Source organism: Eptesicus fuscus, chromosome 12 (assembly GCF_027574615.1).
Source record: "Eptesicus fuscus isolate TK198812 chromosome 12, DD_ASM_mEF_20220401, whole genome shotgun sequence".
Classification (NCBI taxonomy): domain Eukaryota; kingdom Metazoa; phylum Chordata; class Mammalia; order Chiroptera; family Vespertilionidae; genus Eptesicus; species Eptesicus fuscus.
This window is the reverse complement of record NC_072484.1, coordinates 2,850,368-3,138,725: the sequence shown is the minus strand read 5'-3', so window position 1 is coordinate 3,138,725 and position 288,358 is coordinate 2,850,368. Positions and strand designations below refer to the sequence as shown.

Genomic DNA, 288,358 nt, shown 5'->3' with positions numbered 1-288,358 from the left:
GCCCTGGGTCTGGGAGAGGCCAAGCGTCCCTGGGTCCGGGTGAGACCATGCGTCCCTGGATCTGGGTGAGGCCTCGTGCACCTAGGCCCGGGTGAGCCCAAGTGGCCCTGGGTCTGGGAGTGGCCAAACGTTCCTGGGTCTGGGTGAGACCATGTGTCCCTGGATCCGGGTGAGGCCTCGTGCACCTAGGCCCGGGTGAGCCCAAGTGGCCCTGGGTCTGGGAGAGGCCAAGCATCCCTGGGTCCGGGTGAGACCATGTGTCCCTGGATCCGGGTGAGGCCTCGTGCAACTAAGCCCGGGTGAGACCAAGTGGCCCTGGGTCTGGGAGAGGCCAAGCGTCCCTGGGTCCGGGTGAGACCATGTGTCCCTGGATCCGGGTAAGGCCTTGTGCACCTAGGCCCGGGTGAGCCCAAGTGGCCCTGGGTCTGGGAGAGGCCAAGCATCCCTGGGTCCGGGTGAGACCATGTGTCCCAGGATCCGGGTGAGGCCTCGTGCACCTAGGCCCGGGTGAGCCCAAGTGGCCCTGGGTCTGGGAGAGGCCAAGCGTCCCTGGGTCCGGGTGAGACCATGCGTCCCTGGATCTGGGTGAGGCCTCGTGCACCTAGGCCCGGGTGAGCCCAAGTGGCCCTGGGTCTGGGAGTGGCCAAACGTTCCTGGGTCTGGGTGAGACCATGTGTCCCTGGATCCGGGTGAGGCCTCGTGCACCTAGGCCCGGGTGAGCCCAAGTGGCCCTGGGTCTGGGAGAGGCCAAGCATCCCTGGGTCCGGGTGAGACCATGTGTCCCTGGATCCGGGTGAGGCATCGTGCACCTAAGCCCGGGTGAGCCCAAGTGGCCCTGGGTCGGGGAGAGGCCAAGCGTCCCTGGGTCCTGGTGAGACCATGTGTCCCTGGATCCGGGTGAGGCCTCGTGCACCTAGGCACGGGTGAGCCCAAGTGGCCCTGGGTCTGGGAGAGGCCAAGCATCCCTGGGTCCGGGTGAGACCATGTGTCCCAGGATCCGGGTGAGGCCTCGTGCACCTAGGCCCGGGTGAGCCCAAGTGGCCCTGGGTCTGGGAGAGGCCAAGCGTCCCTGGGTCCGGGTGAGACCATGCGTCCCTGGATCTGGGTGAGGCCTCGTGCACCTAGGCCCGGGTGAGCCCAAGTGGCCCTGGGTCTGGGAGTGGCCAAACGTTCCTGGGTCTGGGTGAGACCATGTGTCCCTGGATCCGGGTGAGGCCTCGTGCACCTAGGCCCGGGTGAGCCCAAGTGACCCTGGGTCTGGGAGAGGCCAAGCATCTCTGGGTCCGGGTGAGACCATGTGTCCCAGGATTCGGGTGAGGCCTTGTGCACCTAGGCCCGGGTGAGCCCAAGTGGCCCTGGGTCTGGGAGAGGCCAAGCGTCCCTGGGTCCGGGTGAGACCATGCGTCCCTGGATCCGGGTGAGGCCTCGTGCACCTAGGCCCGGGTGAGCCCAAGTGGCCCTGGGTCTGGGAGAGGCCAAGCGTCCCTGGGTCCGGGTGAGACCATGTGTCCCTGGATCCGGATGAGGCCTCGTGCACCTAGGCCCGGGTGAGCCCAAGTGGCCCTGGGTCTGGGAGTGGCCAAACGTTCCTGGGTCTGGGTGAGACCATGTGTCCCTGGATCCGGGTGAGGCCTCGTGAACCTAGGCCCGGGTGAGGCCACGTGCCCCTGGGTCTGGGAGAGGCCAAGCGTCCCTGGGTCCGGGTGAGACCATGTGTCCCTGGATCCGGATGAGGCCTTGTGCACCTAGGCCCGGGTGAGCCCAAGTGGCCCTGGGTCTGGGAGAGGCCAAGCATCCCTGGGTCCGGGAGAGACCATGTGTCCCTGGATCCAGGTGAGGCCTTGTGCAACTAAGCCCGGGTGAGGCCACGTGCCCCTGGGTCTGGGAGAGGCCAAGCGTCCCTGGGTACGGGTGAAGCCAGATCCTGGGTCCGGGTGAGGCCGTGCGCCCCTGGATCCATCCGGGTGAGGCTGGGTCCCAGGCCCGGGTGAGACCACGCGCCCCTTGGGTATGGGTGAGGCCATGTGCCCCTTAGTCCAGGTGACGCCGTGCCCCTGGGTTCGGCCGAGACCAAACCAGAGGGAGTCGGACCTCCATTACCACCATTTGTCCACCATCCAGAGCTGAGGGGTCAGTGCTGACATGTACACATAAGGAACTACTGGACATCGAAATTGGGTCTCAAAAGAACTGTTGGTCCAGGGGGAAGCTCGCTACAGATTGATTCATTTGCCTTTCAGCATAAATATTATTGCTCGTCTCACATTCAGTTCTTATTAGTATATATCTAGTGACATTTGATCTCGTTCATCTAGAGGAAATGATGAACAACATAGACTGAGGAACAAGAACAGAACCAGAAGCAAGGAGGCATCGATCGGACTATCGGGCCTCAGAGGGAGGATAGGGGAGGGTAGGGGGAGGGTGGGGGGGAGGGGGAGAGTTCAACCAAAGGACCTGTATGCATGCATATAAGCCTATCCAACGGTTAAGTTCAACAGGGGATTGGGGCATGCGTGGGGAGAGGGGTGGGATGGGAATGGGGGGATGAGGACAAATATGTGACACCTTAATCAATAAAGAAATTTAAAAAAAAAAAAAAAAAAAGAGGCAGACTCAGTGAGCACCAAAGCCCTACTGTACCTCCAGCACAGCAATTCTTCCGTTATAGACACAGCAGGTCCTCACAGCCAATTGTCCTGGAGGTCAATTCCTCCCAGTGTACCAACAGCAATCAAGGCTTTTAACTACACCAAGACTTTCCACTCAGCCCACAAAGGGGTGTATCAAGAGCGACCACCTAGGGTGATTGGGGAAGCTGAGCTACCGGCCCCTATAGGTCACTGACCACACAAAGCCACTCCATCAACACAGGGAGGCAACCAAAATGCAGAGACACCGAAGTATGTCACGAGTAGGAGAGATGGAGGAAAGCAAACTAATGGACGACACAGTGTTCAGAACCACATTTATAAGGTTACTCAAGAATCTTCTAAAAACCGCTGAGAAACTTGAAGAGACCTTCAAGGACCTTAATGAGAATACCAAAAAAATGGAAAAGGACCAGTCAGAAATTATGCATACACTGTCTGAAATAAAGAATATACAGACACTCAACTGTAGACCACCGTACCTGAAGAGTCAAACAAAAGATCTGGAATATGAGGAAGAAAAAAGCACCCAACCAGAGAGGCGGAAAGAAAGAAGAATCCAAAAGTGTGAGGATAGTGTAAGGGGCCTCTGGGATGGCTTTAAGCGTACCAATATCCGAATTTTTGGGGTGCCAGAAGAAGAGAGAGAGCAAGATACTGAAAACCTATTTGAAGAAATAATGACAGAAAACTTTCCCTACCTGATGAAAGAAATAGACTTACAAGTTCAGGAAGCACACAGAACCCAAAACAAGAGGAATCCAAAGAGGACCACACCAAGACACATCATAATTAAAATGCCAAGGGCAAAAGACAAAGAGAGAATCTTAAAATCAGCAAGAGAAAAACAGTTAGTTACCTACAAGGGAGTACCCATATGACTGTCAGCTGATTTCTCAACAGAAACTATGCAGGCCAGACGGGAATGGCAAGAAATATTCAAAGTGATGAATAGCAAGAACCTACAACCAAGACTACTCTACCCAGCAAAGCTATCATTCAGAATTGAAGGTCAGATAAAGAGCTTCACAGATAAGAAAAAGCTAAAGGAGTTCATCGCCACCAAACCAGTATTATATGAAATGCTGAAAGGTATTCTTAAAAAGAGGAAAAAGAAGAAAAAAGTAAAGATAAAAATTATGAACAACAAATACATATCTATCAACAAGTGATCCTAAAAATCAAGTGAGTTAAAAATCTGAGGAACAGAATAAACTGGTGAACATAATAGAATCAGAGGCATAGAATGGGAGTGGATTGATAATTCTCAGGGGGAAAGGGGTGTCTGTGTGGGGGGTACGGGAAGAGACTGGACAAAAATCATACACTTATGGATAAGGACAACGGGGAGGAGGTAAGGGCAGAAGGGGGGTGGGAACCGGGTGGTGGGGAGATATGGGGGAAAAAGGAGAAACAATTGTAATCATCTGAACAATAAAGATTTATTTAAAAAAAAAAGAAGAACAGAGAACCTGGAAATCGACCCAAGCCATTCTGCTCAATTAATATTTAACAAAGGAGGCAAGGCATACACAATGGAATCAAGACAGTCTCTTCAATAAATGGTGTTGGGAAAATTGGAAAGATACATACACAAAAAAATGAAACTAGACCACCAAATTACACCATACACAAAAATAAACTCAAAATGGATAAAGGAGTTAAACATAAGATGAGAAACCATAAAAATCTTAGAAGAATTCATAGGCAGAAAAATATCAGCCATATGTTATAGCAATATCTTTATTAATACAGCTTGTAGGACAATGAAAACTAAGGAGCAAATAAACAAATGGGACTATATCAAAATAAAAAGCTTCTGCATAGCAAAAGAAACCATTAACAAAACATCAAGAAAGCCCACTGCTTGGGAGAACACATTTGCCAATGTTATATCTGATAAGAGTTTCATCTCCAAAATTTACAAGGAACTCATTCAATCAAAAAATGCTCAAAGGACCTAAATAGACTCTTTTTGAAAGAAAATATACAGAAGGCCAAGAGACATATGAAAACATGCTCCAAGTCACTAATCATCTGCGAGATGCAAATCAAAACAACAATGTGGTACCATCTCACACCTGTCAGAATGGCTATCATCAACAAATCAAGAAAGGACAAGTGCTGGAGAGGGTGTGGAGAAAGAGGAACCCTCCTGCACTGCTGGTGGGAATGCAGACTAGTGCAGCCACTGTGTAAAACAGTACGGAGTTTCCTCAAAAAGTTAAAAATGGAACTCTCATTTGACCCAGTGATCCCACTTCTAGGACTATATCCCAAGAAATCAGAAACACCAATCAAAAAGGATATATGCACCCCTATGTTCATAGCAGCATAATTTACAATAGCTAAGATTTAGAAACAGCCTAAGTGCCCATCAGCAGATGAGTGGATTAAAAACCAGTGGTACATCTGCACAATGGAATACTATGCTGCTGTAAAAAAGAAGGAACTTTTACCATTTACAACAGCATGGATGGACCTGGAGATCATTATGCTAAGTGAAATAAGCCAGTCAGAGAAGGAAGTAAATGGAGAATGTGGCCTTCTTAGATCAATGTGTCTTTTCCTTACACACAAGCCCTTATTAGTCAGAAATGGCACTCAGCTATATGCTACCTTTAAACTAGATCTCTCTGTAATTGCTACAGAGCCTCAGAGAAAATATACTCAAATACAAAGAAACATTTCAAAATGGGTGAATTTGTTAGTCCTTTGCTAATATCTGCCAATCCTCGAGGAATTAAAAAGTACTGTCCTTGTTTTACAATGCAGTCTTTACAGGTTTAGAAGCTGTGTGTCCAGAATAACAAAGCCCACTAAATCCTTCTACATTCCCCCAAACCTCCCTGTTCCGCTGAAATGCTCATAGATAATTGGCTTTCCAAAACCAAAGTCCCAAGACTTCTGAAATGCAAATACCAGGGACTCTGGTCTGGGCCTTTTTTAAAATACAGTCTCTGGAAGATAGCCACCTAAACAAATCACTTAACTTATTTCAACCATTTCTTTCTAAATTAGTAAATTTCAATTAAGGTTATTGAATTTCTAGATATTTTGAAATAACATGAAATATTGACACATCGTTGCTAAATAAGTCTTTAAATTCACCTGCTTTTGTCTTTATTGCCGAAAGTCTGTAAAATGATTTGAGCTGTTGATAGAATGTCTTGTGCTTGAAGGTGTGTTTCTTGAAAGTGAGCGTGTGTTTAAAATGTGTTCATAAACGTCAATCTAAGGAATGCTGGTCACTTATTTTATTTTATTTTGGTTAATATTGGAAATTGAGGCTCCTAAGAGTTGAAAGTTCAAATTAAGTTGGGAGAAATTATACGGTTGTGATAATAGAAGGCATGAGGTATGGAGATTCACTTTTGAGGGAAAAAACTTCTTGTGTTTTCTCTGTAAAAATTAGTAATTTGAATTATGTGATGTTTGTAAGAATTAGGCAGTCTTTTCTATCAAAGTTATAGTTTAGATATTAACTCCATTTACCTTTTATAACCCTTCATTTTGTACTCAAATCCACCCAGGCCTCCCTTCCTGTAGGACAAGCATGTCAAACTCAAAGGCTAACATGGACCAAATAAACAAGGTTTACTAGTAAGTTTATGCAGGCTACAAAAAAATGAAAGTTTCGATTTTCATAGAAACGTAGGTTTATTTCGATAGAGACATGCTGAAAATAAAGGGCTGAAATAAATGAGTAATCAATAACATAAAATAATAGAACATTTTAATAAAATTGAATATTTTTCTTGAACATTAACTAACCAGACACTGAATAAGTTAATAAGTGTAATGCAAATAAACCTATAAGTGTAACGCAAATAAACCTATTTTTCTTGTTCTCCGAAAGCAAAATATTTCCTGTTACGCACACCCAAAAAGTCAGTACAAGACTAATGATGTGGCAATTGGCTGCTAAAATATTCGCTGCTAATATTAGTGGAGAGAAATGGTATGCCTGCACATAAGGGAAGTGAATGCAACATGATTATAATCATCAGTCATTAGTGAACGTTGTAGTCCATATTAATAATTATGTATAACAGGATATTGTAAAAATTAAGTTACAAAATTTTTACTAAAACATTTCTTACGTACTGTTATATTGGTTCGGCCGCAAAAATAGTTGTCGTGGGCAGCATGTGGCCCGTGAGCCATGAGTTTAACATGCTTGCTGTAGGAGACAAAGACACAGTTTTGCACCACTGTTTAGCAGGCATTTGACTCAGCCCCAACCCCTGTTGGGCCACCCTCCTCAGGTTAGACAGGTGAAACCATGCCCTGAAGCCAATCAGGGTTCAGTGCAGTAACACGTCAGGGATAAAAAGGAGAACGGACTGCCACATTGTTGCTGGTGCATTGCACCCTTCTGCGGAAGTAAAGTGCCTTGTGGTTCCATTTTCGAGCGTTGATTTTATTCCTGTAACATTGGTTAATAGCATTTCTAACAATTTGGGGGCTCGTGTCTGGGATTCCATCACCTGATGGAGCTTTTGGAACCCCCCAACCCCCAGAGGAGGTGCGCCCCACCATCTCCTTATGGAGGCCCCTGGGAGAAGGAGATTTGTGTTGCCCCAGGCCAGCAGCAGACACCGGATCGAAAGTTGATCAGCAACACAGGGGAAGGGCCCAGGAAAGAGAACCTCTGCAACCAGGGAACTCTATGCATAGATCAAGTAGGAAAATCTTTGGAGAGAAGTAAGTAGTGCCCTGGTGGTTGGGACATTCTGGAGGTTGTGTGTTTGCATGAATGAGACCTGTCTCAGATTCTCAGCGAGTGTGGAGTCCTGATCCATGGTTCCGTGCATATCCTGTGGTGATCTCATACAGCATAAGGCAGCCGAGGAGTCTCTCCAGTTCAGTGGGAGGTTTATGCCATCCTGCCAGTAGCTAAGAGGCACCCACAATAGGATATATTCCCGAGAGGGACATGTCTGACAGGGAGGAAGCAACTCGGGAGAGGAGTGCAAGAAACATCTAAATTGGGGGGTTGAGCCTCTAGTAGACCTACAGCAAAGTGCGAGAAATCCCCAACTTAATAGGGGGTTTGAGCCTCTGGTATACACATAATTAAACCATAGGGATGGGCAACAAAAATTCCTCCAGAAGTAAGAGCAGAAGATGGGGAAGGAAGATCAGATTCCCCCCGATAGTCTGTTGGGACATATGCTCTGACACTGGGGAGATAATCCTAGAACTAAAGGGAAAAGAAAGCAACAAATCATAAAATATTGCTGTTTTATATGGACACAGGAACCCTTTCTAAAATCATCTGAATTTAGGCCCAAGTTCGGGTCTCATGAGGATTGGTTTGTCAAGTTCTCATAGAATATATTAATGACAAAAGTCCATTTTCATAAGAAGAAATAGATTATGCTCTCTGTTGGCGAAAGGGACCACTTGTCCTTCTCCCTCGAAAGGCAGAGAAGCCTAAGAGAAAACAAGGACCAACAGACAAATGGGATCCCTTGTCTTGCCTTCATCCTCCCTATGCGTCAGGGGAAAAGCGGGGGACAATCTGAGGAAACACCCAAGATGGCCTATTTACAATCCCAACCTCCCCCTCAGGTGGAGGGCTGTCCTGATAAGGTTCAACCGGCCCTGAGGCCTCCTTTTCTAGATTACAAAAATAATTGGAGCAATGCAAAAAGGATATTCACAGCTACCCTTCCCATCATCTCAACCTCCTCCCAATGGACTATACCCCTTGAGAGAGTTACCCTTGAGAGGAGGGGGAATAGGCTTTGTAAATGTCACACTCACCAGTTCAGAGGTGAGGGAGCTTAAGAAAGAGTTAAAGCCTCTGCTGGAAGACCCACATGGCATAGCCAACCAGCTAGACCAATTTCTAGGCCCACAAGTGTACACATGGACTGAATTAATGTCTATCTTGGGAATACTATTCTCAGGAGAAGACAGAGGAATGATTGGAAGGTCGGCTATGACATTCTGGGAAAGAGAATACCCGGCTGGCCCTGGAATACTTCCAGCAGATATAAAATTTCCAAACCAGGAACCCCAGTTAGATCAAAATAATGTGGCCCATAGGGGACACATGAGAGATCTTAGGGAACTGATAATCAAAGGAATAAGGGAAGCTGTCCCCAGATCTCATAACCTAAATAAAGCCTTACCATTCAGCAAGGCGAAGAAGAAGGGCCTTTTGAGTTTTTATCAAAACTAAAGGACCAGATGAGAAAGTACTCTGAGTTAGACCCCAAGGATCCATTAGGTCAAGGAATATTAAAACCACATTTTGTCACCAATAGTTGGCTTGATATCTCAAGGAAGCTACAGAAACTGGAAAACTGGAAGGAAAGAAGTGTAGAAGAATGTTAAGAGAGGCTCAGAAAGTTTATGTATGTAGAGATGAGGAGAATCAGAAACAGAAGCTAAAATAATGCTCACAACTGTAGAACAAGTGACCCAGGGAAGGACTGGCCCTAAGGATCAGAAACAGAAACCACCACAGCGAGGACACCCTAAAAGAGAGGAAGCATATGGGTCACAGAGGGAAAGGGGAGAAACAAATGCTATAGGTGTGGAAGAAAGGACATTTTATGAGGAAATGTCCAGAGTTAAAAAGGGAAGAGAGGATAGTGCCTCTCATGACTTCAGGAGTCAAGGGTGAAGGCTTTTTTAATGTGCCCATCTTCAAGGAAACACAAGTCATGTACAAAACTGGGCAAGCCTAGACAGAATTGCTCTTAGTACCTGAAGCTGGAGCCAATCTTTTAGGTCAAGACATGATGACAAAATTGGGAATTGGACTAACTATCGGTCATAAGAAAATTCAAGTCTCCCTTAACCTCTTGTCCACTAAAGGGGAAGAGAAGATCCTCCCTGAAGGATCTTTTATTTCTATTTCCACAATTGTAACCCAGGGAGGGTTATATATTCCCCCAATTCAGGTTGAGTTAAAGAACAAAGGGGAGCCTGTCAGGAGGAGACGATACCCAATCCTATTAGAAAGGAGAATGGGGTTGCAACCAATTATAGAAGGCTTGTTACAGGATGGCCTCCTTAAATATGGCCTCCTATATGTCCCCTTTCAATACCCCTATTCTGCCAGTAAAGAAACCAGATGGATCTTACAGATTAGTCCAAGATTTAAGAGCAATCAATCAGATTGTTCACAGTAGACACCCTATAGTTCCAAACCCATATACTCTTCTCAGCAAAATACCTCATGATCATGCTTTGTTCAGTGTAATTGATTTTAAAGACGCCTTCTGGGCTTGTCCTCTGGCAAAGGAGAGTAGAGATATTTTTGCTTTTGAATTGGAAAATCCTATTAATGGGAGAAAACAACAGTATTGCTGGACGGTTTTGCCTCAGGGGTTTACAGACTCATCCAATCTGGGCAGATTCTTTTTTTTTTTTTTTTAATATATATATTTTATTGATTTTTTTTACAGAGAGGAAGGGAGAGGGACAGAGAGTTAGAAACATTGATGAGAGAGAAACATCCATCAGCTGCCTCTTGCACACCCCACATTGGGGATGTGCCCGCAACCAAGGTACATGCCCTTGACCGGAATCGAACCTGGGACCTTTCAGTCTGCAGGCCGACGCTCTATCCACTGAGCCAAACCGGTTAGGGCTGGGCAGATTCTTGAGCAAGTCCTGGAGAAATTTGAGACTACCCTCTCAGTTAGACTAATCCAATATGTAGATGACCTATTGCTCTCTGGAATTAACAAAGGAGAAGTTACTGATACTACTATAGGTTTACTTAACTTCCTAGGTCAACATGGTTTAAGGGTCTCAAAAACAAAGCTACAATTTGTGTGGAAAAAGTAAAATATTTGGGACATTTAATAAGTGAAGAGACTATTAAGTTCAGAAAGGATCTCGGGGATTACTATCATGCCACTCCCAAATACTAAAAAGGAACTTAGAAAATTCTTAGAACTAGAGGGATACTGTAGGTTATGGATTGATTCTTATGCATCTAAAACTAAGGGACTGTATCTCAAACTTTTGGATTAGGAACTGGATCCCCTTCCTTTGAAACCTGAGGAGATGCAGTTAATAGAAGCTCTCAAAAAGGCCTTAATCACTGCCCTAGTGCTGGTGTTACCCTCATTGGAGAATCCATTCTTTTTACATGTTAATGTAGATGAGGGAACTGCCTAACTCAAGAGCATGGGGGCGGGGGGGGGGGGGGGGGGGAGGGGAGAGGGAAGAAAGCAACCAGTTGAATACTTGTCTAAACTACTGGGTCCAGTTACTAGAGGATGGCCTGAGTGCATTCAGTCAGTAGCAGCAACCACCCCATTAACTGAAGAAAGCTGAAGAAAGCAGAAAGCTGACTTTTTGGAGTGCATTTAAAGGGGAATATAAGACATTGTAGGGGGGGGGGGGCGGCAGCTATCTGAATCTGTGCTGATGCTTGCTGATAAATTCCATTCTTATCAAACTCCATTCTTATCTGTGATGCCTATCCTGCCTTGCAGAACCTGTTTCCCGAAATACTCCCATTTTACAGAGACCATAAACCATGAACCATATACAATCCCCAGAGGGGCTGGTGCCAGTGCTGGCAAGCCTCTGGGTGTGGTCTCACTTCCCCCATCCCAACTCATGGGGGGCTGCAAAGCCTGCAAAGGGTCCAGAAGTCTGATCCATATTTGGGGGACAAAGGAACTAAAGGGTATAAAGGGAAAGCTTCATCCATATTCATCACTCAGGATTTGGAGACTGACTTCCCTGAGTCATGGCACTAGTGCAATCTGCAATAAAGGCTGCTTTTCTGAAAATATCCTCTTGAGTGCCCAGCTGATTAATTCTCCCGCACTGCCTGGCATCTTATCTGCAACACATTAATCATTGCACTCCATATCAAATAGAACAATCCTCAATTAACAGGTGGCAAACTGACTCCCAGATATTAAAATATGAGGCCATTTTATTAGAAAAAACTGATCTAGTATTGATAACCAGAATGGTGAGCCAAGGATTTTTCCTGGGGTCTTGTCTCCCGACGCTGAAGAATGAGCTCCGTGGACCAGAAGATTTAAGCAAGAGTGTGGAAAAATTATTACAAGCAGATTCAGACTCTCCGCATTGGGAGAGGGGGGCAATATTGGGCTACCCGCTAAAGCCTTGAAGTCCAGGGGTATATGTTTGCTACAAGCCTGCTTCTATATCTATTCATGTCATCACCTGATGGATTCCCTCAATTGTTCTTGCCCAGCAACAAACGTGAACTTTCCCTGCTTCTATGTATTCTTCCTCTGTTCCTATCTGAACTTTCTCTGTTTCTATGTGTTCATACACTTGTTGCTACAGGCCCTCCCTTGTTTTCCCATGCCTCCCGCTTTGAGTCCAGAAACATTCTATTATTTCTGCTTGGTTGGTTTCTGTGATTAGGCTTGCTCAAACTGCCATGTCTGCCCCTGCCTGTAGAGAGTGCCTGGGAAAGCACATGGGCATTTCTTTCATTATTGTCAACTGAATCCAGTGGCATTGGCAAAGCCACATCCTGGAAACATACTTTGCCAGAGACAGGAGTGTTGTCAGCTTGACCTTCAGCCAAGGTGCCAGAGTGTGGGTTTTGTTATTTAAATCCAGCCAAGCACCAGGAATGAATATGACTTGGGTCCACCCAAGAATGCACATAATCTCCTTTGTCTTGACTTTTAGAAAAACTTCCTGTTTTTTGCTGTATAAAATGAACACACTGCATTGGCTCTGGGTCACTGTCTCTCCATCAGAGGACAGCTGTCCCACCTGGCCCCAGCTTTTTCCTTCCATCTCTGTGTCTGTCTCTTTCTTTCATTTTCTCAATCCCCAGTAGCCCCCTACTCAGGAACTGGATCGCTCTCTAGCCAAGCTGGACACAAAGAAGAGAGAAATATTTACATTTGGCACCCGAACAGGGACTTGAGTACAGGGGAACTCTCAAAAGTCAGGCGAGGGGATCACTCCAAGAAGTGTGCTGTGCAAAAAATTAAAGAAGTAAGGTAAGGAGCAGATTGTTGTAAGTTGTATTAGCTCGATGTAAAACATGGGTAATTCAGGGTCTCAGGAAAGAGATTTCTACTCTCAAATGCTTAAAATTATGCTCAAAGCTTGAGGATGCTCTGTTAAGCGTAGTCAGATTCTTGATTTCTTAAGTTTTGTTAATGAAACTTGCCCTTGGTTTCCTGAAGAGGGAACCGTCAACTTTCAAATGTGGGAAAAGGTCAGAAAGCAGTTTTGTGACCGATACACAGCAGAAGGTCCAGGGAAGATTTCCATTTCTATATTCACATTATGGTCTTTAATTCATAATTGCCTTGATCCAGAACAGGAGAGTTCAAGAATGTCTAAGCAGGGTGTAACAATGGCTTTACAGCCTACAGTGGAGGGGTGTGAATCTCTAAAAATACACTTCCCCCTCTGTGCCTCCTCCACCTCCACCTGTCACTCCTGGGACTGCAGTCAAGAGCCCACCTGATAAAGATTTACCTGGTAATTGTCATCAGAAGCTAGAGTTTGAGGCAGAGCAGGACAAGTGTCACTGTGAGCAGGATGCCTCAGATGATAAGAAAGGTTTTGCTCACAGCTGCTCAGCCTTTACGGCTGGATGCAGGCGCATGGCCAAAAGTGGAAGTGACTTCATATTTCATTTTGCTGGAGGCTCTAACTACTTGTACTGGGCTGAACCAAGTAGAAAGAATTAAAGGAATTTCTCAGCAACTGCCAATAATTCATTATCTTAAAAAATCTTTTTATTTCCCTAAAATAAATAAATAAATAAAAATAATAAAAGAAAATAAAAAATAAAACAGTAGATGCCAGACCATTACTGAATTTTCCCCCAAAGCAAGAAGGAGGTAGGGGAAGGGAAACACGTGGCAATCCTGTGTGGACACCCACTCCCTGAGAAAGCTATTTTAAAGGTCTCATCTTCGCCATGCTTTTTTCCCCGGCTAGTGACTTAAAAGTTTTACAAAATTTAGAAATGTGTCTGGGATTTCTGTGCATGTGTAAAGAGAGAAGTTAGCATAAAAAATGTATGCACACCATCCAATTTTGGATATTAGATAGTTTGAGCTAAACTTAATCTCTTTTTTTTTAAATTTCTTTATTGATTAAGGTGTCACATATTTGTCCTCACCCCCCCATTCCCATCCCACACCCCTCCCCACGGATGCCCCAACCCCCTGTTGAACTTAACCATTGGATAGGCTCATATGCATGCACACAAGTCCTTTGGTTGATCTCTCCCCCCTCCCCACAACCTCCCCTATCCTCCCTCTGAGGCCTGATAGTCCGATCGATGCCTCCTTGTTTCTGGTTCTGTTCTTGTTCATCAGTCTATGTTGTTCATCATTTCCCCTAGATGAGCGAGATCATGTGTCACTAGAGATATACTTATAAGAACTGAATGTGAGACGAGCAATAATAGTTATGCTGACAGGCAAATGAATCAGTCTGTAGTGAGTTTCTTTTTGGACCAACAGTTCTTTAGAGACCCAATTTCAATGTCCACCAGTTCCTTATGTGTACATGTCAGCACTGACCCCTCAGCTCTGGATGGTGGACAAACCGTGGTAACGGAGGTCCGACTCCATCTGGTTTGGTCTCGGCCGGACCCAGGGGCACGGCTTCACCCAGACTCAGGGGCACATGGCCTCACCCAGACCCAGGGGCGCGTGGCCTCTCCCAGACCCAGGGGCGCGTGGCCTCACCCGGACCTAGGTGTGCAAGACCTCACCTGGATCCAGGGACACATGGCCTCACCCGGACCCGGGGGCGCGTGGCCTCTCCCAGACCCAGGGGTGCTTGGCCTCACCCAGAGCTAGGTGCGCTCGGCCTCACCCGGACCCGGGACCCAGCCTCACCCGGATCCAGGGGCACACAGCCTCACCTGGACCCGGGGGCGCGTGGCCTCTCCCAGACCCAGGGGCGCGTGGCCTCACCTGTCCCTGGATCTAGGTGCGCGAGGCCTCACCCAGATCCAGGGACACATGGCCTCACCCGGACCCAGGGGCGCGTGGCTTCTCCCAGACCCAGGGGCGCGTGGCCTCACCCAGACCCGGGCTCTAGCCTCACCCAGACCCAGGGGCGTGAGGCCTTACCTAGACCCAAGGGCGTATGACCACACCTGAGCCCAGAGGCTCACAGCCTCACCTGGACCCAGGTCTCAGTGGTGTTTCGTCTTCTTGATCCCAATTCCTGTTGGTCAATTCCCTCTCAGCAATTCCTTTGGTTATTTTCTCAGAGCTCCAGGGTGGCTGCCGCAGAACTCGTTGGGCGGTGGGCTCGGCGAAGCTCCAGTGTGCCTGGTGCGCGGCGGGCTGGCCCGGTGTCGCTGCGTCGGCCCTTGGGTCTGCAGCGGTGGCCGGTCGCCGAGCGTGTGCACCTGGCCGCTTCGGGGCGTTGAGATTCTTGAAGGACTTGGAGGTCAGCAAGCGCGGAGTCTCCCACCCCATGTCTCCCAGGGGCTCGTCTGTCCGTGCTCAGCAGCGAGTGGAGCCATCCCCTCAGCCGGAGACTGCCGGGGGAACTGCGCCGAGCACGTTCCAGGCCGCCATTGTGTCTCCTGAGCCGTAGTTCTTAAAGTGTGGTCTTTGGGTCACCGGCATCAGCATCATCCCACGTACCCCTCTCTTTTATTCTAGTTGTAGAGCATCTGCTCAGCCAGCCCTCCGGTGGTTCTGGATGGTGTCTGCTCTGCTCTCCCGTCGTAGTCTCAAAATTGTTGTGGTAGGCAACGATCAGGCTTCCGCCCTATGCCTCCATCTTGGTCTCCTTTGTATAGTTAAGTCTTGATTGTTGTTGGTGTCACTGGGAGGAATTGTCCTCCAGGCCAATTGGCCGTGAGGACCCTCTTTGTCTATATAGGAAGAGTTGCTGTGCAGGAGACATGTTTATGGGCCAGGTCTTGATGCAGCAATGCTTTGGCGCTCACTGAGTCTGCCTCCTGAATGTGTCCCTTGTGTGCGTGGTTGAAATCTGGTGTCATTTCACACCGACCACTAGATGCCCTCGTTTCTGGGTCTCCAATGTAGTGTAGGTCAGCTACTGCCTGAGGCACTCAGCAGGGAAAAGCCTCTGCTCGGCTTGGATGGGGCGGAGCTACAGGGTGGAGCCTACAACCTTGGCTTCCTGTCAGCCCCGCCCTATGAGGTTCCTGTGTCTGTGTCCCTCTGTACTCCTTGCAAACACCTCTGAGAGAAACGCGCCCTGGAGTTTCGCCCGCTGCCAAACAGTCTAGTCTCTCCCCTAATGAATCTGGATTCCTAGATTCTCGCCTGGAACTGGGTTTCAGTGTAGTTGGAACTGGGTCTCAGCGCAATCTGGCGCTTCAGCGGCACAGGCAACCTTCCCTCTTCTGCGCACCTTCCCATGCGCGCCTCTGGAGCTCTGCCTTCCGCCGCTCCTCTGTGCCTGCGCCCCACAGCCCAGATTCATTCCCCCAGCGTGCGCCTGGCTTCCCAGGGTTTCGCCCGGAACTGGGGTTCAGTGCAGTCGGAGCTGGTGTTCAGCGCAATCTGGAGCTTTTATCTCCTTCCTGCTAGTGAACGCCGGCCAGGCCGTCAGCCGCCCCTTCCTCTCCGGCTCCGTCCTCCCCGCACGCGCGCTTGCTCGTGTCTCCGCCCGTGTCTCCATACCTCAGGCTTTTACGGCTCCTCTGATTATCTTTGTGGTTTTCTCTTTCCTTCTAGTTGTGGGCATTTCAGTCCGCCAGCTTTCCTGTGGTTCTGGATGATGTCCGTTTTGACTTTTAGTTGTATTTTTGAAATTGTTGTGCCCGGCTGTAGGTTAGGTGTTTAACCTATGCCGCCATCTTGGTTTCTCCTAAACTTAATCTCTTTACGAATGCTACAGAAAACCCAAGACTGGTTTTTTCCTCAGAAAGATGGCGGATTTGACCCAAGGAAAAATATAGGCTAGGTTCTAGCAACAAGATTGGTATTTCCATAATAAAGAGTAGTTTTTAAAATAATAAAGGACCGAGTTCAAAGGTTAACATTAAAGCTGCCAAGAAAATAAGTAAATTGTCTCTGTTACAAAAATTTGTCAAAGAAAATGCCTTAAGATAATTATAATTGGATTTAAATCTCAAAATATATATAAATAATATATTAATTACAAAGGTCCAATAGCCCGGGGGGAAGGTTAGCTGCACCTCTGTAATGGAGGAAGGGGCTAGTCACCCTTCCCCAGCAGAAAAAATATGGTTGTTTTAAAACCAAGCGGCTAGGCCCTTGTCAGCCAAAAACATAAGTTTCCTGCTGCACCAACTTCTAAAGACAAGCTTGCTTCCCAGCTTCCCCTCCTTAGGGCTGGTCACATTTCCAGCAAAAAGAATGTAACTAATTTGCATTTGTATGGCTACCGAACTCTAGCAGCTTAATCTAAGAAATGCTAAATATTTGACTTGCCAGCTCTAAAAGTTTAAGGTTCAAATTAAATTGGGAGAAATTATGTAATTGTGGTAACTAAATGCCTAAAGTATAGAAATTTGTTTTATATATATTTGATGGTCTTTCCAAGTTAAATTTCAAAGCTATAATCAAGGGATCATTTTGGAGCATTTCACAGGCCCTGAAATGTTTTCAAAGGTTTGTTCTCTCTTCTTAAAGGAAATATTTTTATTTAGCTGATCTAATGTACATAAGATCACATGGAAAGCTTTATCAAATAAAAATTAATAACTATATTTTACTTATATACATATACTTTAAATGTTATGAAGGTTTTGGCCTCTAAGGAGGGCAAAATAAAGTAACAATATATTTCTTAAATACAGCCAAATTTTTCAGCAACAGAAATTTAAAAGACAGAAAGCCCCTAGCCACTTGCATTATAATTAGACTGGAGGTGGGGCAGCGTTTGTGCCTTGTGAATCAGACGTATAAGTTTACTAAATTTACTTGCTTTGCCTTTTTAATAAAGATAATTTAATTAAATTAAAGATACTTTAATTACTTTATAAATTAGCTTTTTAAATTATAATCAAGGTTTCATATAATTTCAGCTAAATGAAAAGCCAATATTTTTATAAACAATTAAATTTTAATAAAGCCCTCTGAAAGTTACTGGGACTACCCATGACCCCTCTATATATGCAAATAAGCCTAAGGGGATACTCTTTAAAAATATAATTCTAAGCTTAATAAAAAGGAGAAATTTTAAAATTTTTAAATCTCTTCTGCTAATATTTACAGGGTAAACTAAAGATTGTTGTTAAAATACTAAATCTGACAATAATTACAGTCATCATAAATGAAAAATCACTTGAAATATATGGCTATATCTATTATAAAGGATCCATCTTGTACAAACCCCTCCCAGAACACCTCCCTAGTAATTCCCCCTGGTAGAATTGTATATGGATCTTGTGGGGACCCTGTTTAGAGTGCACCAGCTGGTCAAGGCTTCCCTATTCCTGGGAACCCTTATCAGCCTCTGAGTCTGGGAATCCTAATCAGGCCAAGATACTGTGAGAGTGTGCAAGGACACACTGTACACTGTGTCCTTCAGTAGCCAATATGATTGATGTAACTATTGGCAAGAAGCCTTCTTTGTCTAAATAGTATAAAAATAGGTTACTGACCAGCTAGTTGGCTGGAGTTGGCTGAGGCCAATCCCAGAGGTCCCCCTCTCCCTTTGCTTACATTAACACACTCATGTGAGAAGAAGTCTGAGGGAGAGAGCAGCTGGGTAGGAGAGACAGGAGAAGCTGCTGAGCGGGAGAGCTCAGATACCACTACGATGTGAGGCCGCGAGTCTAGGACAGTGGTCGGCAAATTGTGGCTCGCGAGCCACATGCGGCTCTTTGGCCCCTTGAGTGTGGCTCTTCCACAAAATACTAAGTGCAGGCGCACACATACAGTGCGATTGAAACTTCATGGCCCATGCACAGAAGTCGGTTTTCGGCTCTCAAAAGAAATTTCAATCGTTGTACTGTTGATATTTGGCTCTGTTGACTAATGAGTTTGCCGACCACTGGTCTAGGAGGCAGCATGTGGCTGCTCAGATTATAGCTGTGGGAACAGAGACTGATGCTGCTTTATGGGAAAGATATATGCATTTACCAGCTGGTGTCTGGATGCCTGCCTGTATGGACTTTGCTGTGAGGACTACTGTCTGATATCTGTATGGCCACTGGCTTCAGTAACAAAGATTCATCCTTATCACCCCCAACTTCTCATGGCTTCTCCATCTAAGACCTGGCATCCTAGGAGGTCCAGCCCCAGGCAGAGGGGCTCGGACCCAACACCTGTTACTAGTGAGCAGAGGATATAGGAAAAACTTGGACTAAGTTTCCAACAGTTAATACAGTGGGCAGGGTTCAAGCAGGAACCAGCCCTGGCATAGTTGCATAGGAGAATTTAGAAGACTACATAGACTCACAGCCACTCAGAGCTGTGAGGTGCTCTTGCTGTGTGCTCCCACAGATCTACACTGAGTGGCCAGATTATTATGATCTCTGAATGCATAATAATCTGGCCACTCAGTGTATCTACACTAATAAAACAGTAAGATGCAAATTGACCGTACCTTCGTGATGCCCACCAACCAATCAGGAGTGAGTATGCAAATTAACCCAACAAAGATGGGAATTTGGAATGCCTGCCCCATCCGCTCCGGGCCTCTGGGCAGTGTGGGAAGGTGGAAAGGCGAATCTGGGCCAGAGTGAAAAGGCAACTCTGGCCGGAGCGAAGGCGGTGCCGGCAGCCAGGGGAAGGAAGGCCCATTCTTGCACGAATCTTCGTGCATTGGGCCTCTAGTATATATAGATATTAGAGGCCCGGTGCATGAATTCGTGCATGGGTGGATTCCAGCCAGCCTAACCAGGGGGAGGGGACATGGGCGGTTGGCTGGCCTGCCTACTGGTTGAACTCCTGGTAGAGGAAATAATTTGCATATTAGCCTTTTATTATACAGGGGTCCTCAAACTTTTTAAACAGGGGGCCAGTTCACTGTCCCTCAGACCATTGGAGGGCCAGACTATAGTTTAAAAAAAACTATGAACAAATTCCTATGCACACTGCACATATCTTATTTTGAAGTAAAAAAACAAAACGGCAAAAACACCCGCATGTGGCCCACGGGCCGTAGTTTGAGGACACCTGATATAGGATATACACTGAGTGGCCAGATTATTATGCGTTCAGAGATCATAATAATCTGGCCACTCAGTGTAATATAGATGAGTGTTTTAGATGAGTATTATCTAAATATAGGAAGGGATGAAATTAACTGCCCAGAAGAAAAATTAGAATTTCTGAATAATATTAGATACTTGTTCCCCTCAGATCCTTTGTTGTCTGATATTAGACATTTTCTGTTCCTAATCAATGTTAGTGGATTAATATTATTGCTTTTGCTTCTGGTATTGAACAATAGGCCGTAACAGGATATGGTGTTTACAGGATATTCATCTTGTTCCCTTATCCTCCATTTTGTGTTACCTCTGAGAACCGCTGTTTAAAACCTTTCCACTGAATGCAGGTGTCATTGTGCCTTTAAGCTCCAGGAAATACCAACCCCTTGATGTGCTTGCTGAATCCCACTGAATCCTTAATGTTGCTTAATTTAGCTTCTGTAATATGCTTAGCTAAGCATAGCTTCCCCCCTTTGTTCTAACCAGGATGTAGTTTTTCCTTTTTTTTAAAAAAAAATATATTTTATTGATCTTTTTTACAGAGAGGAAAAGAGAGGGATAGAGAGTTACATGAGAGAGAAACATCGATCAGCTGCCTCCTGCACACCTCCTACCGGGGATGTGCCCACAATCAAGGTACATGCCCTTGACTGGAACCGAACCTGGGACCCTTCAGTCCACAGGCCGACGCTCTACCCACTGAGCCAAACCGGTTAGGGCTAGTTTTTGCTTTTATAAGCTAACCCCTGAGCTCATTCAGGGCCACGAGGTTTTGGAGAGACATTAGTTCTCTTGCGGTCACCGGCTCTTGAAATAAAGGCTCCTAATTTGGCTCTTTGATTTTGGCATCTTCTGTGTAGCTCGCTGAATTCCAATATAAGAGTATGTAAATGTTAAATGTTATACTAGATGCAGAAAAACAAAACTTAAGACAAGCAGCAAAAAGACTTGGATCATGGTGGCTCAAAAATTAGAAATGATCCAAATACTTTTAAACAAGAACATATAGGATCTGACTGCCTCCCATTTACCTGCCTTTTATTTTGAATAATAATAATTTGACCCTAAGTGCCATCTAAGGTAAGGTGACCAGATTTAAACATTGGTAAAGCGGGACACCATTGAGCGGGGCGGGGGTGGGGGCGGTGGAGGAGGTTCTTTTTTTTTTTTTTTTAATATATTTTATTGATTTTTTACAGAGAGGAAGAGAGAGGGATAGAGAGTTAGAAACTGAAGAGTTGTAAAATCATAAAAGCCAGCATTTCAGTAAGGGCCTGAGGTCAGTTGAAGACAAGGTCAGTTGAAGACAATTAGGACAAGTTAGCCAAGAATGTTGAGATAGAAACCAGATAGCCATCTATGGCTGAGGGGAACCGATACCAAGAGCTTGTGTATACCTAAAGAAAAATGTTTGTATGTCAACAGACTTAATTGTCTTAATTGTTCCAGGAAGCAGAAAACCACAGTGGAAAGTTACCGGGTTGTAAAATGGAAAGACCCTGCCCCCTAAAGTGTATTTAACCTGTGCTCAAACCCTGCTTCGGGGCCCACAACCTCTGCTCTGTGTTCAGAGTATGTTGTGGGACCGGGCATGCCTGTACCAATAAACCCTTTGCTTTTTGCATGAGAACGTCTCTTGGTGCTTTGTGAGTGCGGCCAGCGTTCCGGGCGTTACAAAACATCAATGAGAGAGAAACATTGATCAGCTGCCTGCTGCACACCTCCTACTGGGGATGTGCCCGAAACCAAGGTACATGCCCTTGACCGGAATCGAACCTGGGACCCTTGAGTCCGAAGGCCGATGCTCTATCTACTGAGCCAAACCGGTTTCGGCCGGGGGGAGGGAGGGGGGGGGGGTTCTTGATTAAAAATTTGGTCTATATTGTAATCGCTTTTGGTTTTTTTAATAAAAGGAAATTCACTTCTTAGATCATCGGTGAATTTGCATCCTCTTTTCTTACTCATTATGTTAAAAATCTAAAAAAATAATATTATAAATTATTATATACATATTGCTTAAAAACACAGTAAGTAGGTACATAATTACATGAACATATTTTATTGTTAGTTTATAAATTAAATTAATTTGATTGTTATAAAGTAACTATATTTTAAAAATTATTTTAATCCTATATTTCTTTCTAAATAATAACAATACTAACTTGTATTATTTTTCCTCTGAATTTGCTGTAACGTAAGTCGTGTCACTTTCAAGGTCGGCGCTAGACTTTTTGCCGCCACTATAAAATATAAATAATACGGGTACTGTCTGCTAAATTCAAAAAAATTTATGTATTTATGAAATAAATAAATAAATTACTTATCTAAATTATCTGAATAGCTGATTTGTAATGACATCACTTGTTTAACTAGCTTACTAGCACGCAGTACGATGTGTATCGTCTGAGAGACAGTTACAAAATGTTTTCGTCGTTGCCAATCCCAAAAAATGCCATTGTTCATTAGGTCCAAACAATGGTGGTCGAATTCTAACAACTGATCAACAATGCAAACTTTGATAAGCAGTTCTTGATAATTAGTTCTCAACAATTATTTGTTATTATTAAAGTTTAACATTATAAAATTAACAAAAATAATATAAAACTCATATCCTGGCTAAATAGCCACATGGCCGCCGAAAACCGTATATTCCTTTCCCGTTCTCCCGCCGTTCCCTAGCTTGTCGTGCATTCTTTCCAAAAATCAGGACTTTTTTAAAACACTGCGGGACGCGGGACAAATTGTTAAAAATTGGGACTGTCCCACCAAAAGCGGGATGTCTGGTCACCTTAATCTAAGGTTATGGTCTTGCCCCATCCCCAGTGGTCCACCCTGTTAGCAAAACATGCTGACACTGAGACATCCTGGCAATGAGCCTTCCTAGCACCATGGGACTCCATTATCCAACCAACAGGTTGCTCATCAGTGCATCCTTTGGATTGATTTATGATCAAAGGGAGGATGAAAAAGGAGCCACATGCTAACCCGACAAGCTCAGGGGAGGCCTGAGTGACAGTCTTGCAAACTCAAACACCGAAAGTAACCACAAAGGATGGTCTGAAATTAAAACTTTAACTAAAAGCAGTCATGGTGGGTAGTCATGTCCTAGGCCAGTATCTTCCCTGACAAAGGTCAATCTTTACCTTAACTGAGCCTATTGTCTTTTTGCATCTAAGATAACATGCCTGTGAAATGTCAGGGTAACTTGTAACTTCCCTTTTTCTGGACCCCTCGGGGCACAACCAAATGCCCTGGGTGCCAGGACTGAGACCATAAATTCCTTCATTGTCATTGTTATTGAGTTAATTGTTGACTGTTAACTACCTTTCACCCACTTAAGTAAAAGATGTGTCTATCATTTTACTTTTTATCCAATCCCAGAGGTCCCCCCTCCCTAATCTATCACCAACGGAATTCATGTAACCCACTTACGTCTCCTCCTTTGATTGTAATGTATACAACAAGGTGAAAAACTGCTGTTCTCTGGAGCATTATCCCAATACATTGAGATTCTGCTTCCTGGCAATTGTCGACAGTTTGGCTCAAATAAACTTACAAAAATTCTTTACAAGTTTGAATGTTTTTTATGTTAACACCCTCAAGTGAGGATTAACAAAAACCAACAAACAAAAAGCAGAATTGCTCTCCTCCAGCTCTGGGGGCCAGCGGTCCTCAGGTCAGGGTGTCAGGGCGGCCTCCTAGAAGCTGGGAGAATCCCCGCTCTCCTTGTCCAGTGTCCAGAAGCCGCCTTCCTCCCGCAGCTGCTGCCCTTCCTCCGTCTTCGAAGCCAGCGGGCAGGTAGGCCTTCAGTCTCTCTCTGGTTCAGACGCTCCCACGGCCTCTCACAGGAGCTTTGGAGGTTCCACTGGGCCCACCTGGATGGGCAGGAGGGCTCTCCATCTCCAGGCCGGTCACCTCATCACACTTGCAAAGCCCCTTTTGCCACAAGGTGACCGATTCACAGGTTCCAGGGATTAGGGTGTGAACATCTTGGGGGGCCCTTATGCAGCCAACCACACCCAGGAACTGCCCATTCTTGGACACACACCAATATGGTTGGTCATCTATTAGGGACCCACCTCCTCTCCTTTGCTCTGACCAGCATCATGATTCCACTTTCCATTATTCCACTGTGGCCACCTGTTTCCCCCCCTACTCCCCTTCCCCCACCCTGGTCTGTCCCCGTAAGTCTGTCCCTCCGGGTCTGGATGCAGGACACAGCCCTCCTCCTTGCACAAAGGTAGTCAGGACCTTCGGCCCCAGTTGACGAGTGATGCCTGGGTGACACCAGTGTCTTTCACCCAGATGTGGCCAGAATGATTCATCTCAACCCGGCCGTGTGACCTTGTGAAAATTAATTAACCTTTTTGGGGCCAAAATGGCCTTTATGGAATGAGAGGCATAACCTTCACCTTGGGCGTTGTGGAATGCAGTGACAGGGACTGTGCAGTCCCTCCCAGGGGGCATGAAGCTGCCTACAGGGGCTGGGCTTCCATCACATCCCACTGTCACGGGAGGATTCACGCACCCCATTCATTTCAAAGACAGCTTCCTGGGCTCACAGTGGGACTGGGACCTGGAGCAGGAGGGGAAGGAGCTGGCTGCCCAGGAGATGAGCATGTGGCCGCAGGAAGTGGGCCGAAGTGGGGCTGTGCCCTGGGGGAGTCCACGGGATGGGACTGGCACCGTGTCCTCTGTGGAATGATTGGAAGTGCTGACTTCGCGGGATGGTGGGAGAGAGCGACAAGTCCCCAGCACACAAGAGCCACCTGATACATGGGAGCCCATGTGGCATCAAGTCCCCATAACCTGTTGACTCAGATGCCCTGTGTCTGGAGGGTTTCATATGGTCCGGGTGTAGGACAGGAAGGTGGGGTGAGCCTGCAGCATACCCCGGGGCTCCCCGGCCTGGCAAAGGGCTTTGGCAGGAGGGCTGCAGGCCAGCTCAGATTCCAGGTCTCTCAGGCTGTGGCCACACCCCCTCAGGGGTCCTGGTCCATGTGCTATAATGGTATGAGGTCAAAGGACACACCTGGGCTCCTATATCTTATAATAAGAAAATTAAAAATACGATCACTTAAGTCATCACAAATACGTCTAGATTGTGGAAGCTGAAACATGAAGTTTCACTAATTTTGAAAGATGAAGCAAAACAATTTAAAGACATTAGGCAGTGCACCAAAACCCTTCATCACAGAGGCCCAACCTCCATGGGCACCTGGAGCCTCGGGTGACAGACCAGGAAGCTGGAAAATGATACTGCAATCTCTGTAGCAGCCACCAGAGGGCAGTGCAATCGCTTTCTAGGACTGACAATTGTGAGTCAGAGCAAAACTCCTGCCTAGGAGCAAAATCATTGCTGTTTATATTTTAATTGTTGACATTATCACCTTTATTTCCCTCTTCTGTTCTGCTATTTGGGTATTTGCCTGCCTTGGATGCTATTTCCAGTGATCCAGGCAGCCTTTAAGGACACCCAAGTGCCAAGGAGATCCATTTCAGCTGAGTCTACAGGAACCACATGGGATTGTCATTTTCTTTCTTTTTTAAGTATATTTTTATTGTTGATAGTATTACAGATATCTCCAACTTCCCCTCCCTTCCCCCCCCCTCCTCCCAACCCCTATGCCTCCCCTCAGGTCTTCACCACCCTATTGCCCATGTCCATGGGCTATGCATATGCTATATAATAAAAGAGCAATATGCAAATTAACCATCACTCCACGACAAAATGGCAGTGCCCATAGCCACAAGATGGTGGCACCCAGTCCTCTCAGGCCTGCCAGAGTACCCCAGTCCCAGGGAGGGCTGCTGCTGAGAGCGGCAGCATAAGCGGCCTGGCGGAATGCTGCCCAGAGGCCCTTCTGACCCTTTATAAAAAACAAAAACAAATTCACTCCCCATGGAGTGATCCCCCACAAACACACCTGCAGCCTTGGGTCTTAGCCTTGGAAGCGCCTGCACCCCCACAGAGCAATCCCCTCCCAGCTGTTAGCCTGGGAGGCAGCCGTGCCCCCCCCACTCCACCCCGTGCGATCTGCTCCCAGCCGCAGCCCATGCTGTTGGCCTGGGAGGTGGCCACGCCCCCTCCCCCAACATCCTACCCCCCGCAGCTATCCGCTCCCAGCCGCAGCCTAGGGGTGTCCACCTTGGAACTTCCCTTGCCCCAAGCCGAGTGATTGGAGATGGCGGGGGGAGGGAGGGTATTTGGGCGATGCTGCCCAGCAAACCTCTCCCATTGGGTAGAATCTTCTGACCAGATTTGGGAGGTAAATGGGTTTTGTTTAAAATCTTTAGAAACCGCAAAGGAAATGTCTGAGGTAGGGTTTCACATCGGAAGTAACTTACAACTAATTTCTGAAGGCAAATGGGGACATTGCAGTTACATTACTGGAGAGTACCCCGTGGTCCAGAGGTTGGCTCTGCAAGGGTGGTGGCGGGTGCTCCCCACCCTGGTTCCTCAGCACCTTGGGCAGGGCTTGATCCCACCCAGGAAGGCCTTTTCCTCTACAGTTTTCACCAAGGCAGGGAGGTTTTATAGACATGAATAAGAAGTGCCCATGCACAAGTCCTGAAGATGACAGGGCTGGCAGAAATGACAAAAAAAAAAAAAATGGGAAAAGAGCAAAACCAGAAACACCACCGATCCCAACATAGATCATCTTTTTCTTCAGATGACGGTGTGTTTCCCTCTTCTTTGTCTTCTGGAAGCAAGACAGATTCAAGTATTGACGATTCTACCAATGGAAAAGTTAAGAGAAAGAGAGGACAGAAAAGGAATAAAAGGAGAAAAGAAAGAAAGGACAAAAGATGAAACATCAAGAAAAAGAAAGAGAAGGAAAAAAGGAAGAAACAACCACATGATATCACCTTTCCAAGGTCTCATGAAATTCCTGTTTAAGTTTATTTTATGACACTTTTAGTTTGGGTTTACATTTTTACTGGTTTGTCAAGACTACGGCAGGTACACTGTCCAATATGTTTTTTTAAAAATATATTTTATTGATTTTTTTACAGAGAAAAAGGGAAAAGGATACAGAGCTAGAAACATCTATGAGAGAGAAACATCGATCAGCTGCCTCCTGCACACTCCCCACTGGGTATGTGCCCCCAACCAAGGTATATGCCCTTGACCAGAATTGAACCTGGGACCTTTGAGTCTGTAGGCCGACGTCCCATCCACTGAGCCAAACCAGTTAGGGCTGTCCAATATGTTAAAGAAAAAACTCTATCTAATAAAGAGGGAATATGCAGAGGAGGGCATTTGGGGGTGACAGGGCTGTGAGGGTAGGGCAGTTGGAGATGATCGGGCTGGCAGGGGAGCAGTTAGGCATCGATCAGGCTGGCAGGGGAGTGGTTAGGGGGTGATCAGGCTGGCAGGCAGAAGCGGTTAGGGGCAATCAGGCAGGCAGGTGAGCAGTTGGGAGCCAGCAGTCCTGGATTGTGAAAGGGATGTCCGACTGCCTGCCTGATTGCCCCTACAGATCGGGCCTAAACAGGCAGTCAGACATCCCCTGAGGGGTCCCAGATTGGAGAGGGTGCAGGTTGGGCTGAGGGACACCACCACCCCAGTGCACAAATTTCGTGCACCGGGCTTCTAGTCTATATATAAAAGAGCCTAAGTGTCCATCCTACCATCTGACTTGGACCTATGATGGGTACTGACCACCAGGGGGCACACGCTCAATGCAGGAGCTGCCATGATGCACACTGGACAGCACTGCAGACCTGGCCCCGACAAACCAATGCTTTGCTTCCCCCAAGTGTGACACAGGCCCCGCCACCACCCCAGAGCGACACCCACCAAATTGCAGCCAACACTGCCAAGACCCCATGGCACAAAATGCAGCCCACAGCCCAGCCCAGCCCAGCCCAGCCTGGAAATGGTTGCTGTGGGCGCCGGGTAATGATGTCACATAGCAATGCCCTCTCCCTAGCAACTAGCCTCCTTGCAGTTTCTTCAGCCCAGGAACACAACTTGCTTTATAGCCAGGTGCAAACATTTCACACTTTAACCAAATGTTTGTGAAGCATTTTCAGTTGCCTCATCTCATTTGATCCTCACAGAAGTCCTGGAGTAGGTAGATAGGAGACTCGATGGAATCCTATTTTCTTTACATTAGCCAGAAAACGGAGATTTAGAAAGCTTAGAAACTTGACCCAACTGAAAAGAAGTAAGAAATGATGGACCTTGAAAATGACTTCAGGTTTTCTCACTGTGCAGAATATAGTCAAACACTGCTGCAGTTAAATATTTTACTCTGCCTGATCTACAATAATAATCTGCTTCATGTTGATATTTATTGCTGTGTTGCTGACAAATACCTGAAAGAGAAGTTGGGGTGCTTCACTGGGCTGGAAAAAGTTTAGCTAAATCAGAAAGCAGGTCTAATTAAGCAAGTTTATTCTATCCTATATAATAATAGACAAATATGCAAATTGACCATACCTCCGACACACCCACAAGCCACGCCCACAAGCCACGACCATCATCCAATCAGAGTGAGTATGCAAATTAACCCAAGCCAAGATGGCTACAGCCACAGAGAGCAAGGTTCCCTAGGTAACAGAGGAAGCCAAGCTTTCTGCCAGCCATTGCAGGCCTAAGCCTCCATTCAAGCTACAAAGTTTCAATTATAGAAGGTAAACAAATTCAAACAAATGGCAGCAGAATGGAGCTTGAGAGAGCAGGCCAGGGTTGCCGCTAGCAACAGGGGAAGCAAAGCTTTCTGCACACCCTGGCCCGGCCCACCTGCTTAAGGCAACAAAGTTTCAATTATAACCCCAACACAAATGGATTCGGGCCTCGGAGGGAGCCCCAGGCTTGGCTCTGCTCCAGGCTACAAAGTTTCAGTTGTAGAAGGAAAATAAATTCCAGATACCAGGGTCTCCGCTTGCGTCCCAGGGGGCGTGGCCCACCTGCAAACCACCACAGGCCCCTCGCTCAGGCTGCCCCATGCCCCAAGGGAACCCCACCTTGATCAGGGACACCCTTCAGGGCAAACCAGCTGGCCCCCACCCCTGTACCAGGCCTCTATCCTATCTAATAAAAGAGAACTATGCAGATTGATCATCACTGCAACACACAATATAGCTGCCCCCATGTGGTCAAAGATCCTGCCCCCATGTGGACACAAGATGGCTACCACAAGATGGCCAGCAGGAGAGGGCAGTTGGGAGACACCTGGCCTGCAAGGGAGGGCAGTTGAGAGGCACCCAGCCTGCAAGGGAGGGCAGTTGAGAGGGACCAGGCTTGCAAGGGAGGGCAGTTGAGAGGGATCAGGCCTGCAAGGAAGGGCAGTTGGAGGTGATCAACCCTGCAGGAGAGGGCAGTTAGGGGTGACCAGGCCAGCAGAGGAGGGAAGTTGGGGGCAAACAGGCTGGCATGGGAGTGATTAGGGGGTGATCAGGCTGGCAGGCAGAAGCAGTTAGGGGCAATCAGGAAGGCAGGCAGGCAAGCAGTTGGGAGCCAGCAGTCCTGGATTATGAGAGGGATGTCCAACTGCCCGTTTAGGCCCGATCCCAGGGATCGGGCCTAAACGGGCAGTCGGACATCCTTTGAGGGGTCTGAGATTGGAGAGGGTACAGGCTGGGCTGAGGGACAACCCCCCTCCGTGCACGAATTTCGTGCACCGGGCCTCTAGTATATATATAAAAAGCTAAGTTGACTCGCGTATGCGTGATACATATAAAGCTCTCACAGGTGCCAATCACATGTGTGTGTTTCAATCTGTTGTTTATTGTGAGTTTGGTTGACTCTATTATATAGAAAGGGCGAATAGCGATATTAAAATATTTCTTCTAATTAATTTCCTTTCAGTGTGCACGAATCCATGCATGGGGCCTCTGGTAAGTATATAACTTCTTGTTCCCCCAAACACACATCAAGGTATGTCAGTCTGTTCCATGCCTCCCTGCTTCAGGTCTTATTTTGTTGGTCAATTCATTTTGTTCATTAGATTCCACAAATAAGTGAGTCCATGTAATATTTGTGGTTTTAATTCTCATTTCTCTGATGATTAATGACTTTGAGCATTTTTTCATGTGTCTCTTGGCCATTTTTATGTCCTCTTTGGAGAAGTGTCTATTCAGGTCTTCCACCCATTTTTAAAAATAATTCTTTACTGTTGGAAGTATTTTTCCTCCCCATTATACTCCACCAGCCTGCCCCCGCTCCCTGCCCAGACCTTCACCACCCTATTGTCTGTGCCCATGGGTTATGCATATATGCATTCAAGATCTTTGGTTGATTACCTCCCACTCACCCACCATCCCCCGCCTCCCCTCTAAGAGTCCTCACTCTGTTCCATGTTTCCATGTCTCTGGACACACTCCATTCTTCAGTTTCTTTTGTTACTTAGACTCCACGTATGAGTGAGATCATGTGATACTTGTCTTTCTCTGACTGACTTATTTCACTCAGCATGATACTCTCCATATCCCTCCATGCTGTCTCAAAGGGTAAGAGATCCTTCTTTTTTACTGCTGTATAGTATTCCATGGTATAAATGTACCACAGCTTTTTTATCCACTCATCTACTGATGGGCACTTGGGCTGTTTCCAGGTCTTAGCTATTGTATATTGTGCTGCTATGAACTAGGGGTGCATATATTCTTTCTGATTGGTGTTTTGGGTTTCTTAGGGTATATTCCTAGAAGTGGAGTCACTGGGTCAAATGGAAGTCCTATATTTAATTTTTTGAGGCAACTCCATACTGTTTTCCATAATGGCTTCACCAGTCTACATTCCCACCCCTGTTGTGCCACCCTCCTCAGGTTAGACATTCCAGCCAGATTGCTAAACCAGGCCCTTAAGCCAATCAAGGTACAGTGCAGTAACACGTCAGGGACAAACAGGAGTCTAACACTGTGCTACACATTTCACAGCTCTTTAAACATGAATTCTCAGTGTTTCAACACGCCCCTACCAATTTCCCAGCTCTATAAATGTGAATTCTAAGTGTTTCATCCACTTTCCTACATATATCCCAGCTCTTTCAGTGAGAATTATAAATGTTTTCAGACACGTTCCTACATATTTTGCAGCACTTTCAATGTGAATTCCTAGTATTTTAAACACAATCCTACACATTTCCCTATCCCTAACACTGAGAACTAACCCTATAAGTAATCCTTATCTCTAGCCTAACCCCTAAACCCTAACTCTACCTCCTATCCTTAACCCTAACCCTACCCCTAACTCCTAACCCTAACCTTATCCCTAACCCTAACCCAAACCCTAACCCTAACTCCTAACGCTAATTCTAATGCTAACACTATCTTACACATTTCAGAGCTCTTTAAACATGAATTCTCAGTGTTTCAACACTTCCCAACAGATTTCCCATCTCTATCAATGTGAATTCTAAGTGTTTCAAACACTGTCCTAAACATTTCCCAGCTCTATCAATGTGAATTCTAAGTGTTTTAAACACTTTCATACGCCTTTCAAAGCTCTTTAAACATGAATTATAAGTGTTTCAACCACTTTCCTACATATATGCCAGTGCTTTCAACATGAGTTCTAAGTGTTTTAAACACTTTCCTACACATTTCCTAGCTCTTTATTTTTTTAGAAGGGAAAATTTATTTATTTTTTTCCAATAAAAAATGATTTTAAATATAAAAATGTTACATGCAATAAACGTTAACATTTCAAGAAAAATAATCTTAAATATAATAATGTTACAAGCAATAAACACCAATTATTCAAGAAAAACTATCTTAAATATAGTAAAATTATATGAGTTAACATTAATATTTAAAGAAAAAAGGGATTTTAGGTATAATAATACTATCAAAACTGTACTAACATAGTATGATATCACAAAAGTTGCAGGAAATAGAAAGGTGTCAGCATCACTGCTCTGCTCAGCTCTAAGAGGCAGATTTCCTGGTTGAGGCAGAATCCTGAATTCTTCAGTGATTGCAGGAAGAATTTCAACTTCACTTCACTGCCAGTTGGTGCCTGTGTAATTGCATAAAGTTGTGCTGTCTGCCTCACACCAGAACTCTCTAATGTGAGGAAGGAGACAGAGAAGCGGGATCACCGGTCCACTGACCATTCCCCCCTTACGGCTTCTAGACTTCCTGACTATCTGGCCTGACTGCAGCCACTTGTTCATTCTTAACAAAGAAGAAATAAATTGTGGGACAAAAAAATAATGGCAGCAGAATAAATAGACGTGTCCCTAGCCTTGTCCCGGAGCAGATAGAAAGAACAGCTGAGGGTTGCACTGGGAGTGTTTGTTGGTGAGTTGAGGGACAGCTATACTCCAGGAGACGATGGGGGACTGCTGGATGGAGCTCCCCTGACTGGGAAGCCCCCACTGCTGCTGGATTCCTTTCCGGAGCGACCGGCTCGGATGCGAGACCACGCCATCTTGAAGGGGAAAGTGGATGTTATCAGGAGCCTGAAAATCTAAATCTGCAGCACCCACTGAACAGCTACGAACCCCAGAGCACTGGTCCCCAATTGGCGCAAAAACACGGATTCAGAGGAGCTCTACACTCCACCACGGAAAGGTCAGATTTCTTCTGGGATAAGGTGAGGTCTCTGGTCCCGGCAGGAGAGAGAAACACGCGCACTGTGGGAGCTGGAGGACCGGGGGAAGTCTGCGCCTAGAAAAATCCGTGGCTGTTGGGGCTGGCGTGATCTGTGAATGTGGAAGGGGGTCCTCAGAGCTGCTAACAGAAGGGAACTCTAAAAAGCAACCCATTTTGATCTGACGCAAAAAGGACAGCCTAAAAATTTTAAGTGTGCCGGCTGCTTAGACCCAAGAGGGGAAAAACCACTGCATAGACTAGCATGCAGCCCCGGAGTTCGCACACTTACGCTGGCTCTTTTTTTCCCCTCCTCTTTAAATCCTTGCTTCTGATTACTAAGCCCAATACATAGGATCACCCAATTGGGGACACCCTAAGAGACTGCAGGGGAAAGTTGTTTTTCTGGAACCTGGGGATTAGAGTGGGGAAAAACCATCAGAGAACCAGCTCTGGGGCAAACTACTCCCACAAACCAGTATTGAGTGCCACAGGGAAAGCAGGATCTAAGCACTGGCTAGAGAGGGCTTATAGACCCAGAGGTCAATCCAGAAACACTGCCACCCAGGAGTTGAATCACAAATTGACTCTTGTGTAATCACAAATAAAGGAATACAAGAAATTAAGACACACTGCCTGCTTAAAAATCAGGACTGGCTTACAACACTGAGGTGCAGTGGAACACAGGGAACTACAATACTGTCCTGAGTAGGAAATAGGCGTCCCAACCAGAACAGTAGAGGAAGTGAACAACCTTCACTACTGCACATTTTTATTTTTCATTTATTTTTTTTTCATCTTTTACTTAAGAAACTAATTTTTTTCTTTTTCCTCACTTGATTTTACCTTTTTAATTATTACATTTTTATTTTCAATCAGTATTATTACTACTACTATTTTACCTTTTTTTTAAAAAAAGTGTCATTTTATTTTCTCTTTATTTTACTTTGGGATTAGAGTTCTACATCCTATTTTCATCTTTCTTTTAGCATCATTTTACTCTATCTCTACTTTACCTTTATGCCATCACTCTCTTCCTAACTTTTCCCCTTTTGTTGTCCTGTTTCTCTTACCCTTTTCCTGCTTTAGATTTTCCCTATTCTTTCTTTTTACCCCCTGTTAAAATTTCACCCTACCTATATATCTAATTTCCAATCCCCTGCTCCAAGTCCATATACACCTCTCTCTTCTCTGTCTTCACTATCCAAAAATTGTTTTTCTCTCTGTCCTTTTGTTGTTGTTTGCTTGAATGTTGATTATATCGATTTTTTATGCTTGTTTGTGAGATTGTTTTGCTTATTCTTTGTTTTGTTTTGTTTTGTTTTGTTTGTTTTTTGCTTCTGTTTTCCCTCACCTCACTTGATATTAGTTGTTGTTTATAGTTGGTATTCATAACCAGGTACTTGTTGCTGGCATTTGTTGGGATTTGTGGCTGTTCTATTGGAGTTTTCTCCCCATATATATAGTTTGTTGCCCTCTTCTTTCTTATTCTCTTTCTTTTCTCTCTTACTTTTTTTTTCCTTTTCCCAATTTCATTTTTGCACTCCTTTCTTTTTTTTCTTCTCTTCTTCTTTCTCTCTTATCCTCTAATTTGCCTTTCTCTAGTGGTCACCTTTATTTGGGGTTATTAATATTGTGAATACATTTCTGTTCAGTGTCTTGTGCATTGTACCTGGTTGTGTTGTATTTTGTGCCTTTAAATCAATGCAGGAGAGAGAGAACTACATAACCAGACATCCAGAGAAGAGAGACCATGGGGAGACAAAGAAACAGCCCACATATGAAAGAAAAGCAGGCATCACCAGAAAAGGAAGTAAACGAAATGGAGGCAAGCAACCTGTCAGAGAAAGAATTAAGAGAAATGGTCATAAGGTGGATGAAAAGAAAGGAAGACAAATTCGACAATATGTGTAAGAACCAAGAGGAAATTAAGAAGAACCAAGAAGAAATGGAAAATGACATTGCTGCTGTAAAGAACTCAATAGAAAGCATCAAGAGTAGACTAGAAGAAGCAGAGGACCACATCAGTGAACTAGAAGACAAGGTAGGAAAAAATACCCAAGTAGAGCAGCTTCTAGAAAAAAAAATTAAAAAGCATGAGGAGAGCCTAAGGGAACTTTGGGACAACACAAAACAAAACAACATCCGCATAAAAGGGGTGACAGAAGGAGAGGAAACTGAGCAATGAATAGAAAACCTGTTTGAAGAAATAATGACAGAAAACTTCCCTGATATAGGGAAGAAAAACCCCACACAAATCCAAGAAGCTCACAGAGTCCCAAGCAAAATGAACCCCAAAAGACTGAGGCCAAGACAGTCTTAATAATTAAATTGGCAAACATCAATGATAAAGTAAGAATCTTAAAAGCGGCCAGAGAGAGAGACAGAGTTACCTACCAAGGATCCCCCATCAGACTAGGGACTGATTTCTCAACAGAAACTCATCAGGTCAGAAGGGAATGGAATGAAATATACAAAGTCATGCAAAGGAAGGGTCTCAATCCAAGAATACTGTACCCAGCAAGGCTATCAATCAAAATTGAAGGTGAAATCTGGAGTTTCACAGACAAAAAAGGACTAAGGGGGTTATTACCACCAAACCAGGAAGGCAAGAAATGCTAAAGTGTCTGTTATAAAACAAAAACAAAAACAAAAAACAAAAACTAAAACAAAACAGAAATAGGAAGCAAAGAAGAAACACAGGGGTAAAGAATAAAAATGGTGACAAATAAGTACCTATCAATAATAACTTTAAATGTAAATGGATTAAATGCCCCAATCAAAAGATATAGACTAACAGATTGGATAAGAAAACATGACCCATATATCTGCTGTCTTCAAGAAACCCACCTCAGAAAAAAAGATGCACACAGACTGAGGGTGAAGGGATGGAAAAAGATTTTTCAGGCGAATGGAAATGAAAAAAAAATAAAAAAGCTGGGTAGCAATACTTATTTCTGACAAATTAGATCTAAAAGTGAAGGACATAACAAGAGATAGGGAAGGCCACTTCATAATACCAAGGGGAGCAATCCAACAAGAAGAAATAAGTCTGGTAAACATATACGCACCCAATACAGGAGCACCCAAATACATAAAAAAAAAAAAACTAGTGGAGGATATCAAGGGATAGATTGACAGCAATACAATCATAGTAGGAGACTTTAATACTCCACTATCACCATTGGACAAATCCTCTAAACAAAAAATCAGCAAAGAAACATCAATCCTAAATGACTCACTAGACCAGATGGAATTAATTGACATCTTCAGAACATTTCACCCCAAAGCCACAGAATATACATTCTTCTCAAGTGCACATGGGTCATTTTCAAAGATAGACCATATGTTGGGTAATAGGCAAAGTTTCTTCAAATTCAAGAAGATAGAAATCATATCAAGCATCTTCTCAGATCACAGTGGCATAAAACTGGAAATCAGCTACAATAAAAACAATTAAAAAAATCAAACACATGGAGACTAATCAGCATGCTATTAAATAATGACTGGGTTACCAGAGATATCAAGGAAGAAATAAAAACCATCATGGCAACAAATGACAATGAAAACACAACAATCCAAAATCTATGGGACACAGGAAAAGCAGTCTTGAGAGGGAAGTTCATAGCTCTACAAGCCTACTGCAAAAAATAAGAAACAATGGTAATAAATTACCTAACCCTAAAACTCAAAGAGTTAGAAAGAGAGCAACAAGAAAAGCCCAGTGAAAGCAGAAGGAAGGAAATAATAAAGATCATAGCAGAGATAAACAACATTGAGACCAAAAAAAAAATACAAAAGATCAACAAAACCAAGAGCTGGTTCTTTGAAAGGATAAACAAAATTGATGAACCTCTAGCCAGGCTCACCAAGAAGCAAAGAGAGAGGACCCAAATAAACAAAATCAGAAATGAAAGAGGTGAAATAACAACAGACCCCACAGAAATACAAAGAATTGTTAAAAAATACTATGAACAACTCTATTCCAACAAACTGGACAACCTTGAGGAATGGACATATTCCTAGAAAAATATAACCTTCTAAAACTCAATCAGGAAGAATCTAACCATCTCAATAGGCCAATAACTATGGAAGAAATTGAAGCAGTAATCAAAAAGCTTCCGGCAAACAAAAGCCCAGGGCCAGACACCTTCACAGGGGAGTTTTACCAAACATTCAAGGAAGACCTAAAAACTATCCTCTTCAGACTATCCCAAACAATTCAAGAAGAAGGAACACTTCCAAGCTCCTTTTATAGAGCCAGCATCACCCTAATACCAAAACCAGATAAAGACAACACAATGAAAGAGAATTACAGGCCAATATCTCTCATGAACATAGATGCCAAAATCCTCAACAAAATTATAGCAAATCAGATCCAGCAGTAAATCAGAAAGATCATAAACCATGACCAAGTAGGGTTTATCCCAGGAATGCAAGGATGGTACAATATCTGCAAATCAATAAATGTGGTACATCACATAAAATAATTAAGAGATAAAAATCACATAGTCATATCAATTGATGCAGAAAAAGCATTTGCCAAAATCCAACACCCTTTCTTGATAAAAACTCTCAACAAGGTGGGAATAGAAGGATCATACCTCAATATAATAAAAGCTATATATGATAAACCCACAGCAAACATCATACTCAATGGGCAAAAACTGAAACCATTTCCCCTAGGAACAGGAACAACACAGGGATGCCCACTCTCACCACTCCTGTTCGACATAGTACTGGAAGTATTAGCCATAGCAATTAGACAAGAAGAAGAAATAAAAGGCATCCAAATTGGAAAAGAAGAAGTAAAGCTGTCCTTATTTGCAGATGACATGATATTGTACATAAAAAACCCTAAAGACTCCATCAAAAAACTATTAGACTTAATAAATGAATTCGGCAATGTAGCAGGATACAAAATTAATGCCAAGAAGTCTATGGCATTTCTATACATCAATAGTGAACTTACAGAAAGAGAGACTAAAAAAGCAATCCCATTTACCATCGCACCAAAAAATTTAAGATACCTAGGAATAAACTTAACTAAGGAAGTAAAAGACCTATACACAGAATACTACAGGACACTGAAGAAAGAGATAGAGGAAGACGTAAATAGATGGAAGAACATACCATGTTCATGGATTGGTAGAATCAACATCATTAAAATGTCCATACCACCCAAAGCAATCTATAGATTCAATGCACTCCCCATTAAAATACCAATGGCATATTTTACAGACCTATAAAGAACTCTCCAAAAATTCATCTGGAATAAAAAAGACCCCAAATAGCCTCAGCAATTCTGAGAAAGAAGAACAAAGTAGGTGAGATCTCAATACCAGATTTCAAGCTGTATTACAAAGCCACTGTTCTCAAAACAGCCTGTTACTGGCACAAGAACAGACATATAGACCAATGGAATAGAATAGACAATCCAGATATCAACCCAAACCACTATGTTCAATTAATATTTGAAAAAGGAGGCATGAACATACAATGGAGTCAAGACAATCTCTTCAATAAATGGTGTTGGGAAAATTGGACGGATACATGCAAAAAAATGAAACTAGACCACCAATTTTCACCATACACAAAAATAAACTCAAAATGGATACAGGACTTAAACATAAGACGGGAAACCATAAAAATACTAGAGGAATCCACAGGCAGAGAAATCTCAGACATATGCCGAAGCAGTTTCTTCACCAATACTGCTCATAGGGCAATGGAAGCTAAAGAGAAAATAAGCAAATGGGACTACATCAAAATAAGAAGCCTTTGCACAGCAAAAAAAAAGCATAATGAAACAACAAGAAAGCCCACTGTATGGGAGAACATATTTGCAAATGTTATCACTAATAATGATTTAATCTCCAACATCTACAGGAAACTTATACAACTTAATAAAGGTAAGATAAATAATCCAATAAAAAAATGGGCAACAGACCTAAATAGAATCTTTTCAAAGAAGACAGAAGGAAGGCCAAGAGACATGAAAACATGCTAATTATCCGAGAGATGCAAATCAAAACGACAATGCGGTACCATCTCACACCTGTCAGAATGGCAATCATCAACAAATCAACAAACGACAAGTGCTGACGAGGATGCAGAGTAAAAGGAACCCTTGTGCACTGCTGGTGGGAATGCAGAATGGTACAGCCACTGTGGAGAACAGTATGGAGTTTCCTCAAAAAACTAAAAATGGAGCTCCCATTTGACCCAGTAATCCCACTTCTAGGACTATATCCCAAGAAACTAGAAACACCAATCAGAAAGGATATATGCACCCCTATTTTCATAGCAGCACAATTTACCATAGCTAAGATTTGGAAACAGCCTAAATGCCCATCAGCAGATGAATGGATTAGAAAACTATGGTACATCTACACAATGGAATACTATGCTGCTATAAAAAAGAAGGAATTCTTACCATTTGCAGCAGCATGGATGACCTGGAGAGCATTATGTTAAGTGAAATAAGCCAGGCAATGAAAAAAAAATATCACATGATCTCACTCATTTATGGAAAACAAAGAACATTATAACCTGATAAATAAAAAGATAGATACAGAGGCAGTAAAGCACCCAACAGACTGTCAAATTACAGTGGGAAGGCTGGGGAGTGTTGGGGAGGGAGGGAAATAGATCAACCAAAGGACTTGTATGCATGTATATAAGCACACCAATGGACACAAGACACTGGGGGGGCGGGGTGGGATGAGGGCATGTGACAGGGAGTAGGGGAAGCTGGGGGAAGGTCAATGGGGGAAAAAAGGAGATATATGTACTAATATATGTAATACTTTAAACAATAAAAAATATTTTTTAAAAAGAAATAAATTGTGGAAGCTAAATTAAAAAAAAAGTTGTAGGTAATATTTAAAATCTGCAAATAACAGGATTACTTCTATTAGATTTTAAAATATTTTCCCTTCACTGGCTCTATTTTTGTTCATCAGTTTATGTTGCTCATCATATTCCTCAAATGGGTGAGATCATGTGATATTTATCTTTCTCTGACTGCCTTATTTCTCTTCATTTTCTAGCTCTTGAAATGTAAATTCTAAGTGTTCCAACAACTTTCTTACATATACCCCAGCAGTTTCAGCGTGAATTATAAGTGTTTTCAAACACTTTCTTACATATATCCCTGTGCTTCCAACCTGATTTCTAAGTGTTTTAAACAATATCCTACACATTTCACAGCTCTTTAAATGTGGTCTCAGTGTTTCAAGACTTCCCTACACATTTCCAGCTCTATAAATGTTAATTCTTTTTCAAACACTTCCCTAAACATTTCCCAGCTCTATCAATGTGAATTCTACATCTTTCAAACACTATTCTACACATTTTCCTAATCCTAACACGAAATGCTAACTCTAACAATAAACCCTATCTCTAACCTAACCCCTAACCTTAACCCTAACCCTAATACTAACTCCTAACCCTATTCTTAACCCCTATCCTGACTCCTAACCCTGACACTGACACTAACACTAACACTAACACTAACACTAACACTAACCCTAAACCTAACTCCTAACCATAACCCTAACAATATCCTACACATTTCATAGCTCTTTTAACATGAATTCTCTGTGTTTCAACACTTCCCTGCATATTTCCCAGGTCTATAAACATGAATTCTAAGAGTTTTAAACACTTTTGTACACTTTTCCAAGCTCATTAAACATGAATTCTAAGTGTTTCAACAACTTTCTTACATATATCACAGCTCTTTCAGTGTGAATTCTAAGTGTTTTAAACATTTTCCTAAACATTTCTCAGTTCTTTCAGCACAAATTCTACATCTTTCTAACACTATCCTAACACATTTCCTAATCCTAACACTACTAGTAAATGCTAACACAAACAGTAAGCCCTATCTCTAGCCTAAACCCTAACCCCTAACCCTAACTCATAACCCTAACCCTAACTTCTAACTTAACACTAATCCTAACACTATCCTACACATTTCACAGCCCTTTAAACGTGAATTCTCAGTGTTTCTAATACTTTCCTAAACATTTTTGAGCTCTATCAATGTGAGTTCTCAGTGTTTTAAACACTTTCCTATACATTACACAGCTCCTTAAATGTGAAATCTCAGTATTTCAGCAGTTCCCTACAGATTTCCCAGCTCTATACACGTGAATAATAAGTGTTTCAACCACTTTCCTACATATTTCCCAGCGCTTTCAACGTGAATTCTGTTTTTTTAAACACTATCCTACACATTTCCCCAACCCTAAAACCAATAGCTAACCCTAACAGTAAGTTCTAACTCTAGCCTAAATCCTATCCCCTAACCCTAACCCTAACCCTTACTCCTAATGCTAATTCTAACCCTAAACCTAACACCATCCTACACATTTCACAGCCCTTTAAATGTGGCCTTGTGTTTCAACATTTCCCTACCAATTTCCCAGCTCTATAAATGGGAATTCCTAGTATTTCAATCACTTTCCTATATATTTCCCAGTGCTTTCAATGTGAATTCTGTTTTTAAAACACTAGCCTACACAGCTCTTTAAACGTTTATTGCTAGTGTTTCAATACTTCCCTACAGATTACATAGCTCTATAAGTGTGAATTCTAAGTGCTTTGAACAATTTACTACATATATCCCAACTCTTTCAGCATGAATTATAAGGGTCTTCCAAAACTTTCCTACATATTTCCAAGCACTTTCAAGGAGAATTCTAAGTATTTTAAAGGTGATCCTATACATTCTACAGCTCTTTAAACATGAATTCTCTGTGTTTCAACATTTCCCTACATATTTCCCTAAAGTATGCCCTAACCATAACTGTAATCCTACCACCTAAACCTAACCTTAACGCTAACCCTAACCCTAAACTTAATCTAACTCTAACCCTGACCAAAACCCTAATCCTAGCCCTAACCCTAACACTACCTCTAGCCCTAAAACTACCCCTACCAATAATACTAGCCCTAGCCCTAAATCTAATCATAACAATAACCTTGCCCTACCCCAAAACTTAGTCCTAAAACTAACCATCACCCTGGCTTTAAACCTAACCCTAAACCAAACCCTAACCCTTGCCATAGCCATAGCCCTAACCCTAACCCTACACTAGTCCTAACCTTAACCCTAAACCTAAGTATAACACTAATCTTAAACCTAAATATAATCTTATGCCCTAACCATAATATTAACACTAACACTGACTCCAGCTCTAACCCTAAATCTAACCCAACCTTAAAACCTAACCTTAACACAAACCCTAGCCCTAACCCTAACCCTAACCCTAATACTAGACCTAGACCTAACCCTAACTCTCCAGGTGATTCCAGGGTGCATCCAAGGTCCCAGAAGCTCAACCTAAACCTAACCCTAGCCCTAACCCTAACACTAACCCTAATTCTAATACTAACCCTAGCCCTAGTCCTAACCCTAACAATAACCCTTGTCTTAACCATAAACCTAACCCTAGCCCTAACCATAACACTAACCTTAATCCTAGCCCTAACACTAACCTTAACCCTAACCTTAACCCTCACCTTAAATCTAACCCTGGACCTAACCATAACCATAACACTAACACTAACACTAACACTAACACTAACACTAATCCCAGTTTGAACCTTAAACTCAATCCAACCCAAAAATTCAACGCTAACCCTAGACCTAGACCTCACAGTAACATTAAATGAACACTAAACCTACCCTAAATCTAGCCCTAACCTTACCCCTTACACTAAGTCTCCAGGTAATTCCAATATATATCCAAGGACCCAGACACAAACCCTAACCCTAAACCCATCATTGGCCCTAATCTTAACACTAATCCTAGCCCTAACCATAACCCTAGCCCTAGCCCTAAGCATAACACTAAACCTAACCCTAACTGTAGCCTTAGCCCTAATCTTAACCCTAACCCTAGCCATAAGCATAACACTAAACATAACCCTAAACTCAGCTGTAACCCTAAGACTAACCCTACACAAAAATGTAACCCTAACCTTAGCCCTACCCTGAGACCTAACTATAACACTAACCTAACCCTAAACCTAAAACTAGTAATAGCTCCAACACTAACTATAAACATAACCCTAAACCTAAATCTCCCGGTGATAACAATGTGCAGCCAAGGACCCAGAAGCTAAACCTAACCCTATCCATAACCCTAGCCCTAAATGTAACCCTACCCTTAGCCCTAGCCCTAGCCCTAACCATAATCCTAACCCTAATCATAACTCTAAACGTAAACATAACCCTAGCCCTAGCTGTAACCCTAACACTAACCTTAACCCTAACACTAGCACTTGCCCTAAACCTAACCAAAACACTAACCCTAGCCCTAGCATTAATTCTAAGCCTAACCCTAATTCTAGCCTTAGCTCTAATCTTAACCCTAACCTTAACCCTGATCCTAATCCTAAACCTAGCCCTAAACCCAACACTAAACCTAGCCCTAGCCCTAACTATAACAGTAACACTAAATTTAACCCTAGCCCTTGCACTTGCCCTAAAACTAACCCTAACCTAACCCTAACCCTAATACTAGCTCTAGCACTAAACCTAACTCTAACTCTCCAGGTGATTCTAATGTGCATCCAAGGACCCCTAAACCTTACCCTACCTCTAGCCCTAACCCTAACACTAACCATAACATTAAAACTAACCCTAACCTAACCCTAACACTAACTCTAACCCAAGGCCTAACCATAACCCGACCCCTAACGCTAACCCTAGCCCTAACACTAACCCTAACCCAGGCCCTAAACATAATCCTAACCCCAGTCCTAGCCCTAATATTAACCTTAACCCTAACCCTAGCTTAACCATATCACTAACCCTACCCTAACCTGAGCTCTATTACTAAAACTAACACAACCCTAAAACCTAATCCTAACCTGAGCCCTAGACCTAATCCTAATTCTTTTCCTAACTCGCCACGTGATTCCAATGTGCATCCAAGGACCCATTCCTTAATCCTAACATTAAACCTAGCCTTAGCCCTAACCCTAACGCTAATCTTAATCCTAACCCTAATCCTGACCCTAGCCCTAGTCCTAACCTGACCCCAAGCCCTAACTATAACACCAAACCTAACCCTTGCCCTAGCCCAAATCTTAACCTTAACCCTAACAATAACCCTATCCCTAACCCTAACACAGCAGTAAACCTAACACTAACCCTAGCCATAACCCTAATCTTAACCATAATCCTAACCCTAAACCTAGCCCTAACCCTAATTCTAGTCCTCATTCTAACCCTAACACTAGCACTAGCCCTAACTGTAACACTAAACTGAATTCTAGCTCTAAACCTAAACCTAACTCTAGCCTTAACTATAACCCTAACCCAAGCCCTACCCCTAACAATGGCACTAAACTTAACCCTAACCCTAGCCCTCACCACAACCTTAGCCATAACCCTAAATATAATCCTAACCCAACTATAAAACCTAACCATAAACCTGGCCATAGCCACAGCCCTAACTCTAACACTAACCCTAAACCTAGCCCTAGCCCAAATCCTAAACCTAACACTAGCTCTAGCCCTAAATCTAACCCTAAACTAAATCCCAGCCCTAACCCCAAATCTAAACCTAACCCTAACCCCAGCCCTAGCCCTAATCTTAACACAAAACGTAAACCTAACCATAGCCCTACCCCTAAACCTAACCCTAACCCTAGCCCTAACCTTAACCCTAAACCCAGTCCTAGCCCTAACCATAACACAAACCCTAACCCTAAACCTAACTCTAACACTAACCCAATCCTGAGCTCTCGCCCTAATCATAGCACTAAACCTAACCCTGCCCTAGCTGGTTTTGCTCAGTGGATAGTGTTGGCCTGTGGACTGAAGGATGCCAGGTTTGATTCCAGTCAAGAGCACATGCCTGGGTTGCAGGCTCAATCCCCAGTAGGGGATATGCAGGAGGCATCCAATCAATGATTCTCTCTCATCATTGATGTTTCTATATCTCTCTGCCTCCCCCTTCTTCTCTAAAATCAATAGAAATATATATGAAAAATAAAAAATAAACATAATCCTAAACCTAACCCTGACCCTAATCCTAACCTAACCCTAAGGCTAATCCTAGCCCCAACCTAACCTTAATACTAACCCTAGCTATAATCCTTAACATAGCCCTAGCCCAAGCCCTAGACCTAACTATAACAGTAACCCTAACCTTATCCCTAGCCCTAGTCCTAAACTTAACACTAACTCTAACCCTAACCCTAGCCCTAAACCCAACCCTAACTCTACCCCAAGCCATAACTATAACACCAATTCTAACATTAACCCTAGCCCTAACCCAAACCCTAACACTAACACAGCTATAGCCTTAACCCTACCCCTGATCATAACCATACCCCTTGCCCTAAACCTAAACCCTAGCCCTAATCTTAACCCTAACCCTAAACATAGCCCTAACCCTAACTGTAACTCTAGCCCTAATATTAATACGAACCCTATCCCTAGCTCTATACCTAGCCCTAAACCTAACTCTAACCCTACCCCTAACACTAACCCTAACACTAACACTAGCCCTAACCCTACCTTTACACTAAATATCAAGGTAATTCCACTGTGCATCCAAAGACGCAATAGCTAATCCTAACCATGGCCAAAGCCCTAGCCCTAAACATAACACTAACCCTAATCTGAAACAAAACCTAACCCTAACCCTTGCCATTACCATAGCCCTAGACCTTACCATAGCACTACCATTCACCCTAATCCTAACTGTAAACTTAGCCCTAACCCTAACCCTGACTCTAACCCTAACTTTACACTCTAACCCTAGTCCTAAACCTAACCCTAATACTAGCCCTAGCCCTAACAATAACCCTAACCCTAGACTACTCCTCACCCTAACTCTAAACCTAGCCCTAACCATTACCCTACCCTACCCCTAATTCTAACCTTAACCCTAGCTCTAATGTTAACCCTGACACTAACTCTAACCCTACTTCTATACCTAAACGTAACCCTTTCCCTAATCTTAACCCTGGCCTTGTCCTAGCCCTAACCCATATCCTAATTCTCCAGATGATTACAATGTACATCCAAGGACCCAGATAATAAACCAAACCCTAACCCTACCCTTAGCCCTAACCCTACACCTAATTCTAATCAGTAGGGCTAGGGCCATACCCCTAACCTTTTTTTTTTATTTAATCAATCTTTATTGTTCAGATTATTACAATTGTTCCTCTTTTTCCCCCCATAGCTCCCCTCCACCCAGTTCCCACCCCACCGTCTGACCTTACCCCCCACCCCACTGTCCTCATCCATAGGTGTATGATTTTTGTCCAGTCTCTTCCTGCACCCCCATACCCTTTTCCCTCTGAGAATTGTCAGTCCACTCCCTTTCTATGCCCCTGATTCTATTATATTCACCAGTTTATTCTGTTCATCAGATTTTTTATTCACTTGATTTTTAGATTCACTTGTTGATAGATATGTATTTGTTGTTCATAATTTTTATCTTTATCTTTTCTTCTTCTTCCTCTTCTTAACCTTTTGCACTCAGATGTCGAGTGTGACTCGACACGGTTAGCATCGGTAGCAGCTCGTATGTCGAATTGTATTGAATGTATCAATAATTTGAAATATAAAAAAATCCAAATAAATAAGTTTGTATGAAAAGAAACTCCAGTTTTTTATTCTACTGCCACGCTTTGTAAAATCTGGGGTATTTAAAAAATTAAATCCCGAGTAGAATAAAGGAATTGAGAAAAAAGCAAGCAAGTGCAAAGGGTTAAAGAATACCGTTCAGCATTTCATATAATACTGGTTCGGTGGTGATGAACTCCTTTAGCTTTTTCTTATCTGTGAAGCTCTTTATATGACCTTCATTTCTGAATGATAGGTTTTCTGGGTAGAGTACTCTTGGTTGTAGGTTCTTGCTATTAATCACTTTGAATATTTCTTGCCACTCCCATCTGGCCTGCATAGTTTCTGTTGAGAAATCAGCTGACAATCGTATGGGTACGCCCTTGTAGATAACTAACTGTTTTTCTCTTGCTGCTTTTTTTTTTCTTTTTTAGAGAGGAAGGGAGAGGGAGAGAGAGAGAGAGAGAGAGAGAGAGAGAGAGAGAGAGAGAGAGAGAAACATCAATGATGAGAGAGAATCATTGATCGGCTGTCTTCTGCAGGCCCCACACTGGGGATGGAGCCTGCAACCCAGGCATGTGCCCTTGACTGGAATCGAACCCAGGACCCTTTAGTCCACAGGCCAACGCTCTACCCACTGAGCCAAACCAGCCAGGGCATGCTGCTTTTAATATTCTCTCTTTGTCTTTTGCTCTTGGCATTTTAATTATGATGTGTCTTGGTGTGGTCCTCTTTGGATTCTTTTTGTTTGGGGTTCTCTGGGCTTCCTGGGGTTGTAAGTCTATTTCTTTCACCAGGTGGGGGAAGTTATCTGTCATTATGTCTTCAAATAGGTTTTCAGTATCTTGCTCTCTCTCTTCTTCTGGCACCCCCATAATTTGGATGTTGGTACGTTTGAAGTTGTCTCAGAGGCTCCTTACACTATCTTCAACTTTTTGGATTCTTTTTTCTTTTTGCTTTTCTGGTTGAGTGTTTTTTGCTTCTTTGTATTTCAAATCTTTGACTTGATTCTTGCGATCCTCTAGTCTGCTGTTGGATCTCTGTATATTGTTTTTTATTTCATTCAGTGTATGTTTAATTTCTAGTTGGTACTTTTTCATTTCCTTGAGGGTCTCACTAAATTTATCGGCCTTTTCTAGAAAATTCTTGAAAACCCTTATAACCGTGGTTTTGAACTCTATATCCAGTCATTTGCTTTCCTCTATTTCTTTCATTTGTGACCTGTTTCTTTGTCTCCACATTTTGGCTGCTTCCCTGAGTTGATAGAGTGGCTTTGTGTGCTAGGTGTCCTATAGGGCCCAGTGGCTCAGCCTCCCCAGTTACCTGATGTGGATACGCTTGGTGCACCCCTTTGTGGGATGTGTGCACAGTCTTGTTGTAGTTAAGCCTTGATTGTTGTTGGTATCACTGGGAAGAATTGACCTCCAGGCCAATTGGCTGTGAGGATCAGCTGTGTCTGCGATGGGAGAACTTCTGTGCTGGAGACAACCTTATGAGACAAGACTTGCAAAAGCCTCTGTGCTCAGCTTGGATGGGGTGGAGTTTCAGGGCGGAGCAGACAGCATTGGCTTCCCATCAGCCCTATCCTAAGAGGCCGCTGGGTCTCAGTGTCCCATGGTAATCACTGCAAGCACCTCTGAGAGGAAGCCTCCCTCGAGTTTCACCTGCTGCCAGAAAGTCCAGTTTCTTCCCGAATGAGTCTGGGTCCCCAGAGTCTTGCCCGGAACTGGAGTTCAGCGCAGTCAGGAGCTTTTGTCTCCCTCCCGCTTGAGAAAGCCAGCTGCGTACTCAGTTGCCAGTCCTCTCCGCGTGTGCATCTCTGTACCTCTGCCTTCTGCAGCTCCTCTGAGTCTCAGTGTGCTTTTCTCTTTCCTTCTAGTTGTAGAATTTCCAATCAGCCAGCCTTCCTGTGGTTCTGGATGATGTCCGTTTGTCTTTTAGTTGTAGTTTTGAAATTGTTGTGAGAGGCAGCAGTTTAGGTGTTTACCTATGCCGCCATCTTGGTTTCTCCATAGCCCTAATCTTAACCCTAAACCTATCCCTAGGCATAGGCCTAACTTAACACTAACCCTAATCCTATCCTAACCATAAGGCCAACCTAATCCTAATGAAAGATCTAACCCTAACACTAAAACAACCCTAAAACCTAACCCTAATACTAGCCCTAATACTAAGCTTGAACTAATTCTAACCCTAAACCTAGCCCAAACCCTAACTCTTACCCTAACTCTCCAGGTGATTCCACTGTGCAAACAAGGACCCACATGGTAACTCTAAGACTAACCCTAGACTTGCTCTGGCCCTAATCTTAAACCTAACCCTAAACATAACACTAGCCCTAACCCTAACCCTAACCCTAACCCTAACCCTAACCCTAGACCTAATCTGAACTATAACCCTAACCCTAATCCTAGCCCTAGTACTAGCACTAGCACTAACCAATGCACAAACTATTCAGGTGATTCCACTGTGCACCCAAGGAACCCTAACCCTAACCCTACCACTAATAGATACACTAACACTAGCCTATCCAAACCTTGCACAAGCTCTAACCCTAAACTGAAACCTAACCCTAACCCTAGCCCTACTCCTAAACTTATCCCTAACCCTAACCCTAGCCCTGGCCCTAATCTTAAACCTAACCCTACCCTAGGCATAGACCTAATCTTAACCCTAACCCTAATCCTAGTCCTAACCCTAACCCTAGCCCTACCCCTAAACCTTATCATAACACTCCAGGTGATTCCAATGTGCATCCCAGTACCCAGACAATAAACTTAACCCTAACACTAGCATTAGCCCCAACCCTACCCCTAAACGTAAACCCAACCTGAACCCTAGCCCTAATCTTAATCTAACTCTAACACTAACCCCAACCCTAACCATAACCCTACCCCTAACCATAACACTAAGTATCCCTGTCCCTAGCTATAACTCTAACCTGAAACCTAACACTAACCATCCAGTGGTCGGCAAACTCATTAGTCAACAGCCAAATATCAACAGTACAACGATTGAAATTTCTTTTGAGAGCCAAATTTTTAAAATTTAAACTTCTTCTAATGCCACTTCTTCAAAATAGACTCGCCCAAGTCGTGGTATTTTGTGATAGAGCCACACTCAAGGGGCCAAAGAGCTGTATGTGGCTCACGAGCCGCAGTTTGCCGACCACGGCCCTAGCCTATCTATAACAGTAACCTTAAACCTAACCCTAGCCCTAGCCCTACTCATTACACTAAAGTTAACCCTAACTCTAACCCTAATCTTATCCCTTGGCCTACCCCTAAACCTAACCCTAACTCTCCAGGTGATTCCAATCCAAGGACCCAAACGCTAACCCTAACCCTAATGCTAGCCCTAATTCTACCCCCTACCCTAAATCTCCAGGTGTTTACACTGTACACCCAAAGAACCAGTCACTAACCATAACCCTAATCCAGTGGTCGGCAAACTGCGGCTCGCAAGCCACATGCGGCTCGCAAGCCGTGGTTTGCCACTCTGTTGACTAATGAGTTTGCCAACCACTGGATAGGGGCTTAATCACAAGGAACAACAACAGCCTGTAATTATTGGAAGCAAGAGTCTAGGTCAGTGGTCAGCAAACTCATTAGTCAACAGAGCGGTAAATTGCGGCTCGCGAGCCGCATGTGGCTGGTGAGCTGCAGTTTGCTGTCCACTGCCCTAACCAAAGCCCTAGCCCTAACCATAACACTAACCCTAAACCTAAACATAACCTTAACCCTAACCTTTACTGTAATCCTACTCCTGGACCTAACCATACCAATAACACTCACTCTAAACCTAACCATAACCTTAGCCCTAACCCTAACCATAACACAAACTATACCTGACCTTGACCCTAACATAACCCAAACCCTAACACAAGTGTTAGCCCTAAAACTAACGCTAAACCCCCCAAAATAAGGCTAGCCCTAATTTTAACCCTACCCTTACAAACTAACCCTAGCCCTAAACTAATCCCTAATGCTAGAACAATCCCTAGACCAAACTATAACACTAACCCTAAATCTAATCCTAGCCTCGGCCCTAATTTTAACCCTAAACCTAATTCTAACCTGAGCCCTAACCCTAACCCCAAACTTAGCCTTAATCCTTAGCCTTAATCCTAACCCTAACCATAGCCGTAGCACTAAACTTAACCCTCAAACTAACTCTAACCCTAGCTCTATACCTAACACTAACCCTAGCCATGAACATAATCCTAACCCTAACTCTAGCCCTAACCATGACCCTAACAAAAACCTCCAGGTGATTTCAATGTGCAACCAAGGACCCAGACTATAACTCTAACCTAAACCTAAAGCTAATACTAGCCCTATCCCTAAACCTAGCCCTAGCCCTAACCCTTACCCTAACTCTCCAGGTGATTCCAAGGTGCATCCAAGGACCCAGACACTAAAACTAACCCTGACCTAGCCTTAGCTTTAACCCTATCCCTAACCCTAATCATAACCCCAGTCCTAGCCCTAATTTTAACCCTAACCCAGGCACTAATCTTAGCCTTAACCCTAACCCTAACCCTACCCTTAGCCCTAATTATAACCCAAACCATAACCCTAACCCTAACACAATCCTAATCCTAACCCTAACTCTCCAGGTGATTACAATGTGCAGCCAAGGACCCACATGCTATCTCTAGCCCTAACTCTAACCTATACCTAAACCTAAGGCTATACCTAGCCCTAACCCTAATCCTAACACTAATCCTAACCCTAACTCTCCAGATGATTCCATGTGCAGCCAAGGACCCAGATGCTAACCCTAACCCAAACCCTAACCCTAACCTAACACTAACACTAACCCTAGCCCTAGCCCTAACCCTAACCCTAAGCCCATCCCTAACACTATTACTATCCATATCCCTAAAATTAACCCTAGCCCCAGCGTTAATCCTAACTCTAGCCCTAGCCCCAGCCCTAACCCTTATCCTAACTCTCTAGGTGATTCCAAAGTGCATTCAAGGACCCAGATGCTAACCCCAACCCTATCCTTAACCCAAAACCGACCACTAACTGTAATACTTCCCCCAGCCCAGTGGTCGGCAAACTGTGGCTCGCGAGCCACACACTGCTCGCGCGCCGCGGTTTGCCACTCTGTTGACTAATGAGTTTGCCGACCATTGCTGTAAGGCATTACCCTTACCCAGAAGTTTTGACTTCAGGTTAAAGACATTAGTACATTATTAAAATGTTTTTCCCTAAAGCAGTGGTCGGCAAACTCATTAGTCAACAGAGCAGCAAACCGCAGCTCGCGAGCCGCAGTTTGCCGACCACTACCCTAGCCCTAGCCATAATTTAAAAAAAAAAAAAATCTAACCAAAGCCGTAGACCTAACAATAACACTAACACTAACCTTAATGCTAACCCTAGCCCCAGACCTCACCACAAATTTAACCTCAACCCAAACCCTAACCCTAACCAAACCCTAAAACCTCACCTTAAACCTAGCAATAGTCATAGCCCTAACTCTAACACTAAACTAACCCTAAATATAAACCTAGCCTTGGCCCTAATCCCAAACCAAATCCTAACTCTAACCCTAACACTAGCTCTAACCCTAAGCATAACATTAACCCTAACCCTATCACTAGCCCTAAATTTACCCCTCACCTTAATCCTAGCACTAAACTTAACCCTAACCTTAACCCTAACCCCAATCCTAACCCTAACCCTAACCCCAGGTCTATATCTAAACATAACACAATCCTAAAACCCAACCCTAACCCTAGCCCAACTATAGCCCTAACAGTAACCCTAACTCTTACCCTAACTCTTAAGGTGATTCCAATGTGCATCCAAGGACCCATACACTAACCCCAAACCTAACACTAACCCTACCGTAACCCTAACTCTAATCCTAACCCCAACCCTAATCCTAATTCAAGCCTAATCCCTAATCATAACACTTACCCTAACCTTAAACGTAGCCCTAACTCTAACCTTAACTGTAACCCTAACCCTAGCACTAGACCTAACCATAATTCTAACATTTATCCTAAAACTAACCCTGGCCTTAGCCCTTTATATAGCAATAAACCTAATCCTAATTCTAACCCTAAAAGTAAGCCTAGCTCTAAACTTAACTATAACCCTAACCCTAGCTCTAGCACTAACCTTAACCCTATCCCTAACACTATCCCTAACCATACCCTTATACTTAACCCTAGCCCCAGACCTAGCCCTAGCCCTAAACCTTACCCTAAACATCCAGGTGATTCCAATGTGCATCCAAGGACCCAGATGATAAACCTAACCCTAACCATAGCCTTATCCCGAAACCTACCTCAAACGCTAACCCTAAACCTAGCCCTAGCCCTAACCTTAACCCAAAACCTAACACTAACCCTAGCCCTACTCCTAAACCTATCCCTAACCCTTACTCTAGTCATAGCCTAATCTTAACCCTAACCATACCACTAATCCTAACCCTAAGCCAGCTCTATCCCTAAACCTTAGACAACCCTAATACCTAACCCTAACCCTAGCCCAAATCTTAATCCTAACCCTAGTCCTAAACCTAAACCCAACCATAGCTCTAGCCCTAACTATAACAGTAACCCTAAAGGTAACCCTAGTCCTAACCCTAACCCTAACCAAAACCTAATCCTAACCCGAACTCTCCAGGTGATACCAATGTGCAGCCAAGGATCCAGATGCTAACCCTAACCTAAACCTACTCATAACCCTAATTCTAACCCTAACTCTCCAGGTGGCTGCATGTGCAGCCAAGGACCCAGAAGTTAATACTACCTCTAACCGTAGCGCTAGCCCTAACCATAACACTAAACCTATCCCTAACACTTTTCCTAACCCCAGCCCTAAAAAATACCCTTATCCCCAGTTCTAACACTAACCCTAGCCCTAGCCTTTGCCATAGCCTAACCTTACCCTAACTGTCCAGATTATTGCAATGTACCTCTGAGGACCCCGAACCTAAACCTAAACCTAACCCTAGCTTTAGCCCTAACTGTGCCCTTAACTCTAATGCCAACCCTAGAGCTAGCCCTAACTGTAAAAATAACCCTACCCATAACCCTAGAACTAACCCTAACATTAAACCTAGCCCTAACTGTAACCCTACCCCTAACCATAAACCAAACCCTAGTCCTAGGTATAATTTTAAAACTAATTCTAACCCTAACCATAGCTCTAACACTAACCCTAACCTTAAACCTAGCCCTAACCTCAACCCTAACCCAAGCCCTAACCCAAACCTATACCATCACTAGCCCTAATCTTAGCACTAACCTTAACCCTAACTCTAGACCTAATCTTAGCCCTTGTCCTACCCCTATCCCAAATGGTAAATCTTCAGGTGATTCAAATGTGCATCCAAAAACCCAAACACTAACCCTAACCCTAACCATAGCCATAACTCTAACCCTAACTCTCCAGGTGATTCCACTGTGCATACAATGACCCAGTAGCTGATCCTAACCCCAACCAAAGCCCTAGCCCTAACCATAACACTAATTCTAATGCGAAACACAACCTTAACCCTAACCCATACTGTAACCCTAGCACTAGACCTTACCATAGCATTAACATTCACCCTAACTCTAACTGTAACCTTAGCCCAAACCCTAACCATAACCCTAAAACATGCTATAGCCCTAAACCTAACCATGACTCTAACCATAGCATTTGCCCTAAATGTAACCCTAACCCTAAACCTAACTCTGGCCCTTCAGAGCCTTTGTTTCCTTTGTGTAGCTCAAAATGCAGGCAGGGTGTGGCAGGCTGTATCCCCTGCCTTGAGACTGCTGGGAGGGACTGGCTCTTCAGGAGAGAAATGACTGCTTAGGTTTGGAAGGTTATGAATGTCCCAATGCAGGATCCTGGCCACATCTCCCTGCCCTGCTTCCCTCCACAGCCTCTTCTCAGTCTCCAAAAAATCTGGGCCTCTACCTGCACTGCAGCCTTGGGTGAGCATTTGGAATTGAAAGGTCCAATGAACTGGATTTAGTGAATAAAGGCAAAGACAAAACAAAGACAAAACAACCACAAAACTGCGGGTTTCTCGCCCCCGGCACCACGCTGCTTGGGCTGCTTTTCAGGCCACCTTTCTGGATGCCTCTTTTCAAGGCTGTGGTCTTAGACCTAGATTCCCTGGCTGCCAGCAGCTTGTGGCTTTTCCTTTCCACAGTCAGATGTTACGCTTGTCCGACAAAGGGACACGACTTTGGTGCAATGCAGCTTTCTCCTCACCCTCTCAGCCCAGTGGTCCTTTGTCCATCTCCAGCCCAGATCCCCATTCCTACAGTTCTCCAGGTGTCCTCTGCCTTCCTTGTCGTGAATTGTCTCCTCAGCTGTGTCTAATTGGTTAATTCTGGGTGTATGTTCTTCAATTTAGTTGCTGGCCTTGGAACGAGGTGCACGGCATGCCTGCCTATTCGGCCACCATTTTCCTGCTTCTGAGAGATTTTTTTCAACCCCATCTTCTAATTCACTGATTTGATCCTCAGCTTTCACTAATCTGCTGTGTGTTCCTTCCAATGTGTTCTTTATTTGTGCTGTCATTCTTTATTTCTGTTTTCATAGTTACTGTATCTTTTCTTATGCTGTTGAACACCTTTACTATCATTATTCTGAACTCCATATCAGATAAATTTCTTATCTCCATTTCATTTATCTCTTCTTCTGAAGAATTCTCTTTTTATTTATTTGTGGGTTGTTTCTTTGTCTCCTCATTTTGGCTGCCTCTTTCAGCTTGTGCTCTGTATTAGGTAGATCTGCTACAACTCTCTCTCTCTCTCTCTCTCTCTCTCTCTCTCTCTCTCTCTCTCTCTCTCTCTTATGCAAAGTAAAACTTTATTTCCAAACATTGTAAACAATACACATACAGGCATACAAACAGAAGTATGTTCTAAAAGGTTGACAATTTCACATAATGTCAAAAATGAGTATGTGATGTTTGAAAGTCATACAGGGATTGTCAAAGGTAGGTTTAAAGCCCTGGTTGGTGACTCAGTTTTGGGAAATGTGGTCTTATACACCACAAAGGTTGCAGATTGGATTACCATTCAGGGCACATAGGTTTCAGGTTCAATCCCCAGTCAGGGCGAGTACAGGAAGCAACTGATTGATGTTTCTCTTTTGCATCTCTCTCTCTCTCTCTCTCTCTCTCTCTCTCTCTCTCTCTCTCTCTCTTCTCTCTATATCAATAAACATATCATCTGGTGAGGATTTAAAACAAAAGTATTTCACAGTGGTTAGTACATAAAAGTTTATTCTTGTGTTATTTGTTATTAATTATTGTACATATTTGTATCACTACTGTCAGCCTGCTTTTCCTCAGCCCTGTACATGAAAATTTTATAAAACCTGAGACAAAAGCAAGACAACTAGAATTCCCAAAATATATATGAAAAATAATAAAAAGCAAATAAAACATGTTTCTTTAAATAGATATATCTTCTATATAAATAAAAATGTATGTTTGTTCAAAATCTTAAATCTCCGAAAGTTCTTCACTGATTGCTTTGAAATTTTGACACAATGTTGCATTCGAATACGTGCGTGTTTTTATATACCTTATACCTACTATTATATAGATGTCACACCTGTGACAGGTAAAAACATGCTTTTTTGAAAAACAGCGCCATCTGTTGGACGTAAAAGCAACATACGTTATACTAAATATTTTACGATTCCATTTTCAAAGTTTCCAATTTACGATCCATTTACGATTTCCAAATTTCCAATTTTACGATTCCATTTCAATGTTGATAATGATTGAAGATTTGTGCTTAGAAATCGCGAACTAAGTTCTCAATCAGTTGGGAATGCCATCACCGAATCGATCTGCTGCTGCTTCATTCGATGTAAAATTGCGTCTTGAACAAAATTACAACACGGGTGATCTTTTGTCTTATGTGCAATCAAATATTCCTAAGCTAACGCTTGAGCAAAAAGACATTTACGATCAAATAATGCAAACTGTCAATAGCGGGGTTGGAGAAATCTTCTTAGATGCGCCAGGAGGAACTGGTAAAACGTTCCTAATTAGATTGATTCTGGCAGCAATTCGATCCCAAAATGACATAGCCTTAGCTCTTGCATCGTCCGGAATAGCTGCGACATTGCTACCAGGTGGAAGAACTGCTCATTCCGCTTTGAAATTGCCATTGAACATGCAATTCATTGAAACTCCCACATGCAACATTTCCAAAGCATCCAGCATGGCACAAGTATTGCAGAAATGCAAACTTATTGTTTGGGATGAATGCACAATGGTGCACAAAATAATCGCTTGAGGCTCTTGATCGATCATTGCAAAATTTGCGTGGAAACATCAGACCATTTGGGAATGCATTAATATTGCTTGCAGGAGATTTCAGGCAAACATTACCTGTAATTCCTCGATCGACACCAGCGGATGAAATAAATGCTTGCCTGAAATACTCTACTTTGTGGTGACACGTAAAGACGTTAAAATTAACTACAAATGTGCATGTCCAGCTGCAAAACGATCGATCAGCTGAGATATTCTCACATCAATTGCTGGAAATTGGAAACGGAAAGGTGCCGGTTGATCTGACCTCAGGATGAATTTCATTGCCTCATAACTTTTGCAATTTAAGAATTGGTTGAAAAAGTATTTCCCAATATTCAAACTAATTATAAGAATCACGATTGTCTAAGTGAACGAGCTATTCTTGTGGCCAAGAACAAAGACGTCTATGAACTTAACAATATTCTTCAGTCTAACATTCAAAGTGAGGCAGTCACATACAAGTCCGTCGACACTGTTGTGGAAGCAGATGAAGTGGTTAATTATCCAACAGAATTTTTGAGTTCACTCGATCTGCCAGGGATGCCACTGCACGTACTGCAATTGAAAATCGGCGTGCCAATTATCATGTTGCGAAATATCAACCAGCCAAAGCTTTGCAATGGCACGCGGCTTGCAGTAAAAAAATTAATGAGCAACATCATAGAAGCAACAATCTTGACAGGACCTTTCAAAGGTAAAGATGTCCTCATTCCTTGCATTCCTATGATCCAACGGATATGCCATTTCAATTTAAGAGATTGCAATTCCCAATTTGATTGGCGTTTGTAATCACCATCAACAAAGCTCAGGGCCAATCTTTAGAATTGTGCGGTTTAGATCTAGACACGGATTGCTTCTCACATGAACAATTATATGTTGTGTGTTCTAGAGTCAGCAAACCAGACAATCTCTCTATCTGCACAGACAATGGAGCAACAAAAAATATTGTATACCCTCAAGCATTGTGAAATTAAACGTATTAGAAATGTGCGCTTTCTCTTCTCTTTCTTTTCCATTTAACCAGACTAAGCCACAGCAACGCGTGGCCAGGTACAGCTAATATATATATATAGTTGATTTCAGAAAGGAAGGAAGAGGGAAAGAGATAGGAACATCAATGCTGAGAGAGAATCATCCATTGGCTGCCTCCTGCACACCCCCTACTGGGAATCGAGCCAGCAACCAGGGCATATGCTCTGACTAGGAATCGAACCATAACTCCTGGCTCATAGGTCGATAATCAACCACTGAGCACACTGGCTGGATTATAATGTGTTTCTTACCCAAACTTCTGACTTAGGTCAGTTAAATCTTCACAGCCTCCATAGAACTCAGCAAATGCAGCACAAAGATTCAAGGACACCCTTGCCTAGGGAACCAGAGTGTGTTACAACACAAAGTCAGAAGAGAAACTCCTGGTGGGGGTGTTTCACATCTGGGAAATCCTGCTCACAATGCCAATGGTGGTGACCAGATTGCATAGTCATGGTGGAAGCCATCCAAAATTGGTTTCAAATGTTCACAGTGATGTTGACTCACCATATACCAAAAGAGTCTGAAAAAGTTTATTACTCATAAGATGAGGTTTTTGTAGGAGAGTAGAGTGGATATTAGAGTAGTTCCCAAAATGACTGAGAGCACAGGTAAAATGGACTAGCTTCTGGTGTTCATGGTGGCTACTGGGTGCTGCTGGTTGGAGCCTGCTGACACGAATGGAAACTTGCTTGATTGGAGCATCCCCCTGCACCCAAGGATGGAGCACCTGGACTTTCTCATCATCTTTCCCATCAGGTGTAATGTCAGAGAGGAGAGAAGGGTGCATCCTAAAAGCTTTCAATATTCAAGCATCAAAATTGGGATCAGGATCTTTATTATAAGAATCCCTTTCAATAACAAGGGAAGAAACTAAGCACATACCAAATTTCTTCCAAATTGTTCATCTTTAGACTCTGATTATACTGATTGGAAGAGATTCTGAAGAAGATGCATTGGAGAAATAAGTCATACATTTTTCTGTATAGGTATCAGTGATTCCATACATGTATGACCAGTTATTCAAATTATAAAATGAAACCTCTCCCAACTCAAGGTCCAGGAAAATGCCAATCTTCTGCTGTCCTGTAGGGCCAGGGCCACATCTACGATTCCAGAGCTGATATTGCCAGCATCCATTGCTTGTGGATGGTGATATGAGAGTATTTCTGGTGAAAGATTATTTACACACACCTAAGAAATATTCACCTCTGCCGTCTATTTTTACCACCCAAAAATGCCTGCCAGCATTAAATCCCTCAGAACTCAGGACAACTGGGTAAGTAAGTACCTGGGGATCAGGCAGACCATCTGAGATGGTGAAACTTGGATGAGCAATTTCAAGATTCAGTGTCAAATCTACCTGAAACATGCTGATCATTTTGTGCAGGCCCAATTAATGTGGGTCGAGAGTGAAAATCTCCTTTAATTCACATGAAAAGACTTTTGGGGTCTCCAGGTTTTCATACCTGTTGTGGATACTTTTAATACCTGTGAGTAAATCCATGTCTGTCTGCAAATACTTCTATTGTACATATTTGTATGTACAATACATATGTTTAGTATGAACATATGGTATGAAATTTGCCTTCCACTTTTAATTAGTTTTTCTTCAACATCATTATCTTCTATAAGTACATTGTTATCAATTTCATTTTGCTCTATTTCTAAGAAACCCTTAAGTTCTTTACATTCATAGTCCAATTCCTCCCTCCACTTTTCCATCTTTCTCTTTACTTGCCAAGTATTTGCAACTTGGTTTTCATATACTGTTTCAGCATTTTTAAGGTGATTAGTGAGGGCCTCAATGTACATTTTGAGCATCCTCCTCTGTGACTACCTGCAGCTTCCTCAATGGGTATCAGGGGCTGATCCTGGTGGTCGGATGAGACCCTGCACTGGTGACACAACAGCTCCAGGTCCTTCTCACAGAACAGGGTCAGAACCTCATGGTGCTTCTTACACAGAGATATTTATTCCTATAATTTCCTCTCGCTCCCTGAAGTGGGAATCTGCTTAACAATATCAGTCATGTGACATAATTGGGTGTTCCTCCTCAAGTTCTTGTCAGGGCAATGGTGGAGGCAGACAGGACAGGGAAAGATGCCCTGTAGATGGATGCAAGAGTGACAGAAGTTGTGCCCACAGTCAATATTCATTGGGTCTCTCCGGTAATCCAGGAAGATAGGACCGTTGGCCTCTGCTTGGAGCTTGGCCAGAGAAGCTGCAAAGGCCATTGTGCAGTGAAGGTATCTATCAGAAGAGACTCTCTTCAGTCAGTGTGATCCTCCAGGAGGCCCTCTAGCACATGCCTCCACCACCTTATCAGTAGTAGCTTCCAAGAAGAGTTCCAGTGGCCAGCTGATGTCCAGTCTTCCTGTCACCTTCTCCTTCTGTATTTAATGCCAGGTTGCCCCTAGTGAAAATCATCTGTGGACTCTGGTAAAAAACCAAGCACCATCCAAGTCATATGTGGTTTCTGGAACCTGCTCCTTTGAGTGAGTCCGTGAAGTGGGTCTCCAAGAAGAGTCTCTGAATCGTCTCCTACCAGTTAAAAAAGCTGCTACACCTCTCAATCTCTGGTGCAGGACAGTGTCAAACACTGTTTCTGACTAACTAGATTAGGCAGAGACTCAAATCCTCCAGAGACCGCCTCTGGCTGCAGACTGATAGGATTCCATCTTGAATTGCCCTGAGGCAATCGTCCACAGGTGTGCCAAGAGCTTTTATCAGCAGGGTGGGGCAATTGCTTCTGCCTGGAGGCTAATTGTTATTCTCAGTCTCTTAATGGGTCTCAGAAACTACACAGCTGGAGCAAGGTGTTTTTCAATAGGGTGGGTCAGCTGTCTTCTTCCCAGGCAAAGCCACCTGTATAGCAATTGCATGAGAAAGATGACCTCCACAGGGTGAGGGAATGACTCAGCACTGGAAACCAGGGTGTCTGCCTTCTGAGCTCTAACCCCAAAGCCCCCATTCCTGGCTTTTGCTCACACAGCTCCAGTCCACTCTACCCTCCCTCTGCCAGAGCACAAGATGAAAGCTCCACCAGGGATTTTGTTCACTGGCCCTTTAAAAGGGTGCCTGCATTTTCAGCAGTCACTCCCTTGCCAACAGCAACCCTGCTGCTTTTCACAGTGAGATGTTATGTGGGTACCATTCTCAGTTCTGGTGCTCTCTGCTGGGGGGCCCAGCTTAGGGGTTAGACCCCAGAGTTCTCAGTGGCAACCCCCCACAGCTGAGATATCTCTCCGGAACTTTAGCTGCTGTCTGTGGGCACACGGCCAGCCCTTTCGCACCTCTGCCCCTCCTACCAGTCTCTATGTGTCTCCACTTTTTGTCCTCAGTTATCAAGGTTCTCTCCAGCAAGTCTTTCATTGATTATTCAGGAAGTTTTCCTGTATTTTACTTGCAATTCCAGTTTGGTCCTGGGAGCATGTCCATGCAGCATCTACTTACTCCGCTGCCATTTTTAATCCTCCTCTTCTTCCCATTTTTTAATTGGATTGTATGTCTTCTTTTTGTTGAGTTGTATGAGTACTTTATATATTTTGGATATTAACTCCTTATCAGATGTATCATTTGCAAATATGTTCTCCCATTCAGTGGGTTCCCTTTTCAATTTTATGGTGGTTTCTTTTGCTGTGCACAAGCTTTTTATTTTGATGTAGTCCCATTTGTTTATTTTCTCCTTAGTTTCCTTTGCCCTAGGAGATGTATATGTAAGCATATTGCTATGCGAGATATCTGAGATTATGCTGCCTATGGTTTCTTCTAAGATTTTTATGGTTCTGGGCCTTACATTTAAGTCTTTTATCCACCTTGAGTTTATTCTTGTGTATGGTTTAAGTTGGTTGTCTAGTTTCATCTTTTTGGATGTGTCTGTCAAGTTTTCCAGCACCATTTGTTGAAGAGATTGTCTTTACTCCAATGCATGCTCTTGCCTCCTTTGTCAAATATTAATTGACTGTAATGGTGTGGGTCAATTTATGGGGTCTCTGTTCTGATCCATTGGTCTACTGGTCCATTGTTCTGATCCATTCTTGTGCCAGTACCAGGCTGTTTTGGTTATAATGGCTTTGTAGTATAGTTTGATATCTTGTATTGTGATCCTTCCTACTTCATTCCTCTTTCTCAAGATTGCTGCAGCTATTTGGGGTCTCTTATGGTTCCATATAAATTTTTGGAGTATTTGTTCTTGCTCTGTGAAGTATAGCCACATGCTAACCTGCCAAGCACAGAGAAGGCCTGCATGGAGGTCTTGCAAACTCAGAGACCTAAAGTAACCACAAAAGATGGTCCGAAATTCAACTTTAACTAAAGCAGTTATCCTAGGCCAGTATCTTCACTGACAAGGTCAGCCTTTACCTTAACTGAGCCTATGTGTCTTTTTGCATCTATAATAACATACCCTTAGAAATGTCTGGGTAACTTGTAACTTCCCTTTTTCTGGACCCCTAGGGACACAACCTAATGTGCAGGGTGCCAGGACAGATACCACAAATTCCTTCATTATCATGTTAATTGTTCCTGCACCCACCTAAGTATGTGTCCATCATTTTACTTTTTATCCAATCCTAGGAGTTTCTCCGCTTTGCTTTCTCCTGCTTCTCTATCACCAATGGATTTCATGTAACCCACCTATGTCCCTTTCCTTTGATTGCAATATATAAATACAGATGTGACCCGCCATTTTCTGGAGCATTATCTCAATTCATTGAAGTTCTGCTTCCCAGCATATGTCGACAGTTTGGCTCAAATAAACTCACAAAAATTCTTTACAGGTTTCAAAGTTTTTTTTGTTTTATTTTTCCGTTAACACATAGGTTTCCTTTCCCCTTAATTAACTTCCCCCCACCCTCTCTCGCCCTCTAGCACATGCCTCCACCCCCCTATTGCTGTGTCCATTGGTCATGCTCATATGCATGGATATAAGTCCTTTGGTTGATCTCTTACCCCCTCCCACCAAACCCTCCCCAACCTTCCCTCTGAGGTTTGACAGTCTGTTTGATGCTTCTATGTCTCTGGATCTATTTTTGTTCATCAGTTTATGTTGTTAATTATATTACACAAATGAGTGAGAGCATGTGGTATTTATCTTTCTCTGACTGGCTTATTTCACTTAGCATAATGCTCTCCAGGTTCATCCATGCTGTTGCAAATGGTAAGGGTTCTTTCTTTTTTACCGAAGTGTAGTATTCCATTGTGTAGATGTACCACTGTCTTTTAATCCACTCATCTGATGATGGGCACTTAGGCTGTTTCCAAATCTCTGCTATGAACATAGGGGTGCATATATTTTTTCTGATTGGTGTTTCTGACTTCTTAGGATATCTTCCTAGAAGTGGGATTACTGGGTCAAATGGGAGTTCCATTTTTAATTTTTTGAGGAAACTCCATACTGTTTTCCGCAGTGGCTGCACCAGTCTGCATTTCCACCAGCAGTGCATGAGGGTTCCTTTTTCTCCACATCCTCACCAGCACTTGTAGTTGGTTGATTTGTTGATGATAGCCATTCTGACAGGTGTGAGATGGTACCTCATTGTACCATTGGTATTTTAATAGGGATTGTGTTGAATCTGTAGCTTGTTTTGTGTAGTATGGACATTTTTATGATTTAAATTCTTCCAATCCATGAACATGGTATATGTTTCCATTTTTTTGTATATTCTTCTATTCTTTTTTAATGTCCTATAGTTTTCCAAGTACAGATCTTTTACCTCCTTGGTTAAGTTTATTTCTATGTGTTTTTTTTGTTGTTGTTGTTTTGTTTTTTTTTGCAATGGTAAACGGGATTGCTTTTTAAGGTTCTCTTTTGAGAGCTCATTATTGGTGTATAAAAATGCTACTGAATTGTGATTGTTGATTTGGTATCCTGCTACCTTGCCAAATTCATTTATTAAGTCTAGTAGTTTCCTGGTGGAATCTTTTCAGTTTTCTATGTACAATATCATGTCATCTGAAAATAATGACAGTTTTACTTCCTCCTTTGCAATTTGAATGCCTTTTATCTCTTTTTCTTGTCTGATTGCTGTATCTAGGACTTCCAGTACTATCCTATATAATAAAAGGCTAATATGCAAATAGACCAAACAGTGGAACAACTGGAACAACTGAACAACCGAATAAGTGGTCGCTACGATGAGCGCTGACCACTAGGGGGCATGTGTGGAACATGGTGGGCATTGGCTATGGTGGGATGGTGGAGCAGGTGAGCAGGGGTGCCAGACCAAGGTGGGGTGCCAGTCGCTGTCTTTGGGGTGAGCCTCTGGTGGTTACTGAAAATTATTTGCTCCCATGCTCTGCGGTCCCGCCAGGTGCTTGCACCTGGCTGCCAATGCTGGAACTGCTGCTTGCATCTGCTACCAGTGTCCAGCACTGGCCCCAATCGCTTGGCACTGTCAGCGGGTATGAGTGGCGGCTGCTGGCCCCAATCGCCCCTCAGGGCTTCTCCACCTCCCCCTGCTCCTGAGGGGAAATTGGGGCAGCAGCCGTCACCCGCACCCACTGAGGATGCTAGCCCCGCTTGCACCCACAGCCAGTGCCTGAGCCACTGCTCACACCTGCTGCCAGTGCCTGGTACTAGTCCCAATGGCTCTGCACCGTCAGCGGGTGCGAGCTGTGGCTGCCGGCCCCAATTACCCCTGAGGGCTTCTCCACTTCCCTCTGCTCCTGAGGGGCAATCAGTACAGCAGCTGCCGCTTGCACCACTGACAGTGCTGGCCCTGCTTGCACCTGCTGCTGGCACGGGCCCCAATTGCTCCACGCCATCAACAGGTGTCAGTGGGGCCAGTGCCGTCAGTGCGTGGGAGCGGTGGCGGTGGGAGCAGGGCTGCCAGGAGACAAGGAACCTAGGGCCATGGTGGGAGGGGCCAGGCAGGGGTGCAGAGGATGGGCCGAGACCTGCCCCTGTGTCTACCACAGTCTCATGGCCCACAGTTACTTTCAAGGTGCACAAATTTGTGCACTGGGCCTCTAGTGTTGAATAAGAATGGTGAAAGCAGGCATCCTTGTCTTGTTCCTGTTTTTAAGGGAAACACTTTTAGTTTTTGCCCATTGAGTATTACGTTGGTTGTAGGTTTGTAATATATGGCCATTATTATGTTGAGGTATGATCCCTCTATTCCCACTTTACTGACTTTTTATCAAAAAAAGATGCTGGATTTTGTTGAATGCTTTTTCTGCATCTATTGATATAATCATATGTTTTTACCTTTCAATTTGTTTATGAGATGTATCACATTCATTGATTTGTGTATAATGTACCAGCCTTGCATCCCTGGTATAAATTCCACCTGATCATGGTGTGATCTTTTTAATATATTGCTGGATGCGACTTGCTAATATTTTGTTGAGGATTTTAGGATGTGTGTTCATCAGGGATTTTGGCCTATGATTTTCTTTTTTTGTAGTGTCTTTATCTGATTTTGGAATTAGGAAAATGCTGGCTTCGTAAAAAGAGCTTGGAAGTGTTCTTTCCTCTTGAATTTTTTGGACTAGTCTGAGGAGGATAGGTGTTAGTTCTTCTTTGAATGTTTGGTAAAATTAACCTGTAAATCCATCCAAGTCCAGGACGTTGTTTTTTTTTTTTTGTTTGTGTTTTTTTTTGCTGGACGTTTTTAAATTACTTCTTCTATTTCATCAGTTGTTATTGGCCTACTCAGGTTTTCTGATTTTTCCTGATTGAGTTTTGGAAGATTGTAAGTTTCTAGGAATTTTTCCATTTCACCCAGTTTGTCCAGCTCGTTGGCATATAGTTGTTCATAGTGTTTGCTTACAACCCTTTGTATTTCTGTGGTGTCTGTTATATCGCCTCTTTCATTTCTGATTTTATTTAGTTGGGTCCTCTCTCTTTGTTTCTTGATGAGTCTGGCTAGGGGTTCATCAATCTTGTTTATCTTTTCAAAGAACAAGCTCTTGGATTTATTGATCTCTTGTACTGTTTTTTTTTTTCTTTAAATCCCTATGTCACTTATTTTTGTTCTAATTTTTATATTTCATTCCTGCTACTTTCTCTGAGCTTTTCTTGCTGTTCTCTTTCTAGTTCATTTAGTTTTAGGATTAGATAGTTTATTAGTCCTTTTTCTTGTTTCTTGAGGTAGGCCTGCAGTACTATGAACTTCCCTCTTAGGACTGCTTTTGCCATGTCCCATAGTCTTTGGATGGTTGTGTGTTCATTTTCATTTGTTTCCAGGAAATTTTTAATTTTTTGTTTGATCTCATTGGTAACCCATTCATTGTTTAATTACCTAGTGTTTTTTATTTTTTTTATTATAGTTGATTTCTAACTTCATGCCATTGAGATCTGAGAAGATGCTTGGTAATATATTAATCTTCTTGAACCTGTAGAGATTTGTTTTGTGCCCTAACATGTGGTCTACCTTTGAGAATGTTCCATGTGCATTTGAGAAGAATGCATATTCTGTTGCTTTAGGGTGAAATGTTCTATATATATCCATCTGGTCTAGTGTATCATTTAAGGTGCTGTTCCTTCTTCTTCTTATTATTATTTTTTTGTCTGGAAGATCTATCCAGTGAAGTCAGTGGGGTGTTAAAGTCCCCCACTATGATTGTATTGCTGTCAATCTCTCCCTTCAAGTCCATCAAGAGTTTTTAAATGTACTTAGGTGCTCCTATTTTGGGTGCATATATGTTTACAAGGGTTATATTTTCTTACTGAATTATTCTCTTTAGTATTATAAAGTGGCCTTCTTTGTCTCTTGTTATAGCCTTTGTTTTGAAGTCTTATTTTGTCTGATATGAGTATTGTTACTCCAGCTTTTTTTCCTCTTTCCATTTGCATGGAATATATTTTTTCCATCCCTTCACTCTCAGTCTGTGTATATCTTTTGTTCTGAGGTGGGTCTCTTGTAGACAGCATATATATGGGTAATGTTTTCTTATCTATTCAGTCACCCTATGTCTTTTGACTGGAGCATTTAATCCATTTACATTTGAGGTTATTTTTTATAGGTACTCATTTATTTTAAATTTATTTTTGTTGCTTTCAGAGAGGAAAGGAGAGGGAGGGAGAGATAGAAACATCAGTGATGAGAGAGAATCATGGATCAGCTGCCTCCTGCACGCCCCCTACTGGTAACTGAGCCCACAACCTGGGCATGTACCCTTGACCAGGAATCGAACCAGGACCCTTCAGTCCACAGGTCGGTGCTCTATCCACTGAGCCAAACTGCCTAGGGCACTATTTATTCATTGCCATTTTAATTTTCTTTATGCCTATGATCCTCTCTCTCTCCTTAGCTTTTTTTTTAGAGCAGTCCCTTTAACATTTCTTGCATTGCTGGTTTAGTGGTAATGTACTCCTTTAATCTTTTTTTTTTGTCTGGAAAGCTTTTTATTTCACCTTAAATTTTTAATTATAGCCTCACTGGATACAGTAGTTTTGGATTTAGGCCATTAATTTTTATTACTTCGAGTACTTCATGCCACTCCAAGAGTGCTGGGTAGATTATATGATTTTCTGAGCCTCAGTAATCAGCTTTTTGAATGGGGACAATTATTGCCAGTTCCCCTCTGCACTGGGAGGAGAGAGGCAGAGGCTGAGACACTTTTTTTTTTTACATATGTGTCCTTATTCCCACATTACCCCCCACCTCCACTCATGCCCCAGCCCCCTGTTGTCGGTGTCCATTGATTAGGCTCATATGCATGCACACAAGTCCCTTGGTTGATCTCTCCCCCTTACTCCCACCGACCCCCATCTTCCCTGAGATTTGAGGTTCTGATTGACGTTTCTCAGTCTCTGGATCTGTTCTTGTTCATCAGTCTATGCCGTTCATTATATTCCACAAATGAGTGAGATCATGTGATATTTATCTTTATCTGCCTGGCTTATTTCACTTAGCATAATGCTCTCCATCTCCATCTCCATCTATGTTCTTGCAAATGGTAGGAACTCCTTCTTTTTTACCACAGCGTAGTATTCCATTGTGTAGATGTACCACAGTTTTTTAATCCACATATCTGCTGATGGGCACTTAGGCTGTTTCCAAATCTTAGCTATGGTGAATTGTGCTGCTATGAACATAGGGGTGCATATATCCTTTCTGATTCATGTTTCTAGTTTCTTGGGATATATTCCTAGAAGTGGGGTCACTGGGTCAAATGGGAGTTCCATTTTTAGTTTTTTGAGGAAACTCCATACTGTTCTCCACAGTGGCTGCACCAGTCTGCAATCCCACAGCAGTGCAAAAGAGTTCCTTTTTCTCCGCATCCTCGCCAACACTTGTCGTTTGTTGATTTGTTGACGATAGCCATTCTGACAAGTGTGAGATAGTACCGCATTGTTGTTTTGATTTGCATCTCTCTGATGATTAGTGACTTTGAGCAGGTTTTCATATGTCTCTTGGCCTTCTTTCTGACTTCTTTCGAAAAGTGTCTATTTAGATCAGTTGCCCATTTTTTGATTGGGTTGTTTATCTTCTTTTTGTTAAGTTGCATGAGTTCTCTGTAAATGTTGGAGATTAAACACTTATCGTTGATATCATTGGCAAATATGTTCTCCCATGCAGTGGGCTTTCTTGTTGTTTTATTGATGGTTTCCTTTGCTGTGCAAAAGCTTTTTATTTTGATGTAGTCCCATTTGTTTATTTTCTCTTTAGTTTCCATTGCCCTAGGAGCAGTATCAGTGAAAGAGTTCCTTCAGTATATGTCTGAGATTTTGCTATCTGTGGATTCCTCTAGTATTTTTATGGTTTCCCATCTTATGTTTAAGTCCTTTATTCATTTTGAGTTTATTTTTGTGTGTGGTGTAAGTTGGTGATCTAGTTTCATTTTTTTGCATGTATCTGTCCAATTTTCACAACACCATTTGTTGAAGAGACTGTCTTGACTCCCTTGTATGTTCATGCCTCCTTTGTCAAATATTAATTGGGCATAGTGTTTTGGGTCGATTTCTGGGTTCTCTATTCTATTCTATTGATCTATATGTCTGTTCTTGTGCCAGTACCAGGCTGTTTTAAGAACAGTGTCTTTGTAACACAGCTTGAAATCTGGTATTGAGATCCCACCTACTTTGTTCTTCTTTCTCAGGATTGCTGCAGCTATTCGAGGTCTTTTTTTATTCCAGATGAATTTTTGGAAAGATCGTTCTAGGTCTGTGAAATATGCCATTGGTATTTTAATGGGAAGTGCATTGAATTTATAGATTGCTTTGGGTAGTATGGATATTTTGATGATGTTGATTCTACCAATCCATGAAAATGGTATGTTCTTCCATCTGTTTATGTCCTCCTCTATCTCTTTTTTCAGTGTCCTGTAGTTTTTTGCGTAGAGGTCTTTTACCTCTTTAGTTAAGTTTATTCCTAGGTATCTTAATTTTTTTGGTGCGATGGTAAATGGGATTGCTTTTTTAGTTTCTCTTTCTGTAAGTTCACTATTGGTGTATAGAAATGCCATAGATTTCTTGGTGTTAATTTTGTATCCTGCTACATTGCCAACTTCATTTATTAAGTCTAATAATTTTTTGATGGAGTCTTTAGGGTTTTCTATGTACAGTATCATGTCATCTGCGAATAAGGATAGTTTTACTTCTTCTTTTCCAATTTGCATGCCTTTTATTTCTTCTTCTTGTCTGATCACAATGGCTAGTACTTCCAGCACTATGTTGAACAGGAGTGGTGAGAGCGGGCATCCCTGTCTTGTTCCTGTTCATAGGGGAAATGGTTTTAGTTTTTGCCCATTGAGTATGATGTTGGCTGTGGGCTTGTCATATATGCCTTTTATTATGTTGAGGTATGATCCTTCTATTCCCACCTTGCTGAGAGTTTTTATCAAGAAAGGGTGTTGGATTTTGGCAAATGCTTTCTCTGCATCAATTGATATGACTATGTGATTTTTATCTCTCAATTTGTTTGTGTGATGTATCACGTTTATTGATTTGTGAATATTGTACCATCCTTGCATCCCCGGGATAAATCCTACTTGGTCATGGTAAATGATCTTTCTGATGTACTGCTGGATTCGATTTGCTAGAATTTTGTTGAGGATTTTGGCATCTATGTTAATGAGAGATATTGGCCTGTAATTCTCTTTCATTGTGTTGTCTTTATCTGGTTTTGGTATTAGGGTGATGCAGGCTTCATAGAAGGAGCTTGGAAGTGTTCCTTCCTCTTGAATTTTCTGGAATAGTCTGAGGAGGATAGGTTTTAGTTCTTCCTTGAATGTTTGGTAAAACTCCTCTGTGAAGCCGTCTGGCCCCGGGCTTTTGTTTTCCGGAAGCTTTTTGATTACTGCTTCAATTTCTTCCATAGTTATCAGCCTATTGAGATTTTTAGAATCCTCCTGAGTGAGTTTTGGAAGGTTGTATTTTTCTAGGAATGTGTCCATTTCCTCCAGGTAGTCTAGTTTGTTAGAATAGAGTTGTTAATAGTATTTTTTAACAATCTTTTGTATTTCTGTGGGGTCTGTTGTTATTTCACATCTTTCATTTCTTATTTTGTTTATTTGGGTCCTCTCTCTTTGCTTCTTGGTGAGCCTGGCTAGAGGTTCATCAATCTTGTTTATCCTTTCAAAGAAACAGCTCTTGGTTTTGTTGATCTTTTGTATTGTTAATTTTTTTGTCTCTATGTCATTCATTTCTGCTCTGATCTTTATTATTTCCTTCCTTCTGCTCACTGTGGGCTTTTCTTGTTGCTCTCTTTATAATTCTTTGAGTTGTTGAGTTAGATGATTTATTACCATTTTTTCTTGTTTTTTGAAGTAGGCTTGTAGAGCTATAAACTTCCCTCTCAGGACTGCTTTCATTGTGTCCCATAGTTGTGTTTTTATTGTCATTAGTCTCCAGGATGTTTTTAATTTTTTCCTTGATCTCATTGATAACCCAATCATTGTTTAATAGCATGCTATTCAGCTTCCAAGTGTTTGAATTTTTTGGAATGTTTTTATTGTAGTTTATTTCTAATATTATGCCATTGTGGTCTGAGAAAATGTTTGATATGATTTCAATCTTTTTTAATTTGGGGAGACTTTGCTTGTGACCCAATATGTGGTCTATTTTTGAAAATGTCCCATGTGCACTTGAGAAGAATATATATTCTGTGGGTTTGGGGTGAAATGCTTTGAAGATGTCAATTAGGTCCATCTGAACTATTGAGTCATTTAGAATTGCTGTTTCTTTGCTGATTTTTTGTCTAGAGGATTTATTCAGTGATGTCAGTGGTGTATTAAAGTCACCTACTATGATTGTATTGTTGTCGATCTCTCCCTTGATATCTTCCAGGATTTTTTTTTAATGTATTTGGGTGTTCCTGCATTGGGTGCATATATGTTTACCAGAGTTATATCTTCTGGTTGAATTGCTCCCTTTAGTATTATGTAGTGGCATTCCTTATCTCTTGTTATGGCCTTTACTTTGAGGTCTATTTTGTCAGATATAAGTATCGCAACCCCAGCTTTTTTCTCATTTCCATTTGCCTGAAAAATGTTTTTCCATCCCTTCACTCTCAGTCTGTGTGAATCCTTTGCTCTGAGGTGGGTCTCTTGTAGACAGAAAATATATGGGTCATGTTTTCTTATCCATTCAGCTACCCTATGTCTTTTGTTTGGTGCATTTAATCCATTTACGTTTAATGTTATTATTGACAAGTACATGTTTGTTGTCATATTTTTCCTTAATGTTTGTGTTTCTTCTTGCCTTTCTCTTTCTTCTTTTTACAGCAGTCCCTTTAGCATTTCTTGAATTGCTTGCTTGGTGGTAATAAACTCCCTTAGCCCTTTTTTTGTCTGTGAAGCTCCTGGTTCCACCTTCAATTTTGAATGATAGCCTTGCTGGGTATAGTATTCTTGGATTCAGTCCCTTGCTTTGCATCACTTTGTATATTTCATTCCATTCCCTTCTGGCCTGGTGTGTTTCTGTTGAAAAATCAGTTGATATTCTAATAGGATATCCCTTATAGGTAACTTTCTGTCTCTCTCTGGCAGCCTTTAAGATTCTTACTTTGTCGTTAGTGTTCGCCAATTTAATTATGATGTGTCTTGGTGTCGGTCTTTTGGGATTCAACTTGTTTGGGACTCTATGTACTTCTTGGACTTGCATAGTTTTTTTCTTGCCTATATCAGGGAAGTTTTCTGTCATTATTTCTTCAAACAGGTTTTCTATTCTTTGCTTCTCTTCCTCTCCTTCTGGTATCTCTATTATGCAAATGTTGTTTTGTTTTGTGTTGTCCCAAAGCTCCCTTCAGCTCTCCTCTTGCTTTTTAAGACTTCTTTCCAGTTGCTGCTGTGTTTGTGTGTTTTTTGCTACCTTGTCTTTTAATTCGCTGATGTGGTCTTCAGCCTCTTCTAGTATACTATTTAAGCCTTCCATTGTGTTCTTTATTGCAGTGATGTTGTTCTTCATCTCCTCTTGGTTCATTTTCATGTTGGTGACATTCTCATTCAGCTCCTTAAAGTTCTCATTGAGTTGTGTCTATTTGTCATCCAGCCATTTAAACATCCTTATAAACATTTCTCTGAATTCTTTTTCTGATAAGCTGCTAGCCTCAATTTCATTTAACTCCCTTTCCGGGGATTCCTCTTTTTCCTTCCTTTGAGGATTGCTTTTTTGTCTTCCCATGTTTTCCTGTAATGTTTTATTTGTAGATCCAATTGCTTTGCTACCCAGGTTCTTTGGGGGATGGTGCTACTGGTGTAATCTCTCAGTTATCCTGGGTTTGTTAATCTAGTGTAGCTCCCTACTTGAGCTATTTGGGTTCTCTTGATGTAGGCCTGTGAGCTTGAGAGGCACAACTGCGGTGTCTAGAAGTCAGCAGCCATGGAGGGGAGTGTTCCAATTTTTGCTGTCTTGCACCCTTAATTGAAATCACACATGTCCAGCGGGGACTCACAGTGGCACCCAGGAACTGTCTGTCTGGGTGATGGGGCTCAGGGGGCCTGCACTCTGGAAAGGCGTGACTGTGGTGCCCAGAGTTCTGTAGTTATAGACTCAGCTTTTGCTGCTGCACCTGTAGTGGATAGGCGCTTACTCCCAGTGGCGGCTCACAGGAGCACCCGCGGTAAGTTTGCCAGCAAGGCACATTGAAGCACTCTGAAGGGCCCTGGCAGTGTAGCCACGTAATTGAGGTGCCTGTGGGCAGGTATCCAGGATGAGTGAATTCAAAATTGCTACTGCTCGGGGGGAGTGCGCCCATGTTTGTTCAAGATTGCACCCAGTGAGAGCTCACAGTGGCTCCCACAAGCACCCTGTGAGTAGATAGGCTCAGGGTGCCTGCCTGTTGGAACTTCACATCTGTGGAGGTGTGTTTGTGGGGCGCAGAGCTCTGACGCACTCTGAGGGGTCCTGGCACCGAGGTTGAGCTGCTAGGGTGAATGTGGGCAGTTATTCAGGAAAAGGGAGTTCAGAATTTCTACTGCGGGGCAGCACGCCCTTGTCTGTACAAAATCACACCCGCAGGGGCTCCCAGGGGCTCCTAGGAACTGCCCATGGAGTGGAGTGCCCTGGCTGCCTGTGCACGCTGGAAACGCAAGAATGTTTTGTCCAAAGTTCTGCCGCTGGGAAGGGGGAAGTTGCACTTACTGCTGCCGAGCGGTTCACCTTTGGAGGTGGAGGTCCCAGGGTCTGCAGGTCTGCAGCTGGGGCAGCGGGATTTTGGCTGGAGTGGGTGCTGGGTCGCGGGGCAGTTCCAAGGCCTGCCTGGTTGGTGGTGTTGATGAGCACCTCGAGGCCGAGACACTTGACAATGAGCTTGGTACACAGGTAGCAGGCCCTCCACACAGGGAGTTCATTGTTTTTCTCAATTTCATTGTAATTCTAATTTCTTTTTAATCAGTGACTTCTTCTAACCATGTGTTATGAGGGCCTATGTAGGTACAAACAATAAAGCAACAGCTCAGGAATTAGTGGTGAGAAGGTGAGTGAAATGTCACATTTATTTGTGTGGTACAGAGGCGACTGCAGCGCTGTGGCTCAGGTGTGCTCTGTCCGCCCAGCATTTATCTCTCAACTCTCATTCCTCAACCTAGAGTCTGCCCCCAGCCCAGGTCCCCACCACGTCCAGGGAGTATTCCATGTCAGGGTTTGAAGTATTGCTACCTCCTGGAGGGTAATAGTAACAGCAAGTGCAGGTGTCCTCACCCTGTGCCAGCTCTCCATGTCCTTTGCTGGCAGAGTGTTGGGTCCAGTTTACACACAAGTGCAGGTGAAGAGACTGCATTAGCAGGAGGTCATGGGACGAGGCCCAAACCCAAGTGCAAAGTGATTCCGCCTCGCCAGTGCATGCTGGCCGCTCTCACTGAAACACAAACCTCATACTTACAATGTCAAAACAAATGCAGTGGTGTTGTGTGGTGGATCACAAATATCAAGGCACCTTAAAGAAAAATTGTGACTGCCCTTTTTAAAGAAAAACCATGAATGCCCTTCTAAGACAAAGCAAGGAGTCTGGAAAGGTTGGGCCCCGAGCCCCCAGGCTCCCTCAGAAGACCCTGTAGTCTCCTGGGCCTTTAGGAAAATATCAGGAAAATGTGTTAGAGACTCAAAGTGATTCTAACTTTAAATACTAAATGTTGGACTATAAAGTGGTCTTTAAATTGTGATTTCTCACTGCAGTGAAAGACTGGTATTTTTCTTGTAAAAAATAAGGTTTTTAAATTGCTCATGGAGGAATCGGAAGATGGCTGATGATGGGAAAGCAGGCTGCAAGATAGTGTGTGAGTGAGAGAATGAAAGGAGAGTGTGTGGACGTACGGGGAATGTCTATTTGTGAGTGAGGGACAGCTATACTCCAAGGGACTGTTGGGGACTGCCGGACTGGGCTCCCCTGACCAGGCAGCCTCCACTGCTGATGAAATCTCTCTCAGAGCAACCGGCTCTGCCGCAGAGACCACGCCATCTTGAAGGGGAGAGTGGCTGTGATTGTAAGCCTAGCCTTACCTTCAATCGGGAAGAATCGGATACCTCCCAGGACCCTACAACCACAACACCCAAGGACCAGCAGCGAACCCACAAACACCGGGTCTCAAGCAGCGCGAATATGTGAACTTGGACAAGCTCTGCACCTTCTCATGGAAATGTCAGATTTTGCCCAGAGAAATGTGAGGTCTGCAATCCAGGCTGAAGGGAGAAACGCGTGCAGCAGGATCTAGAAGTTCAGAGGAAGTGTGCTCCTCACCAAATCCATGGACATTGGGGTCAGCGTAGTCCGCAAATGTGGAAGGGGGTCCACAGGGCTGCTGACAGAAGGGAACTCTACAAATCAACCCATAGCTGGGCTGGGAACAAAAAGGCAGCCTGAAGCTTTACCAGTAAACCAGCTGTGCTGTGCCAGGGGAAAAAGACGTGCATAGAGACATGAGCAGAGTCGTGTGCAGTGCCGGGCGAAAAAGTCACAAGTTCGTGCACTTACTCTGGCTCTTTTTTCTCTTTAAATCCTTGCTTTTGATTACTAAGCCCAGCATATAGGATTACCCCATTAAAAACACTCTCAGAGACTGCAGGGGAAAGTTATTTTTGTGGAACCTGGGGATCAGAGGAGAGAAAAACAATCAGAAAACCAGCTCTGGGGCAGTCCATACCCGCAAACCAGTATTAAGTGCAGCAGGAAAAACAAATTCTAAATACTGGGTATTGAGGACTTATAGCCCCAGATGTCAATACAGAAACACTGCCACCCAGGGGTTGAATCACAAACTGATTCGTGTGTAAATACAAGCACAGGCAGGTTGAGAAACAAAGAAATACTGCCTGCTTGAAACAGGATTGTGGCTTATGACATAGAGGAGCTGTGGAAAGCAGGAAACTTCAATACTGTCCTGACTACCTGACAGGAAACAGGCATGCCAAACAGAACAGTAGAAGTGAATGACCTTCACTACTACACATTTTTATTTTTTATCTTTTACTTAAGAAACTAATTTTTTTCTCACTTGATTTTACCTTTTAAATTATATTTTTATTTTTAATAAGTATTATTACTACTATTATTTTACCTTTTTTAAAGTTTCATTTTATTTTCTCTTTATTTTATTTTATTTTGGGATTAGTGTTCTACATTCTATTTTCATTTTAACTTTAGCATCATTTTACTCTATCTCAACTTTACCTTTATGCCAACACTCTCTTTCTCACTTTTCCCCTTTTGTTTTCCTGTTTCTCATACCCTATTCCTGCTTTAGATTTTCCCTATTCCTTCTTTTTACCCCCTGTTAAAAATTCATCCTACTTATATATCTAATTTCTGATCCCCTGCTCCAAGTTAATATACACTTCTCTTTCTTCACTATCCAAATTTTTTCTCTCTTCCTTTTTTTTGTTTTCTTTTGTTTGTTTTTGCTGTTTTTCTTTATTATTATTTATGTTTTTTGTTTTATTTTGTTTTGTTTTACCTTTCTTTCTCTCTGTCCTAATGTTGTTGTTAGTTTGATTATTGATTAGATTGGTTTTTTTGTTTGTGTGATTGTTTCTCTTTTCTCTTTTTGCTTCTGTTTTTCCTTTCCTTGCTTGTTATTAGTTCTTGTTTGTAGTTTGCATTCACATCTGGGTGTTAGTTGTTTGCACTTATTTTTTGTATTAGTTGTTCTTCTATTGGAGTTTTCTCCCCATATAAATATTTTCCCCTTCTTTTTTATTCTCTTTCTTTTCTCTCTTACGTTTTCTACTTTTCTCAATATCACTTATGCACTTTTTTTATCCCCTAATTCTCTTTTCTCTGGTGGTCACCTTTATTTGGGGTTATTAGTATCGTGAATACATTTGTGTTCAGTGCCTTGTGTGTTGTGCCTTGTTGTGTTGTATTTTGTGCCTTTAAGTCAATGAAGGAGAGAGAGAGCTACATAACCAGACACCTGGAGAGGAGAGATCATGGGGAGACAAAGCAACAGCCTGCATACGAAAGAAAAGGAGGCATCACCAGAAAAGGAAGTAAATGAAATGGAGGCAAGCAATATGTCAGAGAAAGAATTCAGAGAAGTGGTCATAAGGTCGCTGAAAAGGTTGGAAGACAAATTCAATAGTATGTGTAAGAACCAAGAGGAAATGAAGAAGAACCAAGAAGAAATGAAAAATGGCATCTCTGCAATAAAGAAATCAATAGAAAGCATAAACAGTAGACTAGAAGAAGCAGAGGACCGCATCAGTGAGCTAGAAGACAAGGTAGAAAAAAATACGCAAGCAGAGCAGCATCTAGAAAAAAAAACATAAAAAACAAGAGGAGAGCCTAAGGGAACTTTGGGACAACATGAAACAAAGCAACATCTGCATAATAGGGGTGTCAGAAGGAGAGGAAACTGAGCAAGAAATAGAAAACCTGTTTGAAGAAATAATGGCAGAAAACTTCCCTGATATAGGGAAGAAAAAACTCACACAAGTCCAAGAAGCTCACAAAGTCCCAAACAAAATGAACCCCAAAAGACTGATGCCAAGGCACATTATAATTAAATTGGCAAACACCAACAACAAAGTAAGAATCTTAAAAGCGGCCAGAGAGACAGAAAGTTACCTACAAAGGATCCCCCATCAGACTAGCAACTGATTTCTCAACAGAAACACATCAGGCCAGAAGGAAATGGAATGAAATATACAAAGTCATGCAAAGGAAGGGTCTGAATCCAAGAATACTGTACTCAGCAAGGCTATCAATCAAAATTGAGGGTGAAATCAGGAGCTTCACAGACAAAAAAAAAAAAGACTAAGGGAGTTTATCACCACCAAACCAGCAATGCAAGAAATGCTAAAGGATCTGCTGTAAAAAGAAGAAACAGAAAGCGAAGAAGGAACACAGGCATAAAAAATAAAAATGGCAACAAACAAGACATTTACATTTGTAACAACAAACATTTACATTTAAAGTTATCAATAATAACTTTAAATGTAAATGGATTAAATGCCCAATCAAAAGACATATGGTAGCTGAGTGGATAAGAAAACATGACCCATATATCTTCTGTCTACAGGAAACCCACTTCAGAAAAAATGACTCACACAGACTGATGGTGAAGGGATGGAAAAAGGTATTTCAGGCGAATGGAAATGAAAAAAAAAAGCTGGGGTAACAATATTTATATCTGACAAATTAGATCTCAAAGCGAAGGGAATAACAAGAGATAAGGAAGGCCACTTCATAATACTAAAGGGTGCAATCCAACAAGAAGATATAACTCTGGTAAACATATACGCACCCAATATAGGAGCACCAAAATACATTAAAAAAAACACAAAAACTTCTGGAGGATATCAAAGGAGAGATTGACAGTAATACAGTCATAGTAGGAGTACCCCACTACACCACTGGACAAATCCTCTAAACAAAAAATCAGCAAATAAACAGGAATCCTAAATGACACACTAGATCAGATGGAATTAATTGACATCTTCAGAACATTTCACCCCAAAGCCACAGAATATACATTCTTCTCAAGTGCACATGGGTCATTTTCAAAGATAGACCATATATTGGGACATAGGCAAAGTCTCTTCAAATTCAAGAAGATAGAAATCATATCAAGCATCTTCTCAGATCACAATGGCATAAAACTACAATAAAAACAATCAAAAAAATCAAACACCTGGAGGCTAAATAGCATGCTATTAAACAATGACTGGGTTACCAGAGAGATCAAAGAAGAAATAAAAAGCATCATGGCAACAAATGACAATGAAAACACAGCAATCCAAAATCTATGGGACACAGTGAAAGCAGTCTTGAGAGGGAAGTTCATAGCTCTACAGGCTTACCTCAAAAAACAAGAAACAATGATAATAAATTATCTAACCCTACAACTCAAAGAGTTAGACAGAGAGCAACAAGAAAAGCCCAGCGTAAGCAGAAGGAAGGAAATAATAAAGATCAGAGTGGAGATAAACGACACAGAGACCAAAAAAAAAAAAACACACACACAAACAATACAATAGATCAACAAAACCAAGAGCTGGTTCTTTGAAAGAATAAACAAGATTGATGAACCTCCAGCCAGGCTCACCAAGAAGCAAAGAGAGAGGACCCAAATAAACAAAATCAGAAATGAAAGAGGTGAAGTAACAACCGATCCCACAGAAATACAAATGATTATGAAAAAATACTATGGACAACTTTATTCCAACAAAACGAAAAACCTAGATGAAATGGACATATTCTTAGAAAAATACAAGCTCCCAAAACTCAACCAAGAAGAATAAAAAAACCTGAATAGGCTGATAACTACCGAAGAAATTGAAACAGCGATCAAAAATCTTCCAGCAAACGAAAGCCCTGGTCTGGACGGCTTTACAGGGGAGTTCTACCAAGCATTCAAAAAAGAACTAAAACCTATCCTCCTCAGACTATTTCAAAAAGTTCAAGAGGAAGGCATACTTCCAAGCTCTTTCTATGAAGCCAGCATTATCCTAATCCCAAAACCAGATAAAGACACCACAAAAAAAAGAGAACTACAGGCCAATATCCTTGATGAACATAGATGCTAAAATCCTCAACAAAATTCTAGCAAATTGGATTCAGTCATACGTTAGAAAGATCATACACCATGACCAAGTGGGATTTATTCTGGGGATTCAAGGATGGTACAATATCCACAAATCAATAAATGTGATACATCACATAAACAAACTGAGAGACAAAAATCACATAATCATATCAATTGATGCAGAAAAAGCATTTGACAAAATCCAACACCCTTTCTTGATAAAAACTCTCAGCAAGGTGGGAATAGAGTGATCATACCTCAACATAATAAAAACCCTATATGACAAACCTACAGCCAACATCATACTCAATGTGCAAAAACTAAACCCATTTCCCCTAAGAACAGGAACAAGACAGGGATGCCCACTTTCACCACTCCTGTTTGACATAGTACTAGAAGTACTAGCCATAGCGATCAGACAAGAAGAAATAAAAGGCATCCAAATTGGAAAAGAAGAAGTAAAACTGTCCTTATTCGCAGATGACATGATACTATACATAGAAACCCCCAAAGACTCCATCAGAAAACTACTAGACCTAATAAATGAATTTGGCAATGCAGCAGGATACAAAATTAACACCCAGACATCTGTGGCCTTTTTATACACCAATAATGAACTCATGGAGAAATGAAAAAAAAAAAAACACACACACACACACAAAACAATCCTATTCACCATTGTAACAAAAAAAATAAGATACCTAGGAATAAACTTAACTAACGACGTAAGAGACTTATACTCAGAAAACTACAGGACATTGAAAAAAAGAGATAAAGACATAAACAAATGCAAGAACATACTATGTTCATGGATTGGTAGAATCAACATCATTAAAATGTCCATACTACCTAGAACAATCCATAGATTCAATGCAATACCTATTAAAATACCAATGGCATATTTCAAAGATCTAGAACAAGCTCTCCAAAAATGCATCTGAAATAAAGAAAGACCCCAAATAGCCACAGCTATCCTGAAAAAGAAGAACGAAGTTGGAGGGATCACAATACCAGATATCAAGCTATATTACCAAGCCACGGTTCTCAAAACTGCCTGGTACTGGCACAAGAACAGACATATAGACCAAGGGAACAGAATAGAGAACTCAGAAATTGACCCAAGCCATTATACTCAATATTTGACAAAGGAGGCAAGAGCATACAATGGAGTCAAGACAGTCTCTTTAATAAATGGTGTTGGGAAAATTGGACAGATACATGCAAAAAAATGAAACTAGGCAACCAACTTACATCATACACAAAAACAAACTCAAAATGGCTAAAGGACTTGAATGTAAGATAGGAAACCATAAAAATCCTACAAGACTCCATAGGCAGCAAAATTGCAGACATATGTTGTAGCAATATATTTACAGACACAGATCCTAGGGCAAGAGAGACTAAGGAGAAAATAAACAAATGGGACTACATCAAAATAAAAAGCTTCTGCACAGCAAAAGAAACCATCAACAAAACAACAAGAAAGCCCACTGCATGGGAGAAAATATTTGCCAATGTTATTTCCAATAAGGATTTAATCTCCAACATTTACAGGGAACTCATAAAACTTAACAAAAGGAAGATAAACAATCTAATCAAAAAATGGGCAAAGGATCTAAATAGACACTTTTTGAAAGAGGACATTCAGAAAGCCAAGAGACATATGAAAACATACTCAGTCACTAATCATCCGAGAGATGCAAATCAAAACAACAATGAGGTATCACCTCACACCTTTCAGAAAGACTATCATTAACAAATCAACAAATGACAAATGCTGGAGAGGATGCAGAGAAAAGGGAACCCTCTTTCACTGCTGGTGGGAATGCAGACTGGTACAGCCATTGGGGAAAACAGTATGGAGTTTCCTCAAAAAATTAAAAATGGAAATGCCATTTGACCCAGTGATCCCACTTCTAGGAATATATCCTAAGAAAACAGAAACACCAATCAGAAAGAATATATGCACCCCTATGTTCATAGCAGCACAATTTACAATAGTTAAGATTTGGAAACAACCTAAATGCCCTTCAGCAGATGAGTGGATTAGAAAACTATGGTACATCCACACAACGGAATACTACGCTGCTATAAAAAAGAAGGAATTATTACCATTTGCAGCAGCATGGATGGAACTGGAGAGCATTATGCTAAGTGAAATAAGCCAGTCAGTGAAAGAAAAATAACACATGATCTCACTCATTTATGGATAATAAAGAACATTATAACCTGATGAACAAAAAGATACAGAGGCAGAGAAGCATCGAACAGACTGTCAAATTATAGCGGGAAGGCTGTGGTGGGGGCGAGATAAGGGATCAACCGAAGGACTTGTATGCATGCATATAAGCATAACCAATGGACGCAAGACACTGGCGGTGGGGGCGGGGGTGAGGGCATGTGCCGGGGGGTAGGGGAGGCCGGGGGAAAGGAGACATATGTACTACTATTTGTAATACATTAAAAATAAAATAAAAACAAAAAATAATAAAATTGCTCATGGAATCGCTGTGCTGCATCTGCAGACACCTGCAGACAGACACCTGTAGACAGACACCTGCAGACAGACAACTGCAGACAGACACGTGCAGACACCTGCAGACAGATACCTGCAGACACCTGCATACAGACACCAGCAGACAGACACCTGCAGACAGACACCTGCAGACAGACACCTGTAGACAGAAACTTGCAGACAGACACCTGCAGACAGAAACCTGCAGGCAGACACCTGCAGACAGACACCTGCAGGCAGACACCTGCAGGCTTATGTAAAGGCTGGAGACACGCCTGCCATGTCCTTCACATCGAAGCTCTTAAAATAAAGCTTTTAAAATGCATCTCATCTGTCATCTACCTACCACTTTTTGTATTAATAGGAAATACACTAGAAAATCCCTTAAAATGGAAATAAAAATGATTCTAAGAGACACAATGTGTGCATTGATCTGTTTTTGTGTCCCAACATCAGCAAGTCACAACACTTCCTCTTTGGGGAAAAATGGAGACACTTGGCTGCAATCCTTCCAACGGGCACTAGAGGGAAACCTGATGGGGTTTACAGCTTCCAGACTATTAAAAATAAATAAAAAATAAATAAATAAACATCTGGGGGAAAGGCAAGTAACCCAGATGCTCTTGGGGTTGTTTGTTTCTCTGGTTTCTGTGAATGTTTTGGTCCTTCTCCTCCTCACCATCTTACCCCTCCCCCAGCAGCCCTGAGGGTTTGAAGGTTCAAGTCTTTCACTTCTTGCTGCTGCCCAGGCTTCCCTGCAGATGACCACATGCCAGGGGTCAGGGCCACTGGGTAAATCTTTGACACGGAAGGTGGTGATGAGTCCTTTGCCTTTTCAGCCCTTTACACCTGGCGTGACCACGTGTCCTAATTTGCCTGGGACAGCCCAGTGCGCTGCTGCCTAGCCGTCATTGAGATAGCACCCCCTCTGCCCTTCCGGGTGCCCAGTTTGTAGGGCACACGATCTGCTCCCTTCCTGCCTCTTTCCTCCTGACTCTGGGTACCCCCACCCTAGTCGGCTTCTGGGGGACCACCCCTTTCGAGATGTCAGGAAGGGAGTGATGGGCAGGCCTGAGCCCGAGGCAGCAGCTAAGTTCAGCAAGGACAGGCTCCGGGCAATGCTCAGACAGAGGGTGGGCTTTCTGGGTGGAACATTCCGGGGATAAGGAGCAGCAAGTTGTGGGAATTGTGGGGGGCACCCAAGCCATCAGAGGATGTGGTCGAAATGGCTGATTCTAAGTTTTGGGAAAGCCTGGAAAGAGTGCCCCCACCTTTGCTGCTCCCCCCAAACCCCGGCTGGGGGCATGTTCCTGTCAGTGCAAAGAAGGAGAAGCCAGTCTGAGGAGGGGCCGGGGAAGCAGGGGACAGAGCCCATAGGAGTCTAGACTATTTCATCCACCACAGCCTCCTGGGGCCTCCTGGGGGTGAGGGGCATGAGAAGGCACCCGTGGGTGGGCTGCATCAGCTACAGGAAAGGGGGTGCAGACTCTGGGTGGGAAGTGGGGGAAAGGCTGGAACAGAGGTGGAGAGAGATGGACAAACAAGAGGAGAGAGTCAGAGATCAAACTTCCTGTTTCTGCTCTGGACCTTTTGTATAAATGCCTTCAGGCCCCGTGTGGCTCTGTGTGACCGCGCCTGCCGCTTAGTCGTGTGGTCAGAACTCATCATGCTGTGGTGTGCATCGGCACGGGTCCCTTGTACTGTCCATCATTATCCCACTGCACGATAGGTCGCATCTCACTTGCCCAGCCATCCATCAGTGGGCATTTGGGTTGCTTCCACTGTGGGGCTATTATGAACAGCCATTGACCTTTTACTGGGTACATATGTCTCCATGCCCCTCGCGTATATGCCAGTACATACCTTCGAGTGGCATACACCTGAGACCCGTGAGGTTCTGAGGAAGCTTGAGGTCCTACTTGAAACGCAGTGGAAAAGGGAGAGCAGAGGAAATGTTGATTGTATATGAACAGAAAGTGGGCACGTGTTGACTAGAATGCCAAATTGGGTGAGTTTCAGAAAACTCAGGGGACCCAGCACCTACACAGGGTCACTGTGGGCTCTTGCCAACCTCACCCTCAACCTCTCAGGTGTGCCTCCAGGAATTGGGAACCCTGCCCAAGCTTGGCTGCACGCTCCTCAGTGGCCACTGGAGGGCGCCCGGACCACTCCCTGAGTCTCAGATTCCTGGAAACAATGTGGTTTCTGAGAGGTGTTTTTTTCCAGAGCTGAGCATCTGTGCTCACCCCAAAACTTCTCAAGGGGACTGTGGTGGGCTTAGACCCTTAACCGGAATCAGCACGTGGATGGAAGACAGAGAAGTGGAGTATCCCTCAGCTGCAGGCAAAGCTCACCCCAGAGCAGTAGGGCCTTGGAATCCTTCTCTGCGGCCACTCAGTGACCTTGAACCCTTGTCCATCTCTGTAAGATGCTGAGAAGCGAGGGCACGCGGGGCCCATGGCGGAAGGCATAGGGCCAGCACACAGCCACAGTAGGCTCCACGGAACGGCCGCCATTGCTGTCTGGTTACCTTTTTGCTGTTTGACTGTGTGTAGGGGCCGTTTGAAGAGATTCACAAACTCAGCAGCAAAGGAGATGAGTCCAGGTGGGGCCTTGGGCTCATGATGACCCGGAGAGATAGGATGGTGCAGAGAGAGGAAAACAGAGCGGGCGTGCAGAGGCACAGACTGCTTTCCGAAAAGCCCCTCCGGGTTGGCCACAGCGCGGGGCCTGCCCCAGGCCATCTCAGGGCCTGTGAGGGGTCGGGAGGGCCTGTGGTCAAGAGCCAGTTCCTGGAGTCAGAGGCACTGGGCGGTAAAACCAGCATTTCAGCCCCAGAGCCTTCACTGCTTCTGACTCGGGCTTGGACATGCAGAGTCTCCGCTTTCTAAAGGGAACACAGGTTTCCCTGAGACACCAGGAGAGGGGCGCGCACACACACACACTCACACACATGTCCACACTCAGTCACACCATCACATTCACACACACTAGTCATGCACACACTCATACTCAGACACATATATACACTCACTCACACATGCACTCTTCATACTCACCCAGTCACATACACACACGCATACTCACAATTTCTCAGTGTGCCTTCTCCAGATTCCACCTTCTTGTTCATCATCCCAGCCATTCTGAGTAACTTGTGGTGACTTTTTTTGAGACCTTGCTTTTCTTTTTAAAATAATGTATTGAGGTGTAAATCACATCATATGGAATTAAACATTTTTAAAGTGAACAATTCACTGGCATACTCCATGGCTCCAGAGCAGCGCGCCTATCCTCGTGGCCACTTTTTAACGCTTACTTATTAATTATTGATTGGGTGTCTACCATGAGGCAAAATCTCTGTGGTGCTGAGGATTTTTAATAGTTGAGCCTCCATAGACCAACTTCTTGAGCCGTCTTTGAGAACGAAGCATGGACTGTACTGATTGGTCAGACTGGGTCACCATCCCACCCCCAGCAGTAGGGCGGGGCCTTGCCTTTACCAGAGTTGGGGAGGAAGCTACCCAGAGGAAATTGGAACTTTTGTTACCAGTGAGGAGGACTGAAGCTGCAAAACATGTTCACTGACTGTGAGTGGGCCCGGAAGGCAGTGTCCGGGCCAATGCTGTCCCCTACAACCCAGCACTGGGAAGCACGGGCAGCCGCGTGGGACCAGATGTGATGTGGTGCGTGACCAACAGAGGGGTATAGCAGTCCATGGGGGGAGCCCAATGCATGGGGAGGAGATGCAGGAGGCTGGAGGAAAGGCCTCCGGGCAGAGGCCATGTTTCAGCTGGGTCTTGAAGGATGAGTAGGAGTTCGCCAGGGAGTGCCCATTGGGATGGGCAGAGAGCAAAGGTACTGAGACATTGGAGTTTTAATCCTGACTCTTTTCCTTCCTAACTTCCTAGGGCAAGTTAGTTCATCTCTCTGAGCCTCAGTTTCCTCCTCTAAAAAGTGGGGGACAATCATAGTATCTCCCACGAGATCTGATGGAGGAGGAAATAGGATAAAGCTGGGGACAAAGCAGTGGACGTGACAAAATCCCTGCTGTCCCGGAGTTTGAATCTTCTCATCTGTGAGGTGGGATGATTGTACCTCCTCTAATTGCCAGCAAGTTTAAGTGAATGCGTGCTCGGCACAGCGCCACCTAGTGTTAGCCACTGTCGTTGCTATTGGCACGAAGTTCTGAAGATGATTGAGCGGTGTGGCCAGGGGGGCTGCAGGTGGGTGGGATGCCCGACATCCAAGTGCCAGCGCTGCACCCAGCCGCCACGTGGCCGTGGGCAGCTCCTCCCTCCCGGCCGCCTGCACTCTGCACGTGTGACGGACTAGATGCCGCAGCTGCTGGCGGGGTTGCTGGGGTTTGAACCGGAGGATCCTGGGCCCCTGAGCGGAGCTGCCCAGGAGAGCGCTCAGCGAAGGGGGGTGGGGGCGGAGCACGTGCCGTCCCTTGGGTTCTGAGGACCTGTGCCCGCCACACTGAGCCGGTCAGTCTATGGCCACACTCGGTGATGTTGACTGAGTCCGTCTCAGGCCAGAGACCCTGCATCCAAGTCAGCAGAGGCTGCGAGCTCCGGGACCCAAGAGGCCCCGCGCCGTGGTTGGAGAGGGGTTCTAGTCGGAGTCAGCGCTCCATAGACTTGGGGTGCGGCTGGCGCAGCCCTCGTTCTTGAGCTGGCTGGTGGCTACAAGGGTCCCACGAACCGTCCTCATTAAGCTAAATATTTCTGTTTTATCTTTTGAAAAAGGAAACGTACACGTCACTTGCTTATGAGAACGCATGTGTGGCAGTTAGCAAAGGCACCAGGCGGCTCCCGCGCGGGACGCAGGGCCAGGCTCAGGGCACCTCCTTTCACCCTCCCACGCCCACGTTACACGAGAGCGCTGGGCTCAGAGAGGTCAGCGAGGGCCCAGCGTCCCACGGCGGCTCTAGGCAGCCTCTTTACCACGTGGATGACCGGCGGCCTCTCCTCCGGCTCTGCTGTCCCTTTAACGTCGCAGAACGTCCCTGGTACTGAGGTCCCGCATCGCGGTCTGCGGCGCGGGCTCGGGTCCGGGGAGATCAAGGTCACGGCGGCGCCCCTCCGCGCCCCCGCCCGGCGGAAGGGCTGGCCTCTTGTGGCGGCCCCGCCCCCCCCCGCCCCGCCCCGCCGGCCCGCGCCTCCCGCAGCCCTCGCCCCGCGCCCTCGCCCCGCCGGCCCGCGCTTCCCGCAGCCTCGGCTCCGCGCGGTGCAGGGTGGCCCTGCGGAGGCAGCCCCGAGCGGCCCTGCGGCGGGATGCGCGGCCGGGGCGGGGGGCGCGCCAGCTGGCCGGCGCCCGTGCGCTCGCTACTGCGCGCCTTTGGGGCCCGGGACGCCGCCGCCGCCGCCCGAGACCCGGAGCAAGGTAAGCGACGCGGTGCGAGCGGAGCCCTGCCCTTGGCCACTGGCTCGGGCTCCCCTGCAGCTTGGGCGGGCGCCTCTGGCCCCAGACAAGGGCAGTGCGCGCAGCTGTCCGGAGCGCTGGCCTTGGGGTCTGACCCCTCCTCGGCCAGCTGCGTGACTGGTGGGTGCTCAGGGCATTTGGCTTCTTTGTGCCTCAGTTTCCGCATCTGTAAGAGGGGGCGATCTTATACTTGAGTCGTGAGGCGGCAGCTGGGATCACATAAGCCCTGCTCGCCACCCAGTGAGAGTTCAAGCATGTTCTGTGGAGCGGGCCTCCAACTGTGCGGGGCAGGAGTGGCCAGAGCCCCTGCAGGCAGACACCTGGTCCTGGAGCGGGTCCAGCCGCAGTTAAAGGGACAGGATCTCCGGAGAGAGGCCGAGGAAGCTGGAAAATGGTGAGGGCCCACCTGGTCCAGGGAAGGAGAGCTGGGAGTGGGAGCGCTGAGGCCCTGGGAGGAGGCCAGAGCAGCCCTGGGTATAACGTGAGCAGCAGGCTGAACCCTGGTGGGGCAGGAGCATGAGGCGGTGTTTCCAGACTGGCCCGGGAGAATGACCTGGACCTGGGGGCACTTATTACAAACAGCCGGAGGCCCCACCAGGCTGCCCCTCAGCTTTCTGGAATCTGCATTTCTGACCAGCGCCCCAGGTGGTTCCAGAACAGGTGGTCTGGAAGCTCTGGTTTCCATAGTCCCTGGTTCTTATCAGTGGTTCCAACAGGGGGGATTCTGCCTGCACCCATTTTTGTTTGTTTACAACTCCCCCAGTTACTGTGGCATCTGGTGGGGAGGAGCCAGGGGTACAGCTGAGCATCCTAAGGTACCAGGACAGCCCCTCCCCCAAGAGAAAAAGAAAGAGGACAAGAACCATCTAGGGTACAAGTCAGGGTGTGGAGTTGGGAAGGTACAGGGAGTCACAGGAGGAGAAGGGGGGTACTGGGGCTGTTGGGACCAGCAGGTGTCATTGAGAGCCTGCTGTGTGCCAGCTACTGGGTGGTGTCCCGAGGGTGAGCCGCCCATGGTGAAGCTCCGGGCACTTACTAATGGAGCACCCAGGCCCCCGGCACAGGATGGGTGGCCCTTCTGTGCCTCCACTAAGTGTGAGACCTTGTCCTCCGCTCTGGGGTCCAGTGGTGACCCCAGGACACACACCCTCTGCTGGGCACGGAGCTCCCTCCCCAGCACCCGAGCACAGTGGGTGCACCAGGCTGCCCCACCAGGGTTCAGCCTGCTGCCACCAATTATACCCAGGGCTGCTCGGGCCTCCTCCCCAGGGACCTCGGACCCCACTCCCAGCTCCCCTGCAATGCTTGGGTCCTGCGTTTGCGCCAGCCCGCTGGGGTTGGGTTTTGAGAAAGGACGGTTCACATGCTGGCCTTCAGCTGCTCGCGGTGTATTCAGAGCCCTCGCCAGGGTGTGGTCTGCCTGTGGACACACAACTCCTGCTGCACACGCTCCTTTCCATTGTTGGGAGTTTTTAAAATAGTTCTGTGGCTGCTGTCTAGGCCGCAAGGGTGGCAGGCTGAGCCACAGCTAACCCACTTTGGCCAAGTTGAGAAAGCTGGCCATTTAGGCTGCGGGTCATCAGATGTTTACTAATCATTGAAAAGGGGGCAGGCACTGACCTAGATGCCAGGACAAGGGGAGCAAGCAAGTCTGCTTCCTGGCCTCAGGGAGCTTTTCTTGGGGGACATGGGGGGAAGGCAGTAAAACGAAACTAAAGGATCATTAGTGCAGGGACGTGCAGGGAAGACTAGGCGAGTACAAGGCAGCATTGACTGAGGATGTGAGCTGCTTGGCCAGGGAAGGCTCTGCAAAGATGGGTGTTTGGCTACAGGCTTGAGTGGGGGGAAGCGGGAGCCACGTGAGGTTGGGGGTGAGAGCATCCCGGCAGGAGAAAGAGCAGGGGCAGAGGCCCTGAGATGGTAATTGGCTCGGTGGAATTGGGGAGCAGAGAGGGTCATGGGGAGGTGGGTGGGTGCCCTGGACTCCAGGGTAAGCCATGGGCATTTCATACAGGCGGTCGAGGCCACTGGCGGGCTTTAGGCGGAGGACTTGCCTCCCCTGCTGTACGTGAGAGAGAGCTCATCTGGCGGTCAGCGGGCTCAGTGGGCAGGGAGGAGCCTGCTGCTCTCAGGACAGAGAGGTCTAGGTGGCTGAGACAATAGGGCCTGCTGATGCCCCGGGGTCTGAAAGCCAGGAAGCCACCTAGGTTGTGTGTCTAAGCACCTGGGGCGCAGGCTTGGCAAAGGAGGAGGGAGGCTGGTTGTGGGGGAGGGGTTGGAGGGAGGAGGGTGTGCCCATTTGGAGAGGCCTGTTGCCATCCTGAGGTTGTGGAGTGGGCATGTCTGAGTCTGGAGCTGGGGGCAGTGGTTGGCCTGGAGCCCCCCTCGGAGGACCCTCAGGACCATGCTGTCCTCTCCAGGAGTGGGGCTCAGTTTCTGCCTCTCGGTGTGGCGTCAGGCAAGACCCCAGTCCAAATACCAAATGTTGGTTTGGAGCCATCAGGGACCCAGGGTAGAGCTCAGCTGTGTGCCCACAGCTCTGGGCATGCTAACGGCTGGACCTGGGGAGGTCCCCTGGCCCCTCTCCCCTGTGCCCACGAGGATTTGTCCAGCGGCCACCTGCAGCCTGGCTCCCAACTTGTGTGCAGCTTCCCAGAACTCTCTCTGGGTGGGTCCCGGTTCCCAGCCCTGGAGGGACGGTCATGGAGGGATGGTCATGGAGGAACGGTTGTGGAGGGATGGTCATGGAGGGACGGTCATGGGGGGACGGTCACGGGGGGACGGTCGTGGAGGGTGGACCGTGTGCTATTTCTGTGGCCAGCGCTGCTTTAATTTAGGAACAAATCAGCCAGCCATTCTTCCAGATTTCGACTTCTGATTGGAAGCTCTGACTCGTACTGGGATATTTCTGCACCAAATGAGTTTTTTTTTATTTTAAATTTTTGGAAGGGAAAGGCGTGATCGATGATATCATGACACATGTCAGCTGATGCTCATTAAAAGTCGTGTCTTTGGGGCTGTTTGAGGCAGTTGGAAGTGGTGCTGTGTTCCCTGGCCAGCTCAGGGCTGGGCCAGGCTCCCCGAGGGCAGGGACTCTCCAGACCCACGTGGGCTCTGAGCTGTGGGTTCTCCTGAAACCCTAATGACAACCAGCTGGACCAGCAGGCTTTTCCGGTGGCAAGTGACCAGACCTTTGGAAGCAAAAGGAGCATTTGTCAGCTCAGGAAGCTGGGTGTCCAAGGCCAGGCGGCCTCATGGGCTCCAGCTAGTGTCCCCTTGTGCGTCCCGATCTTGGCTGGGTCACGCTGCCTGTCTCTGACCCCATCACTGTGGCCTGGGAATGGGGGGAGCTGGACGGCTATGGGCCAGCTTATGGGCCAGCTCACCGGCCCCACAGGCCTGAGACCCCCAAAGAAAACCAGGGGGTGCCGGCAGAGATGGAGAGAGAGCGCGGGGCATGGCCAGCACCAGCAGGGTTCCAGCTGCACCCTCAGGGTGGGGCCCTGTCTGTGCTCATCTGGCCTGCACCTCGCACCGCGGGCTGGGTCACCTACTGGCAAGTCCAGGCCGAGCAGAAGGCTGTGAGTCACCTGCCCAGGTGCCCGGGGCATTTTCTTGTCACTTGCCCCTCACCCAGGTGTATCTGCCTCAGCACCGTAAGGACTGCTGTCTGCTGGAGAGCTTGGCTGATGAAGGTGGTGGCTCCATTTGTGTTTTAAGGGACATGAGTGATCCTCAGGCGTGGGACCAGGCCTGGCCTACGCTCGTAATATTTGTCAAGTAATTCCTAATGTGTTCTATTCAGGCAACTGGTTTCTTTGGGGGGTGGCAGGGGGAATAATGACACAAAGTGTTTCCCGAATACTGTCTCCAAGTGAGGAGTGAAGACCACAAACAAGGCCAACCTTTGGAACCGGCTCCCTCCTCTCCTCCTCCCTCCCTCCTCCCTCCTCCTCCTCCGCCCCCCAGGTGACCTTTAGAGTGCAGGGTGCCCACCAGACTCCCGGCACTGTGCTGGGTCTCAGGGTTGAAAACAGGACGTCCTGTTCTGAAACGGATTGTTTCCATTCAGTGAGTCTTGGAGATTTATCTGGGTTAATAGAGCCTTCCTAATTGCTGTAGAGTATTCCACTGTTGTGTTAGCCTTTCTGAGGCCGATGGCCGTGGGGATCATCTCAGCCCTGCTCCACGGGGGGTGGGCCTGTGTGAGCATCACACACACACGCACACACACACACACACACACACACACACACGCACACACACGCTCGCCTCCTGGGGCCTCTGTACGCTCTCCGTGGGGGCGCAGCTGTTCCTGCAGCAGCGGCTGAGGGGCCCTTCCTCCAGGTGCCCTGAAGGTTCAGTCTCACAGGCCCGTCCTGCAGGAGAAAAGGGGAAATTCCTGGGACTAATTTGCATTCCCTTGGTTGCTTCAGAGGCTTTTTCTGATGCTCATTGACCGCTCGGATTTCACTCTTCCCTTTTGCCTGTGTTTCTGCCCGGTTGTTGGTCTCTTTCTGATTGGTCTGCAATAGCTGCTTATGTGTCCTGGACTCTCACCCTGTCTGCTGCGATTTTGGGTCTCTCTGCGGCTTGCCTTTTGACTTGGTTTACAGTGTCTTTGGCTGCGACGAAGGTTTTTTGTTTTGTTTTTTAATATAACTGACATGTAATATGATGGTGCTTCCAGGCGTGGATACAATGACCTGATGTGTGTGCTTATTGCGAAGTGACCACCACAGTAAGTCCAGCTAACATCCATCACTTCGAGTCACAGCTGTTTTCCTTGTGGTGGGAACTTTTAAGATCTACTCTCTTGGCAACTTTCAAATATGCGCAACAGTGCCGCTAGCCTCGTCACTGTGCTGTGCGCTACACCCCCAGGTTTTAACTTCGATGCAGTAAAATGTATCACGTTTTTTCTTTATCATTTTGTGTCTTTAATAAATCTTTTCTGGCCGCAACTTCAAAGTAGGCACCTTCTCCCAGTCTGCCAGGGTGGCCTGGCTTTAGCTCTGGGCATCCATATCCCAAGGACCCCTGTGTCCACATCAGAAATGTCTAAACTAGAGAATTTTTGTGAGTTTATTTGAGCCAAACTGATGACAATTGCAGGGAAGCAAAATCTCAACGGACTGAGAAAATGCTCTGGAGACCGGCAGTTTTGCAGCATATTTTATACATTAGCATCAAAGGGGGAGACTTAAGGGGGTTGCGCAACACCCCTGGGTGGCAGGTTAAGGAGGCAGGAGAGCCAAGCGGGGAACCTCTTAGGTCGGATGAAAAGCCAGAGGGAGAGACACGCCTCTTTTACCTCTTTTACGCTGCAGGGCTCAGGGCAGTTCACAACGCGGCGCCGGAGGTGGTGCTCCCGAACCGGAGAGCTGGGGCTCTGTGGCCCCTGTGCTGGGCCGGGTGAGCCCCGAGGGCTCTGGGAGGAAATTACCGTGACATCTCAAAGGTCTGTTATCTTAGATGCAGGAAGACAGAGCCCGCTCGCTTTGGGGAAAGACTGGCCGGGTCAGGGAAGCTGCAGGCCTGGGGCAGACCCGCTCCCAGAGGAATGCGTGTGTTCAGACTGTCTCTGGGTGCTTCGGGTCTGAGTTCCTAGGGCCACCCTGCCGGCTCCCAGAGCCTGTCAGGCTTCGTGTGTGGCCCTCTTGTCGTCCACACCTGAGTCCTGGGCAAACCAGGACGTTGGTAGTGAACATCCATCCATGTTCCCTGGAATGCGTGTACAGCTCTTTGCTTTGCGTCTCCTTTCACACCCACTGTAGTCTACTTTCAGGACAGTGTGAGAATGCAGCTTTAATGGGAAATCTGGTGCACAGTGTATGCTGACACCGCTTGCCTTCCGGGGTCTGGAATCCGGGTATGTGCCAGGCAGCGGGTGCCCGCGGGGCCTGCCCAGGTGCACACCCTGGGTGCCAGGTCTCCGTGGCACCTGCGGGAGACAGCACTCCTCACGTCCGCACAGCTGGCGCATCTGGTGCATCCTGGCGTCTCTTGCGACTCCACTGGGAGGAGACGAGGCCTCCCGCTCCCCCAGACTTCACCCCGTGCACCAACCGCCCTCGTGTCTCTTCACTGTCATCAGTCACAGTGTGAGTCTGACTGTGTCTGACCTGGGCATCTTTCCTGTGACCCCTGAACCGGAGGACTCGGGGACCCCTGCACACTCGTCTGCTTACTGGCCTGTTAGTGATGCTGCAGATATGTGCACACATGTGGCCCAGGGCCTGGCACATAGTAGGTGCTTTGTAAGTCTCTCGGCCTTGCTGAGAGCATGAGCAGCAGGTGTGTGGTGGAGGCCCTTCCTCCTCCCCCCTCTGCCCCCACCCCCCTTGTGGAAACAGTGGAGCCACCCCCGGCTCACAGGAGTGTCTTCCCTCTGGCCGCGTCTGTGCCACGCAGAGCCTCTGGCTTCTCCCCGAAGGCACGGCATTCAGCACCAGAACCCCAGACCCAGCTGCACTTTCCCTCTCGAATAGCAGGAGGCGGGCTCAGGAGGCGCCCGCCATCTCCTGGAAGCACATCACACTTCCATGCAGTTTGGAACGACTCGCACACGTGTGAACAGTGCGACTCGAGGTGGGCGCCGTGAGCCGCTGCAGCCTCTTCTGGGGCACCGACCCCGCGCCTTCGCTCCCGTGGGCGCCTGGCGGTCAGCGCACCCTCAGTCAGCACGCCCCCCGCTCGGCTCTCCATCTGTCAGTGTTTGACTCCTCCTGCCACCGGGGTGGCCCTGGTGGGTGACAGGCGTGTGGATGGTGGGTTTCCCAGGGGGAAGGACTGAGAAGAGACCGTGCCCTCCATGAGGTCTCTACCGCACGTTAGGGACTGCCTGTCTGCACCCCTGTGTGTCCACGCAGCGGTCTGACCTGAGTGTTACCTGCCGTCCGTGACGATGCCCCGTAAGCACCGCCCTGCACGCACTCAGGTGGGAGGCCCTGGCACAGTAGAGGTGGGCTGCAAACTTCAGTTTCTACTTTTATTTTCATGGCCTTGCTGTCTGCTTTTCCTACAATCCACTAATATTCATAGTAAATTAACTCTCTTTTTTTGCCTCTTGGTTAAACATTTGGAAAATAAAAAATAAAGGAGACAGTCCTCTTATTTGCAGATGGGAGCGCTTTCCAATGTGGAGAACTATGGTCATGAGTAAAAGTACAGAAGGTTTCACAGTTGTCATTTGCGCTGGGTGTGTGTGGGAGTCACCTGTGGGCCCTTGAGGAGCCACCGGAGGTCTCTGTGGGGACAGTGGTGGTCACAGGAGCCGGGGATGAACGCGGACGAGCCTGGCCTTGGGTCTGCTCCTTCCCCTGCTCAGCTGCACGTGAGGTGTGAGCCCATTGTGCAGATGAGAAAACGGAGGCACCGAGAGCTGGACTGACTTGTCCAAGGCCACAGAGCTGGTGGGGCTGAATTTGACCCTGGGGCGAGCCTGGATTCTTAGTCGTTTTATCCTCCTGCCTCCCATAAAACTTAATTCCATTCTCTACCTTTTGTTCTGGAAGGCAGTGACATTCTTAGTGCCTAATTCGGGGACCCAATTGGACGCCCCACTTTGGCTCCCCGGGGAGCTGTCTGCCTTGGGAATGAGGAGGCTGGCGGCAGAAAGCGGCCCGTCCTGCGGTGGGAGGCCATGGCCCACCCACCTTCCCCTTCACTTTGAGGGTCCTGTGATCCCGCAGGGCCATCTGGTCTCCAGAATGGCCTCCCCATCCTCAGCCAGCCCACTGGGCAAAGCCTTCCAGCAGGCCCGGGCAGTGTCTGGCCGAGTGACAGGGGGCAGGAGTCCTGGGGGATCAGAGTTCTGCTGGCCACACTGTGGGTGAGCGGACCAGCCGGGTCGGCCCCCAGCAAGCCGCTCGGTACACATAGGGTAACGTCACTGTAATGTGACCTCATTGCATCAGCTGCGTGAGTTCATGGGCTGGGACGGCTGAGTTCTGCTGCGAGGAATCCTGACATTAAAATGGAAACCTCCCTCAGACTTATAGAGCACATGAATCAGCTGGTAATTGTCTGAATTTTAACAGTAATTGTGTGCAGGAATTTTTTCTTTATTGCAGGTTAGCTGCGGGGTACCTTTGAGTTAGGGGGTGCTGAGTACAGTTACAATATATCCAGGTTCCGGCCGCTGCTCTGCATTCCCACTGCCCCTGCCCTGGGCCAGGCTGCCTCCCCCCCTCTCCCTCTTAGATACAGCACCCCACGTGCCCCTTGTCTCCCAGCCCCTCCTTGCCACCCTCCACTGTATTCTACTCCCCGTGGACCCAGAACCTTCCGAGAGAGAAGGTACATCCACTCTCTCTCCTGGCTGGAGGCGCTCCTGGGTTTTCCATTCCTCCTAGGATAGCTCCACCTTCCTTCCCATGGTTCATGAGGCCCTTTGAGTTCTTAGGGGCCTTACCCTTAGCTCCTGAAAGTGCCCAGTGCTTGCTCACCCCAGGGCCTTTGCACGTGCTGTTGTCTGACTACCAGTACTCCTTCTCCTGTGGAGTGACTGGCACATACTCTGTGCTCAGTGTACTAGTATACTCGAACAATGAGCCAATGAATCAACGAATGAGTGAGTCAATCAATCAAACCCAAAGCAGGGCCTGAAGTTCTCCATGACGTTTCTCTGGGATCAAGCCTGGTGGATCCGTGTGGTCTTCAGGCCCGTGCCTTTCCTGACGAAGGCCAGCTTCTCAGCTTTGCTGAGAGTTAAGGTTCTGGCAGGAGCCAAAACCACCCCGCCACGGATCTCTGTACCTTCACTCCCTCCCGACAGCCCTCCAGGGCCCACTTGCCTAAAATCCTGGGGCTCCATTTTATACCACAGCCTGAGTGAACATGGGTCTCCCAAGTAGCCCTTGAAGAGAGCCAGGAGGGCCAGGGGGTTCCGAATGCTGCCGTGTGAAATGCCAGGAGTAATTTCTGTTGCACCCCAAGTCCCTGGACTAGTAACAGACGTGAATGTTAACTGGAATCCCTGGCACTGTTATGATATACAGAACAGAGACTGGCGAAGGTGCCAGGATCTAATTGCCAAAATCATACTGCCCCAATGCAGAAACCCCAGTGCATGTACCAGCTGCAAAGTGCACAGCGGTTTAAGGAATCGTGGGCCCCCAAAGAGACCGCAGCCTCTGGGAGAACATGGGCGCAGCCGCCATTATTTATAGTGGGCCCGGGGAGTTATCGCCGCAGCCCCAGGACTATGACTTACTTTGAAAGTGCTACCTGAACACCGAGCCTCTGGGTGTTCTGTGACTTTTGGAGCAGGCGCGACGCTGCAAACACGCAGGGCCCGCTGTGTCTGTGACGGGCCTGGTGGCATTAACCCCCTCCGGGAGTCCCTAAGTCCGGCTCTGCTGTCTCCCATGGGAAAAGAGACGTCCTTTAATATATATCCAATAAACATATTAAAATGTCCACATTGAATTGGAGAAAGAGCTTGGGTGACACAGACCATTTTGAAACATGAATTATCTTCTTTAAAGAGGGCTCCGGCATGAGCAGCGCTGTCCACTGGGATTGCGTTGGCCCTTTTATTCCGTCGGAGCATTCGGAGCGTGGAAGGCTGAGGACCTCCTGGTCATGAGGAGCGGAAGCATTGCCTGTGGGAGGGCGATGGCCCCATCACGGGCCCAGCCCTTCCCTCTCTCCTGGAGGCAATACGCCCTCGGTCCAGGACAGAGCTGCCCAGACCCCGCCGCCACTCTCATGCTAACCTGAGCCTGTGGAGGGCAGAGGGAACGCGGGGGTGTCTGTGGCTGCTGGGGGATCATTACGTCATGCTGCAATGTACCCACTCACCCAGGAAGTAGGGAGTTCCAGTGATGTTCGAATACACAGACTTATGTCAATAAGAAGAAGCTGCTTGTAATATTTCCTAGTGTGGATATCCTCCTGGCCAGCCATTTGAAGTTAGGGTGTTTTCACTTTATCCGCCTTATTCACACCCCCTGTGTCCTGGGATCTTACGCAGGTGAGATCCTTGGTAAGCTGCAAAAATGCAGTCATCCTTCAATGCCACCACTGCCGTCTCCTGCTCCTCCCCCTCCTCATCATCAGTCAGTGACTTTTAGGGGGATCCAAAAAGGCACGAGGCTGCCGGATCTGCCACTTAGGATGTGTTTGATGCAATAGTATCCCGAGCTGCAGAGCAGAGGGCCTGGCGGACCTGGGCGGACCTGGGGGGACCTGGGCAGACCTGAGCAGACCTGAGCGGACCTGGGGGGACCTGGGCGGACCTGGGCGGACCTGGGCGGACCTGAGCGGACCTGGGCGGACCTTGTCCCTGCTACTGGGGCAAGTAAGGACTTTGCATCTGACTTGCAGAACGTGAATCTAATAGTACCTACCATGTGTGGTTAATTTTTAGCATTAGTCGTATTAATAATTACAAAGTTCTTAGAACAGAGTTTGATACGTGATGAGAGCTACATGTCAAGTAAATGAATACCAACCAGCTCAGACTTAAGCTGTAGGATGTTTGCTCCTGTTACAGGACATCTGCAAGGGCTCGTTCAGGTGTCTGTCCTCAGTTGCTGGCATTCCATCCTCACGAGTGTCACTGCAGTCACATGGTACGGGCTATAGCTTCAGACCCCATGGGACACTCAACGGCAGGAAGCATGCAGGCAGGTGGCCGCGTTGGGCGCAGTTTCTCCCGTGACCAGAAGAGGGCGCGGCTCACTCCCTTATCATCTACTCAGTGGGCGTGGCTTTGTCTTCACTCTTGTCTATCCCTTGACCTGGAATGGGCTTTGCCCTCTTGTCCCACTCATTTGGTTCCCTAAGAGCTTGAACTGCGATGCTGGCCTAAGCAGTTTTTTTTTAGTTTGCTGGTTTAGTTCTGTTTCTGTTGACGGATGAGGAGAAGCCACAGGGCCTGTGGTCTGGGGGGCGGGGACGGCCTCCTCTGTGCCCCTGAACCATTGGAGGTGACTTGGGCCCTGGGGACCCAGCCCTCACTGCTGCAGCAGGGGTGCCAGTGACAAGCCACCACCTTGTGCGTTCACTCATTCAGTTAGCAAATCCTTGTTTTCCGGGTGAAGAGGCCAGACAATTCCCCTGAGCATCCGACACCCAGTGCCAGGTCCTCGGCTCCAGCTCTCCCAGGGTCCTGGGAGAGAAGGAAGTCTCTAGCGGAGCAACAGTCAGCATTGCTGTAACCCTCCAGGTCCTGCCATTGCAGCCTCACATCCACGGTCGCCTGGTGCAGAGCCCACCGCGTGCCTCGGGTGCCCTTTAGTGTGTTTGGTCGGAGTGCGGCGGGCCTTCCGGAGCTGGAGCTGAAGCCCAGCAGGAGGTTCTGTGAGAGCCACCACCACGCGGCTCAGCACTTGTCCCCGGATGGTTGTCATGGAATGGCCAGGCAGGGGCGACCATGCTCGTTCCAAGATAAGAAGGAATCGGAGGCCCAGAGAGGGCACCAGCCTGCAGCTGGTACCAGCGGGTCTGTGGGACCAGAGCTCGTGCCCTTTCCGTCACCCCCCGATGGGACAGAAAGTGTCCATGACTCTGGGTGGGTGTGGCGCCGGGACAGCATCACGTCTAATGCCAGGTGTCCAAATGGGTCCTCCTCTTCTGCCCCATCCCGCCCCTTCTCTGACCCTCCCATCCCATTGTAAATATCAGACTTGAAGGCTACCTTGCCCCCCTCCCCCCATATCCAGGCAAACATCAAAAAGCAAAAGTATGGGAGTCCCTTGGCTAATGTTTCAGGGCCCATCATGTCGTAGCAGGTGGCAGGGTTTTGTGGCTGAGTGAGGTTATGGTGGACGGTGGCTTGACCACACTTTATTTTTCTATGTATTGGTTGATGGGCATTGGTTTCTACTTCGGGACCATTATGAAGCTGGGCTGGCTTTCCAATAGTGTGCTTCCCCGTCAGGAGGGACAGTTGATGACATTCACAAAGACCCCTGGAGGGTTCTCCAGGCTGGGACCTCCTACAGAGAACTGTCTTCCACCAGCTGTTCCCAGGCCCGGGGTCCTGGTCGCGGTGAGTGACTTTTAGGGCCAAATTCACCAGGAGACTTTATTTTCTGTTGATCAGTAGGCATGGGGGCCCCTATTTTTTTAAATCTGAAACTTTTTATTACAGAACATTTCAAAACCCAAGGCCAGCCCCGTACCAAGCTGTAACAAATCACAGTACTTCGTTGAAGTATATATTTTAAGAAATAAGCTTTGTTGTCTCTCATCTTCTTCCTCCTCACTATCCTGGGCAAACCCAAGTCCTGGCCTTCTGTGCCTTCAGCCCCGCCCCGAGGTGGGGCTGGGAATGGGGACTGCACTAGGCCACCTGAGTGACAGCAGTGATTTTAGGCGGAGCCCAGACAAGGCAACACAGAGCATTGGCTTCCATAGAAAAGCCCCGGAAACACGAAGGAGAACACGTCTGCGCGGTGCCTGGATGGCAGAACTCCCCTCCCACCCCGCTTACCGTCCTTTCTAACAAGGCGAGTGCAGAGGGGACTCCCCAGTCTGCACCGTGGTCATGGTCCTTCCCGGCAACAGGGGGCTGCATTTCTGTTGCTGGTGATGGTTTCTTTTAAAACACCTTTAAGTGCAAAGAGTTCGTTTAAAGAAAATTCCCAAGTCAGGGGCAGTGCCAGTGGGAGGAGGGAAGGCCAAGAGGCTGAGGGTGGTGAGTGAGTGGCAGAGAGCAGGAGCCACGGTGCCCCTTCCTTCTCTCCTCCTCCTGCAGGTGCCCTGGGCTGCCCTCCCCGCCTGAGGGCCCACCTCTGCACCTGCTGCTGGCTGGGCAGCCAGAAGCCTCCTCACGTGGCTGTGGGGGCTGGTAATGTGAGGTGGGGGTTCTGAGACCTGCCTGGGGGACAGGTCTCAGCATGGCTGCGGAGCTCTGGGCCTGGGGCTGCCCGAGGACCCACAGGGAACAACCCCGGGTGGACAGTATCCCTGCCCTGGCACCTCCTGGCTTGGACCTGGGCAGGTGTCCTCCCAGGGCCCTGTGGGGGGAGTTTCATCTGGGGCTGAAGTGCTTGGCCCAAGGCCGCCCATCCAGCCTCTCATGTGGATAAAAGCGTGGAGGATATGCCCTGCTAGCTTCTGTCTCACTGTACTCATAGTCACCTGTCATTAAATGTTTCAAGGCATTTCTTGGTGGGTCGCACCCTTCCCAGCTCCTCTCTCCTCCTGGAGCCCCCTGAGGTCTCTGCATTTGTTCACTGGGGATCCCCATGCCTGGGTGGTGCCAGCGGCAGGAGGCTCAGTGCACATTTTGGCTGACTGACTGACTGACTGACTGAATGAGCGCTTTCTCTGGGCGACTGCTGCAAAGCTCAATGCTTTGGACGGTGCCCACGTTACTTCCCCACATCGTGTCTTGTCTCGGGCCCTTGGTTGGGTTTCATCCAACACTCCAGGCTGCTCCCTCAGGCCTTGCCCCTCTTCGGATGCTGGCCAGATAGGAGGGAGCCACCCGGGAAGGAGCCATTCCTGACCCTGGGTCATTTGAGGGGCTGACACAGGACCGCTGCACACAGCTCAGCACACAGCTCAGCACACAGCTCAGCACACACCTCAGTACACACCTCAGCACACAGCTCAGCACACAGCTCAGCACACACCTCAGCACACACCTCAACACACAGCTCAGTACACAGCTCAGTACACAGCTCAGTACACAGCTCAGCACACAGCTCAGCACACACCTCAGCACACAGCTCAGCACACACCTCAGCTCACAGCTCAGCACACAGCTCAGCACACACCTGAGCACACACCTCAGCACACACCTCAACACACAGCTCAGCACACAGCTCAGCACACACCTCAGCACACACCTCAACACACAGCTCAGCACACAGCTCAGCACACAGCTCAGCACACACCTCAGCACACACCTCAGCACACAGCTCAGCACACACCTCAGCACACACCTCAACACACAGCTCAGCACACACCTCAGCACACACCTCAGCACACAGCTCAGCACACAGCTCAGCACACACCTCAACACACAGCTCAGCACACACCTCAGCACACAGCTCAGCACACAGCTCAGTACACAGCTCAGCACACACCTCAACACACAGCTCAGCACACACCTCAGCACACAGCTCAGCACACAGCTCAGCACACAGCTCAGTACACAGCTCAGCACACACCTCAGCACACAGCTCAGCACACAGCTCAGCACACACCTCAACACACAGCTCAGCACACACCTCAGCACACAGCTCAGCACACACCTCAGCACACAGCTCAGCACACAGCTCAGCACACAGCTCAGCACACACCTCAGCACACAGCTCAGCACACAGCTCAGCACACAGCTCAGCACACAGCTCAGTATACAGCTCAGCACACACCTCAGCACACACCTCAGCACACAGCTCAGCACACAGCTCAGTACACAGCTCAGTATACAGCTCAGCACACACCTCAGCACACACCTCAGCACACAGCTCAGCACACAGCTCAGTACACAGCTCAGTATACAGCTCAGCACACACCTCAGCACACACCTCAGCACACAGCTCAGCACACAGCTCAGTACACAGCTCAGCACACAGCTCAGCACACACCTCAGCACACAGCTCAGCACACACCTCAGCTCACAGCTCAGCACACAGCTCAGCACACACCTGAGCACACACCTCAGCACACACCTCAGCACACAGCTCAGCACACACCTCAGCACACAGCTCAGCACACACCTCAACACACAGCTCAACGCACAGCTCAGCACACAGCTCAGCACACAGCTCAGCACACAGCTCAGCACACAGCTCAGTACACAGCTCAGCACACAGCTCAGTACACACCTCAGCACACAGCTCAGCACACACCTCAGCACACACCTCAGCACACACCTCAGCACACACCTCAGCACACAGCTCAGCACACACCTCAACACACACCTCAACACACAGCTCAGCACACAGCTCAGCACACAGCTCAGTACACATCTAGCACACACCTCAGCACACACCTCAGCACACACCTCAGCACACACCTCAGCACACACCTCAGCACACACCTCAGCACACAGCTCAGCACACACCTCAGCACACACCTAAGCACACACCTCAGTACACAGCTCAGCACACAGCTCAGCACACACCTCAGCACACACCTCAACACACAGCTCAGCACATACCTCAGCACACACCTCAGCACACAGCTCAGCACACATCTAGCACACACCTCAGCACACACCTCACCACACACCTCAGCACACAGCTCAGCACACAGCTCACCACACAGCTCAGCACACACCTCAGCACACAGCTCAGCACACACCTCAGCACACAGCTCAGCACACACCTCACCACACACCTCAGCACACAGCTCAGCACACAGCTCAGCACACACCTCAGCACACACCTCAGCACACAGCTCAGCACACACCTCAGCACACAGCTCAGGACACAGCTCAGCACACACCTCAGCACACAGCTCAACACACACCTCAGCACACACCTCAGCACTCAGCTGGGCTGGGGCCTCGTGAGACTAGCACGTTGCCTGCACTCTCTCCTACACCACCCCCTGGAATGCCAGCCTTGCTCATCAGCACCTGGGAAGACGCCTCTGTAAGTGGCAGCCCTGGGTGTCACCCCCTTGTCTGGCCCACCCCTTCATCGAGGGCGCTGGGGAAGCCTCCCAGGAAGCACCGGTGCCCCCCTGCTCTCCCCGGGCTAGGGCCGGGGCCTGGAGGATGACAGCGTTCATTCAGTCAGCCAGTGAGTCAGTCAATGTTCAAAATGGGCCGCGGGGAGGGGCCGGGTGGGCGGGGATGAAGCCGGGATGGGGCGCTTCCCCCTGGTGGAGCCTGGGCACCGGGAACCAATGGCCTTCAAATCCCAGGACACCAGCTGCCCGCGCTGCTGGGGAGATTGGCCCTGCCTCCAGGGGAGGCGCCCTCGGGGTCTCCTCCCTCCGGTGGGGGAGGGGAGGGAGAGGGACCTGGAAGCTCTCAGGGTTCTAGAGCCGCTGGGGTGTGGGGGGCGGTCCCTACCTCAGGATCCAGCCCCACCTCCCCAGGGCAGGGCTTGCAGTCCAGGTATTTGAGACCCCTCCCCAACACCTCGCTCATTCTCACTCCCCTCTCTTGTGACGTCATGCTCCTCTCGCGCGGCATGATGGGAGAATCCTAATGTTTTCCAACAGATGCTCCAAGAACAGCTTTCAGATTAAAGCAATTGCAATAGCAAAGATTCTTCATTTTTCCTTTTTCACTGGGGGGTGGGGTGGGGTGGGGTGGGGGGAGGGAGCGCCCTTAGAAATTCTGGACATCACCCCCGGCCCCAAGCACGCACTAAACACTGACAAGAAAAAGTTTTTATTTCCTGGTTCAACTTTTTTTTTCCTGGAATACAGACTGAAGAATGGGAATAAACACGAATAAATAACAGCGCGAGGCCGCGCGCAGGGATGCGCTTGGCTGCGGCCGCGAGGCTATTGTCTCGTGGCCCCAGCGCGGTCCTCCGGCTCCTTCCCTCTCCGGGGCCTTTTTCATTTTGCTTTTTAAAAAGACGCCCCCTCCGGCCCCCTCGGCAGTGACCTTGGCCGCCTCGGATGCTCTGATTCCACGCGGCTCCCTCCAACTTGCCCCTGCGCCCGGGCCATGGCTGCGTCCGAGGACGGGAGCAGCTGCCTCGGGTCGCGGGGCCGCTCGCAGAGTGACCCCAGCGTCCTCACTGACACCGCGGCCGCCTCCTCCGCCGACGCCGGGGAGAACCCAGGTAACGCGCGGGCGGGGCCGGGTGGATGGGGAGGCCTGGGCAGCGGTGCGGAGCGCACGTCCCGGGCGCTGCTCCACGCCCCGCCTGCATTTGGGGAGCCCCTGCGGGACCCGGTGCCCAGGCTCCGCAAGTCGCATCCCCCTGTCACGCGGCTGGGGCGCCGCCGAGCCCTTTGTCCAGAAAGAAGAGGTTTCGCAGGGAGAGCCCGGTGCTCCGTCGGCCTCCTCGCAGGCTGGTGGGGGCGTGGGCCCTCCCGGGGCTTCCCTGCCCGGGTGCTGGCCTGGGAGCGGCAGACCTGTGCCGACTCGGCCGCCCTGCACGGGCTCTGCCCCTCCCCCCCTCCCCCCCCCCCCGGGTGGCCGGCGGCCCCGCCCTGGCAGGCCGGCCCCTGGGCCGCGCGGAGGGGCTTCCTCAGGGCGCCCAGCTGTGGAGTGGCCGGCGCACCTGGGCGCTGCCCACCTCCGGGACAGGTGTGCTCCCAGAGCGGCCACAGGAGATGAAGGGGCGCGTGCGCCAGGACAGAGCCCGTTTCAGTCAATTACACGGACTTGGTCCACTCCCCACCCCGGGCAGCCTGGATTGTGTAGGTGATAAATCCGGTCACAAAGGCGGCTGTGTGTCTTGATTGATTACTTTCCAGAGAGGAAGAAAGGCCTAATAAAGCAGGAGGGGGGTGGGCTCTGCACGCCTGGTCGCCATGGAGACGCAGGAAGCAAAGTGATCATTAAAACCTTTCTCCACCAGAAGGCAATTTTCACTTCACAGGCAGAAGTCTGAGCTTCTGAAGCGCAGGCTCAAAAAAGAACCAGAACGGGTGCTCTGGATGCAGCACAGGACCCCGTTCCCCTCTCAGACCAGTGCCATCCTTCCGAGATGCTGTTTGGACAATAAGTTGTCCTGGCCTTCCCTTGAAGGGGTTTCTCTCTAAATGCGCTGACCCCGGATGGGGACTCCATCGCCATACACGGTGGGCATCCAAGTCAAGCCCACCCCTGGGGCTGGGTGGGCCTGGCTCTGGGGGGCAGTCCCTCCGCTGGAACAGAGGGGCTTTCCTGTCTGACCGCAAAGAAAGACCCGTTAAAGGCAGCTCTGTGGGCACCAGAGCCCGATTTGAAATTTTAAACAATAAACCCATTCAAGGCTTGTGCAATTTCTTTGTTAGGACTATTGACGCTGTATCATTCAGTCAAACTAAGGTACCGGCCAGAGGAAATCCCTGGCTGTTCTCGATCTGGGAGGCCAAGTTCATTCCCATGGAGTTTCAAGCAGAGGCTGCCACAGCAGACCCTGAAGGCTTAATTAAGGCTTTGATTAGGAACCGGGGATTAAGCCCTCAGCGCTCCGAGTTGGGTTGGTGTTTCTCTGCAGCCGATGCAGAGCCACGATCATTCCAATTATGGAAGTTGGGTGGCTCATCACGAGAGAATCCTTCCCGGCTCCTTTTGTCTCTCTGGCAGCCAGAGGAAGCAAACTTGAAACGGAAAAGATGGAGGGTTTGGCTTTTTGACTGTCTGAGGGGATGCCTCTGTCGGTGGGAATGGAGGGCTCGAGGGTAGAGCCCAGCAGGTCGCTGGTGCCTGTCCACCAGGAGAGAGGCTGAAGGGGCTTGGGTGCCCTTGGCCAAATGCTGCCAGGGCAGGGAGAAACACCCGAGTTCATCTCTGGGTCAGTGGTGAACCTGGGACCAGCGAGCAGATCTGAGGTGTCAGTCGTGGTCTGTGTAACTCTGTGAGCGGTGGGACCTTCCTAGCCAGCAGCCAGCAATGAGGCTCTCAGGGACTGTGTTAAGTAGAGGGGTTCTGGCGGAAAGGGAGTCAGAATCTTCAGGCTGGAAGCAACCTGGATGCTTAAAGCAGGAAAGGTGGACGAGGGGAGCAACCTTGCCTGGTTGGCGTGGCATGTGCTTCACACCCCTTTGGGTGGGGACTCACTTCTTCTGATGCACGGCATGCTTCTCTTGGGGCATCGAGTTCAAGGTTCTTCTTCAAATGGCTCGGAAGCGTCTGCTGCCCACCAGTCCCGAGGGGACCCTCTCCTGCTGTGTGTTACTGGGGCTTTCAGAGAGTCTGGTGTTCGGGGCCAATTATGGCCCCACCCTGAGCCATTTTGTCACTAGGCTGAAAAGCCCAGTCCCTCACCCTGCTCTCCCTGTGGGATCTCTTTACCTGTCCACCTGCTGCTCTGAAGGGCTGCTCCTGTAGCTCACTGGCTCCAAGTCAGGTAGCACCCTTCCATCTATGATTTTCTATTTTATAAACCAGCCCGCAGTGGCACTTATCCGTGCCCAGACGCATTTTAGTGCATCGATATTTCTTAGTAAAATCTTAGAACACTGTCAGGGGGTGAGCTGTGACACCCCTTTCTCTCTCCAGGGGCAATGCCTGGGAGGCAAGGAACTGCTCTGTACCTGTCACAGGCTAGAGCTACCTGTTCTGGGAAAAGGCTTCTGGGAAAAGGCGTTTCATGCACCTCAGGCTCGAGTGCGGGCACGCGAGGCCCTTCAGCTGGAGAGCCTGCTCCCCTTTGGATGGCGGAGCTCGCACCACATGCCACTTCTCCATCTTCCTCTCTCGTTCAATAGCCACCTGTGGCCCAAGGAATGTACTTTCGCAGTTTAGCTATTAGATATTTGTATTGTGTTTAGTTTTACCCACAACAAGCAACAAGGTGGCGATTACCCAGGTGAGCTTCCTTGTGCTCACCTGTGAGTTTCCTCCAGGGCAGGTCCCAGCTGGTGGGATGTCTGGGTCACAGGAACCCACATGTTTTATTTCTGTGATATGGCATCCTCCTGGAAAAGGTACCCATTGAAACGCCTTCCAGAATCTCAGAGGGCGCCTTCTCCAAAGCCTCGCCAACACCTGAGATCATTGATCTGGTTTTTCTTGCACAAGGAGTGACAAGTGCTGTCTCATTGTGGAAATTTGTGGCTCCTTGATTGCTGGTGAGCCGGAGCACCTCTTGTGGCCGTATTATTATTAGTGCGCTAAATCTCTCCGTGGCCGCAGACTGAGTGGCAGGCAGGAGAGATGTCCCCAAGGGCCAACCCTTCACTCTACATCATCGCTCCATTAACGACTGTCTGCATCTCTACAAGGCTCTTCTCCGAAAGCCCTTCCTCTGTTCCCACACTGTAGGTCTCCCCAAGGTAACATTTCACAAGGTAAGCAGCGTCTCCACACCCTCCGCTCCTTCAGAGGGGCTCCTGCTCACCAGGGGTATTGCTTCCTCTCCCCGCGTGTCCCCAGGCCCCGGGAAGGCTGCCTGTGCCTCCACAGCGGGTGGCCTGCCCTGGCCGGGGTCCAGCACAGAGAGGGCGGTCTGTGACCTCCTTCTTGTCCAATCCCCTGCCATCTCCTCAGCCTCCTCCGTCTTGTCCCCTCACTGCCTGGCCCTGGCTTTGGGCCACTGCTCCCTGCCTAACCGGTGCCTTGCCCTGCACTGCCAGCTCCCTCCCTGGGTGTCTCCTGGTTCCGGATGCCAGGACCAGGGACTGGGCCAGGGGTCTCCTGAGACAGGGTTCAAACATTTCCGTATGGCCTTCAGTTTGCCTTTTATAGATTCTACTCAGGAGGGACCGATGGACAAGCAGGTGGGGGAACCTCGCTCTTGGTCCAGGGCAGGGTCTTCACCTCAGCACCGCTGAGGGGCATCCGTGCATTTGGGGTGTCAGCAGCATCCGTGGCATCTATCCACTACATGATGGTAGCACCCTAGCCCCTAGCTGTGACAACCAAGAATGTTATCAGACATTGCCAAGTGTCCCCTGGGGCTGACATGGATCATTCATTGTCAAACCCGAGTGCCTATCAGAATCACCTGCGAGGCTTGGCGGCCATGCCCAGTGTTCCTGACTCAACTTGTCCGGGGCGAAGGCGGGGTGGGCGGGGGCGGGGAGGGGGAGTCTGATAATGTGCATTTCCAACAAGTCACCAGGTGATGCCGAAGGGGCTGGTCAGGTGACCACACGGAGCCCACAGCTATGGTCTTGGACTCCTCTGACAACTTCTGTGTCTGTGTGTCCGTGCGAGTCCCGCCCGACCTACCTGGCTTCTGTTCTCCAGACCTCGGTGTCCTGCCTTCCCCTTCTCCTCCTGCAGGTCTTGGGCCCATGTCACCTCAGAAGGCCCTCCTGTCCACCTGATTGGATTCCAGCAGCTGCCCCGCCCCAGCCAGCCCTGCCCCTGCCCCAGGTTCAGACTTGCCCATGGCGCTCATCCTGGCCCAGGGTCCTGGTCTCTCCCATTCTCTGTGGACTGTCCCCTCTCGGCCCAGAGCCCCGCCCAGACCTCACACACAGGAGCCTTCAGTGAGCGTATGGGGAGCAAACGGGCACAAGCAGCAAGCAGACGCCAGGCTCTAGCTGACAGGTGTGGGGCTGGCCGGGCGCTGGACCGGTCTCCATGGACAAGCAGCTGAGTGACAAGCCAGCCCCCTTCCTGCAGGGACAGTCCACCCCCGAGCTGGGGACACCCGCTCAGAGCACCGCTGTCCTCCCAGCCGTAGGCAGACATGGACACATGGTCCCTTCCTTGTCACACGCTGGTCCCTTCCTTGTCACATGCTCCTCCTGGGGACGGAGTTGTGTTCCCAGTGGTTGTGCGTCCTGCGCTCGTCTCAGCTACCACCTTCTGCCCCCAGACACCTCCGCCCGGTCACGGGCCTCTCCTCTGCCCATCGCCCGCGGCACAGCGTGTTTTCCAGACATAAATCTAGTCGTGTCTCTCCTTGGTGTCAGCCCTGGAACAGCACCCGGCCTGGTGGGCGGTGGGGGCAGACCCGAGCCCCCTGCAGGGGCTCTCCCAGTCTATTCCTCGGACCTTCCCTGGCCCGGAGTCCTGGGTTCTGGGGACCTGCCCTGGCACCTTGCGGAGTGTCTGTGTGGCTTAGTGAGCAGTATACTATGCACTACTTACCTTGTCAGCTTCTTCGGGGTTATTAAAAATAGACGCTGGCCACTCTGAAAAACACGGAGTTTAAAAAAAAACTTAAGAGTGTTTTCTGATTGCGAAAGTTCTGCGCGTTCGTTACAGAAAATGACTGGTTGCTTTTGAACTTTCTGTTCCCACCCCCTTGTCCCCTGACTGGCAGTGAGGAGGGACCACTTTGTCCCGGGGCCTCCCAGGGCCTGCGGGGCTGTTTGGCCCGAGAAGGTGAGCTGCCCACCGGCTCCTAGCACCTTAGCGGGTTTCCTCTTCTTGTCTCCCTTTGAACTGATCTCACTTTTTATTCGACAAACTAGCTCATTATTTGTCTCTCTCTCAGATAGTCTTGTCCAGTACAGTAGCCGCTAGCTACCCGTGGCAATTTAAATCTGCTAAAGAAATGAAAATGAACATTTTTCCTACCAGACCACATTTCAAGTGCTCAGTGGCCACATGGGCAGGCGGCTGTCGTATGGGACAGTGTAGACCCAGAATATTCTGTCCTCTTGGAGGCACGGTCACACTGGTCTGGACTGGGCCCCGAGCACCACAGTGGGCCAGACTGGGGGTGCAGTGACGAGGGCTTCGAGCTCCACTGTGGACCCCGCCGCCCTCACTCTCAGAATCTCGGGCTCTCAGGAGAGACACCGCACAGAGACCTCTGATCGCCGTCCATCCGTAGCTCCGTCTTCTGAAGTCGGGAGGCAGTGGACCCCAGGGTGGGGGAGGCACAGCAGGCGGCCGCAGGTCTGTCACCATCCGCCCCAGCTGGCTCTGTCAGGGCCAAGCCAGTCAGCCCCTCGGCACCATTTCCCCCACCTGTGAGATGCAGGTTCGTGCTCTGCCCGCTGGCCTGGGGCTGGTCAGGACTTGGGGACCCCGCCCCTGTGTCTCAGGGCAGCACCAGCCACAGGGTCCGTGCCCAGGAGCTGGCGATGAGCGCAGCGGGAAGAACTGAGTTCTGGCTCTGATTCTGGTCCACGCGGAGGGCAGCAGTGGCCGCTGGGTGCATGCTGCCTCTCAGTCTCCTCCTGCCCAGCCTTCGCGCTGACCCCTGTGCGCTCCCATCACGGCCATTTTCCAGGCCGCCTCTACCCCCCACCTCCTCCCGGATGCTGCCCCACCCAGGGGCCCCCACCTTCTCTGCGGTATTGACCCTGGTCCTGTAATTATGGGCTAGCTCACTGCTGGGCTTCCGATTTGAATGTGTTCTTCTGTTGTTTCACTCTTAACGCGTTGGCTTGGAGAGCACTTTTTGGGAAGGGCACCTTCTGGAAGGACTCGGGGAGCCTTTTTAACACGAGCCTGTGCAGCAGCCCCAGCGGCTGCGGCTGCGGCCGTGGGTGTGGGTGTGTGGAGGGTGGGTGCTCTGTGCCCACCAGCGACTCCACTGGGGTGGGTGGTAAGTGTCACAGCAACAGGCAAAGGGGAAAAGCTAGGGTATAACCGAGACGTGCCGGAGCATTTGAGAGGCACTGCTGTTGGATCTGAGAGCTGGGATCTACTCCAGGAGCTAGGAACTGTTTAATGTGGGGCCCGGGGGCTGGCATTCTCGCCAAAGGGGCGGCGGGCAGGTTGCAAGGCTGTTTGTGTGGAGCGGGTCATCGCTGTGCGGGAATGCGGGCTCAGGGCGGCCAGATCATCCTATTTTCAGAGATATGCTGGAAATCCATACTTTTGTGTGAAATGGGATTTTAAATATTGGCAAGTTTGTCAGCCAATGGGGTGAAGAACCCATAGCACTGGCTAGAATAAGATAGGGTTGTTTTTTAATCAGAAGTGCAGACAGCCCACTGGCCTTGGTTTCAGGGTCAGGGCGTGGCCACGCCCCGCCAGCTCCTGGGTACATGGCGGTTCTGCAGCTCCAGCAACAAATACACGTTCCTGGCGGGAGAAGGGGGTGGTGGCAGGCCAAGGGGTGTCTTCCTGCTGAGTCTGGACTTTGCTTTCCTGGGAGCCGACCCAGTGAACACACCTCCCTGCCCAGAAGGCGTCCGGCACACTGTCAGCTCTGGGGTGTGGGAAACGTGGGTTTGTTGTTGTTTCTGGGCTGTTTGTCTTAGGTATGTGCACGACTCCCTGACAGGAGCGGGCAGAAGGCCGGGAGGACAGAGAGGCTTCTGCCTCGTCAACGATAGTCCTCGTCGTGTCAACTGAAACACAAGCAGAAGAGCTGGCCCCAGCCCGACGCAGCGGGCTGCCCTGTGAGACCTCCCGTAGAAAGGCTCTCAGGAAGGCCCGAGCGACTGTTATGCTCCTTGGCGTTTCTTTGCTAAGAGACTAAAGGTTGTACTGAGATGTGTGATTCAAGCCTGAGCATTATGTCTGTCCAAATCTCATCTCATAATATTTATCAGGGAAGCAAGGAGCTGACCGTCTGGTAAATTAGCGATGGCTGGCGTGAAAAGGTGCTTGTTGTTAACTCTGGGGCCATCATACTTCTTTTTACTCGATCTTCCTCTAAACTCTTAAGTTAGGGTCCCAGGGCCAGAGGGTCAGAGAGGCTGGGTAACCCGGCCACGGCACAAATGTATGAAGAGGTGGCGTTGAATCCAGGTGAGCTTGATGCCACGCCCACCCTGTCTGCCCCGCCTACTCTGTCTGCCTGGCCCACTCCACCTCCCACCATCTGCTGGCCTTATCATGCATCTTGCTGGACGCCATGTGTCCTTTAGAGGGGAGAGTAAATGTGGTTCTTCCCACTCCTGCTTCAAGCATCCATCCCACAGATGTACACATATCTGCAGTGGCATAAACTCTCAGACACAGCCGTGGTCTTCCATTTCCCAGCTCATGTAACTAGAATGGCCACTAGAACAAGATTTATTTATTGAAAGTCAAACCAGGTGGCGGCAGAAAATCAGCAGGGTCGTCGAAGGTCCCGTCTTTAATGGTCTGGGGCTGGTGTCTCTTTGTTAAAGCGGGTCACTTGGATGGGAACTTGGCTACGCCCCTTAGCTCATGGGCATGACGACATAAGCAGACGCCTTTGATTAGTTGGCAGCCAGGAGATGAATCTGCCAAGAACGGAGGGTGAACGCTGTGCTGGCAAATACATTTGTTGCACATTGCTATCGGCTCTTTACATGTGACCCTGTTAAAGTCAGCCCTGGTCTCCATACTACTGGTGAGTTATACCGTTAGGACTTTATACATGCTGTTGCCTACTTCTTGGAAGTTTGTGTCCACAGGCAGACAAAATGTTTTCCTTGTCACCATCAGCTCAGGGGATTTAAATGACGTCAGGGAACTGTGCCAACAGTGACCTTTCCCCTCCCTGTGGCAGGAAGGCATCATCTCAGGCAGCATCCACTCTGGGGCAGCTGTGTCTGCAGCCCAGTGAGCCAGGCTGCTGCTGGCCTCGGCGCATCTGTCAGCCGGCGCTCGTGTGCAATGCTCTGGAGTGCGCCCAGCGTCGGGCTGCCTCCGCACCCGGGGCTCCGGGCCGGGACCCCTGGCGCTTTATTTTCCTGTTTATCCTCATGTATGACTGGGGACACGTGCCAATGAAGATGGGCTTAGAGTATTAATAAAGGAGTGGTGATCATACACTGAAGTGTGAAAGGATAGGGATGTGGCAAAGTCACAGAGGTGGTGCAGGTCTCAGCGAAGTGAGGGTGCTGGTGTACGCGGCCGGGACCGTGCCAGCCTTCGTTCCTGTTTGTTTATCTGCCCACATGTAAGCACCGCTGTGTGCAGCGAGCATGGTGCGGGGCTGATGTAAACGCTCCCACTCATCCTGGACGCTCACAGTCTGGGTCGGGACATACCATGTGGACAAGTAAAAGGACAGGGCACATCTGTAGTAAGTGCCAGACGCTCACACGTGTCCAATTCTGTGTTGTGTCCAGTTCATTGTCTACCAGGCATGTCGGTGCTGCAGAGGCACCTCCAGACCTCAGGGGTCTGCGGCGCTGAGTGACCCTCCTGGTGTCGGCAGGTTCATGGTGTTGCTGATGTGGCTGAGATCCAGGCTGGGCTCAGCAGGGTGGCTCATCTCCACATGCCCCTCCCCTCCTGGCCCCAGCAATGTCACCTCGTGGCAGTGGTGGAAATGCACAGGACCTCTGAGGGCTGGGGCCTGTTCTGCCTAGTTTTGCTAGAATGGTACATGGGCCAGTTCAAGGGAGCATAGGCTCCTCCCCTCTGGGAAGAGCAGGCAAGCACACACAGATTCGGGGGGGAGGGAGGCTGGGGCCATGGGCTCCTGCACAGCAGGCCTATTGCCCTGGTAGACGAGGGCCTCCCAGGGCTAAGGCTCAGTCAGGTCCATATCAGAACCTCCTCCTGCCTCTCACACGGGGGGGTCTTGACATTGGGAGGCCAACAGCCAAGGTCTTTAAGGCTGCGGGCAGGTGCGTGGATGCTTTGTGTCCGACACTTGGGTCTGTGTGATTTGACGGACCCCCCTGCCATCTCTGAGCCTGGCTTCCCACCTGTAAAGTGAGGCTTGCTTGCTGCAGGGCCGACTGGAAGGGTGGTGGTGAGGGCCAGATGGCTGGTCTCTGTAAGCGTCGAGCACGGCACCTGCTCTGCGGGCAGATCCCGGTGACTGCGAGCTGCTATTAGCAATCTCCCATCATGTGGAGAAGCACCAGCGAAGGCCCCCTGGGGGCCCCTGCACATTTGGCCGTGACAGTGGGAGATCTGACCCTGCAGTTTTGAGGCTCCTGGAGGCCCATGCCTTCTGCTGGTGTCCTCTGGGTGCCAAAGGAAGGGTCCCTCCTGCCTGAGGTCACACCGCCGGGTGCAGTGGGCATCCCTGTGGGCCCTTCCACCCCTCTCCCCGCACGGTGGCTGGGACTGGTGTGCCGTGGGGCTGCTCTCCAGGCACTGCGCTGGCTTCTAGTCAGGGAGCTGGGCTGGGGGAAGGGTGTGAGGAATGTGAAGGTTGGTAACAGGCCCAAGTGAGAGGCCAAGGTTGCAGGCTGAGTCTGCTCCAGCCGGGAGGCACGGTGACCGCCCGGAGCTGCCCACAGGCTCCTGGGCTCCTCCAGGTGGGTTTGGGGCTCAGGAGGGAGTGAGCCTGGAAAGCTGGCAGCTCCCAGCTTTCTCTGTGCTTCCTTCTTCCCTAATCCTCGCAAGTAGCTGGTTAAAGATAGCAAAAGATTAGGAATACTTTGTTTTATCTCATCTTTTTTTTTTTTTTTTTAGCAGGAGGGCTAACTAGGGACATTAATAACATAAAACATGGAGCAAGTGAACAGCATAGCCTCGGCCTCCATTGGCTGGGCAGCCTCCCTGGGGGTGGGGGGTTCCTGGCTCCCCCCTCCCCCGCCTTCCCTTGAATTTAATGGAATGTGCCTTTTCCTTAAGATAATTATTGCAAACAGCATCGACATTTTAAAGTGATGTGTTCTCATGGTTTCCTGATTGTATCCTACTCTCTGGAAAGATCTTTGTAACTTTTCCCTTAGGGTAAGGTGACCAGATTTTAACATTGGTAAAGCGGGACACCATTGACTGGGGGGAGGTCATTTTTTATTTTTAATATATTTTATTGATTCTTCACAGAGAGGAAGGGAGAGGGATAGAGAGTTAGAAACATCGATGAGAGAGAAACATCGATCAGCTGCCTCTTGCACACTCCCTACTGGGGATGTGCCCGCAACCAAGCTACATGCCCTTGACCGGAATCCAACCTGAGACCCTTGAGTCCGCAGGCCGATGCTCTATCCACTGAGCCAAACCGGTTTCGGCCCGGGGGCGGGGGGTTCTTGATTAAAAATTTGGTCTATATTGTAATCGCTTTTGGTTTTTTTAATAAAAGGAAATTCACTTCTTAGATCATCGGTGAATTTGCATCCTCTTTTCTTACTCATTATGTTAAAAATCTAAAAAATAATTTAAAATAATATTATAAATTATTATATACATATTGCTTAAAAACACAGTAAGTAGGTACATAATTACATGAACATATTTTATTGTTAGTTTATAAATTAAATTAATTTGATTGTTATAAAGTAACTATATTTTAAAAATTATTTTAATCCTATATTTCTTTCTAAATAATAACAATACTAACTTATATTATTTTTCCTCTGAATTTGCTGTAATGTAAGTCGTAAGTGTCACTTTCGAGGCCGGTGCTAGACTTTTTGCCGCCACTATAAAATATAAATAATACAAGTACTGTCTGCTAAATTCAAGAAAATTTATGTATTTATGAAATAAATAAATAAATTACTTACCTAAATTATCTGAATAGCTGATTTGTAATGACATCACTTGTTTAACTAGCTTACTAGCACGCAGTACGATGTGTATCGTCTGAGAGACAGTTACAAAATGTTTTCGTCGTTGCCAATCCCCAAAAATGCCATTGTTCATTAAGTCCAAACAATGGTGGTCGAATTCTAACAACTGATCAACAATGCGAACTTGATAAGCAGTTCTCGATAATCAGTTCTCAACAATTATTTGTTATTATTAAAGTTTAACATTATAAAATTAACAAAAATAACATAAAACTCATATCCTGGCTAAATAGCCACATGGCCGCCAAAAACCATCTATTCCCTTCCCGTTCTCCCGCCGTTCCCTAGCTTGTCGTGCATTCTTTCCAAAAATTGGGACTTTTTTAAAATGCCGCGGGACGCGGGACAAATTGTTAAAAATCGGGACTGTCCCGCCAAAAGCGGGACGTCTGGTCACCTTCCCCTAGGGGTTTGTTTGTCCTCAGCTCCAGAGCAGCCTTGCTCAGGGCAGTGCTCAGGCAGGTGCTCAGCCTTGAGCACGGGGAGATGACGCCCCAGCCCCTTCTCATTCCTGTTCCCGTGTCCCCAAAGGAAAGTAGAACTGAGGGAAATCCCCCCAACAACAGCAATGGCAGAGCCTGGTGACTCCAGGGGAGCCTGCCACGCCCTGTGGGAAATTCCGGGAGCAAATGAGCAGCCAGAGGGCAGGAGCTCAGAGCGAGACTTATTAGGAATAGCCTCTGCTAAAAATAAGCCTACAAATTTGTTAATAATTGGTCTCTGTGCCGTTTTTAAATTAACTAGTAACAGTTTATTCCAGGAGGAGATTAGCACAGAGCAGCTGTTCTCTCGAAGGAACAGGTGCCTTATCACTTGTCTTGAATTTCTCCGTCTCTGGTTCTGACCTGGGCAGGCGGAGGTAGCTTCTTGCTTGGTGAACTCTTCATCCAGGAGGCTGTGGGGTCTTTTCTCCCATTAGCACTGGGGGCTCCAGTTAACATTTCTGGGGTGACATTCCAGGAGCCAGCGCTAGTTGGAGAGGAGGTGTTAATTGATGTATGCCCCAAAAGGAGTATAGAGCCTGGGTGGGAGAAAAGAAGTCACACCAAAGACGGATGACATACGCCCTGGTCGGTGTTGCTCAGTGGTTAGAGTGTTGGCCCAGGTTCAATTCCCAGTCAAGGGTGCGTACGTGGGTAGCAGTTCTCGGCCTGGCCCTAGTCAGGGCATGTGCAGGAGGTAACCAATCAACGTCTCTCTCACATTGATGTTTCTCTCTCTCCCTCCCTCCCTTCCACTGTCTCTCAATGGACAAAATGTCCTAGGGTTAAGGTTAACACAACAAAAGGAAGGAAGGAAGGAAGGAAGGAAGGAAGGAAGGAAGGAAGGAAGGAAGGAAGGGAGGAAGGGAGGGAGGGAGGGAGGGAGGGAGGGAGGGAGGGAGGGAGGGAGGGAGGGAGGGAAGGAAGGAAGGAAGGAAGGAAGGAAGGAAGGAAGGAAGGAAGGAAGGAAGGAAGGAAGATGACATACATTCAGCGTGTTGGAAGTGTTAGAAAGAAGGAAAGCCCCAAAACCAGGGGTCCTGATAGGACACAAAGGCTACTCGGGAGCCAGACAGCAAGGCATTACCTTTATTCCTGCAGGACGATGTGCAACCAACAACGGGTCTGTATGCAAGCACACTGAGCCGGGCGGTCTGCTAGGGTTTTATCCCTGACACACAACGTCTGTCCCTCGCTCTTGATTGGTTAGAGCTTAGCTTCACATTCTTGCATAATTGGCTAATTCAGTGGGCCGCCAGCACAGGACAGATTCGAACTCTGCAGCAATCTGATTTCTAGCCTTAAACTCCTTGGCACCCCTCCTGGAACCCCAATGGGAACTGTGTGTATATGGGGATCAAAGGAGTCCCCGGAGCCTCTCTCCTCTTCCTAGTCTGTCTGTCCATTGAAAAAGGTTTACAACGTGCCAAAGGGAAAGGGATAGCCAATTGTATCAGAGCGCAAGGTCCACTCCATTCGCTGGGCAAGGCCCAAGTCAGGCTCCCCCATGACACCACCAGACATCAGCACGGGGTACCAACAGTGCAGCACGATGGGCTTCTGAGGATACTCGGCCATTTACGCATCCGGATAAATTTCTCATAAATTCCTAGCACTGTTCCCCCCACCTTGGGATGCAGGAGGCATAGTTTACATCAGAGGACAGGGGCCAGATCATTTTGGGGGATCCTGGCTCTTTACCTCTGTTGGATGGGAACAAGAGGGCAAGAGTCTTACAGGAAGCATTTCCCCAGGCGGTTTCCTCCTGGTACAAGGCAAGCACACATCCCATCCCATTACTGTCTGAGGTCCAACCGAATGGGAACGGGACCACTTGGGCCTCTAGCCTTCCTGTCACGCAAGCGTAGCAGTCACTTTTATTTAGGGCGCGTATAGAATATTTAATCCATTCCACCCAGGCATTCATTTCCTTATAACCTACTTCTATTTGTAAAGTTTGTCTTAGGTTCTCGATTTTAATTGGGGTCACCTTTTAGGGTCATTCTGTAGTAGGAAGGGATTTCCCCGGCTTAGAGGTAGAGATAGCAATGGTGGTGGCAATGGCGATGTTCTTGGGTGGGACTACCATCTCAGTGTGAGCCTCCCTCAGGAATCTCGTCCTGTGACACCTGTCCCAAGCTCATACACTCCAGTGGCTACCTCAGGAGACTGGGGCAGGCCAGCCAGATCAGCGATAGATAGGAGTATAGGGTTGCACTCTCATTTTTGCAGCTGTCCAATGGGATACCTTTGGATAAGTGTATTTGGCCTTAAGAGATGCCCATGAGTCTCTCGTGGGCCACCCCTGGTATTTAGTCGTCCACCTCACATCATTCCAGCTGGGGCAGGGCCTGGTCTGGTTCAGGGCAGCGATGCTTGCCCTCTGCCGAGAGTTGCTTTTGACTTTCTAAATTCCCACAGCGTAAGACCTGACAGACGCCAAACCTGATAGTTTGAGGTGATGGGGTTCTGGTTATAGTTATTACTAGTCTAACTGGCTGATTAAAGCTCATACCTGGGTCACAAAGCACCCAAGCCAAAGTAATCTGACCCAGCCCATGATAACCGTTAAGGCAGTTTACAGCTTCTTTAGCATTAATTCCAAGGGGCCATGTCATGGTATGGCTGTTCAAGTTGAGGTGTCCCCACCTGGAGAGGCTGGTGGTACCCCTTAACCCACATGTGATGGGTCCAACCTCGTTCTGCAGTCCCAACAGTGGTTTCTGTGGTGAGCAAGACAAGGTAAGGTCCTTCCCAGGAGGGTTTCCTTCAAGGTCTTGATGAGAACCTAGTCTCTTAGTCGATGGCGATGAGCCGAAAACTCAAGAAGGCTTTGAGCTAGGAGGCCTTCTAACCTGAGAGAGATTAGAGTAGAAGAGACACCCAGTACATAGTTCTTAATAAATTGACCTTCAGTTTCCATTGTAGGAAGATCTTGAGGCCTTCCTTAGTACGGAAGGCCATATAGCATCTCATAAGGGGATAGCCCTATATCCTTCCTTGTGGCTGTTCTAATCCTGGGAAGTGCAATAGGGAGACATTTAGTCCAAGGAAGCTTGGTTTTCAGTATCAATTTGGTAATTTGTCTCTTTAAAGTTTGGTTCATTCTTTCTACCTCTCCAGAGGAACGTGGGTGCCAGGGGGTATGATACTCCCATCTTATACCCAGCCCTTCCATAACATCCTTAATAATGGTGGCAGTAAAATGGCTCCTGCCGTCAGAAACTTTGTTTTCAACAAGACCAAATCTGGGGATAATGTGTTCTAAAATCACCTTGGTTACATTTATGGCCGTAGCACTAGGAAGTGGAATAGCTTCAATCCAATTTGTTAAGTGATCTACTATCAGCAGTGGGTATTTCTGTCTTCCTACTTTGGGCATCCTATATAATAAAAGCCCAGTGACAGAACGGTGGAACAACCAGAATGACTGGTCGACCAGTTGCTATGACGTGCACTGCTCCCTGGTGGTCAGTGCGCTCCCACAGTGGGAGCAGCTGCTCAGAGGGTGGGTCCACAGCCCCTCGGTTAACTGGGATAAGCGGCGCTCCCACAGCAGGCTGACTCACACAGGCCACACACCACCACCAGTGCATGAATCCCATGCACCAGGACTCTAGTTTCTGTATAATCCACCTGGATGCTCTGGGAGGGCTAAGTCAGAGGCCTCCCCCTGGGAGTTGCTTCCTCAGGCCTGGGCATCAACCTTCCTGCAAGCAATTCAGCCCTCTTGGACCTGTTTGCCACTGTCCTTAGGATGACATCACACATAGCTTGTGGTACCTTGGTGAAGGAGGTCCATAAGCTCTCTCATAATGGGTTTTGTAATCATTTCCCTCCCATCAGGCAATTTCCACTTTCCTTCCTTTATCCTTCACAGCTCCCCCCCTGTATGGACTTCCTCTTCCTCCGGGCTAAACTTTGGAATAGCCTCAAGTGGAGGCAGGACTGGAACTGGAGTAAATATAGGAATTTCAGATTGTTGTGCTGCCTCTTTAGCATCCTCATCTGCCAACCTGTTTCCCCAGGCTTCCAGGGTTCCCCCCGTTTATGTGGGCAATAGCAATTTCTTCTGGCATCATCAGATTGTCCAATACCTGGGTTATTAACTCCTTATGAACAATATCTCTCCCCTTGCTGTTGATTAACCCTCTCTCTATCCAGATTTTTCCAAAGGTACGTACTACTCCAAAGGTGTACTTAGAGTCTATATAAATCATTCATTTCCTGTTAGCATTTTTAGGGCCTAATTGAGAGCATAGAGTTCACAGGTTTGAGCTGACCAATTGTTTGATAGCCTTCCTGCTTCTAGGATGCTTGAACTTCCATCTGCGACAGAAGAGCCATTGTGTCTTTTGCCTTGCATTACTCTAGAAGACCCATCAACAAGCAGTTTAGGACCTGTATGGAACGGGGTAGTCTTGTAAAGCCGCCTGACCTTAGATTGGTAGTCTGTTAAACCAAGACAAGCATGGGCCCATGGCTCTGAGGTCTCTCCACCTAATAGGAAACCTGCAGGGTTCACACAGTTGTCTGTGGTAAGAATCAAATCCTCTCTTTCTGATAGGATTGCTTCATATGTCAAAATCCTGGAATCTGTCAACCATCTTCCCACCTTCTGGTTAAGGATGGTCCAGACCTGAGGAGGGGTGCTCACGATGAGGGCCCCTCCGAAAGTTCACTTTCAACTCTCTTCAGTTAGAATGGCTGTCGCTGCGACCGATTGAATGCATGCTGGCCATCCCCTAGACACGGGGTCCAGCAGTTTGGATATAAAGGCCACTGGTTGTCTCTATCCACCCTGCTCCTGAGTTAAAACTCCAAGAGCGGTCCCCCGATCCACAGTGACAAACACACGAGAGGGCTTTTCTAGGGAGGGCAGAGACAAAACGGGGGTCGTAATAAGAGTTTGCTCTAGGATATCCACCTGCCTGATGCCCTCAGGATCCCAAAGAAGGGGGTCAGGTCCTTCATCCAGGAGTTTGGAATATAATCTTCTGTTTTAAGAGCATATAGTCTGCAGTACCTGACTAGTCCCAGGGATTTTCCGAGATCCCGCTTTGTTCTAGGCAGAGGCATGTTTATTAGTCCCGAAACTTTTCCAGGGTTTAGCTTCCTTTTCCCTTCACTAATCAGGTGACCCAGGTACTTAACGTCCCGCTCCACACATTGTAATTTTGTTCTGGAGATTCTTAATCCTTCTTGTCCCAGGAAAGTTAGGAGACCTATAGTTACTTCGGAGAGTTGGTCCTTTCTGACCCCGGAGATCAATAGATCGTCCACATATTGGAGAAGTCCTATAATGGTGGTGGTTCAAATTCGCTAATGTTTGTTCTAAAATTTGCCCAAACAAAATTGGGAGATTCTGTAAATCCTTGGGGAAGGACCGTCCCCCTGCACTGCTGTTTTCGACCTGCCGTGGGGTCTTCCCGTTGGAAGGCAAACACGTCTCTGCTCTCCTCAGCCAGGGACAGGCCCAAAAGGCATCTTTTAAGTCTACTGCACTGAACCGTTTATGGCCATAAGGAGTCGTACTAAGCAGAGGGTAGGGATTTGGAACAACCGGATGTCTATTTTGGATAGTTTGGTTGATCGCCCTTAAGTCCTGCACCAGCCCATAAGAGCCGTCTGGTTTCTTAACGGGCAAGACGGGAGTGTTATAGGGTGACATGCAGGGTTCAAGTAACCAACCCATCCTTAACCAATTCCTCTGAAACCGGCTGTAAACCTTGTTTGCCTTCTAGAGGAATGGGGTATTGTTTTTGCCTAACGGTTTCGCCCTTACTCTTAAGTTCAGTATGGATGGACGGGATTTTAAGACTCCTCTGTTGCCCTTTTTAACCCAAACCTCTGGTTGAATTAGACACTCGTCCTCCTCAGAAAGGAGGTTTAAAGTAACTAGTATCCATTTGATTTACTTCCAAGCCGATCCCCAGCTTTATCATGAGGTCTCGCCCTAATAGGTCAGCCTCGGGCACACACTCCAGCATATCCATCCTTATACTTTATAGGTGTTTTGTCACAGACAGGAACTTCAAATCCTCCCCCTTTACCCCTGAGACCAATACTTTTGACTCTGATAAAGGTAACCATTTAGGAATATGGGTCAGGGAAGAGCGGCAGCACCCGAGTCTATAGGAAGGCTACTGCCCCCCTAGCGGGCCCCACCTCCACATCCCTCAGGGGCTCCTGGTAGGACCCGAGTAGTAAGAGCCCCTGACTTCCCTAGTCCTGGTCAGAAGTCGTGAGCAGCAATGCCTTACGCTCCCTCCCCAGCCAGGACACTCTCTTTGGAAACGCCCGCTCTTCCCCACGCGTAGCACCTATGACTCCCCCTGTCTCTGCGTGGTTCCGGGGTTTTGAACCCTTTGGATTCCACCTTTGACTTGTTCTTTGCCCTGAGGGTCGGGGACCAGCCTTTCCCTAAGTTGCCTGTCCAATTGTGGACAGCAGCAATTTCGCTTTCTGCTTCTGCTTTTCCTCACCACTCTTCACATATACTTCCTGAGCTTCTCGTAATAATTCCCTAAGCCTCTGTCTTTCCAATTTTCCAATTTCTGTAATTTTCTTGAAATGTTGGGGCAACTATTGGTAACAAAATGCAATTTCAACATTCCTTGACCCTATGGGTCCTTGGGGTCTGGCCCACAGTACTTTCTCATTTGATCTTTTAGTCTTGATAAGAACTCGGAAGGCCCTTCTTCTTTGCCTTGCTGAATATTAAAGGCTTTATTTAGGTTCTGAGACCGTGGAACTGCTTCCCTAATTCCTTCAATGATTAGCTCCCTAAGGTCTCTCAGGTGCCCTCTATGGTCCATGTTGTTATGGTCCCCCTGGGCCTCCTGGTTTGGGAATTTACCGTCTGCTGGAAGTGCCCCAGGGCCAGTCGGGTGCTCTCATTCCCAGACCGCCATAGCTGACCTTCGAATCATTCTTCTCTCTTCCCCCGAGAATAGGATTCCTGAAATGGACATCAATTTGGCCCACGTATATACTTGTGGGCCTAGAAATTGATCTACTTGGTCAGCTACACCATGTGGGTCTTCCAGCTCTTTCTTAAGTTCCCTCACCTCTAAGCTGGTGAGTGGGGCTGGTAATGGGAGCACACCGAATGGGAGGTTCTGCTCAGATTTTATCCCTGACGTACATTGTTTGTTCCTCACTCTTGATTGGTCAGAGCTTAGGTTCACATTCTTGCGCTATTGGCTAATTCAAAGGATAGGGAAGGGTTGTTATTTTCAGAGTCAAAATGGCGGTTGCCAAGTCATGTGAGTCAAAGTGGCTGCGCTTAAGCTAAGAAACGCCATTCTTTGACAGAAAAGATGGCTTGTTTATTCTCACAATTCTCACAGAAGCGTGGTTCTTCCTCTCCTCCTGCCCTTTCTCCTCCCCGCCAGCAAACAGTGTTTCTCTCACACCGGCTGTGACGCGGGGCCCAGGAACACCACAGAGAGTAGTGGCGGTGCCCCATCCATGGAGTGGCCCAGGGGGGATGGGCTTGGGCCACAGTGCCCCACAGGAGAATGCCCACTCCTGCCAGGTGAGGGCCACCCGAGGGCTGTGAAGGGGCTGGGCGAGTTCAGACAAAGGGTCCAAGGGCAGTGCCACTTGAGCTGGGAGCCAAAAGGTGGTTGAGTTGAGAGCCCAAGTGGGAAGGGAAAGGCGTGCTGGGCAGAGGGAATGGCCCGTGCAGAGGCCAGCAGCGGGAGGCAGCGTGGGGGTGCAGGGGGCTTCGGAAAGCCAACAGCGCTGGCCTTTGGGCTTAGTGGCCGGCCCACCAAGGGCCCAGGGCTGGACCAGATTTTAAAGGGTGTTAAACCCAGGCATTTGGAGCCAGGTGTGCCCCTTAACCCTCATGGGAGCTTAAACATGAACTCCATCCGAACTCTGTCTGTGGGATTCGTGCTTGGGGCTGGGGATTGGGGTGCCGGGGAGATGCCGCACCCAGAGCTAACATGTGGAGGGGGTGGTCTGGCTGCAGCGTACAGATTGGACTGTCCCCGGCAAGGCAGGGGTGGAGGGTCATGTCCTCCCTAGTGGGGCTGGGAGCACCTGCCTGCAGCAGACGTGATGATGCCTGCATCGCACTCCTTAGGACCGCCCTGCCTGTCCTCTGCGGGCTGGGTGACAGCGGTGGGATGTGTGGGCGTGGCTCAGCCTGGCACACAAGAGCCATGCCTGCGTTTTCGGGAATGGTTCGAGCTGGTGGGCATCGTGTTGGAAGCGTGAAATTGGCACCATAGAATTGGCAGGTTGTTATATCCTTGCTTTCCTCCATTACCAGGTGGTTATTAGAGACTTACCAGCTCACACCAGCAGGGCCTCCACTCAGGCGTGAGCCAGGTGCCCGACCTCCTCCCACACAGCACAGTGCAGGAGCACCAGGAAGCTGCTGCCCCGAGACTCTCGCCTGGGGAATGGGTTAAAGTCCCAGCCTCCCCCTTGGGTGGCCAGTTCTTGGAGCTCTTACAAAATCACACCTTTCCCCCCCCCCAGCAATGACCTTGAGAAAGAGCCCAAGTTGGTTCTCCCTCCTCCCTCTCTCCCCCTGCTCCCTCACTCCTGCTTTCTGGCATCTTCCAAATAAACTGCTTGCACTTAAGTCCACCTCAAGCTCTATTTTCAGGGGAAATCAAACCAAAACCAAAGCAGCAGTAGAGATGGAAATGGTGAGATGTGGCCACAGTCTGGATGTATCGCGAAAGTAGGCATTTGCTGAAGGATCGGATCTGTGGGGCGTGTGTGTGTCTGTGTGTGTGTGTGTGTGTGTGTGTGTGTGTGTGACATACACACACACACACTGACGGGGGGAGGGAGAGAGATTGAGAAAGAGAGAGAGATCAAAGATGACCGTGGGTCTGGCCGGAGCACCTGGGAGAAGGAGGCTTTCTGAGCAGTGACAGGGACACCTGGAGATGAGCACATTGGGAGTCCGCCAGCCCGCACTCCCTTCTGGACAGGTTCTGGCCCGGAGACCTATCAGACACCCCGTGGGCACGGTGCGAGGTTGGGGAGAGGTGTGTATGTACATCTGGGACCAGTCAGCGCTGGTAAGTCAGGGTCTCCCCCCACCTCCACATCAGCAATTCAGCTGTGCCTTCCTGTTTAAGAAATAAGTACTGTTTTCTCCCTTCCTTCCTTCCTTCCTTCCTTCCTTCCTTCCTTCCTTCCTTCCTTCCTTCCTTCCTTCTCTCTCTTTCCTTTTTATTTTTTCTTTATCTATCTACCTACCTACCGATCTGTCTATCATATATTTATATTTATCTATATCTACCTACTATATCTACATATTTTTCTATATCTATCCATTTATCTACTATCTATCATCTGTCTCTATCCTATCTGTCTCTATCTATCTATCTATCTATCTATCTATCTATCTATCTATCATGTATCCATCCATCCATCCATCCATCCATCCACCACTTGCCTTCCTCCATCCTTCTTTAGTCTTCCTGCCCAGTTAGTCTTGTCCCTGCTTCAGAGCCCCAGGTGACAGGCGAGTCCCTCCCCTTAAGAATCTGCTTGGAAGTGTCCAGCCCAGTGTGGTCCAGGAGTGTGCTTCCCTCGCTTCCGGCCCAGGGTGTTTAGTGTTTACACTCCCGCTTGCCCTGGGAGGCACGGGGGCGAGGGGCCCTGTTCCCTGGCAGCCCACCCCGCTGCTGGAGAACAGAGCGGGGCCAGTCAGCGGCGTCTCCACTGCAGCCTCCCTCCTGGGCTCAGGGCAAAGGCGGCTTTGTGCTCGTGGGACAAGGCCCGCCATTGAGGCAGGCCAGGGGACACTGGGAGAGGGAACGAGGGCTGGAAACTAAGATGAGGTGTCACAGAGGAGCCCTGCGCCTGGTCTGCGGTCTCCGGTCTCCGGTCTCCAGAGGAGCTGTGTGCGGCTGCCAGGAGGCTCCGGGCTGGGCCCCCTCCCTCGTGGAGAAAGCAGCCCTGCTCCTCCCAGGCTCTGTGACTGGCCGCACGGAAGGATGGAGGTGCAGGTGGTTGTAGAAAGAGCGGTACCGGCCTGGCCTCCGTGCTGGGGGAGAAGAGTCGTCAGGGAAGCGTCTCCAGCTAACATTCCGGGCCAAGTGCCCATGCTCCGGGCCCTTGAGTGGAACCATGAGCAAGAAGAGGCCTGGCTAAGGAGGGTTGAGCACCTCTCAAACCTCTCTGTGTGCAGGACCCCTGGGCATCAGATTGGAATGTGGTTCTGACTCATCGTGCCTGGGTTGGGGCCCTGAGACTCTGCATTTCCAATGAGCATCCAGGGAATGCGGCTGCTGGATTCCTCCCGCCCCCCCACCCCACCCTCACTGTCCCACCCCCACATCAGCTCACTGCCATCCCCTCTCCAGTGCTGGGACCAGAGTCCTTGCCGGGCAGTGGAGGGCGGAGAGGGGATGGGGCGCTTATCCTGGTCCCTTTGTTAAAGGCGACTCAACCAAGAAAGGAAGGTGAGCACTGGTGGCCAACTTTTAAATTTGGGTCAAATAAGGATGTTTAAAAACAAAAGGCCGATGAAAAAAACAAAAGACACATCTAACTATTATTTCCTAAAAGAAATGGAATTTCAGTCCAAAGAATCAGGGAGCCTGCCCCCTCAGAGGCCAGCTTCTCCCGGGTGCGGAGCCGGACCCCCGCTGTGCTGCCCATTGTGGGGCCTCGGGATGTCACCGTGGCTGGCCTGGAGCCACGGCTGCCCGTGGGGCCGTGGCTGTAAGATTGGGACGCCACATCCTCAGAGGCGTCCTTGTGTTCCCGGAAGCCACGTGCAGCATCCGGTGGCCACTCATCCTTTCCTGGGGGGGCAGCCTGGGCTGCGAGACGAGGAGGCAGCGGCCTTCTCCCTGCCCTCCCTCCCCTCCCCCCTGGGCGCTGCACCAGCTCGGGCCTCTCAGCTGTGAGCCACAGGCATTGCGGACTTGGTTTCCCCAGTTCCCGAGCCTCCATCCCAGGACGTGTTGGGCTGAGCACCAAAGCTGGGGCGGCCCTAGGAGTGCACTCCTTTTCCACACGTGACCCCTGTCCGGTCGTGAAGAGCACACCTCCTGTCTCACCTGTGTCCCTCTGCCCATGTTCTGTGGTCCTTGGATGACACGGGACTTAGGTGGACAGAGTCTGGCCCAGGACTGCCGTTGGAGCTTTGGAAGAGAGGCATTCTCTGTCCATGCAGAGGTGCAGAGGTCAAGGTGCAGAGGTCACGAGCTGGTGGGTGTGCGCTGCAGTGCGGTGCCACTCGCACCTGCTCAGGGGGCTTCCTGGGAATGCAGCTGGCGCAGAGGAAAGCCGAGCAGGGACGTGAGGGCCGATTTCCCGGTGGGGAGTCCAGTCCTGGATGAGCTGTGTGAGACCCGCGCGCCTGGACTTCTAGTTAAACAAAGGTCCCTTTCATGCTTCCACTGGTTCCCACTGGGGTTCCGCCGCCTGCCACTCGGAGCTCTGGCGTCACAGGCACGCAGAGGAAGCAGGTGGCTTTGCCCAGATCACAGGACGCATGGAGTCCAAACGCCCACCTGCACCCCCACGTCGCTCTCCTTCCGAGCCCCGGCCCCCACCTGTCTTCAGGTGCTGCCCAACTGTGGTTCCTGAGGGTTTTGAAAGCAGAGTGTCCTTGAGGGCTGTGGGAGCGGAGGGGGCGAGAGGAGACATCTGTGGGTGCCCTCGGTGCTGGAAGGACTTGGGGTGCCGGGGGCTCGGGCTTTCTCATAACAGTGGGGGTTGCTTGGATACTTTTACACTGCCTGGCTTACGCGTCCCGGAGGCTCTGTACGTCCCTGAGAATGCGTCTGGAGCTGCTCAGAACATATTTAATTTTAGGAACGCGCCCCCGTGCTCAGGATTCTGTCCTTGATCGGCGGGAGAGTTAGGGCTAATGGATCACAGGATTGATTACTGAGGACATGGAGACAGGAGGTTCTTACAAAACCAAAGACGTTGTAACTGATTAACTAATAGGCTCCTACCTTAACTATCATTTTGAGTTTCCCAAAGAGTATTTTCTCCAAAACCACTCAACTGTATACAGTTATTGGGAAACATCTAATTTTTACATTATTTCTCTGCTAGGTGGAAATACTAATGTTCTTACTATTCCGTAGCTACTCAGTTCAGAGCTTTGGGCGTTCATTCCATTGCCTGTGAGATACAGAAAGTGGGTTCGGCCCCTATGATGCCCACGGAGGGGCTGCCGCCCGAGGTGACGTTTTCATGCCTGAGGGGCCGGGGTTTGGTAGAGGTTTCATGTCATTCCCCTGAGGGGCTGGTTGTGGTTACCCGTGCAGCCTCTAGGCTCCCACGTGTCCAGGGGTGGATCCAGCCCCTCCCCTTGCGTTGGTTAATTTACCTCTGTGACTCAGTTTCCTCTTTTGTTCAATGAGGATAATAATAGGATTAACCTGGATAGAGAGGGGGAGTGAAGATTAAATGAGAAAATGCGGGTAGAGCACTTACTAGTAAGTAAGTACCCAACACAGGGCAGTAAGTACGGTTAGGAGCGTTGGCTGCTAGTGATGATAGTAATACTAGTAGTACTAGGATTCAGTAGGACAACGACCTACTTTCACGCGATAATGGCCGAATTGAGTAGTTGCCCAGAGATGTCTCACCCACAGTCTGACATAGGAACTCGCTGGCCCTTTGCAGGAAAATGTGCTGCCCTGCTCTAGAGCCAGGGGCCCCTGCTCCTGCCGCCTCTGGCTCCGCGTTGGAGGTTTGCCACAGCTGAGGGCTGTCAGACCGCTCGCCAGGATGGAGGGGGGCTCGCCTGTGCTGTGCTCCCCACGTGGCAGCCACCGGCCACAGACCGAGTGCTTGAAAGGTGGCTGGTGTGACTGCGAACGGAATCTTACATTTTATTTGGCTTTGATGAATTTAAATTTAAACAGCCTCGTGGCTAGAAGCATTGCTTTGGACAGTGCAGTGACATGGCCTTATCCTGTCTCAGAGTGTGATGGCAGGTGGCACCCCGTGTGGCCCGCATGCTGGCACCCCGTTTGGAGAGTGCCGAGGTGGAGGGCGCTGGCTTTGCTGGAGTGGGGAGGGAGGAGGGCGGCCTGCTTCGTGTTCCATGTTTACGGCAGCTCCCCGGCTCCCTGGGACCCATCCATGTGCGTCGCACGCCCTGCAGGGCGTCATCTCCCACATCGTCCCAGTTCCTACTGGGTCCCGAATGACTAAGAATTAGGGTGCGGAATCCGGGTCCTCACGGCTGCTGATGGGCCGTGACCCTGGGTGCGCTTTCTCGGCTCAGTTTTCTCTTCTGTGGCGTTGCGGTCTGGATTGTGCCATTTCTCCGGTTCCTCCCAGGTTTGAAACTTCCCGCCTGACTCTGTCTCATGTAGACTGGGGACACTGGATTACATTCTTCTGACTGACTTATGGTGATGTGGGCCCGGCGCCTTCCCGTCAGCCAGCTCTTCATCGGATCAGTCAAGATGCTTTCAGTTGCCCGGGGCTTTATTTGTTGGGGACAGTCCAACCCCACTGGCTTCACCGTAGGAGGGAGTTGCTGACTGACCCATGTGCTTAGTCGGGGCAGGAGACGCAGGCTCCCCTCATGTCCCGGCCTGTTCTCTTCGGTTGGCGCCTCCTTCTCTGGGGACCCTCATGGGCTTCCGGCGCCAGCTGGCCAACTCGGGGAAAGAGGCGAGTTTTTCTATTTTCTACTAGTTCAAAACAATGCTTTGGAAATTGTGTTTCGTTGGCCTGGAAGTGGTCGGCCTCTTCCAAATCATATGGACCAGGTGGGTGAGGGGTGCAACCAGAAAAGGGTGTTGGCTGTTGGGAGGGAAGAAAAAGCCCACCTCAGAGTCCGCAGGGAAGTTCTTCTTCACCACCACCCGGTGACTCCTCAACCAGCAAGAGGACGCTGGAGGCCGGCCGGCCCAGCCGGGCGTGGGGCTGGATGCGGGGAGGGAGTTGAAGACTAGACCTTCTGGGGTTGAGGACCCCATTGCTGCCTTCCCAGGAGCAGGCTTGCACTGACCTTGGTGCTGAACCAGGGTCTGTCCTCTCCCTGCTCCCCACCATCCGTCACTGTCGTGTCCTGCACTAATCAGAGAGGACACTTTTGGATTAGGGAAGTGACGGATTGGGTGATGTGACATTGTGGGGGAGGGAGAGAGAGAAGCTCTCCGAGTGGGCAGACCTCCCGCTTCCCCTGCGAGAGCGCTGGGCAGTGGCGGCCCTGCCTCCTCTGAAAGAGGTGCCAGTGTCAGGGGGGCCTCGTGCTCTCGCTGGGAGACACCTGCGCTGAAATGACGAGGCACGAAGTGTGCGTGTCGAAGCCCCAGCTCCCCTGGCTCCGTCAGGTTAAGCATTGCTGACTCCGGAGTCTGATAAAGAAACAAATGATTTCCCCAGAGCTTATGTGCTGGGTAATTGTTTACTTAGTTCAGTTAATTTCTGAGTTTTATTTTTATGACTTGGCCTCACAATAAAAAAAAAAAGGCTAATGGGACTGAAATTTTATGTCAAGCATATTAGAAAGCAAATAGCAAATAGCCCATCTATGAAATTGTTATAAGAAAAGTTATCATGGTAATGGTGAGAGCAAAACGACTCTATTTAATGCTTGGTGGTTATGGAGATCTGGCTACGATAGAGAAATGTACTTTCCTGAGGAGATTTTTCAAGGCACACATGTTGGGGTCTCTGTCCCGCACCGGCACAGGGATCAGTGAAGTAAATGCCATAAAGGGTTAACCACGGGCCTAGCCTTGTGTACAGCAGGTCCTGAAATACCCGTTCCTACCCGGGCCATCTGTCTGTGTGGAGTTTGCGTTCCTCCCCATGTCTGTGTGGATTTCTCCAGGGCCCCCCGCTTCCTCCCCAACCCCACAGATGTGCCCCGTTAATTGGGGTGATGTGTTTTAAGTTCTCCCAGTCCGAGTAGTGTGGGCGTGAGTGACCCTGTGATGAAAAGTGCCCTGTCTCTTATGCGCCCTGAGCTGCTCTGGTCACCCACAGCCCTGAACTGGAATAAGGGTTGGAAAATCATGATTTTACTTGTTTTATGAATCTTTCTTAAGTGTATGTATAACTCACATTGATCTCAATATTTAATATTAGAAGTGTTTCAGGTCTTCATTAGAAGTTCGATGATGTTTTTGTGACCAAAAATACACCCTGGGATCTTAACAGTTGTTGCTGTCGATTAGCCTGCGTGTGGTCAAATTGGTTTCTTCGTCGTTTTGCTTAAAGTAACAGTTTCTAAGAACCTGTTGACAATGTGAAGTGAGAATTTATGTATTTCCTGTAAACTAGGGGCTAACTATACAAGATGGATTTTATGGTAATGTGATGGGTATTTGGAGTCTTATTGGTTTTCTATTTATTTTTATTTGCGATTTGAAGAACTTCTCTGTACCTCAACCTGTTAAAAAGCATCCTCCTATTAGGATCAGTTGGAAATGCTTTTCCTGTTAAGAACTCAGATGCCAGTACAAATGGATTATTTTGAAGACTTTTTATCAGTTTGTGACTCAGCAGTATTCAGTAGTATGGCATTTCTTGTAGGGTAGAAGCACCACCGATAAATGGGACCACCTTCCATATAAGACACAAATTACCCATAAGCTCTGCCTCAGTGTTTACCTTCACACATTAAAAACAAAGCAAAAACCTTAGCATGTGGCTTTTCACATTATCTTTGCGGTGAGGATATGCTTTTACAAATGAGCTCTTCTTTGCCGTACGTGAGCTGATTCGGAGGTTTTATTGCATACTTGCTAATGGGTGGGTTTCCAATTCCTTCACTGTTGAAAGGCAAGTAGTATTTTCCCGTATTTCCTAATATTTCCCCCGCAAGATCAAAAGTTAAATTGGGCACACGTGTCAAACTATAGATGAATAATTTATAGATGTGCACATCTTTTATTTTTCTAGGTATAAACACGGATATAAAAGGATGTGGGGAGAATTTCCTTTTGGAAAATGAGCATACAAAACTCCAACTATAAAGAATGAGATATTAGGCTCTGGGTACAGTGTGACATTGATAATATAAGATGTGGAGGGGTTTTGGCCACGTTTTCTAAGACATGGTTCTTGAAACCTGTGTTCTGCTGGGAACATAGAAAACCAGAATACTCAAGCCCCAGGAGAGCCATCGATTCAGACTCCAGCCGAGGATTCCCAGTGGACCTGCAGGGGTGCGCTCGCGTTTCCCCCCAAAATTCATCACCTGGATGTAGCCTTCTAAGTGGCGTGTTCCTAAGCTTTCCACGGGGTAGCAGATGAGGATGCCGAGTTCTCAGGGGAGAAAATAGAACGCAGAAAGCTGTTCTCTGTCTTGGCATTATGGCGATTGTTCCTGTGGGAGTAAAAATTAATTTGAAAAAGCCAATTGAAAGCAGATTTTACCATTAAAGAAAGACACTGTGGTTTTAAAACGGTGCCTCATTCAATGCAAATTAAAACGAGATACCATTTCCACCCATCGGAGTGGCAAAAGTAAAAACATATACTGATGGCTAGGGTTGGCGAATCTGGAGGAACAGTAGCTGTCTCACATCGCCGTGTTGGCAAAGTGGGTGTGACCACGTAGGAGAGCCATGTGGAGCATCTCCTGGAGTTCAAAATGCTGCGGTCCAGCCCTGACCGGTGTGGCTCAGTGGTTAGAGTGTCACCCTGTGCACCAAAGGGTCAAGGGCTCAATTCCCAGTCAAGGGCACGTACCTGGGTTGTAGGTTTGATCCTGGATTGGGGTAAGCATAGGAGGCAACCAATCAATATATCTCTCTCACATCAGTGTTTCTCTCTCTCTCTCTCTCTCTCTCTCTCTCTCTCTCTCTCTCTCTCTCTCTCTCTCTCTCTCTCTCCCTCTATCCCCTTAGCCCCTCTCTCCCTCCCTTCCACTCTCGCTAATAATCAATGGAAAAAATATCCTCTGGTGAGGGTTAGCAAACAAAACAAAGCAAATACTATGGTCCGGCAATGCCCATCCAGACCGTTGCCCTGGAAAAACCACAGACAGGCGTTATTAGCAGGGACAAATCCAAGGGTGCTTATTACAGCAATGATTCTATAGCAAAAATGGGGAGGGGCCATGACATAGGAAACCCCAACAGGAAGCTGCTTGGCACCCACTTTTCATGGTCTCTGCAGAGGCGGCAGGCTCAGGGTGCCACTGGGGCTTAAACTCCATCTGTAATGTTTGCTGCTTCTAATAAAAAGCCCTCTTCAGCAGCTGTGTGCAGAGATTACTCTTTGCTAATTCCCCCTACTGGACACATGCATGTGTATCTTCTGTGCATGTGTATTACTCAAAAGAAGTCAACCCATTCAGATTGCATCTTTAAAGTAGTAGATTTCTTTTAACATCAGAAACTAAACTACATCAAGCCTGAGAAGCATGGAGCACATTATGAACTATTGTATTGCCTCCATAGTGGTTGACAAAATATCTTGCCAGTGTGTATTAATTAGTAAGAAATATAAACATAAGTATTTGGACAATTAAAACACGATGTGAGACTGTCGTTACAAACTAGCCACATAAGCCACACGGAAGGAAATTTGGCTATATTTAGCAAAATTATGGATTCAGTACCCTTTGAACCAATAATCCCACTCCTGGAAATCTATCCCCAATATCTTGGAAAAAACATGAAAGAGCACATATGCCAGGCTATTCATTTTGTCATTCTGTGGGAGACATCCCACATATTCATAGATAGTGGATTGGTGGGGTAAACAATGGTATATCCACACAGGGGACAAGTGAGGACTCTATGCCATGTGGAGTCATCCCCGGATATATCATCGATTGGGGGAAAAATCAAGACACTGAAGTGTTGGTAGGACACTGCCTTTTATGTAAGGAGGGAGGAGGTGTGTGTGTGTGTACGCACACATGCGCTTGTGTGTTGTGTACTTAATATCCAAAGGAACACTGGAAACCTAAGGCAAAAGCTAAGACAGAGCTTGCATATAGGGAAGGGACCACCCGGGGTGAGGCCCAGATAGAGAAGTGAGACCCCTATGAGTGTACTTTATTACATAACTTTGAGTTTTGAAACATGTAACTATCCTATCTAATAAAAGAGTAATATGCAGATTGACCATCACTCCAACACACAAGATGGCTGCCCCCATGTGGTCAAAGATCCTGCCCCCATGTGGACACAAGATGGCCACCACAAGATGGCCAGCAGGGGAGGGCAGTTGGGAGGGACCAGGTCAGCAGAGAAGGGAAGTTGGGGGTGACCAGGCATGCAGGGAAGGACAGTTCGGGGGGACCCAGGCCTGCAGTGGAGAGCAGTTGGGGGGGACCAGGCCTGCAGGGGAGGGCAGTTAGGGGTGACCAGGCCTGCAGGGGATGGCAGTTAGGAGCAAACAGGCTGGCAATGGAGCAGTTAGGCATCAATCGGTCCGGCAGGGGAGTGGTTAGGGGGTGATCAGGCTGGCAGGCAGAAGCGGTTAGGGGCAATCAGGAAGGCAGGAAGGCGAGCAGTTGGGAGCCAGCAGTCCTGGATTGTGAGAGGGATGTCTGCCTGCCCGTTTAGGCCTGATCCCACTTGGATCAGGACTAAACAGGCAGTCGGACATCCCTCGAGGGGTCCCAGATTGGAGAGGGTGCAGGCTGGGCTGAGGGACAACCCTCCCCCACCGCCCGTGCATGAATTTCGTGCACCAGGCCACTAGTCCTATATAATAAAAGCCTAATATGCTAAGTTTCTGGTCGTCTGGTTGTCCGTTGAACCAATCAAAGCATAATATGCTACTGATATGCTAAGACCACTCAACTGCTCGCTATGACGTGCACTGACCACCAGGGGGAAGATGCTCCGACCAGTAGGTTAGCTTTTTGCTGGGGTCTGGCTGATCGGGACTGAGCGAGATGGGCCAGACATACCCTAGAGCCCTCCTGTGGTCCCTCCCCGGCTGGCCAACTTCCCATGTCCCTCTCCAGCTCCAATTGTGCACTGGTAAGGTTCCTTGACCTGGCCTGCACCCTCTTGCAATCTGGGCTGAGGGACACCCCCCTCTGAGTGCACGAATTTCATGCACTGGGCCTCTAGTTTTACATATTTTTAAAAGTTAAATTTTAAAAAGGAACAGATTAAAACAGATGTAGTAATTGAACTTAACTATATACAAGTTGGCAGCTTTACCTCGGAGAAAGTAATTTTTTCAAGTGACTTTAACACCTAGTATTTTAACTATCTATCCCTAGTGGGGTATAGTTTAAGGACACATATGCATATATAAATACAAAGAAACCACAAACTACAGTAATTAGTATTGTGAGCTATAATATTGATATTGATACTTTAAAATTATTATAGGAATAATTTTGGAGAAAGCAAATAAGTGATATGTTAATGTTAATAATCATGATTCCTTGCATGATGAAAAAGAGATAAAACATATATTTTAAGTTAACTAAAGTTCTCTAATTTTACATTTGGGTTGGAATTATCAATATGAATTCATAATATCCTTTGCTTTTAAAAAATAGTTACTCTATACTTTGTCCACTGAAAAGACCTGGAAGCAGTAATAACCCCGTGGTGATAAATACCCCCAATTGTCCAGAATTTACTCATTAAATACCAGTTCCAATAGGAAGAGCGTTCCTTGGAGAAGTGACTGATTCCTAGTCTGGTAAAATTTATTATGCCAGAAAGCAAGGACAATATCAAAAAATAATGGAGTTATGTAAAAAAAATATATAGGAATTACACTGAGTGATTTTCTGATGGCTAAGATGGGCTACTTGCAAATCAAACAAAGTAATTACTTAGATTGATTCAAATAATCTAAAAGGTTCAAAATTATAAAAAGGTATACCTTCAGAATGATATTTTAAAATAATTGGTCACCAGTACATATTACTAGGCTACCAGCTCATATTACATCTATATATGTTACAAACATACATTGTTATAATTATTATTTTACTAGAGGCCCGGTGCATGAAATTCATGCATGAGGGGGGCGCTCAGCCCAGCCTGCACCCTCTCCAATCTGGGACCCCTCAAGGGATGTCCGACTGCCCATGGGATCAGGCCTAAATGGGTAGTCCGACATCCCTCTCACAATCCAGGACTGCTGGCTCCCAACCGCTTGCCTGCCTGCCTGCCTGATTGCCCCTAACCGCTTCTGCCTGCCAGTCTTATCATCCCCTAACCACTCCTCTGCCAACCTGATTGACGCCTAACTGCTCCCCTGCCGACCTGATTACCCCTAACTGCCCTCCTCTGCCACCCTGGTTGCCCCCAACTTCCCTCCCCTGCCGGCTAGGTCACCCCTAAATGCCCTCCCTTGCCAGCTTGGTCGTCCCTAACTACCCTCCCCTGCTAACCTGGTTGCCCCCAACTGCCCTCCCCTGCTGGCCCGGTCACCCCTAACTTCCCTCCCTTGCCAACCTGGTCACCCCTAACTGCCTTCCCCTGCCAGACTGATTGCCCCTAACTGCCCTCCTCTGCTGGCCTAGTCCCCTGCAACTGCCCTTCCCTGCAGACCTGGTCACCCCCAACTGCCCTCCCCTGCAGGCCTGATTGCCCCCAACTGCCCTCCCTTGCAGGTCTGGTCCCTCCCAACTGCCCTCCCCTGCTGGCCTGATCGCCCACAACTGCCCTCCCCTGCTGGCCATCTTGTGGTGGCCATCTTGTGTCCATATGGGGGCAGCCATCTTTGACCACATGGGGTGGCCATCTTGTGTGTTGGAGTGGTGGTCAATTTGCATGTCACCCGTTTATTAGATAGGACTAGAGGCCCAGTGCACACGAAATTGTGTGCGAGTAGCTCGCTTTGGCTTGCCTCAGCTGGCCGCCCTACCCATCACCACTCGTAGCTTGTTGCCCCGTCCTCCGCTGCTCATAGCTCTCTGCCGCTCATAGCTCTCCACCGCTTGTAGCTCGAGCCCTGACCCGCCCACGCTGTTCATTTGGTTGTGACGGCGTTACGGCATGACGGCCACGGGCCTTTTATTATTGAGATATGAATTTATGTCTTTTAAATAAGTGAAGATAAAGTACAGCAAGTTTATATTTATAGAGTTCATTATATTAACCATCTTATTTACCACTTATGGTTCTGTTCATTTGTTCCTGTGAATTCAAGTTACCATCTGGTGTGATTTCCTTATCCCAAATACAGTTTTGTTCCCACACACTTTCTTTGTGTTGTTATCGTCACACATATTACATTTCTATATTTAATAGGCCCAATAATATGTGTCTGTATGTGTGTATTTGTGTCTTCTTATGCAATTGGTTTTTAAATCCGTTAACAGAAGAAAGCAGAAGAAATATGCATTCATGCTTCTTTTATAATTACATAATCAGCTGGTGGGTGTTGTGTGTGCGTGTGTGTGTGTGTGTGTGTGTGTGTGTGTGTGTATGTAGACTTGAATTACTGTCTAATATCACTTGCTTACAGCCTGAAAAACTTTCCTAGCATTTCTTATAGGGCAGGTATGCTAGCAATAAATTCTCTGTTTTATTTATCTGGGAATGTCTTTAATTCAACTTCACTTTTGGAAGATAGTTTTGCTGGATATAAGATTCTTGGTTGACAGCTTTTTAAAAATAATCAGTTTGAATTGTCATCCACTACCACCTTGCCTTAACTGTTTCTAATGAGAAGCTAGCTGTTAATCCTCTTGGGTTTCCCTTGTATGTGACTGACTACTCATTGTCCCTTGTTTACTTTCATGATGTTCTCTCTGTCTTTTTCTTTCAACATTGCATCTGGGTTTGAATCTTATTGCATTTATCCTGTTTGGAGTTTATTAAGCTTCTTGGATGTATAGATTATTTAAATAAACTTTGGGAAGTTTCAGCCATTATTTCTGCCATTGTTTTTCCTGCTGCTTTCCCACCCACCTTTCACTCTGGTACTCCTATTATGCATATGTTGGTGCCCTTAATGGTGACCCAACATTCTCTGAGTCTCTGTTTCTTTTTCTTGACCTTTTTCTTTATTCTCTTTTCTCTCTTGTCAAGTTTGATGATTATTCTGCAGTTCAAAGGTACTGCATTCCTCATTTCTGATACTGTACCTTTCATTGTAGCATTTCCATTTGGATCATTTTTCTATTTTCTATGTGTTTCAGTTCTTCATCTCTTCAGACATGTTGTTCACCTTCCACACACTATTCTTTAGAATTTTTATCATCGTTATTTTTAAGTCCTTATCTGATCATTTTAATAGGTAGTCTATTTTGGGGTCTTCTCCTATTGTCTGTTTTTTCTCTTGATCCTGGATAACATTTTCTTGCTTTTTCCCACATCTTTTATGTTTTTTTTGTTTTTTTTTTGCTAGATATCAGACATTTTATATCATATAACAGTATGTGTGTCTTCATTCAGGCTATCAGAGTTGGCACCCTGAGTCAAGCTTGTCTGTCACTGAGCAGAGTCTGGGTGTTTTTTTTATAGCTTTACTTTGATTCAGTTCACTCCCAGCTTCAAGTGCTTTGACAGCAGAATCGGGATTTTCCCTCAGCATGGTTTGGGCTCTGAGCACTGAGACGTCTCTTTGGGCTTTACATATTTGGTACCAGCTTCATTTGGTTGTGACTGGAGAGTTCTTTCTCTGCATTACAACATGGCCAGCAGGTGGAGGGGTCAGAGTGGGGTGTTCTATGGGAGAGCTTATCTCCCTGCTACTCTGCTTCCAGACTTGGAGGGCAACTTTCTTACACTCAGCGAAAGCTTGCAGTGCCTGGGAGGGGTTTCCTCCAGCTCTCCCGCGTGCCCAGACTTCAGTGGCTGAAAGCCTAGAATCTCCAGGTTGGATTTCTCTTGACTTTCATCATCAGCCCCCCACTTTCAGAGGGCTGCTGCCTTTCACTTGGCACTACATGTTTCAGGGGTCATTCAGTTTTGTTGCTTTACCTGTGGGAAAGCATAGCCAGTGGGTAAAAGCTCTCTCTGTGGCTGGGGCTGCTTCACATTCTAATCCATCACCTGACTGTCACAAATTAATTAAAATATCAGCACATTTCTCCTTCTGATTCTTCCCTCATCACTCAACAGTCAGCTGGCAAACTCCTGAAATAATGTTTCTATCACTCTATTTCCATTCTCTGGATTTCATACTAGTATTAGTCATATGCAAACACTGCTATCTGCAGTAAGGGCATCGTTCTTTCCAAGAGCCAGAGAGTGAGTTGTTTTATGAAACAACTATAATTTAGTCATTTTTCTAAACAGGGAAACTCTACAATAGTCATTGCCTTTGCCTGTGAAAGTTACAGAAGGGGAATCAGATTATAACAATTGTTTCACCTCTGTTTGCCTTTACTTATTCAAAATTTTGATGGACAAGGAAGGGGATGTGGTAGCTTGACTGTCTGATGACTGGACTCCTCATCCTATGGTCTTCATATTCCTAATGTCAAATTTCAAAATGTTAAAGCAGACCATGGATTGTCCAGCTTCTCAGCACCCCTTATGCCCCAACAGTGAAGGGAATGTTGGGCTCAGGGCTGGCGGCATCAGCAGCCAATGAGACTATGACTTTGCTCAGGACTAGGCAGTCTGAGCTGGGAAAGTGGCCCTTTCCAGCGTGACTCTTATGTTGTTGTTGTGTTGTTAGGTGTGTGGTGCCAACATTATCCCCTGTGTCAGGACAAGTCCAGGTGGCCATTGCTATCCTCACACTCCCTGGAATATTGCCAGGATCCCTATTTTAGGACTTGGTTTTTTAGCCCCTGTGGTTACAACGTGTGTCAGCAAATATGTTTGCTCCAATCTTCTTATCCATGTTGGAAACTTGTCCAGCTTGACCTTCCGTGGGCTGTTATTTCTGTGTCCAGAGAAGCCAGTACATGTTATTTCCTACCTGCTTGGAGCCTTGGCTCCCTTGCACTTCATGCTAACCATGCAGTGACAGACCTGCTCTCACCGGGGGGCCTCAGGCTGTCTAATCAGACGGAAACTGACCTGTATGCATGACCACCTTTGGCAGGCAGACCATGCAAAAACCAATCTGCCCTGACTTCGCTCACCCACAGATGACCAGTAGCCACAGGCCTGCTTGCTCTGGGCCTATTGTCTCCTGGTTGGATTGCTATGGGTTGTATCAGTTTCTTCTGACCCCTGTACAAGGGAATCATTGTGATACTTGTACTCAGAACTGCATGGGGGACCATTTGGAGGCATAAACCTTGTACTCTAGAGCTTTCTGTGTGCGTCTGCAGACCCCTCATTCATTTGCTCATTCACTCATTCACTCATCCATCCTCTCACCCCATTCTATTCTGCTTCTACCATGGCCTAGGCTTCCTGCATGGTGCTGGGGTTATAGGGATAAGAGACGACAGTTCCCCCACAGGGGCTTGCAGTCTGGAGGGACAGACAGACACGGGACGAGAAATAACACATGCAGTGTGTGGAGCGGTCAGGGGACAGTCAGGCAGGCAGGGAGACTGAACCTAGCTGGGGGTAGGGGCCAGGCTGAAGTGTTTTCCTCAAGGAAGCAGCCTTTCCATGAGGAGTCACATTCCAGAGGAGGAGGGAGAGGTGGGAATGGAGGGGGCGGCAGCAGGAGTGTTCAGGCTGAGGATTTTATCCCAAAATCCAGGGGAAAGAAGTCAAAGGCTGGTAAATAGGGAAGTGGTATAACTGCATTTGCATTTTTAAGGGATCCCTCTGGTTTAGAAGGAGCTGGGGTTGTGGTGTAACCCCCACTTGTAAAGGACGCCTCAAAAAAGTCGAATTATGGAGTCATTTATTAACGGCCAGTGGCATACGAGGGGCTAAAGCTCCAAATCTCGCAGCCCCGAGCAGTTTGCCACATCTGGCTTATATTGGCAGAATATCACAAAGGTATTGATTACATCTTTGGGTCTGGAATGAGGAACCTGTTTCTCGATTTTACAGAAGTGAAACTGAACAAGTTAGTTATCTCAAGTATCTACGAATCACAAGTTAGTTATCTAAAGTATCTATGTCCGACTGCCCGTTTCTGAATCAACAGAAACACATAACCTGGGACCACCTGGACAATTTAGAATAATTGTGCTGTCCAGATTCTGGAATCACTGAGTCAACAGGAATGCACTCTCTGTAGCAATTTAGGATGATTTGTGCTCTTCTGATTCCGGGACCACTGAGTCAACCGAAACTCAGTTATCTGTAGCTACTGAGACAATTTAGGATAATTGATTTGTCCGGGGTCCCAGAGGAATGTACTTCGATGACCAGTGAGATCACAATCAATGGGACATTCAAACCATCACCAGTGGAGTATTGGGATAGCATACATAAGTTCAGAAAATCAAAATAACTTTTAAATGAGTACAGAACCCAAAACAGCAAGGTTAAAATATTAAACAGCAATTTTTACCCAAGTATGGTTGCTACCATACTTCACTGGTAGGGGCCTTGCTGGTGGAGGGAGGAGGGGCTGGTTTGGATGCCCAGGCAGGAGTTTCGGGGGGCTGGTCCTGGCCATGGGTGTGGAGTGGGGTGGGGCATGTGGAGTAACCCGGAGTTATTTCAGAGGTAAACGTCATGTGCCTTGGTGAGGGAATTCAAAGGGGGCGTGGAGGCTCTGTGAGTGTCCCAGGACCAGGAATGTCCTGAAGGCCCATGTGAGCAGGCTGCTCCCTCTGCCTCCTCAGTCCCGGGGCCACTGGCGTCCCTGGCTCGTGCTGGGTTACCGTGACTTGTGCTCTGTCATCACGGCCCTCTCCGTGCCTGTGTTTCTGCGTCCTCTCCTCTCCTTCCAAGGACACCGGTCCCTGGATTTAGGACCCACTGATTCCAGAGTGACCTCATGTCAACTTAGCTAATTACATCTCCAAAGACCCTGTTTCAAAATAAGGTCTCATTTTGAGGTCCCGGTAGACATGATTGTGGGGACAAGACTCAGCCACCACCAAGAGACCACACAGTGGTTAGGGATGGCGCCCGGGTCTGCTGAGGCTCTGGGTGGTGTAGGTGTGTGAGATAGAAGACTCCACTAGAAACATCAGGGCCCTGAGCGGGGCACTGGCGTTGGCACGTGCTCAGGTGATAGGACCGGACCTAGGAAGAGCCTCAGGTCACCTCAGGTGAACCTTTTTTCCTTCTCTCTCACACGGATTAGGCTGAAAATCTTTCAGGTCACCCCACTTAGTGAAAGCTCTTCCCTAAAACTGGCATGTAGAATTGACTCCGTGTCGTAAATAAAGATTGTACACTTTCAGTAGCGTGACAACCACTGACCTGGCACATGGCAGGCCCGATGTGTGCCAAGGCCTGTCTGTGCCTGGCTCCCCTGAGTGCAGAGTGTGCCCACCAGCTCCATCCTCCAGCTGTGTGGCCTTGGGGAGGCCTCTGAGCGTCTCTGAGCTTCAGGTATAGATGGCTCCAATTTTATCATTTGGAAAGTGTCCAGTGAAGAACCAGTCTGGTTTCTGTTTTGTTTTTGCTTCTAATGGAGGAGTTCAGTATAAGGATTATATTTAATACTAGAGGCCCTGTGCACAAAATTCGTGCAGGGGGGTGGGAGGAGGCATGTCCCTCAGCCCAGCCTGCACCCTCTCCAATCTAGGACCCCTCAAGGGATTTCCGACGGCCCGTTTAGGCCTGATCCTACTAGTATCGGGCCTAAACGGGCAGTCGGACATCCCTCTCACAATCCAGGACTGCTGGCTCCCAACTGCTTGCCTGCTTGCCTGCCTGATTGCCCCTAACTGCTTCTGCCTACCAGCCTGATCACCCCCTAACCACTCCCCTGCCGGACCGATTGCCCCTAACTGCCCTCTCCTGCCAGCCTGGTTGCCCCCAACTGCCCTCCCCTGCAGGCCTGGTCATCCCCAACTGCCCTCCCCTGCTGGCCCGGTCACCCCTAACTTTTCTCCTTTGCTAGCCTGGTCGCTCCTAACTGCCCTCCCCTGTAGGCCTGGTCGCCCCTAACTGCCCTCCCCTGCTGGCCTGGTTGCCCCTAACTGCCCTCTTCTGCAGGCCTGATCGCCCCCAACTGCCCTCCCTTGCAGGCCTGGTCCCTAACAACTGCCCTCCCCTGCTGGCCATCTTGTGGTGGCTGTCTTGTGTCCATATGGGGGCAGCTATCTTTGACCATATGGGGGCGGCCATCTTGTGTGTTGGAGTGAGGGTCAATTGGCATATTACCTCTTTATTATATAGGATTCTACCATCTGCATCAACAGGAGAATGCCCACGGTTATCCGATGCTTGTGAGACCTGCGACGCTCCTCTTTTTTTATTGATGACAGTATTACAGAGTTCCCCATTTCCCCCCTTTGGCCCCCCTCCACTCAGCCCCCACCCCACCCAGGCCTTCACCACATCCCTAAATTATTGTCTGGTGCCTCTTTTCTGGAGAGGGTTCTCCTTTTCCTAAATACCCAGGAGAGAAAAACCCCAGTGAACCATAATTCTCAGCAAGGATATACTTTATGCAGTAGCCCGGGCAAATGGTGGTCGATGGATAAATGATAAGCAAATGGATAAGGGAAACAATAAGCTTCCCTTAGAGAGAGGGCCAGGAAGTGACAGAGCAGTGATGGAGAGGGTCAGAGCAGTGATGGAGAGACGGCCAGATACAGGTATCTTCCCTCCTTGGCAGCCCGCCTCCATGGTCACACCCTTGATCTTTGCACGGATAATGGCTCTTCCTCCACAATTAAACTCAAGCAGCCCGCTCTCAGTACAGTCCTGCTGCCCTCAGCCCCCCCCCCCCCCGTGACCTCCCCAGCCCCCGCTTTCTGTCTCAGAGCCATGTCCTGGCACAGCGTCCTCACTGACCTAGCCTGGGCACCCGGGTCTCGGGAGTCCCAAGGTCACTCTCCAATGGATCTCAGCCTTGACCTGCAGCCTCCAAACATCCCTCTCCCGGTCCTGGGAGCTGGCTCCGCATTGGCAGAAATCACCTGATTAGCTTGTATCCGTCTTCCCCGCTTCACCCAGGGCCACAGGGCTGCCGGCCAGCCTCTCCCATGTCCCAGCCCGGCAGAGTCGCTGAGACCTTGGTTCCAGTCTCACCATCTTCCAGCCACTAATGCCCTCGCTCACAGCAGCTCCTGCAACCTGCCCTTCGCCGCCAGCCTCTGCCCTTGCTCGTCAGAGGAGAGTGTCCTGTTCAGGGCACAGCCGGCCGCGGGGCTTGCCCGACACAACGTGCCCGGCCCCCACACCTGCACTGTGTGCTGGCTCTTGCCTCCCCGTCCCACCCCAAAGGATAAAACCCTCATTCTGCACCTGGTTCACGTTTTTAAAGTTTCATAATCAAAGAAAATGGTTTATTTCAAGTCGTCCAAAATTGCAGGCATCAGCCGTGTTTGAATGGAATACCCACTTCGGTAAAACGTACCTAGCTGGTCCCTGCTGCTGGGTAGCTTCAGAGCTTCCACATTTCAGTGTGACCCTCAGAGCAGAAGGCCTTCGTGCGTGGGGCTTCTCTGTATTTAGGGTTCTTCAGGACAGATGCCGAGACTCGAAGTTAAGAAGGGAAATATTCTAAGCCTCTTGAAAAAGAATTCAGGTTGCCACGCGCAAGGGTTGAGCTCATTTTCAGTGCCACTCTAGTGCTTGATTTCACCACACCCCCACGAGGACTGGAAATGGGATAGAAAGTCAGCTGGGGCGAGTAGGGCCCCCGAAGTGTTCGGTGCTCAGCTGAAGCCACACGAATGGATTTGTTGGAGAGCATGGTGGTGCCATGGTGGCATTTTCCCAGCAGCCACTAAGCTCCCTGCTTGGAAGCAGGAATGAGAAAAGTGGGTGGTGGGGCCAGGAGGCGGTGGGGGTCCCAGGAGTGAATGAGCCTCCCGTGCTATTGGCCACATCGACCACGGTGGTGGGGAGGCTGCCTTGGAGAGAAATAGCAGCTGGGAGGAGCTGGCCCAACCTGGACAGATGGGAGGCTGGGCGGTGGGGGAGGTGAGACGGGGGGCATCACGCTTTCTGTCGGGGTGCCTCTCTGAGCCTCTTCCCTCTCTAATGTGCAGATGAGAATGCCCACCTCTCCCAGGTGTGGGGTCGGTAATGAGATGACCTGTGACTTTGGTGCTGTGGTCGTAGCTAAGACCTTGGCTCTGGGATCCCACTCTCTGTTCCTTGTGACCTCGGCAGGTGACTGTCCTCGGTTTTCTCACCTGGACATCAGGGAGAGGGATAGCGTACCTTCTGAGACGTGAGGAGAAAATGGGACTTGTACTCTGCACATGGCACCTGAAGATGCAGGAGGTGGGGTGCATGGGGGCACATGGGGGCAGGATATCTGGCCCTCATCCCACGGAGGCTCTCCCCTCAGCACACCTGTGCCTCTCCTGGTCCCCTCCACCATCCCTGCTCCTCAACCCCATATCCCCTCTGTCCCCCTCCCCCAGCCCACTCACCCTGGTGCGTAGACCCAGGGTGGCCGGCAGGGCCGGGGAGATAGGAGGCGGCTGCCCCAGGCTCGTAGCCAGAGGTGAGTGCGGGTCACTAGGCTGGCATCCAAGGGGTTGGTGAGGAGGGGAGACTGAGCCAAGGAGTTGTCCATAGGTCAGACGTGTCTGTGGCAGTGCATTGTGAAGGATCTGAGGGCAGAGGGCGCCCCACTCCTCTTGTGTCTCCCCAGCGTCCAGACCAATATGGTTTGTTGATTTGTAAATGTGGGGTTTTCTAGGACAATCCTAATTCACGTGTCATCTCATGATTAATGTATCAGTGTGGCCCCAACTGTGCCAGGCCTCCCTTCTACCTGCCCCTTGCTAGCCTCCTTGGGTCTCAGTTTCCTCCTCTGTAGAATGGGGCCAGAATCCCTCCCTCTTGGGAGAACCTAGCCAGATATTGGAAATTCCCGGCAAAGTGAGAGCTCCCGAATCTCTTGGGAGGAATCTGGTGAGGGACCATCTTCCTGATGCAGGTCCCAGGGCACGAATGCCTTTTGGGGAGCCTGGCATTTGCTAGGGGAGTTTCTTGCTGCAGAGCACAGCCCCATCCCCGAATTGACTCCAGCAGCGGAAGGGTCGGAAGGGTCGGGGCCCCTCTGGGTGCAGGGTGGGGCCTTCCACATCTTTTGTTCTGCGGTTGGGGTCGGGACCCTGTTCTCCCGCTGTGGGCCTGGGGCTTGGCTCGGGGCAGCCGCCCTGCTCTAAGATGGGGGCACCCACCTCACGGCTGTGCAGGGCCAAGGTGCCCTCTGGCCAAGGTCCGCATGGCTGCAGGGGGCAGGGGATGGAGAAGGGTGAGCACCCCTCTAGTTAGTTACCAGACCTTGCCCGGTGGGCGTTGTAAATGGATTTAGGGCTCTGCTTCTGGCAGTTTTTGCCAGGCTCCGTCCAGCTGCCTGCCTGGGCCCTGAGCAGAGCTGGGGGCTCATTGGAGACTTGTGTGGGTGCTTGGGCACTGAGCTGACTCCTCAGGCCCTGGGCAGCCCCCCTCAGCCCCACCCCCACTCCTACCACCCCCCACCCCCACCCCGCACTCCTGTACCGTCTGCATTTTAAAATGTTTACAGATAATAATGGTGTTCAGCCCTAAAAGGCAGACAGGAACTTCCTGACAATTGCAGTTCTGTGCACGGTGGGGGTTGTTCCCGGAGCCATGAGTCGAGTCCTGAGAGCCCTGGGGCTCTTTGCCAAATACCTCTGGGGGAGGTTGGGGAGACAGGACCCAGGAGCCTCCAGGACGCCCTTTCCTGAGAGGATGAGGACCTTAATTCAGAGTGCGCCTTTCACCATGGGGTAAGTGGGATTCCCCCAGGCTCCTGGGGTGGGGGGATGGTGAGGGGAGCCTGCATCCTTTGGGGGGTGCTTTCGGGTTCCTCTTAAAGGCACATGCTTTGCACAGCAGCAGGGCCATCAGCTGGAGAGTTCCCTCTCTCCTACCTTAAGTCAAGTGGCCACAGTGGGGTCCAGGGTGAGGAATAGCCAAGACGTCTCGTTGTTGGGGGTAGGGGTGGGGGTAGGGGTGGGGTAGCTGGCTGAGGCAGCCAGGAGCCTCAGCCAAGAGCCCCAAAGAGTCTTTTGTTTCCACACAAATGTTATTTAACCTACTCCTCTGGGCTGAATTTGCAAGTTCCATTTGGTGCCCTTTCACCTCTGGCTTGTGAGAGCAGCTCCAGGAAGTAATGGCTGTGGCAGCTGTGGCTGGGCTGCAAGGGGTCCTGCTCTGAAGCCGGGTTTGTAAAAATTCAAAGCAGGGAGGTTTCCGACAGGGGCGGCTGCAGCCTTGGTTTAGCGGCCGGAAGAATTCGTCTCTGGGTCATTATCCCCGGAATCTCCGCCAGACGCCCGGCGGGGCGGGCAGGAGCGTACACTCTGCCCCTCTGGATTCTGTGTTTAGGATCATCTGTGGGTTTTTGCAAGTGAGGTTGGATATCTGGAGTTGGGAGACCGGGAAGCTACTTCCTGGTGTGAATTTCCTGGAAGCAGGATTGGATTCTGGATGGGATGCTGCCCTGCGGTGCTTCTGAGCTGCGTGTTTTTGGACCTGGAGGGAGATGGTCGCAGGGAATGGAGGGGAGGGCGGGTGTCTGGAAGCCGGGCCCTCCCCGGGGCTGCTCGCTGCTCCGCGGGGGAGGAGGGCGGCCAGCAGCCTCCTGTGCAGTTGCTGCTGTTACTTTCCGAGGATGACAGACAGAATTAAGCACACGCCGAGGATGGTGACCGGTTACTAATCTGCATGTCGCACAGCATAGACACCGCTTGAGGTCCCTTCAGAAACAGTCGGGGTGTGTTGTCTCACCGAGGAGAGGAGCAGGGACAGTTGTCCTGCAGCCTTCGTCATCGTTGTCACCTGGTGCCACTCTGCCGGAGGAGCAAACATCCCAGCACATTGGCTGCGGTTCAAGCCCACGCTGCCCCCAGGCCGGCCCCGGACCCGGCGCTGAAAACCACTCCCCGCCCCATAGACCATCTTCCCTCCCTCACCACACCCCGCGGAGCTCGGCTGTCTGCAGTTCCCTGCCTGCGTGGAATGGACATTTCAGTCCATATACAGATGCATGTGCATTCACTTAACGCTTGGTTGCCAGCCAGTTGAGCCCCGAGTCAATGGATTGGACCCGCAGCCTGCGACTTCATGCGGGTTTTAATCACATCGTGGTTACGTAACGCTCTGCTTGCGGGGGGGACTGCTCCTATCGTGCACATTCTATTTTTAAACCGGAAGACGTCATCTTCAGGAGGAACCTGCCTGCTCCCGCCTCCCCGGGCCCTCGGCTTTGCAGGCCTGAAGTTGTGGCGCGAGGGCATGCGACCCATGGGCAGTGCCTGGGAGCCAAGGCGTGGCCGCGGGCAGCTTCTTCCTGGCCCCAGGGTTGCTCAGCTGTGCTGCTATTTCTAGCCCCCTCTCTTCATTGCATCTTGACATAATTTGACATGTCACAGCCGGATCCCGTCCATTCGCAGAGGTTCTGCCATCTGCCTTACGGGGCAGAAGTCCTGCCAGAGCACACTGAATTGTTACTACTCAGGTGAGAAGTCGAGAGATGACCAGTTAACTCCCAAAGATGCAGACAGAATAAAAAAAACTTCTTTCCTTTTACTTCTGTGCTGATTGCCCGGCTGGCCCTGCGCACGGGAGTGAGGTGGGGGGGAGTGGGGAGAATGGGGGGACCTGCCTCCAGCTGCTAGCCCTCTGGGCTGAGGACCTGCCTCGGGTCCCACCCACCCATGAGGTCCTGGTTCTGCAGGTCTGGGCCGTGAGGACCCGCATTTCTAGCATGTGCCCAGGCGCTGCTGCTGGCCCGCACCGCTCTTAGAATCAGCGCCGTCGACCTCCGTGGAGGGTCAGTAAAATTTAGGGGGTGGGCTAGCCTACCTGTCAAGAGGCAGCTTAGACATTCAGAAGGCAGAGAGGTTGTGTATTCTGTCCATATGGCTGTAGATGGTCTTCATTATAAAGAAATGAAAGTTTAGGGAAAACCTTTATTTAATCATAGAGGCTGGGTATTTCTTAATGGTGTTAGATGAGCTAATGCTATGTCAGTGGGATGGAGACTGAACCCTTTGGAGGTGAGGTCTCCCCTCTTGGGACAGCGACGTGGAGACAGTGAGCAGGCCCACGTCTGAGAGAGAAGGATGTGGCATGAACCTGTGACGCCTGGACAGCAGGTGTGAACAACTGCCGAGCCTGGGGGTGTTCGTTATCCTATTCTTCATACCTTTCAGCAAGTCCAAAAATGATATCGGCATGTTAAACACATCAGAGGGCTTCGGACCCAGCTTTCCTTTCCCGTGGGTGCTAAGAGTGAGGAAGTCGAGGCACCGTGGGTGTTTAGAGCTGAGCTCTGGCTGTGTCCCGCACGTGTGTGGACACACGGCTTAGAGGTGCTGTTGGTTGTTGATCCAGTTAGTCCTTGGGATGCGATTGTGCATCTGGTCCATGTCTCCTATGGGCTGTCCTACTACTCCGGGAGAAAGTCCTCTCCTAGAGCTGGGTTAAAAAATGTGTGGATTCTTACCCCAAATATAAGCTCCCTGCTTCCTGGGAATTACCCCCCCCACCCCCAATAAACAATGGAATTCCATACACATAGGACCTGAGACACTGTGGCCACTCCCCTGTCATTTCCTCCACTGTTAATGCCTAGACCAGACCACTGGTAACTCTCAGGTGAACGAACGAATGAACAAATGAATGAATGAAGGCATGGGTGAGGGCTGCACCATTCACCCTGCATGGGGTGGGGCTGCATCCTGTTCCTGCCTTTTCCTGTGTGTGGGTTTTCCTTCTGAATTCACAGGCCTGGCCCCCATACCATGTGGTAGACCCTGACGAGGTGTCTGGCTCTTGGAGCACAGTGTGATGTCATAATGAGATCAAAGGGGGATGAGAAGGGTGGTCTGGAGCCAAAGGCCCATGTGTGACCCTGAGTTCTATCCAAGTGACATTGGCCAACTCTATTTGAGCCATTTATACCTCAGTCTCCTCACCTATAAAATGCATGCACGGGCAGGGTCCCCAGGCTTTGTCGGTGATCAGGGCCAATCAGGGCCTTCTAGCTGCTGGCTGGCTGCCAGCTGGGGCCTTCCTTCATTCCATGCTGCCCCCTGGTGGTCAGTGCACATCATAGTGGGCAGTTGAACTCCCAAGGGGACAATTTGCATATTAGCCTTTTATCATATAGGATTTAAAGGTCCTGGAACAGTGTCACTGCCTGGCACCTGGCAATTGATATGTAAATGGGAGCTGCTGTGATGATGGTGATGGTGGTGATGACAGATGATGATGGTGATGATTATGACTGTGATGGTGATGGTGACAGTGATGATAACAAATGATGATGATGGTGACAGTGATGATGAAGATGGTGACAGTGATGATGATGGTGATGATGATGGTGAGGGTGATGACCGTGACAATGATATGGTGGTGATGATGATGATGGTGACAGTGATGATGATGGTGATGATGATGATGGTGATGATGATGATGGTGACAGTGATGATGATGGTGATGACTGTGACAATGATATAGTGGTGATGATGATGGTGACGGTGATGATGATGATGGTGAGGGTGATGACCGTGACAATGATATGGTGGTGATGATGATGATGGTGACAGTGATGATGATGATGATGATGATGGTGACAGTGATGATGATGGTGATGATGATGATGGTGATGGTGATGACCGTGACAATGATATGGTGGTGATGATGATGATGGTGACAGTGATGATGATGGTGATGATGACAGATGATGGTGATGACCGTGACAATGATATGGTGGTGATGATGATGATGGTGACAGTGATGATGATGGTGACAGTGATGATGATGGTGATGATGACAGATGATGATGGTGATGACTGTGACAATGATATTGTGGTGATGATGATGATGGTGACAGTGATGATGATGGTGATGATGATGATGGTGATGGTGATGACCGTGACAATGATATGGTGGTGATGATGATGATGGTGACAGAGATGATGATGGTGATGATGATGATGATGGTGACAGTGATGATGATGATGATGATGATGGTGATGATGATGATGGTGATGGTGATGACCGTGACAATGATATGGTGGTGATGATGATGATGGTGACAGAGATGATGATGGTGATGATGATGATGATGGTGACAGTGATGATGATGATGATGATGATGATGGTGATGGTGATGACCGTGACAATGATATGGTGGTGATGATGATGATGGTGATGGTGATGGTGATGATATGGTGGTGATGATGATGATGGTGACAGTGATGATGATGGTGATGATGATGATGGTGACAGTGATGATGATGGTGATGACTGTGACAATGATATAGTGGTGATGATGATGGTGACGGTGATGATGATGATGGTGATGATGAGGATGGTGGTGATGATGATGATGGTGACAGAGATGATGATGGTGATGATGATGATGATGATGGTGACAGTGATGATGATGGTGATGATGATGATGGTGATGGTGATGACCGTGACAATGATATGGTGGTGATGATGATGATGGTGACAGTGATGATGATGGTGATGGTGATGATGGTGATGACGGTGATGATGACTGTGACAGTGATGATGACGGTCACGATGGTGCTGATGCTGATGATGAAGGTGACAATGACAGTGATGATGATGATGGTGGTGACGGTGATCATGATGATGTTGTTTTGTCATTGATTTCAAAACGTGGTCAGTGAGAAGAGAGCAAGGACACAGGGAATGTTTGCCAGCGAGTGAATGTGATGAATTCGGTCTCATGAGCTTCACCAAAACGGAAAGGGGCTGAAGCTGCCGCACCTGTTCTCCGTGTGGCCGCAGCCCAGCAGCATCAGAGGGTCTTCCAGGGATGCATCTCACACCCTCTGTGGGGCAGGGCCACTTTAAAAATGTCCAATCCGTTGCAAATGGATACTTTCTTGAATGTGGAGAGAAACATTGTGACCCTTTTCCCTTAAGGGAAGAGTTTGAAGTGGGTTGGTACCTGGGCAATCCTTACCTGGTGGCCACCTGCTGCACACACTTCCCAGGTGGCCGGTGGCCGGGCACCTGTGAGTGCCACCATTTTCCATGTAACTCGCGTGGCAGCATCCTGTGGTCAGATGGAGGTTCCCCTTGGATTCTCTCTGAGTCATCTGGCGTGTGCATCAGGAGAAAGTTTTAGTTTGTGGCTGCTGGGTATTTAATGCCGAATGCTGGCTGATCTCCCTTTTCTAACAAGCGCACAGCCTCAGGCACGGAGCCCTCACAGGGTATGATGTCTGCCAGAACATAATTACACTGACTTGTTACCTCTGCATTTATTGTGTGGCCACTTAGCATTTCTGGAAATTTATTCTGACATTTTTATCAAAGCAGAGGTGTAAAGTTTCTTTAACAGATAAATTTATTTAGGTACATAAAGTCAGTTGACTTAAAAAATAAATTATGCAGCTGATTGTGCATATATTGCAAGAATCGTGACAGCGGTCCACGGATTTCTGACAGATTTGCGGAGGACTCAGAAAGGCAGGGTGCGGGAGGGGGAGTGGGTGGGGGTCCTCGGGCCGGGCGGCCTCCTCCCTCTGTGCACTGGTGGGACAGCATGAAGAGACCACGGGAACCACTATGCTTAGTCCTGGGGAAGCCTGCTCTGCTCTGTCTTTTGGATTCTGAGACTCTCAACTTGCCGGTGTTTCTTCCTTCACCGGGCTTGCTAGGAAGCTCAGTGCCCAGCCTTTATTTAGACTTCCAGTCTCTGCATGGACCCTAATGTATGTGTTGTGTGAACTTAAGCCAGAATCGTGTATTTTCTTTCCTCCCCGTGTTTTCTCTCTGGCCTCTCCTTGATTTTATCTCTCTTTTTTAAAGTGCCATGGGCCATTTTGTGAGCTACTCATCCCCTTTTGGAACAGGGTGGGGGTTACGAATGACTGGCGCATGAATAAATAATGACGAGACTCTGTCCTTGAACTGTGATAGGGGGCAATTTGTTCCTGGAGATATTTGGGAGCAACCAGGACAGCTAGGACGAGAGCCCTTGTTCTGGGAGGCTTGGGCCGGGTGACGTCACGGCTGTGCTGAGCGCTCATTTCTGTTATTTGGTAGTGCTCATGCCTCGGGCCTGTATTTAAGATCAACATAGATTTCTTCAAGGCACACATTTGCATTCTGTGTGGGCTGAGGTGCCTGGCTTCTTTCTCTCCATACCCACACATCCCAGGGGTATTTTTAAATGCACGGAAGAGCCAACTTCTTCGCAGAGCGCAGGCTTACCGTCGCGCAGGGAGTGTCAAGGCTGAGGGCAAAGCTGCTAAGTCGTTGGGGGGAGCTGCTCTGATGGCTGCCCCCGGGCCGGTCCCCCAGCGGCAGAACTCAGTCCCTGGGGGCTCTGCTTAGGGTTGTTGACGGGCCAGAAGGCCAGGTGGACTGCAGGGCAGGTCGGAAGCCGCAGGGAGGACGGCTCTGCCAGGACGGAGCCGGTTTGTCCAGTAGGAGAGCAGGACAGACAGACAGCAGGGCAGGCGAAATCGCTGAGTCCTGTGTTTTTTTACACTTGTTTGGGGATCTTTCAAAGTCTCGTGAGGTCCACTCGGAACTGAGGGCCACGCCAAGCTCTCCACCCTGAGTGTTCCATCCCCCCTCTTGTCTGACGTGTTTGGGTACCAGGACTGCGTGCATTGGTTTCGACTCCAGAGGGGCTGATGAAACTAGTTGGAGAACGCTGCAGTGCCCCAGCCCCCTCCCTGGACACTGGGGAAACCGAGGCTTAGAAGAGGACTGAGTGCATGTCCTTGTCCCTGCAGTGTCCCCAGGGCGTGGCACCACTTTCCACCTGCTGCCCAAGCCGGAAACTGGAGGCAGCCTGCCTCCACCATTTCCCTCCTCGCCCACCCGGTGTCATGCCATGTCCCTGCCCCCACAGATCCTGTCCAGAGCGCCTGCTTCTCCTCATCTGCACCCCCACCTCCACCCCCACCTGAGGCCAGGCCTCCTGGGCTCTCTGGGAGGGTGCAGCTGCATCCTTACCGCCCTGCGTCCTCCAGCAGGCCCACCTCATCGCGTTTCTGCTGGGTAATTAGTGATCTTTTTAAACCTCAGATCTCATTAGGCGGTATCCTTTGTCCATTCCCTGCCATGTTCCCATCTTGCCTAAAATTCCTCAGGGGCTGCTCATGACTTGTGAAATTTAAATGCCCAACTGCTCCTCGGCCTGCCCCTCTGGCCTCCTGGTGGCTTGATGAGCCTTCCTGCCTCAGGACCTTGGCACATGCTGTAACCTGCCTCGGACCTCTAGCTTGTGAGCTACACCCTCAGCAACATGTGCGAACACGGGTCTTCCCCAGAGTGACTCCTCTGCCCCTGCCACGTCCGAGCACCACTTCTTCACCAGGCCCCGTCTCGTCCTGCTGGTCCTTGGACACCCCGAAACATGCCCGTGTCCTGGCTCTGAGCACAGTGCCTCCCGGAGCAGCCGGTGCACGCAGATGGATGGAGACCCTAGGTGCTGTGAAGACTTCATATCTGAGGTCCAAGCAGGAAATGGCTTTTTCTCCTGGTCGCCAGCTAGAAAGCGCTTCCTCCCCATTGGGTCACTGAGGCATCGTGTTGGGGGGAGTTTCAGACTGGGGTCCCCAGGGATGGGAACCAGCTGAGGCTCACCACCCGCAGAGCCCCACCTTTCGTCTGTGGCAGGGGCTTGGCACTGACACCTCTCACAGTCAGTACGTAACTAGCTACCTGCTGCATGTGTGGCCAAAGCCCGCCACCAGCGGGTCCTGAGTCACTCAGGCATCCGGCTTTAGGGGGCTGGCGGCAGCGCGGGGACAGGCCACCGGGGCCTCGGCAGTGTCCAGTACGAGGGCCGGGGGTGCTTCTTATGGGGCCAGGGCATGAGCTGGCTGATTCCAGAAGGAACGAAAGAAGCGAGAGCCAGGGCTGGATTGCTATTGCAAGAAAGGGGCCTTCACTGTGGGGTAGCTCAGTGGTCTTGCTGGGAGGACAAATTGGGGTCGGGATATCATGGGTGAGAGCCAGACTCCCTCCCATGAAGGGTCACTTGCAGCGTCCACCCAGCCTCGCCTGTGTCCTGGTGGAAACCCTGTCGCTCCCGCTAGCATCCTGCTCGGAGCGTCCACGGGGACTACCTCCCCTCGCTCCCGCTGGCCCTGGCTTCTTTTTCTCTTCTGTTTCCGAAACTCGTGCATTAGGGAGCTTAGCTCTTTCCTGAGATAGGAGTAGCAAATCTTTTTTCCTTGTTTTGATGCTCGTCTTTCAGCTTTGCCCATAGTGATTTTTGACATTTTCATGTAGATGAATTTATCAAGATTGTCTTTCTTTTATGGCTTCTGGGTTCCATATCTTAGTTAGAAAAGCCTTCTTACGCCAAGATTACTTTTCCAGTTCTTTTTTACTCTTTTTATGCTTTCACTTTTTAGTATTGAATGCTTTGGTAGGTCTGGAATTGATTCGGATGGGCAATGTGATGGTCAGATCCCACCTGCTGTTATTGCAGTTTCCCGCCGATTGTCCTCCCCGATTTGCTGTGTGATCCCGTTCGCCCCGGCTTTCTTTGCCTTCTTTATACGCATGTTAAATCCCATGTGGTTTCAGCTTTGTGTTTGGACTTTCCATTTTGTCCCATTGAAATCTGTTGCGTTGCAACAAACCCACGTTTTAAAATTATTATCAGTTTTAGCTGTTTAATGACAAAGAAGTTTGTCCCCTCATTCCCATCCCTCTTTTGCTGGTTCTTCTTTTTAAAATTTCACCTCTTCTGCTATGTGTCTTATCAATGGCTGATAACCTCAGCAGGATTATAGTCATGGGAATTGCTGCATTTAAATCTGGAAGGATGCTCGGGGACCCTTCTCTAACATTTTCTAGAGAGTACAGCGATTTTGTCAAAGTGACGCTGTGAGCTGGTGGTGGTGACAGACCAGGAAATCCCCACACCTGCTCCTCCCCTGGGTCCCTACCCCCACCAGAGCCCCGGGCTCAGGGGACCTGTGGTCAGCAGGTGGCCTGGGGGCTCCTGTGATTGAGACTTGACGCTTTGAGTCCAAGCACCCCTTCGCCGGTTGATCTTAGAGGGAAGGACAGCGCTAAGGGGTGCGGCCTGGGCCTTCCTTCTGCGGGGTGTTCTGAGGAAAGCTGCCAAGGAGCCGGTGCCACTTCTTGGCTTCGACCTCGGAAGGAGGCTGTGTCAGAGGGTTGGCTCCGTTGACCCTGTGGATGGAATCTTACAAGTGCCCAGGGCCCGGTGTTCAGCAGGGAAGCGAGCGGTAATCCAGCCCGAGGAACCCAGGCCACCCAGCAGCTCCCAGCGGCTCCCAGCGGCTCCCAGCAGACCATGGACTGGAGCGTGAGAAACTGCTGGGAGGAGGCGGTGACTAGGGAGTCTGCGCCCGCTCTGGCGCTATAGGGCTCTGGGGACACCAGGTTCCCTTCTTCCCCGCAGCTTTCATGCCGGCTGCGTGAGTCCGGGGGCCTGGGCTCAGAGAGGCAGCACTTCGTGGGGTGTTGGCAACTCCCGCCCACTCAAAATGCCCCTCTTCCTTGCAAACTCCCAGCGGGTGGTCAGACTCGTGGGAGGAGACGGGGGTACCTTTAATGTGGTCTTGTTTTTATATAAATACATACACATGCGCGCGCGCATGCGCGCACGCACACTCTCACACACACACACACACACACACACACACACACACACACACACACACGTTGGTTTCCAAGCAAGGAGATGACTCCTACATCTGGTCTGGAAGAACTAAGTCAAGGGATTTCTAAGCACAGAGGAGACTGGCCGCTGTTGGAGAGCCAGGATTCTGTCTTATCTCAGCATCTTGAAGACCTAGCACGCTGCCTGCCACTATGCAAAAATCGATCTGAGGAACTGAACCGTCAACGAATAAATACTTTTTCCACTGTGGGATCCGTGGGAGAAAGTGCGTGATTTGGTCATTGGCTTGGTGTCATCTAACAGGGAGAGTGCGTCCACCTGGCGCTAGCAGTCAAGCACCCAGAAGTGCCGGGAGGAAGATGGGCCATTTCGTTATGAATGGCACCGCCAGGAGAATGGGAAGCTAATGCTCAAAAAACGCCCGATCCCTGATGCATGAAGGTTACAGATTATGGAGGGCAAAACCATAAGACCCTGTGGGTGAGGGTTCGAGGTCGTGCTGGAGCTGATTGGTAGGAGTGAGGTAAGGGTAATAAGTCATTTATTCCGGCTTGAGAACAGTTGTGAGAGCCATTCCAGCGTCCCTCTGTCTGGTTTCATGGGGAAGCAGCCAGGGATCTCTCCACCTTAGGGCTCTGGGGTTGAAACATATTAGGCCCAGATGTTGTCTTTAGCCGCCAGAGGTCCAGACCTGTGACCCAGGTCCAGCTACTGTCTGCTGCTGCCTCGGCGTTGCTGATTATCCAGGGGAAAGGCTAGGTCTCTGAAGGGTCTGGAAAGAGAGATAATTTCTAGAGTTAGGATTTAAAGCTAAATTTAATCAAAAATCATAAAGACCCTACTTTGCATTAGAGCTCCAGTTTGGAATTTTTTTCCTTGTCTTTTCTTTTTCAGTTGGCCTATTAGAAAACCCTTATCTGCATTTTTCTTTTTTTAGTCAAAACATTTGATAGCTGTACTAGTGGCCTGGTGCACAAAATTCGTGCACATTAAAGGGGAATTAATTAGAGGAAATATTTTAATATTGCTACTTGCCCTTTCTCTATAATAGAAGTGTCAGAGATGAAAGGAAATTAGTAAAATGTATATGAAAATAACATGAATTTATTAATAAACAATAACAAAATGATATAACAACAACAAAGACATGATATAAAAACAACAAAAACATGATATGAAAACAACATTGATGCAAACAATGAAGTTCCAGTATGGTGATAAACTTGGCTGTATATTCTAAAACAGTATGGCCCATATCCTGATGGCAATGCCATATTTGCACCCATTGAAGCAAAAGCAAAAGAACTATTTATGGAACGAATATTTTTCATGAAATTTTTACTGTCAGAATCTTCGTTTGTCATTAGTCTTTTTAAATATGCTGGGTATTCTGGAAAATGTATATTATTTGGACAGACTTTACCTTTGCTACAGCATAGAGTAAATTTTCCATCAGATGGTTTTTCATCAGAGAAATTTAGTGATAGGCAAAATTGACATCTAACAGTCATTTCACCACAACTGTGTTCAAGAATTGCTTCCTCATGTACGCCATTTTCTCTGAGAAGGCAGTTCCTACCAGTATTGGTAGTATTTGTTGATGACTGTTCTTTAGACATATTCTGTCGTCGCCGCCGCCTTCTTTCAGTTTTAGAGGCACGCTGCTCTTCAGACATTTTCTGTCAATGACGCCGGCTTCTTTTGGCTGCAGAGCTACGTTGTGTGAATAGTTGCTCTTCAGACATATTCCCACCTCCCTGCTGTCAGGTGAATGAGAGTCCTGGCTGTCAGGCCATTGCGAGCTGGCTGACCAACGGCTGATTCTGGCTGATTCTGTGGGGGATGGGACTCCCTCCTCCCTGCTGTCAGAGTCTGGGCTGGCGCCCACTCGGACACAGCGTCAAGTCCGCCTGCGCTGGGAGACCCAGAGTCAAGTCCCTGCCCACTTGCGTGTGCCTCAAAATCCCACAAGATCCATACCTGCCTGCTCCCACACAGATAGACTCAGCCGCATGGAGCCGTGGGTCCCGCCGTGGAGCCAGCCCTGTGGCACGTGGGGCTGAGGGAACCCCAGTGGAAGCCACGTGGAGCAGCAGCTGGGACCCACCCCCTGGCAGGGCAGAGCAGCAGCCAGGACCCACCCCCTGGTGGGCCTGAGGGAACTCCAGGGAAGCCACGTGGAGCAGTGGCCAGGATCTGCCCTCCGGCGGGACCGAGGGAACTCTAGCGGCAGGCGCATGGAGTGGCCGCTGGGCCTCCGGCTGTGTGCACCACCATCTTGTGATGGTGTGAGGGTCAATTTGCATATTCCCTTTTTCTTATATAGGATTAGTAACACTGCTTTCCTTGGTCTTAACATAGCCTGGAAATCTTGGCCATATTCTTAAGCTTCAAATATTGTAAGAAATCGAACAATTAAAAATTTGTAGCACAATTTTTGTAATAAAAACCTGAAATACAAAGAATCAGCCCAGCCAGTGGGCTTAGTGGTTGAGCATCAACCTATGAACCAGGTGGTCATGGTTTCGATTCCCGGTCAGGGCACACGCCCAGGTTTTGGGCTCGATCCTCAGTTGGGGGCATGTAGAAGGCGACCAATCAATGATTCTCTCTCATCATTGATGTTTCTTTCTCTCTATTGCATCCCTCTCCCTTCCTCTCTGAAATCAATAAAAATTTAAAAAAGAAGAAATAAAAGAAGCAGAACTGAGTGAAACCCCAGAAGGTCCTGAGCTTCAGCTCGGTGCCCTGTGTGCTTGTTCCGGATGAGCATCTGGCCAGCCGCCCAGTGATGATGTTGACCCCTTACCAGAGGCCTGGCCTGGCGGCTTGGTTGTGAGTCTGCCATGGGTCTCTGTGACCTCCAGGAGGAGGGAGGTGGACCACAATGGATGTGGCTGCTGTTAGCAACCCACATGTTCGGACAACAGTGCCCGATGCCATTCTCTGCACTCTCCACAGGTTAACCCTTTAGCCCCCAAACAACCCTTTGCAGGAGGTGCTATTTTTATCCCCATTTTATAGATGAGAAAACTGAGCTCTGTAGAGGGGACGGCAGAGCCACCACCAATTGCCCACAGCCCCGCTAGGATGTAGAGCTATGACAATAAAAACGTCAGCCACAGAGACAAGCACTGTGGACATCCTGGTCTGGCTCACAACATACTAGCCCTGTTCGTGTGTGTGCAGCTTAGATTCCAGGAGGAAGCTGGAGCCAGGCTGTTTATGGCCGCCATCTGTGTAGCCTCTATTTTAACCTGATATCAGTTGTGAATGCCTTTCTCTGACTATCTTATTGACTGAGCATTTTGGGGCCTGGCATTTTTTTCATTTTACCTCTGGCACTCAATTTCTGTCTAGAAAATGAGGATAATAATAATATCTCCCTTGTAGAGAGGTTTATGTTGCTTTGATCTGGGGATGTCTCCATGAGCAAATGCACTGGGCCTGCTCTGCAACCATCACCCCTACATGTTTATTACGTATTTGGGGAGAGAGCAGGGTGCTGGGTTACTTGGAAGGTCAGACATGGAAAGAAATGCTTTGGCCGCTTTGGTGGTAGCACAGAATGAAATACACGGAGGTCAGAGAGGGGCTGATGGACTCCTGCTGCAGTGCTCGCGCCTCCGCACAGGCTGTCAGTCACAGACCCCGGCCCGCAGCGCTGCCCCTGGCTCTAAACATGGCCCCGCCCCAACATCGATGGAGAGACGGAGGAGAGGTGCCCACAGCACCACCTTCGTGTGGGTTGACCCATCTTGAGGGAGGTCCTGCCTGTTCGTTCGATGTGGCCGAGTGTGGGGGGTGCACGCCTGCGGCTGTTTTTTGCCCCTCGTCTCATTGGGATGCGGTTCACGCCCGCAGGGAGTTGTGCATTTGGGCTTCGGCATTTGTATGCCAGCCGCTTTGCTGAGAAGTTCCAGCAGCGACGTGCCACTGCTAAGGAGCTGCCCTGCCCGGGCTCGGCGGGGCCAGCTTCCTGGGCGGCTGCCTGGGGGGAGCCCAGCCTCGGCCTTTGGAGAGGGGCCAGCTCTGCCACGGGGGGTTGACAGGCGCCTCAGCTGCCCCTCAGGAACCTGGATCTGCTTGTGGGAGCCTCAGAGGCCAACGCGCTTTCCTCACGCCTGCTCTCCCGGAGTCCGTCCTGGGACATGGGCCTTCCCGGTGCGTGGTCTCTGGCTCACCGGGCGGATGGACACCCAGTCTGTGAGCTACTCCAGAAACCGCCCAGGATGGCACAGAGGCCCGGTGCTGGGCGGAGGGCGGAGGGGCTGGTAACACAGTGATGAAGACAGTTAACGGGCCTCCCTGGGCTCCAGGAGGTTAGTGCTGCCCCACTTACAGGTCGTGAAACTGAGGCTCAGAGGGTTGGCGTAAAGTGCCTGGTGTGGGCAGGAGCCAGCAGCCCGTCTCTAGATTCTGCGATAAAGGACGTGGGCACAGGGTACCTGGTGGGCTCTTCCCTGCCTGCTCTAGGCTCGTGTTTCATTGATGCTGCCGGAAGCCTGGATTCAGAAATCCTGCTGCAAATAGGAAAAGGGCGCTTGTCCCCCACGGTGGCCCAGGCCTTCCTTATCCCTGTGTTCACACACAGGTAGGAGGCGGAGCCAGGAGACATGGCTCCAGCCCACTCTCAGCCAGGGGCCTGCTGCAAGGCGCTGCCCGCCCTTGGCCTCGGGGGGTGGCCATCGCCGTGAGGGGCCCACGAAGGCGGGGCAGGCGTCACCGTGGGTGCGGTCCTAGGCCTTGCACAGGCTATAAAGCAGCGAAGATTAGAAGGAAGAGGGGAGAGAAAAAAGAAAGGGTGGGACATGTTTCACCCAAGAGATTGACAAATAATTTTAAATTTGACAATGTCAAGTGCAGAAACCGTGTGGGGAAACCGCTCTCACACTTCAGATGTGCGTAACGTGCCCATTCCGGAGTGGCCGCTCGCAGCGCCAGGTCACATTGGGCTGTGCTGGCTCCCACGTCTGTGTCCAGACGGGTGAGGTGGGCACGAAGGCATGTGCTGGGGTCGTGTGTAATCTCAGAAAACTGAACACAACCGAATGGCTGTCGGAGGGCCCAGGTATGTGCGAGGTAGTGTGTCCCGACCCAGGGACACTGGACAGTGGGGAAAGCAGTGAACTAAAGTTCCGTGACAAGGGCAGATTGCAAAACAATATGTATAACGTGATTCCATGTTTTTAAACCTAAACCCACAATTAAATATCATGCAGATCATGTAAGTGTGGTATGAGGAAGGGCAGGGAGGGAGCGTGTGAGCCAGCCCAGGGAAAGGCCCGGACAGATACTTACCACCCCGGGGTTGGAGCTCACCTTTATCAGTAATGCTTCGTTTCATATAAATTATACATATAATCACACACACACACACCCCAAAACAGAAGCTTGAGCCACTGCCAGTTTGGTGCAATATATCATACTCTGTGTTTTTTTAATTTTAAAAAATTATTCAGAGAAATTAGATAAATATTTTGAAAAGAGAGACGTATTGGGAGAGGCATAGAGGGTGCGGAGAAGGCTGGACAGCTGCAGATTCATATGTTAAGTTCAAGGTCTGATCTGACTTACCTCCCAGAGAAGGTCTTACTCATCGCCTGGCGTGTACAGAGGCCACGGAACTGTCTGTGCTGCTGGTTCGTAAGCTGCCAGACATGGGAACTGAGTGAGTGTGTCTTGGATGGGTTGTTTGTTTGTTTTTGTTTTCTGTGTTTGATAGGAATTCTCATTGTCCCACTCTGGCCGTCGTAGCCACGGGATGTCGCAAGCAGGCAGAGCCTGGGAGGAACGTGAAGAAGCAGGACTGTCCCCGATGCTCCAGGGCTTCTGCCAATCCCAAATCCCAAGGCCAAATCAGTGAAAGGCCACATCTCAGTTACAGAAACATCCTCCGTTACTGGAACGTTAGGTGGAAGGGATGTCTCCTCTTTTTATCTTACCGGCCCAGAGGACGCCAAGCCAGAGGAGCTCCCAAACCAAGTCAGGAAAGTTAGGAGGTGCCCCGCCCCCTGCCGCCATCTAGGGCTCAGAACAGCTTTCTTACGTTGCTAATCCTCACCCTAGGGCAGTGGTCGGCAAACTCATTAGTCAACAGAGCCAAATATCAACAGTACAACGATTGAAATTTCTTTTGAGAGCCAAATTTTTTAAACTTAAACTTCTTCTAACACCACTTCTTCAAAATAGACTCGCCCAGGCCGTGGTATTTTGTGGAAGAGCCACACTCAAGGGGCCAAAGAGCTGCAGTTTGCCGACCACAGCCCTAGGGTATTTTCCCATGGATTTTTTGAGAGAGTGGAAGGCAGGGGGAGGGACAGAGAGAGGGACACATTGATTGGTTGCTTCTTGCAGGGACCCTGAGCGGGGCCAGAGATTGCAATGGAGGTACATGCCTTTGACTGGAATTGAACCCGGGACCCTTCAGTCTGTGGGCTGACACTCTATCCACTGACCCAAACCAGCCAGGGCTCCTTCTTGTTTTAAGTCTTGGGATCAATGTGGCTAAATCCTCTAAATTCAAGGCAGGAGGTACAGGAAACATGGCTCGAGTCAGCAACTTCAAATCCAGGGTCACCGATTCCTGAGGTCCCGCTGACCCTCAGGTGCCCCGGTGGCCTGTGACCTGGTATTTCCTCTGTACGTGATTGAAAAGAAGGCCCGGCTGTGTTGACTCCCGCCTCCACTATGGTTGATTCCTTTCAAATCTCCGCAGAGGGCCAGCCATTATGTTTAGTCTGGCAAAAGTTTTTCCCCTCTTCCTCCTTACATTTATTTTAAAAAACTATTTGAATGGCTAATGCACGCATATGGCAAACAGCTCAGCAGTGCGAAAAGGTGCCCTTTGCTGTTCGTTGTGGAGGTGCTGTTACTGTCATAGCACTTGGGTTGGACAGTGGGAAGTGTCCCTCCTAATCTTCTCCGACCATCCAGTTCTCTCCCCGAGGCGACCTCTGGGACGAGCTCCTCCTTTGGGACTCCTCACGGAGGTATTGAAGTCACACTTCATAGACAGGGTGTCCCAGATGTATGCACACTTTAGCAGCTGACAATTCACGGTGCCACCAGACATGTTTTATGGGGACACATGAAAGATAAAGTTTCCGCTACAGAATTGGCAACAGTCGACGGATTGAGGGTGTACAAATACCGGAGGAAATGAGTCTTGATGCTTGTGATCCTGTTGCTTCTCGTTATCAGCAGCACCTGAACCAGAACGGCCGTCAGTTTAGAAACAGGCATTGATTTTTTAAAAAACCTTCATTTCATTAGATTCTTTTAAAATTTGAAAATGAACTGTGTGAGTAAATGCTGACTTACTAGTCATTCAAAGTGCATGTCCACGTTCGGGGACACCCGTGTGGGTCCTGGTGCTGGGTTCCTGCTCCCGCTGCTGAGGGCGTTCCCGGACACGCTGGCTTGTACCTTTCCTTACTCGCCAGGGTTTCCTGTCGGCCTTTCCCGGTCAGGCTCCGCACTCTTTTTAGGTGCCTGACAGTCTAAGGGCAACACGCAGCAAAGTGTTCTTCTCCATCGCTGGTGGGCGGAGACCGAGGCGCTCTCCAAGCATCTGCCGTAGAACCGGTCTCCCTGACAAGCCTTTCACCGGTGGGTGCGCCTTTATTCTCACATTCAAGTTTATGTGCCACATGCTCTGGTGACTGTAACTGCTGAGTCACATGACGGGTGCTTTTAAGTTTGAGTAGATGGGAAATTCGATGCGAACATATATTAGGCCGATTTCCAATCACACAGAAGGAGGTAAGGACACTGGTCCTCAGCCCGCACCAGGCCCGCCACTGACCATTCTGAAGGACTGTCAGCAAGAGCGGTGCTTGACAACAGAAGGCGCTTGGGGCTTAAGTTAAAGCCATATGTGCCACTGAAATGATATCATCTCCGGTATTTTCTTCAAAGTGATGCAGTGGTGTGTGGGAGAGTGGGGGGTCCCGACAGAGACCAGCCGCACCCGGAGGCCTCGGGGAAGGGGTGGGTCCCGGCACTTCATGTGTCCATGCCTGTTCATTTGTAAGCATTGATTTCTTTACACTTTAAATTTTTTTAAATTAGTTTTTATCCTCACCCGAGGAGTGAGGCTATTTTCCCATTGATTTTGAGAGAGAGTGGAAAGGAGCACGGAGGGGGAGAGAGAGGGACACATCCATGTGAGAGACACATCGATTGGTCGGCTGCCTCCCCCAACTGGGGGCGGAAAGCGAACCTCAGCCCTCTGGTGCGCAGGCTGATGCTCCAACCCTGGGCGATGGGGCCAGGCCTATACTTTTTAAAACAGACTTTTTCAGGTCAGATGTGAGACAGTTTCACCATCTCACCCACACCAGGGAAAGGTGGACGGGAACTTACGATACCCTTTACTTTCCTGCCTGCATGCTGTAAAAGCTTGAGGTGTGGTGGGCAGCAGGCTAAGAACCTGGCCCGGTCACCGCTCTCCTCCGGGCTTCCCTGCCAGATGGGAGGTGATGGCTTTAGCTCCCTTTCTCAGAAGAGAAAACAGAGTCCGAGAGATTCAGTAGGTGGCAGAACCCGGGAACCCAGGTTCAATGAAGCGTCCCTGCACGTGACCAATCGTCCCTGTGCCAGTGGCTGCCCTGAATGCCACCTGCCTGCCCCGCTCTGGCACTGGTCACCTGAGGGTCTGGTTAGACAGGCCCCCGTGGGTAGGAAAGACCAGGACACCTGCAAATGGATTATACAAGCACTCTAACAGCAACTCTTGAATCAAAATAAATTTTATTTTATGGAGCAGTTTTAGGTTTACTAAAAATAAATAAATAAATAAATTGTACATCCCTAGCTGGTTTGGCTCAGTGGATGGAGCATCGGCCTGCGGACTGAAGGATCTCGGGTTTGATTCCAGTCAAGGGCACATACCCAGGTTGTGGGCTCAATCCCCAGGAGGGGGTGTGCAGGAGGCAGCCGATCAATGATTCTCTCTCTTCATTGATGTGTCTATCTCTCTCTCCCTCTCCCTTCCACTCTGAAATCAATAAAAATAATAAATTAAAAAAAAAAATTGTAGACAGCACCAAGTTCCCATAAGCCTTCTCTCCCCCACCCAGTGTTTCTCACTGTTAACGTCTTGCAGGCTCTGGTACTTTTGTTAGCTGGTGAGTCCATGTTGATGCGTCATTGTTTACTGAAGCCCATGGCTTACGTTACGGCTCACTCTTGGCATTGTGCCTTCCATGGGCTTTGACGAATAGATAGTGTCCACCCTTACAGTAACTCACAGAGGGCGTCACTGCCCTACAGTCCTCTGTGCTCCCCTACCTCATCCCTCCCTCCCTCCCTCTAAACCCCTGGCAACTGCTGATCATTTTACTGTCACTATAGTTTGCCTTTTCCAGGATGTCATAGTTGAAATCATACAATATGTAGCCTTTTAGACTTGATGCTTGGAATATGCCTTTTTCTCCTGTCTTGATAACTCATTTCTCCTTGTCATCGAACAACATGCTATTGTCTACTAGTAGATGCACCACAATTTGTCCATTTACCTGTTAAAAAGACATCTCATCCTAAAAATTGGTTGCTTCCAATTTTTGACATGTAGCCTTTTTACATATTTTCAAAATGGTTAGATTTCACACATAAATCTCATTGCACTTAGCGCTTTATCCCAGATGCTCCCCTGACCTGAGGCCCGAGTGGCCTGGATTCCGCTGCCCTCCCCCTCCCCCCCTCCGGTCTGGCTTCCTCTATCCTGTCCCCTCCCTCCCACTGTGGCCACTCCAGCCTCTTCCTGTTCTCCCACATGCCACCCGGGTCCTGCATTCAGCACCTTCATGCTTATTCTTCCCCTCTGTCCAGAAAGCTCTTAGCCCAGGTCTTCCACTGTCTAGTTCTCAGCTCAAGTGACACATCCTCTGAGCAGCCCTCCCTGCACTTTCTTGAAAGGAGTCAACAAGCCCAGCAACTGTCCTTCACAAACTCCTGCTTTGACTTCCTTTATTGGGTTTCTCACTCCTTGAAATGTCGGCCTGTTTGTTACCTGCCTCTGCAGCGAGGGAGGGACCACACCAGGCCACACCCCCAGCCTCGAACAGCACCTGGGCCAAGGTGCAGAGGTTTGCAGACTGTGTGATGAACGAGGGATTCAGTGACCACACTGATGCTCCTCGAGCCGACAGCCTTCCTCTACGCTGGTCACGTCCTTCCATTAGGAGAGACGAAGAGCGCAGCGTGGGAAATGTGGTCGCACTCGGGCCGTGTGGGTGGGGCCAGGACATGCTGCCGGGCATCTGCTGCTGGAGGTCAGTCCACACCCTCCTCCCTCTGGATGAGGGTGGCCGTCCATGTTGGATCATCCTAAACAAACGTGTTGCAGGATCACAGTCAATGAGACCCTCTCTAAGGCTCCTCCTCGCCTCCCTCCCTGTCTCTTCCACCCTGGACAGTCCCCGTTCCTGAGTGTGGATAAGCACCATAAACACGTTCGTTTTGAACAGGTCTTGAAATTACCGACATAATTCCCATCTTCTTGTCTGTACCTCGGAGCAGGACGGCCTTCTTTTGGTGTGGTGAGTTACCACAGTTGGGGACGGTCTGAAGTATTTTTACAAGGACATTTAGTCACTAGGATCACTTGTTTCTGAGTCATGGGTTTATTTTAGGTCCAAGTCTTTCGAAAGGTCATTTCGATTTTTCAAATACAGTAGGCGGATCGCTGCCGCAGATTCTTCCCCCTCGCCCGGTCTTGCTTCTGACAGAGGGAATTATTCTCAGGGAGAGAGATTTAGGTGACGCCCAGCAGCCCAGGAGGGCAGCTTTCGGCACACACCGGCCAGGTGCTCGAGGCCGTTCCCAGGCACGGATTGTGTCCTAGTAGGAGGTGGAGAGGGTTTCAACCGAAGTCTCATTTCCAGTCACAAACATAGGACAAGTGAGTGATGGAAACATTTTCACTTAAATGTAAGAAAGAACATCGTTACCCCTAGTTCTTTAAATATCATTGGCCTTTCAGTGTATTTTCTTCACGTGTGTGTGTGTGTGTGTGTGTGTGAGCGCGCGCATGTGTGTGATCTCGTCAGACCCTAAACTCCAGCCAGGCAGGCCTCCCTGCCCTGTTCACTCTCCAGTGTGGCCGCCCTGAGCAGATGCCAAGGTCACCTTACCGACTGCGTGAAAGTTGCGTGTATGTGCATCGCATCTTTGGGAGCAAAATGTGGGTAGTTCTCTGTATTTAGTTTTGCATTCTGCTTTTTTTCATTTAAATTCCTAATTTTCGAAAGATTTCTTTAAAAACGTGATTTTTAGTAGGGAATGGTATTTCATTGTGTGGAAACTTATGCTGGAATCTGCTTCCCACTGGGATTTGAGACATCTTCTTTCCTTTCCACAGTCAGCCTGTAGCCCTGGGTTCTCGTGTGCAAGGGCCTGAACATGCTTGGGCTTTTACACGCTTCTGCTAAGTAACTCTTCAGAGAGAAGATGCTGAGCTTCAAGCTCATCAGCAAAGAATGAAGTGTCTCCTCCAATCAACTCCCGCCCCTCAAAGAGTGGTGCAGGGGTCCACTTACTGGACTGATATGTTCTTGTAAACGTTAAAAATATTTTCTCCACTGAGTAGCATCCTGTTTTATTTTTCTTTAGATGGTGTATTTTCATGGTCAGAGGATTATTTAAAGACTAGAGCCCTGGTGCATGAAATTCGTGCATGGGTAGGGTCCCTAGGCCTGGCTGGGGATCAGGGACAATCAGGACCTTCCAGCTGCTGGCTGGGGCCTTCTTCATTCTGCCCACCCCCTGGAGGTCAGCACACATCATAGCGAGCAATCAAACTCCTGGTCTCCCAGTCAACTCCCGAGGGGACACTTTGCATATTAGCCTTTTATATATATAGATTCTTAGGTAAATGTATGAGTATTTTTTCTTTAAGGCTTTGTAAATTGCTTCTCTCTTAGATGGTCCTCCCAATCCCCAAGTCAGATGTAGCTACTCACTCATTGTTTTTTCTCTAGTTCTTATCTTTATATTTGTCCTTCATCTCATGACACCCTGACCTTGTGAGTCAGGTCAGACTCAGCCCAGCCTTTAAATGGTCCATTGTTGCCATGGATGTGAAATGCATGCTTCATAGTAGACCCGCTTCTCTTATTCACACTAAGGTCTTCTTCTGGATTTTTAATAACTGCAGCTTCCTTATATATGTAACCACCTAGCCTCCCTCAGTACATATTTAGATATTATCTATTAATTATAAGTTTATATCATTATGAGGAAATGACATGGCTAGGTTCCAAAACTGCAGCATGTTTGAAATATTTACCCCTCCTGGACCCCTCTGTACAGACCATCTCTTCTGAGGCTTTTGTGAACATGGGGATCATGACAATGACACTCAGACTCTGGCCAGTGGCCATGCCTGTAGGATGCTCACGTGGCCCCTCCCAGGGCCAAGACCAGCGTTCCCGGCTCCCAGAAGCCAGTGCTCCTCGGGCTCCTGCCCAGATCCTATTGGCGTGAATGGACGTTCCGCTCCGGCCTGGAAAGATCATCGAGCCTTTCCCCAGAGCTGGTAATTGGGGAAAGAAGTGTTTGCTCTGCTTTGCCCGTTCCAGGCTTGTTTTTGCCTAGAAAGCGGACACACAGGGTCACACACATACACAGGAAGCCGGATCGACTAGCGGCCCCTCCGTTTGGCAACCCAAGCTCAACAGACGGGGACTGTCCCCAGCCCGGCTGGGGGGCCCGGCTCAGGCTGTGTGGTGTGGAGCTGGGGGCTTTGTCTGCCGGGCTTGGAGCCCCGGAGTTGCTTCAGATGGTGTGCGGGCCTTCCCGCGGTGCTTCTCTCAAACCCGCTCCGGTTCTCTTCCTACAAAGATGCAGAACCGAAGTGTTTAGTGACAGGTGTGGGGCAGAGATGACTGACGTGGGCGAGTGCAGAGGGCTCATGGCCTGGCAGAGCTGCGCCCAGGGGGTGGCCCAGGGGGTCACGCGAGCACTGCGTTGCCCCATGGCGCCGACCATGTCCGCAGGAATCCCTCCCTAAGGCCTCTCTGCAAGTGGCTGGGAAGAGCCCGGGCTGGCTCTCAAAGCCCAGCAGCCCTGCTGTGGGACAAGTGTCAGTCCCACGTTCCTAGCAAGTCCTGGCACTCGGCCTCCGGGGCCCAGCTGGGTCCCACCGCCACCCGGAGCCTGTCCCTGTGGCAGTGACAGTGCTGCTCGGATTCAGTCAGGCTGGGCCTGTGTCTGTGCACCGGGCAGGGGGAGTGGGCCGGGGGGGGGGGCATTAGTCAGGATGAGCTGGGCTCCTGCTGCTGTGACCCCCAGGACATCCGTTCCTCTCCGTGCTGTGCGTTGATCACAGGCAGCAAAAGGACTCTGCTTATCACACCAGCTTGGCCGGTGCTCCTCCCTACACCCGCCCCCACCTGCCTGCACGGCCACAGGCAGGAAGCAGCAGCGCGAGAATAGGAACGTGGCTCATGAGTGAGGACCTTTGAACACTAATCGTCTGCGATGAGCTGGCCCGCCAGTCCCCAAATATTTAGTTCCTACCCCTTTCCAAGGGAGACAGCCCCCAAGCCCCAGCCAGTCACTGCCTATGGCTCACCGTCCGGGATCTGTACAGCGACTTGTCTTTACATCCTGTTCGCACGTGGCTCTCGTGGTCAGAGACTTTGACCCCCTTGCAGACCCTCGAATTTCCGATTCTCCTTCCCAAGGCGCCGGGTTATCTGCACGGTGTCTCCCACATCGCTTGGCTCTGTTCCTGAGGAAAGAGCATGGTGCGTTTCCTTGCCTTGGACGCGGGATCAGAATGCTTCCTATGCACAGCGCTTCCATCTGGTCCCATCGGGAAGGGGTGAGGACGCTGTGGTGGTGGCCGAGCGCCAGCCGGTCCCGAGCCCCAGGGCCAGCGCCTACACTGGCCGGGCCATCTGCAAGGAGCAGCGCCTGGGTGGAAGGCAGGGACAGTGAAGCAGCATGATGGCACGCATGGACTCAGTGTGAGGGGGGGGATGTAGGAGAAAGTCTCCCCCACACGGTCCAGCCGTATTCCGTTTTTGTGTCTTTCGTTATACAGCGAGACCTAGTTTCAACCTACAGCGGGGTCATCTGTAGGAATGGACGTTTGGAAGTCAGTGACAGCCACATATTGGCAGTTTCGAAGGGTCTGGTCTGAGATAACACGTCGGATTAAACCTTGAGGAAATCAGCCCCTGGCACAGCTCTGTGTTCAAAAGGAAGCCACGGTCTTTTAGCCGCAGTCTGTCCCGTGCCGTGAGCAGCTGTTCGTGAAGCCACCGTGGCTGGCCTGTGTGGCCTCCTGTCCTCACCAGAGAGCCTGATGACAGGGACCCCGCGCTCGAGAGCGCCACTCCTTATCCAGCTGAGCGCCCATTAGATCTCGTGAAAATTTAATGTGCTGAGTGTGTTGTTCATGAGGTGTTTTTAATAGATGAGTGTTTAGCCCTCGGGAATGCCAGATGAATACATTAATGATGGGCCCCCAGGGGCTGGGGGAACAGGTGGCTCACTGGGTGAAAGTCACTTTTCCTTATTTGTAGCTTATCTTTAAAGGGATTTCTCCCTTTACTTCTCTTCCTGAGGTGACCGCGAGGCCGCCAGGTTCTGTGGGGCTTTAGCTGGATTTTGTGCTCTCAGCCCGAAGGACACAGCACCCTCCCCCCTGGGAAATGGTTGGATCAAATGAGTACTCCCAACGCAGCCTTGGTTTGGGGAGATCCAAACAGACTTTGGGGGACTTTGTGGCTGGCTTCTCCCCCAGTGTCATCATGGGTGTGACTGGTGTGAACATGAGCAAGTCACACATGCGAGCTGACTTCAACAAGGGGGGCGCTGAGCATCTGCGAACACTAATGGTCTGCGATGAGCTGGCCGGTCACAGTTGGAATCCCCTGAGAGCCCCAGGGAAGGTGACCTGGTCACGGGAGGGGGGCCCTGAGAGAAGGTGACCTGGTCACGGGGGGGGGGGCCCTGAGAGAAGGTGACCTGGTCACGGGGAGGGTGCCCTGAGAGAAGGTGACCTGGTCATGGGGGGACCCTAGAGAAGGTGACCTTGTCACAGGGGGGTCAGCCCTAGAGAAGGTGACCTGGTCATGGGGGGGCCTAGAGAAGGTGACCTGGTCATGGGGGCCCTAGAGAAGGTGACCTGGTCATGGGGGGGGGGGGTCCTAGAGAAGGTGACCTGGTCACGGGGGCGCCTAGAGAAGGTGACCTGGTCACAGGGGGCCCTAGAGAAGGTGACCTGGTCACGGGGGGCGCCTAGAGAAGGTGACCTGGTCATGGGAGGGGGCCCTAGAGAAGGTGACCTGGTCACAGGGGGCCCTAGAGAAGGTGACCTGGTCATGGGGGGGCCCTAGAGAAGGTGACCTGGTCATGGGGGGGCCCTAGAGAAGGTGACCTGGTCATGGGGGGGCCCTGAGAAAAGGTGACCTGGTCATGGGAGGGGACCCTAGAGAAGGTGACCTGGTCACAGGGGCCCTAGAGAAGGTGACCTGGTCATGGGGGGTCCCTAGAGAAGGTGACCTGGTCACGGGGGCGCCTAGAGAAGGTGACCTGGTCACAGGGGGTGGGGGCCCTGAGAGAAGGTGACCTGGTCACGGGGGGCCCTAGAGAAGGTGACCTGGTCACGGGGGGGGGCCTAGAGAAGGTGACCTGGTCACGGGGGGCCCTAGAGAAGGTGACCTGGTCACGGGGGAGCCCTGAGAGCCCCGGAGGATGGGGCCTGACCGCGCTCCTGCCTGGTGTGAGGTGGAGCCCTCTGCGTCCCCTGCGAGGAGGCCCGGGCTGTTTCTGAGCGTTTGTGAGACCGCAACCCCGAGAAAGCGGCCGGCTGTGTTTCTCCAAATCCCCGCAGCCTCCAGGTCTCCCCGGCAGCGCCGACGCGGGCAGAGGGACGGTCTGTGCTGGCGGCCTTCTTCAGGGAGAAGGGGCACCACCCGCCCCCTCCCGCGGCGCATGCTGAAGGGCAGCACAGCCTCCATCGGCCAGCTTCGGGACACCCATTTCCTTGGGGGAGCCCCGCACCAAGGGGTCCTCTCCACACCTGCCGGCTCCTGGAGGCCCAGGCGGCTCACACAGACGGAGGTCACGTTTTCTCTCTTCATTGCGTCCCCTTTGCTCACTGGGCTGGGCGCCGTGGTGTGTCCTGCAGTGCTGTCTCTGGCTGGACCCTCCAGGACACCCAGCGGACGCATCCGCTCGCACGGGCCGCCCTCCAGTCCCCACTGTGCTGGGTCCCGGTCGGGCTCCCCGCGCAGCCCCAGCCCTCCACCAGAGCCCTTCCGCAGGAGCCTGGGCTGCACACGCTTCCCTGCGTCTCCGTTGATGTCAGGACACGGGCTCTGCGAATATCCTTGCTGTGTATTTCTTTCCAGGTCTTTGACCGGGATTGTGGCTCTCCAAGAGCCTTAAGAATCTGCCCTGGGCCACCCCTCCTGGCAGCATCTCACTCAGACCTTACGGGTTCCACCAGGAGCCCCTGGTGGTTTTTCATTGGTCGTTGTGTTTTGATGTCGGAGGGGAAAACCCGTTCTGTTGAAAATCAAAGACTTGATCAAAGCGCTTGCTCTTTGTGATTCCCTTGAAAACTGCAACTTTGCCCAGGGCCTGCGTCATGTCTTCACTCATCGGCAGATATTCACCGAGAGGCGGACTGTGGCCAGAGATGGTGATGCGGGGAGCCAGCCGGGGACCCAGGATGCCGACGAGGGGACGGCAGCTGTGCTGGCTAAACCGCCGTGGCCAGACACCGCAGGGAGCGTCCATGAGCCTGCAGGCGCTCAGTCCTGACGATGGCCATTCCCAGGAGGTGCTAACGCCATCCCGTTTCATAGACGTCAGGAAGCCGAGGCGCGGGGAGGGGCAGGGGGTTGCCACATTTCGGCAGTGAGTGGGGACTTGCGTTCGCAGCCAGTTCGTTCTGGCTCGTGGAACCCTCTGGGCAGTGCCACCCCGGGCTGCGCAGAACCAGCCCACAGCCCGCTCCGTCAGGAGGTCCTGGCTGAGCACTAAGTTTGGGTGGGATTCTGCCCTGATTGATGGAGTCCTTCCAGCAACAAGTGCAGGGACCCGGCCGGGCCATGGCTCTGTGTGGGATCGGCGCCAGCCCAGCTCGTGAGGGCTCCGGTGCCCCACATCCTCGCCCACTCTCGTGATTGTCCGAACATCTCTGACACACCGGTCACACTGCTCTGAGCAGTTGCATGTTGAGTCACAAAACTGGTGCCCACAAGAGCACCCACCGCACTTCCTGTCCCCACGAGCAGGGGCGCCGCAGGGGTCGGAGGCTCCGAGCAGCGCCCCTCCTGCTCCCCGCGGTGCTCTGGGCGTAACTTCATTACTTAATGGGCCAGGAGGGATGATGGCTGAGGCCAGACCCAAGCGGTCCCCACGGACTCACTTCTAACAATGCATTTAAACCACCACAGGGGATTGCCTCGTGGGCTGGGAACTGTGACCAAGAACCTTCCGACATTTTATGCTTATAAAGGGAGTTGGAGAGTAATGACATTTAAAGAGGCATCTCAGTGGGGAAGACTGGGGTCATTTGGGGGCCACAGCCTCTGAAGCAGGTGGACAAGGTGTGCCTTTGTCATGCTCTGGGCTGGGCACCCGTGGGTGGGTGAGCAGTGGACCTACCTGTAAACCCTCCTTCGCCTGGTGAGAGGCTCCCGCCCACGGGGAGCCTTTCTGGACTGTACTCGGCTCTTTACCACGCGGCACCTAAGGAGAGGCAGGCGAGACGAATGGGCAGTGAAGCTCTTTGGAGAGAGGTGTGAATGAGCCCCTTCCCAGGGGATTTGCACTTTTTCTTCACAATGAAAAGTGCTCGGCCCTGCTCATTCTTCTCACCTGAGCTTGAGTCACCTCTTGTAGGAAATGTGTCCAGCTCCCATTACGTGCTCTCTCCTGCTCCCCAAACACTTACCTGGCTGCCACGATGCACCTGTGCATTCGATTCATTGATTGATGTCTGAGAGCCCAGGTGGGCCGTGAGCCCAGGTGAGCCGTGAGCCCAGGTGAGCCGTGAGCCCAGGTGAGCCATGAGCCCAGGTGACCCGTGAGCCCAGGTGGGCCGTGAGCCCAGGTGAGCCATAAGCCCAGGTGAGCCGTGAGCCCAGGTGAGCCGTGAGCCCAGGTGAGCCATGAGCCCAGGTGACCCGTGAGCCCAGGTGGGCCGTGAGCCCAGGTGAGCCATAAGCCCAGGTGAGCCGTGAGCTCAGTGAGGTCAAGCACCGCGTCTAGCTTTGCTCATCAGCACCACTCCAGCACCCAGCACAGAGTAGATGGCTGTGTTAGTTTGGGGGTTTGCAAGGTGACTCCAGGCCAAGGGTTAGAGGGAAAGTGCTCCCAGGAGACACTCGTGACAGACAGGGAAAGCCACACAGGGAAGGGGCCGGGGCCAAGGCGAGGGGGTGCCGAGGGCAGCTGCTCCTCAGAGTTGGCCCCACCCAGAGGCCAGGGGACTGGGGGTGGCTTGTGTGATGTTGGTCATTGGCTCAGGCCAGCTTCTGTGCCTGCTACGGGTCAGTGCAGGGCCGTGTTCTGCTCGCCCCCCGAGACACGCCTGGAGGAGCAGGCTGCCACCTCATTCAAAATCTGCACAATTTCTGATGTGCTCCGGCGCAGGGCAGCGTTGAAGCGTCAGCCACAGTCCGTTGGTGGTCACGGGAGCACGTTTACAATTCCCACAGCCAGAATGCTGTGAAATACGCCATCTTTACCAAATTTCTAATTTAAGGCTAAGTTCAAAGTTTGCACACTGATCGAACCTTTGTGTTCCTGGCTCGTTCAAATCTGCATGAGTCACACCCGAGATAACCAGGGGTGTGTGTTATCTCGTCGTGTGGTGTCCGGACCAGCTTCCCCTGGACTCCAGGCACCCAGCTCTGCAGAGGGCTGGCGTGAAGGGAGACGCCAGGCTGGGCGCTGCAGAGGGAGCTGCCACAACAGCGGGAGCTTCAGGACGTTCTGAGCAGACAGGCTCCGTCTGCAGGGCAGGCTCCCAGGCTGGCCTGTCACCGTGTGACTTCCCAGAAAGCATGCACTGTGGACCTGTGGCTTTTGGGTTGTATCCATCTCACTCTTCACTTCCATGAAAATTGCCAGTGGAGCCAGGGTCCGGCCACGGCCCATGGTGAGGCAGGTGGCCATGATGACGGAAGCACAGACACCTGCAGGCATTGGAGCCCAACACCCTCTGCTCTGTGGTGGGAGCTCTCCAACAGCTGCCGCAAATCAACTGCTCGGTGCCGGAACGAGCAGAGCCAGGCAGAGTGTAGGGTGGCAGAGACTCACCCAGTTCAGGAAGGAGGCAGTGTGGTAAGTCCCGGACACCTGCCTTGTTCTGGTGGGATCATCCATCCCCAAAGTGCCTGTACCAGCTCCCCATGGTTAGGGGCTGGGAACGTGAGCAGCGCCTTTCCTTCGGGTTCTCAAATGCTGGCTGACGCCTTGCCAGGCCTCCCTGGATTCTGTTTCAGAGCCTGGGCAGCGAGTTACACAGGATGCATGTGGTCTCTGTTTTCATGGTCAGTTAGCTAAGAGGGACATTAAATGAACACACACATCAACAGCTAATGGTGAAACCAAGATGGCAGCATAGGTAAACACCTAAACAGCTGCCTTGCACAACCACTTCAAAGCTACAACTAAAAGACAAAACGGACATCATCCAGAACCACAGGAAGGCTGGCTGAGTGGAAATTCTACAACTAGAAGGAAAGAGAAAAGCACACTGAGACTCAGAGGAGCTGCGGAAGTAAAGTGCAGAGGTATGGAGGCGCGAGAGGAAAGGGCTGGCAACTGAGGACTCAGTTGTCTTTTTCAATATGGAGGGAGACACAAGCTCCTGACTGCTCTGAAATCCAGTTCCGGGCAAGACTCTGGGGACCCAGACTCATACTGGGGAGAAACTAGACTGTCTGGCATCGGGCGGAACTCGAGGGCGGTTTTCTCTCAGAGGTGCTTACAGTGATTACCGAGGGACACTGAGATCCAGGAGCCTCTTAGGGCAGGGCTGAGAATCAGCCATAGCTGTTTGCTCCGCCCTGTTGATTCCCTGAGACCCCACCCCACCCAAGCTGTGCGCAGAGGCTTTTGCATATGAATGGCCTGGCCCTTTGCAATCTAAAATGACCTAACAAACTGTAGCTGGGTCAGAGAGACTCAGAACATCCAAAAGAAGGCCCAAGGCCCCACAGCAGCTTGCATTGCTTCACAGCTGGGCCTCATCTGGGCACCTCCAAAACCCAAACAAAGAAGAGGAATCTGCAGATCTCTCTGTAGCTCCTGCTGGGTGGCCTCAGGCAGAGGCTAAATTTGCACCTCCTTGGAGATCCAAGAGGTAGTATACCCAGGGGTCAGAGTGGGACCATCCAGATTAAAACTCTTCAGATCCATAAGGGACACACACAGGGGGCAGACTCAGTGAGCACCAAAGCCCCACTGAAGCAAGTCTTGCCCCATAAGGGTGTCTCTAGCAAAGAAGTTCTTCCATCACAGATACAACTGATCCTCAGAGCCAATTGGTCTGGAGGTCAATTCCTCCCAGTGATACCAACAACAATCAAGGCTTAACTACAACAAGACTGTGCACACAGCCCACAAAGGAGTGCACCAAGAGTGTCTACCTCAGGTAATTGGGGAGGCTGAGCCACTGGGCCCTATAGGACACCTAGCACACAAAGCCACTCTATCAACACAGGAAAGCAGCCAAAATGCGGAGACAAATAAACAGATCACAAATGACAGAAATGGAGGAAAGCAAACTACTGGATATAGAGTTCAAAACTACGGTTATAAGATTTTTCAAGAATCATCTAGAAACCACCGATAAATTTAGTGAGACCCTAGAGGATATGAAAAAGGACCAACTAGAAATTAAGCATACACTGACTGAAATAAAAAATAATATACAGAGATCCAACAGCAGATTAGAGGATCACAAGAATCAAGTCGAAGATTTGAAATACGAAGAAGCAAAAAACACCCAACCAGAAAAGCAAAAAGAAAAAATAATCCAAAAATATGAAGATAGTGTAAGGAGCCTCTGGGACAACTTCAAGTGTACCAACATCCGAATTATGGGGGTGCCAGAAGAAGAGAGAGAGCAAGATACTGAAAACCTATTTGAAGAAATAATGACAGAAAACTTACCCCACCTGGTGAAAGAAATAGACTTACAACTCCAGGAAGCCCAGAGAACCCCAAACAAAAAGAATCCAAAGAGGACCACACCAAGACACATCATAATTAAAATGCCCAGAGCAAAAGACAAAGAGAGAATATTAAAAGCAGCAAGAGAAAAACAGTTAGTTACCTACAAGGGAGTACCCATATGACTGTCAGCTGATTTCTCAACAGAAAACTATGCAGGCCAGAAGGGAGTGGCAAGAAATATTCAAAGTGATGAATAGCAAGAACCTACAACCAAGATCACTCTACCCAGCAAAGCTATCATTTAGAATTGAAGGTCAGATAAAGAGCTTCACAGATAAGAAAAAGCTAAAGGAGTTCATCACCGCCAAACCAGTATTATATGAAATGCTGAAAGGTATTCTTTAAGAAGAGGAAGAAGAAAAAAGTAAAGATAAAAATTATGAACAACAAATACATATCTATCAACAAGTGAATCTAAAAATCAAGTGAATAAAAAATCTGATGAACAGAATAAACTGGTAAATATAATAGAATCGGGCATAGAAAGGGAGTGGACTGACAATTCTCGGGGGGAAAGGGGTGTGGGGTGTGCGGGAAGAGACTGGACAAAAATCGTACACTTATGGATGAGGACACTGTGGGGGTAAGGGCATGGGGTGGGGGTGGGAAACGGGTGGAGGGGAGCTATGGGGGGGAAAAGGAGGAACAACTGTAATAATCTGAACAATAAAGACTTATTTTTAAAAAACAGCTAATTATAAATTGCACTGAAGACTATGGCGGAAAAAATAGCAGCAAACCTGACAGATGGGTATGGAGGATGAGACCACAGGGGGTGAATAGGAGTTCGTTGAGGAAAAGTGTTGCCTCCAGAGGGACTGGCATGGGAGGCAGCCCTGTGGTGTGAGAAACGTGGTGAGTCGGAGCAGACAAGAAAGAGCTACAACTGGAGCATAGCGGGGAGGGCATGGTGTGAGGTAAGCTTAGAAAGCAGCGGTCAGGAGGTTGGGGTCACAGTTGGATTTGGTGTTTCATCCTGAACGTCACTGTGACATTAAGTGTGGGAGTGGTGTCAGACCCTGTTTGCCTCGTGAGGCAGGAATCCAGGCATGGGAAAACCAAGGAGGCAGGCGGCTGCAGAGTTGCTGAGGGAGACTGAGGCTGGCCTGGGCCCCCAGGTTAATGTGGGGGGCAGGGAAAGGGATCAGGATCAGAAACTATTCCTTCTCTCCCTCTCCCTTCTTAGAGCGCCCACTGGAACTGTTTCCCTGAAGACATTGCCAAAGGGACCACTGAAGGCAGGAGTTGGCAAATGAGGGCCCGTAGACCAAATCCGCCTGCCATTGGTTTCTGTAAAAACAGTTGCATTGAAGTGTAGCCCTGCCTCGGAACTGGCACGCCATCGACAGCTGCGTTCACCCTGTGGCAGCCGAGTGGGGGCGTCGCAACAACGTGGGGCCATGGAGTCCGAGATATTTACTCTCTGGCCCTTCCCAGAAAACACGTGCCTATTTCTGACCTCACCTAACCGAGTGTAGAACATGTTTCAAAACACAAATCGTTTGGCTCAGAATCTTCCCAGCATTTAAAATGTGTTTAATTCCTCTAAAAAAAAAAGGCTAAAGTGTGCATATTTCTAAAAAAGTAACACTTGTCTGTCCTTAAGCTTTGACTGATGTGCTAGAAGAACCTCATCTCACACCTGAGCTTTAGAGTCAGGGTTGGGCCCTGGCCGGTGTGGCTCCGTTGGTTGGCGCGTCATCCCATGAACCAAAAGGTCACCTGCTCAGGGCACATGCACGGAGTGCAGGAGGCAGCCAATCAGTGTTTCTCTCTCACATCGATGCTTCTCTCTCTCTCTTTCCCTTTCCCTTCCTCTCTCTCTAAAATCAATAAAAACATATTTTTAAAAATTAAAAAAAAAAAAGAAAGCCAGGGTTGGGACTCGGGCGTTGAAGAAGTCAGACAATATTATTTGTCTAAACTGACACTGCTCTGCTGATCTGCTCCTGAAACACTCATTGTTCTCTTCTGTCAAACTCAGTCCTTAGGAGGGTGTCTGGCAAAGCAGTTTTTAAGTCTTTGCAGAGTCTTGGGCATCTCCCAAAAACATTTGTGTATTTGTGTGTGTGTGTGTGTGTGTGTGTGTGTGTGTGTGTGTGTGCGTGTGTTAATCCGCACCCCAGGATATTTTTCCATTGATTTTTAGGGAGAGTGAAAGAGAGAGGGAAAGACAGAAATAAACATCAATGTGAGAGAAACACATCAATTGGTTGCCTCCTGCACGGGCCCAACAGGGTCTGGGCCGGTGAGGAACCTGCAACCAAGGTACGTGCCCTTGGCCAGAATTGAACCCAGGACCCTTTGGTCTGCAGGCTGACGCTCTAGCCACTGAGCCAAATCAGCTAGGGCCCAAAAGCATTTGTATAAGAATTTGTGTGCGTGCAAATACCTGGCGTCCTACTAGGCCCCGTAGCAACGAAGGGCTGGCATGATGCAATGACGAGGCAGCTTTCCCAGGTGTCCCCCCGCTTCCCGGACCCGACCTCTTCATGTGTAACTCCTGGTTCGAAGCTCTGTGCGCTGTGTCTCAGAGCCGCTTTATTTACGGAGCTCAGCTGATTTTCACTTGGAGCACTGGCCATATGTCTGGCAGGCACCCGGGCCCGCTGGCAGAATCACGGGGTTGATACTAAGCAGATGGGCCTTCTAGTGAGATGCGCTGTTTTTTCCACCAGACATGTGAGGGGAAAGAAAGCACGTTAATCACTTTAATAACGTCTTGATTTTTCCACTGGTGTCCCAGGCACAAATGATGCCCAGTTATCTGGTCCTGATTTCAGCATCCTTGCTGGGGAGGGTGGGGAGGGATGGGAGGGAGGGTGGTGCTCAGACAGCTGGAAGAAGCTTAGAGACTTGGGAAAACTTGAGGCCCAACCTCTGCTACGATCTTAGAGAATCCTGTTATCTTTGGAACAGAGATATCGGGGAGGATCTTGTATATTCCCAAACTACGTCGTCATTAACACTACTCAGCAGGAGTGCGTTCCTCGGGTCTATTGCGCCAGCTGCGTTTGACAGCTTTCGTGTGGTTATTGCTATCTGGGCATCAAGGTGTGAATAGGGTTGCCCGGCCCATCTGTTTAGGAAAAGCTGGCTCAACGGACGAATAGGAGTGCTTACTGCAGGACTTCTCAGAGCCTTTCCTCTGATGCTATGTGGTGGGACTCTTCAGGAAAGGCTTTGAGTGTAGACAGTGCTTTCCACCCACAAAGCATCCCCCATGCTAGGGTTCCATGGAACACACTTTGGGAAACGCTGTTGCCATGCCCAGATGGTGAACATTAGATCAGTGAGCCTGAATGCCAGTCCCAGACCCAGCACTTAAGAGCTGTGTGGCTCCGCCCTCAGTCTCCACTTCCTGACTGTGAAATGGAGCTGAAAAGGTCATCCCGCCCCCTAGGGTTGTCTGCTGGAACTCACAAAGAATTCCACGGCCACCCCTGGGACATTTAAAAATCTCATCTACGTCAGGCAGGATCCGACTCACATACTCCAGGGCCTTGCTTCCTCCTCTGTGTTTCTTACACCTCCACTGATGAGCAAGGGAGAGGGCTGCCATCCGTGTTAAGGGTGGCTGCCGGAAGAGGTGACAGCCAGCGGAGGCCTGGTGGTTGCTGAGGAATTGCAATTATTCCGCGTTGAGGGGCCCAGGTGGTTGTTGATAACCACGGACCTGCGTTTCAATTTTGTTTCAGTTTTCATATCTCAGGATGAGTCTCTCATTCATTCATTCCTTCATTCACTCACTCACTCCTTCATTCCTCCAACCATGTGCCAGGCACTGTGCTGGGTGCCAGAGGAGGAGGGAGAGGTGCTGTTCGGGTCCTGGTCTTCGGCACCGGGACAGTAGCGGTGCTTCTGACATGGGCCATCACTGACCAGGGTTCTGATGGGTGTGCTCTCAGCCCAGGACAGCCGGCAGAAGCCCTGGGAACGCAGCCCCCCTCCCCCAGGAGTTGTCCCCTTTGAATGAATTAGCCCTTCTTGCTGCCTCCGCCTGCCCTGCCTGCCCCACCCGCCCCGCCCAGTTCAGTTCCACCATGCTGAGAAGCGACAGTACTCCTTCCTGGATGTGCTCACGTGGAGCCCTAGTTCTGTTCATATTGATCAGTGCTCCCAAGTATCCCCTCTCCCGTTGTTACACAAGAATCTTCCAGGAGGAGTGGACCAGGCCAGGCAGGGATGGTTATGCATCTGGGAGACTTCAGATCTGTTTGAAGATGTGGCTTGGGAGGTCCAGACAGACCCGTCCTGGCGGCGGGGCGGTTAGAACGCCCAGCACTTGCTTTGTAGACGCCGTCAAGCTGTGTCTTGCAGCCGGGACATGTGCCACTGGTCTTTTGGACCCTAAATGCCCTGACTTTACCACAGTTGCTGCTATAATGACCTCTGCCCTCCCTGCTTCTCCTCCCTCATCCTGTGTCCCTGACGACAGTATCTGTTCCCTGTGCTCTAACCAGGGGTCAGGATAAGGGCTTTGGCCGCATGACCTGGGGAAAGAATTTCACTTCTCTTTGCCTCCATTTTTGCCTTTGAAATGTGGGCAATGAAAACAGTCACCTGTCCTCTAGGGTCTGGGTGGGAACGGGACGAGCTCATCCATGCTAGGGGCTCAGGGCACAGCTTGTCACACGCACGGGCCATGATGGTGGCAGCAAAACAAAGCTTGGTCTTCCCGGTCTTCCATGGGCGTCCATGTCTCCCCTTGATCCCTCTCCCTGTTCCGAGGAGGACTCTGCTTTGGTGATATCTCTGGTTCCCTCCCTCCTTTCTCCACTGGCCCCACTGCCCTCACCTGCCTGTTGCCTCTCAACCAGCCTCCCTGCCTTCGGTCTTGTTCCCCTGCAATCTGCCCATTGCCCCAACATTCTGTGAGGCCTTCCCACAATGCTAATCTCACAGCAGATTCCCCAGTGATTCCTGCACCCTCAGGGCTCCTGTCACGGCCACACACAGCTCCTCATGGCCAGGGCACAGCCTCGCTCCATCCCCTCCATTCCGGCAGCCAGGCACTCCGGCCTAAGAGTTCTCAGATTCAAGTGCACAGACCCTGCCAGCAAATTAGTATATGAAGGACAACATGGCCTCGTTATTTTTCTCATGTATCAATATGTGTTTAATTAAAAGATTCTTTTCTTACTTTGAGATTATATCCTTCCTATTAGTTATGGATGCTAGTTTTGTGTATGTTTATTTGTGTGTGTGTGTTGGTCATTAGTCAACACCATAGAAAGTTGGCATCTCACTTTTATGCATGGAAATGTTACTCAACCTCAGGCTAGGGACATCAGCTCTCACTTCCCTGCATTACTCCCCATTCTCCAGTCACAATGTCCTGTCAGGCTTTGATGGATCTGCACCTTTCATTCAACACCTACTCAATCTGCAAGGCCCAAGTCAAATGCCCCCCTTCTCAGAGTTTTCAGAACTGCTTCTCAGAAGTGTTTGCTCTGCAGTTGCAATCCCCGTCTATTCTTCCTGCTGATTCCATGCACAGGTTCCCCTGTGGTCAGTGAGCCACCAAAGCAGGGAGTCCGGCACCACTTCCTTCTGCGTCGGGGCAGAGACGGAGTCAGGGAAGACACCGAGGCCACACGCTGTTGTTCCTTATCCCGGCTTCTCATTTACAGCTTCAGTAGCGCATGTCTGTTTTGAGGGGTACCTCATTGTTCCCTTGTTCATTGTCTTCCTGCTCCCTTGATAAGCAGGTGAGCTTCATGCCACGTGAGACAGCACCTCGTGTTGACTGGATTCAAACTCAGCACGGCCCTGGTGCACAGCGGGCCTCCGCTGATATTGATGAGTGAGTTGGTGAGTGAATAAATAAACACTCAGAAATCATGTTCCAACATGTCTAATACAGATGGTGCCTGTCTCCCGAGAGGCCAGCCATGCAGCACGTGGCATTGGTGCCTGACCTGTCTCCTTCCACTGTGCTTTAAGGCCAGGTGTCCTGGGGATGTGGAAAGAGGAGTCAGGGTTGGGTCAGTGGTCAAGAGGCAAGAAAGCAGAAATGCCTGGCATGACTAAGGGGTGGACTTTGGACTCAGATGGACAGGGCTAGGTCCTGGCTCCCGCACGAGCATCCCAGGTTCACAGGTTGAGCAGGTGTGTTTATTGGAGCACTTCATGGGTACTGGGCATCGGTGAAGATGCCAGGGACACAGTGATGGGCAAGACAGCCACGGTGCCTGTGCTCATGGAAAAATAACAATAATCCCTGCACCCAGGATGATATCAGAGTGGCCATGGCTGGGATGGAAGGGAATATTATAAATAAGAGAGTTGGCCCTGCGCCAGGCTTGAAGATGAGCTGTAAGCTCAGTGAGTGAGGCTGTGGCATTGGTGTTCCTCGCTGCCTATTCTAGAACGTGCCTGACTTGCAGGTTTATGGGATCCACCAATGGGAGGTGGGTGGTGTTGGGTACTGGGGACGAGCTCCAGCTGCCCTGAGCCTGATAGGGGACTGGGAGGGGGCGGCGCCTGTGCCTTCAGCTCGGTGCGTAATGTCAGCAGGCGCCCACCGATGTCCCATCCTTCGCCTGGGCACCCAGGGCCCTGCCTGCCCCGAGGCTGTGTGTTGTACCTCCTCACGCCCCTGTGGAAACACTTTCATTAATTAACGGCTAATGTATCACAGGCAGCAGAGGTGCCGGGACTTAGCACCTGAGCTATTTAGAGGGCAGCGGGCCTGCTAATGTATCTTCCCCGTGGATCCTCCCAGGGTGAGAAGGGCAGGGCATTCCCTGGCAACTCCAGAGACACTCAGAGATTCAGAGGCCGCGATGGAGGGAAGCGGCAGCATGCCCAGCCCGCCCTTCTCTAGGGGCACACATGTAGGGGTGCATGCACACCCACCCAGGTATGCACATGCTCACCCACATACGTAAGTGCCCGCCATGCAGGTCCACACATTCCCACACACCCCATCTCCTACATACCCACCCACACACCCACCCACATTCATACCCACCCTCAGGCGTGCGGAGCCTACTCCATGCCCAGAAGGACCCAGGCCCACCTCCGCTCACTGGGACCCCCATGCCCACAGTTGTTGACACACTCGTGCCCTCTCTGCTCTCAGGTGTTTATATGGAATTCCTGCACTGAGCGGCACAGGCTTGCTCCTGAACTTTCTATTCTTGGGTTGCCAGTCACAGTGTTCAGGAGCCCTCACCGGCCTGGCCCTGGCCTGAGCCACCTGGGGAGGTGGGGAGCAGGTGTGTCCTCTTTCAGACCCCTGGGCTTGGGGGTCTGTGCTTCCTGATGAGAGCAAGCCCCGAGGGGTCCCCCAGACTAAGCATGCTGCACGCCCAGCACATGAATGAATCAGGCCTTTGGAGCAGAAGGTCCCCAGGCCCTCACGGCTGCATTCTTCCTCCAAGCACTTGACCTCACTCTTCCTGCATCTGGTGACCTGGCCCAGGGGCTCAGCAATGCAGGTAGCAAGTGGGGTGGGATTTGTGGTCCGATCTGTGGTCTGTCCTTTGTGCTGCTCCTTTCTGCTTTGCCCACCGGGAAGCTCAGAGCTGCCCGTGTGCCCTCCTCTGGTGCCCGTGTGAGGTCTCTACCCCTGGCCGCTGTGGCCCCATCCAAATCCCCTTTCTCTGGTTTTCCTCCATGTTCATTTTACCTTGTTAGGCATGTGTTTCTCATACCTGCCACCCTTCCTTGGTGGACCAGGCGAGGAGGTATAAAGAAAGGGGTGATAATGCTCCATCATTCCCAGCTCATCTCTGGGATCTTGACTTCGTCTTCAAATGAACCCCCGGCTTGGGGAGACCTGGCCATGTCTGCAGATTATGCCCACAGTGCCTTCAGACAGCCAGCGCTCCCGGAACAGGTGGCACTGGCCGTTCCGCTCCATCTGGCGCCTGTGGGCGCAGGAAGGAATATCAGGGAATAAACTGTCTCCAGGAAAGGAGGACCGGCTGCATCCTACACACCTGGTGAGGAGCTGGGGCAAGGATGGAGGAGGGATCCTGCCTGGCACCCTTGGGTCCCCCTGGCTTGATCATCCCTCTCCTGCATGTCCCAGGCTCCTACTGGGTGCAGGGCCTCAGATTACAGCAGAAAACAATGGAGAATGTCATTCCTTTGGTGCCTTACTGGTTGCTGAGCCTGGAGGGAGAGGTTCCGAAATAAGACACCCAAGTTTGTCCTGGATAAAATACCTCCCACCCGGCCAGGGTTGGTCTATGGACCAGCTGTGGCTGCAGCCCCTGCACACACGACTCATGGTCAATTAACAGAAAGAGAGAGAGAGAACACACCCGTTGGCCTGGCCCCGTTGGCTGGCCCGTCCTGACTAGTGTCCCATTGTCGACTCCCGCCCTGGGTGATACATTGCCTTAGTCATGTTTTGTTTTCCATTCTATCTTAAAAAAAAAAAAAAAAACCCTCTCATACGGCCTGTGGGGAGCCCACGCCATCCTCTCTCCCAGTCCCTCTTCCCCCCGCCCCCACAGACTGTCCCTGAGACACAGCAGGTGTCTGCTCACACCGTCTGCTTTATCTTCCCAAGTCTGTGCATGGTTCTCAGAAGGAGGGACGATGACCCAGCGGCACCCTGTCCACGGGCATGTGATTGCCACCAGTCTCCTGTGTGGCAGCAATGCTGTGAGCTTCCTCGGCCCCGTCTCTCTGCTCCCTGCTGAGCGTGCCAATGGCCTCATTTTCTGAATGAGGAAGGGATCCGGTCGCTTCGCTCTGTCCACTCCTGGACTTAGTCATTCTCCGCTGTCCACGAGGAGCATGGCCAGGCCTGCCCGGGGCCGTGGCAGAGCTGGCAGCCGAGCGGGCGGGGTGGGTGCCAGCTCGTTGCGGCTCCTTGGTGGCCGTGTGGGTCACTTCTGGAGCAGGGGCCAGGGCTGGACCTCACCTGGGACAGGGGGAAGACAGACTTCCTGAGGAGGCCAGGTCAGCTGAGCAGCTGAAGGGCACAGAGCACAGAAGCAGTGGCAGGGCGAGCAGCACAGGTGGAGGGCGCAGCACGAGCAAAGGTCCTGGGGTGGGAGAGTTCCGCCCTGGAACTCTCTGTCTTCAGATTGCTGTGCTGCAGGCAGAGTCCGGTTAGGGCTTCCGGTGGGCTGTGGGGGGGCTGCAGGGGAGGGGCTCACAGAAGGAAAATGAAACACACGCTCTCTGAGGGCTGGCACGGGCCACCCGGGACACGCCCGGCTCTGCAGAATTGCAGTGGCTCCTCAGGGAGTCATGTGGGATTGGTGACCCCTGAGCCCCCTCGGTGTTGTCTTACAGATGAGATGGACCCCACGCCCCCAGTGCGCTCAGAATATCTGGTCTCAGGGATTCGCACGCCCCCTGCCAGGAGGAACAGCAGGCTGGCCACCCTGGGCAGGATCTTCAAACCCTGGAAATGGAGGAAAAAGAAAAATGAAAAACTGAAGCAGACGACGTCCGGTGAGCCCTGGGAACGTGGTGGGTGTCATTGTTGCTGTGCTTTTTGTGGCCGATGTCCCCCCAGCCCCACACGGGACGGGCTGCCGTGGCCTCTGACAGCCAGGAGCTGCTCAGCCTCCCCGGGTCGCTCCCTCCAGCGGGCCTTCCAGGCCCATCCACCTGCTGGGACAGGTCAGCACCATGACCCACTTACCACCCAGACCCTAGGGGCACACACGTCACCCGGGACCTCGTGAAAAAGCCAGGGCCAGGCTGCGCCGAGACCCTGGCTTGTCACAAGCTCTCCTGGCTGACCCGCCCTCCCCCTGCCCCCCGAGGAACAAGCACCCAGCCTTCCTGCACAGGAACCCACTTTGACCACTCTGGGCCCGGGGCCCCCAAGAGCCCCCTGGAGGTTTGGAGGGCGGCCCTCGGCTCTGCACTCTTCCTGAAGAGGCTCCCTGCGGGTACGGGGGTACCGTGTCCCCATGCCCTCCCCTTAGAGGACCTGCAGGTCCCCCACGCACCTCCGGCTGCTCCTCTCACCTCGGGGGAGTTGTGCCGCTGCCCCCGCAGGCACACTGGGAACTGTGACAATAAGACAACCGATAGAGGGCGCGTGTGGCCGCAGCGAACTGGCCATAACAGCACATAGCAACAGAGCGCGTTCCTAATGCACAGACTCCGCAGCACCTGTGGCCAGTGCTGTTGCTGCGACCTGACCTGCCCGTTAGGGAAGGACAGGCTCAGAGGGAGGACGCACTCGTGGGGCCAGGCGCCCGGAGTAGCCTGGCCGCCCTGCTCAGTCCGGCCCCTGGACCACAGCGTATCCGTGGTGAAGGGAAGGTCGGCCTTGAGAAGCAAACCCAGGGGAGACAGCATCTCACCCACAGGCCCTCGCTGGCGCCTCTCAGCTCTGCTGGGAGCCATTCGTGAGCGGCTGCTCGTGTGCCATCGGCTCCGGCCGTGGGGACTTGCCCTGGTGAGTGCTTGGCTCGGGCCGTTTGCCGCTGAGGTTTCGGGGTCTCCATTTCCTTCCCGGGGCTCAGAGGCTGCCGGAGACAAAGCCAGTGGGGGACCGCTCGTAGTAGCAGTTGGTCCTCCTCTCACCTTTTTACACTTTTTACGTAATTATTATTAGTTTTGTTAGTCCGCACCCAAGGATATTTTTTCCATTGATTTTTAGAGAGACTGGAAGGGAGAGAGGGAGGGAGAAAGGGAGAGACAGAGGCAGAAAGAGAAGCATTGATGTGAGAGAGACATATCGATTGGCTGCCTCCCACATGTGCCCCGACCAGGACCTGGGATTGAACCTGCAGCCCCAGTATGTGTCCTTGATCAGGAGTCAAACCTAGACCCTTTGTTGTTTGGGGTGAGGCTCTAACCACTGAGCCACCGGCCAGGGCTACATAATAATGTTTATTTATTTATTTTCTTTATTGATTAAGGTATGACATATGTGTCCTTATCCCCCCACCACCCCCCTACATGATAATTTTTTTAACCACCCACGAAGTTGATTGACTAATTCTTCTTGTCCAGAATGAGAGCAACAGACACCGTTATTCAGCGAACCTGAGTGCAGGTACACAGCAGCTGGTCAGCCGGGCCCTGCCCGCTTAGAGCTTCCCCTGGTGTCCGGCACAGCCCGGGAGCCATCACGACTCTGGTGGGGCCTCACAGGGGCTGCGCAGCTGCTGGGGCAGAAGTGGGCAGGGTGGGCAAGGCTGGGGGTGGGTGGCCTGAGAAGACGCAGGTGAGGAGGTGACATTGAGCTGAGACGTAATTGGTCCCCTTGAGGAAGGCAAGGAAAAACATTGTAGTGGTGGGAACAGCCCATGCAAAGGCACTGAGTTGGGCAAGAGGAACATCATTTCCTTCCTTTAGTCCAAGTTCCCATCCCGTTCCCTGGGGCCTGCAGTGTGGACAAAACTAAAATCTGAACTCAGACTTTGGGAGGTGCCATCCACCCAAGAAAAGGGAAGAGCATCAGTGGAAGTCCTAGGGAGCCAGAGCAAGGTGACCTCTGTGACCTCAGGGGAGCCCCTGACACTCTCTGGGTTTGACGGCCGCAGCCGTGGGATTGGAGAGGTGAGCTCTGCGTTCTAAGGACACCATGCCATGAAGAGGGGCCTGCGAGGTCATCTGGACGCTGTGCGTCCCTGCAAGGGCATGGAGGGCTCCAGCTTAACCCTGCAGGAGTTCCCCACCTTCAGGCCATTGTCCAAGCATTCAGGAATCCCAGGAACTGGATGCATTCATTTACTTCTAAGCCAGTCTTCCCCCACAGTGAGGGATGTATGTTCTTCAGCATATCAATCCCTGGTTTCCCAGGCAGCCTTGGTTAAGATGAGATGAAGTCAAAACAAAGGTGATTTAAAGAACAACATGAAGCAGTGATTGGGGTGGGGTGAGGATCGGGCTGCACCTGGAAGATGGCTCTCAGAGTTCTGGGAAGCGGAGTCTGAGCCCCTCGGTGTTGTGGGGGCTCGGGCAGTGGGCACCCCGTCTCCTGAGATGGGGACAGCAGACCCTCACAGCTGCACCTCAGGTCATTGGGAAGACCGCGCGTCAGGGAGGTGACACCTGCATCGGAGCTGGCCCCGAGCCACCCAGTGCTGGCGGGGTGATGGGTCCCCGGCGCTCAGACCTCACCCTCGGGCTGCTCTTCCCTTTTCTCGGGTGGATGGCACCTCCCAAAGTCTGAGTTCAGATTTTAGTTTTGTCCACACTGCAGGCCCCAGGGAACGGGATGGGAACTTGGACTAAAGGAAGGAAATGGTGTTCCTCTTGCCCAACCCCATCTTCTCCCTGAAGTCCCTGGGACTGTGATTCATCCTTCAGTCAGCAAGGCCCCCCCCACCCCCACCCCCGGGAGCCGCAGCCCCACCCCGGGAGCCGCAGCCCCAGGCCTTCTGGTTCTGGTGGGAGTTGGTCATCTGTCCTCCCAGCCCGCTGGTCCTCAGGCAGAGGCCCTGCCTGGTGCTCCTCTGTGCCTGGGGCACAGCAGATGCTGAGAAAAGGCTCTATTGGTGGGAATCCACTGAGGAACCTCGTTTGCACTGCTGCTCCCTGAAGGGGCTGAGTTGGTTCTGCTCCCCAGTGACACCCCCACACACTTGCTCAGCACCTGACACATAGTAGGTGCTCAGTCAGTAATTGTGAACAAATTAAATAACTTTGTTGTCATTACCTGTTTGTCCACCGCTGCTGGACTTCAGGCTCCGACAGGTGGGCGGCTCTGGTCCCCTGCAGCTGGCGTGGACAGTGCTTGCACACACGGGCGCCCCGCAGGCCCTCTGTGGCCCAGGCTTCACAGCCGGCTCTGTCTGCGTCTTTTAAAGAGAGTCCGAGAATCACATAGGCTTGTACTTGGAAACTGGCTCGACTGTGGGCGAGTTTTCTGGACACTTAGAGAAAAGGAGGGAGAGCGTCGGCGAGTTGCTGAGTGCTGTGCTCGGGCTGGAGGTGGGAGGGCTCTCCCGAGGAGGAACTGAGAGCTTTGCTGGGGTCTGTGGAGGGGGGCCAGGTCCTCCTCCTCCCTGGTCACCTGGTGGACTCTTCGGAAGCATAAGCTGGGGATACAGGGAAGCTCTGGGCAGCAGAGGCAGACTGTGAGCAGAGAGTGCTCAAGGAGTGTTTAACTGATAATAGGAACCGAGGAAAGTGCCCCAGGGCGTTGGGCAGAGAGACGAGGTTCTAGCCGGTTAATTAAGGAGCATTTGGTGGAGGGCAGAGTGGGCAGTGGGGGCCAGCTGAGAGAAGGGTGTCATGTCAGGCTTGCTGCTCAGGTGCGATACCTGGCAGTTGGTCAGTGAGAAAGCTTAGGGTTTCCAAACAGGGGGCCCCAGGGACCAGGCCCTCTTACCCCACCTCCTGGGCCTCCCTGTGTCTTCTGGAGGCCCTGCCCTGACTCACCCGGCTGTTTGTGTCTGTGCAGCACTGGAGAAGAAGGCCGGCCGGCAGGGTCGGGAGGAGCTCATCAAGAAGGGGCTGCTCGAGATGGTGGAGCAGGGTAAGTGGGGGGCAGGGCAGGTGGGGGCAGGCTAAATGGGGGCAGGGCAGGTGGGGGGCAGGATGAGTGGGGAGCAGGGTGGGTAGGGGGAGGGTAAGTGGGGGCAGGGTAAGTTGGGGGCAGGGTAAGTGGGGGGCAGCAGGGTAAGTGGGGAGCAGGGTGGGTGGGGAGAGGGTAAGTGGGGAGCAGGGCGGGTGGGGACAGGGTAAGTGGGGGACAGGGCAAGTGGGGGGCAGGGCAGGTGGGGGGGCAGGGTAAGTGGGGGCAGGGTAAGTGGGGGCAGGGTAAGTGGGGGCAGGGTAAGTGGGCCAGGGTAAGTGGGTAGCGCTGAGCCCAGGGACACAGAAGGGCGTCTCTCCTGGGCCCACGTAGCCCGTCGGGTGGAGTGGAAATTGGAGAAGTCTGGCGTCCTCGTGTGGCTACTGGACCCAATGGGCTCGGTGGCTGCGGGAACTGCCGGAGCCCGGCCCATGGGCTCAGCCCCCAGGCCTCTGAGAGCTGAGGGGGAGTTGGAGGCCCCTCCCCGGGCACAGCTAAGAGCCGTCTCCTTCCCTGGGAGGCCTGGGGCTTCCCGCTGAGCAGTGTGTGGGGTTTAGCTGTGGCTCCTCCCTGAAGTGGTAGCAGTGGCTTTGTTATTCAACCCAGTTTGAATGTGTTGCCAACAAACCTAACTTTGGATCTTGGAGAAGTGGAAAAAAAAACACAGAGTTAAGGCCTATTTATCAGTTATACCAGTGGTCGGCAAACTGCGGCTCGAGAGCCACATGCGGCTCTTTGGCTCCATGAGTTTTTAGCAAAGGCCAGCTTAGGAGTACCCTAATTAAGTTAATAACAATGTACCTACCTATATAGTTTAAGTTTAAAAAATTTGGCTCTCAAAAGAAATTTCAGTTGTTGTACTATTGATATTTGGCTCTGTTGACTAATGAGTTTGCCGACCACTGAGTTACACGATGTGATCGCTGCGAATGAAGACTCGATACACATGTGGATTGACTCAGGCGAGTTATTTTTACTGCCACCTACCGCTGCCGCTAGCATTTATGAACCACCCTGACGGCACGGCACGCCGGTGCTGCGCTGGGCGGGGGCCCCTTATCCCTTTGGTCCTCACAGCATCCTGGCCGGTGCGTCCTCCCCGGCGTGCAGGTAAGCAATGAGGTGTCGGAGGCGGCCGCCAGGTCACCCGCCTCTGGGCCCCGACGCCGTCAGTCCCGACCTGGGGGTCTTCATCGTGATAGCGTCTGTGTGGCCACCTGTGTTTGCATCTTTGAGAAACATCGGTCATTATGGATAGCACCGTTCATCCATGAGATTCCCGAGTTCCTATCTTCCTCTCTCTGTGATACCAAAAGGCACCGGACGGGGGTCCCTGGTGTCTCTGGTCCTCTGACACCCCTGGGCTCAGTGAGGGGGTTCACAAACTTCATTCTCGGGAGCTGGGCAGGCTCTCCGTCCTGACTGAAGGAGCCTGGCCCCAGTGGGGGGTTCCTATCAAAACCCCTCTCCCCCCTCATCGTCATTCTTTAGATTCAAAGATGGAAGTGTTCTGATGATGTGTGTAGGGCAAACCCATGTGGGCACATACGTGGCACCAGTACTCAGACTTTGCACATGAAGGAAAGCTGTGCTGACTTAGACCTGCAGGCCCGGCACTGCTGAGCGAGGACTCGGGACTGTTTTCATCTGGGTGGGACAGAGCGAGGCAGTTTGAATGTGTTGCCAACAAACCTAACTTTGGATCTTGGAGAAGTGGAAAAAAAAAACACAGAGTTAAGGCCTATTTATCAGTTATACCAGTGGTCGGCAAACTGCGGCTCGAGAGCCACATGCGGCTCTTTGGCTCCATGAGTTTTTAGCAAAGGCCAGCTTAGGAGTACCCTAATTAAGTTAATAACAATGTACCTACCTATATAGTTTAAGTTTAAAAAATTTGGCTCTCAAAAGAAATTTCAGTTGTTGTACTATTGATATTTGGCTCTGTTGACTAATGAGTTTGCCGACCACTGAGTTACACGATGTGATCGCTGCGAATGAAGACTCGATACACATGTGGATTGACTCCTGGAAGGACAGAGGGAGGGGATGAGAGAGGGAAGAAGGTCTAGAGGGCAGCTTGCCGCTCCTAAACACCGAGTCTGGTGACCATTTTGTTTGACGGCTGAAAACAGAGACCCGGCGGGGCGGACTGTAGCGGCAGCCAAAGTGTCGGGGTGACCGCCAGGCGGTGTTACCGCGGAGGAGGCGCTCCTGGCCTCGTGGGTGGGTCATGTCCCCTCCCACCCCGCGCCAGCTCCATCGGGCCCGCAAACCTTTCCCACAGAGGATCCGATCGCAGAGTTTAGGCTCTGGGGCCATGGGCCCGAGGGCAACTACTGACAGCATTGAAAGGCAAAGCCAGCAGTATGTCTCAGCGTGGGCATAGCTGCCAGGACACCCTTATTTGTGGACTTTGAAATTTGAATTTTGTGTCACTCATGAACTACTCTATTTCTTTCTTTTTGTTTGTTTTTCATCCTCACCTGAGTGAGAAACATTGGTGTGAGAGAGCCACATCGATTGGTTGCCTCCCACACGTACCCCCTGCCCTGGACCAGGGTCAGGGATCGAACCTGCAACCCAGATACGTGCACTTGACTGGGAATCGAACCCATGACCCTTGGGTTCACGGGCCGATGCTGTAACCACTGAGGAAACCGGCCAGGGCTACTATATTTCTTGTTATTTTTTCAACCACATGAAGGCAAGGAGTCCCCTCTTCACTCGGGCATGGAGCAGGTGAGGGCTGGGCTCGGCCCAGGTGCTGACAAGCTCAGCCCGCTCCTCCTCTCGGGAGTGATTATGGAGCAGGAACTAGAGGGGCCTGCGACACCATCTCTTGCCTCGGGAGTTGAAACTGCATTTTTACAGCATTTCAGAGAGGGGCGCCCGCTGCCAGGGTACAGGTGAGCCCACACCATCCTCCCAGAGCGCAGAGCCTGGGGAGAAACAGCCGAGTGTTGGTAACTCGGCCCAGGAAGGGCTGTGAGAGCCGCTTTGTGAAATCCTGCCATGTCCGAGCCACCGCTGAGGTGAGTGTGGTGAGGGGCAGGCACGTGGCCCCTCAGAAAGTGCGAGGGCACTGGCCTGCTGGTTCTCCATGCGCGGCGCACGAGGGTCACCGGGCAGCTCGGAGCTGAAGTGCTGTGGGGCGGCTGCCATGCGTCATAAACCGCCCGGTGCTGTCAGCCGAGGTCGAGGATTCACGACCCGGGAGGCAGAGGTGTCTTTACCGGAGGAGCAGGGCCCGTGGTGGGAAGAGGCGGGCGCCCAGTGAAGGAAACTGGAGAAGGTGGGTGGGTGCAGTGAGGTCAGAAATGGGGACGGGAAGGCGGTCTGAGTCCAGTAGAAAATCTTGTCTTCTCTGCCCCTTCTCTCTCTCACGGCCAGAGTCAAGACAGTTCGAGTCCCCAGGCAGCGGAGGGCTGGGGGACAGGCACCTCCCAGCCTCAGTGGGAGCAGGGCAGCCGTGGGGCACCTCCCAGCCTCAGTGGGAGCAGGGCAGCCGTGGGGCACCTCCCAGCCTCAGTGGGAGCAGGGCAGCCGTGGGCGGGGTGATCTCCCTCTGGAAGGGGCGTGGGTCAGGGAGGGAGCGGAGGCTCTCTCAGCCTTGGCGGTGCTGCCTGAGTTCTGTGTCACCTCTCCTGGCCGCAGGTGGTGACAGGGCCTGGGGACACCTCGCCCTGTTCTTTCTGTTGTCACCTGCTCAGAAAATGCCTTTTCTCACTGGGGGTGAGGTCAAGCTCAGGCCAGGCCCTGTGCATCCCTAATTCTTGCTGGTGTTGGGGTGACGGCTCCTGCTGGGTGGTAGGATTCTGTGGCATCTCCCTGAGCCCAGAATGGTGGGTGGTGAGCACCGAGGCTCCCCGAGTGGGAACCCCAAGTGGGAAGGCAGCACCCCCTCCTCTTCCTCAGGTGCAGCTATGGTGTGAGTACCCCCATCCCCAGGAAGCAGCTATGGTTTCCTGGGTTTGGGTTAAGGGATTGCTCATTGGCCAGCACCTGCTCCTGACCAGGAGACCATTCCTGCAGCCAGGAGCCCTGCGCTGTCACCAGGACTCCACACAAGATGGTGCCTGAGTGGCTGAGTGGGTGACAGTGATGGAGGGGCCCTGAGAAGTCCCCACAGGCTCAGGCCACAGACCCTCCCAGAGCTGCCTGGAGCCCTTAGCAGCCTGAGACCTCATACTTGAGCTTTGAAGGCCAGGGCAAAGCCTGGGAGGGAGGACCCTCTGCCCTGCACATGCAAGCATGCATACATAGGCACACACACTGCATGTGTGCACTCACACATGTACATACATGGTGTGTGTGCACGCGCGCACATGGTGTGTGCCCACATGTGGTCATACACGCTGAACATGGGCACACGGTGCGTGTACATATATGGTACACACACACACACGCTGCACACACACAAACAGTGCACATGCACACACTGTGCACACACATGGTGCACACACCAGTGCACGTGGACATACAGTACACACACACCCCACACATATGGTGCACACACATGTGGCACGTACATGGGGTGCACTCACAGAGACACAAACGTGCCCCCCGCATACACATGCTACCACCCATGTACCCCACACACATGCCCCCATGCACACCTGCCCCCACACACTTATAGGCATAAGTCAACCGTGGAGTTTGCCCACACCGCAGTCACCAGCACAACAGTGGGAGCTGACCCTGGAGCCTTGTCCAGGACACGGTTTGCCTTCCACCCTCACGGGGTTGGGTGGATTTAATGATGTTGTTCGCCCTGTGTGTGTGACCCCTCCGGTCCCTCTGCTCTGGCTCCTGGACGGCAGGTGACCTCTGAACCCAGGCGGGACCCCCTGTGCGGTTGTGCAGCAGATGAGATGGGCCTGGGTCTGCGTGGGGAGGGAGGAGGTGACCCTTTTTCTCTGTCTTCACTGCTGTGGCTGCTCTTCTCTGACACATGCTACCCGTGAGGGCAGGAGCCCGCAGGTGGCTCCACGCCAGACACTGCGTGTTCCGGGTAACTGTCCTCCATCTTCCTGTTCATGTCCACGTGGCATTTTCTTAAATAACAAGGAGCTTCATACTCCATCAGGGGCTGTGAGAGCGAGCTGCCCCCCCTGCTGTGCTCAGCAGCCGTTTCCTCAGGGGACTTGGGCAGGGACAGCGGGTCTGTCTGGAATGCCAGGGCCAAAGTGTGCATGTGTGTGCTCTCAGTGTGGGTGCTTGCCTGCACACATGTGTGCACATGTGCACTGTGTGGGTGCATTTATGTGCATGCATTGCAGACATGTTCGTGGCATGTTCCCTCTCTCTGGCTACTCTAGATGACACAGGCTTGGCCTCGTGCTCCCCTGTGTGGCCCTCAGAAGGGAAAGGGCGGCAGTGGAAACGGGGCCGGAGAGGGCCGCCCACAGCTCCCCTACCCCAGCCAGTGTTTCCTAGCAACCGCCCTGCCACCAGGGCTATTTTGGGAACTGTAAGTTTTCATTGAACAAGATTCCGAGCTGCAGCTCAGAGCCTGCTGGGCAGGGGCAGCCCGGCTTGCATGCTGGTGGGCAGCTCCGCTGAGTCCCACAGAGGCTGAGACGGTGGCGCCTTCCGACCAGTGTTCTGACTGGCTTGTCACTGATGTGGATGAGGAGGGAGAGGGGTCATCGTGATAATAGCACGATAGTTGTGACAGCAAATGGCCGCGCCTTCTAAAACTCGTGTCCATGTCTGGAAGCGGTGGTGGCAGCCTCACAGGAAGCACGAGGCCCGGGGAGCTGGGCTGGCGATGCCGTGCACATCTCGGCAGCACACCCTCGCTTGGTGCTGCTGTTGTTCTCTTCCTTACAAGGCCCAACCGAGCGAGCAAGCTGGCGGCAGAGGTGGTCACGACCGTGTGTCAAGCACGACAAGGCCAGTCCTGAGAGGGGCCGAGAAACGAGTTTGAGCCGGTGACAGCAAATTTTGTCGACTAGGCTAGGGACCTGCTGGCGCTTGTCTGGGTCTCTCCTTAGGTCAGAGGTCGGTTGGCAGACTCTCGTTGTGCTCACAAACCACGGCCTGTTTTTATAAGGCCCTAAACGGAGAATGATTTTTACACTTAAAGGATTTTTGTAAAAATCAAGGAAGAAAACGCAGCATGGACCGTATGGCATATGGCCCACAGTCTGAACGACTGGCCATCTGTCCCTTTCTGGGAAAAGCTGGCTGGCCCCTGGCCTGGACCCCGGTCAGAACACTGGCTGTGCAATGTGAGCTCTCTAGTCCAAATCTGCAGACTCCCCCCGCCCTCCCCAGGAGACAGGTGTGCTGCAGAGGGGATGTGGTGAGCCATGTCCAGCTCAAATCCCTCGTGTGCTGCATGCATGGGTCTGGCCAGTGCCCTGGGCGTGGGGCGGGCCCTGGAAGGGAGCCTGTGGTTATCACCTGGGCATGTGGGCCTAGGCCTGGTGACCATACCATCACCACCTCCTCTCCATCAAAACTCCCATCAGTGGCCGGTGGTGTGGCTCTGTTGGAGGATCATCCTGTGCAACAAGAGGTTGTGGGTTCCATTCCCCACCAGGGACAAACATAGGTTTCGGGTTTGATCCCCAGTGTATGGGAGGCAACCGATGTGTCTCTCTCACATCGATATTTCTCCTCCCCCGCCCCTCCACTCTCTAAAATTAACAAAAACATATCCTCAAATGAGGATTTTTTTTTTAAACCCTCATCAACAGCAATAATGGCAATTCCAGGCACGTTGGGTGTTTGTTCCAGGCACTTTGCATGTATTAACTCACTTAATTCTCACACCTTTGCCGTGGAGCCGGTGGTCAGATTCCCCTCATTTTATGGCTGAGGGGACCGAGGTCAGGCACGCTGTGGGGGCACAGACAGTTCTGCCGTGGGGGTTGGGGGTGTGTGGGTAGGGTGACCACACATGTTTTATCCGGTTGTGACACTCTAGGAGTGAAAGCACACATGGTTGGTGGATACAAGGACGCAGGCAAAGGGGGCCCCTGACTCCAAAATCCACTTTACCCCCACCTCCCATGCTGTGATGGGAGGGAGGCAGCCCGGAGGAAGCTCTCGAGTCCCATCGGGGCCAGCGTCCCAGCCCTCACCCTGCTGCCTCCGGGCTGCGTGAACCTGCGCAGGTCACACTGCCGCTCTGCACTGTGATGGCCCGATGACACGGCTGTGGGACGAGGGGATCCTACAGGGACTGAGGTGTGTGTCTCAGAAGGGGCACGTTTTCAGCTGCTGAGTCTCCCAGCCTGGACTGCTACCTGGTGGCTGTGGGACCAGGACCAGTTACTGTGCTCCTGAGCACCGGACCCCTCATCAGTAAGATGTGACCCTGAAGGATCAGGGGTCAGACCCTCAAAGGCTCCACAGCTGAGCCCCAAACAAGGGGAGCCCAGGTCCTCCTCTCCTCCCTGCTAGGTGCCTGGTGTCATCCTTCTGGGACCCCTGCTCTGTGATGCCCCCAGTTCTTGGCAGCCCCCCCATTCCTGAGCTCATGAGACTCAGGGTGTGAGTTAAAGGGGTAAGGGTCATGGCTTATTGCTCTCTGCCTTCCTGGGGCCGCCTGGGGCCAGACACACAGTGGGTATTGAGAAACATGTGTGTGGCGGAGACCCATGGGGCAGGGGGTACGGAGGTGAATCTGTTCCTGTAGCCACAATGTCACCTAACAAACAACCCCAGCACCTGGGGGGCATTTGTTGTCACCTGTCAGGGTTGGCCTTGGCTGATGGGATGGAGGAGCCCCGCCCCCCAGCCGCGCGTTCTTCCCCCCCTCTCCCCCCCCCCGCCCCGCCCTACCTAGCCAGGTGTGTCCCCCAGGCGGGGCCCAGTACAAGGAGCAGCAAGCAGGAGTGAGCATCGCTTTTGAGGCCACTGTTGTGTCAAACCTGCTGGTGTCCCACTGACCAAAGCAAGCCATAGGGCAGAGCCCAGGGTTAGGGGGAGGCATCCAAAGCTGCAGATACAGGTGGGGTCACTGTCCAGTCTGCACAGGTTGGAGTGAGAGGGCACAGGCAGGTGTGCAGAGGCTGGGGGTGTTGCGATGCTCTGTGCTGCCTTAGGAAGACAGGGTGTGCACAGGGACTCCGGGGCCCGGGCAGGCATATGCCTAGCAAGGCTTTGGCATAGAAGCTGCAGAGCTCTGGCCAGAGTTGCTAAGTGGTTAGAGCATCAACACCAAATGGTCGCAGGTTCGATTCCTGGTCAAGGGTACATACCTCGGTTATGGGTTCCCTCCCTGCCCCCATTTGGGGCATGCACGGGAGGCAACCAGTTGATGTGTCTCTCTCACATCAATGTTTCTTCCTCCCTCCCTCCCTTCTACTCTCTGAAAAAAAGCAATGGAAAGAAAACAAAACCTCAGGTGAGGATTAACCAAAAAACATAGAGCATGTAGGGAGGGAGGATGGGCTAGGCTGACAGCTGCATTTCCTTGCAGATGCTGAAAGCAGAGCGGGCAGCCGAGCCACACAGAGTGAGCCGTCCACTCCCAAGCAGCAGTTTCCCGAAGATGCCCAGCCAGGATCCCCCTCAGCCACCGGGACAGACCAGGCCTTCCTGGAGGAGCCGCTGTCCTCGGACACCCTCTCTGAGGACGCAGGTACCGGCTGGAGACCATGTGGGGTTGAGCTGCTCTCAGGATGGCCACTGGCCTGGGTGGCACCTGGGGTTCCCAGCCTGGGCCTGGGCTCCATCCGGAGCTGTCCTCGAGGCACAACCGCAGCCCGGCTCGAGCTCCGCCACTCTCTGCCATACGGTTGGGTTTAAATGTTTGCCGGAGCATTTTCTAACTGTGTCCTCCCAAGTCTGGCACAGCCAGTGAATGGAAGTGCTCACGAATCTCGCAGGTGCATGCCCCCCTCACCCCCCATGCACCTGCCTCTGGACATCTTTGCTTCTTCACTGGGAATTTCAGGAAAGTTTTCCCCAAGGAGCCAGTGTCCAGTGGGAGCAACTTCGTTGAGCCCAAGACCATAGGGCAGATCGGAGGTGGAGGGGCCCACGCATCCTCCACAGAGCCTGCCTCTGTCAGGGACAGGACTTCAGTGCCCGCCACGTGGTGAAGCCCAGCATGCCGGGCTCCTCCAGAGGGGAGGTGCTTCTCGCCACTTCTCCACCAGGCATGCTTGTTGCACTGCTCCAAGCTTCACTGGTTCCCTCTGGTACAAGGGACAAATGGTGGGGCTTGTGTCAGGTGGAAGGACTCACTCAGTGTGGCAGGCACTGTGCTGATTACTGGAGATGGTGGTGGTGGCAGTAATGGCGGTGATGGTGATGGTGGTGGTGATGGTGGTGGTGATGGTGGTGGTGGTGGTGGTGGTGGTGGTGGTGGTGGTGATGGTGGTGGAGGTGGTGGTAGTGGTGATGGTGATGGTGGTGGTGGTGGTGGTGGTGGTGGTGGTGATGGTGGTGATGGCAGTGATGGTGGTGGTGATGATCATTATTTTAATTGAATGGACTGGGTGGTTGGCAGCTGAGAAAGGAGAGACAAAGGGAATGATGGAGAGGAAGGAAAGCATGAATCCAGGAAAGATACCTGTGGGTGCTTTGAGGTGACGACCCCCTGCTCTCTGACCTCTTAGCAGTATTTGTGGAGATGTCTCCCAGGAGACTTCATTGTGGAGCAGGAAACCTGTTCCTTAGTAAAGCTGCAGCCGTAAACATGGCAGGTACAGTGTGAGGGCTGGAACTTCAACTGTGTCCCTGCAGTTGTGGATGTCGGAAGTCCAGGCCACGAGGACAGGCTCACCAGGGCTCCTGTGGATGGCGGGGTCTTTCGCTTCACAGCTGGGCGAGCATCTGTCCTTGGCTGCCTCCTCCTGCCCAATGGGGCTCTCCCTGTGCCTCTCCCATGGCCCCACCCACAGTGTCCCTTCAGCATGTGTAGGCACCTGCCAAGAGGGGCTGGCTGTGCCTCTCCAGTTTCACCCTGACTTGGGGAAACAATGAGTTTGGGGTCTGAAGAGCTGTGGCTGGTGGGACACCCTGCAGAGGCCCTGTGGGCACCGGGTACCTGCCTTCCCCCAGGCATCAGCCTTCAGTCAGGGTGGAGGTTGGTGGGATTCCCTTGGCCTCACTCAGCATTGCCTTTGGCCACTGAGCCTGCTGCTAGTGCCCGGCGCTCCTCCATGGCAGGTCCTTTCTGCTTGTTCGGCTCTGAGGGATGTGCCGGCTCCCATCAAGGCCCGTCTAACCTCAGGCGCTCTTGCTATCCAGATGGTTTGGGGATGGGTTTCAGAGCAGACTTGGTTTGTTGAGCACAAATTTGTTATTAAGAATCTTTCTGTGGGCGGGACATGCTATTGAGTCTGGGGTCATCCTCCCAGGGTGATGGGAGAAGGGGAGCTTCTGGCTTCACTTCTAGATCTGAGCCCTGCACTGGGGTTTGGAGTGTTCAGTGGGTGCGCAGCTCCCTCTGCTGGTCAGGGCAGGACAGGGCCAGCCCTGAGGGAGGGATTTCCAAATCAGAGAATGGCAGAGCTCTGTCTTCTAAGGCTTTTCCCCCCCATACTTGAGATTTGAAGGGGTGTAGACACTTCAGTTTCAATAAGATTCCAAACTATAATGGTAGCTGCACAAACTCTCATAGGAGATGCAGAGGAAGATGCAGGCTGAGAGAGGAGGAGAAGCAAGCCCCTCAGTCAGGTCAGGCACTCCCGGGTCTGCGCGGTGAGCAGAGACTAGGTTTGTGGAGAGGCTTTGGGGGAGGACTGAGTGTTGCTGGTGTGTGGAGTCCCAAGGCCCTCTGAGCAGAAGGGAGAGCCACGGGACGCCTCTGTGGAGCAGTTAGAAATCAGCCCTCTGATGCAGAGCCCAGGCTGCCTCCTGCCGTGGAGGGGAGGGGCGTTTCCTTTCGCGCTTTTGCTCCGTGGCCAGCGGGAGAACCAGCCCCTCTATGGCAAGGTCTCCATTCCCACGAGCTTCACAAGAGAAAGGGCCTGGCCTGAGAGGCTTGCTACTTCCGACACGGACATTGAAATAATAGAAATGCTGATGAATAATGGGACCCCTGGGACATACAGCGCATGCTCCCAGTTTCTGTGGACATTCCCTAAGGGCAGGGATCCCGCCCCGTCCGCAGCACGTGCTTTCAGCACCGCGGACAGCACCCTGCCCCAGCCTGCCTGCCTGAGGAGGTCCGATGAATGGGGGGAAGGGGGGATGGGGGAATGGGTGGGCCCACTCTGATTCTAGGGTCCACTCTGAAAGGTTGTTCCCGGATGTTAGTATCCTCAGGTGGTTGTAAAAGCGAAACAGCCAGGGCCTTGCACAGGCCTGGGCACCTGGGGTCCGAGGTGGGGACAGGAGGCTGCCTCTCACATCAGAGAGGGAGGGGTGTGGGGACAGTAGATTTGTGTGTGAGACAGGATTGCCCCTGTCTGATGGCCTCAGTTTCCCCTGTACACCTGGAGGTGAGGCTGCATGGCAGGAGGGAGGTGGGAAGCTGGAGCAGGAGAAAGCCAGGGAAGGTGTGAAGCAGAGTGACTGAGGGTAGAGGCTGTGCTGAGTGCGGGGTGGGGGCAGGTCCCGAGGCAGCTGGGGCTGGGCCTTTTGTGGCACCTCCCAGGGGTGGGATCATGGAGGCTCCATTCAGAGGTGGGGCTTTTCCAGATTTAAATGGAAAGGAAGTCAGGCAGAGGACCTGGGGGTGTGGGTGAGATCCTTGCTGTGGTGATGGTGGAAATTAAGCTGGATGGAGAGAGTGGAAGGGGGAGGGTTGATGGGTTTGGAGAAAGCAGGGGAGTACGGCACTCAAGGGAGTTGGGGGGCCCTTCCTGGGGGAGCCTGGATATGCAGGTAGAAGAAGAGGATGGGCGGGGTCTGGGCAGGCTGACCTTCCCCATCCCTCACCTGGCTGGTGTGCCAGGGGGCAGGGCTGCTGAAAACCACCTGAGAAGTCAGTAGCTGCTAAATTTGAGCGTATGCGATGTGAAGGCACACGTCATCTCTTTTATTATTATTATTATTTATTTATTTTTAACTATATTTTTATTGATTTTAGAGAGGAAGGGAGAGGGAAAGAGCAATAGAAACATCAATGATGAGAGAGAATCAGTGATCGGCTGCCTCCTGCACATCCCCTACTGGGGATGGAGCCCACAACCCTGGGCATGTGCCCTTGACTGGAATCGAACCTGGGACCCTTCACTCTGCAGGCCAACACTCTATCTATTGAGCAAAACCAGCTAGGGCATGCCATCTCTTGTTTAAACGTCACAGCTGTCTTGTGAGGGATCCCTGTTGTTAGTTCGATGTCATGGAAGTTCGATGTGCGGGTAAATGAGGCACAAAGAGGTTTGGTGACTGACCTAAAGTCACAGAGGAAGTGCAGGGGCCAGCTGGAGCCCAGGTGTGTCTGATCCCAAAACCTGTGATTGTGGACAACCACCCCCCTTTCCCCAGGCCAGGGGGGAGCTTTGGCACCACCCAGTGAGTGAAAAGGGAACTGAACCACTCGCTCGTGAAATGATCTCCTCCTCCTCTCTGCTTCTGACAGCTCTATTGATAGTTGAACTCACAGGAGGTCAAGTGTGTATGTGAAGTGGCCCCTGTGGATTCTGCTCCGTGCCGCAGTGCCCCCCGCCCCTGCTGCCCTCGCTCACCTTCACCAGTCGGAGGAACCGTGGTTTGTGAACTCTCTGTTTTGTCTTTGAACCAGCCAAGACGCCCTCAGCACCCAGAGGTGAAGAAGCAGACGCCACCAGCAGCCTTCCACCCACCACGGACGAGTCCTCTCAAGCCTTAGCTGGGTCCGACTCCCTGGACAGTCCTCCCAGAACCCTGGAGAGATCCGTGGGCCAGCTCCCCAGTCCCCCGCTGCCGCCCACCCCACTGCCCAAGGCAGGCTCCAAAGCCACAAAAAATGCCACAGGTGGGTCCTAACTCATTGTCTGTCCACCCATCCATCTCCCTTCCTTCCTTCCATCCATCCTGATGGGGCTCCCTCTGGGGGCTGCTTGGGCATTTGGGCTCTGGGCAGGTCCAGGGAGCAGAGCTGGGGCAGGAGGGCTGTTCTTACTTAGTAAGGATCTCTGGTTGTCAGAAGCAGACCACTCAGGACCCCTCTAGCAAGCAGGGCAGTCCCTTTGCAGTGGTCTTCGGTCTTCGGAGTGCACGAGACACAGCTAGCCCCGAGACGAGGTCTTTCTGTCTGCCTGGGTGTCCAAGTGTCTGTCCTATGTTTCTCTCTCTTCCTCTGGCTCCCCTCCCCTTACTTTCTCTCCCCTCCCCTCCTCCTCTCTCCCCTTCCCTTCCTCTCTCTCTCAGTCTCTCTCACTGTCTCTGTTCATCTGTTTCACTGATTATCTCTCCCTCTCGTGAGCTCTGTCCTGGAAGGCAGGTTAGGGTGGTGGTCAGAGAGGGCAGCATGGCCGAGCAGAGGCCCCCAAGGCCTCCCGTCTGCAGCTTTGGCCATGCCAGCTGAGTAATTCCAGGTAGTTGAGACATTTCTTCTCCAAGCTTGTGCTCTCTTGTGCCATAATTGCTGGAAACAGGGACGGCACCGGCCTCGGGAAGAGCAGGCCCTTCCTAGGAGAGGATTGCTTTAGGAGCGAGTCCTGGCAGGTGGCCTTGAGGACAAAGGTGGCAGATGACAGCAGAGAGGCCAGCAAGTCTGCTCTCAGCCCTTGACCTCCACCTATAATACGACTGTTTACCGAGTGTGGGTGCACCAGCCCAGGCGCCCAAGGACCCCGAGGGCACACGGCCCCATCACAGTCCTTGAGTGGAGGAAACTGAGGCTCAGGGGCTCCAGCAGCTTGTCCAGATCCCCCAGCTAATGGAGACTTGAGCTGTTTGGGGCCAAAGCTCATACCCTCCACACGCCTGCCCACCCCCACCTCCCGCTTTCCCTGCTAGAATGTTCTTTCCTCTCACTTCACCAAATCAGTGCATCCCTGTCCCTTCTTCCAGGAGCCTGTCCTGACCACAGCCCCCAGGCGGGCACATGGTGCCCTCGGCATTTACCCTGTCGGTTCACCTGGTATAGAGGAGCACCCGGGGCATAAATCGGACACGTCACCCAGTCACCCAGGCACCCACGAATATGGGGACTGGGACAGGAGCGGAAGGGACAGGAGGGTGGCCACAGGGCTTGGGCCGGGATCTCTCACAGCTGAGGACATTTGGGAGAGTGTCTTCATTTTCTCCAAGGTCCTTTTTCCTTTTCTTTGGGGAAATGTTGGCTTCATCCTGTGAACACTAGGTGGCAGCAGGGAGGAGAGAGGCCCCTCACCTGGGCTTACCTGGCACGGGATAGATAGCACACAAGTGCGTCCCCTGGGGCGCTCTCTGGTCTGAGACACAGCAGCCCCGCCCAGGGCATCCTCACCTGCCCCAGATCCCACTTCGGACTTGCTGTGCTGGGCTTATATGATGTTTGATTTTTTTTTTTAAATGGGTTGCCAACATTTAAAACATACTAAGTCTATTGAAGTATTAGATATTAGTATGTATAAACACAGGAGAATTTTTACCTGAGGTCCAAATTTCTGGCTTTTTTTTTTAAAGTTCATATGTGGCAGCCCCGAGTTGCAACAGCCCCCTTAAGACGGACCTGCCTCCTGTTAGCCACAGTTCCCACCCTCCCTTTGTATGAATTGCCCCCTCGATGGCCTGCATTTCATTGGCCTGGACCCTGGAGACGCATGACCTACCCCTCAGGCAAGCTTTCCCTGCCCCGGCCCAGCGGGTGACAGTCCGCTCCTTGTATGGGGTCCTGTGGCCTCAACTACACCTGGGTCACCTGCCAGGGTCCAGTCCCAGCCCCCGCCACCTCCTGAAGGTGTGCGACCTGGAGTTGGCTTCTGGGCCTCGGCTTCCTCACCTGCGAGAGAGGTGGTGACAGGGCCCCGGGGCAGGGGCAGCTCGCCGGTGGCATTGCTCTGTGCGGCTCTAGCGGACCGTGGGGCACAGGCCCCGGGAGCCCAGCCGCGCCGGCATCGGCGGGCTCACCCGGCAGGGACCTGCGTCCTCTCTGCTCCTTGGCTCATGTCGCCTCCCTGCCCGCAAACTTAGGTTCTCCTTGGCCTCTCACTCCCCAGGCCAGGCTGTGCTCCTCCAAGACTCCGGCGGGAAGAACACTGACCCTCCCCCCCGAGGACAGCTTCCCACGCCCACAGGGTCCCCGCATCCCACCACCATCCACCGGCCGCTGCCCCCCAGCCGCGTGATCGAGGAGCTGCACCGGGCACTGGCCACCAAGCACCGTCAGGACAGGTAGGCCCTGCCTTGGCCGAGGGACCTGTGTGCCAAATCCCCTGCAGCCAGCTTGTCGGCTGCACCTGGGTGGTCTCTGGGCTGGGCTCACTGCTCTGGGTCACCATCTTGAAGTTCTCAATCATTTTTTTTATTTGGCAAGGAGCCGGCATTGGCATTTGGCACCCAGCTCTGCAGCTGGTTTGTGGCTGGTCTTGGTCACGCTCTGTGAGGGGTCCCAGGTGGTTCCCGCGGCTCACCCTGGTCCTGATCTCCCGTAGTTTGTCGCATGTGAAGGAGAAGCAAGTTGTTGGCGGGCAAAGTGGGCGATGGGCCCACCCAGGGCTTGGCGGGAACACCGGACACAGTGCCCTTCCCGGCTCTTGGGAGCCTTGGCCTGAGCACTTGCTGTGGGCGTGAGGCAGGTTTGTTACATGCGCATCTGTGCTGCTCAAAGCCCCACGTTCTCAGCGGCCACCGCCGCGGACTCAGTGCCGTGTGTGCACGCCTCTGCGCTTCTTGTCCTGTGTGTTCTCGACAGAAGCCGAGGAGTCGCTCTGGTACTTGGGTCATTGCAGTGCCCAGACAAGCACCCTGCCCGTCAGCTTGGCGGCTTTTCCAGGTGAAGGGGACAGCGTCTGACCTGACCTGCCTTTCTGGTTCAGTTTTCAAGGGAGGGACAGCAAAGGGTCCCCGAAGAAGCGGCTGGACGTCCGCCTGTCGCGAGCATCCAGCGTGGAGCGGGCCAAGGAGCGGGAGGAGGCCTGGAGCGTGGAAGGCGCCTCGGAGGGCAAGTGGGCGGCCGCCAAGGCGTCGGAGGAAAACAAGGAGAACCTGCTGGTGAACTCGGAGCTCCAGGACGACCTGCTCCTGTACCAGGACGAAGAGGTGCTGAACGACTCCATCATCTCCGGTGAGCGGGGGCCTGCCGGTCCAGCCCCCACGAGGTTGTGTCATCCAGCACCGAGCCTGGGTTTGAGGTGGCGCTCCTGCCACAGCCCAGGAGGACAGGGTGGGGTCTGTACCTGTGAGGGTGAAGGGAGCCCCTCCGAAGACCAAAGGGGGGTACAGGCGGGCCCACGCACCGTGATGTGAGTGAGCGGGGTTTGTTTCGACAGTGGCGTGTTCACGTGTGTGAGGAAAGATCGCAGCGCTTCGGCAGGCGGCGTTGACCGGGCACGGCGTGCACGGGTTGTGCTCAGGAGCCCGGTTGGGGAAGGGAGCAAAGTGCTAAGGGAAAGCGAGATGAGACCTACGGGGAGGAAGAGAGGGAGAGGGATTGGTTCCAGTGTCAGCGAAATGGTGTCCGTGTGACAGCCCGCGCCCTGGAAGTCCAGCTCTGTCTGTCTGCACAGTGTTCAAGGTCAAGGTCATGGTTACTGCTCTGTCCTACCCTGGGGACTGGGGGCTCAGGGAGACAGCGCTGTAGACACCCCCTTGATTGGGGGGTGGGGTGCCCAAGCCAGGGCAGGCCGGCTGTGCGGCACCATCACTGCAGGAGGGTCCGGGTGGCCTGGCTGCAGGCCTTCCAGGTGGGTGATGGCTGTTGAGTGACGTGTCATCGTTCTTCCTGGAAGCTCCTCCTGATGAGATCGCAGCCGTGGATAGAGGAGGGGCTCTCGGCAGTGGGGCCAGTGGCCGGGCTCAGGGGGACCAGCCCCGCGGCCCTGGCAGGTCCGGTCTCCTCGCGTCCTCGTGACCAGCTCACCCTGGGCTCCAGGGCGGCACTGCGCATGTCCCTCAGAGCTCCAACACAGCGGCAGTTTTACACGAGTTTTTGTCATCTCACTAGGTGCCCGTCTCTCCACTAATTTATCAGTTCCTGGTCATTTCCATTCTCTGACATATGCGCCTGACGGTTGTCCGCCCAAGGGCAGCGCCTACGTGCTCCCCTGGTCCTCACAGGGCCTGGGCCCAAGTTAGAGTCGGCAAGCAGCCGCTGGCCGGTGGCTCTGCATGCTGCCTGAGCACCCACGGGTCCTGGTCACTCCTCCAGCCCGTGGCCCCCGGCACCAGGTGTCCCTCTGTTGCCTGGCTGACCAGGTGTCTTCAGGTCCGAGTTCGGGACCTTTGCCTCCAAACCTGGGCTGTGCCTACCCCTGAGAACGGGGACAAGGTGCCTGCAAAGTAGGGCTATTGTGGCCCAGGGAGCCCTCGTCCCGGCCGTCATGAGAAAATGAGCCGTTTCTCCAGGGCGCGTCCAACTTGAGTCTCCTGGGCTTGTCTCTTACCACCTGGTGTTTTTAAGTGAACACGGGTTCGTGGTCTGACGGATGCAGGGCGGGTCGGCCGGTTCTAGAAGCTCCTCTGTGGCTGCCACGCCCCGTTCACTGCTGCTGACTGTGCCAGCCGACCCCCAGCAGAGTCCCCGCCCACGGGGCCTTCTGTGGGCACCCGGGTCCGGGGCTCAAGGTCAAAGCTCACGCTCAGCCCTAAGAACGCCGTGTCGAGGGCGGGGCCCGCTGTGCGTCAGGCCTGCTGAGATTCCTGCCATCTCACCTGAGCTCCCGGTGCCGTCCCGGCGGAACCTGGGTCCCCAAGCCCCTGCGGCCGAGCCAGCACGCAGGGTTAGCTTTGATCATGTGTCACAGCTCCCTCACCATTAGCAACGTCTGAGGCAAAACGCTTGGAGGGAAAAATTCAGTGCTGGTTATAGAAGAGTCTATAAATGAACTGCCACTGTGGGGGACGTTATGCACAGTAGAAGAGCCCCATAAACCACTCCGCGCTGCCTGGCGGGCACCAGCAAAGATCCGTGGTTATTTGCTTCCCTCGGGTCCAAACCCACGCCCTTGTCGGGCTGCCTCGTTGTTTGTGGGGCTCTGTGGTGCCGAAGCCGAAGGGCGCCGGGCAGCACATTCGTCTGTTACTCATCATGGGAGCTGTGCTGTTCGTTACTTCCTTCCTTACCCACTGAGCTACTGCTGCCGGAGCCCTGCAGGCATCGTCTCGTCCACTGGAATCCTCTAATCGTCAGCATCAGATGCATCACAATTTCTAGGGCTGGGGAGGCCCCATCCCAGCAGCCGGCCCTGTGAACCCACCGGACGGCGTCCTGCTTGACCAGGTTGTAGTGGGATGTACCTGTTTCAAGCGAGTGTGACCATTGGGTTTCCATGCAGGACACATACAGTGTCTTGGTCAGCACGGAGAGGCGCGTCACGGTGTGTGTGCCTCGTGCAGTCGCCACGGCCTGCAGTGCGCACACACACTCTGCAGCATGCTTGCACACGCACATGCCCGCACACACAGGTCCCCACAACCTACAGTGCACACACACACTCCACAGCATGCTTGCACGCGCACATGCCTGCACACACAGGTCACCACAGCCTGCAGTATGCACACATAATCTGCAGCACACTTACACATGCATATGCCCACACATACAGGTCACCACAGCCTGCAGTGCACACATACTCCTCAGCACACTTACACATGCATATGCCTGCACACACAGGTCCCTACAACCTGCAGTGCACACACGCACTCCACAGCACGCTTACACATGCACATGCCCGCACACACAGGCCCCCACAACCTACAGTGCACACACACACTCCACAGCATGCTTACACGCGCACATGCCTGCACACACAGGTCACCACAGCCTGCAGTGTGCACACATAATCTGCAGCACACTTAGACATGCATATGCCCGCACATACAGGTCACCACAGCCTGCAGTGCACACATACTCCTCAGCACACTTACACATGTACATGCACATGCCCGCGTACAGGGCACCTTTTGCGTGTGCAGTCAGCACCACGAAAAAGCAGCGCAGGGTGGGCATTCTCAAAGATGATGTTTAAAATGGTTTTGTTTTATGGAGCAGTTTTAGGTTCATAGCAAAATTAAGTGAAGGGTACAGAGACTTCCCGTATACCCTGTCCCAGACCCGCAGAGCCCCCCATTCTCAACACCCCCACCGATGAGCCCGCATTGGCGCGTCACTATCACCTGAGCTGTGGTTTACATGAGGTTCGCTCTCGGCGTTGTACAGCCTGTGGGTCTGGACAGAGGTATCACGACGTGTCATCCATCATTGTAGCATCGTGTGGAGCATTTTCACTGCCCTAAAACCCTGCACTCTGCCAAGTCAGCCCTCCCCCTCAGCCGCTGGCACCCACGGATCTTCTTGTGTCTCCACAGCTTTGCCTTTCCAGAATGTCACAGAGGTGGCATCGTGGCCACCTCTTTCAGATTGGCTGCTTCACTCCGTACCGGGCATTTAAGATTCCCGCACGCCTGTGCACGGCTTGATCGCTCATTTCTTGCTAGCTCTGAGTAACAGTCCATTGTCTGGATGGACCACTGTTGAGTTAGCCCTTCCCTTGCGGAAGGCCGTCTTGGTTGCTTCCAATTGCTGCCAGTTAGGAACAAAGCTGCTGTAACATCGTGTGCAGGTTCTTCTGTGGACGTCGGTGTTCAACCCCTTCGGGTAAATACGATGGAGCATGATGACTGGATTGTATGGGGAGAGCAGGTATGTTTAATTTTGTAAGAAATCTTCAAACTGTCTTCCAAAGTGAGTGTACCATTTCGCATTCCCACCAGCAGTGACCGAGAGCCCCGCTGCTCCCCGTCCTCGCCAGCGCTTGGTGGTGTCAGCTCTGGGTTTTGGCCGTGCTGACAGGTGTGCGGTGGAATCTCATTGCACTTCCCCAGTGACGTGGGACGCGGAGCCCCTTTTCATTGCTTGTTTGCACCTGCGAATCTCCTTTGGGAGGGGTCTGTGAAGGTTTGGGCCCATTTTTCGATTGGGTTGTTTGTTTTCTATGGTTGAATTTTAAGAGTTTGTATATATTTTGGACAACAGTCTTTTCTTTAAAATATATTTTACTGATTTTTAGAGAGGAAGGGAGAGGGAGGAGGGAGAGAGAGAAACATCGATGAGAGAGAAACATTGATAGGCTGCCTCCTGCACACCCCCTACTGGGGATCGAGCCCACAATCTGGTCACGCGCCCTAACTGGGAATTGAACCAGTGACCTCTTGGTGCATGGGCCAATTCCCAACCACTGAGCCACACTGGCCACGCTGGTTATAGTCTTTTATCAGGTATTTCTTTTGCAAATATTTTCTCCCAGTCTATGGTTTTGTCTTCTAATTCTCTTGACACTGTCTATTGCAGAGGAGAAGTTTTTAATTTTAATGAAGTGCAGCTTACCAGTTCTTTCTTTCATGGCTGGCGCCTTTGACAGCGTTACATAACGAGTCGCCTCCATATTCAGTCACCTAGGTTTTTTCCTTTGTTAAATTAGGAGTTTTGTAGTTTTGATTTTACATTTAGGTCTGTGATCCACTTTGTAAAGGGTATAGTCTGTGTCTAAATTTATTTTTTAAGCTGATCTGCTTCTGGTAGCTGCCCTCCCATGGAAACCACTTAAAAACTGGATGGGGTGTAGGAGCCCGCTGTTTGGGGCGTCAGACAGCAGGTCATGCGGGACTGTCCTCCATGAAAGGGAGCCCCACGTGGACTGTTCTGAGGCCTGGAGTGTTCTGTGGGGGTGCAGGGCGGTGGCCCTAAGCAGAGTGTGGTCTCGCCCCAATGGCAGCGTGGGCTGCGCGACAGCTGGGGTTTGTGGGACAGGGACCTGGATGGGAGGGTGTGTGCATGGGTGTTGGCCAGGCTGGGCTGTGCCTGTGTAGTCCATGGACTTGGCACCCGTGGGCGTGGCAGCTGACTGGTGATCCCGGAGCTGAATGGTGATCCCAGCCCAGGCAGTGAAGACAGCCCCCTGAGCACACAGTCAGTCTCTCCCTTTTCCTTCCCGGGACCCTGCGGGAGGAAGTCTCTGAGACTTTCAAAAGGCTCTCAAGTTCAAAACTTCTCATAGCGGCACTGAAACTGCCTTTCCCACTCCCCTCCCTCACGAGTGCAGAGGGAGTGTCCCGGGAGCCGCGTGCGGACACAGCTGTCTCTACCAAGCCCGCTGTGACTGAGAGGTCCAGACAGCCTCTGGAACCTCAGGACACCCAGGCCTCAGGAGCAGCAGCGTGTTTCGGAGTAAGGATCATGCTCAAACCATGGGAGACCTGGCCTGGGAGCACGTCCAGGGTCTTCAAGGACAAGGTGAATGAACAGATGGAGGGTCTTAGCAGAGAAACAGAAACTATCAGAGAGAACCCTATGCAAATTCTAGAATTAAAAAGTATAATCTCTGAAATGAGCATTTCACAGCAGCTGAAGATGGCCCCACAGTGTCCCTGCTTGTGTGAAGACAGGCGTCGCATGCGGGACCTCCTGTGGCCAGGACAGGGCGCCAACCCTGCCGGCCTCCTCTCTCCCTGGCACCTGTCCCTCCTCCCACTCAACGTCAGAGGCTGGCACGTGAGCCCACGTGGCCTGCGCCCACCAGGTTCCAGCGTTGCCGTTTCGGGTGGGAAACAGCTGCCTTAGCAATGGGAGGACACGCTGGCATCCTTGCCGCTACGACTTTGTGCATCTCCGTAATTATCCTTAGGGTGCGCTCCAAAGTGAGACTAATGGAGAGAAAGATAGCGAGCTCCTTTCTAACGCCAGAGCCCCTCGGCCTTGTGTTCCCATTTGTACATTATTCCTCCTCCTCCCCAGAGGGTGCCCAGGACCGGTTCTGGAAGCGGCAGCGAGCCAGGACGTGGGTGGAGCAGGGCCAGGCGTGCCCATGGAGACCTGAAAGAGGCAGCGGCCTTGGCTCGCAGTCCTGCCCGTCCCAGGGATGGGGCTGATGGAATATTCATACATGTGCCGGGAAACACGGAATGAGGACAGTCCCTACAGCTTTGGTAAAAGAGCAAAGCCAAACAGCCCCCAGATGTCCATTCTCGGCGGGCTGGACCGCAAGTGATGAGGCAGCGTGGCATCCACACTCCGAAAAGCGTGCCGCCGGGATCCCGAGCCCGACGCCTGAGCTCGGCCACGCTGCGGGCACGGTGTGGAGTGGGAGCCCCGGGGGCAAGTGAAGTCAGGGGGACTGTGAGCGCTGATTGAGTAGACGCAGGTCTGGAAGGAGAATGGGCAGCTCTGGTGGTGGTTTCTGGAGGTGCGAGGGGGTGCGGGGAGGTGATCTTCCACCACAGCTGTTAGCCGTGAGCTGTTCGCAACCAGCCTGTGTCATTTCTGTGCCTGAGTGAGAGAACATGCTTCTCTGAGCCAGACCTCTGCTGGGACCCCGGGCGGCTCACGTCTCCCCGAATGGCACCGTCTCTCCCCTTACTTCCCGGGCCAAGTCTCCTGGGTCCCTTTCAGCTCCGGGCCAGGCCCAGGCCCGGGGTCAAAGCGTGGCTGTGGAGGTCATCACATGGCTTCTCCTCTGACATTTGTTGATTGGGAGAGTGACGGTGGTTGCTTTCCAAGTGCTGGGCCCCTCGCTCCCAGCTGGTCAGGGTCGGTTAGCACTTCAGCTGTCGAATTGATTTGCTGAAATTTTGTTTAGAATTTTACATCGATGTTCATAGGAGCTGTTAGTCTTTCATTTTCTTTAATTCTCTTTTCTGGTCTTGACATCCCAGAGAACTCTAGCCTGATGGCATGAGTTTTAAATATCCCCTTTGCTTCGATGTTCTAGGATAATGTGTATAGAATTGGTGTTTACTTCTCAACGTGTTTCACAGAGTTTATGAGAGCACCCATCTGGCCCTGCAGGGGTTCTATTTGTATGTGGAGGAAGGTTTTTAACTGCAAATTACATTTGTTGATAGTGGTAGGCCTGTTTTGGTTCTATATTTCTTCCTGAGTGAGCCTCGAGGTCTGGCACGGAACCAGAGGCAGCTACCGCCCTCCACTTGCTGACATCAGGTTCTCTCATTCACTGGCCTCCCCGATAAGTCTGGCTAAGTTTGATCAAATGGTTTTTTAAAATATCTTTTTATTGATCTCAGAGAGGAAGGGAGAGGGAGAGACAATCATTGATTGGCTGCCTCCTGCACGTCCCCCGCTGGAGATCAAGTCCACAACCCAGGCATGTGCCTCGACCAATGGGGAATTGAACCCTGACTGCTAGTTCATAGGTCAACGCTAACCACTGAGCAACGCCGGTCGGGCAGTTTGATCAATTTTATTGCTCTTCTCAAAGAACCAGCTCTCGGATTCAAATATTTTCTTTGTTGTTTTTCTGTTTGATTTTATTGATTTCTGCTACGATCCTTATTGCTTTTTCTACTACCTTGATTTTATTTGCTCTTCCCTTCCTAGTTTGTTGAGATGGACTCTGAGGGCACTGATTTGAGTCCTTTCTTCTTTTCTAATAGTGACATTTGGTGCTGTAAATGTTTCCCCCAAAACCCTTATAATAAGTTGTATTTTTATTTACTTCAAAATGCTTTCTAATTTCCCCTTTGATTTCTTCTTGAAACTATGGATTATTCAAGTTTTTTATTTAGTTTCCAAAGAGTTGGGTATTTTTCTAGAGATATTTTTATTGTTGATTTCCAATTCAATTGCACTCAAGCAGAGCACATGATTAGTGTGACCTGAGTACTTTTAAATGTATTAAGATGTCGTGCAGTCCAGAATATGGTTTCTCTTGCTAAAGGTCACAGTGCACTTTAAAGAATGTGTATTTTTCGGTTTGGGGTAGCATCCTATCTAATAAAAAAGTAATATGCAAATAGACTGTACCTCTGCTACACCCACAAGCCATGCCCACCAGCCAATCAGGAGCGAGTATGCAAATTAACCCAACCAAGATGGCTGCGGTGACGGAGCAAGCAGGAGGCTTGGGTTTCCCAGGCAATGGAGGAAGCCAAACTTCCCACACACCCTGGCCGGCCCAGGCCTCCACTCAAGGCTATAAAGTTTCAATTATAGAAGATAAATAAATCCCAACAAAAATGGTTGCGGCCATGGAGCAAGCAGGAGGTTTGGCTCTGCTCAAGGCTACAAAGTTTCAATTATAGAAGATAAATAAACCCCAGATACCAGGACCTCCGCTTGGGTCGCCAGGGAGCGTGGCCGGCCTGTAAACCACCACAGGCTCCTCACCCAGGCCGCCCATGCCCCAAGGGAACCCCCACCCTAATCCAGGTCACCCTTCAGGGCAAACCAGTCGGCCCCCACCCGTGCACCAGGCCTCTATCATATCTAATAAAAGAGTAATATGCAAATTGACCATCACTCCAACACACAAGATGGCTGCCCCCCTGTGGACACAAGATGGTCGCCACAAGATGGCCAGCAGGGCAGGGCAGTTGGGAGGGACCAGGTCTGCAAGGGAGGGCAGTTGTGGGCAATCAGGCCAGCAGGGGAGGGCAGTTGGGAGGGACTAGGACTGCAAGGGAGGGCAGTTGAGGGCAATCAAGCCTGTAGGGGAGGGCAGTTAGCGGTGAACAAGCCAGCAGAGGAGGGAAGTTGGGGGCAATGGGGCCTGCAGGGAAGGCAGTTGGGGGGGACCCAGGCCTTCAGGGGAGAGCAGTTGGGGGGGACCAGGCCTGCAGGGGAGGGCAGTTAGGGGTGACCAGGCCTGCAAGGGAGGGCAGTTAGGGGCAAACAGGCTGGCAGGGGAGCAGTTAGGCATCAATCGGGCTGGCAGAGGAGTGGTTAGGGGGTTATCAGGCTGGCAGGCAGAAGCGGTTAGGGGCAATCAGGAAGGCAGGCAGGAGAGCAGTTGGGAGCCAGCAGTCCTGGATTGTGAGAGGAATGTCCGACTGCCCATTTAGGCCTGATCCCAGTAGGATCGGGCCTAAACGGGCAGTCAGACATCCCTGAAGGGGTCCCAGATTGGAGAGGGTGCATGCTGGGCTGAGAGACATACCCCACCCCATGCATGAATTTCATGCACCGGGCCTCTAGTGTTTTTATAAATGTTAGTCAAATCCAATTGCTTGAGAATGGTGTTCACACCCGCTTCATCCTCACATGTCTACCTGCCAATTTCGCCTGCTGCTTGGAGGTTTCAACATCTCCAACTGTGACTAGTCTATTTCCTGTCTCTGACCTGTCAGTTTCTGCTTCATGTATTTGAACCGCTTAATAGGGTCATAAGCATTTAGGATCGGCCTGCCCTCCTGACGTCGTCCCCTTATTGCTGTGAGAGACCTGTCTTTGCTCCTGGTATGGCTCTTTGCTTGTCTGACAGTAGCAGACACTGCAGCTTTCTTCTGATTAGTTTTAGATTGGAATATCATTCTCCTATGTCCTTTCAATCTATTTTTGTCTATTTTTCTTTATTGATTAAGGTATTACATATGTGTCCTTATCTCCCCATTGCTCCCCCACCACCCCACACTCGTGCCCTTACCCCCCTAATGTCTGTGTCCATTGGTTAGGCTTACCAGTATATGCATTCATATAAGTCCTTTGGTTGATCTCTCTCCCTTCCCCCTAGCCTCCCCCGCCTTCCCTCTGAGTTTTGACAGTCTGATTGATGCTTCTCCATCTCTGGATTGAAAGTTTTTATTTTTAAGCAATTATTTAATTTCAGAAAACTATAATTCAGGGTTTAAAAATACAGGAAACTAAACTTAGTAAGTTAAATGATTGATTTCTGGCATTACTCTGCTGGTGTATAGTAAGATCACATATATACTTACACAACAGTATTTCTGTATGTATACACAAGCTTCTCACAGCCTCATCATGACTGTCTTTGTCCCTCAGGGACCCCTGCCACCACTGTCTTCCCAGGCTCACCATATTCAGATGGTACAAGTGCCCTCTTGTGGGAAATCTAGGTGGCTTCATTTCTCACGTTCATAAATGAGGCCGATGGGGCCCCTGTAGGTGTCTTTTATGTGCTCTCCATTTGTTTTGGGAGGCAGACTCCTGGAGGTAGGACTTCTGGCCCAAAGCTCGGCCAGCAGGGATTTCTGGGAGCCTTTGGGAGGAGATTGCTGGCCCCCATTCTGGACAGACGGGTGTCCTGGCTGGTTCTCGGCCACCCGGCCGTCCAGTGTGCCCTGGGCCACGTGCTGGCCAGGCGCTCACACTGGTTGGGTAGGTGCACCTCTCCATTCATGAAAACCGCTCGTTTTAAGCTACGTGTCTGGAAATGTCCTTTACTGACTTTGAAGTAGCAAAACCTGGTAACCTCCTGATGCCTTGGGAAGACCTGAAGTGTGTTTGTTGCAGCCCTACTGTGTGCCCAGTATGTTCATGGAGGCTGGATGGTGAGCAGAGGAGGACTTGGCCCGTGCACAGATTTCACGTGGGTGAATTATCAGTTACATCTGGAGATCTCTGGTGAAAGGGTCTTCAGTTAAGGACAAATGAGACTGAAGTTTGTAATGACACACCTGATATATTTGCGTAGGCTTAGGGACTTGATCAAAAGCGGAAACGGTTAGCTACAGTCAGCATAGTTTTGTGGTTAAGCGTATTCTAGTTCTCTGGGAATGGCAGTCCCTTCCCGCCATGGGTTAGACCCTTGACATTCACAATAGCTTGGTCCCTTTGAGGTGCCTTTGACTCGCGATGTACCATAGCACGCAGTCAGGACCCGCTGAGACAAGCATGTAGTCAGGACCCACTGAGACAAGCACACAGTCAGGACCCACTGAGACAAGCACACAGTCAGGACCCGCTGAGACAAGCACACAGTCAGGACCCACTGAGACAAGCACACAGTCAGGACCCGCTGAGACAAGCACACAGTCAGGACCCACTGAGACAAGCACACAGTCAGGACCCGCTGAGACAAGCACACAGTCAGGACCCGCTGAGACAAGCACACAGTCAGGACCCGCTGAGACAAGCACACAGTCAGGACCCACTGAGGCAAGCACACAGTCAGGACCCGCTGAGTCAAGCACACAGTCAGGACCCGCTGAGACAAGCACACAGTCAGGACCCGCTGAGACAAGCACACAGTCAGGACCCACTGAGACAAGCACACAGTCAGGACCCGCTGAGACAAGCACACAGTCAGGACCCGCTGAGACAAGCACACAGTCAGCACCCGCTGAGACAAGCACACAGTCAGGACCCGCTGAGACAAGCACACAGTCAGGACCCACTGAGACAAGCACACAGTCAGGACCCGCTGAGACAAGCACACAGTCAGGACCCGCTGAGGCAAGCACACAGTCAGGACCCGCTGAGACAAGCACGCAGTCAGGACCCGCTGAGACAAGCACACAGTCAGGACCCGCTGAGACAAGCACACAGTCAGGACCCGCTGAGACAAGCACACAGTCAGGACCCGCTGAGGCAAGCACACAGTCAGGACCCGCTGAGACAAGCACACAGTCAGGACCCGCTGAGACAAGCACACAGTCAGGACCCACTGAGACAAGCACGCAGTCAGGACCCACTGAGACAAGCACGCAGTCAGGACCCACTGAGACAAGCACACAGTCAGGACCCGCTGAGACAAGCACGTAGTCAGGACCCGCTGAGACAAGCACACAGTCAGGACCCGCTGAGACAAGCACACAGTCAGGACCCACTGAGACAAGCACGCAGTCAGGACCCACTGAGACAAGCACGCAGTCAGGACCCGCTGAGACAAGCACGCAGCCCTTCAGGGTCTTTATGGCTCCGTAAGCACAGGGCCTGTGCCCGCCACAGAGCTGGGACAGCAACTCAGGCTGGAGCCCTTGCTGACATGGTTTTGGGGTCATTATTTTTCTCTTTTCTCTATAAAATACATAAACTATTTCAGATTAGAAATCCAAGCCTCAGCTGAGTCCAACTTTTTGTCTTACTTCATCCCAACCTTCTGTTAAACCATCATGTTATTAGACTTATTTCTTTGAATTTTCATCTCCCACACGAGGAGTTGACTTTCTTTTGGAAGACTCTTTTCTTAAGAAATCGTTTGTCTTCAAACTATTGTGGGAGAGACCAAGCGGGGTGATGGTTTTAGCCCAGGATTTACATCTGTGCTCCCAGCAACACACCCTACACACCTGCGGTCTGCGTCACCCTTTGTGAGGGCAGGTGGGGCTCTGCAGTTCAGGAGGCTCAGTGAGCTGGACACCCCATTTCCCGGCTGAGTGACCCCCGCCTGCGCTTGTAGCCACACTCCAGTCCTGCTCTGAAGTGAGTCCAGACATTCTGTCCCCCAGGACCCTTTTTAAAAAATATATTTTTATTGATTTCAGAGAGGAAGGGGGAGGGAGAGAGAGAAACATTGATGATGGGGGAGTCATTGATCGGCTGCCTCTTGCACGCCCCCTCCTGGGGATCGAGCCCACAACCCAGGTATGTGCCCTTGACCTGGGAATCAAACCTGGGACCCTTCAGTCCACAGGCCAACGTTCTATCCACTGAGCCAAACTGGCTAGGGCATGTTCCCCAGGATCTTACTCCTGCCCAGATTCCACCCCCTGACTTGACATGTGCAGAACACAGGCTTGCCTCCGCCTTCTGGACCCTGAGCCAGCCCCACCCCATCTCTTCACTCAGCAGCGATCATTAATAACCTACTTTGCCAACACTGTCCTGGGACCTGGAGAGCAGATGACAGTTGAAGTTCAAGTCTCGAGGGAGAGACCGAATAAACTAACAAACAACAGAGAGGCAGATGAGAGCGGAGTTAATGGGGGTGATAGTGACGGAGCCCCAGCGGACCTGTCTGAGGAGATGGTTCGAGGCTGGAACGGGGCTCAGCAAGAGGCCAGCCCCAGACGATGTGGCAGAGCAGGTCCCTGCGGAGGACGGACATGGGTGTAGACCAGGGGGGACGTTCCAGGAACTGAAAGAGCCACCTGGCCAGAGGGTAGTGGGCAGTGGGGAGGGTTGCCATGGGCAAAGAAACTGTAAGTTATGACCCAAACGTGGACACTTTTGAAAAAAAAGTGGGTGCTGTTAATGATCAGCTGGGGCAACTGGTGTCACCCAGCACTGGCCCTGGAGACCTGGCCATGTGACCGACCCGCCACCATAGAGGTGGGAGATGGCCGTCCCCGTTGCTGTCCCTGTCACCGCTGTTCCCCTGGAAGTCACCACAAGCTGACAGTGCCCCTTGCTCTGTCCACACCCCTTCCCCAGGCAGGTGGGGGCTGCAGGGACATGCCCACACTCCCTAACACTGTCTCTGCTGCCCCCTCTCCGGCTCCCCCAGGAACTCTGCCGAGGAAATGCAAGAAGGAGCTGCTGGCCGTGAGACTGAGGAACCGGCCCAGCAAGCAGGAGCTGGAGGACCGGAACATTTTCCCCCGGAGGACGGACGAGGAGCGGCAGGAAATCCGGCAGCAGATAGAGATGAAGCTCTCCAAGTAAGTACGCCAGGGGCCAGAGCCGAGGCTGGCCGCAGCCGAGCCCCGCGCGTCTCCCCTCTCCTCAGGCGCCTCCGTGGGCTCTGAGCGCAGCGCCTCTGTGGGTTGCTGGGCTCGCCACTCCCCACACTTGGCCCTTGTCGTGGGGCTGGTCCTTTGCAGTCACGTGCTCAGCAGCATCCTTGGCCTCTGCACATGTCCTCCTGCGGGAGTGGCATCACAGCGTGCTGCCCCGCTCACCGGGCTTTGCTGTGTTGCTCCTCGAAGTAGCGGTCCTGGTTCCATCTCTGCCAGTTAGGGTTAGGGTTAGGGTTAGGGTTGGGTTTGGGGTTAGGGTTATGGTTGGGGTTGGGGTTAGGGTTAGGGTTAGGGTTAAGGTTAGGGTTAGGGTTAGGGTAAGGGTTAGGGTTAGGGTTAGGGTTAAGGTTAGGGTTAGGGTTAGGGTTAAGGTTAGGGTTAGGGTTGGGGTTAGGGTTAGGGTTGGGGTTAGGGTTAGGGTTAGGATTAAGGTTAGGGTTAGGGTTAGGGTTAGGGTTAGGATTAGGGTTAGGGTTAGGGTTAGGATTAAGGTTAGGGTTGGGGTTAGGGTTAGGGTTAAGGTTGGGGTTAAGGTTAGGGTTAGGGTTAGGTTCAGGGTCCCGATGAGGTTCTGGGTTAGGGCTAGGACTAGGGCTGGGGCTAGGGTCAGGGTCCTGGTCCGGGCCTGGGTTAGGGTTAGGGTTAGGGTTAGGGTTAGGTTAGGTTTAGGTGAGGACTAGGTTCAGAGGCTTTCCAGTTCCTGCCGCCCAGCCTCGTGGTGCTGTCTCAGCCCAATGAGCCCGGCTCACTGATGCAGGTGCAGTCACACAAGTTTCACTTGGTCATTTCTCATTTTTTGTGAGATCAACAGTTTTTCAGTGTGTATCAGCTCTTTGGTTTCTTCCTCTTTTCCAGTCTGTTCCTTCGGTGTTCTTCATTGTTACCTTGTAGGATTGCTGTGGAATCGCTGGCTCGATCCCTGTGTCAGTTCTCTGAATTACGAAGTCCTCCCCGTGAGAGACTTGCATTTTTGTTTTGTTCGCTTCCCTGGGATGGGCAGCATTTGGCACTTTTAAGGTCACAGGTCACCAATCAGATACTTTAGGTGCCGGCAGACTTTTGCTTCGAGGGGCCAGGTTGCGACGGTGTGGCTGTGTGGGCCCGTGTCTCCTGTACCTACACAGTCTGTTCTCGTCGCACTGCCGCGGCTCTGGGCGCTGGGTTAGCGGGCGGCATGGACTGAATATAATGCATAATTGTGCCAACAAAACTTTATTTACAAACACAGGCCCACAAAGTTTGCTGGCCTCTGTTATGGTGTATGGCTCACCCTGTCTTTGCCATGTTTCAAAAACCCTTCGCTACTCAGAGGTGAAAAACATATTTACTCACGAGATTATTTTTGCAGAGCCCACTGCACAATGATTTCTATTTCATTGAGGAGCCACATTCTCCTTCAAAGTAGAATATTAAGTGAATTAATTTAAGGAAAGATCGTGAGACCCCGTGGTCGCACCTGTGATTCAGATACAGGACGCGGTTGGCCGTGCTGAGTGGAGAGGCGGGACCCCGCCTGCCGTGGTGCAGAGGGTAGCCGGGAGCCAGGAAGCCGTGTGGGGAGCCTCAGTGTCCTCCGTTACCCAGAGACGGTAATTTTACACCTGGAACTAGAATGTGGTAGTAGCTCCTTGGATGTTTGTCGTCGTGTTCAAAATGGAAAAGCTCCCCCCGAATTCGACACGGAGGGAGCAGCCAGTGAGAAGTCGCTGGGAGGTCAGACTCAGCCCGGCCGGCCCAGTTGGTTTCCCTACAGAAAGGGTTTAATCGGTTCCCTTTGTCTTTGTTTTGCCTCCTTCCTGAGGTTCGCCTGCCAGCATTTGCTGACTAAGTCAGCCTCTGGTTGCCATGGCAACGTGCCATTCCCTCCATGTCCTGAAGGGCAGTTGGTATTTTTGTTTTTTCCAGATCCTTAAAATTTGATTTCTTTGAGTGCTCCTGGGGCTTTTCTGGTTGAAATGGTCACAGCGTTCCCCCACCCCCACCCCCACCGACACCCTCTGTGCCGGACCTGGGCACCCAAGTACACTCAGTCCCCTTCGGAGGAGTGAGGCTCTGTGACGAGCCCCACCCCCTCTGCAGGGGCCCCGCTCCTTCAGCACCTGTGTAAGTGACGGGCAAAACTGGGGGGACCCCAGCTCCCACGCCCCGCACAGTAGGCGTGCCCTGGAATTCAGCACAGAGGCGCACACACCACTGACTAGTAAGAGGCGTCTGCAGTCAGGGTGCCAACATAGTTTTAAGGGCTGACCCTATGCACAAGGGCTGCTTCCTTTCCCTCCTTTAATTGAATCCTTACAAGAACCCGGTAAAGTAGGTGTTGTTGTCATCGCCATCTTACAGAGCAGAAAACTGAGTCTTATTGTTTTTCTTTATGAATTGGCATCACTGTTCCGTTAGCTTCAGATGTGTCGACATTCATATCCCTCACCAGGTGCCCCTGAGCAGCCTGGCACACCCGGCACCGCCACACAGTGACTGCCAAGTCGTCGGCTGCACTCGTGTGCTGGACTCTCTATCCCCGTGACTGTTCTGCAGCCAGCAGTCTCAATTCCTCCGCCTTTTCAGCCCGTCCCCCCGCCCCTCCCATCTGGCGGTCATCAGTCTACTCTCTGCATCTGTGGGTCTGTTTCTATTTTGTTTGTTGATTTTGTTCATTAGAGTCCACAGGAGTGAAATCCTATGGTATTTGCCTTCCTCTGTCTGACTTACTTCACGGAGCAGAATGCATCTAAATATCTATGTTTCCATGGCCGAGTGATATCCCATTGCACGTTGCACCACTTCTTCACCCACTTGCGTGCTGATGGCTGCCCCCAAGTGTTGGCTGCTGTGAATAACATAGCAGTGCAAGTGTCTTTTCAAGTTAGTGTTTTGGATTTCTTTGAATAAGTTCCCCAAAGTGGGATTGCTGGGTCATATGAGAGTTCTGTTTTTAATTTGTTGAGGCGCCTCCATACTGGGTGAAAACTAAGTGTTACTGAGAGGCTACGGGACTTGCCCAGGGTCCCACAGCCAGGTGCATTTTCCTTGTGTTGATTTATTTCTTTGGGGTGCATTCAGACCTGCAGCAGCATGCTCGCCTCTGGGTGCAAAGTGCTTCGTGCCTCTGTTAGGGTGGGTGGCAGGACATGAGGCCACGGCCCCGACACGGAGCCGTGGGAGGCAGAGAAGACACCGAAGACTCCTGGCTGAGCACAGGCTTGGGAAAGGCCTGTGAGGTGTGCGGACACCGTCTTCCAGTCTCCCTCCAGGCTGAAGTGTGGCCGTGACGGCACCTTCCCCCCGGGGGGGTGGTGGGAGGTGGGCGGGGAGGCGCATGCATGCCGCAGGCCTCATGAGGATGAAAGGAGCTCACTGGCCGAGCAGCTCCTGGGCAGGCAGCAGCAGGCAGACCAGGTCACGGTGTTCTCCTGTTGTTGATGATATGATTGTGGTTATTTCTGCCTGAGTGCTGCTGGAACCTTCTATTACCTCTCCCGGGGGAGAGCGGGGAGGTCCTCCTCTCTGGGGACCTGTGGCCTTGTGAGGAGCCGATCCACGCTCAGTGTGTCCTTCAGGAGTGGCACTTAGCATGTGAACACAGGCGCTGGGTGACCCTGGAGCCCATGCCTTTGAACATTCTGTTCCGCAGCTGAACATGCTGTCGACACGGCCTCATGCAAGCGCAGGACCCAGGAGGATATTGTCGCAGGGAGAGTGCTGTGGGCGGGGAGGGTACTGTGGGCGGGGAGGGTACTGTGGGCGGGGAGAGTGCTGTGGGCGGGGAGAGTGCTGTGGGCGGGGAGGGTACTGTGGGCGGGGAGGGTCCTGTGGGCGGGGAGAGTACTGTGGGCGGGGAGGATAGTGTAGGAGGGGAGAGGACTGTGGATGGGGAGAGCACTGTGGGCGGGGAGAGCACTGTGGGCGGGGAGAGTACTGTGGGCGGGGAGGGTACTGTGGACGGGGAGAGTACTGAGGGGAGGGAGGGTATTGTGGGTGGGGAGAGTACTGTGGAGGGGAGGGTACTGTGAGCGGGGAGAGTACTGTGGAGGGGAGAGTACTGTGGGCGGGGAGAGTAATGTGGGCGGGGAGAGTACTGTGGGCGGGGAGAGTACTGTGGGCGGGGAGGGTACTGTGGGCGGGGAGAGTACTGTGGAGGGGAGAGTACTGTGGGCGGAGCGAGCACTGTGGGCGGGGAGAGTGCTGTGGAGGGGAGAGCACTGTGGGCGGGGAGAGTGCTGTGGAGGGGAGAGCACTGTGGGCGGGGAGAGTGCTGTGGAGGGGAGAGCACTGTGGGCGGGGAGAGTGCTGTGGAGGGGAGGGTCCTGTGGGCGGGGAGAGTACTGTGGGCAGGAGAGTACTGTGGGCGGGGAGGGTACTGAGGGGAGGGAGGGTACTGTGGGAGGGGAGAGTACCGTGGGCGGGGAGGGTACTGTGAGCAGGGAGGGTACTATGGCTGCCCACCAGGCCCGCACCTGCAGGGTCTCCAGGAGGAGCTGCCGCTTGTAAGCGTGGGGAGAAGGGGCCACTTAATTGTGGTGCCCGGACCCCAGAGCATTCGACTTGGTCCCTTCTGTCTACGGAACCTTCGAGAAAAGCTGGGCACGGAGCCGGGGTCTTGGTTCTGTGGACACAGAGTTTTGAAAATACAGAAAACGTTTTTTTCTGCGTTTATCAAAAAGAGGTTGAGAGACTTTTAATTGCCAGAAAGGAAGCCACTTGGGAGGTGTGGGCGACTGTTGTGGGGGGTGCAGGCTAATGGACCCTTGAGAGCTAGCTGCTCATTTCCCTCCTCCCAGCCTGCACTGGCTGGGAACTCAGCTCGTCACCCAAGATGGGGACAGAGGAGCGGGTGTGAGTAGTTGAGCAGAGGTGCAGGGGGCAGCGGGCATGCCTTCTGTGTACCAGCTCCTGCTGAGCGCCCGCGTGTGGTCATGTGCGTGTGCACTTGTATGTGTGCGTGCATGTGTGTCTCCTGGAATACGCTAATGGGCCTGTTTCTCAGACGAGGAGACTGGCTCAGAGCCCCTGCTCACACAGCAGAAACGTGGGGGTAACGGGTCATCTGACCCACGCCAGTTCCCACTTCTGACCGTGCATTCAGATCACAGGGAGCTCTGTGCGAACACAGGCTCCTAGAGTCAGACCACACTCCAACTCTCCGGGGTAGGGGCTGAAATGTGAGTTTTCTCTCCCACCTGCCCCTGCTACACCCTCCTCAGACCATTCTCTGAGGCACTGGGCTCAAAATAAGCTGTGTCTGCATCCTAGCCGCCTGTGAGTATCTTAGCAAAGCAAACTCTGTAATTGTGTTTCCTTTTTTGCTTTGGCCACCAGGCAGCTCAGAGCCAAGTGTGCAGCACCTGTGGGAACTAACTGTGTTGTCTCATTTTGGGTGTGTGCCTGTGTTTGACCTTCTGTTGTATGCCCTTGGCCTCGTTTTCTCAACTCTTTGCTTTATCTTTATGGAGTATACATGATTTCAAGTCCATTTCTAGATTTTATTACATATATATTGTTCATCCTCACCCAAGGATTTTTTTCCATTGATTTTTTAGAGTGTGGAAGGGAGGATGGGAGGGTGAGAGAAACATCAACATGAGAGAGACACATCGATTGGTTGCCTCCCGCATGTGCTCCAACCGGGGCCAGGTATCAAATCTGCAACCCAGGTATGTGCTCCTTGACCAGGAATTGAATCTGCAACCCTTTGATGCTCGGGCCCATGATCTAACTGAACACACTGGCCAGGGCTAGTTTTATTATAAAGTTACATCTATTTTATGGTGTCCTTTTTAGCATGTGAGATTTTCCCACACGACCCAATTCACAAGAGCTGTGTATCCATCGCCACGATCCTTATCCACACAGAAGCCATCACCACTTACCTGTTTCCCACCCTGGAGCAGTGCCAGGTCCTGTGGACATTTTCCCAGTTACTGTCACCCGTGGGGGGGCACCACACCTGAGGCCCGTCCCAAACATTACCAAGTGTTAGAGTCACCACCGTCATCTTCATCAGCTTCATCATTTTCATCACCATCTCCATCTTCTTCCTCAAGCTCTTCGTTATCATCACCCTCTTTGCCTTCATCACCATCTTCACCACATTTTTGTCAACATCTTCATCACCTTCATCTTCCTCCTTATCTCCTTTGTCTTCACTGTCAACATTGTCATCTACATCTATATCATTATTGTCACCATCTTTGCCGTCCTCGTCCCCTTCATCATTGTCATCTTCATCACAATCATTAGTGTCTAGTCCTTGATAAGTTGGTGGGAAGCACTTAGGAAACATGGGCTCTCAGCCCCCGGGGCCTCTGGGGCTTCCTCTCTCCGTGGTCCAGGGAAGTGAAGGCCACATCCAAGGCCGGGCCGGGGCCTCCTGCAGACTCCCACCTGGACAGAAAGGGAGACTTGAAAGTGGTGAACAGCAGAGGGTGGGGCAGGACCAGGCTATCACAGACCCTGCAGGTCCTGCTGGGACCTCAGTCCCCAGTAGTGACCTGGTGGATGGTGAGGTAGGGCCACCCGTTGGCTGGCCTGGGCAGGGTCCCGCTCTTTGGATTTTGAGCTTCAGGAACAAAGACAATTTGTGTTTAGCAATTGCCTCCTTTTGTGGATGAAGCACATTTTACCCCACTTGCTTCCCAAGCCCTCAGGGCGTCCAGTGAGTGGCTAGCGATTTGGTCTCTCCACTACAAAACCTCGGGGCCCAAGGAGGTCAGGTCAGTTCTGTCCAGATAAACCCTCCCAGACCCTGACTCGACACCACCTGCCTGCTGCTGCCGTGGCAAGGAACATGCCCTTGAATATTGCACAGCCTTCAAGGTCAAGAAGGCCCTGATTGTTAAGGCACTTTCAAGGATTTATTTCAAAATGCAAAGGAACCTGAGGGCCCTGTGCAATGTGGTGGAGAGGGTGGGTCAGGGGCGGGCCCATGGGAGGTTGTGGGGAGGGTGGGATGGGGCTGTGCGCAGACCCATGGGAGGTAGTGGGGAGGGTGGGACGGGTTGTGTGTGGGCTTGTGGGAGGTTGTGGGGAGGGTGGGACGGGGCTGTGTGTGGGCTCTGTGAGGTTGTGGGGACAGTGACATGACCCCTGTCCTGGGGGAAGACAGGTGAGGCCAGTGCGGTCCTGGATGTGAACTGTGGCTCGTACACCTTCTACTTTTATTTATTTATTAGAGGCCCAGTGCACAAAATTCGTGCATGAGGGGGGCGGGGCTCAGCCAAGCCTGCATCCTTTCACAGTACGGGAGTCCTCAGGGGATGTCCGACTACATTTTAAAATAATCACCCTGTACTTAACTTTCTTACTAACTCCTCCTTTTAAACTCCCCTCACTCTCACATTCTGTTTCTTGTTTTTATTTAACTATTTCCTGGCCTCACCCCATTTTAGCATCCTCCTCTTTCCTGCTTTCTTTCCCTCCCTCCCTTTGAACCTCCTGCGGCCCCTCTCCCTTCCTCCCTCCTCCCTTCTCTCCCTTCATTCCCCGTGTCTGTATCCTTCTTACTCCTTCTCCCCCCACCCCATTCGCCTTTCCCTTGAAAGCCTGAGCCCTGCCTCCCTCCCTCCTTCCCTATTATTACCCTCCCGCCTCCCACCATGTTCACTGGTCTCTCTTCTAAACCTCCCCCTTTCCTCTCTGGGACCTGCTTCCAGCCCGCCTGAGCGCACTTTGATATTAAAGCTTCCATTCGGGGGGCGTTAACCCCCAGCCCAGGGCCCAGCCCCGGCCAGGCCTTCGACACCCCCCCTTCCCTGGCCTCCCTGCCACCGTCCTCCTCCCATTCCCTGCCCGGGACACCCCAACTTCTAGTCAACAAAGTACAGTTAACGCGCCACCAACCTAACCCTGGCCAGTGTCTTTGGGGTCCAGCCCTCGGGGACGAAAGTGGTACCCTCCTTAGTGTCCAACTCCGCCCCAGCTAAGCTGTGCCTCCCCTCCCAGCACAGGACACCCAGCCCAGCGAGGGTGGCCGAGGCCCATGTGGCCCGGGTGCTGCTGCCGCAAAGCAGGAGCGCCTCCACCTGGAAGGCCTCAGACCATCCACCCCTCTGTCCCGGGACCCGTGGGCACCTCCACACCAACGGCCCGCGCTGGGGGCCACTGCCCTCCTCCCAAGTCTGGGCGGGGATCCCCGCTCCACGCCGCCTGCATCCCGCCCCTCGCCGGGCGCACCTGCTCTGCCCCTCCACGGTCGCCACCCCCTCCCAAGTGCAGTCCCACGTTTCCTTCCCTTTTTCATTCCTGCATCTTTTTCTTGTTCCATTTCTGTATTTCTGTTTCTCCTCTTGGCCTGTCTGCCTGCAGGCCTGCCTTCCTCTCCCTCTCCTTTCTTATCCCCTCATATTGTATCCTATCCTACCTACCCCGGGCCTTGCAGCTGCCTGAGCAGGGGGCGGGGACACAGCCTGCTGATCAGTCCTTACATGATGGTGTCCCGACTTATTTGCATATTATCCTGTTATTAGATAGATTTTTGTTAATCCTCACCTGAGGATTTTTTTTCCATTGGTCTTTAGAGAGTGGAAGGGAGGGAGAGAGACAGAGAGAGAGAAACATCGATGTGTGAGAGACGCATTGATTGGTTGCCTCCCTGCATATGCCCTGACCAGGACCAGAGATCGAGCCTGCAACCGAGGTATGTGCCCTTGACTGGATTCAAACTTGGGACCCTTCAGTCCACGGGCTGATGCTCTAACCATTGAGCACCGGCCAGGGCACCTTCTGCCTTTCAGTGTAGGTAGCTAAGCAACAGGAAACGGCTCCTGAATGGGAAAGGTTTGACAAAACCTAAGCCTTGGAGCACATAAGCACTAGCCTTGGCGCTGGCGCAGCACTGAGGGTGTCCAGGAGGGAGAGTGCGGGTGGGCTGTGGCCCCTGCAGGGCAGGCTCGGCTCCCTTGTTTGGTGATGTGGAACACGCCGAGTCCTTTGAGTCATCCCTGGGTCAGCTGCTGTTGCTTTTCCTCAGGTGCTTGGGAATCTGTCCAGGAAGGTACAGTATGTTTTGTAAGAAAATGCAAGACCACATCCATCTCCCGTCAGTGTCCATAAACATGACTCCTGACCCGGGGAGCAGGTGGCCTGCTGGGTTTGAAGTCGCCCGGAGGAAGCGAGGACTGAGTAAGCCCCGAGGAGTCACCTGGCCTGCCTGAGCTTGGCTGTTGCAGGGACTGACTGTACTGGCCTGCCTTACCCGGACAGGGCTCAGGCTGTGTGAGCGACAGTCGTAGCAATGCTAGTGCAACGACAGTTCGCTAACATTTGCTAACTCACGTTCCGTGCCAGGGACTGTGCTGCGCCTGCATTCACTCAAGTCTGAGATGTAAATGCTCAGAGAGGGTAGCTAAGAGGTACCAAGTCACGCAGCTGGTAGGTGATGGACTGAGCTTGGACCCAGCTGGCTAGCTGGCTCTGGATGCCAGACCTGGAACCACCCTGCTTCATGAAATAGTTGTAGACAGTCAGGCCTGGCCCGGGGGTTCCACAGTCCCTGAGGACCCAGGCTCCTTTAGCTTCCTGCTCACGTAGCCTCTATGGTCCAGGATGGCTGCAGGAGCACCAGGTATCACGTTCAAGTCCCAAAAGTGCATACATCCCAGCCAAGACAGCTCTTCAGGAAGGACCCCAGAAGCTACTCAGCACACCTTTACCTGCAGCCCCTGGGTCATAACTTCATCATGTGACCATCTTCGCTGGCAAAGAGGCTCCACTGAAAAGTCAGCTTTCTGATGCTGCTTCGGGAGAATGGCGGTTGGGCTGGAAGCCAGCAGCTCTGCTACGGCAGGAGTGCAGGTCAGCTGTTGGCTAGGCAGATCGAAGGAGCAAGGAAGGAGCAAGCAAACAGGTGCACACGCGAGCGAGACACGTTCCTTGTCGGGTCGCAGCCATCTCCAAAGCAGTGTGATCGAGGCCACACAGGGAATTGTCCTGTGCCCCACACACCTGCTGTCCAGTGCTGGGCCGGGCCGCGTGGCCGTTGTGGCAAGCTGAGGAAGACGGGGAGAGGGTAACGCTGAGGGTCCTTGGGTGACGTGGACAGCTAGGCTGTCCCCTCCTCAGGGATGACTTCCGCCACGACATTTCCGCTCAAGGACAGACACTTCTGAGCAGCCTCTGTGTGCCCCTGTCAGTATCAGGTCCTGGGGAAGGAGGAGGAACCAAGTGGATGTGGGCACGGCCTTCAGGACAAGCACAGGGAGGAGGCCAAGGTGAACAAGGGCAGGTGACGTGCACAGGTTCGGGGCATGTGGTCGGGGACACAGGGAGTGCTTCTAACAGGCCCTGGGCACGGGCGCTACTGGGGCCTCAGGAGGTTACCAGCCCCCCTCGCTGGGCTGGTGGGGGTCCATGTCCGCAGGCGTTGCTGGGTAGGTGATGCTGTTTCTTTAAAATCCGGGACAGATCGGAGTTTGAGTCTTTCTGTGCCGCGGTATCTTTTGTCCAGGATGCTCTTGCTGACCCGCGTTGTTGGGCCTCTGCCTTGTGCCTCAGGCACTGGACTGGACCCCACCCCACCATTGCCCCCAGACTTGCTGAGGTGGGACAGGCACCATGGGAGACCCCGGGGAGGAGCTTCTTGGCCCGCAGGGGGCTGTCAGGCTTCCCGAGGTGATGGGCCGAGAGTGGAGCCCGTGGGGCGGGGCCTCTGCCCAGGAGACCTGGCCCAGGCAGGAGGGAAGGCCAGGGAAGGCCTGGTGGGGGGCCACCTGTGCAAAAGCTCGGAGGTGGGGATGCAGTGACTGAGGAGGGACGGAGGCCGGGGCCGTGGGCGGTGAAGGCGGGAGGCAGGGCCGGGTACCCGCGGGCGCTCCATGAGTGTGTGCACCGCCAACCACATGGTCTCCGTGCCAGGGCACAGGCAGTGGGTGCTTCCTTGCTGTTTCACGGTTTGAGATCAGAATAAGGGACAGATGTACCTGGTGAAAACGAAACCGTAATCTCACCCCCACCCGCCACACCCTCCACCCAGAGGCAGCCGCTGTTACAAACTGTGGTGCTTGCAACCGCTCCAACGCTGACACGAGTGGGAACATCCACGAGGCACTTAGCTGACTCGCCCCTGCTGCCGAGTGGCCTGTCACCTGGAGGGGGCCACAGTCCCCTCGGGAGGCGGGCAGACCTCCCTCGTGGGCCCGGAAGCGGATGAAAGGAGAAATCACAAGCATGATGTGCTCATGCTCTGAACAGCTGGCTTGCACCCTCTGAGCTGGAATCCAGCATGTCTCATGTGGGGTGTCCTCGTGTGAGATACTGGGGGCATCGTCTGCGGCTTCTAGGGGCGGCTCTTGGAGACAAGGGAGACTTTAAGGACACTCGGAAGCCACCTACGCAGCACCTTCCGAGTTGTACGGTTTCCTGGCTCCCACACGCTTTCCTCCCACACAGGCCGACGGAGTATTCTAGCTTCTTGCCTTGACTGGCTCCAGGGCCTTCCACTCAGTTCCCCTGGAATGGACATGCAGAGGCTGAATGAACTCACCTGACCATAGGCACAAGCAGGCCAGGGAACAGTGGACCCGTGCCGCCTCCGGGGAGCCCAGGCGGGCAGGGGCGCATGGGGGGCGCATGGGGGGGGGGGGGGGCTGGTGTTCCATGCGGACTGGGCGTTGGTTAACCTGAAGCTGAGTGAGCAGCGGTAACTTGAGAGAAGGAGGCTGTGTCGGTCAGACAGCAGAGACAGAACCAGCAGGAGATGAACTAGAGATTATCATAGGGTGTGGGCTTAGGCTGCTGTGCGACCGGCTAGGCAGGTCCGGGATCCTGGGGCTGGGCCATCGGGAAAGGCCGGACCCCGGCGGCCACAAAGGCCACAAAACAGAAAATATGCACTGAGAGCAAATAGTGCAGAGAGCAGTTGGCTACTTCAGCTGAGCAGTCAGGGCAGGCTTCCTGGAGGAGGAGATGTTTAGGCTGAGCCATGGGGAAGTCTAGAGAGGGAACAGCACAGGTAGAAGCTCTGAGGGAGGAATAAGCTTGGCATGCAGTGTGATCAAAAGAAGCCATGGTGGGAGGAAGTGGGAGAGGGAGGGGGAGCCCCAGCAGCAGAGGGGCAGCCGGGCCTGGGCATTCAGCAGGTTTTCTGCCCAGGCCCCCGGTCCGTGTGAGCCAGGACCTCACTGAGTTCCTGCCAGCAGGCCAGAGGGCAGCAGCCCGGCCCAGGCCATCGTGGGGCCGGTGTCTTGGTTCTGGGCTGGACTGGCAGCTGGGCCCAGAGGAGGCCAAGCAGGGCATTGGGGACCCCATGGGCCCTTCCTGTGCGAGCTCCCCCTGCAGCCCCGCCGGCTCTCCTGGCCCCTGGAAGGGCTTTCTCCAGCACTGCCCCTCCCTGCCTCAGCCATGGTCTGTGATGGTTACTTAGGCCTCAGGCCTCTGGCTCCTCTCCTTCACCCCCCAGTGCTCTGGGACTCCCACACCTGCCTTCCACCTTCAAACTGGGCTTGGGGCAGGGCGGGATGGGAAGGGGCGGGGCATGGAGCAGGCAGGAAGGGGTGGGGCGGGCCAGAGTGGCCAGTGAAATTCCCTCTCTCCACCGGACTGAGAGTAGGAAGTACCTCTGACACGTAGGCACGTGTCTGTCCTGAGAGCCTGCGGCCGGCCGCCCTCCCGCAGGGCCAGCCTTTTGGCCTGCGTGACCCGCTGCCGGCCTGCACACTGGGGCCAACCCCAGCAGAGAGACGAGGCTGGGCTCCAGGGCTCCGTGCTCGGATGTGGTGGTGCTGTGCCACGGGGTTCCACGTGCATCCATCCTGCCATTCTCGCCACCAACCTGCAAGGGGGACTGTGGTCTCCTGCTTCTGGGCACACAGACTGACTGCTTTGGCAGGGGAGGGCTGGGGCCCACCCCAGAGCCCAGCCTGCCCCGCCTGCAGTGCGCCCGCCTGGAAGGCGGGCCCTCAGGCCAGCAGGGGAGAGCCCAGGCCTGTGAGTATCTCACTTCCTGGGTGTCAGGAAGCCCACAGTTGGTGGTGAGAGAAGGCGTGTCCCAGAGCAGGTGAGGTGTCTACCCCAGGGTTCAGGGTTGGGGCAGCATCCCTTGGCCTTGGCGGACCTGAGGAGGCCGAATGGGTTGTCCCTCTTCCCCGCCACCCTTCCGCCATCTCCCAGGCCTGCCCACTCGCCCCTGGTTACCTGCTGGCCCTGACAGTGCCCCAGGGGACCCCTTCTCTGAACCCTGCACTCCGCACGGCTTGTGTCTGGCAGGAGGAATCACTGTTGAATGGAGTGTGATGCAGCCCCCTGAGGAACCCCTTCCCAGGCAGGCTCCCTGGTGACTCCAGGCCGTGGGAGTGGGGCTGTCTGTTGCTCTGAGGCTCCGCTCTCCAGGAAGGCAGTCTGCCTGTGTGCGAGCTGCTGCTGGGCCCGGCTCCCCGCTGCCGTGGCCTCCGCCCAGGAGGAAGTGGGGAGGGGGCGCGTGCACCCAGTGGGGGAGGCCCGGGCTGGGCATGTTCTGGATCCCTCAGTGCCCCTGGGCTAATGGGCCAGGGGATGGTAGGTTCAGATATGGGAGCTGTTATCCTGGGTGACCCCCTCCCCTCCCCCAGACAGATGGCAGGGCTGGGACTCAAATTTGGACTCAGTGCCCCTGGGTGGCCTCAGTGCTGGTCCCAGGGAAATTTGACAGCCTGAGAAATGTGGATGGGACAGCGCATCATCTATTCTCCAGAAACCCACTCCAAGGTCCCAGCCACCCAGCTGTCAGGGGTCCTCTCTTCATCCTCGGACACCTCCCAGGTCCTCTCCTCCATCCTCAGTCACTTCCCGGGTCCTCTCCTCCATCCTCAGTCACCTCCTGGGTCCTCTCCTCCATCCTCGGTCACCTCCCGGGTCCTCTCCTTCATTGTTAGTCACCTCCCGGGTCCTCTCCTCCATCCTCAGTAACCTCCTGGGTCCTCTCCTCCATCCTCGGACACCTCCCAGGTCCTCTCCTCCATCCTCAGTCACCTCCCGGGTCCTCGCCTCCATCTTCAGTCACCTTCCGGGTCCTCTCCTCCATCTTCAGTCACCTTCCGGGTCCTCTCCTCCATCCGCGGTCACCTCCCGGGTCCTCTCCTTTATCCGCAGTCACCTCCCGTCCTGTCCTCCATCCATATCCCGGGTCTCCACCTTCCCCGGTCACCACCCGGGTCTCCTCCATCCTCGGTCACCTCCCAGGTCTCCTCCATCCTCGGTCACCTCCTGGGTCTCCTTCATCCTCAGTCACTTCCCGGGTCCTCTCCTCCATCCCCAGTTACTTCCTGTCCTCTCCTGCATCCCCGGTCACCTCCCATTCTCTCCTCCATCCCCAGTTACTTCCCATCCTCTCCTCCATCCCTGGTCACCTTTCGGGTCCTCTCCTTTATCCCTGGTCACCTTCTGGGTCTCCTCCATGTCTGGTCACTTCCATCCCCGGTCACCTCCCGTCCTCTCCTCCATCCTTAGTCACCTCCCGGTTCTCCTCCATCCTCGGTCACCTCCTGGGTCTCCTCCATTCCTGGTCACCTCCGGGTCTCCTCCATTCCCAGTCACCTCCATGCTCGGTCACCTCCCGTCCTCTCCTCCATTCTCCGTCACCTCCCGGGTCTCCTCCATCCTCAGTCGCCTCCCATCCTCAGTCACCTCCCAGGTCTTCTCCTCCATCCTCGGTCACCTCCCAGGTCTCCTCCATTCTTGGTCACCTCCTGTCCTCTCCTCCTTTCCCGGTCACCACCCGGGTCTCCTCCATCCTCGGTCACCTCCGGGTCTCCTCCATCCCCGGTCACCTCCCGCCCTGTCCTCCATCCTTGGTCACCTCCCATCCTCTCCTCTATCCCCGGTCACCTTCTGGGTCTCCTCCATCCCCAATCACCTCCCGGTTCTCCTCCATCCCCGGTCTCCTCCCATCTTCTTCTCTGTCCTCTGTCTCCTACCGAGTCTCCTCCATCCTTGGTCACCTCCTGGGTCTCCTCCATTCCTGGTCACCTCCGGGTCTCCTCCATCCCCGGTCACCTCCATCCTCGGTCACCTCCCGTCCTCTCCTCCATTCTCCGTCACCTCCCGGGTCTCCTCCATCCACAGTCGCCTCCCATCCTCTCCTCCATCCTCGGTCACCTCCCGGGTCTCCTTCGTCCCCATTCACCTCCCAGGTCTTCTCCATCCTCGCGATGGAGGGTCATGTACAGAGTGGGCTTCACTCAAAATCTGAGCAGAGGAGAGGCAAGGGGGGCCTAGTGAGCCACTGGGGGTCCCATGTCTCCAGGTGACTGCCCCCCACACATGCCACCCCTTACCCTGCCCTTCTCCAGGTGCTCCATACCTGTACCTCCTGTTCAAGTCCCAGGCCAGTCTGCAAGGTGCCGGTCCCTAGCCCCTGCATCCCCACCACTTCGGTGCGCTCAGGTGGGCCCAGGCTGGGAGACGGCAGGTGCCTCTCTACCTTCCTTTCTTTTCTCAGTCTCTCCTACCCCACGTGCCCTGTTGGGTTCCTCCTCATGGCCTGGTCCCCACTGAGATGCATGGTTGCTTGTGTGACAATAGAGTCAGTGTGTCTTCCCTAACCCCCAATCCTGCGTGCCCTGAGGGCAGGCCTGGGCAGCTCCTCTGCCACCTCCCCCCTGCCAGGCCTGTCACCAGTGCTCACGAGACACCCGGTGGAGGAAGGTTGCCTTACCCCATTGCAGCTCCGTGAAGCGGGTCCCAGGTTCAGGGTGGTCCTCCTGGGGCGGTGAGTATAGCTGGGAGCTCTGGACTTGCTTGATTCCCTTCATGCTGGTCCCTTCCCTTCCCGCTGACCTGAAGGAACTCACCTGGAGGGCTCGGGTCCTCTCCCCCAGCCAGCCCTGGGCTCCTGGGCTCCCTCTGCTCACCACTGAGCACCTGAGGCTGCAGCCGCCCAGATGATGCCCCTTCTAGCTCCCTCACAGGTGCCCTGAGGCCTGCTCTCAGCCTGGGACCCACCCTCCCCCCACCTCGGCCTGGAGGGGCCCAGCAGCCAGCCCAACCTGCTCTGAGGGGCAGGACTCCTCCTTTCTGAGATGTCTGAATTGGATGACAGGCCTTTCTGGGAACTCTAGTCGACCCCGGCAACTTACAGGTTACGTTTTCTTGACACTATATCCCAAGACAAAATGCCGACTCCCAAGCACCTGTTACGGACCCTTTGATGTGTTACCCCCTTCAGTTCTTGCCTCTGGGAAGAGGTATTATTGCTCCTCATCTTGAAGGAGACAAGCTTCCAGCAAGGAAAAGGCTCTTTGGTGGCCACGTCCACAGAGGTTTGGGGGCGTCTCAGGTTTGAGGAAGTATGTGGCCTCCCTCCTCAGGCGTCCCTGTGGGCCCCCTGCTGGTCAACTGGCAGTCAGGAGGCACCAGGCTGTCCTTACGGATTCTCTGCAACTTGGTGGACGTCTCCTCTTCCGTGAAGCCTGCCTTGATCGCCCACCCTCCTTCCTCCTGAGGACAAGCCCAGCACATGCGCAGTTAGGAGACACTGTCTAGAGGGGTGATCTTCCCAGGGCCACCGCCTCCTCTTTGTGGGGTCCCAGCAGTAAGGATCTCCCCTGAGACCCCCCATTTCATCTCCCCCATGACTGCTCTGTGGATTACTCTTGTTCATTTGTTTTCCGTTTGTCTGTCTCCCTCTGTAGACTGTGAGCTTCCCAAGGGCAGGGCAGGCTGCTCGTGGGCCTCCCTGTGCCCTGGGGCTTGGGACAGTGCCTGGCACTGGGCACATGCTCCACGGTCATGCTCAGAGCGCCTGAGTGAGTGGCATTTGGGGAATCTGAGCAGGCTGAGGGAGCCCCACCCACTGAGCGAGGCTTCATGCTCCTGGTCCTGGACAGATCTGGACTTGTGGGGGCCAGTTCCTGTCGCCTCAGCCATCAAGTCAGGGTGTGCATGCAGCCACCCACCGAGCCAGGCTTCCCGCAGCCCCCAGGGGCCACCCAGCAAACTGTCCTGTTTGAGTGGAGGGAGGAGACTCGTGCCCTGGGGACGCCCTGGGCTTTGTGCTGGGACAGGGTTATAAATAGCAGACAAGTATTTCTGGGGGCAGCATCCTGTTTGGGGCAAAGCATTGTGCCCCAGTGGCTGAAAGATCCGGACCTGGGGGCTCTGGCTGTGGCCCAAGCACAATGTTATTGGAGTTACAGAACCAGTTGGAGCTTGGCATTGGTTTCGGCTAATTACGCCTCCTTCTCCTGACAAGCCTTGTATTTATTTGTGTTCGGGGGCTGCATCCTGCAAGCCCGCCATGAGAAGCCCTTGAGAGGAAATAATAATGTGTCCTCCGGTCGCAGAAACACTGGTCGGGGCGGGGCGCGTGGGGCGGGCTGCGCACCCGGAGATCCCGCAGGCGCTGGGCCGGCGCCCTCCCCGGGCTGTGGGCTCCCGGCAGAGGCGGAGGCGGGGCGCGCTCAGTCACGCTGGCGCGAGGCTGGTTCGGCGGCAGGAGCGCAGGAGCCACCGGAGGGGCAGGCGCAGGTGTCCGGGACCCAGGGGAGGTTGCTGCTCCTGCAGAAGCTGAGGCGGGCGCCCCTCCCTCCCACCGGCTGGCAGCCTTTCCTGCGCGGATCTCCCTGCTTGCGGCTCAAACGCGCGTCCCTCCCGGACCCTCAGGACCGCCAGGCTGGGCGCGGATCTGGACATGGGGAACCGCCCCTGGAGAGGGGGCGCCTGTGCCTCCCCCGATCCCCCCAGCGGCCCTTGACAGCGGGGACCTCCCTCCCATGGGGAGGTCTGACTGGACCTTCTGGCAAGAGGCCACCACCAGAGGTCCCCTTCTCTCCTGCAGCTTTTGGGGAGCGATCTGGAGGGGTGCACCAGACACCTCCGACCTCGAGGACCCCGTGGAAGGTGGACTCCGCAGGGGCCGCTATGGTGCACAATGTGATTCTGGTGTTTTTCCGCAGACGGCTGAGCCAGAGACCCGCTGTGGAGGAGCTGGAGAGGAGAAACATCTTGAAACGTGAGTAGCTGAGTCCCCCGCCCCAGCAGCCCCTGCACCTGTGCTGAGCCGGGGCGGGACCAGCGGGCGCTGTCCCCTGGTGCCCCCCTTCTCGCAGCCCAGCTCCTCTGTGTCCTCAGGGAAGATTGCAAGCCCCGGGGAGAGTCGGTGTCCCCAGAAGCACCCCCTTAAAATCCGGGGAGAGCGCCTCCTGGCACAGGGGAAGGTGCCCGGGTGGGGCCATTAGTCCTGGGTTTCAGGCAGGTTCCCGGCAGATTTGAATGGGGCTCCTTTGCGATGGCCACAGACTCACAGGCAGCGCAGAGCGTGTGGTAACCCACGGGACACGCCCCCGCCACACCTGGGGCACAAGCCACGGCTCAAAGGAAGAGTGCAGCAGTGCGGCCGGGCCGGGAGGCGTGTGCCATCGCCGTGTCCCGGCTCGGTGTGCGGTGTGCACGGCCGTCTCAGTCTCGTCACTGCGAGGGGGGACCCTTCGGAAAGCGCTCTCAGCCAGGTCTTCATCGCGGCTCCACAGGCTTTCCTTTTCAAAGCATTTTCTGCAAAGAGTGGCTTCTCGGGCCTGGATTCTAAGTGTTTCCATTTCGTCTCCTCTCTCTGTGATGAGCACTGCAGACATTCTCTGAGTTTGGTTTTTGACCCGTGAGCATCTTTTCACAAAGTTACTGCCTTCCAGTCAGAAAGCAGCCGCAGGGCCTGGCTCTGGGGCCTGAGTCCCACCGGGTTTCTGCCCGGCCTTTGCTCAGTCAGTCTGCTCCTTAGAGACAATTAGAAACGTTTAACCTCAACATTAAGACTTCTTTGTTTTATTTTTTAAACATAAGCCATGACAACTACGTTCTCTATTGTGAGTGCTAGGATGCATGGGAGGACATACAGAAAAGCTTTAAATGCTCTAGCCAGTTTGGCTCAGTGAATAGAGCATCGGCCTGTGGACTGAAGGGTTCTAGGTTCGATTTCGGTCAAGGGCACATGCCCAGGCTGTGGGCTTGATCCCCAGTGGGGGGCGTGCAGGAGGCAGCCAATCAAGGATTCTCTCTCATCACTGATGTTTCTATCTCTCGCTCCCTCTCCCTTCCTCTCTGAAATCAATAAAAAAAATATTTTAAAAAAACAGAAAATCTTTTTGTTGGTAACATGCTCAGTCACGTGGCCAGCTGAAGGAATCAGATATTAGGTTTGGCTCAACAGTGGTTGAGCATCGACCTATGAACCAGGAGGTCATGGTTGGATTCCCGGTCAGGGCACAGGCCCGGGTTACAGGCTCCATCCCCAGTGTGGGGTGTGCAGGAGGCAGCTGACCAATAATTCTCTCTCATCACTGATGCTTCTACCTCTCTTCCTCTCCCTTCCCCTCTGAAATGGATAAAAATATTTTTAAAAAAATATTAGGTTACCAATTTTTTTTTTTAATCCTGACCTGAGGATATTTTTCCGTTGATTTTTAGAGAGAATGGAAGAGAGAGGGAAAGACAGAGAGAAATACCGATGTGAGAGAAACACATCCATTGGTTGCCTACTGCACGTGCCCGGACCAGGTCCCAGGCCAGGGAGGAACCTGCAACGGAGGTACATGCCCTTGACCAGAATCGAACCTGGGACCTCTCAGTCCACAGGCTGATGCTCTCTCCACCGAGCAAAACCAGCTAGGGCAGGTTACCAAGTATTTGAATTTTTAAAAAGTAAGTCCCTCATCTATAAAGCTCATAAGTCACAGATGTCCTGAAGTAACAGTTCAAGACGTGAATGGCACAAGTTAAAGACCAGACTCAGAGGGGTCTGCTGCCCACGGCCAGTGGAGCCTTTGTCCAGGGACCGCTCCCCGGCCGTGGTGACCTGTCCCTGCGGTGGCGGCCTGCCCGGGGCCACCAGCCAGCGCTCCTGACTGTGTGGTCTTTGCCAATCACCGGGCAGCCTCACGAAGAGGGTCGGTGCTCAGTGACTAGAGCCGGCGAGGTGACGGACTGCGCCGACCCTCTGTGCGCAGGGAAGGAAGGCGTGGGTCTCCCGCACGTGGCCTTGGAGTGCCGTCCCTCCTCGCCCTGGAAGCAGCGCCTGTGCCTGCAGCTCGGAGCCTCTCGCACCCTGAGCCGCCCTGCTGTCTGCGGGGACTGTTTGTTCCGGGAGGGTGAGAGCAGTCAGGCCTCTGGTCAGGGAGGAGCCTCGCACTCACAGGCTTCCCGGGCTCCTGCTGTCTGCCATTTCTGCGCAGGTTCTGCGCCTCCCGTTGCGTGGGCTCCCCTCGGAGGGTTGCAGGACTGAGGGCAGGAACACTCGGAGCTCTGCCTGCATCCTCAGGGTACGGGAGCCAGCGACACCGTGGCCCCACCCTACAGGCGGCACCGAGAGCCCTGGTTCTGCCCTTGGCCCGCTCTGTGCAGGCTGCGGACTTGGTGCTGGTTTCGTTCCCTCGTTCCATCTTCACGGCAAAGTTGTGAGGCTTGCACGCCGTCCCCACTTTCAGGAGGAAGCTAGAACTCACGGGGTAGCAAGCAGGACTCCTTAACATGAGTGCTGGGGAGGGATGGAGCCCGAGTTCTCGCCCAGGTCTGTTGCCCACGCCCTCGCCGCTGCACCACGAGGGATACCACTGCCCTGCCAGCTTATCCCGTGGGAGTCCCCGCTCCCAGCACTATTTCCAGAGAATCTGGGAATGGAGGCTCCGATCAGGGCCTCTCGCCTCGGGTGAGCTCAGAGATCCCCAAGCCCTTGGCTGAGTGAGCTCAGGCAGAGCTCAGGCAGGAGGAATGCAGATAGGTGCGTGGACCGATGCTTGGTTGCCCGTGGTCGATCAGCTCGCAGGGGCCATAAGGGGCGGGGAAAGGAAGGGCTTCGTGGAGGTGGTGGCAGCTGAGCCCTGGCCCTGCCGCTCTCGCAGACCCGCTCCCCTGGCACCTGCAGTGCTCGGTCCACGCACGTGTCTGCAGACCTTGGTGACAATGCCGACCACGTTCACAATTGGAAAAAGAAAGATCCAGTTTGTCTCGGAGTTTCTGACAGAGGCTGTCCTGATTGTCCGCGCCTGGACAATTAGTGTGGCTTCGTCATTGAAACCCCTCCTGGTTGGCCTTACGTGTGATCCTCCTGCATGTCCCCCTAATTGTGTTACCAGCTTTCTGATTAGAGGTGGTTTCTTCTGGTTTATTTCTTGGATTCCCTTTTATAAAACACCTAAATGCAGGATGATGCTTCCTTTTAATATATATATGTATTGATTTCAGAGATGAAGGGAGAGGGATCGAGATAGAAACATCAATGATGAGAGAGAAACATCGATTGGCAGCCTCCTGCATGCCCCACACGGGATCAAGCCTGCAACCGGGTGTGTGCCCTGGCCAGGAATCAAACCATGACCTCCTGGTTCATAGGTTGATGCTCAAACACTGAGCCATGCCAGCCACGCAATGCTTTCTTTTAAAAAATAAAAAAAAATAAAACATATAGGCCAGTGGCTAATACATGTGATCTCTGTCTACCCAATTCCCCAAATGCATGATGTTTGAAATGCTTTAAAGGAAGGCAGATCATGTGACATTACATTACGTGCAAGCCACGGGGTTCCCTTTCTGGAACCTGGGGGCGTTTCCAGGAGCTGAGAGGAGCCCAGGAGCCGTGGCTTTATTTAGCAGCAGAGCGCCAGAAATAGGGCATCCATCACCTCGTATCCTAGGGCGAGGCAGAGGTTTCCACTACACCTCAGCATCCGCTCTATTTTTAGCTCTCACGGGGAGCTGTGAGCGCTGCTGAGTGCTTAGTCGCACTGGGGAGCAGAGCCAATTTTGGTGAGAGACGGCCCCTTTAAGAGGGGTGTTGCGGTGTCGCGTGAGAGTTACGGCTCCTGCCAGCAGTCAGCTGGTTCTGGGTGTGTTTGCATTGGAAATACCCTTGAAAATATAAATTCCAGGCAAGCATATGTTGCCCAGACTCTGAAGAGGGTGTTCCTCGGCTTATATTGCTTGGCTAAAAATAAAAGTATGTCTGTCTAGTAAGTGGAAAGGAAAAAAAAGCAATCCCAGTTCTATTAGTATTCATTCATTGATGCATGTGTGTGAACGTGTTATAGATAACTTACCCCTCTACGCGGTCTGCTTGCCGCCTGTCCCGTGGATGTAAAGCTGCCCACAGGGGAGCGGGGTGGAGGGGAGCTGCTGCCCGTGTGCCCTGCCGACGGCCCGGAGCAGCAGCAGCGTAGTTACTGTGACCCGGGGGCCGGGGGCGGGACGATGGCGGAGCTTCCCTCCCACACGGTTCTGTGTGTCGGTGAGACCACGGTCTCCTGAGCAGTTACCGGCAACGTGGAGAAAACGAAGTGTGCTGTGGACAGGTGTCACCTGCCAGATGGCCATGAGAGCCCATCCGCGGCCAGAGATGGACAGCCAGGTGCCCTGCCCGCGGGGAGAGGAGGGTCTCACCTGTGCTTCCCCTTCTTTCCCGTTTTCAACCTTTCACAGAAAGGAACGACCAGACAGAGCAGGAGGAGAGAAGAGAGATCAAGCAGAGGCTGACGAGGAAGGTACTGGAGTTAAGCATCCTGTCTGCTGAATGTGACGGTGAACGGTGGCGCGAGGGAGCTGGGCTGGCGCTGACCCTGCGTGGTCCTGAGCGCCGGCTTCCGGCACAGCGAACGCGCTCAGCAGGCGCTGGAGACGCGGTCCTAGTGCGTGCGTGCCCGCTCGCGCTGCCATCCTCACCCAGGGCCGGCTTGCAGGCAGGACCATCCGGATGGCCTGTCCCTTTGCTTCCCGGGAGCCAGGCGTGGGCTGGGCGTTCCCTCGCTGAAGGGGCTTTTTACACGATGCCCAGGAAAGCACACCTGATGTCAGGGTTTGGGTTACCTTTAGACTCTCTGGAAACCTTGAATTTGTGTAGAAGCCCCTGACGGTAGAAAACGCCATCAGCCCTGAGGGCTTGGGTGTGGGACTCTGTTAGATTAAAGCTTGCTGAGGCCCATATTGGTAAACTCTGCACACTGGGCCTTTTAGAACCCAGATCCTCTCTAAATTCACATGTGCTGGCGTTTCCCTTTCTGCTGCCTCCACTGGGCTCCCTAATAGTGACAATAATAATAAGATCAATAATAAAATCTTGTCCTGCTTGGAGAGAATACCCTTCCCTAACTTGAGCTTGACTTACGAATACTAGTTGTAGTTAGCACTTTATCTTTAACTTTTTTAAAAAGCTTATCTAATGAGAGTTGAAAAGAAGCCGCTTCTGCCCTAAAATGTATGCGTAAATTCATCAGCCCACCCCTGAGCCTGTGCTATATGCACGCTGGGAGGTGACAGGAGGGCTGGGCCGTTAGACGCATAATCTAAACCAGCGGTCACCACCCGGTGGTCCGCGGACCCATGGTGCTCCAGGAGGCCCGAAAGCTTGGCGACCACCGATTCTAACCCTTCTCCTCAGAGATGGTTTGCATTGGGGTGAGAGTTCTCAGTGGCAGTTTTCTGTTCCCTTTGAACATGTGCTGTTTGTTCCAAGTACTTCAGGAAAGCGAGTTTGGCACAGGTCCCTCACGGTGATGACCTTTTATTGTAGCTTAATCAGAGACCCACCGTGGATGAACTGAGAGACAGGAAAATTCTGATACGATTCAGTGATTACGTGGAAGTGGCCAAAGCCCAGGACTACGACAGACGGGCGGACAAGCCCTGGACGAGGTTGTCGGCGGCAGACAAGGTACCGCCTGAACTGGTCGGGGGCGGTTGTGGGCAAGGGCACCGGCGCCACGCGGGGAGTGTGTTCTCGCCGTGGGCCGTCAGCTGTGACATAACGCTATGCCTTCACCGGATGTTGGCTTCACAGAGGCACCTGGATCAGGGCTGTGTTCTCAATTAGGGGACCGGTTGGCAATGTTTGGAGATATTTTTAGTGTCACCAGTGGGGGCGCTACTGTGTCTAATGGGAGGAGTCTCTGCTGTGGGCTGTCCTGTGCACCGGGCTCCTGGACAGCCCACAGCAGAGACTCCTCCAGTCCCGTGTCAAGAATGTGCGAGCAGAGACCCGAGTCTGGGGATGAATCAGAGGTAGGCAGGGCTGGGTGACAGGCTTACAGAAAGCCAGCTGCAGGGGGCAGGGGGGAGGAGAGGCCCAGGAGGCATGGAGGAGAGCTTACCTACAGGCAGAGGTGGCTCTGGGTCCACCCTGGTCGGTCCCTCTGAGCGGCAGCCAGAGAGGCAGGAAGAAAGGAAGGGGGTCCCGGGGCTGTGAGGTGAGTGAGCCTCCACCAAGCCCTGACTCTGCCCTGTATTGAACCCCCTGTCAGCTATCGTTCCATGTAGTCCTCAAAAGAACCCTGTAAGAGGCGGCGCTACTACCCCTGAGCAGAGCTCGGCGCGCCATGGCCTGGCTGGAGTCAGACCGGCGGTGCCTGCCCTCTGCCCGCCTGCCCACCGCGCCCCTGCCTCTGACTCCTGCAGCCTTAGAAGAGGTTGGAAAGAGCGCCTGCAGCCAGGGAGCCTGTGGGGTTGCGAACTGTCCCTCCCCCTGTCTGTGCTGAGCGGGAATGCGAGTGGGTTTGCACCAATTTGGAGAAATGCAGACACGCGTGGACCGATGCTTGGCTGCCCCTGGTCCATCAGCTCGCAGGGGCCTGAAGGGGCGGGGAAAAGTGTCTGACAGCCACTGTGGCGGTGGGAGCAGCCCCCCTGGAGTCCTCCCCTCAGAGCCCGTCCTCACCCAGAGGCGGGCGTGCCTGCCGCTCCTGGTTCACCTGGCCCGGGAGGGTGGGCCTTGGGCGCTGGAGGAGGTCCAGGCGAGAGGCAGTGTCACCCACCAGCAATGACCGTGTCCCATTTCAAATGACACAAGACATCAGTGCACGCTGAATTAGAGTGACTCCTTCGTAAGTTTCCCGAAGCTGCACTTGGCGCACCATGGACGGGGTTCCTGCTGCGTCAGTGCCCTGCGCCCTGGAAGGTGTGGGCGCCCCGGCAGGTGTGGGCGCCCCGGCAGGTGTGGGCTCCCCCTGCGCCAGCTGCGCAGCCCGTGAGCTCCCTGCACCCTCCTCAGTCAGTCCTGGCCGCACTGGCTTGGTAGGGCCATGAAGATGAGTGAGAGTCTAAATCTGAGCAAAAAGGTGTTTCTTCCTTTCTGCTTAGGAACACATTCCCGAATCCCAGAAGGCAGCACTGTTAGCATGGGGTTAATCCATAGCCCTGACACAAGTTCCTATGTTAACTTGACTGGCCTGTGAACCAATGTGCTGTTTTTCATTCCAGGCAGCGATTCGTAAAGAACTCAATGAATACAAAAGTAACGAGATGGAGGTACACGCATCAAGCAAGCATTTGACAAGGTCAGATTTCTATTTGTGTGAGGTTCATACTTTATAACATGGTATTCATTAAAAAAGAAAGAAAAAGGCCACAAAGAAAGAACTCTGTGTTCAGGTAAACAAAGTCAGTGTTTGCAGAGAGCTGGATGGAACAGTCAGAACGCTCCTCCGCTCGGAAGGGCGTTCACTCCCAGGGTCCCTCCCCGGGCTGGCGAAGGGAGTGGTTATGTAGGACCGTATTGCAAGGCCATTGGCTAATCTACGTAGTTAATGTACATGTAAGAAAATTAGTCTCAAGGCAATGAAAGTAATTTGCTTATATATTTACTCACCCTCCTGGTATGCCTGACACTCCAGTTTACAGAGCTCCCTAGTTATCCGCTGGGAGTGCCGACACCCGCCCGTTCCCTTCCCCATCTCATTCACATTTACGGTCACATCTTTACACAAACTCACGCCCCCCCTCTGCTCAGAGGGCACTTACTTCCTCTGCAGATATTTGAGTACCTACTGTGTGCCAGCCTCATTCTAGGTGCGGAGGTGCAGGAGTGCCCATCCCCACAGAACGCACATTCTAATGGGAACACACTGGCCGGTTCTTCCAGAATCGGGACCTCCCAGTGAGGCGCATCTCTGCTCGGTCCATGTGATCCATTGAGATGACGCGGGGCTCTTGATGGAGAGTGGAGATCGGCTTCTCTTTGCTTGTGGGTTCTCTCAGCACCCCTTCTGTTCCGTGGCCACCACATGCAGTCCCCCTTTGAAGTTCTCATATGGCCTTCATCCCTCAGCAACAAGCCTTCCCCTTCCAAGCAGATGTTTTGTCCTCTCTCCCTTGGTCTAAAGATGCTCAAGCCCTGGATGCAAGGAGGAAGGAAAGCCTGCCTTAAACTAGAACAGTGGGTACCCCCCCCCCCCCCCCGTTTGTCACAGAGTGGCCACAGCGCTGTCATTTAGCAGGTTTACCCTGTAAGGCCAGCGTAGCTGTGGAACTGAGACCGGTGCCGTCCGATCCTGTCCTACCAGCCACTTGATGATGAAGATATTGAGGGAAGAAGAGGAGGCTGCGAGGGCAGGAGAAAATGAGGAAGTAGATAGTCTGTTTAAATTTTTTTGAAGTTTCCCCCAGGACTGATGTATATTTAGGAAGGAATGGATCATCTTGTTTTTGATTACTCAGAAATCAAAAACATTTAGGGAAGAAAGTCTCCAGTCACCGTTCAAAATTATTTTTAATGCTCAGTCTGTGTTAAAGGATGGAATTCCCACATGTTTTATGTATGGTAATGTAAAATATTTAATACATTTTCCCATCGTACTTATTAAAAGAAATGACTAAGAGATGTTTTTTTCTCTCCTAAGTTCTTGACAGCTGTCTCAGATGATGAGATTGTGAGAGTGAGCCCAAAACTTGGACATCAGGAAATAATTCTAAGATTTTTATACAACTGCATTTTAGGATTTACAGTCCACTTTTAAAAGTCTGAACAATATTTTTAGTCATATGAAGTTTTCTTAAGTGCATTAAAGCACAAACACATTACCAGTTGTAAAAGCAGGTAAAACTGTAACTCACTGTAATTTCCAGCAACTGGTCTCCTCAGCCCATTACTTCTGATTTGCAGTCCTGGCCTTTCTGAGTACATCCGGGATTTAGTGATCCGCTTTCCAATAGGTGTAAGGTAGTCTTGAGATGTCGGGGTATCAATCCTTTGTGGGTACGAGGGAGGCTGAGGGGTGGGGGGCCCCCTGAGGTGCTTCATACACTTAAACCAAAACAGGTTTTCCAGGTTGGACTAAAGAGACATTTTAAATAGCAAAAGATTTCTTTGTGGGAGGTTTTGGCAATTTCAACTTCAAAATGTATGACCTGAAATGATTGTGCTTTTTAAAATAATTTCTAGATTCCACAGGCCGTAGAGATTTTCTTCTGAGAAGAATCTGTGTTTAACTTTTGATACCAACACTGGATACTCATCAGGGGACTCTCCTGAATTCAACTCAAGACTCCCCGCTGTGTCGGGAGGAGCGAGCAGGCAGGGGAGGTCACCCTCGCTGCTCTCCGGACACGGACACGGACACGGACACGGACAGGTTTTGCTCTGGTGTCCAGGAGTGAGCTGCGGGGTCCTCAGAGACCCGGAGTAACTCTGCAGAAGAAAACTGTTGGTTGCCTTTGAGCCTTGTTTTCAGTTCTGCGGTGGACAGAGGGCGGAGATACGCAGGTGCAGGCTCGGCACTCCAGATCTCGGGCCTGAGGGCGTGTGACACGGCGTCGTTCTGTATTATGTTGAAAAGACATTTTTATTCCGATCATGATTGAGTTGAGAACTCTCTAAGTTCATGTTATACAAAATTATTTCCTGTATTATATTTCTCCTTTTTTTATATAATGTCTAACAGAAATACAGCTGCAACATTTTGATTCCTGTTAATTTTGTTCTTTAATTAAATGACTATTCATTGCAGGAAATTCACCTGGGCTTTACGTTTTCTTGGGGTTGGAATAGGAGTTTTGCCTGAACAGTAGTCTAAGAAACAAGTCAAGTTTTATTTCCAAGCCATCAGAATCCAAACACATAAGAGAGAATTCCAACTTCTATATTTTGTTTTATAAACTGTTAGGGCCTGTGGTTTGTGCCTTGGAAAATGAAACTGTTGTGTGTTGTTGTTTTTTTCAGATTAATTGAAATTTATGTATCACTGAGTAACCTAGAAATAAGTACTGATTTGCTGAAAAATTCTACCAAGATGAAAAATCTGCCCTCCTTAAGGCTATTTTTAAATTCACAGGAAAAGTAGTCAAAGCTGTTCTAAGAGACAAAGGTTTAGATGGAGCGGAGATTACCCAGCACGCAGGTGGAAAGTAATCCTGGCACAAGGGGGAAGGTTAGGCAGGATGCATGGTCCCTGGAGGGGACTTTACGTGGGTTCTGAACAAGTGTCCTCACGAAGTGAGTCCTCCCTCCCTCCCTCCCTCCCTCCCTCCCTCCGGGCCGCGGGGCCTTTGGGAGCTGGGGGACCACGCCACACGCAGCCCGCCCTCTTCAGCGCACTTGTTTTCTCTGTAGGGGCCTCACCTCTGTGTCCGACAACATTGCTGTAATGTTTTATTTTTCAGCCACAGTTCACATCAATACCATTCCTCACCAGGTTCAGATGGACCACCAAGTGGCCAGAAAACCACACACTCTACAGAGGGCCCCCTCCCGCCCCTAGCACCCCCCTGGCCCCGTACCCATTATCTCAACATTATTGACTGCATTCTCCATGCTGCAATCTGCATCTCTGTGGCTATTCTGCAACTACCAATTGGTACTGCTCAATTCCTTCACCTTTTCACCCAGCCCTCAACCCTCCTCCCCTCTGACAGCTGTTAGTCTGTTCTCTGTGTCTAAGAGTCTGTTTCTATTTTATTATTTTATTTTGTTCTTTAGATTCCACATATAAGTTAAATCATATGGTGTTTGTCTCTCTCTGACTGGCTTATTTCACTTAACATAATACCCTCCAGGTCTGTTGCAAAAGGTAAGATGTCCCTTTTTATGGCCGAGTAGTATTCCATTGTGTAAATGTACAGCTTTTTGTCCACTCGTCTGCTGATGCACTTGGGCTGCTTGTAAATAATGCTGCAATGAACATAGGGGTGCATATGGGTGCATATATTCCTTCAAATTAGTGGTTTGTATTTCTTCGGATATAGTCCCAGAAATAGAATCCCTGGGTCATAAGGCAGTTCTATTTTTAACTTTTTGAGGAATCTCCATACTGTTTTCCACAGTGGCTGCATCAGTCTGCATTCCCAAAGGGTTCCCTTTTCTCCACACCCTCACCAGCACTTGTTTGTTGATTTATGGGTGACAGCCCTCCTCCCTGCTCCTGCCCCCTCCCCAGGCCTGCAGTCACTGCCTGTGTCCATGGGTTATGCATACATGCATGTAAGTTCCTTGGTTAATCTCTTCCCGCCTCCTTCCCTCTGAGATTCTGCCTCCTCTTCAGTAACAGACACCGTATCTGAATTCTTCGTTACTAGTAGTCATTAACGAGGTTCCTGTGCATCCACTTTACAACTCATTTGCTCATTTTCACAAAATAAAATATAATTAACTATTAAAGTAACAATGAACATTAAAACATTAAAGAAGCTCTTAAGGATTTTTTTAAGTTTTAAGAAAATATAATGGGTAACTTTGTGAAAGACAAATCACTAAGTTTTAAGCCAATCTGATAGGGGAAAAGGTAGATCATGACTTTTTATAAAAAGTTTTAAAGGTACTTTGCAATTATGTAATTTTTGGACAATAGAAATGGATAAGGAAAAACACCGAACATCAAGAGGCCCACCTTGTGGACATATATGGTAATTACAAGTCTAAATTTATTCTATTCTATATTGGAGGTGAAAGCGTTTTTAGTTACTTGCCCACAGTTCTTCTTACCAAATGCAAGTCCAGAAATGCAAAGTTCTAATTGTACTGTTAACATTGTTAGTCCAATATGCTTCCAACACCCACTTTACCAGTTCTTTTCAGAGATTTCTTTGTTTCTCCAATGAAACATTTCAGAAGGTGCTCATAAGCAACTGAACATCTTGAAAGTCAAACTGAACATATGAAAATACTTTGAAGAGTAAATGAGTGTAAATTACATATTTAGTTTTCTGTAAGTTTATTCACTTTGATAGTAGAGACATATCATGAATTCAGATTTAGACAATGTCTTGCTAGAATGAGAAATGGGAAAGCTGCCAGTTACCATGTCCATAGCTCTATGAAGACAATGGTGTTTTGTGTTTAGAGTAACAGAGACTAATTTGTCTTAATACCAATTATAAATCTCCTTAATATGAGTGGGAAATTCTTTAAAGTCATATTTCCTTGATAGTGAGCAATGGTAGAGAATTCTGGATGTGGCATACATGCTAATAATTTTTAGAGTTGATAACATAATTTAGGCACTATTATTTTTTAAATGCAGTTTATTATCCCTTTTCAAAGATGCATATACTGAAAATGTGTCTACAATTCTCTAACCATGGAGCCACATTGGCCAGGGCCATTTTGCTCCAATTTTTACATTCCAAGTTACATTTGTTTATGACTATTATTTCCTGCATGTTATTTTGCTCAGCATTCTACTTTAGTTGCTTATACAGAGCATTAATGATTCCTTCCATACTTAAACTTTTGCTTCGAGGGGTTAAGGAGCTTAGAGGTGTGAACTCATGTGCAGGAACTGTGCTGGGGCCACCTGGTGCAGGTGGGGTAACAGAATGGCTGAAGAGTGACCACCAGCACCTGGGCAGCTTCCCGCCAGGCCCTGGGTTCTGAGTTGGCAGGACTCGTCATTGTGGTCTGCCAGCTTAACCCGAATGCAACGTTGGATAAAAACCAGTCTACGCCCAATCAAGGGATCTGCTGGGATCCCAGGCATCGGGATTTGGGTCATTTAGTCTCTGGGGTGATGCCTGTGGAGTTCAGTACTTAAGCCTCTGCCTGGCTATGTAATACTCCAACATTTCCTCTTGCCCATGTCTTTTTCCATGTGTTCTTCTGGGACTGTTACCACTTTCAGGCTCAATGTGGCTGATGGAGTGCAGTAACCTACACCAACATGGTGTGGAACTGTGATCCAGGTAAGAAATACGTCATTGGCTACAATGATCACTTGTTTTAACATGTTTGACAGAAAAATCGAGAAGTTCTAGCTATATTAATTAACAGTCGTCAGCCTCTGCTAATGCAAAACCTATTTAAGTCACTATTTTTGTTGAATAGTAAGGTAAGTTAAGGAATAAATCTATATATATATAAAAGGTTAATATGCTAAGTGTCCCTCTGACTGTCCGACTGGTCGCTATGATGCACACTGACCACCAGGAGGCAGACACTAACTCACTGGGCATTTACAAAGAAACGGCACCACCTGGCATCAACAAAGCAACACTCAGCTTCCCCCAAGTGGGACACAGGCCCTGCCACCACCCGAGTGACAGCCCACCAAATCGCAGCCAATGCTGCCAAGACCCCATGGTGCAAACTGTGGCCCACAGCCCAGCCTAGTCCGGAAACAGTGTCTGTGGGCACTGGGTAATGACATAACGTAGCAACACCCGGCTTTCTCTCCCTAGCAACTAGCCTCCTTGCAGTTTCTTCAGCCCAGGAACATGACTTGCTTTAGAGCCAGGTGCAAACATTTCACACTGTAACCAAATGTCTGTGAAGCTTTTTCCTGTTCCTCATCTCATTTGATCCTCACAGAAGTCCTGGAGTAGGTAGATAGGAGACTTGGTGGAATCCTATTTTCTTTTCATTAGCCAGAAAATGGAGATTTAGAAAGCTTAGAAACTTGACCCAACTGAAAAGAAGTAAGAAATGGTGGACCTTGAATATGACCTCAGATTTTCTCACTGCACAGAATATAGTCAGACACTGCTACAGTTAAATATTTTGCCCTTTGTTCTCCCTGTGAGATCTACAATAATAATCTGCTTCATGTTGATATTTACTGCTGTGTTGCTGACAATTACCTGATAAAGAGAAGTTGGGGTGCTTCACTGGGCTGGAGAAAGTTTAGCTACATGAGAAAGCAGATCCAATTAAGCAAGTTTATTCTGTATCTATAAAAGGCTAAGTTAACTTGCGCATGTGCCATACATATAAAGCTCTCGCTGGCGCCAATCGCACGCGGGTGTTTCTATCTGTCATTGTCAATCGTGAATTTGGTTGACACTTCTATTATAGAGAAAGGGTGAATAGTGATATTAAAATATTTCTTCTAATTAATTTCCTTTCTATGTGCATGAATAGTGCCCCAGGACACTAGTTTTATAATAAAGAACAGAGATCTGATCTTTAAACTTTTTCTTGAAAACTCAGGGTCTTGCAGACTATAGCTCACAGACCGAATCTGGCCCACTTTTTTTAATGTCCTGCAAGGTAAGAATGGTTCTTACATTTTTAAATGGTTACATTTGCCATGTTCATACTAGTACCTGCATGGTAGCCACCAGTTCACCTTTTGGCCCAAAAGACTTAAACATTTACTATATGGCCCTTAAGACAGCTTGCCAACTCCTACTCTAAAATTTTTTCCAAAAAGTTTAAGTAATAGAAAATGATAAAAAATGAATTACACAGAACAAACTCAAACAGCTAAGTTTTGTTTATAAATAAGCCTAAAAAATTTAACATCAAATCTGTTCCAAATTCTGACATCATTATAAACTCATTGCTGAGTCACTCGGTAATTCACATTTACCTTTTTAAGGAACTGGCCGTTTTCCACAGCAGCTGCATTATTTTACACTCCCTTAGAAATGCACAAGGGTCCCAGCTCCTACACATCTGTGGGAGCCCTAATCAGAGTACGCTGATGTTCAAGGCCAATTTGAATGTGGGGGCCCTGTCCAGAGTACACCGGATGTTCAAGGCCAATTTGCCTATGCAGTTGCAAAACCAAGGACACAGCACTCTTACTGTATGCACTGCACAGGCTTGCCTTTCTATAACCAAAATATTGATGTCATTATTTGGCAAGAAGCCTTTTTTGTCTAAGTTGGTATAAAGACATGTTGTTGACCAGCCGGTGCACGACTGCTTGGTCAGGCTGTTTGTTAACAATGGCTCCTGAGTTTGCTACTGTATTAGCAAGGGTTGCTTTGTGCAGCTACTTTTTAAGGCTACTTTGAAGAACTGATGACTCCCTGTTAGCAATGGCTACTGGGTCTGCAATAAAACTCTCCTGTATGCCTATTCTCATGTCTTCTCCATCTAATAACTGGCGTCTATGGGGATAGAGCTCCTAGCAGAGAAGGACCTGTGTTCCCACAGTTGGTGTAGTCCAGCAGGATCAAGGAAGGACTTGCTCCTGCAGTTGCTGCAGCGAGCAGAGTTCAGGAGTAAGTATTCTGACAACATCTTAGCCAAAACTTTTCTTTGTCGATTCTAGCCATCCTATTGGGTGTGAAGTGGCATCTCATTATGGTTTTGATTGCATTTTCCCAATGACTAATACTGCCCAGCATATTTTCATGTGCTTATTGGCCATTTGTGTAGCTTCTGTGAAGTGTTTATGCAAGCCCTTTGCTCATTTCTTAATTGGGTGTTTGTCATTTTGTTGTTAAGTTCGAAACATTCTTTATATATACTGGATAACATACCCTAATCAGGTATATGATTTGCAAATATTTTCTTCTATTCCATCGTTGTTTTTTTTCACCTTTATGAATGCATTCTTTGATGCACAAAAGTTTTTAAAATTTTTTTATGAAATCTAATTCACTTTTGTTTCTGTTGCTGGTACTTTTGGTGTTACATTTATGAATCCATTGCCAATTCCAGGACCACGAAGATTTTTTTTTTCACATGTAATATTTTATTTATTTTTTTTTTAATTTAATAAATCTTTATTGTTCAGATTATTACAATTATTTCTCCTTTTTCCCCCCATAGCTCCCCTCCACCCGGTTCCCACCCCACCTTCTGCCCTTACCTCCCCCCCACTGTTCTCATCCATAGGTGTATGATTTTTGTCCAGTCTCTTCCTGCATGCCTTATACCCCTTTCCCCTGAGAATTATCAGTCCACTCCCTTTCTATGCCCCTGATTCTATTATATTCACCAGTTTATTCTGTTCATCAGGTTTTTTATTCACTTGATTTTTAGGTTCACTTGTTGATAGATATGTATTTGTTGTTCATAATTTTTATCTTTACTTTTTTTTTTCTTCCTCTTCTTAAAGAATACCTTTCAGCATTTCATATAATACTGGTTTGGTGGTGATGAACTCCTTTAGCTTTTTCTTATCTGTGAAGCTCTTTATCTGACCTTCAATTCTGAATGATAACTTTGCTAGGTAGAGTAATCTTGGTTGTAGGTTCTTGCTATTCATCACTTTGAATATTTCTTGCCACTCCCGTCTGGCCTGCATAGTTTCTGTTGAGAAATCAGCTGACAATCGTATGGGTGCTCCCTTGTAGGTAATTAACTGTTTTTCTCTTGCTGCTTTTAATATTCTCTTTGTCTTTTGCTCTTGGCATTTTAATTATGATGTGTCTTGGTGTGGGCCTCTTTGGATTCCTTTTGTTTGGGGTTCTGTGCACTTCCTGGACTTGTAAGTCTATTTCTTTCACCAGGTGGGGGAAGTTTCCTGTCATTATTTCTTCAAATAGGTTTTCAGTATTTTGCTGTCTCTCTTCTTCTGGCACCCCCATAATTCTGATGTTGGTACGCTTGAAGTTGTCCCAAAGGCTTCTTACACTATCTTCAAATTTTTTTATTCTTTTTTCTTTTTGCTTTTCCAGTTGAGTGTTTCTTGCTTCTTTGTATTTCAAATCTTTGACTTGATTCTTGTGTTCCTCTAGTCTGTTGTTTGGTCTCTGTATAATATTTTTTATTTCAGTCAGTGTATGTTTAATTTTAGTTGGTCCTTTTTCATATCCTCGAGGGTCTCGCTAAATTTATTGGCCTTTTCTAGGAAATTCTTGCAAAACCTTATAACCGTGGTTTTGAACTCTATATCCAGTCATTTGTTTTCCTCCATTTCTTTCGTTTGTGATCTGTTTCTTTTTCTCCGCATTTTTGCTGCTTCCCTGAGTTGGTAGGGTAGCTTTGTGTGCTAGGTGTCCTATATGGCCCAGTGGGTTGGCCTCCTCAGTTACCTGAGGTGGACACTCTTGGTGCACCCCTTTGTGGACTGCGTGTGCAGCCTTGTTGTAGTTAAGTCTTGATTGTTGTTGGTATCACTGGGAGGAATTGACCTTCAGGCCAATTGGTTGTATCAGCTGTGTCTATGCTGGGAGACCTTCTGTGCTGGAGACAGCCTTATGGGACCAGACTTGCAAAATTGCAAAAGCTTCTATGCTCAGCTTGGATGGGGTGGAGTCTCAGGGCTGAGCAGACAGTCTTGGCTTCCCGTCAGCCCTGCCTGAGGCCCCTGGGTCTCAGTGTCCCTCGGTAATTGCTGCAAGCACCTCTGAGAGAAAGCTACCCTCGAGTTTCACCCACTGCCAGACAGTCCAGTTTCTCCCCCAATGAATCTGGATTCCCAGATTCTTGCCTGGAACTGGGGTTCAGCGCAGTCGGGAGCTTCTGGTTCCCTCCAGCCCGTGGTACAGTCAGCAGTCAGTCCTCTCTGCATACACTTGCACATGCGCCTCCAGACCTCTGCCTTCATGGCTCCCCTGAGAGTCCAGATTCCCCCCAAAAGAGCGTGGGTCCCAGGGGCTCGCCCGGAACTGGGGTTCAGTGCATTTGGAACTGGGGTTCAGTGCAGTCAGGAGCTTCCAACTGACTTCCGCTACGGAAAGCCAGTGGCAACCTCTGCAGTCAGTCTTCTCTGCGTGTACTCGTGTGCACAAGCCTCCAGACCCCTGCCCGCCATGGCTCCCCTGAGTCTCCATGTGCCTTTCTCTCTACCCAACAGTCCAGACTCCCCCTGTATGAGCCTGGGTCCATGGGGTTTTGCCTGGAACTGGGGTTCAGTGCAGTCAGAACTGGGGTTCAGTGCAGTCGGGAGCCTCCTTCTCCCTCCCGCCAGACAAAGCCAGCCAGGCACTCAGCCGCCCTTCCTCTCTGCGCACGTGTCTCCGTACCTCAGCTCTTTCAGCTCCTCTGATTCTCCGTGAGCTTTTCTCTTTCCTTCTAGTTGTAGAATTTCCACTCAGCCAGCTTTCCTGTGGTTCTGGATGATGTCCGTTCTGTCTTTTAGTTGTAGTTTTGAAATTGTTGTGTGAGGCAGCAGTTTAGGTGCATAGAGAAACCTATGCTGCCATCTTGGTTTCTCTCCCGAAGATTTACTTCTATGTTTTTTCCTAAGAGTTTTATAATTTAGCTCTTACTTTAAAGTTTTTGATCCTTTTGGAGTTAATTTTTGTATATGTTGTAAGGAAGGGTCCAACTCTATTATTTTGCATGTGGCTATCCAGCTGCCCCAAACCATTTGTTGAAGAGAGTATTCTTTCACTATCAAATGTCCTTGGCACCTTTGATGAAACACAGTTGACCATAGGTGAATAGGTTTATTTCTGGACTCTAAGTTCTATTCCATTGGCTAATATATCTATACTTCTTTAGGGATCACACTGTTTTGATTAATTTAGCTTTGTAGTATTACACTGGGAAGTGCAAGTCCTTTAACTTCATTATTATTCTTTCAAGATTGTTTTGCTGTGCAGGGTCCCTTCCATTTCCATGTGGTTTGTAGGAATGGCTTTTTCATTTCACAAAAAGGCCATTGGGGGTGGTTTTGATTGTGATTGTAATAAATCTGTAGCTTGCTTCATGTAATACTGTTGTTTTAACAATATTACCTCTTGCAATTAATGAGCCTGGCCTGTCTTTCCACTTACTTAGGTTTTCTTTTATTTCTTCCAACACTGTTTTGTAGTTTTCAGTGTACAGTAAATCCTCACGGTCATTGATAGGATTCTGCCACTTCAAGTGAAATGACATATAATACAACCAGTTTTACCATGGGCTAATTGATATAACAAGAGTTAATTCCTAAGGCATCTAATTGTTAAAATGAAACATTTAACAAGATGTCATTCGAGGTCTTGCTGCCCAAATCTTGCACCGCCTTCATTAAATGTCCTTTGTATGCTGCTGGATCCATAGGCTAGCGTTTTTTGAGAATTTTACATGCGCATTCGTAAGGGATACTGGTCTGTTCCTTTTCCTTGTGATGTTTTCATCTGGCTTGGTCCCACAGTGATGCTGGCTTCCTAAATGAGTTAAAAGGGTTTCTCTTCTCCTGCTTTTCCGGAAGCATTGGAGAAGGACCGGTACTAACTGTTCTCTAAGTGTTCGGTAGGATGCTTTGTTAGGTTTGTGATTGCTGATTAAGTCTCTTCACTTGGTACAGGCCTGCTCACACTTCCTGTTTCTTCGAGTCAGTGTTGGTAGTTTGTTACTGGGCAGTCATCCATTTCATCTGTTATTCGGTTTGTTGGTATTAAAATTGTTCACAGAATTCTCTTATCTTTTCTATTTCTGTTAGGTCAGTAGTAATGTCCACAATTTTCATTTCTGATTTTAGAAATTTTAGTCTTCTGTTTATCTTAGTCAGTCTAATAGTTTATCAATTTTCTTGATGGTTTCAAAGAATTGTGGATGGAAAAAAAAAAAAAAAAAGGCCACATGCTGACCTGACCAGCTCGGGGAAGGCCTACATTGTAGTTTTGCAAACTCAAAGACCTAAAGTAACCAGAAAGGATGGTCTGAAATTAAACTTTTAACTAAAAGCAGTCATGGTGGGTAGTCATGTCCTAGGCCTTTATCTTCCCTGATAAAGGTCAGTCTTTACCTTAACTGAGCCTGTTGCCTTTTTGCATCTAAGATAACATGCCTGTGAAATGTCAGGGTAACTTGTAACTTCCCTTTTTCTGGACCCCCTGAGGCATACCAAACGCCCTGGGCGCCAGGACTGAGACCATAAATTCCTTCATTGTTATTATTATCATGTTAATTGTTGACTCTTAACTATCCTGCACCCACCTAAGTAAAAGAAGTATGTGTCTAGCATTTTATTTTTTATCCAATCCCAGAGGTTTCCCCCTTCCCCCTACTTTGCTTTCTCCCGCCTCCCTAATCCACCACCAATGGATTTCACGTAACCCACTTAGGTCTCCTCCTTTGATGTTATGTATAAACAAGGTGAAGACCTGCCATTCTCCAGAGCACTACCCCAATCCTTTGAGATTCTGCTTCTCAGCAATTGTCGACAGTTTGGCTTAGATAAATTCACAAAAATTCTTTACAGGTTTGAATGTTGTTATGTGTTTAACGTGTTTGTTTTATTCTGATTAACCGTTCAGTTTTACTGATGTTCTCTTGTTAACATCCAGGTGCATTTGGTTGTGCCCCGAAGGATTCAGAAAAAGGGAAGTTACAAGTTACCCTGACATTTCATAGTGATACGTGATTTTTGGACTGGAACATGCAGTGTTCCCCAGATTCTTTGTCCATCAGAGTTGAAGAATGAATCCACAGACTGAAGATGGTACAGCAAAGGTGGAGATTTATTGAAGAGCAAGTCCAGACACCCACATGGGGAGAGGGAAACAGTCAGACATCCCTCTCACAATCCGGGACTGCTGGCTCTCAACTGCTCACCTGCCTGCCTGCCTGATTGCCCCCAACTACCCCTGTTGGCCCGATCACCCCTAATTGCCCTCCCCTGCCAGCCTGGTTGCCCCTAACTGCCCTCCCCTGCAGGCCTGATCCCCCCACAACTGCCCTCCCCTGCCAGCCTCATTGCCCCTAACTGCCCTCCCCTGCTGGCCTGATCACCCACAACTGCTTTCCCCTGCCAGCCATCTTGTGATGGCCATCTTGTGACCACATGGGATGGTCATCTTGTGTGAGGGGTGATGGTCAATTTGCATATTACCTCTTTATTATATAGGATACTAGAGGCCCAGGGCATGAAATTGGTGCACTCAGGGGGGGGGGGGTGTCTCTCAGCCCAGCCTGTGCCCTCTCACACTCTGGGAGCCCCGCGATCAATCACCCCAAAGAGGTAGGCCCTGCCCAACTGGCCAGGGCTCTGCGATGGATCACCCCCACAGAGAGAGGCCCCATCCACCTGCTGCAGCCCGCAGGTCAGTGGCCTGGGCCTCCCTCTTTGGGGCAATCATGGGGCAATCATAGGGCAATGGCTGGGCCCCTGACTAATTGCATTGCACCTGCCTTGGCTGGCCTGGTGCCAGTGGGTGTCATAGTGTGGTCGTCTGGATGGTTGTTCTGCTGTTCAGTTGTCCAGTCGATTTACATATTATGCTTTTATTATTATAGATAACTAGTGGCCCAGTGCACGAAATTCATGCACATTAAAAGGGAATTAATAGAAGAAATATTTTAATATTGCTATGTGCCCTTTCCCTATAATAGAAGTATTAGAGATGAAAGAAAATTAGTAAAATGTATATGAAAATCTCCCTCCTGTCAGAGTCTGGGGCACACCATGGGACCTAGAGTCAAATCCCCACCCACAACCCGAATGCACTTCGAAAACGCAGGAGACCCAGACCCGGCAGGCTCCACCCCCATCAATCCCCTCTGGGCAGGGGCCGCAGCCTCAGGTCCCCCAGCCCAGTGCCAGGTTGGAGGGGTGCAGTCTCAGGACCCCCATCAAGCCCCACTGGGTGGGGGGGCACAGCCTCAGGTTCCCCAGCCCAGTGCCAGGTTGGGGGAGGTGGGAGGCACAGTCTCAGGAACCCTGTCAAGCCCCGCTGGGTGGGGGGCACAGCCTCAGGTACCCTGGCCTGGTGCCAGGGCAGGGGTTGCGGCCTGAGGTCCCCTGTCAAGCCCTGCTGGGCGGGGGACACAACCTGAGGTTCCCCGGCCTGGCGCTGGGGCGAGAGGTATAGCATGAGGTCTCCCGGCCCAGCACTGGAGCAGGGGGCACAGCCTGAGGTTCCCCGTCAAGCCCTGCCAGGTGAGGGACGTGGCCTGAGGTCCCCGTCAAGCCTCACTGAGCGGGGAGGATGGCCTGAGGTTCTCTGGCCCAGTGCTGGGGTGGGGGGCACAGTCTGAGGTTGCCCATCAAGCCACGCTGGGTGGGGTGCAGCCTGAGGTACCCCGGCCCGGCGCTAGGGTCACTGCCTGAGGTCTTCCGGCCTAGAGCTGGGGCAGGGGGTGCGGCCTGAGGTCTGCCAGCAAGCCCAGCCCCCCTGCAGCATCACGTCAGTGCTGAATGGGGCCGCACGCAGGCAGTGTCACGTCCCCAGCCAAGGACACAGACAGGCAGCTTCACCTCAGCGCTGGGCGGGGATGCACACAGGTAGCGTGATGTTAGGCTGGGCAGGCCTATTGAACGGTTGTGACCACCATTAGGACCAATTAGCATATTGCCTCTTTATATATATAGATTACTCCAGCACATTCTTGTTCACAGTGGTCCATCAGATTCAAACCCGGCAGCAATCTGAGTTCTAGCCTTACACTCCTTGGCACCCCTCCTGGAACCCCAATGGGATCTGTGTGTATATGGGGATCAAAGGAGCCCCCAGACCCTCTCTCCTCTTCCTCGTCTGTCTGTCCATTGAAAAGGGCTTACAATATGCCAAAGAGAAAGGGATAGCCAATGGTATCAGAGCACAAGGTCCACTCCATTTGCTGGGCAAGGCCCAAGTCAGGGTCCCCCATGACACCACCAGACATCAGCACGGGGTACCGACAGTGCAGCACGATGGGCTTCTGAGGATACTGGGCCATTTACGCATCCGGATACATTTCTCTTAAACTCCAAGCACTGTTACCCCCCTTGAGAGGCAGGAGGCATAGTTTACATCGGAAGATGGGCCGGATTGTTTTGGGGGGTCCTAGCTCTTTACCTCTGTTGGATGGGAACAACAGGGCGAGAGTCTTACAGGAAGCGTTTCCCCAGGCAGTTTCCTCCTGGTACAAGGCAAGCACACATCCCATCCCGTGACTGTCTGAGGTCCATCCGAATGGGAACGGGACCACTTGGGCCTCTAGCCTTCCTTCCAGTTGCTTTTATTCAGGGCGTGAACAGAATATCTAATCCATTCCACCAGGCATTCGTTCCCTTATATCCTACTTCTCTTTGCATGGTGGTGGCAGTGGCCTAGGACAGTGGTTGGCAAACTCATTAGTCAACAGAGCCAAATATCAACAGTACAACCATTGAAATTTCTTTTGAGAGCCGAAAACCGACTTGTGCGCATGGGCCACGAAGTTTCAATTGCACTGTACGTGTGCGCCCGCACGTAGTATTTTGTGGAAGAGCCACACTCCAGGGGCCAAAGAGCCGCATGTGGCTCGCGAGCCACGGTTTGCCAACCACTGGCTTAGGGGATCTTGTCCTGTGACATCTACTCCTAAATCTAGTCCTAGCCAATCTTTTGACCTAAAGGCTGAAATATCCAAGTCATTCAAGTTAACTATAACCAATAACTTAACTGAGTAAGCATGATCCAGATTGTACACATTTCTCCAGCTCACATTGTAAGCCCCTGCTATTTTCCAGATCCCTAAAGCAAATAGAGCCCAGTACATGATGGTTATTAAGACAGCTCACAGTTTTTAGCATCAGTTTCAAGGGGATATGTCTTGGTATGGCTGTTCAAGTTAAGGTGTGTCCACCCTTAACCCGTGTGTGATGGGTCCAACCTCGCTCTGTAGTTCGAACAGCAGTCTCTGTGGTAAGCAAGACAGGTGAGGTCCTTCCCAGGAGGATTTCAACTTGCTTCCCTTCCAAGTCTTGATCAGAACAAACATAGTCTTCCGGTTGATGGCGATGAACCGGAAACTCCAGAGGGCCTTGGGTCAGGAGGCCTTCTAACCTGAGAGAGATTAAAGTAGAAGAGCTACCCAGTACTCAGTTCTGAAGAAATTGGTCCCTAGTCTGCATTGTAGGAAGATCTTGAGGCATTCCAGGGCCTATTGGAATCACCTATAGGCAACTCCAGGTAAAAAAAAAAAAAAAAAAATTTTTTTCTTAAAATTTAAACCCTAAGAAGGTTGTCAAACCCATTCTACCAAAAGATTATATAGCATTCAGAGTGACAAGAGGGTATTAAACACAAACATAAGCTAGTAAAACTTCAGTTCCCACAATTAAGATTACTTTTTGGAAAAAAAAAAAAAGCCTGATTAATATAACATAATAATTTATAGAACTTTTGCTTCAGAAAAAGGACTGAATTTGTCCTTGGGTACAGTCAGCAAATGATACTAATTGGATTTCTGCTATCAGTCTCCCTGAATACATTGATATAAGCTATTTACTATGTTTGGGAGGCAATATGCAAATCATTTACTCTTTTTTTATTTTTATTTTTTGAGAGGATTCTTCATGTATGTTCTAGTTTTTTGTTTTGCTTATTTCCAAAAAGTGAACCAATCAAATCATCTTTAGAAGTAAAACAAAATAATCAGTTCTGGATTCAGTAAAACACTGCAAGTGCAAGGGATTTTCCGAGACCACATGCCCCCTCTGGGACCCACTCTCAAGTAACTTGCAGCTAATGATCTCTTTCTTCAGAAAACAAAAATTATGATAGTTCATCACCATCATCTGCATTTATAAAACATGTGTGTACCAGGTTGTAGACCCATCTTCAAATATTGTGTATATCTCACAATAACCCTACAATATAGGAATTAGTATCTCTATTTTGAGATGAATACATTGAAATTTAATAGTTGGTTAACTTACTCGATATCACAAATATTTAAGAGATAGAGATATATTTCAAAACTGTGTTGGATAACTCCCATACCTTATTTAGCATCAGTAAGTCGCTGTTCGGTGCTACATGAACTTCCTTTGTTATTCAAGTTTCTGGGATGCTGTTTCCCATTACATGCCTACATCCTGTCTTCCTTCCCTCTGTTTGTAAGTCCCCACTAGGACACCACCCACTGCCTATAGATATAGATTCTGCCTGTACCTTCTTTTTTTAATTTTATTTTATTGTTTAAAGTATTACAAATAGTAGTACATATGTCTCCATTTTTTTCCCCATTGACCTTCCCCTGGCCGCCCCTACCCCTGGCACATGCCCTCACCACCCCCTTCCCCCCTACCTTGCAGTGTTTTTCGTCTGTTGGTTATGCTTATATGCATGCATACAAGTCCTTCAGTTGATCTCTTACCTCCTCGCCCAACCCTCCCCAGCCTTCCCGCTGTAGTTTAACAGTCTGTTCGAAGCTTCTCTGCCTCTGTATCTATCTTTTTGTTCATCAGGTTATAATGTTTTTTATTATCCATAAATGAGTGCGATCATGTGGTATTTTTCTTCCACTGACTGGCTTATTTCACTTAGCATAATGTTCTCCAGTTCCATCCAGGTTGCTGCAAATGGTAAGAATTCCTTCTTTTTTATAGCAGCGTAGTATTCCATTATGTAGATGTACCATCGTTTTCTAATCCACTCATCTGCTGAAGGGCATTTAGGCTGTTTCCAAATCTTAGCTACGGTGAATTGTGCTGCTATGAACATAGGGGTGCATATATCCTTTCTGATTGGTGTTTCTGTTTTCTTAGGATATATACCTTGAAGTGGATCACTGGGTCAAATGGCAGTTCCATTTTTAACTTTTTGAGGAAACTCCATACTGTTCTCCACAGTGGCTGCACCAGTCTGCATTCCCACCAGCAGTGAAGGAGGGTTTCTTTTTCTCCGCATCCTCTCCAGCACTTGTCCCTTGTTGATTTGTTGATGATAGGCATTCTGACAGGTGTGAGGTGGTACCGCATTGTTGTTTTGATTTGCATCACTCGGATGATTAATAACTCTGAGCATGTTTTCATACGTCTCTTGGCTTTCTGAATGTCTTCTGTCGAAAAGTGTCTATTTAACCCTAACTGGTTTGGCTCAGTGGATAGAGCATTGGCCTGTGGACTGGAAGGTCCCGGGTTCGATTCCAGTCAGGGTCATGTACCTTGGTTGTAGACACATCCCCAGTAGGAGGTGTGCAGGAGGTGGCTGATTGATGTTTCTCTCTCATCGATGTTTTTTACTCTCTGTCCCTCTCTCTTCCTCTCTGTAAAAATCAATAAAAATATATATATTAAAAAAAGAAAAATGTCTATTTAGGTCCTTTGCCCATTTTTTGATTGGATTGTTTATCTTCTTTTGTTAAGTTGTATGAGTTCCCTGTAAATGTTGGAGATTAAACCCTTATTATAAATAACATTGGCAAAATATGTTCTCCCATGCAGTGGGCTTCCTTGTTGTTTTATTGATGGTTTCTTTTGCTGTGCAGAAGCTTTTTATTTTGATGTAGTCCCATTTGTTTATTTTCTTTTTAGTTTCCATTGCCCTAGGAGCTGTATTGTTAAATATATTGCTACAACAAATGTCTGCTATTTTGCTGCCTATGGCTTCTTCTAAGATTTTTCTGGTTTCCCATCTTACGTTTAAGTCCTTTATCCATTTTGAGTTTATTTTGGTGTGTGGTGTAAGTTGGTGATCTAGTTTCATTTTTTTTTTTTGGCAAGTATTTGTCCAGTTTTCCCAACACCATTTATTGAAGAGACTGTCTTGACTCCATTGTATGGTCTTGCCTCCTTTGTCAAATATTAATTGAGCATAATGGCTTGTGTCAATTTCTGGGTTCTCTGTTCTGTTCCATTGATCTATGTGTCTGTTCTTGTGCCAGTACCAGGCAGTTTTGAAAACAATAGCTTTATAGTATAGCTTGATATCTGGTATTGTGATCCCTCCCACATTGTTCATCTTTCTCATGGTTGTTGCAGCTATCCAAAGTCTTTTTTTATTCCAGATGAATTTTTGGAGAATTTATTCTAGGTCTCTGAAGTATGCGGTTGGTATTTTAATGGTGATTGCATTGAATTTATAGATTGCTCTAGGTAGTATGGACATTTTAATGATGTTGATTCTACCAATCCATGAACATGGTATATTCTTCTATTTTTTTCATGTCTTCCTCTATCTCTTTTTTTAGCATCCTGAAATTTTCTGAGTACAGTTCCTTTATCTCCTTGGTTAAGTTTATTCCTAGGTATCTTAATTTTTTTGTTGCAAAGGTAAATGGTATTGCTTTTTAAATTTCTCTTTCTTTGAGTTCATTATTGGTGTATAGAAAAGCCATAGACTTCTGGGTGTTAATTTTGTATCTTGCTACATTGTTGAATTCATTTATTAAGTCTGATAGTTTTTTGATGCAGTCTTTGAGGTTTTCTATGTACAATATCATGTCATCTGCGAATAAGGACAGTTTTACCTCTTCTTTTCCAATTTGTATGCCTTTTATTTCTTCTTTTCTGATCACAATGGCTAGTACTTCCAGTACTATGTCAAACAGGAGTGGTGAAAGAGGGCATCCCTGTCTTGTTCCTGTTCATAGGGAAAATGGTTTTAGTTTTTGCCCATTGAGTATGATGTTGGCTGTAGGTTTGTCATATATGGCTTTTATTATATTGAGGTATGATCCTTCTATTCCCACCTTACTGAGAGTTTTTACCAAGAAAGGGCGTTGGATTTTTTTCAAATGCTTTTTCTGAATCAATGGATATGATTATATGGTTTTTATCTCTGTTTATTTATATGGTGTATCACATTTATTGATTTGCAGATATTGTACCATCCTTGCATTCCCGGAATAAATCCCACTTGGTCATAGTGTATGATCTTTCTAATGTAATGCTGGATTCTATTTGCTAGAATTTTGTTGAGGATTTTGGCATCTATGTTCATGAAAGATATTGGCCTGTAATTCTCTTTCTCTGTATTGTCTTTATTTGGTTTTGGGATTAGGGTAATGCTGGCTTCGTAGAAAGAGTTTGGAAGTGGTCCTTCCTCTTGAATTTTTTTGGAATAGTCTGAGGAAGATAGGTTTTATTTATTCTTTGAATGTTTTATAAAACTCTCCTGTGAAGCTGTCTGGTCCTGGGCTTTTGTTTGTTGGAAGTTTTTTTTGATTACTGCTTCAATTTCTTCCATAGTTATTGGCCTATGCAGATTTTTTTGCTTCCTCCTGGTTGAGTTTTGGAACGTCATATTTTTCTCGGAATATGTCCATTTCTTCTACATTGATCAGTTTGTTGGAGTTGAGTTGCTCATAGTATTTTTTTATGATTCTTTGTATTTCTGAGGGGTCTGTTGTTATTTCACCTCTTTCATTTCTGATTTTGTTTATGTGGGTCCTCTCTCTTTGCTTCTTGGTGAGCCTGGCTAGAGGTTCATCAATCTTGTTTATCCTTTCAAAGAACCACCTCTTGGTTTCATTGATCATTTGTATTGTTTTTTGTTGTTGGGTTTTTGTTGTTGTTTTGTGTGTGTGTGTGTGTGTGTGTGTGTGTGTGTGTGTGTGTGTGTCTACGTCGTTTCCGCTCTGATCTTTATTATTTTCTTCCTTCTGCTCACACTGGGCTTTTCTTGTTGCTCTCTTTCTAATTCTTCAAGTTGCAGAGTTAGATGGTTTATTACCAGTTTTTCTTGTTTCTTTGAGGTAGGCCTATGAAGGTAATGCTATGAACTTTCCTCTCAGGATTGCTTTTATTGAGTCGCAAAGATTTTGGATTATTGTGTTTTCATTGTCATTTGTTTCCAGGATGTTTTTCATTTCTTCTTTGATCTCTTTGGTAACCCACTCATTGTTTAACAGTATGATATTCAGCCTCTAAGTGTTTGAATTTTTGTGATTGTTTTTACTGTAGTTGATTTCTAATTTTATGCCATTGTGATCTGAGAAGATGCTTGATATGATTTCAATCCTCTTGAATTTGGAGAGACTTTGCCTGTGTCCCAATATGTGTTCTATCTTTGAAAATGTCCCATGTGCGCTTGAGAAGAATGTATATTCTGTAATTTTGGGGTGGCATGTTCTGAAGATGTCGATTAAGTCCATCTGATCTATTGCGTCATTTAGGATTGAAGTTTCTATGCTAATTTTTTTGTCTAGAGGATTTATCCAGTGATGTTAATGGGGTATTAAAGTCTCCTACTATGATTGTGTTGCTGTCAGTCTCTTCCCTGATATCTTCTAGAATTTTTTTTATGTATTTGGGTGCTCCTGCATTGGGTGCATATATGTTTACCAGAGTTATATCCTCTTGTTGTATCGATCCCTTTAGAATTATGAAGTGGCTTTCCTTGTCTCGTGTTATGGTCATCACTTTGAGGTCTATTTTGTCAGATATAAGTATTGCTACCCCCGCTTGTTTTTCATTTCCATTTGCCTGATAGATATTTTTCCATCCCTTCACTTTCAGTCTTTGTGAGTCCCTTGTTCTGAGGTGAGTCTCCTGTAGACAGCATATATATGAGTCATGTTTTCTTATCCATTCACTCACTCAATGTCTTTTGATTGGAATGTTTAATCCATTTACATTTAATGTTATTATTGATAGGTACTTGTTTGTACCCTTTTCTGTACTTTATGCCTGTGTTCCTTCTCCCTTTCTATTTCTTCTTTTTACAGCATTCCCTTTAGCATTTCTAGCCTTTATTTGTCTGCGAAGCTCCTGATTTCACATTCAATTTTGATTGATAGTCTTGCTGGATAGAGTAGTCTTGGATTCAGACCTTTGCTTTGCATCACTTTGTATACTTTATTCCATTCCCTTCTAGCTTGATGTGTTTCTGTTGAGATATCATTTGATAATCTGATGGGGGATTCTTTGTAAGTAATTCTTTGTCTCTCTCTTGCAGCCTTTAAGATTCTCTCTTTGTTGTTAACATTTGCCATTGTAATTATGATGTGTCTTAGTGTGGGTCTTTTGGGATTCATCTTGCTTGGGACTCTCTGTACTTGTGTAACTTTTTTCTTCCCCACATCAGGTAAGTTTTCTGTCATTATTTCTTCAAATAGATTCTATAAACTTTGCTGCTCTTCTTGTCCTTCTGGTACCCCTATTATATGTATGTTACTTCATTTGGAATTGTCCCAAAGCTCCCTTAGGCTCTCCTCCTGCTTTTTAATTTTTTTCTCCAGTTTCTGTTCAGATTGGGCTTGTTTCTCTACCTTATCTTCTTCTAGTCCTCTGCTGCTTCTAGTCTACTGTTGAAACCTTCCATGGCATTTTTGATTACAGCTATATCCCTTTTGATTTCTTCCTGATTTTTGCATAAGTTGTTGATTTTTCTCATCCATCCGGTGTATGAACTGTATGACCATTACTCTGAATTCTTTTTCTGTCATGTTGTATGCCTCAGTTTCACTTATTTCCAAATCATTTACTCTTAAGTGTCCTTGGTTTAGGGAAGATAGGATTTACTAGATGGCTCCAAATTGGTGTGTGGGTGTTTTGTTTTTTTCAACTTTCCTATTCTATTTATTCTGACTTACTGGCCTGTGTCATTTATTTAACTTCTTTTCAATATTTTTCTTTACAAACATCTTTCACAAATTTTTCTTTAGAAATCTTACAACTTTCATTAATAACCAGCTTTAGAAACCATTTTATTTCTCCTTCAAAATGCATTTTCATGTCTCATGCTTTCTTTATTATATCAAAACCATAATTTCTTTTAATAATTTTTAAAATTTTAACCCTTAGAAACCTTAATTTTAGGTGGCATGTAATTAATATTTCTCAGATTAGCAACACACTCACATTTTAAAAGATATTTCAAATAAAATACAAGATTTATTCATTAATAGATTCAAATCCATCTTCTATATTATCCCTAAGAGACAAACACAAATTAATTAATGTTTCAGTATCCTGTTACTTCAAAATATTTATATGTTTATTATTTAACCCAGCAATGCCTTTAAGTTATCAAAGACTCTGGAAAATTATGTATAGGCCTATGAGGCTGGAGAAAAGGGTGAGGGGAAAGGGAGCAGGCCCCACAGTCTGTTCCCAGACCTCTAGCTCTTGGATTCAAAACTGCTACATTTTTCCTTAGAGATAACATGCTAAGGTTTGGGCGATACTGCTGTGGCTTCTGTTTCTGGCCCTCTGGGCCAGCCTTTCCCTGGGTCACTTGTTCTACAGTTGTGAGCATTATGTTAGCTTTCTGTTTCTGCCTTTCTTATCTTTATGTACATAGACCTTCTGAGCCTTTTTTTTTTTAACAGCTCTTCTGCACTTCTACTTTTCCAGTTCTCTAACTTTGTAGTTTTCTTGTAATGCCAGGCCAACTCTTGGTGAAAAAATGTAATTTTTAATATTCCTTGGCCCAACAGGTCCTCAGGGTCTGGCACAGAGTATTTTCTCATTTGCTCTTTTAGTCTTGGTACAATTTGGAAGGCCCTTCTTCCTTGCCCTGCTGAAAACTGAAGGCTTTATTTAGGTTCTGAGACTGGGGAACTGCTCCCCTAATCCCTTTAATTATTAGTTCCCTGAGAGATCTCTCATGTATCCCCTATGGGCCTTGTTGTTAAGGTTCCACTGGGGCTTCCAGGTTTGTAAATTTTACATCTGCTGGAAGCACACCACGGCCAGCCAGGTGCTCCCTTTCCCAGATAGCCATACCTCACCTTCAAATCATGCCCCCTTCTTCTCCTGAGAATAGTATTCTCAAGATAGACATTAACTGGGGTCTACATATTCACTTGTGGGCCCCAAAATGGGTCTAGCTGGTCTTCCAGCAGAGGTTTTAACTCTTTTCTTTCTTTCTTTCTTTTTTTTTTTTTTTTTTACTGCTCCAACCCCTTTCACAACCAGAAAAGCTGGTTTCTGGTGGTGCAGTGGCCTTAGGGCCGGTTGGAGCCTTATCAGGATAGCTCTCCTCACAAGGGGAAGGCTTGGATTGTAAATAGCCATCTTCGATGTTCCCTGATTGTCCCCCATTCCCTCCACTCCCCGGTTGCATAGGGAATGGAAGGCAGGACAAGGGATCTCATTTCTCTGTCTGCCCTTGTTCTCTTTTAGGCTACTCTGCCTTTATAGGACTGGCTCCTTCCTCCAACAGAGAGCACAGTCAGTTTCCTCTTGAGTGACTTGACTTTCATTATTAAAATATTTATAATTATTACTGAAAAGCTTTATCATAAATTCTTCATTTTAGTTACATCTATTTATTATATCTTAACAACTTTGAGATTTTTAAAGCCAATTATTACCTAAAGCATTTTTGACCAATTTGTAATAGGAATAACTCATCAGCCTTCAGTGGCTTTAATGTGAAAGTACTATTTTACTTTCCTTTATAAAACAGAAGTGCACCCCCTTCACTACTAGAGGGTACTTCTACAGATCTGTTCCTCCTAGTGTTATGGGGGGAAATTAGAACATTGGGGACTAGTTATAGTCATGGGAAATATTAATTATGCTGTTAACCATGATTGCCCTTTCTGTTAAATGAAAGTACATACCAATCTGGCTAGGAGTCACCCTTGGAATGTGGTCCATCTCATTCAAGAACTGCCCATTATCATGGAAGCATTAACCTTGTTGCCCAACCCAGCCTGTATAGCTTACTTCCCCAGGCCTGTAATCCCTACTTCCCCCTGTATTCTTTGTCCCTATATTCATAAACAAGGAAGGAGCAAACCAAAATCCCTAAAAGATAGAAAGCCAAAACTACATTGCAGACACACAGATAGAAATCTCATTAGCTGTTTCTGGTGGCTGAACCCTGAGAGGAAGAGCAAGAAGAGCCCCATAGATTAAGAATTCTTGGTAGCTGCTGGGACGTTCCTGCAGTCTCTCTCACGTTTTCAACCTCACCACACATACTGGGCTTCCCCGAAGGGGGACTTGCCTCCTCTTTGAACAAATTATACAAACAATAAAGAGATACAAAACATCAACACTCTTAAACAGGCATACACAACACACTAAAAGTTTATTCCACAGAATGTCTGGCATTAAAAACCATCAAAGCAATGTCTTTTGTCCCTGGTTCGGGAACTGCCCATCTCTAGAACCTCAGCATTCTCCCAATGGACTATTTAAAAAATGGGATGGGGCCTTTTCTAGTTGCTCTACCTCCCTTTGGGGGAATCTTCCTAGGACATGTGCCATCAGACACGTGTCTCCACACCCCCACATTCTGTTTGCTCTGGGGAATTCAGTAAATGGCCTGGCTACCTACAGTTTCTTTTCTATGGAGATAAATCAGAGGCATGCTTCCTACAGGGAGGAAAACTGGGTGTAGGCATTTGTTAACTTCAGAATAGTTCTGAGATAGTCTCTAAAATTTCTTACTAATTTCCATCTTTTTGGAAGAATTTTTTTCTGTGCTTTTCCTTAGAAGCTTCTAATTTCCAAATCAAGATATGCTTCCCATATAGTCATTCAGTTTAATTTCAGAGATGGCTTTTTCTAATTTCTGAATGCAAAATATTAATGTAGGTACCCAAAACAAACTGCATTTTGGCCATTTCTCAGTTGATATTTTCTAGTTAAATCTTCCCATTTATGCAAAGTACTTGCAAGTAAAGGCTTCCTATCAGGAGTATTAAATGAGGGCTAGGGTTTGGGAGCTTCTGGCTTTGAGGCACAATTTCCCATGTTAATTTTCATATATATATATATATATATATATATATATATATATATATATATACACATACCTGTAGTCTGAGCAAATTTTCTAGACATGTTATGTACTAAGCCTTATGGTGGTCCTGTAGACAGGTCATTTAGTTAATTACTGTTGAGTTGGGACTCCCCTATGGGGCTCCTGCACTTCTGACACCTCCACAAAGATTCTTAGTCACCTAAGAATACCCTAGAATCAGACTGGAGGGAGGATGTGCCCCTTTATCTTTGAAGCTGAATGAGTTCAGCTCATTTATACGGCGAAGGTTTTTTGCTCAGGCTCTCAGCAATTTCAATTGTAAAGCCAAAATCAAAACCAGCCACCTATTTTTTCCTCCAGTCCCACCTTAGCCTGGGTTCTGTCAACCCTTAACCTGGGTTCTGTCAACCCTGGTTCCACCTCGAGGATTTTAAAACACAGCTCAAATAAAGTCAGACCCTCTACCAAAGCAAGGGAAGGATCCAAGAGACAACTCACCCACCTTCACCCAATGGGCGGAGAACCAGCGGGCTCAACGGGCCCTTTGCTGGATCTTAGCACTGAGTCTGTGTCCAAGGGATGGTTCTGGGTGAACTTCTTTGGAATCCTGACATGACTACAGCAAGTAATGTTAACATAAAAAACCATTGAAACTTGTAAAGAATTTTTGTGAATTTATTTGAGTCAAACTGTCGACATATGCCGGGAAGCAGAACCTCAACGAATTGAGATCATGCTCTGGAGAATGTCGGGTTACATCTATATTTATACATTGCAATCAAAGGTGGGTTACATGAAATCCATTGGTGATAGACCAAAGAGGCGGGAGAAAGCAAAATGGGGAAACCCCTGGGATTGGATAAAAAGTAAAATAATAGACATACTTAGGTGGTTGCAGGAAAAACTAACATGATAATGAAGGAATTTGTGGTATCTGTCCTGGCACCCAGCACATTAGGTTGTGCCCCAAGGGGTCCAGAAAAGGGGAAGTTACAAGTTACCCAGACATTTCAAGGGTATGTAATTATAGATGCAAAAAGACACATAGGCTCCCTTAAGGTAAAGGTTGAACTTGTCAGTGAAGATACCGGCCTAGGATGTAACTACCCACTATAACTGCTTTCTGTTAAAGTTTAATTTCAGACCATCCTTTGTGGTTTCTTTAGGTCTCTGAGTTTGCAAGACTGCCATGCAGGCCTTCCCTGAGCTTGTCAGGTCAGCATGTGGCCCCTTTCATTCACACCACCTTGTGCCTCATTGTTCTCAATTATAAAATGGGAGAACTAATTGATCACAGGATTAATGAGAATGAAGAGAGCTGAGCCTTTTAGAACACTGATTGGCACTCAGGAGGTGCTCCATCAGTGTTAGTGATTGCAGTCTAGGAGACAAGAGGTCTGGAAAGGGATTTGTTTAGCCTTGGTCCCCAGCACAATGCCTTACACTCAGAGCACCCTACAGCAGACCTTGCAGAACTCCCTGAAAGACACCCCCCTCCCCATGTCCTTCTCCACTGAGTCTACCCACACCAGCCACCAGATCACCAAAGGCTCTTTGTCTTCTTCTGCAGGCAGAGAAGTGGAGACTTCAACATCTGGGTTGACTGCCACTTGCTACACAGCATCCTTGAGCAAGGTGCTTTCTCAATGTTCCCAAGCTTTTGCTTTCTCATTTGGAAAAATGGAAATACTAAAACCCATCTGCTAGGATTGTTGTTGGGATTATGTTGAAAAGGAAAATTGGGGGGGCGAGGGAGGGGGCCTGCCACCTAGTTCAATATCTAGTTAAAACTTCCCCACTCTGACTTGGGCGGAGCTGTGGAGCATGCCCCCAAGGCCCTGTCAAGACTGACTTGGGAGGAGCTTCGGGGACCCTCAGGGGCCACCACAGAAGAAGATATATGGGTCAGAGTCTCTCCAGGAGTTCAGTTCAGGAGTTGGATCTGGAATTTCCCCTGGACTAGCAGATCCTACCTTATAATAGAGAAACATGCAAATTGACCGCACTCCGCTATGCCCATGATTGGGCCTGCGAGAGGTTGGGGGCGGGACTCCGAGTGGCCTATCCGGCTGTTGAGAAGACCAAGATGGCGGCGCCCAATCTTCTTAGTTCCGGGGGTCCCGGGCAGCGATTGCCACCCAGGGGGGCGTGTCCGGGCCGAGCCAGGCGCTCCCTGGGGTCCCGGGCGGCGATCGCCACCGGGGGGGTGTGTCCGGGCCGAGCCAGGCACTCCCGGGGGTCCAGATGCGGCGATCGCCACCCGGGGGGGGCGTGTCCGGGCCGAGCCCGGCGCTCCCGGGGGTCCAGATGCGGCGATCGCCACCCGGGGGGCGTGTCCGGGCCGAGCCCGGCGCTCCCGGGGGTCCCGATGCGGCGATCGATACCCGGGGGGGCGTGTCCGGGCCGAGCTCGGCGCTCCCGGGGGATCCGGGGCGATGGCGTGGCAGGACTCACCTAGCCCCAGGGTCCCTGGGAACATTGCAGGCATGTGGTTGCTGAGACCCAGACCAGGCCTCTGGCCACAGATTCATAGCTTTGCGGAGACCTAGGGCAGGGATCTGCCTCATCTGCAGAGAGACAGAGGTTCTGCAGTGCCCCCAAGATGTGGGTGGGCCCAGCCAGGGATCAAGGGGCATGGAAGGACTCCTGGCAGAGGGGCAAGGACCCTCACCCCTGAGGCGGGGGTTGAGGGGTGGAGCCACCTCAGTGAAGGGGTGCTGCACTGCAGGGTACTGGACTGACTGATGTGATTCAGAGAAGCTCCCAGTGCTAATGGGCCTCGCTCAGGCGGCCTTCACACTTCAGAGGCAGTGACAACTGCTCCTGCCTTCACCCAAAAGCAAGCTCGCTACACCCTGCCCCATAGCAGAGCATGCCTAGGCAGTGAGTGGGAAGCCTTCCACCTGCTTCGGAGAAGGGGGGGCAGTAAAGAATGGGGGGAGAGGAAAGAATGTGGAGCATCCGCAATGAAGAGGTGCTTGAGAAAGAGGCTGGGAAGCCTGACTGGAAGGTTTGTTCTGTTTGCTGGGCCGCTGCCCCTTAGGAAGCGCAAAGAGCATGGCTCTGAGGGCTTCCTGTGTGCTCTGAGGGCTTCCTGAGTCAAGTTCCACAGCCAACTGGAATTGGCCTCAGTTTCCTGGTCTGTAAAATGGATGAAGCGTGTCCCAGTGCCTTCACTGAGCTTTGATGGCCAATTGAGATACTATATAAAGAAAATGAGGGAAGAAGTGAGAAAGAAAAGGACGGACAAAAAACACAAAAGAAAGATTGAAAGGAACCTGTAAACCCATTGTCACTTAAATAGGGAATATAGTCAGTAGTGTTGTAATGATGGTATGATGCCAGGTGGGTACTAGAAATATTGGGGAACACTTTGTAAAGTATATGATTGTCTAACCACTATTCTGTAACTAATATAAAACCTGAAACCAATACAAAATAATGTTGAATGTAAAGAAATGAAAATTGGAGTGAAATTTTTATAAATTTCAAAGTTTAAATAAAAGCTATAAAGGAAGGAAGGGGAGAATAAAGTGTTTTTCATTTTGCCACTTCATTAAAAAGACAGTTGTCTTTATGTGGTGCTTTTATGCTTTTCTAAGTCATTATCTCATTTTAATTTCCGGGCAACTTAAAGACAAGATAAGTATTCCCTCCACTATTCAAAGAAAGGAAATCTTGGTGTCTGGTCCTAATGATTCAATCATCAAGCCCTTATTGTAAAGCAGCGAAATAAAGGTTAAACTTGCCTCCCTCAGAGTGCTGGCTGCTTGCTCTCCTGTGCATTCTGCCACAACAATGTGCCTGGCACCCGACTAGCCCCTCCTCAAGTGGATAGATTTGTGAAGATCTGCCCTTCCCTCTCACCCTTGCCCTGCCCATCACCACCAGGCTAATTGGAGAGCAAGAGGCCACATTCCTGGATTCCTGGCCTCCCTGACTCTAACACCCAAACACTGAACTGAAGCATCCATCTTATATAAAAACTGCTATTTGAAATTTTAACCCTGCTATTTGGCTTCTGTAAATTCTTGCTTGCTAAGACTACTCCCACTTCAGAGAGGCCATTAAACCTTCCCCAGACAAGGTTATCAGTGCTGGCGCCAGGCTAGGCCTCTGCACATACGGGCTCTTTAAGAACTTGTAAAAGGGGCTGGAAACACTCCATATTTGGGAGACAAAGGAGGTAAAAACATATAAATAGGGAAAATTCCTGCATGTTGGGGCCCAGAATTTGAGAGACATTTTTCTCTGGACCCGCGCATAATAAATGTAACTCCATCTCTCTGGTATTGCTTTGTTCTTCTTCGGTTTTCTATAACATTATTGGTTCCCTGACCGGGAACAACTGGGCTTGGCCATTTTTGGCCTCCGGTGAATGGACCAGGTTTGGGGCCTGGGGGAGCTGGATAGGCCTCCAGGAGGTATCGCTCTGCTGATTTAGTAGAATTGAACCAGGGGACTCCGGGCGCTCCCAGACCTCAGCCCAGGACCCGGCCGGCATCTGGAGAGAGTGGATGGACACTTCTGGACCTGTCAACAGAATCTGTAAGGTAGGGGCCCCGTCAGTTCAGCCCACTCCAAGTGAGTGGAAGGGGGAGCTTGATCACCTCCCCGGAGGCCATAGGGCTTCCTCAGGCAAATTAATCAGGAAACTCTGGGTAAATATCTGGCAGAGGTAAAAAACTTGGACTAGCTAGTATATAAATGTGAGACTCTGGATTTGTTATCTCTTTCTATTGTTTAATTTGTTTCAAGATAGGGCAGACCTGCTCTGATGGTCTGCAAACGTCTTAACAGCGCTGCTGAGTTATTTTTCTCAGAGATGTTTGCTCTCTATCACAGTGGGAGGGAATCAGCCCATTTAGCTAATAAAAATTTCTCTCTCTGTTTGTATGTTTGTATAAGTAAGAGTTTCAGTTTGCTCTGATTTGTGAATTTGCTGTATTAAATTGAAATTTTAAAGTCCTAGGGTTAATTTAAAAGTATAAATTTGTGATATTTCAAAGAACAAAGAACTTTTATTTATGGCTTTCTTATCTCTTTTGGTGGTCGGAGACTTCAAGGACAGGGCTTACAGCTCCACAGGGCGGAGAGATTTACAGGCCCTGTCCCTGCCTGTGACATCATAGTCCAACGTGGAACTAAGGCTGAAGTTATTATTAACTATCTATGGACCAAGTTAACCCTAGTTATGTGTCTTATGTAGTCTTTTGTCTTTGTGGTTATATGTTTTGTTTGACTTGTTTTCAGTTATTTATTAGGATCCTCAAAGAGGACATAACCTGGTCTTTCCCTTCCTCTCTCATCCTGATTCTGATAGCATCTGTAACTGGATTAAAGATCTTTTCTTTCAGGAGGCCACCCAGGCTTTCAGTTCGAAAGAAATCTTCCTACACACCCTTATTCTCATCCGCTATCTTTCCAGGTTGACTAAGAGTCATTTTTATCCACAGGTCAAACCTCAGCCTTCGAAAGGGAGGACTGCTACAGCGGTAATATGTAGTTTTCTCCCAAACTCCCACTGTTTCTATTTCTCCCTCTGTAGAAATTGTCTTCCTCTGACTCACAATCAGAAAGGGAGACAAACAACTGGACTGGGGGATGGGATGAGTGAGGGGGGGTGGTCGGAGAAATCAAGAGTGGTAAAGGAGGAGGATTTAAGGTACTCTAGGAGTCTAGGGGCTTAGAGTAAAAATCTATGAGGGAAAACAACAGTTACAGATTTGAATGAAAAAAAAAATATCCTTAAATGTAAAAAGCCTGGTTATACAGGATCTCAGACCACTTGCTGCAGACCGCTCTGCTGGCGTAAGGGTATGGTCCAGGTGTCAAGTTTTCTGCAAGCATAATTAATCTAGCTGCCCTGGTGATTTAAAACTGGTTGCTAGGCAGACTCAGCCCCCAAGAGCCAGATGAAAGAAAGGGGTGAGGGGGGCTGGATGCCTGAGCTGCCTGCAGTGGCCCTGGAAGAAGCCTCAGCAGCAAGAAAAGCGGGGGACAGCAGACATTTACCTGACACTAGAGCTGCCCCGCTGCTACCCAGTGAGTAAGGAGTATTTTACAACAAGCAATACAAAACTTAGGCCTTTGGCTTGTTGGCTGCAGCAGTTAAACCAGAAGCCAGTAACTGCTACTAGCCTTCCTGCAGCCCCAGGAATAGAGCAGCAGGCCCAGGATCTGTGAAAGCAGCAGATAGAGCTAGTGAAAGCTCCCTGTTTGCAAATGTACTGAAAGGGTTCAATACCTGTTGCTGCTGGAAGAGGAGGGGCTGAGATCCCCTTCTAGTGCACTCCCTTGGGAGAGGCCTAGTCGCTGCTCTGCCACAAAGGGGACTGGTGGGAAGACAAGGGGCCTGATACCCAAGCCACTGGCACAGAAGCCCTTTGCAATATGCAAAGCTGTTTCTAACTGCAACTCTGGCTGTTTTGGACTGGCAGCTTAAAGTCAAAGAGCAAAGGAAAGGCACTCTCCTTGGACTGGGGAGCCTTTAAGACTTTGAGATTCTCCAAGAGAGGAGGAGTCTGACTGAGGGATGGCAGAGACCCTGTTGGGTTAGAAGGACCTAAGGCCACATGTTAAACTTATAAATTACGGCTTTCTAGGCAGATGTCCAAGCCCAGATATGTAGGGGTTAAGCTGCCTGTTTACAGCAAAACAACTTCCTCCCGTACCAGAATAAAATTTAGGGAAATTAGACAGGCTGTGTTGTGGCTAGAAAGAAGAACTGGCCACCATGCACAGCCCTGACAGTGACCTGCAGAAAACTGTATAATAGATTTAGATGATACCTGCGATTTCATGGACATGATTCCAGAAAGACAAGGACAATTTTGCTTTGTGTGGGAAGGTCAAGAATAGACTTTAGTAACCTCCCTAAGATATTTGTATAGCCCTGTCATGTGTCATATATGGTAGCAGAAGATTTGGCTACCTAAGGTGGCCACAGTGCCAATATTATACTTCATTGTGTTAATAATATTGCATTAACCTTACAGATTTGAATGCAGTTGCCAAAAGGGCAAGTGCCCAAATGGGCAAGGAAAATACTCATCTGGTTTTGGTCTCTATTAAAAGACAGTTGGCAGCCTACATACTGTCTTGCAGGCCTGTGTGACCATGCCCATATCAGGTATGGCACAAACCTCAACTTTAGGAAACCAGGGAAGGCCTGTTTGGAACAGAGGGAAGTGGTGAGTACCAGTCCTTTGTTACAGGAATTACAGACCCCGTGAGGTCCTATGACATGTGAGACCCTGTAAAGCAATAAAGCTCCCTTAGTCCTTTCTCAGAGGGCATGTCACCCCTCCCAGAGACCATATGAAATTTTAAGGACAAGTCAAGTATGGGGAACCTTACTACAAGGACAGCTATAATTATCTACTTGAATATAGACACATTTTGAATTTCTCCTTGTCATTTGAAGACAGTTATACTACTCTGAAGAACCCATAGAAAGGACTGACAAGGAAAATCAGAAGATCTTAAAGCAGGTCAGTATATTTTTCTCCTTATATAATTCCTCTGAAATTTGGCGATACATTTCTTTGCATAAATTCAATAAGACCGGTTTCCAATAGTGGTTTTATTAACCAGAAACTTTGACTGGAGTATCATGTTTTAAAGAGCCCTGCCTGGACTCTGAAGACTTGAAGCCAATAAGAGTGCCAAGGAAAAGCCTGGTATTCTGCTTGGGAGCCCTGAAAATGGCTGGTGTTGGAGTATCAGGCCCATGCCCTACCATCACTGGCAGTTGGTCAGAGTAGAAGGGGAGCAATAAGGACAACTCTGCGTCCCTGTGGAACCCCACACACTCTAGGCCATGACGAGTAGGAGGGCTACTGAGATGGGCTTTAAAACCTAGGGCATGGGCCCAGGTGGAGTCACTGCAGGTGAGGGATTCACCTAACTCAGCAGATACTATAGGCAGGCCTGACGGCAAATGGATGGCTTGGCTTCCTGGCCCTATGGGGCACAATAAGATTCAATCATGAAATTCCGGCAAAGGTAGTCAGTTACCAGTCTTGTTGCGTTTATGCAAACAATCAGGCCAAATTAAATACAATAGTTAAGTTAGTCTTTATCTGGATCTTTTGATAAACATAGAGGTAATTTTGAGGAGAAAAATTCTATTTCAATAGAGGTTATTAAAACTGAAATGTTTTCTTTCCCTTCCACCAGACCATTTGTTACAGTTTGTCTCCACCAGGTCACAAGCCCACCTCCTTCTGTGCCCAGGCCTCATCGTCCCTGTGACAGACAGCAAGGATCTCTTGGCTCTGAGAGAAAACTCCGACCCTCCTCAGCATGAAGCAGCTACCGAAGAAATTCAACGTCCATTTCCCCTAAAAAAAATTCAGAACCAGGTCCTTGAGGTAATATATTAGGCAGTTAGACAGACATGAGCAGAGCAGGGATGATGGGCCAACTAGCGCTACAGGATATAACTAAGTCTTTCCACCTCTACGTATGTGAGACAAGGGGCATATGCAAAGAGGTACTCACCAAAGTCTCAGCCCCTAGAAAAGGCTGGTAGCCTATTTGTCCAAAAGACTTAACCCCTTTGCATTTGGGTGACCTACTTGCCTCTGGGTGGTAGCAGCCACAGCTATGCTTATTAAAAAAGCAAATAAGTTAACCCTAGGGCAGTAACTAATCCTAACTGCCCCATGAAGTCGAAGTTTTACTCCAGAACACACTAGAGCACTGGATGTCAAACGCTTGAGTCACCCAGTTTCAGGCTCTCTGGTAGACAAGAGAAAAATCAGTAACAATTTATACTGATAGCAGGTACGCATTTACAACAAGGTAAGGTTTCTCCACAGAAGCAAGAGGGAACCAGGCCACAGATGAAGCTGCCCGGGAGGCTGCCCTAAAACCAGTGGGGCCTCTACAGATTCTAGTGACTCTTCCAGATCCTGACCTACTCAATCTAGAAAAGCTGAAATCCATAACAAGTATTTATTCAAGTTTTTATAGGCTTTACAGTCTACCCAGGAAGCAATCCAGAAGCACATCTGAGACGCTCTGCTTGTACCAACTTCTGATCTGGTTCATCCCTTCCACCCTGGTGACTCTGTTTGGGTAAAGAAATTTGCCACCTAAGGACTGACTCCTACCTGGAAAGGACCACCTCCATGGCAGTCAAGGTCGACAGAATCCCAACGTGGCTTCATCATACCCGGCTTAAGACAGCCAGCAAAATTGAGAGTCCAGGACTCCTCGGACTTTCTAAAGATTACTCCTGGCCCTCATTCCATGCCCTTAGCTTATAAGCAGGCCCACTAACTTTATTAGGCAGAAAATTAAGATTATAGTCCTCAGGAGTAAATATAACTACAATGACTAAGAGTCAATGATTTGACTCATGTACATAAAACCAGTGGGGAATGAAGCATCCATCTTATATAAAAACTGCTGTTTGAAATTTTAACCCTGCTATTTGGCTTCTGTAAATTCTTGCTTGCTAAGACTACTCCCACTTCAGAGAGGCCATTAAACCTTCCCCAGACAAGGTTATCAGTGCTGGCGCCAGGCTAGGCCTCTGGTTGAGGTCTCAAGGCCCAGCACATACAGGCTCTTTAAGAACTTACAAAAGGGGCCAGAAACACTCCACATTTGGGAGACAAAGGAGGTAAAAACATATAAATAGGGAAAATTCCTGCATGTTGGGGCTCAGAATTTGAGAGACATTTTCCTCTGGACCTGCACGTAATAAATGTAACTCCATCTCTCTGGTATTGCTTTGTTCTTCTTTGGTTTTCTGTAACAGAACCAGAGTCATACTTCTGCGAAGACCAGCTGGAGAGCTCCATTCCTGGCTGCCTGAGTCAGGGTTCACCAGGAACTTCTGTCCCTGTCACCACAAGCTCCCTGCCAGAGTGACCTGAGTCCTAAAGTGAACCCCACAGGAGATATCTGCAGCCTGAGTGCTAGGCAAAGGCCTCAGCCTGCTTGGAACTGGGATGGGGTGGGAGGTGGGTTCCCCATTCCATTTCTTTCCCCATCTTTATGCATGTGGCCGATCATCCAACTTACTCACTGGCACAATGAAAGGAGAAGGTTTGAAGATAGGATTGTGACCTGAAAGAACTAGGGGTTCTCCCACAAAGGCCCTTTATCCACAGTTCCTGAGAACTTTAGTATTCCCATCACTGGAAGGCAGAGTTGAGCAGTAAGAACTCACCATAGGTGGCAACAGAATCATCAGCACACCCCTTCCTCACCCCCATCAGTGAATTTGGATACAAGGTGAAAATGGCTACAATTTGCTCAAAGGGACAGCATTTTAATCTAGTGCGTGTGTGTGTGTGTGTGTGTGTGTGTGTGTGTGTGTGTGACCCTGGGCAAGTCCTTTGATCTGAGTCTCAATTTCCCTGTTGTAAAATGGTAATAATACTGGAGTGACTCATTAGCGTGAAGATGAAATGGAATGCAGCAATTTTTTTTTTTTAATTCAACAATAAATATCCAAGACCTACTGTGTGCAGGGTCTATATGCTATGGACTAGTGGGACATCCTATATAATAAAAGCCTAATATGCAAATCGACTGAACAACAGAATGACTGGCTGGTGGGGGACAGGGACGATGAGGGGATGGCTCCAGGCGAGCCAAAGTAGATGTCAGTGGGAAGGAGGGGATGGTGATCAGGGGGTGGCAGTGGAGGAGTGATTGGGAGGCAGGGCCAGTCACTCACTGGCTGGTGCAGTCCCTGGATCAGCCAGCCAGTTGCCTCCCGCAGAGGGAGGCTAGAGGAGAGCAGCCCTAAGCCATCAGTTGGACATCCCCCAAGGGGTCCCAGACTGCAAGAGGGTGCAGGCCGGGCTGAAGACACCCCCCCAACACACACACCTCATGACACGAAATTTCATGCACCAGGATCTAGTTAATAAATAAAACAGCCTGGCTGGTGTAAAAAAAAGAAAAAGAAAAAGAAAACTGATATACTTATTAGTCTGAAGGTTTCCCGGGTTTGATTCTGGTCAAGGGCACATGCCCAGGTTGTGGGCTCAATTCCCAGTAGGGGGCATGCAGGAGGCAGCCAATCAATGATTCTCTCTCATCATTGATGTTTCTTTCTCATTATCTCTTCCTCTTTGAAATCAATAAAAATATATTTTAAAAAAGAAAGGACATTCTAACTCATTCTAACTTGGCTGGAAGTTGTACACCCCCTGAGACCTGGGAGTCAACCTTGGAATATGGTCTATTCTTTCATTCAAGAGAATTATCTTGGAAAGATTAACAATCTTGTTGCCCAAACAATGGAATCCCTCCCTAGCCCACATTGCCTACTTCTCCATGTAATCCTGTAATCTCTACCCTATATAGAGAGCTGGCTTATGGGGAGCTGCAGAGCAGATGTTTGTGGATGACCTGCTGCTCTCCCATACTGCCCTCAGTATTGGGATAAACGCTCATATAGGATTTAACCTTGTCTCCACTTAATTAGCTCCAGAAGTGATGAGGAGGAAACTGGTCTTGCAAGGCTTGTCAGGCCATAAAAACTGTGAAAAATGCACTGCCCTGGGCGGGGGGGTCATTATCTCTGGCCCCAGGGCAGATCATTGGATATGGCCTGGGGACCCCAACACCTGGGGGCCTTCCTGTAAGTCCACAAAAGGGGGCAGAACCATATCTGCAAGACAAAGACCCCAGAAGGTTATAAAAAGTGAAGCCCTCTGCGTGTTTCTTCACTCTGATTTGGAAATTATTCCCTGAGTTCACTAGTGTTAATAAATGGGGTCCCTCCCTTTCTCTAGGAAGCGTGCTTGGTATTTCTTTGGTCTTCTGCAACATTGACAGGCAGCATAAACCCATTGATTGGTTACAAAAATGCAGTCAAGTGAGTTAAAAGAGGTAGAGGAAGGTTTGCTGAGTGTGAGAAATGGCTCATCTGTCCAAATTTCAAATGACTGGAAAACAGAAACATGGCGAAAATGAGACTTTTAATACACTTTTGAGAGTGTTATATAGGAACACACGTGGGGCAGGGAACACAGCCTAGTCATGTAGTCCCTCCTCCGGTTCCTCACTGGCTGAGTCCTGTTTCCTCATACATTGCCTAGGTCAGTGATGGGCAACCTTTTGAGCTTGGTGTGTCAAACTTCGCCAAAAAAACTGAGCATAACTCGGGTAGTGTGTCACTTTGAGGAAAAAACATTATTTCGCGATATTTATAGTTTAAATAACATAAATGTATAATTGTTATATATAATTGTACTCAATAAACCAAAAACCAAATATTTAACTTACCTGCTTAGTGACTTCTTTGTTCATCCGTCAGTCGGTTTCTCTTGTTGGTCTTGATATTATTTTGCTTGTGTGGGGTGCTGTGAACTAAGATAAGTGAGGGGGAGGGGGAATTCTTTAACTAACCTGCCTATTAGTGACTTTTTTGTTGCTGAATTTCATTGGCTAAATCTTCAATTGAAGGTTGGTATTTTGTACACTTCAGGCCCAAGCAAGCGCTACTAACTTCATCTGTCAATCTGTTTCTTTTGTTGGTTTTGATATTATTTAACGCTGAGAATAAGGCCTCACAAAAGTATGTAGAGGGAAAAAATTGTGAGTAAAGCCATTGCTATATTTTTCAGGGTGCTAAAAGTGTCTGGTAGTCGGTTCCAGGCACTCCAAATTTCCTGTTCGTAGTGGCACTCCTCTTGATTCTCCAAGCGGCACCTTTCCAGATTCTCAAGCTTTGACCTCAAGTCAACAAATACCTGAGCCCAGATACTGTCTTGAAATTCTGCAAGGTGCATCTCCAAATCATCAATTTGCATCCATTGGAAACCATTTAATTCCAAACTACTGTAGACTACTACATCAGGATACTTAATTATTTTCATGGTCTGTTCTAGACTTCTAAATTGACTACATCTATCACTAAACTGGTCAAGTAACGTGTCTAAAACATGCTGGTACTTCATATGCAAGAGTTCCATTTCGTTTTGTACAGCTGCACTGGCCTTCTCAAAATACTTTGTTACTTGAGGAAAATACTTATAAGTTTTAGTTTCTACATCTCGCTTGAAAATTTTAACTTTACTTTTAAAAGCTTTTATGTATCCAAACATAACGTCAATACTTTTGCCAAAACCTTGTAACTTTAAGTTGCCAAAACCTTGTAACTTTAAGTTCAGTTCATTAATATGAACAGAGAGATCTGTAAAAAACATCAGGGTGTTGACCCACTTATCATCATTAAGCTGAGGAAACTTTCCCAGATGCTTATCATCAAGAAATACCTTAATTTCTTCAAAGCACTCCACAAAGCGCTCAAGAACTTTGCCTCGGCTCAGCCATCTTACATTATTGTACATCAGCAGTCCACTGTAGGTGGAATCAACCTCCAGTAAAAGTGCCGAAAATTCTCGCTTGTGAAGGGGGCGAGCAGCTATTAAATTAACTATTTTTGTAACAACTGACATTAAGTCGTTTAAGTCGGTGAATCCTGCCTTGGCACATAAAGGCTCCTGATGGATAATACAATGAAAAGGCACAATCGGATGACCAATAGCTTCTGTAAACAATTTGACAAATCCGACTTTTTCCCCCCACCATATTTGGTGCCCCATCTGTCGTCACTGACACAACTTTAGAGTTATCAATGCTTAGGTCACGAAATGTTTGTATAACAACCTTACATATTTCGCTTCCTGATTTACTTGTTGACACTGATACTAACTTTATCAACTCTTCTCTCATTGTGAGACCATCAGAATATTGACCAATAATGGCCAACTGAGCATGTGATGTGACATCAGTAGTTTCATCAAGAGAGATCAAAAAATATTTACACTTCCTTATGTCTCTCTTTAATTGATGTTGTATGTTTGTGTTCAGTCTCATTATTTGGACTTTTATGATATTTCTACTGAGTGGTAACTCAGATATTCTCTTAATAATTGCATCTTTATTCTGCATATCATGAAATAGAACTGGCGCACATCTTAGGAGAGTTTCTTTAATAAATTCTCCCTCACTGAGCACTTTTCCATGCTGAGCTATAGAGTGAGCAATGCTCAAACTTGCAGAGTTAAATTTGTAGAGCCTTTCATAAATTTAAGGATGGAATTAGATTGGCTCTTATAAAGGTGTAGCTGCCTGGAAATGTATTCCTTTCTTTCATCCTCACTTTTTTCCAAGAGCTGGGAATGATTAGTTTCAAAATGTCTATTTATATTCCACATTCTGCTTACTACCATTTCAGTATATAGAACGCAAAATGATCTGCCATTTTTTTCTATAAAGCCATACATCTCGGTCCATGTTTCTTGAAAGGGTCGGCCACTGCTACTACCACTTCCTTTACTTAACCTTAGTTTTTTATTTTTTGGGTTCTCCATCAGGGGGGCAGTGACAGAAGATAGAATTATAGATAGCTTGTTAGGCCTGCAGGCAATTAGGGGTTAACTAGCCTAACTAAGCACAAAATGGTGCATATAACTGTCTTTTAGGAAAGGGCAGGGTTAATAAGCAGAAATAGGGGTTAATAAGGATGCACAACAGTAATAGTGGTGAAATGGAGTCTGCACTATGGAGCAAGATGGTGTTCCTTATGTGAATTAAAATGGCTGCTGCTATTTCTAATGGCGGGAAACGGCACCCATAGCACGCCACAAACCCTCGCCTCTCCCAGCCTCCCCCTCACTTATCTCAGTAATGATGGATTAGAAATCCATGACACCCCAGAACAGTAGATAATGGTTGCTGTGGTTAACTGTTATTTGGTTACTGGTAATGGCAGGGCCCCCAGAGATGCGTCCCCTGCTGCGTTCCGCTGCTCCCTGCTCTGCCGGTGGAAGTGAGGGCAAAGATCCCGGCTTAACCGGAAGTCCCAGAACTAGACGCTCTGTGCCGGACTTCTGTTGTTTTGGCCTACAGACCTCTGGCACAGAGTGTCTAATAGGGGAGGATGAAACATTTGCGACTGGAGTCTTGGAGTTGGAGGATGAAACATTTGCGACTAGAGTCTAACTCCAAGACTCCAGTCGCAAATGTTTCATCCTCAGGAGCAGCAAATGTTTCATCCTCGGCATGTGGCCGCCTCAGCGGCCGCATGTCATCAGAAATGGCTATGCGTGTCAGTGCTGACACGCGTGTCATAGGTTCGCCATCACTGGCCTAGGTCTTCCTGTCTCCCAGTGGGCCAGTAAAATACCGGGCTGAGATCTTTCTCGCTGCCTCCACCTCCCTTTGTTTAGGGCAGTGATCGGCAAATTGCGGCTCGCGAGCCACATGCGGCTCTTTGGCCCCTTGAGTGTGGCTCTTCCACAAAATACCACGTGCGATTGAAACTTTGTGGCCCATGCACAGAAGTCAGTTTTCGGCTCTCAAAAGAAATTTCAATGGTTGTACTGTTGATATTTGGCTCTGTTGACTAATGAGTTTGCTGACCACTGGTTTAGGGCAGTGGTCAGCAAACTCATTAGTCAACAGAGCCAAATATCAACAGTACAACCATTGAAATTTCTTTTGAGAGCCCAATTTTTTAAACTTAAACTTCTTCTAACGCCACTTCTTCAAAATAGACTCGCCCAGGCCATGGTATTTTGTGGAAGAGCCACACTCAAGAGGCCAAAGAGCAGCATGTGGCTCGCGAGCTGCAGTTTGCCAACCACGGGTTTAGGGGAATCTTCCTGGGAAATGTGCTATCAGCCACGTGCGCAGCTCTCACACCCTCTCCCCACCCCTCACATCCTGTTTGCTCTGGGAAATTTCTGTAACCATGCTGTTCCTTTTCTATGAAGATGAATCAAAGGCACATTTCTTACCAATTCCCTCCTCTTTCTCTTACACTGATTCTATCTTCATTAGCTGTTCTAATACCTGTTGGCTTTCTTAGAGGAAGGGAGGGGGAGAGAGTCCACACAGGTTCCTCTATTGCCAGCTTCAGAGCAGTTGGAGTGGTGAGAAGCACATCTCAGGGTTGGCCCATCCATTTCTCCCTCAGTTGGCCCATGGTCTGCTTATGTCTAACTGCCTACCACATCCTCTCAAGAATCTTGGCTCTGAATTCTGACAGGGAAAGGGGGCGTCAGGTCTCTTAACTGCTTCCATGCTGAGGAGGGACAAAGGTTTCTCTCAGAGCCAAGAGATCCTTTTTCTCTGTCAGAGGGATGATGAGGCCTGAGCATGGAAGGAGGTGGGCTTGTAACCTGGTGGAGTCAAACTGTTATAAAATTTAGTATTATTGGGCAAAAATTAGAACAGCAAGAATTACAACAAATGGTCATGTGAAAGGGAAAACATTTCAGTTCTAATGATTCCCTATTGAAATATAATTTTTCTCCCTAAAATCACCCTTATTTTTATTAAAGAGCCAAATTAAGACCAATTTATCTACTGCATTAAGTCTAGTTTCAATTCGGCCTGATTGTTTGCATAAACACAAGAACAGCAACTGACCACCTTTGCTGGAATTTCATGATTGAGTCTGTGGACGAAAGGGGCCACATGCTGACGTGACAAACTCAAGGAAGGGCCTGCATGGCGGTCTTGCACACTCAGAGACCTAAAGTAACCACAAAGGATCCTAAAGTGACCACAAAGGATGGTCTGAAATTAAACTTTAACTAAAAGCAGTTATGGTGGGTAGTCATGTCCCTGACAAAGATTAACTTAGATCTTTACTGAGCCTATTGTCTTTTTGCATCTAAAATAACGTAACTGTGGAATGTCAGGGTAACTTGTAACTTCCCTTTTCCAGCCCCCTCAAGGACAACCAAGGCACCAGGGCAGAGACCACAAATACCTTCACTGTTACTGTGACCATGGTAATTGTTGACTGTTAACTATCCTGCACCCACCTGTGTAAAAGAAGCCTGTGTCTATTTTACTTTATATCCAATCCCAGAGGTACCCCACCCCCCTTTACTTCTCTCACCAATGGATTTCATGTAATCCACTTACATCTCCTCTCCTCCTTTGATTACAATGTATAAAAACAAAGTGAAAACCACCATTCTCTGGACATCATCTTAATTCATTGAGATTCTGCTTTCTGGCAATTGTCAACAGGCTGGCTCAAATAAACTCACAAAAATTCTTTACAGGTTTGAATGTTTCTTAGGATAAAAAGAGAAAGCTGGAGAGCTAGGAAGGTAGGGGATAAGGATGTTGGAAACTGATATTCAGAGGGACAATTACATGAACACAGCAGCAGGTTCGGAAGAGCAGGGAGGAAGTAGGAACCCGGGGTGGATTACACACACAGTGCAGTAAGGGAGGAAGTGTGATGTATGAGTTAGGGGTCTTGTATGTCTGGCCCGGATGAGGTAAACATGTCCAGATAGGGTTCTAAAAGTCTCACAGGCAACATGGAAATGCAACTCCTGAGTAGTCTTTAATAGTGTAGCAGACTTGTCACTGTCTCTTGAAATAGGATCCCTAGCATCCTATCAATAAACCTTAGCTGATAGTAATTGAATGAAGCTAAGAACAAGGCACTTTGCCACTGAATTGAAATACTGGTAGTATTCATATACTCTGCTACCATTAAGCAGGCAAGCAATGGTAAGGCTGATTAGTATTATATTGTACTTTGCATATCTGATTGGAGAAGGATACTTTGTGTGACCAATGTTTGTAAAATAGGGAAATAATGATTATAATATTTATCCAAATGACATAGCATTTATTTCAACTTTCATATACTATGTGATTAAAGCAAACTAAATGTG

General features: G+C 49.7%; 1 protein-coding gene and 1 pseudogene across 1 annotated transcript; one reads left to right on the top strand and one right to left on the bottom strand.

The window, feature by feature from the left end:
* Window positions 1-58,154: 58,154 nt before the first annotated feature.
* On the bottom strand, window positions 58,155-59,481 carry LOC114229573 (tripartite motif-containing protein 60-like; annotated as a pseudogene).
* A 43,710-nt stretch (window positions 59,482-103,191) lies between these two features.
* PHACTR3 (phosphatase and actin regulator 3) lies at window positions 103,192-247,186 on the top strand. The gene is made up of 13 exons (XM_008161302.3): window positions 103,192-103,309; window positions 185,960-186,121; window positions 190,041-190,115; window positions 198,589-198,750; window positions 202,810-203,022; window positions 205,193-205,367; window positions 206,012-206,259; window positions 219,335-219,488; window positions 237,428-237,483; window positions 241,935-241,996; window positions 243,022-243,162; window positions 244,704-244,780; window positions 246,664-247,186. Exons 1-13 carry the CDS (start codon window positions 103,192-103,194, stop codon window positions 246,677-246,679), a joined length of 1,659 nt encoding a protein of 552 aa, XP_008159524.3. The 3' UTR covers window positions 246,680-247,186.
* Window positions 247,187-288,358: the final 41,172 nt, after the last annotated feature.

Excerpts from the sequence above, each read along its gene's own strand:
- PHACTR3 (XM_008161302.3), top strand. The coding sequence starts at position 103,192 with ATGGCTGCGTCCGAGGACGGGAGCAGCTGCCTCGGGTCGCGGGGCCGC. Across the intron at positions 205,368-206,011 it reads ACCAAGCACCGTCAGGACAG|TTTTCAAGGGAGGGACAGCA; the intron begins GTAGGCCCTGCC and ends TTTCTGGTTCAG. Across the intron at positions 237,484-241,934 it reads GAGGAGAAACATCTTGAAAC|AAAGGAACGACCAGACAGAG; the intron begins GTGAGTAGCTGA and ends AACCTTTCACAG.